Source organism: Ambystoma mexicanum, chromosome 3p (assembly GCF_040938575.1).
Source record: "Ambystoma mexicanum isolate Mex_15411 chromosome 3p, UKY_AmexF1_1, whole genome shotgun sequence".
In the NCBI taxonomy this organism is placed as follows: domain Eukaryota; kingdom Metazoa; phylum Chordata; class Amphibia; order Caudata; family Ambystomatidae; genus Ambystoma; species Ambystoma mexicanum.
In genome coordinates, this window is record NC_090925.1 from 57531568 (window position 1) to 57819925 (window position 288358).

At 45.6% G+C, this 288358-nt stretch overlaps 1 protein-coding gene across 1 annotated transcript; it reads left to right on the forward strand.

The window, feature by feature from the left end:
• The first annotated feature begins 10343 nt into the window (after nt 1-10343).
• Nucleotides 10344-143008, forward strand: LOC138579483 (vitelline membrane outer layer protein 1-like). Its single transcript, XM_069649812.1, has 4 exons — nt 10344-10452; nt 68070-68253; nt 80904-81004; nt 142448-143008. Exons 2-4 carry the CDS (start codon nt 68089-68091, stop codon nt 142746-142748), a joined length of 567 nt encoding a protein of 188 aa, XP_069505913.1. The 5' UTR covers nt 10344-10452; nt 68070-68088; the 3' UTR covers nt 142749-143008.
• Nucleotides 143009-288358: the final 145350 nt, after the last annotated feature.

Below are 288358 nucleotides of genomic sequence, written 5' to 3' on the forward strand. Positions count from 1 at the left end.
ACAGAATACTTAGCGTTCTTATGGTAAGGCGTGATGACGCTCCTGATCGCCTTAATCTGCTTTAAGGGGTCCTTGAGCAAGGCCCTTTTTGCCTTATTGGCCTTTTTGGTTCGGGTAACCCTTGTCCATTCTTCGTCGGACTCAGAGGCACTGCTCCCAGAGGTTCCCGTCTGTTCTTCCAGGTTTTCCCGGATTCTGCGAGCCTGGGAATGGCTGGCAGAATGTGGGGACCTGGTCTCCTGTGTCCTGCGCAGTTCAGAGGAGTCTTCAGATTCCTCCTTGCTGTCAGGATTTGATGGGTACCCCCTCCACTGACCTAACTGGGCAGAGGTTTTCAGGATGCCCTTAATGGGCCTACTCTCCTGGGGTTCCCCACTGAACTGTATTGTACTTGGGTGCCCATACCCGGATGCCCACCCCTCCATTCCTGGATGGTACTGGCCTATGAGCCCCATGCTTCTGGCTGGATAGTAATCTGCCATCCCTGTGGCCCTGTGCTCATGTGCGCCAGGGGACATGGGGGTGGCAGAGTCCAGGGACTGAGAGGTATGAGGGCCTCTGGTACTAGGGCTCCTGAGGTTATGCTCCGGAGTTTCCATTTCCCAGCGAACCTCATCTCTATCCGCCCCTGCTCCCTGTTGCAATGCAAGAGCCTGCATTTGTGCCTTCAGTTCCTCAGTTAAGGCCTTACTCGACTCTATCAGTCTCTCCTGCATCGCTACCTGCTGTTGGAGCCTATCATTGTGTTGACAGAGGGCCTCATTTTCCCTCTGTGCTTCCTGGTTGGTCCTGGAGAACTGGGCCAGACTTTGCTGCAGGAGGGTTACCTCCTGAGCTGTGTCCCTATTGGCCTGCTCCTTTCTTGCTAGAGCATCCTCCACCCTCCTGGTGTGCTCTAGCAAGTTCTGGTTTTCTTTTTGGAGGTCACCCAGTCCCTGGTGGGCCAGGTGATTTTCTTCCATTTTCCTTTTTAAATGGCAGACTTCCTGGCCTAAGGCGTCTCTTTCCTGACTAAGAGCCTGCATTTGTGCCGCCAGGTCGTCCCTTTGCCTTTGGAAGGCACCAGCTTTCTGGCGCTCCTGATCAAACTCTGCCTGGGTATCCAGGTCTTTCAGGATCAGTTTATTGCTCTCCTCTTTCTCTCTGTCTAGTTGGATTTGCAGGGTGGCTACCTGCTCTGTGCATGCCCTGTTGAAATTGATCTGTTGCTCCAGCTTTTTCTGGCTCTGCAGTAAGGAGTCCAAACTGTCTTGGTGCTCCTTCTGCAGGGCCAGAAATCTAGTATCCTGTTCTGACTTTTCCTTTTGCAGCACATCCATATCCTCCTTTATTTTAGTAATGTACAGTCTGCTGTCATTTTCTGACTCCTGGCTCCTCTGCAGCCTCTGCTCAGAAGAGTCCAGATCAGATTGGACCTTCTGTAATGCCATCTGTTGCCTATTTGCCAGATTTTGGCTTTCAGCACATCTATCCTGCATGTCTCCCATATATAGGTACAGGTATGCTGCTATCCTGGTGATCTTATTGTGTTCCTCTTTGGCTTTAGGAGTCATATATAGTTCACTCAGGGCCACATGTAAGGGACCCTGATCTCTATATATATCTGACCCTGTTTCAGTGACCTGTTGTGTGATGGCCTGCAACCACACATCCTGGCCCTGTTCGGTCCATTCACCTCTCACAAATAGCTTATGCAAGAGGTGCTCTCTGGCTATTTTCATGTCTACTAAGGTCGTCATTCTAGAGATTGGTCTCTGTCCTGACTTACAGAAGTTAGTATTTTATTTTTGCAGAACAGAACTTTTCTTGGAGTGTCCCTTTTGAGGAATGCTTCACAGCGTAATGCAGCGTGGTGATCCGACCGGGTGTATGTATCCCGTCAGTTAGCACACTGTATTAAGCTGCACAACTGGTAAATCTAACCCAACATCCCGGACGAGCCCCCAATTTGTAAGAGGATTCAATTCAGCACTACAGCCAAGTTAACGCCTAGTCTAGAATACTGAATGAAAACCCTTATTGATATATCTTTAGGTCCAGTTCATGCGTTCTGGATGACTACCCTTGTATAACACCCCTCTCTTGGAATCCCCCTGACCCCACTGAGCCAAGAAGTAATTCTGTTTTGCAAGTTTAAAAGGTTTATTTGATAAATTAAAATATATATCACACTTTTTAATAAATTAATAATTGAATATCACACTTAATCTGATATGGTAAATATTAACAACGGAGAATCTGGCACTAGCACACTTCTTTAATCACTAATGAGTTGACATGAAATGGATAAGGTAGCACACTGGTAAATAGGAACAAAAGTATAATGTGGTAGAGGATGCTTTATGTAGGCTCAGGTGGATGCAATATTCAATGAATGCAGTACAGAAAATACGCAATATGATTTCAACCAAACAATGTAATCACTTTTCTCTGGCTACTCCCCTCCCCCCCTTGATGCAAGGCAAGGAAATGGAAGGAAAACACACAGTTCTCAGAAATGCAATCAACTGTAATTCAGTTCAATCCAGCAAGCTTAAACAGAAGTTTGAAAACACAGGCAAATGCTTTGATAGGTGCTAGCAATGAATGAGAAATATGCTGGAAACGCTCTTAATTCCCTTTTAGAGGTTCAGGATGAGTGGTATCTAGTTAATATTAGTCCAGGCTCACACTAGCAATGATGCAGGGATAGTTAGCAGGTTAAACGAATTTCTGGCAAATGAAATCAGGCAGCAGCAGTTTTTTTACATGTGAAGAAATTGCAAATCGCGGCAAAATTCGCGGATGCGCCAAGCGCTATTACAAAGGAACCGCAAGGACTATCTCTACCGTTTTGGGGTCCTAGGAAAGCCTGGGATCTCAGCTTCCAAATGAAAGTTATTGCAAGTCTCTAGCCCAAACGGTTGCGGAGATATGAGTAATTTAGTAAAGGTCGTTTTTGGTTTTGTAAATTTTAAACGCACACTTTTTCAAAATGACAAATTTTACTAGAAATGACAGGTGACAGATAGGAGGCAGTTCTACTTAGGTTAAATAGATTGAATTAGATGAATTTAAACTAAGAGATGTGTTCTGAGTTTTGCTAAGTACTCACAAGAGATTTTGAACAGGAAAGCGACTTGGTCACGATCTTCAGTCTGGTCAGGTCTTTCCGGATTCTGCTCACAGCGCCTGGTCTGGTCTCGGCTAGGCACAGCACTGCTTTCTCTCTGGTCTGGTCTCTGCTAGGCACAGCACTGCTTTCTCTCTGGTCTGGTCTCTGCTAGGCACAGCACTGCTTTCTCTCTGGTCTGGTCTCTGCTCTGGATAGATTGAAGTCTCTAGTTTGGCTTTCTGGAGTTTGATGGAGGTAAGTATGGATTTTTCCGGCAGGGCTTCCAGCGGCAGATGAAATTGAATGTCTCTATGTGTCCTGACTCTCTGCTTTTATCTGTTTCTTGAGAATGGGTGTGTGTGTTGCATCACTAGACTTGCCCCTCTCATTCGTCATTGGTCAGGCTTCCATTCCTCCGCTTGATTGGCAAACTGAACTGTGAGTCAGATTGATGTCATTTTATGATCTCTTGAAACAACCTCCCTTATCATCTGTGCACCCAAATATATATATGATCAAAATCCATACTTCAGAGTTACACAGTTGTTTGAAATTACATATACATGGTGTGGCTGAATTTAGCCATGTCTATGTCCAAATCTGCTCATTCTCGGAGCTTGCATTCAAAGAGTGTACATAATTGACTTTTTAACTGCTTTTTCAATTTCCGACATGGACCCAACTTTACATACATGTGTGCAGGGGGTAGGGACATTAACTGATGAAGTTTCAGATTTTTAACATGCACACATTTAGAGTAATATCCACTTTTCCGCTAAAACCCCCCTGAACATACCACCGGTTCCTACCACGTCTTAAACTGTGGGCAGAAAAATCACAAGAATTATGGTATCATTTATAAAATTTTCACATGTCCGCACTATGAATTATCCCCCTTTTTATAAAACCATATCCTTGCTGCAGGGGTGTGTCTTTTCAGGTCACATGGTACAGAAACCAGTCTTTCCAGTTTCTGCCAAGCCAGCTTGCTTCTCACAGGCAGTGCCCCTCCCAGCTTCTCCAGGAGGAAGCCACTTTTTACGACGTCTGTAATAAAAACCTTTGCCTGAGTGGAGAGGGCTTTGTTCACTCTCTGGCAGAGCACAGGAAATTCAATTATCAGATAGATGGCATATCCTTAGTGTGGGCAGCAAAAGGAACATTGGCCTGGGAACATAGTTGTGACTCAAGTTTCACTCCTGATGGGATCCGTTGCTAGGCAAAATCAAGTTCCTTAAGCCAGACCTTCAGCTAACTTTTTGTTGCTTTTAAAATAACTTGTAATTTTACACATGCAGCTAGAATGCTGATTCTAAGTGCAAAACTATGACATTTCAACAGTTACAAAGGCATGTGACACCAAACATAGGTCACTCATTTAATTTAACATTTTCGATTTTGGTGGTTTTAAATCCAGTTGCAGTTAGGCTTAAGCTGCTGACTCCATAGCATTTTTGTTATAAGCATTGTTTTTGGGCTCTTCATTTCCCAGATTTTGTAGGCACACAAAACTCCATTCTGCCAAATGTCTGCTGGTGTTCAGTGAATATTTTGCACATGTTGCAAGGTTTGAAATAGGCATTTTGCTTGCCTTCAGAAAAACACACAGTGGGTTTTAAAACGCCGGCTTTTGGATAGTGGTGAGTACTGGTACTGCACCCATTTTTGGGATTTTCTTGGATTAATGCATTCTAAACAGGAATGGTTCTTACATGGTAGTAAATCCTTGCTTAACATTGTTTTGATGGGGCTCCTTACAGTAAGATGGTTATGTGGAACCCCACAAAAAGGGTTGAATCTTTAAAGTGGTCCAATGAGTCACGATTTCAGCAACTTTTTGACATCAGTAAAAGTGGATTTTGTTAACAAAGACCTTTCTTTACCCTGGTGGGTGGCAAGTTAGGTAACCATTTTGGTGTGCGCACAACTGCGCCGCTTTCCTGGATTTCGGCGCACATGTGGGTTTTCCGCCATCTTGAATTTCCTAAGCCCACAGCACCAAATGTTGTAGCAGGGTAGCTTAAACGTGGGTCAGGACACCCTACAATATCTAATGAAGCCGTCCTCGCTGCAGTCCTCGCTGAATTCACAAGCAGGCAGGAGGATCAGAGCAGGGGAATGTGCAGCCGAAGACAGCCCTTCACAAAAAAGCGCGCCTGCTGTAATGTATTCCTGTACCAAGTGAGCATACTGTAAAAGCGCCACAATGCCCCGTGCCTATTTGCACTATATAAATTCAAATACATAAATAAATAAAATAAAATGGTATGTTATGGTATATACGAAATTAGTCTCTGACCGACTGTCTGACATAGAAAATGTAATCTTGATTGGTCGCTCAGCAGATTAATTGACCCCATTACACTCCCTGCTTCACTCCGCTCTCCAGCTGTTTTCTGTTAGCCAGACATTTCCACACACTACCTCCGCTTTCATTTCTTCTTCTTTGCTGACTCCCAATTCCCAGGCATTTAGAACCTTATCTAAAGATTTTTCAGCTGCTGCTGAGAGCGATGAAAATTTGTGTCTCACTCAGTTATTCTTTCCTGAGTTTTGGAAACATTTCAAGGCTAATATATGTGTGAAAGCTTATCATTACACCTTCTTGCTGTTTTTTGTTTATAGTTATATTTATTTAAATGGATTGTATTGTATTCTTCTTAAACTTTTGAATCCATTTAATTTTATTTGCTGAAATCTTATGATTTAATACATATATTTTCCTAGATATTGGTACATCACACACTGCCTTTCAAACTAACCTGTGCTTTAGAGCACACAATGACGAGTTATAAGTAATGCTAATAACATAACTATAGTCCAGGCCTAGTCAACGGTGTGAATATCAGTTCTGTGTCCTAGGAATGAGTATGAACAGTGTCTAGTGCTTTAGGCAACCAGGGCTTGAGCATACACACAGAGAATACACCAATAGAACACAAAGATAAGCCTGGACAAACTTCTAAAAAGTCATGTGCGCACTCCTGCGAATCTCCCAGTGAATGTTGGGTAAGTTTGTGCGTTCCTGGGTTGTTTCTTCCACCCAGTGGTGGAAATTGACTTGGATCCCAACTACAGCAGAGGTAAGGGGGGTTAGGCGTTCCTAGAGCCCCTTGTGCTGCTTCCCATTTTCCTTCATTTTCTCTTTTTAGCAATAAATACCGGAACTCTCTTCCCCTATCCATTTGCTCATCTCCTTGTCTTCATCTATTTCATACTCGGCTAAAAACTCACCTACTTCCCACTATGTCCTCTAATGATATTCTATTCTCCTTTAATCTTTAACTTTACCATTCCTCAATATTAATTCTGTAATGGTGATTTATTACTATTGGAACGTGCATCTGCAAAAGTGCTAAAGAATTGTAAACACATATGTAGGCATGTTCAGTGCACAAGATATGCCACACCCAGCCCTTCTGCCATAGAGACAGTGGATGGAGCTGAAAGTGCAGCCTCCTCTGTCGGACATGTTGGAAGCCACACCCAGCCCTTCTGCCCTAGAGACAGTGGATGGAGCTGAATGTGCAGCCTCCTCTGTCGGCCATGTTGGATGCCACATCTATCCCTTCTGCCCTAGAGACAGTGGATGGAGCTGAAAGTGCAGCCTCCTCTGTCGGCCATGTTGGATGCCACACCCAGCCCTTCTGCCCTAGAGACAGTGGATGGAGCTGAAAGTGCAGCCTCCTCTGTCGGCCATGTTGGATGCCACACTCTTCCTTGCTGCCCTAGAGACAGTGGATGGAGCTGAAAGTGCAGCCTCCTCTGTCGGCCATGTTGGATGCCACACCCAGCCCTTCTGCCCCACAGACAGTGGATATAGCTGAAAGTGCAACCTCCTCTGTCGGCCATGTTGGATGCCACTCCCAGCCCTTCTGCCCTAGAGACAGTGGATGGAGCTGAAAGTGCAACCTCCTCTGTCGGCCATGTTGGATGCCACTCTTATCCCTGCTGCTCTAGAGACAGTGGATGGAGCTGAAAGTGCAGCCTCCTCTGTCGGCCATGTTGAATGCCACAACCAGCCCTTCTGCCCTAGAGACAGTGGATGGAGCTGAAAGTGCAACCTCCTCTGTCGGCCATTTTGGATGCCACACCTATCCTTCTGCCCTAGAGACAGTGGATGGAGCTGAAAGTGCATCCTCCTCTGACGGCCATTTTGGATGCCACACCTATCCCTTCTGCCCTAGAGACAGTGGATGGAGCTGAAAGTGCAGCCTCCTCTGTCGGCCATGTTGGATGCCACACCCAGCCCTTCTGCCCAAGAGACAGTGGATGGAGCTGACAGTGCAGCCTCCTCTGTCGGCCATGTTGGATGCCACACCTATCCCTTCTGCCCTAGAGACAGTGGATGGAGCTGAAAGTGCAGCCTCCTCTGTCAGCCATGTTGAATGCCACAACCAGCCCTTCTGCCCTAGAGACAGTGGATGGAGCTGACAGTGCAGCCTCCTCTGTCGGCCATGTTGGATGCCACACTTATCCCTGCTGCCCTAGAGACAGTGGATGGAGCTGAAAGAGCAGCCTCCTCTGTCGGCCATGTTGAATGCCACAACCAGCCCTTCTGCCCTAGAGACAGTGGATGGAGCTGAAAGTGAAGCCTCATGTCGGCCATTTTGGATGCCACACCTATCCCTTCTGCCCTAGAGACAGTGGATGGAGCTGAAAGTGAAACCTCCTCTGTCGGCCATGTTGGATGCCACACCCAGCCCTTCTGCCCAAGAGACAGTGGATGGAGCTGACAATGCAAGTACCCAAGAGACAGTGGATGGAGCTGACAGTGCAGCCTCCTCTGTCGGCCATGTTGGATGCCACACCTATCCCTTCTGCCCTAGAGACAGTGGATGGAGCTGAAAGTGCAGCCTCCTCTGTCGGCCATGTTGGATGCCACACCCACCCCTTCTACCCTAGAGACAGTGGATGGAGCTGAAAGTGCAGCCTCCTCTGTCGGCCATGTTGGATGCCACACCGAGCCTTCTGCCCTAGAGAGTGGATGGAGCTGACAGTGCAGCTGCCCTAGAGACAGTGGATGGAGCTGACAGTGCAGCCTCCTCTGTCGGCCATGTTGGATGCCCCCCTTCTTGTTCTCTAGCCTGCATACACACACATTAAATAAAGCAACCAAGCTTAACGGTGATTCAAATGACAGACGATTGTAGCAGTACCATTTATTTCATAAATCAGAAAACATATATTGGGGGTAGCAGCAGACCTATAAAAGGAAACGATCAGAGAACACATGCACAGCAACACACCTAGATATACACGTGCCGCCATTATTGAGGGGTGGTAATGCTGAATTAAACCTATGACCGAATATGGGTGGATATTTTGGTTTGAATCAGTCAGAAAGGGCCTCAACCAGGAGAAAGAGATTTCAATCCTTATTTTTTTATAAAACTTATGAAACGCTTTCAAAAAGTAAACATAATTCAAAGATTGTTACAGTGCAGGGATCTCAAGCTTTTATGCAGAATGTTCAGACTGTTATGATACGTTTAAGAGGAACCACATGCCTCTCCAGGGCAGAAGGCTACACTTTCCACATGTATAAGAGCAATTGGCTTTTGCAGTTAACCACGTTTGTCGAATTTCTATAATGTTTTGAGAAAACTTAGAAAGATTGCTGTAATGTTGCCGATTTGCTACATAGGATTATGGATCTGTTTTGAATGTGTCTTGTGCATCGTCATCCTGTAAAAAGCAATGTGCTAATGTCTGCAGAGGATTGTGTATAGTGCATGCCTGCAGTGGTTAATACTGTGTGGTGAATCGTACATAGCTCTCAACCTTTTGTGTCGCCAAGGCAGGTAAAAAAACCTGATTTTGTTTTCGGTGGGTGAGAGCCCATTGAAATGAATGGGCATGTGGGAGGATTGGCAGGTGAATCAGTTCTTTACAAGGCGGGTGACACCCTCCCAAAGCGTGTGAGTTGAGAGCTATGATCGCACTGTATCCAAATTTCTATCAAGGGCTGACTTCTGGCTGACTCTGCTCGCCCCAGTGGCCTGTGTGAGGATATTTCAGGCCTCCAATGGAATGTGCCTTTTGTTAAATGACTAACAGGTGTGATAGCCTTAGAAACAACCTCAGTATGATGAAACATGACATCATGTCCTCTCAATCAGTGCCAGAAAATGCACGAGCCTGATAGGTTTGTTGGAAGGCCATTGCTTCCATGTACTTCCTATAGTGTAAGAGCATTCCCCTCAACTCAATGTAAAATGTTTACGCCAATGACATACCTAATTGCCTCTGGAAGTCTGCCATTACATGTCACAATTACACACTTCAATAGTCTGTATTTGGTCGACTTCAGATGCATCGAAGTCTGAGCTGTTCCTTACCCAGATTACAATCCAGTGGCATTTATCTTATAAATACCACTGCAGTAGGTACATTAACCTATTGAGATACCTTACAGCTCAGTTAAATGTACTGTCTTAGCTGGATGATATGAACAGCAGCCCATGAATCTATTTCATCTTGCAAACACCCTCTCCAGTCTTTCTCTCCACCATTCCATTGCAGCCTGTACTTGTGATTGTTTTTCTATAGCAATTTTCCTAAGAATCAAACTGAAAAAATCCAAACATCCTCCAAATGTCAAATCTTCTTTCATGATGTGTTGCTCTTTACAGACTTTGAGACAGATTACGACTCTAAGAAAAATAAGTGCGGTCTTGAGATCCCAGCTAACAATACGCAAGCGCTTAGTGTGCACATGCTCAATACCACCCTTTTAAAAGCTCAGCCAGGTCAACGTATGGGTCGACCACATGTATCCACTCTTGTATGTTACTTTAAAGTCGTTTATGTTGCAATGAAAATCAGCCATCCACACTTGGATGCATGTAGTTGATTTTTTTCAATGTCCAAATTGACCTCACATGGCTCCACATATGACTTTATGTGAGAGCTTGGTAGTGTGAAACCCCTTTTTATAGTGACCAGTAGACTGATAGGAGCAGATTTCTTAGACCAACCCCTTGCAATGGGGAGTTGTAAAAAAAAAAAAACAATCGGATTGTTGTCGTGTAAGCTTACCAGTTAATGTACAGCATTAATTACTTCCCAGAAAATGCATTCAAACACTCTACTTAGTTTGTTTTTCACATGATTAGTGTTGTTTGAAGCATATGTACATCTATGAACAGAGTTCAATGGTCAATTACACAGACTGCGCTAAGCCGTCCCCCTTGCATTGTTTATAAATAGCTCTGTCTCTGATTGGAGCCCATGGCTTCACTCCTGTTGGACCCACGAGGCTTCATTAACATTATGGGAAGGAGGTTTGACTTGAGTACCAGACCTTCCGTAGTCAGTTCATTTAGAGTTGCTGCTTTGCAGAGTTGCGACAAACTGTGAGTATAAAAAATATCTCTCTGATTATCCGGTACATAATGCAATAGTGTGCACAGTGATAGCATCTGTGCATTGAGTTCTTTTCCTAGAACTCAATAGTTTTATTTTGCTCATTCTGTTGATGAGATTTGAAAGGTTTTGGATTTCGACTGCCTTTGAAACAGAGGTTTGTGTAGTGAAAACTACGAGTTTATTTATAACTAAATGCTTCCAAGACAAAAGCCTTGCCTCTGAGCTACACTCCCAATCCCATGTACACTACATGAACCAATCAGATGAAAGTGATGGATTATTTATTTGGTTAAAATACCACAATCACCTTATTACAACAGAACCCTGTATTGTTCTTCTAAGTGTGGGCTGCTACAGTGGTTCACTCATAGAATCTAACGCCAGGGTCAGGATGGAAGTTAGTATTCCTACCTATTCCTTATCATCATCGCTCGTGTTTACCTCTTCTACCCGTCATTGCTTGAAAATATTGTGATGAGCCCAATGATTAGTACTGATTCATGAGTTATTTTCCTTGACTGCTGCTCTTTTGAGAACATGTATCAAGATGGGCTGCTCTCCAGTAGTAGCTATCTCTAAGACTAGTATTTCTATCAGGATTGTTCCCTACGCCGTCCAGGCAGCCATCATTAGCCCCAGTGTCAAAGAGCCTCTTTGAAACCTAATGATATCCTGCATTTGATTAGCCAGTATATTTGTTTTGGCACATATGCTGGTGCTTTCTCCATAGTTAATACTTTTTGGAGGAGTTCAATTTGCACATATACAGGGTGACTAGCCAATTACTTCTTTAAAGTTGTGTTTAGCACAGATCCTGCAATTGAAAAGTGCCTGAATCATGTGTTGATTTGCTGAATGCTGGCTTGTCATGTGCTGGCCTTCACCTGAACAGACCCTTTATAGCAACACACTGGGGGGTTATAGGTGAGAGGGAAGTCCTTGGAGAAACCTCAAGGTGGCCATGGTTTAGTTAATTGACCTTCTGTACCTTTGGACCATTCTATGCTATATTTGCAAATGTTCTCCTTATAAGGTGAAAGTGTCTTACACAAATGCTGAAGGGGAGTAACCCTCCCACTCTTGCTTTGATACATTTCAATACCTCTTAACTGATCTTAAGTCAAGGTTTTTAACAATCCGCTGCTCAGGCATAAAAGTCACAATGCAATGTTAATACTTTTCAATTTCTACGAGCCTCTCTGGCTCTGCACCTTATCAGGCGTGCTCCTTCACAATCGCTGCCTCATCAGGCACTCAACCACAATCCTACGCATGCGCCTTCCACGCACCGCCACTGGTTCACCTCGTCTGCCAATACCAAGTTCTCATTACTAGCTTCTCACCATCTCAAACTTCCTATTTGCAAACTTAAGGATAACGTCACCAAGCTATCCACACACTAAAGGTAAATCGAATATCGCACACACACAATAATAGCCTGCTACTCTCAAACCCACACAAAAACCCCCACAGCTATTTTTGTGCTTTCCAGGCAGAGTATACCAATATTCTCTTGGGATCAAACTGCACCTGTTGCATCGTCTAACATTTGAAATGCCTCTCTCCAGAAGACTTAACCAGCCGACTCATCTTCTGCAATCTAGGCTAGCTCCCTTGCTAACCCTCACGGGAATAGCATCACCTATGACCCAAGTTAAAACAACCAACCCACAGGAATGCCTTAGTTACAAAACTTCTGTCATCCAAGCCTTTAAGTCAATAGTCTAGGTTATTCACCAGAACCTTTTACCTCGAAGACCGAATGTGCCCTAAACACAGAAAAAGGACGTCTACCTCCGCCGCTCTTGTCCCTACTCACTACAACAGTGCTACACAATACGATGACACTACTAAACAATACTTCAACAATACTCAACAGTACTAAATAATACTGCACAATACTCAGTACCCTTCCTCAGACCCACAATTGCTGTCGGTCTGGACCAATACTTAAGTTCCATGCTGTGCTGGCACTGCTCGGCTGCCGGCTCCCCGTCAAGGCGCTCGCCTCCCCATCTTGGTCTACCTGGACAACTCGCCAATCTCGGGAGGGATGATTTCCAAACGGCTCCAGACGACCTTTAAACGGGCACGCGTTCTCCTGTCCTTCTCCAAATATGCGAGGGTCCCACAGCCTCTCAGGTTCAGCGGCAAAGGAGTCGACTTGGTGCCGGGCTGGCACAGCCAACCATCATCTGCTACCAACTTGTTGGGAACACACTCCCAGGTAGGTTTGAGCGCTACTAGGAGTTTGTGAACTCTCGGAAGGCCCAACCCCTTCTCCTAAAAGGAACGTAGGCCCAGTCAGACAGCAAGTACAAACTGCGGTTTATTACAGCCAAAACCAACAGGGATCAGTACAAGGATCGAAGAAAATCTAAGGACATCTCAACATCACCTGGCTCGCAGATAAGATTTGTATCCTGATTGCATCATAATGACGTCACAACCTGGGCCCCTCTCCAGAAAACCTAGTGCACAACAAGATTGGGTACTGAGTGATAGTCCACCTATAGCGGACACTATGCATATTAGTCTACTTGCTCTCGTATGTCAGGTAGCTGGCCTGGTCCATCCCCAAATTACTATCTCTAAACAATGTTGCAGTGTGAGGGTTTTAACATTGGTTCTTGCCTGTTGCTACCCACCCTTAGGATACTGAACTGTGGTTGGCTAGAGCGGACTTCCCCAGGCCTGGGATCCGCAATGATTCTCAGCTCTTGGTGTACATTTTCAAGGTAATAAGAACAACTATGTGCCTGCATTGTAACTTGTGTGTACCACCATAATCTATGGGAGCGCCCGTTCACTTCGTGCAACACTTGTCTCACGTTGTAACATCTTTATTGCAAGCTTCTGTCTGGCGGCGTGAGACCGACTCTCTTTCCCAGCTTCTGGTTTCAATTCATCATCTGAGTCGGCCGGGTCACGTGTTTGGAGACCACGATTTGGAGCTTATGCATCTTTGAATTACTCTGAATTATGAGGAATTACTTGCATTTATTGCAGCTGGTGATACTGTCGTTCAGGGAATGGAATGTCATTTGCATCTGGTGGCCTTGGCAGCAGGTCCTGTCTCACATGTTGGCTCTCTGTTCAGCTCAGCTCAGCCCTTGCTGAGAGGTTTGGGCCTGCTGCAAATTTCCTAAGCCATAACAGGCATCTACATGTTTGTGCTATTCTATATTCTCCATATGTTAGTCATACGTGATATGATATGATATGATATGATATGATATGGTATTTGTAACGCGCCTATACACATGTGTTTCAAGGCGCGACGAGGCAGGGAGGGGAGGGACAAGGGGAGACGGACAACGATCCTACTAGGCCAGGTGTCATTCAGATCGCACAAGTGCAGGGGTGGGGGAGGGGGAAAAGTGCAAGGGGAAGGGGAGGGGGGGAAGTGCAGTACAAGGTAAGTGGCGTAAAGTAATAAATAAATAAATAGGGCCAGCTGGTGGCAAGTGCGAGGTAAGTGCAGAGCAAGTGCTGGGGAAGGGGGGGGGCTGTAGGGATACAGAGACAGTCCCGCAGTGCAGAGGGGTTCCAGGGCATCAGTGCAAGTGGAGAGTGGCTGGGCCCAGGACCGAGGCCGTTTAGAGTGGTCCAGTTGCAGGATCAGTGCAGTTTCAGTGAAGAATTTATTAGCTGTTCAGCAGGGGAGAGGGAGAGAGAAAGCAGAAGCAAAGAGGAAGGTTTTGAGGTGCTTCCGGAACCGGAGATGGTTCTCCTCAAGTTTCAGGGAGGCAGGAAGGCTGTTCCAGAGGGAGGCCCCTGCCGCGGAGAGAGATCTACCCCCAGCTCGATGCTTCGAGAAGCGGCTAACCCTGAGGGAATTGGAGGCGGATGAGCGAAGGGCTCGGGAAGGAAGATATTTGGGAAGAGAGAGTTGAAGGTATTTAGGACCCAGGCCCCAGAAGGCCTTGTGGACAATGCAGAGGGTTTTGAACTTTATCCTCGCAGCCACTGGGAGCCAGTGTAGAGATTTCAGTCCTGGAGAGATACGTTCCCTGGGCTTGAGGCCAAGGACAAGTCTCGCAGTTCTGTTCTGGATGAGTTGCAGAGGGCGGAGAGTGGAGGCAGGCAGGTTAAGATAGAGGCTGTTACAGTAGTCCAGCTTCGAGAGAACCAGGGCTCGGGAGACAGTGAGCTTCTGGGGGAAGGAGAGGAAGGGAAGAATACCTCTGAGGAGGTGCAGCTGGTAGTGTGACCTCTTGGCGACGTCAGAAATATGAGGAGAGAAGGAGAGTGTGGAGTCGAAGATGACCCCAAGGTTTTTTGCCTTGCCGGTAGGAGCAGGGAGGGGGCCAAGGGAGGCAGGCCAGAGAGCTGCAGGGAAGGAGGGAGTGGGAGTACCGATGAGTAGAATCTCAGTCTTACTGGCATTAAGGCAGAGGTCATTGGCGGCACACCATTCTTGGATGGATAGCAGACAGACAGTCAGAGATGAGGGAAGGAGAGGGGGAGGCTGAGGGTAGCCTGAAAATGAGCTGGGTATCGTCCGCATAGCACTGGAAATTAGGGCAGAGAGCGGCGATGCGGTGGGCAAGGAGTGCCAAATACTGGTTGAACAGCCAGGGAGAGAGATTAGATCCCTGGGGGACACCACAGGTGGAGAAAAAGATGTCGGAGAGGAAGGACCCCAGTTGGACCTGGGAGGGTCGATTTGAAAGGAAAGAGGTCAGCCACGCCAGAGCCTGACCAGTGATACCCAGGTTTTCCCGGAGACGGTTGAGCAGGATAGCATGGTTGACAGTGTCAAAGGCAGAGGAGAGATCGAGCAGAATGAGAACACACGGAGTGTTGGAATCGAGGTTCAAGAGCAGGTCTTCAAGGATGTTCAGGAGAGCAGTTTCCGTGCTTCTGGCAGCTCTGAAGCCAGATTGATGGTCATGAAGACTACCAACAGATTCAGAATGGAGGTTAAGCTGGGAGATGGCCAGTTTCTCCAGGAGCTTGCCCAGGAAGGGAGTGATGGAGATAGGGCGATAGTTAGCCGGGCAGGAGGGGTCGGAGGAGGGTTTCTTGAGAAGAGGGTGCACAAGGGAGTGCTTGAGGGGGGAAGGGAAGACTCCAGAGGCGAAGGAGTGGTTGCAGAAGTCAGCCAGAGCAGGAGCCAGGGAGTCGATGTGGTCCTTGATAGTTTTGGAGGAACAGGGGTGAACCTGTTTAGACGAGACTTTCATTGATCGGACTTGTCTGGAAACCTCGTCAGCAGAGAAAGGTGGAAAGGCAGAGAAAGAGGGAGGAGGGGTGACCGCAGAAGGGCCAGAGGAAGGGCCGGGTAGGGAGGGAGGGAGGTGAAAGGAGGAGAGCGAGGACAGGATGTCCTGAGTTTTAGAGATGAAGTGAGAGGCCAGTGCAGTGCAGAGGGCCTGGGAGGGGACAGGAGAGGTAGAGACTGCAACAGGGTTGGCCAGCTCCTTGCAGATTTTAAAGAGTTTGGCGGAGTTGTTTGATGCCGCAGAGATGCAGGCTTGGATAAGGGCTCTCTTCTTGGTGAGAACGGAGAGCCGGTACTGCCTTTGGAGCAGGCGGCAGGCCAGTTTGTCAGAGGATGAACATGAAGCACGCCATTTCCTCTCTGCAACCCTGCACTTGCGTTTTAGGGTGGCGAGATCCGAGTCATACCAGGAGTTACATTTGGCTTTGGGCTTCAGGCGGATTCTCATGACGGGGGCAAGGATATCAAGAGTAACAGATATAGCAGAGTGGAGCATGGAGAGGGCTGTGTCAGGGTGGGAGTCAGCCGAAGGGGCAGGGGGGGCGAGAAGGTAGCAGCGAAAGCCTCAACTGACACACGATGACCGAGAAGGTGGGTGGCAGTGAAGAGAAGAGGGTGGCTTTGCCTGTGGGGTAGGCAGGGTGAGGTGGGAGGATAGGAGAAAGTGATCACTCCAGGAGAGAGGAGTGGAGAGAGGGACGGAGAGGGGAAGGTCAGAAGAGATCAGAGCATCAAGAGTGTGCCCAGCAGAGTGAGTAGGCCCAGATTTGAGAATAGAGAGTGAGAGAGAGTCGCAGAGGTCACGAAAGAGACCAGTGGGGGGACTGGAGTCATCAAGGTGGATGTTAAAGTCGCCAAGAAAGAGGAGTTGAGTGGTTGAGGACAGGAGTGCGGAGGAGAGGTCAGCCCACTCAGAGAGGAAGGAGGAAATTTGACCAGGTGGCCGATAGATAGTAGCCACGGTAAGGGAATGGCTAGGAGAGAGAGAGAGTCGGCAGACAAGACATTCAAAAGAGGAGTAGGTCTGCGTAGGAGTGACAGTGGCAGGAATCCACTCAGGGAAGATAAGGGCAACACCCCCCCTGCACGGTTGGGCCTGGGCATGGAGAGGATCTTGTAACCATCAGGTAGGAGTGTGTCAAAGCAGGTGGCAGAGCTGGCTGTGAACCATGTCTCAGTGAGACAAAGGACGTCGAGGTCCAGTTCCTCAAGAAGGTGACAGATATTGGAGGAGTGCTTGATGGCAGAGCGAGTGTTTAGTGTGGCAATGTGGAGAAGGCTGCCATCCTTGAAGAACTTCCGGGGAGGGGTACAGATCAGAGGTACGCCCTGCGGAGGTATTAAAGAAGGAGGTGAAGAAGGAGCATGAGAGGGTGCAGGGAGGGAGGGTAGAGGCAAGGTAGCCAAGGATAGAGGAGGGGGGACAGCAGGAGAGGAGACGAAGTTGATGAGGTGTGGGAAGCGTCTATCGAAGAGGTGAACGTTGGCCTGAGGGCCTTGGACCAAGACGGTCCCATTAGCGTAGACATTAATGATGGCCTTAGAGGAGCGGAAGGGGGCCAAGAGGACATCCCAACGGGTGCCACCATTAATGGGAGAGGAGGAGAAAGGAGAGAGCACAGAGACCATATGAAGGGTCCATAGGTCAGGCGAAGGCACGAAAAAGAGGATGTCAGTGAGAGTTTCCTTAGAGCAGGCATTAGTGTAGGTGTCAGCGATAGGGAGGCCTGGGTTGGAGACCAGGATGTCCTTTTTAAACTTTTTCCTACCAGATTTAGTGAGGAGAGCAGGATAGTCAATGGAGAAGCAGTTAGAGAAGATAGGCGAGACGGAGAGCACCATGGAGTAGGAGGGAGGGAGGGGGGGGAGACAGACGAAACGAGAGCACGCAGACAGGAAGTGAGCGGCAAGCACAAGTTACCACAATTAGAGCAAACAAACAGTAATGCGTATTAGGTACCGGGCCACCTAAGTTTGAGAATCCTGCGAGGGGAGAAAAGCACCCTAGTATACCACAAATCAGAGCAAACAGTAATGCGTATTAGGTACCGGGCCACCTAAGGTAGAGAATCCTGCGAGGGGAGAAAAGCACCCTAGTATACCACAAATCAGAGCAAACAGTAATGCGTATTAGGTACCGGGCCACCTAAGTTGGAGAATCCTGCGAGGGGAGAAAAAGCACCCTAGTATACCTAAACTGTGAATACAGTGCGGCAGGCCACATGCGGATGTAACCAGGAGTAGGAGGGGTGGGCCGGAGAACGGAGAACAGGTGGAAACTGGCGCCTGGCGTCCCCTGCGGACACCTGCAGACACACAGGGAGCCGCACTGTAGGAGTCGCCCTTGGCCTGGGGCCCTTAGCCGCGGGGGCTGCCGGGCAGAGGGCTGCCCAGGAGGGGGGAGGTTATAGGCAGAGGGAGAGGAGGGGGGGGGGTGGGCAGGGAGGCGGGGAGGGAGAGGAAGACCAGGAAGTGGGAGGGGGGAGCAGTAGCAGGCCAAACACCGCGCTAGGAGCGCGAGGAACAATTCAACTTTTCTTTTTTTAAAAACAAAACAAAAAACTCACGGAGGCCCAGGCAGGGCTTCTCAGGCCTGCTGTTCCCCTCAGGCCACCGGCGACCGCTCTCCACGCTCAGCTGGAGAAAAGAAGCGAGCGTGGGGAACGGCCGTCGAGTAGGCCAGAGGGGAGGCAGGCACACAGCCAATCAGAGGGGGGGGCGGGCAGGGAGGCGGGGAGGGAGAGGAAGACCAGGAAGTGGGAGGGGGGAGCAGGAGCAGGCCAAACACCGCGCTAGGAGCGCGAGGAACAATTCAACTTTTCTTTTTTTAAAAACAAAACAAAAACATGGTTCTTTCAGTACCCATAGGTGCTCCTAAAGTTCCATAAGGTTATTTGCATATAGGCATCTGCAAGCTTTTACTCAGGATCTCTTGCTTCTTGTGGTTTCTGAGTTGCTGCATTTAAGCTAAAGACAAAATAATAAAAGCAATGACAGTATATATATATATATGTATCTGTCATCTAACTATACAACTGTATGCTCATGTTCTTCTTGTGAGTGTGTGTTTGTGTCCCGATGTGGGGATGACACATATGCTGCCTGTCTAACGGTGCTATGTGTGGTGTCTTTAACAATGTCAGTACATGGCTTCTTGGTGTTTTAATCGATACTGTCAATTGAGGTCTCTAGTTTCAGCCTGAGGCTCTTTGTCCACTCTCGGTAGGGTTTATACCACTCCTAGTCCGTATGGCTAGTTGAGTGGGTACCTCTCGATATATTGATAGATAATCAGAGTTCTGGGAATTGGTCCGTAATAGTATGGGCGATCACAGTATTTCCTGTTCTTCTTCCATGTCATGTATGATATGATATGATATGATATGGTATTTGTAACGCGCCTATACACCTATAGGAGGGGCAGGAAGGGGTGAATTTGCCCATCCCGCTTCAGTTAATCCAGCAAATGAATGCGCTCAGTTTGAGGCCAAGACAAAAAAAAGTCTTTGAGTTTGGCCATCATGAAGTTGTAGGAAGTCCTGCATCCAGATCTAAGTGTATAAAAGGCAGTTCTTTGATATAGTGATTTTATAAATGCATGGCCGTACAGAGATATTCCCATGATGCCTCTGTTGTCCATGCCTAAGTATGCATAGAGCCTATGGGGTTTCTGCAGTATCTACTCCTGGACAGAACAATCAGCCTTGGTAAGAAATAGTCAAGGAATTTCAATCAGCACTGGCCAGTATAGAGTGTGTGGGCAGATTCTGCAAGGTGAGAGGTAACAGCAAAGTCCTTCTCAGTATGAAGAACATCCGGAACATTTCCTCTTCGAGGATATTTAGGCAATCAAGTTGACCTCCGTCATCAGCAGTCCCCTGAAGTCTCTACTGCATGTGCACACGAGTGCCCGGGGACTCTGGGGATGTAGTCCAGAATAAGGAGAATCGGCACTGAAGATGCAAGTACAGGGGTTTTTGGTGTTTGGCACTAAGGAGGACAGAGGGTGTAGGTGGCAAGCACAAAGGGACATTATTACAGTCGAAGTCAAAAAGCAGTAGGAGCCACAAGCTTCCAATATGTATGGGGAGGAGGTTCTAAAGAAGATCATCATAGATTGCTGGTCTGGATATGAAGATGGACATCTGGGCAATGAAAAAAAGTAAAAACATTTATTATGGGGTGTCCATTCTAGGCTATGCGTGAAATTGATTCTATATTGTAGTATGCCAGTATGTGCATCTGTCTGGTGATATGCATTCTGGAAGGTGAGAACCATAAGGGTTCCAGATTGAGAGTGAGGACAGCTGATAGATTGAGAGCCGATTGGATGGATGGACGCTGTGCTGCTAATGGGTTTAAAGGACTTAACTAAAAAGAAACCTACTTCAAATTTTACCTCTGGCTCGCTCAGTTACTTCGATTTGGTGACGAGCGCCTACAGGCCCGGACCGCGTGTGCCCAAGGTTTCCTGTCTCCAACTGCTCCACTGTAACCAGTATTCTTTAAGGTGCCTGATCTGACAGGTGAGGACACAACATTTCACTTCATTATTCATTAGCAGCTTATGTGTACTATGCACAGTTTGCAGCAGTTTTAATTGTTTTTTGGACAAGCAAAAGGTCAGTTAAAGCAGATGCGTGCACTTTTTACGAGTTGTGCTAAGCGGCCTTTGAAAAGTGCGCCCGGCTGCGTCACATTTGGACATGTTGGCAAGCAATGTGAAGCAGTGCTGCAACGTTGGTAAACATTAGAAGAGGGTACTCGACTACATTGTAGCTTTTGAGTCAACGTGCTGTCAGGCAACGTAGAAGCATTGTAGCAACATTCCAGAAACAGCGGCAAACAGAGCCTACAGTTGCCAAGTAACGAACAGTCACTGCTGGGCTTACTGACGTGCTATCATTGATTGAAGGAGAGCAGGCTCACAGCCCAAATAAAGACACTGTGCCTTGCACCTACAGTCCATCACGCTAGTGAAGTGCATTTTTATATCTAATTAAATTAGCTGCATCAGTCTCATTTAAAAAGAAAAAAAAGGGAAGAAAATATGTAAACATATTAATAAAAAAGGCAAAGTGCACAGCTAACATTGAAGCAACAACGTACAGCACATTTGTTTTCTGGTGAAGGACAATTGCTTCAGGTGATTCACACTCAACATTTCAGATAATGCATAATATTAACGCAACTTTCACATTTCTACATAGCCCAGGGGATCCCCCAGTTCCCCGGAAGCGATGGAAAAAGTATTTTGAGTACTATGCAACCGCTGTGTTTTGATTGATTGATTGATTGATTGTTTATTTGTATAGCGCCTATACACAATGTGTTTTAAAGGGCTTCAAAAAGGGAGGGAACATGGGAGAATACAATTACATTCTTACAGGTCCATGAAACAATTCAGAATGTGAAATAACTATAGTAATCAGCCTGGTGACATTCAGATAGTGCAAGTGCACGGAACAATTAAGGAGGAGAGGGGAAGGGAAAAATGAAGACAAAACAAGCTGTAACATTAGTATGCCTGACAACAACTGATGTAGTGCATGATTATAACAAGGGGAGGGGGAGGGGGAAGAGGGTGTATGGAGTGAAGGGGAAGGAGCGGAACAACACAAGCAACAATCATGCTAGGTCAGACGACGATTCAGAAAGTGCTGGGGGGGACTTGGAGGAGAAGAGTAGGAGGGAAGGGGGAGACAGACAAGCAGCTATCAAAGGTCACGGGACAAATTATAGAAGTAAGTTCTAATGGACATAAAAGAGAGGAGGGAGGAGGAGAAGGCAAGGTGGCTGCAAAACAACAGGCGGCTACGATTACTATGCCTGACAGCAATAAAGGTAGAGCCAGAGTTAGCAAGGAGAGGGGAGGGGTGGGGGGAGTAGAGGGCAGGTAGCTGTGAAAGACAGGGCTGCTACAATTTCTAATGCTGACGGCAATTGAGGTAGTGCCAGACTTTAACAGAGAGAGGGGAGGGGTGGCGGGAGAAGAGGGCAGATGGCTGTGAAAGACAGGCAGCTACGATTACTATGCCTGACGGCAATTGAGGTAGTGCCAGAAATTAACAGGAGGAGGAAGGGGTGTGGGTGAGGGGAGGAGGGTGTAGCGTAGGTACAGAGGTAAGAGAGGAGAGGAGGAGGGGAAGGGCAAAACAAGCAACAACATAATAGGTCAGAAGACCTATCGAGTCATGCTAGGTGGGAGGGAAGGAGAAGAAACAAAAGGAGGGGGTGGGACATTGACGTGCAACCATCATACATGTCAGTACAATAGACAAGTATAAACTAGCTAAGTGCTGGAGAGGGAGAGGGGAAAAGGAGGGAAGAAACTACAACAAGGGAGAACGAACAGGGGGTGGGGTGTAAACCATTCAGGAGGGGGCAGGGGGTGGGTGAGGGGCACAGAGACAGTCACGCAGGGCATGGAGGTGGGAGGGGGCCACAGAGACAGTCACGGCTGCATGGGTGTAGGAGGAGGGAGACAGTCACAGGGGCATGGGGATGGGTGGGGGCACAGAGACAGTCACAGGGGCATGAGGGTGGGAGGGGGCACAGAGACAGTCACAGGGTGCATGGGGCTGGTGTGGAGCACAAAGACAGTCACAGGGGGCTAGGGGTGGGTGGAGGGCACAGAGACAGTCACAAGGGGCATAGGGGTGGGGGGCACAGAGACAGTCACAGGGGCCTGTGGGGTGGGTGGGGGGCACAGAGACAGTCACGGGGCATGGGGGCTGGAGGGGGGCACAGAGACAATCATGCAGAGTGGCATACTGTGGTGGACAGGGGTAGACAGGGCCTTTGTTGTGGGCCTTGGGTGGAGGGCTGGCTAAAGCCTGCCGGTCCTTCATTGGTGTAGAAAAGCTCACATGCGGCCAATCGGGATGCAGGAGGAAGTCAGACGAGCATCGAGAGACAGACAAAGAAAACGTTTGGTGCAAGCTATGGGACAGAATGGAAAAAGTCCTTGCTGATGCACTGTCTGGGCACACCTGGAACCGGGAGGTTTTATGACCTACCTGATCTGCCGGAAGAGGAGGCACGCATCCTTAACAAATATAAAAATGCATTGCGAACTTGAATGCACTATGAATGCAAAATAAGCCTCATTTTGGAGGGATACCAATTCGGAGAGAGGGCACAGAGGAGGAAACAGTTGAAGCATTTATTACAGCTTTGAAAGGCCTGGCTTGAACATGCAACTTTGGCCGGGCAACAGATGAGCGGCTGAGAGACCAGTTCATGCTGGAATGTAGACCCGGGAAGATTAGTGAACAACTTTGGTCCAAGGGGATCCGCTATTGGACAAAGTGTTGCGCATTGCAAAACAGGTTGAGCATACCAACATATGTGTAAAACCTCTTAAAACAAAACTACAGCAGGTTAAACTGCCAGAGGTGAAGAATTCCAGCAATACATCTTAAGTGACTGCAGCTGTTTTTGGTAGTAAACTCCCGACCAAAGTGAGAATAGTCAATGCAAACAAGTATAATTCAAGTCCAAAGTTCCCTGGGTCTAGGTCCACCAACTCACAAAAGAGATGCTTTCGACATGATGCTGTGGGCCACTTTGCCAATAGTCCAACATGTCCAGCTCTTGAGGCCGGGTGTCAGAAATGAAAGAAGAAAAGACATTTAAGTAAGTGTTGCAGATTTGGTGCTGTCCATACGGTAGATGACTGTTATGAAGCTGTTTTTGCCGAAGGTGATGAGGAGGAAGAACAGATGAATTGACTAAGAGACTGGGTGGTTACAGATGGATATAGAGTTAAGATGATGATGGACTCCGGAGCAAAATACACACTACTTCCCAGACCATTGACAGGATGTTTCCTGATAAACAGTTTATGGAGGTTGACATCAAGCCATGAGCTTATGATGGTGCAAAAACCAATATCACTGGATGGTTTAAAGCGATAATGGAATTCAAAGGGAGAGTTGCTCCAGTGTATGAAATCTATTTTACTGAAAAGGGATCTGTTCCGCTTTTAAGTTGGCTGCAGCAAAAGAAATTGAAGATTAAGTTAAATCCCAATGAAATAGACTGTGCATTACAGATCAACTATACAAGCTTGCAGGACTGGATGTTCAGCGAAGAGATGGGCTGTCTGAAAGGTTTCGTCCATCGAATTAATCTAGATGCCAAACCAGTAGTTCAGAAGGTGAGGACAGTTCCTCTAGCCTCGAGGCAAGAAGTTAAGAAGGAATTGCTAAAGTTGGAGGAATGTGGCGTCATTGAGAGGATAAAGTCTTCTCGATGAGTGTCACCTTTGGTGATTGTGGCCATCCTAATGTCAAATGAAGACTGTCTGCCTCATCCCGAGTTTGGCGGTAACCCTTAACTGCAGTGGTAATGCTATTACTGCCACATTTAAGGGTCCGCCAAATCACAGGCTTGTTGGATTTACCCCAGCTCTGAGCTGGGGGCAAATCTGCAGCGATTTTGCTGATTTTCGGCACTATTACTGCTGGCGGTAATACCGCTGGCGGTAATAGCTCCGACATTCCCCATTGGGCCCAATGGGGAATGGGAAATTCCTGAATGGGCCCATTGGGGAATGGGGACTTACCGTTCTGCAAAACCTGTGATCCGGCACTAATAGTGCCAGGGTGTTTAGAGTTAGGGTTAATAGCATTGGCGGTAATATCGCCAGGGTTAGCGCCCAACTCATAATGAGGCCCTGTGTGTGGACCTTCAAGCCTTGAAGAAATGTGTGATACATGATTGCCATCCTCTTCCAACATTTTGGAGACACTGGGCCTCATTCTAAGTTTGCTGGTGCGGAAACAATGATGCCGGTAAGCTTACCACCACTGTTGTTTCTGGACCGGCAAACTACATGTTTGCCTGCCGGAGCCGCTCTACCCGACAGGTTTGACCCTGCCGGGCACAGCAGTTAAGGCAGGCAAAGCCATCACGGGAGCAACAGCACTGTTAACAACGGTGCGGGGCTTCCATGTCCCCATTCCCATAGAGTCCTATGAAATTGCCATCGCAGCCGTCAGACTTGAAATAGTCCGGTGGCACTGGAAAGTCAGGCGCCGGTAATTTACTGCCGGACTCGTAATGAGTCCCATTGTCAACAATTAATAGCGCCAGTGTGTTTTCATCTTTAGATTTAATTGCGGCATATCACCAACAAAAAAGCCCCATCAAGACTCAAAACAACTTACATCCTTTATCACAGCAGAAGGTCTGCTTCAGTTTGTACGGATGCCCTTTGGCCTTGTGCCAACCATCTCTGTGTTTCAGAGGATTATGCATGAGATCTTTAAAAATGTAGATGGAGTAATCTGTTTTCAAGAAGACATCCTTGTTTTTGGGCCAGAGCAAGAGACACATTACCATAGACTTCACAAAGTAATGAACATGCTGGTTTAACATTTTCTAACGTTAAGCAAAGAAAAATTCAGATTCAACCAGAAGGGAATAGAATACCTGGGCCACATGGTTATGGCTGAAGGAGTAAATGTGAAAGAGAAACTCGCCGACAACATTAGAGATTGTTACAAATTATGTATGCATTGCTTGGGCACATTTACTGGTTGAAGGGGTGTGACTCTTACTAATTTGCTTTTATCACTGGCTGCGCAAGCAGAACATTCCTTAACCAGTGACTCTACATCACCCCACATACTGGGCCACCAATATGTTCCTCTGACTCTCCTTTTCGTCAAATCTCTGCCAATATGTCCTTCATGAGCAATGTCCATGATTTTTCTCCTCAACGTAACTGGTGGCACAATACGGTCACCACGATAGACATATAGGTCATCATATGATATTTCATCTTTGATCTTTTCCCATAGCTTAATACCATCTTGTACATTCTTCCATCCATCCGCTACAGTTTTTTTTAACATCTCTTGTTCTGGATCTGAATTAGCAGCTGCCACCCATTCTCCTTTATCAAAACCAGGATGAATCTGTGCAATAATGGAATCCATATCTTGATCCTCACTTAAACTCTCGTCATTTGGCATTTCAAGGTATTCATCAGTACAAGGCAACCGGGAAAAACAGTCAGCAACTTTGTTAGATCTGCCTGGGGTATATTTTATAACCACATTGTACTGCATAATGATCAAAATCCATCTCCTAATGCGAGGTGATGTTAAGTGAGAGTTCTTGGGATTGAGCACATGGCATTGGAACCAAAGGAAAAGGATGCACAGCGCTCCTTTCTTGGCATGACTGGGTACTACTTGAGATGTATTCCTAACCTTGCAGAGAAACAGTGAACATGAGACTCTTACTTCAAAACCGCACTCAATTTGAATGGAACTCTGAGTGTGCCGGAGAAGTCAAACCCATCAAGACCGCTTTAGAATCCATCCCATCTCTTAAAGGCTTAAAGTTTGGTCGCAGATCCATAATCTCCATGGATGCCAGAAACACAGGCCTGGGGGATATTTCACACAAATGGAGGGTGATACGGAGTGTGTCAATGCATTTGCATCACGTTTGCTTAGAGGAGCTGAAGAGAACTACTCCACAATTGAGAAGGAACTGCTAGCTGCGAAATGTTCAGTAGAGCGAGACTTTATTGAAGGAGGGGCTGGAGGGTTTGTCATCAAGTAAAGGAAATGGGTCGTGGCCCTACAAGAATACTAATATGATGTGGCATATGTGCCAGGGCAAAGAAACATTCTGTCTGATTGTGTGTCCCACTTGTGTGTGGGTGATGAGCATGAAAAGGGCATTGAGGAGGAAGATTGGGGGCTTTATATCAAAATGAAGAGTCAAACATGTGATAGAGAAGGGAGATGGGTTGAAGAAAGAAACTGTGACCTGTACCAGATTGGAAGGGCTGTGTATGGGAGATGAATTGCATGTTGAGGGAGGATATCTGTTGAGAGGTGACAGAGTAGTTTCTCCTTCTGGTGTGCGGAAACTCAATTGTTGAAATAGCTCATGAGGGCCGTCAGGGTATCACAAGAACTAAACAAGTGCAGAGAGCAGAATTTTGGTGGCCCGTTGTGATCTTGAGGTGGAGAGAGTTGCAAGGAACTGCATACCATGTAGCATGAGTGAGAAGAGTCCAAGACACTGGTGCATGTGCAGCAAATGCCCTCAGAAAAGGTACGCCTGGATATTGTTGGACCCATTCATGGCAAGAGGAAGAGGTGTTCGGGAGCGAGGAATGCCACTGCCATCTATCATCCCCAGTCTGATGGTGTTGCAGAACATTTTAATAAACTGATCAGTGACTGCATCAGGTGGGCTTGAGTGAATGGTAATGGTGAGGATAGGGAAGAGGTGGTGAGGAGCAGGATGGTGGCGCATAGGTTTTTTCCACACACGCCAACGGGTATGTCTCCTTTTGATTTATGTAGAGGAAGAAATCCAAATTATTATTAGTGTCTTGTGTGGATGAGGAGAGTGAGATGGTTGCGGGAGAGTGTACAACAGGTGAGGGAGCAGTTGAGAGAGAAGCAAATAGTAAATAACCGCCAACATGATGAGGGATCAGAGTGAAACTACCATGTCCTTTGAGGCATGGACCCATGCGGTGGTCTCTGCCATATAGGGAAAAGAGTGTGAAAACTGAAGATATAAGGATCTGGGACATGAAAGAGTGGTAAAGGAAGATGAGAGACATACCAATCCGTGGTCGAGCCACCAGGAAGGTGGGCGTGAGTGCCCTGCTCTTGCTTAAGATGGATTTTGAAAGAGTTTTCATTGATGTGCCCACCATATAGAAAATTACTGTACAATGATCTACTAACAACATGTTTTCTTTGGCTTGTGATTAATATGGTGCTCAGAGTGGAAAACATTTTCTCTAAACTAAGACTCTGAAAGCATGTTGTATCCCAAACCACTGAGCCAATACTAGTAGATTCTGAATTCACAGTGGGGGCTTTGGCGGGCACACAAGTGATGCCTTCCCCCAGACATTGGATCTACTGGGACAGTCTGCAAGGGATGCTGCATTAGTGTGAGTTCTATGTCATCAGCCCGATGATCTTCAGAAAGACGGCCTGTGCCTGGTGGTCTATTAATGAGCCAGAGATGATGGCCCAAGTATGAACACAATGCCTTGCAATAGATAGGTCTCGTCACCAGGAGTCTCATGGCAGTCTTGCTTTGCATATGAAAGTAAGAGTAGTGAGTGATGCTTCCGATAGATAGGTCTTGTCGCCAGGAAACTCATGGCGGTCCTGAGTTGCACATGAAAGTAAGAGTAGTGAGTGATGCTTGCGATAGAGAGGTCTCATTGCCAGGAATCTCATGGCAGTCCTGCTTTGCATACAAAAGTAAGAGTAGTGAGTGATGCTTGCGATAGATAGGTCTCACCGCCAGGAATCTCATGGCAGTCCTGCTTTGCATACGAAAGTAAGAGTAGTGAGTGATGCTTGCGATAGATAGGTCTCGTCGCCAGGAAACTCATGGCAGTCCTGCTTTGCATATGAAAGTAAGAGTAGTGAGTGATGCTTGCGATAGATAGGTCTCATCGCCAGGAAACTCATGGCAGTCCTGCTTTGCATATGAAAGTAAGAGTAGTGAGTGATGCTTGCGATAGGTAGGTCTCGTCGCCAGGAATCTCATAGCAGTCCTGCTTTGCATATGAAAGTAAGAGTAGTGAGTGATGCTTGCTATAGGTAGGTCTCGTCGCCCGGAATCTCATAGCAGTCCTGCTTTGCATATGAAAGTAAGAGTAGTGAGTGATGCTTGCGATAGGTAGGTCTCGTCGCCAGGAATCTCATAGCAGTCCTGCTTTGCATATGAAAGTAAGAGTAGTGAGTGATGCTTGCGATAGATAGGTCTCATCACCAGGAATATCATGGCAGTTCTGCTTTGCATATGAAAGAGTAGAGAGTGATGCTTGCGATAGATAGGTCTCGTTGCCAGGAAACTCATGGCAGTCCTGCTTTGCTTATGAAAGTAAAAGTAGTGAGTGATGCTTGCGATAGGTAGGCCTCCTCGCCAGGAATCTCATGGCAGTCCTGCTTTGCATATGAAAGTAAGAGTAGTGAGTGATGCTTGTCATGGCAGTGCTGCTTTGCTTATGAAATTAAGAGTAGTGAGTGATGCTTGCAATAGTTAAGTGTCGTCGCCAGGAATCTCATGGCAGTCCTGCTTTGCATATGAAAGTAAGAGTAGTGAGTGATGCTTGTGATAGATAGGTCTCGTCGCAATGAATCTCATGGCAGTCCTGCTTTGCATATGAAAGTAAGAGTAGTGAGTGATGCTTGTCATGGCAGTGCTGCTTTGCATATGAAAGTAAGAGTAGTGAGTGATGCTTGTGATAGATAGGTCTCATCGCCAGGAATATCATGGCAGTCCTGCTTTGTACATGAAAGTAAGTGTAGTGAGTGATGATTGCGATAGATAGGTCTCGTCGCCAGGAATCTCATGGCAGTCCGGCTTTTCATATGAAAGTAAGAGTAGTGAGTGATGCTTGTCATGGCAGTTTGCTTTGCTTATGAAAGTAAGAGTAGTGAGTGATGCTTGCGATAGAGAGGTCTCGTCGCCAGGAATCTCATGGCAGTCCTGCTTTGCATACGAAAGTAAGAGTAGTGAGTGATGCATGCGATAGATAGGTCTCATCGCCAGGAATCTCATGGCAGTCCGGCTTTAAATATGAAAGTAAGAGTAATGAGTGATGCTTGTCATGGCAGTGCTGCTTTGCATATGAAAGTAAGAGTAGTGAGTGATGCTTGTGATAGATAGGTCTCATCGCCAGGAATATCATGGCAGTCCTGCTTTGTACATGAAAGTAAGAGTAGTGAGTGATGATTGCGATAGATAGGTCTCGTCGCCAGGAATCTCATGGCAGTCCGGCTTTGCATATGAAAGTAAGAGTAGTGAGTGATGCTTGTCATGGCAGTGCTGCTTTGCTTATGAAAGTAAGAGTAGTGAGTGATGCTTGCGATAGAGAGGTCTCGTCGCCAGGAATCTCATGGCAGTTCTGCTTTGCATACGAAAGTAAGAGTAGTGAGTGATGCTTGTGATAGATAGGTCTCGTCGCCAGGAATCTCATGGCAGTCCTGCTTTGCATACGAAAGTAAGAGTAGTGAGTGATGCATGCGATAGATAGGTCTCGTCACCAGGAATCTCATGGCAGTCCTGCTTTGAATATGAAAGTAAGAGTAATGAGTGATGCTTGCGATAGATAGGTCTCGTCGCCAGGAATCTCATGGCAGTCCGGCTTTGCATATGAAAGTAAGAGTAGTGAGTGATGCTTAAGGACCCACTTAATTTCCCATGTTGGTACCGATGCACAAGATTGTGTTGGGAATAGGGAACCAATGACAAACTCACGGTCAGTCAACAATAACTGAGTGATGCTTTGTACATGAAAGTAAGAGTAGTGAGTGATGATTGCGATAGATTGGTCTCGTCACCAGGAATCTCATGGCAGTCCTGCTTTGAATATGAAAGTAAGAGTAATGAGTGATGCTTGCGATAGATAGGTCTCGTCGCCAGAAATCTCATGGCAGTCCGGCTTTGCATATGAAAGTAAGAGTAGTGAGTGATGCTTAAAGACCCACTTCATTTCCCATGTTGGTACCGATGCACAAGATTGTGTTGGGAATAGGGAACCAATGACAAACTAACGGTCAGTCAACAATAACTGAGTGATGCTTTGTACATGAAAGTAAGAGTAGTGAGTGATGATTGCGATAGATAGGTCTCGTCGCCAGGAATCTCCTGGCAGTCCGGCTTTGCATATGAAAGTAAGAGTAGTGAGTGATGCTTGTCATGGCAGTGCTGCTTTGCTTATGAAAGTAAGAGTAGTGAGTGATGCTTGCGATAGAGAGGTCTCGTCGCCAGGAATCTCATGGCAGTCCTGCTTTGCATACGAAAGTAAGAGTAGTGAGTGATCTCGTCGCCAGGAATCTCATGGCAGTCCTGCTTTGCATACGAAAGTAAGAGTAGTGAGTGATGCATGCGATAGATAGGTCTCGTCGCCAGGAATCTCATGGCAGTCCGGCTTTGCACATGAAAGTAAGAGTAGTGAGTGATGCTTGAGATAGATTGGTCTCGTCACCAGGAATCTCATGGCAGTCCTGCTTTGAATATGAAAGTAAGAGTAATGAGTGATGCTTGCGATAGATAGGTCTCGTCGCCAGGAATCTCATGGCAGTCCGGCTTTGCATATGAAAGTAAGAGTAGTGAGTGATGCTTAAGGACCCACTTCATTTTCCATGTTGGTACCGATGCACAAGATTGTGTTGGGAATAGGGAACCAATGACAAACTCACGGTCAGTCAACAATAACTGAGTGATACACATTGAGTCAATGGCAAAAAAGCGCAACATATCAAAACTTTCATAGCAGTGTTTCACCGCAGAGTGGGTTTTCATCGGCAACATTTCACCTGAGTTAATATTGGAGCTTCAGCTAATTTATTTTTGTTTTTCAATTTGGACCCCCCATACCCCAGTTCCATAGCGTTATAAACCCATCCCAAAAACCTCCCCCACTTTTGAATCCCTTAACCCACCCCCATTTCTACTTTTGCTAATAAAATTGACATTTTTCCGTTATTTAGGGTTCACTATTAAAGTAATTTTGTTTTTTGTAAATTCGTTATTATCACTGTATACTACTCACTCCCAGTGGAGAGGGTGGATTGGGCCCAAGATGGTGGAGCCATAGCTTTGACTGCATTTAGATTACCCCTAATACATTTAATAGGTAAAAACAAGTTGAGCTCGCACAATGACATCTGAGTCCACACTCCAGCAGTTTCAGACTCCTGCGCACATCAGATAGAAAAACTCTCAGGATTCCGTTTGGCATTTTCAGGTTCCAGGTCCAGTTTGAAAGGGTGGAGAGGGGTTAGGAGAGTGAAACCATAATTGTGATTACTTTTTCTTAGATTATCCTTGTGATGTGGCTATGAAAGCTCCCTCTGCTAGAAGCAAGCTTCAGGGGTCATGTTCCTCAAGACTCGCTACAAAGAACAGTTCACAAAGTCCAAAACCTGGCCCAGTTTTCGGTTTTATAGTAAGATGAAGTCCTGGAGTCCCAACTTCAATTTGTCAACCGATGGTTCTATGATGCAACTTCTCTTGGTGCAGTTTTCTGGAGTCAGTTAGAAAGATCAATAGGGATCCACAAAAAGTGGTCTGTGCTAATCTCACGGTGTGGCTGCACTTGCGTCTGGTCATTGGGGTATTTCCTACTGTAAACTCTCTGTCCCCTTAGTGTGACTGCAGCACCTAAAGCCTCTTTCTGCTTCTGTGACTGCCTGGGACTGACCTGGTCCATCAGAACCTCATCATTAATTCATTGTCAGTGTTGTCTTCTCTTCTTCCTCTACTTCTAATAACGCCTGTAGCCCTCCTAGCTGTACCTGCAGCTCTACTCATGCTATGTCTTTTTTCCCTCACTCTCTTCTTCTTCTTACCATTGATGGGCCTCCTTCCTCACTTATTTGCAGATTATGTCTCTTCCTTCCGAAGCTTCTTTGCAGGACCCGGTCTCAACTTCAATCGTGCTTCCGCATGTTACCACATAATGCTCTCCTTTCCCTGCTTTCTGATCCTTAGCGCTTGCTTTTGTTTTCTGACTGGTGGGTCCTGGTCTTTGATCTATCTCCTTCAGTCTCTCTGCACCATACTCCCCCCACCTTGCCTCCAAATTTCCCTACGTGGGGCCCTGCAATTGGTCAATCTTTACTGGACTGTCATGCATGCTGGACGCTACGCTCGTAGGACAGCGAGACCGTTCTACTCCAAATGGAGGCTATTCGATACGTTACCGGGAAAACGACGTTTACACTTTTCACGTCGCTAACTTCACGTGACTTTTGCTTCGTCACGTGAACTACGGTATTACGTATTTAAGCAGCGTAGAAACTTCACTCGCTGCTTCTGATCGTCTCTATTGGCGTTGTGTAGCTGAACCTCTGATCTACTTCCTGGCATAATCCTACAGCTACTTTTGGGCCTTCGATAGCGTGTGTTCCGCCACACGCTGATTCCTGGAGCTATCCCTTCGCGTGATAATCCACACGCGCTCTTTGTCTTCACACGCGGCTGGCCAAGGCTGCGTGAATCCTGCTCGCGTGTAAAATCCACACGCGCTCTTTGTCTTCAAGTGCGGCTGGCCAAGGCTGCGTGAATCCTGCCCGCGTGTAGAATCCACACGCGCTCTTAGTCTTCAGGTGCGGCTGGCCAAGGCTGCGCGAATCCTGCCCGCGTGTAAAATCCACACGCGCTCTTCGTCTTCAAGTGCGGCTGGCCAAGGCTGCGCGAATCCTGCCCGCGTGTAAATCCACACGCGCACGTTGTCTTCACACGCGGCTGGCCAAGGCTGCGTGAATCCTGCCCGCGTGTAGAATCCACACGCGCTCTTCGTCTTCAAGTGCGGCTGGCCAAGGCTGCGCGAATCCTGCCCGCGTGTAAATCCACACGCGCACGTTGTCTTCACACGCGGCTGGCCCAGGCTGCGCGAATCCTGCCCGCGTGTAAATCCACACGCGCCCGTTGTCTTCACACGCGGCTGGCCCAGGCTGCGCGAATCCTGCCCGCGTGTAAATCCACACGCTCACGTTGTCTTCAAACGCTATTTTCTTCTAACTCCTGCATCTGTGGAATTAACAGAAGGATTGATCCCTAAAGTGGGAAGGAAGCCTTTCAAGGATCATTGGAAGTGACTTTGAACTGAACTTTGGACGCTATCCTGTGGTGAATTCAACCCGTATCTAGCGTGAGCCTCGTTCCGTTCGGGATAAGTCTCCCTTACTAATTTTCCCTTCCCTGTCGTTTTGTTCTTCATTTCAAATCCATCAAGAGACTTCTGGATTGTTCTACCCAGAGATACAGGTCAGTGTGATCATTCCTGTCATTATCTAATTCATCATACTCAGGTTGGAGCAGTTATTCATGATACTTTAATTTGTCCTAGGCTGGATTACTATACCTTACCCACGCCCTTTCCAGTGATCCATCGCTCTGCCTGTTTTATCAGCCAGAGGGTTGTATCATTTGGAAGGTCTTTGTTGACTTCACGACTATCAAGTCGGGTGAACAGGGATCCGGAAGACCCTACCTCCTGTATCCTTTTGAGTATTGTATCCTTTTCAGTTGATACTTTGGTACATTTCTGACATGGACAAACTTCTCTCTCCTCTTCTCTCTAAGCTTCAATTCTCTCCTCCAAGCATGGCCAATCCTCCAGCTCCTGTCCCTTAGTATCCCTCAAGTTTCTTAGTTCCTCTAAGGACATCTCTCTCTCGGTTCGAAGCTCCTTTTCTTCCTTTCCCTTCTTTTGGCTTCCTGGGGGGCCCAAGCATCAGAATTCTCTAGGTGCCCCAGTACTCTCAAATATTGGGGAGAAACATACAACCCAAATCTTGGGGAAGGTGCTGAATCACTTCCTAAAAATCCCTTTCTATATCCAGTGCCCACCTGAACACTCATGAGTATCTCCTGCACCCTCTCCTCTTTAATGTTTTCCTCCAATTGCTCAAGACAGTCCTCAAGCATTTCCTCGACACAGTGGCTCCTCTTTCTCATCTTCCCCAGGCTCTGTCTTCCAACTCCTTCTACCCCCACCGCTCTTAGAGCTCTCTGGCTTTGAATGAAGGATTGCTCCTCTCCCTGGGCTGGCCTCCTCCGAATGGCCTGCACCTGTGTGATCGTGGCTATTCCTGTTCCTGTATGGGGCATGTGAATGGGTCAGGTGAAGATGCATATGTTGTTACGGTAGTGATTCTGGACCTCAATAGGTCTGCTCGAGCTCTGCTGGGACCTTATTAGCATCAACGCTTGCCTAGCTTCCGAGGGTTGTAGATCTTGCATGTTCTGACGCGACATGGTATGACCTTGTTTATTATTGTTTTGAACCAATTATAGGAAAGAGGCCCGGTGTGCATTCTCAAAATGTGATATTGCTTTTCAGATTAGCAATCAGGCAATGTTTTCTTAATTCATCTTCACCTGAGTGACTGAAAATCCTGCATATGCAGAATATTTGAACACTAATGACACTGCATTTGTGTTCCAAATTATTCATTAGGCTTTGGCCAAGCCGTATACCTCACTCCACTCACTAAATGTAGAAATAATAATTTTACAGTATTAAACATTTTTTAACAGGAAAGTTCGCGTATATTCCCAGTTGGATTTATTCCAATGAATCTACTTTGGATTTAGTTATTAGTTCTTGGCTTGTGGAGACTGTTATCAGTCATCACCTCTCCAACGCCTCAGAGAGCCGTCATGTAGTTAGTCCTAAAGCAATGTTTCCCAGTTAAACCCATTGAGAGATGTTATTTCTCTGCTGTTTAGAGGGGGATCTGAAAAGGGGATGTGTTATTTTTTGGGGAGGGTGTACATGGACAGATGTGGATCTCACCTCCAGACACAGTGAAGTGAAGCAATTAGAGGAACAAAGAGTAAGACATACAATGTATTGTGACTAGTCTACAGTGTTCTTTTGAAGGCATTGGGTGTGAGATGATAGATAAGTGGTAGCAGATACTGTGCTATTAAACACCATTAGATGCTGAAAGAAAAGATGATTTTTATATCAGATTGGTAAGAAGGATAGATGCTTTTTTTTTTTTACTTGGGTTTGCACATTTTCCCTAGACCAAACAATTCTTTATTGTTTCCCTTAATAAAAACAAAAGATATTTTAGTGTTCGCTTTGCAGCTGTGTAGATTGCAGTTTAGGTTTTGTCATTTTTCATGATAAAATATTACAAAGGGGAAAATGTGCCTAGTACCAGCTTTTAGCCGCGTGGCCTGACCCATAAAGGTTAGACGGTATTCTCTGGAGAAAGGCATTTCTACTACTTAACCTGGTGCCAAACTCCATCATTAGGTACAAATTAGGTCTAACCTCTCTTAAGGCTCGTACTGAGAAATCATTTTACCCCCTGCAAACTCAATGTCTGAGAACCTACAGTGATCACTCTGCATTGGCGATTCCGAAATGTTAAATGTATTGTCTAAGAAATGAGAATCTATACTTCTTACTATAAATAATGGACCTTGATGAAACACTGAATTAATATTTGTCTTAGCTGCTTTTCCTTCCTTTTTTCTTTTTCTTCTTAATTGTCCTTTTACTACTGTCTGCATAAATTAAGCTGTATTTAAGCAAAAAAGAAAAATGTAATTTCCAAATAATATTTAACTTGATCTTAAATTGTAAACCAAAACACAATTAAAACCAAAATGAAAAATATGTGTTTACAAAGTGTGGGGGCATAAATGGAGAATGTTTGTCTCGGAGCGCTCTCCTTTTTCCACTGTTACAGTTTACTCCTGGATATTTATTGACTTACTTTGAAAGGTGGGCAGTTTAAAAAAAAAAAAAGAAACAATATACTTTCAGATGGTAATTATTTTGCGGATAATGTTACAAGTCTTGACCCTGGGCGCACAGATGAGTGAAGTTGCACAGAGACAGGCATGATGTAGACACATCTTAATGTTACATTTACAAGATATGACTCAGTCATCAGTAGAGCTTTGGTGGGTGAGATAGAATAGAGGTAGTCTTTCTGGAGCCAAAGAGCTTACTGCAGTCCTCATTATGTTCATTATTAAAGCTGTGATGATTTCCCATCCGGTGTGTGAAAGCACCCTAGTTATATCAATCACACTTTTGGATGTGTACTGTAGTGTAGCTGAATAGATTCTGCATGGAAGTTAAGTCTGCCAAACAGTTTGACATGTGTGATGCACTCTTCCACATGTCACAGCCCATCGGCTCTGTCACTGACTCTCTGACATGCATATAGTAGACACACCGGTAAACCTTCTGCTGTGCACAATCAAATGACAAACCAGCAGATGTCAGTCAAAAAAAGCAACATTTCAGAAAAATATAAACATGGAATACTCTATAGCAGATTCCATGTGCTTTCCTTTAAAGGCCTATTTATGTTATATTGGATGCCTTTGCACTTGCTGATGCTAAACTCTTACAAAACAGTGTTCTGTCCCCTGACAAATACTCTCTTTCATCCCTTCTTCTGCCTATCCAGATCCCACCTGCCACTCTCCCCTTACGCTTCTACAGCTATAATCCTCAGTGTCATCTATGACCCTTCTCATAAATTCTCTACTTTCATCTCCAGAACTGCAATGGCTGTTCACCTTAACCTCCTAAATATTAGGAAAATCAGGGACTTCCTTCCATTCAACATTGCCAAGCATCTCTTCACCACTCTTGTCTTCTCCAAATTGGACTACTGTGCCATCATCCTCGTTGGTCTCCCCAACTATGCATTCTGTCCTCTCGACTAGATCATTAACTTTGGTACCAGGACTCTCTTTGAACTCCCACACTTCACATTTACTTCCTCACACGATAACCAGACTGGATGGCTGACGATGCAAAACAAGGCCAGAGTTAAATGTATTCTCGTGGTACACAAATCTATCCATGGTAAGGCACCACTGCATCTATCCTCCTCTATCCAACTTTACAAGCCTTCCCGTAATCTCTGCTCTGCCTCCTCGACTACCCTTCTGGCTCCTCACCCTCCCTGTGCTTCCTCTCGTTTCCACTCTTTCTCTCTTTTTACTCCACTTGCATGGAATTATCTTCCCCTGACATCCGAGAAACAGTCCACACTGATTTGTTCAAAAGCAAACTAAAAGCCTACCTCCCCGCCTCTGAGTTACCCTCTCAACAAACCTCTCATCTGCCTTCTAGCTATCATTTTTCCCTCACCTGCTACCTGCCTCTGTCCCTGACTTCCTCTGACTCCTAGCACTTCAAATATCATGTTCTCTTCCTGAGCACAGCTGGCCATACCACCTACGTGCACTTAAACTTTTCTTAACAAGAGTTTCAGGTCCTCGTGTGGGTTGGTATACATTTGCACAGCAGCCAATGCATGTCTGTGAGGAGGCGACCGTGTATGAATGGGGTGACCCATAGTTGAGGATGCTGAGACTTAGGGGTGAACGTTAGCAGTGAGAGGATAATGAGCCATAGAGTAGTGATTGGAAGCTGGTGAAGGCAGTGTTGGTGGAGGAGGCATCAGGTGTGAAGGAGGAAAGTGGGAAGTGTGGGCCAGAGAGAAAGGGAGAAATGACAGAAGATTGAAATTCCCTTTTAGTAATAGTTAGGGCAAGTGGTAATGACAGGTCATAGGGTGGAAAGGCTATGGTGGTGGAAACAATGGAATGATCAGATAGGGATGTTGTGACAGTAGTATTAGTGGCTGGGAGAGAGGTTGAGACGAATGTGAGATCTAAAGAGTTACCCCCTGTGTGGGTAGGTAGGTAATGGATGGAGGGGAGAGCATAGTCACTAAGGAAAGACTGAAGTTCCATTTCTGAGAAGTCTTTGGAGAGGGACGATTAAAGTCACCTGAGAGAATGAGGTCATTTCTAGTGGAAAGAGAATCAAGGAGTTGCCCAAGTTCATCAAAGAATGGTCCAGTGGGACATGGAGGACTATAGATGGAGATGATTTGATCCGAGTGAGGAGGAGCAATAGTAGAGATGGTGAAGTCAAAAGAGGTAGGAGAGGACATGGCATTTGTGAGTTTTGAGGAATTGAGATGGGAAGAGAGAAGGTGTCTGACACTGCCACCCCTGCCAGTCAGACAATGATTGGGAATGAAGGATAGTTTTCAGTCATGTAGGGCTGCCATGGTAGCAGTGTCAGATGGAATAATCCAGGTTTTAGTGAAAGCAAGGAGGTTTAGTCGAGTAGAAGTTTTGTTGCATGCAGATGAGCATCACAGAGTCCAATGTTCAGTTGAGGAGGTAAAGAAGAGTGAAGAAGTCCAGTCTCAGAGGAAGAGAGGCCAGGTGGATCGGGGTTACAGGAGATATGGTTAGCTTGTCTGTTTTGTTTGTTGGAAGTAGGAGGTGCAAGAGAGATGGAGTTTTGAGATGTGAGTTTTACGATAGGGACAGGGAAGGAGGAAGTTGTAGCAAGACTGGCGAAAGCATAAGGAGAGGTGAGTAGGAAGAACAGGAGCAGCAGATGCAAATGCAGTGTAGGTGAGTACTGCAATGTGGAGAGACAGCACAGTAATTAGCATGCTAGGAGTACACACAGGTGCAGCAGGGAGAAAGGCAAAAGCAAAGACTAATAGGCCTTGAGGCAAAGAGGCTGGTCAATGGCTGGTCTTCACCCTTCTCTGTGCCGCCCTTAACTTGGACATCCCTGGCTGGATGCTCTAAGAGAGTTCAAAAGTGATGACACATGCTCTTGTCACCTGATCGTTGTAGTCCATCAGTGGTTGGTCTCTGATGTTGTCCTGGTGTTGCTGGGATGAAGGAATTTCTTCTGGATTGGTGTTTGCAGAGGAGTCTCTTGTGACCTTCAGCTGGAGTGTGGGCTGACTCAAGATGGCCACAGGAAGTGATATCACTGATCCAAGATGACCACAGGAAATGCTGTCAGCAATCCAACATGGCCACCGGAAGTGATGTTATAGGCAGAAAGTGAAGCAACAAACCAGAAGCAACAAACCAGAAGTGTTGACACATGTTCCCATCAACGGATCCCCTAGTCCATAAGTGGTTTATTTATTTGTATTTGTTACATTTGTTACACACCCAGACCCTGGGGTATCACAGCGAGGTTAAAGAAAGCTTATAGTGTTTCTTATACAATGTTACAGGCAGATGGAAAAGAACATTTCGCCAGAAGGCTATAATTACAGATTAGTTACAAATTAACATACATAATAAATGAGTAGGAGGACATTCACATGTTGTTGCAGATGTTCAGGTTGAGGCATCCCTGTGCCGGTGTTGGCAGTATGGAACAACTTGTCAATATTTGTTAAACAACCAGGTTTCTAGAGCTTTTTTGAAGCCTGAAATAGTTTCCTCATTTTTAATACTAAGTTGGTTGGTCTCTGATGTTGTCCCTGGTGTTGCTGGGATGAATGAATTTCTTCAGGATTGATGTTCCGAGAGGAGTCTCTTTTGGCCTTCAGCTGGGGTGTGGGCCGACTCAGTATACTTACCTACCTAGGGTGGTCATTATTAGGAAAGATTTTCTTTTTGCAACTTTTTGAAACTTTGCCTTGATAGTTCCCCACCGGAACCACACTCATTTTGCTTTCGTTTTTGATCCTTTCCTGAATTTTTGATGGGAAGTAAAGCCTTCAACTTCACTTCAATGCCTTCTGCTCACAGGTTATTGGGCAACTGATCAGTCATTCTGATTCAGAGTACTGGGAAACTATATATCCCTTTTGAATTCAAGTATTTTTAAATTACTGACAGCGTGTGAGAGTGCACTGCAAGGGGGGTACTTTGTATCACCCAAACATTTTACACAGAGGATTTTGTGTTACTTATATATGTGCCTAAATGCAAACTGGAGGCAGCAGTTACAGTTGTACTGTTTTGCAATATTATTGGTGTGCACATTTGTTTTTACAATGTATGGCTACTAAACATAACTAGTGCCGTAAAATGTGCGTGCCACAAGTGTTTCGCTTGTTCTTTGTCCATATTGTAATTTGGCCTTCTTCCTGCCCTCTCGGGTCAGGAATGTCCTTGTAAGGTTATCCAATTGCCAGGACAAGCAGTGGATTCCGTGGGCTAATGAACCTTTGTGTGTGTGTAGCCCAGTAAGAGGACTGGGACAGTCTAGTCCCAGTCCACATCCTCAGTGCCAGAACGTCTGCTTCTGGGGATGATGTGAACAAGTAGTTTTCCGTGATTGGACCACTACTGCTGGTTTGAGTGGTGCAGATCCATACCATGAGTGGGCTTGGACTTGCTTCCAGCTTGGATTTTGGATAAGAGGAGGACATCTACAGTTATCCTGGAAATCTACTTTGGAGCCAAGAATGCTTTGAAGAAGAGAAGTCCACTGAAGATCCGAACATGACTCCTGAAGTGGCCCAGCATCCCTTCCTGTTTTTGGCCAGATAAAGCTCTGCTCCTCTGCCTGTTAGCTGAACAACTAGTCTTGATACCTTTTTGAGGCCATCTTCACCGTCCTTTTCTCTACTTGTGAGCGAGCGCATGGATGCCCTAGGGCTTTGGAACTATATTAATGTTATAACATAACATAACATTGAGGAACCAGCCCTTCTGAGCCTTCTGAAATGTCCCTGGGCTGCCCGCTGAACTGACCGGCTCTCTCGTGGGCTACCTCACCTGTTATGTCAAGGGTTACACCATAAAGTCTGGAGCTTGGTTGGTCACCATTGTGTCCCACATGTTGCATTCTTCCTGAATTCCAGCTACCCACCTTCAAGGGAACATACCCTGGAGCAGCAAATGTGACCGCGACTTGAAGGACGCCTGTCGTCATCTGTAAATGGTGATCATTGCTGGAACTCACCTTCCTTCATCCAGTGAAGTGTCCAAGGGGGGCCTGCTTTGTTGGATAGTGCATGCCTTCACCTACAGGAGTTGCCATTTGCATTAGCAGCCGAAACAAAGAATCCTCAAATCCACAAGTCATGGGCACCTCTCACTGGAACAAATGGCAGAGAATCGAACCCCCAGTGACTCCCAGATGATTCACAAATACATCTGGGAAAATCAGAGTCAGGGGGGTGTGAAGACGGCCCACAAAAGTCCCTGTTAACCTGGAGTCAATCCAAACCAGACTGAAACCAAGTGCAAAGCAAAATCCAGCTTTATTATCAGTCAAATTAAAATGGAACAGCATACACGCATTCAAATCTCTATGCTCTCAGCATGTCCATTAGAAACAACAATTTAAATAGTACAACATCGTCATAAATGACACCATCACATTTAACCAGTTTACAAAAACCTACAGGGAATGGGGACTGGGGCTACATATCTATAGGGTTCAAACATCTAATTGGGTTATACTTGCCTGATGGCTCCTCCTGAGACCCCCCCTATATTGATAAAGGTTAAACTATGTAATTTCTACAACAAGGGGTCTGTTGGCATATAACATGACGGTCGGCACAACACCGGGGATTCTGATAGGTTGGCTTTCTGCTAACCAACATTGGACAACTGACAGGTCATCAAGACATGAGACAAACAGGGAGTAGGGGAGAGAGGTCCACGGATTGCTTTTCTTCCAATTAAAAAACTTAGCATCCCTTAATCCTATGCCATGTGCCAGTGTAATCTCTTTGTACTTGGCCTTGTGTGATGTCTCATGTATGTGTGTACATGTTGGGAGTACGACAGGTGTCCTATCTGTATTCACTTCCAATGAATGGACAGTGTTCTCCAATTATGGGTCACATGTGATGGGTCCACGTTGGGCATATATTTATCCTAAATTTATTGGGAATTTAGCTAATATTAATGTAAGTGTCAGGTTTTCTGTTGCCACTGGTGACGCTCTTGAGTTAATCTTCGTGGAGTTTTTTTTCTTAACTGCACCTGGTCGGTTGTGCTTTTTATACATGTTCATTCATCTGGAAGTAGACTACCTGCGTCCTGGGAATTGCTATCTCTTCCCCTCTCTCTGCCATTCCTATCCTCCCTTATTCCACTGTAGGTTGTTAGCTACTGTCTGAGCTCTCCACTGATGTGTATTTCTGTGAATTTAGCATGTTGAGCTCTCTATAAGGCTTGGGGCCTTTGTTCATTTAAATAAAAGCACACCACAGCTTCCATTTTGGGGAAGATGGCTGCCTCATTATACTTGTTTTTCTATGCAATTGAGCAGTAGTTGCATGTCTTTCATGTTGCATTCAGCTAATACATTGGTTATGTTAGTATTCTTCATGTATAAATGCATATAAATGCATATATTACCTATTGTACGTGTTCTTCGTGTTGAGTGCACATTTGTTTTGTGTCTAATGCATGCAGATGTAAGATTATAGCGTTAGTTTGACTACTTTTGCCATCTTGAGTTTAAATTGTCTCTATGTCCTGCTGGACGTGCCTGGGACAAGGGTGGTACGGATGTCTTAGTGAGTAACATTTCTCACCTGTGCAGTATTGGGCAGGGGCAAAACCTATGGGTGATGTATTCATCTGCCTCCCAAAAGGGGTAGGAGTCAGTGTGCTGCGCAGTATAACATTTGGAACACGTCCTCTTGTCTTCTGTCTACTCTCCACTCACCTTTGGTCGTGGAACCTGGGTCAGGTATACTACTGCTGGGTTAGCTTTGGGTCTGGAAGAGAGGAGAACACTTACCTGTTCTTTGGTAAACTGTTGAATAACTTTAAAATAGTTTGAAACTAATTCCACCACTAGTCTCTTGCATCCTTTCTAAGAGAACTCATTCTGTTGAGAAACATTGTGTTCAACTCTGTGACATTTGGGCACATGGTCCAATTCATCTTAAGGTTTGGATTTAGGATATTGTTCTTGTGATTGGTTCCCATCCTTTACTGCATCTAAGTTACTTACCTGCTTGTCTTCATTAAGTTATCTGGTGTTATTTAAGTGAACTGGTGGTGATTGTATATATTTGTATTATAGAGTGTTGTGTGATAATACGACCTGTTAGGTTTTTTTCCAGTTTACTCATAAGGCCTCAAATAAATAACTGTATTTTTAAGACTGACTGTCTAAATTGAATTATTGTGTGCCTTTGAGAAGTTGCCAAGGATCTGGCAAGGCTGCAGAGCCCTGACCTTTTTTATTTGTTATTTACAAATAGAATGATGAGGGCAATCCTGCTTCCTAAAGGGTTACTCTGCCACACAAAGTCGACTCCATGCCAAAGGTATAATGCGTTCATGCCCTGCCGCATCAGTGGTCTGATCTGCAGCACCTGATCTACTTGTGGCACAGAGCGTGTTCAAAGGTTGCAAGTTGTCTACTTGACAGCTGCAGGGACAGCAAAGTCCCTGAGGCTCAGGGAGGGCATTTAAGATAAGCCCCCTGTACCCAAAACTATGATGACCACAAGTTACCTATGCTGGTGGCTGGGTAAACTTTAAATAAAAGATATGCCTGAGTTTAGGCATAGTGCATGGTACTACTTATGATCATGATCGCCACAGTCAAATTGGTATCGCACATGTGTTAGTTACTGTGAGCCAGCTCTTCTGTGGAAGTTGATGTGCATCATGGCAGCTAGGTATAGCCCACCAAATGGTAGGAGAGAAATCTGGAAGGCTGTGGCCCCTCGTTGATCTCTTTATGAGGGCAGAAAATACCCAGGCAGCTGTACTGGGCCCGACCAACAAAGGATCACACCCATTCAAAAGGATTAGACTCATACCAGAATGCTGCATCTCTAAAGGATGTGAGCTTCTTAGAATGGAGTGCGTTTGAGGGACATTTTGACCAGGTTGTGGAGGGCAGTTAATGACACAGTCATCGGGGACAATATATAAGTGGAAATATATAGAACAAGGTCAACTAACATTGGACATTTTTAAGTGCAGGTAGGTGAGATGGCAGCTGTGCACAGCATGTGACCATGATGGGTGAATTGCTAGAGTGGAGGTAGAGAAAGTGAGGGACAGAGGCAGGTTAGAGGTGAGGGACAAATATTACCTAGTAGGCAAATGATAGGTAGGCTATGAGGGAAAATCAGAGGCAAGGATGTATGCTTTTAGTCTGGTTTTGAACAAATCTGTGTGGACTGTTTCTCAGATGTCCGAGGGAAGAGAATTCCATGGAAGTGGAGCAAGAAGAGAGAAAACGTGGAAGTGAGAGGAAGCACAGGGAGGGTGAGGGTAACAAGTCACAAGGGTAATCAAGTAGGAAAACCTGAGATGTTTGGTGGTGTTGAAAGAAAGAAGGAGCCCGATTTTCCTAATATTTAGGAGGTTGAGGCAAGCTGCTGTTGCAGTTTTGGAGATGAAAGCAGAGAAGGTGTGAGACGGGACAAAGATGACACTGAGGTTTCTAGCTGAAGAAGATTAGTGGAGGGTGTCAGGTGGTAATTGGATAGGCATTGGAAGAGATGAGAGAACATTTGGCAGGGAAGAAGAGTACATCTGTGTGGTAGAGATCAACATCAAAGAGTGCGAAGCCATCCAATAATGGCAGAGAGACTTTTGGAAATGTTGATAGAGAGATCAGAAGGGAGTTAAGGAAAGGAGAAGAAGATGTGGGTGTGGTCTGCAAAGAGTTGGTACGAGAACCCAAAGGAGGAGATTAGTGGCCCAAGAGCAGAGGTATAAAATGTAAAGAAGAGTGGACCCAAGACAGAGCCTTGTACAACACCAACAGTTTGAGGAGTGAGTTCAGAGGTGTTGCTGATCCAGGAGAATTGGCGGTGTGCATGGTAGAAATAAATCCAGACAAGGCCTCAATCACGAATCCCAAGACGAAAGAGAGTATTAAGGAGACCACTGTGAAAGACATTGCCAAAGGCAGCGGAGGGGTCAATGAGAATTAGGATACAGGGTAGGTTGGAGTGCTTTGTAGAGGTGATGAACTTGGATACATTCATGAAAGCAGTTTCCGTGGAGAAATAGGAGCAGAAACCTGCTTGTTGGGGGTGTCAAAGGTTGTGGATGTTTAAGGATTTGGTAATACAGTTGTACCCACCCTTATGAGCACTTTAAAGTAGTGAAGAAGGAGAGATACTGGGCAAATGTTAGCTGGTAGGTTGTCAGCCCTTTTTTTAGGAGAGGGAAGACTGTCGCTGTTTTGAAAATAGAGGGAAAGCAAGCAGAGTCGGAGGACAGGTTGAAGAGTTTAGCGAGGAAGGGAAAGAGCGGGATTATTTTAGTTTGGGCGCTTCTGGTCTAGGGAAGGAGGACTCAAACATGTTGATTCTCAATGTTCTTCTCTCTTTCCTGTCCCCTCCACTTCCTCTGGAGCAAAGCACTTTGGATGTGACATCAGAAGGGAAAAGTCCACTCCGTCTAAGAGCAGGGATTGGATCACTAAGGCAGGCTAGATTTAGTCCAGTTGCCTTTGGACTTGTGCCTTTAAAAGAAAGGATCTTCCACCCTTTCTTCAGATCTTTTCAAGACACTGAAGATTTGCTCTGATGTAACTTTTCCTTTGAGAAAGTTGTACTTTCATAAACCTTCAGCCTGAAGTCAAGAATGAGCTGTCCAAGGATGTAGAAGAAAGATTCCCTATCCACTACCAAGGCACATCAGGGGTGAAACTTTGCTGTGACCAAGGACATGCAACTCTGCACTGGAATCTCCTTAAACTGGATGAACAGACCCTGAAAGGAACCACCCTATCCTCAAGTCGTCCTGAGTGGTCCTCACAGCAAAGAGAGGGCCAGGCCAGTCAAAAATCTCTGTTCTACCGCAATTAACCGGTCGCTCCAAGTTCACCGCCCCTGGAACAAGAGATAAGTCGCTGGTGGCTGTGCTTATCCATGCACTTTCAACCAGCTCAACACTGCATTGTGTCCTAGCCATAGCTTGTCAACTACTATGCCCAAATCGACTGCCTTACCTCGGAACCTGAACCAAATTGCTGTAGAATCATATACCAAGTCTAACTGGGTTTACAACAACAGCTCAACCTTGCTAGTTGTGTACTGGCGCCTCATCAGTCACACATCAACACACCCAAGATCAACACTAAGACAACTGTCACCTGCTGACTCCAACCACTGGAGCATCACTCATCGACCCATTTGAGTGGTTAAAGCCCACTTGGCCTGGCTAACTGAGAAGCATTCCTGGCATAGCCTCGACCTGCATCTCTGAAGAGCCGTCATTCTGCCACACAGAGCACCTGCCTTTGCCCCTACTCGAAGCACACTCACTGCTTGGGCCAGTACGATCCAACGTTCCCGGTCTGAGCTTCATCTGCTCACTTCTACATTTGTTGTCAGCCCACCAACAACTGCATCCAAGTACTGTTGACTCTGAACTGCCCCCTCAATTCACTCGAACCCTTGAGACTGGTTAGGTCACTATGGCTCCAGATGTCACCAATGATGGATTAGTCTGCTGTAACCTACACGCTCTCCATGACCTTTCACCTACAAACCAACAGGCTTGTTGAGCAGCTAAACAAGGACATCAAGGGCATGATAGGTGGCTTAAAAGAGCCCCTCGGGGGAAATTGGGATATTCTCCTGCCACACCACTCTTTCTCCTACCGGTAGGTGCCACAGAACAGTGTTGGTATCAGTCCATTTGAGCTCCCTGTTTGATCATCCTTTTAGGGGCCCACTAAGTCTGGTGCGGGAAGGATGGGAGGGCAATCTTCAAACTCCTTCCGCCAACATAGTGGACTATGTGTTGGTCTTTGATCCAAGATGGCTAAGTAAGGGGAAGAGAGCACCCAGAACCTGAAAGTAAGCCAGGAGTTAATTTGGTCTGATATGTAGGAAGATTTTGGGCCTTTCTAATTACACTCCAGTAGCGGCTATACATGTTGAGTTAGGCCTTATCTCGCTATCTACAATAGTAAACATTAATAGAGGAAATCTTTAGATCAAGAGCCAGCTGGCTAATGACAAAACGCTATTGGGTTTTGTTAAGTCAGCCTGAAATGGTAATAAGAGTGCTTCATTAAAGCTGTTCAAATTGAAAAATTCTGATTTTGTCATGAAGATAGGGTGGAAACCACATTGGGACTATGGCAAAGGTGCATTACTGAAATCGCTTAAGATAAATGCTGAAGAAGGGGCCTGGGAGAATAGTCATGATAAAGTGGCCTCAATGAAATCGCTCAGGACATTCACAAAAATGTGAAACCACAGTATTACGTAAATTACATAAATCTGGTCCCTTCACCCACTCCGCTGAGACTTTTTATGGCACTGAGATTTAACAGACTGGAGGTTCTTGATGTCAAAGGCGAGTGATCAGGAATAGCAAGAGAAAAACGTGTCCATTTGCCATGTAATAACATCTTGTGCTGCAATGAACTGTATATGGGCAATATTTGAGCCAACATGTGGAACATAAGAGACTTATTTTGGTTGAGATGTTTCTCTGGCTACAGCAGGAGACTGTTGATAGCTGTAGTACAAGTTTGGAAAGTTGTAGCAGGTCAATTGTGCATCATAGAAGAAGCTGGAAGATTTTAATGAACAAATGTTTATTATTTATTTGATAAGGGTTGCTCATTTCATATTGATGAATTCATTTGTACCTTTTTTATACTATCTAATCCCTCTGGGGGATGGTCCGAAGGAAGTGTGGGGTGTTGTACATTAAAACCAGGGTCTCTCAACTGGCGTAACGGGGGCTCCCACACTCCCCATGGTGCGGGTGGCCCCACCACCACATGTTCTGCGAAAGGGCACCCTTGGACAAAATTATTTTTTAATTATTTTCTTTTAGTCACTCTGCCTTCTTAAATAAATTATTTATGTTACAGCATAACATAAATAATCTCTTTATGAAGGTTCTTTTTGTAGACCAAAGGCTCCCCCAACCCATGACATGGAAGCCTCTAGGCTTGAAGTAATTGGGCTCCCTTCAACCCCCTGATGCAGGCGTTTGTGAGTATATTGTGAAAGGGTGCAAAAGATGTATAGGTGGCTGGGTGTGCATGTCGAATGAATGGTGAAAGGGTGCACAATTAAATGTACATGTGGCTGCCTTGTGAGTGTATGATGAAAGGGTGCACATTTAAATGTATAGTTGGCTGCCTGTGTGACTGGATGGTGAACGGGTGCACACTTAAATTTATAGGTGGCTACCTGTTTGAGTGTATGGTGAAAGGCTGCACAATTAAATGTATGGGTGGCTGGGTGTGCCTGTGTGATTGCATGGGGAAAGGGTGCACACTTAAATGTATGGGTGGCTGCCTGGGTGTGCCTGTATTGTGAAAGGGTGCACACTTCAATGTATCAGTGGCTGCCTGGGCGTGCCTGTATGGTGAAAGGGTAGACACTTAAAATGTATGAGTGGCTGGGTGTGCATGTGTTTGTATAGTGAATGGTGTGTATGCTTGTGTTCAGGGGCACAACAAAACCTACATTTCGGGGGGTGCTAACCCTTCAAATGTTGGGAGAGGTTCTAACTTCACAGGCGGTGGGGGAGGGGCAAACGGCAAACTTATTTGTGTGGGGCATCTAACTTCTTTATCCATTCTGATGAAACTTGTCTAGTGCAGCTTCAATGTTACAAGCAGTTAACTCTCTCTTTAAGTCTGAAAAATCCCACTTATGGACTGCTGTGAGAATAAGCGGTCTCCTGTCCCATCTATACCCTCCCAATCAATTCCCTGGCATGCAAGTACTAAACCCACATCAAGATTTCAATTACCTAAATAATTATGCATTTGAATGCAGGTACTAAAAGTGAAAAGATTGGACCTTTGTTAACAGTGAAACCCAGGTGCCGTTTAACATCTGTGACCTGTTCTGTCCTGCAACGGCTATGTTGGTCAGCCAGATCGAGTCAACAGATATTGTTTTCATTGTGACATGGCATTTCTAATAGCAAAGCATTGTATTAATTAAGTTCCTGTGCGCTGTTGGTGACTTGTATGTAATGGATTTTTGGATTGGTGTTATCCTACAAAGCAATTGCAAACGCTCTGGCCTTTCAGCCAATTTTTCTCAGAAGGGGTGCTGTATAATGCATTAAAAAACATATTTATATCTTTCTCCTAGTGCAGTGTGCGGCATTTGTGCGTGTGTGTTGCGCAAGCATGGTAATCTAGGCCAACCCAAAGTGTGGCACGAGTCGCGATTTGTTGCCGAGTTGGGTGGGCCCCCTCAGCATGGCTCGCAGGGGGCCTCAGAATGTTGTGTTCAGTCACTGGATCTCTCCCAAATGCCTGATACTTTGCCGGGAGAAGGTTCTGGTGGTACAACGATGGGGAGTGAGCACAAGGTTTCTATGCCGGAGCTATTATTTAAGACCATTGACTGGGCTCCGCAGTTCAACTCGCAACTTCCAATGGAGGTCTTACTGCTGATTTCAGCAAATAAAATTGAAATTGTGGGACTGGAACGCCAACTTTGAGCATCAATATACCTTGATGCATTATGCATTGACAGCGGAAGTAACTTATAATTATCCGAAACCTTAGTCGTATATGTTTTTATGTCCTCCTCCAGCAGTATGCGGCTTTCTTTTATTGCTACGTATAAACCAGTTACCACTTTGCTCTATTGTGGGATCGCAGCATAAACTCCCTTACGACGGGAGATACTGTCGGATTTGCTGTAAGAAGGATATTCCTGAAACCCGTAGGGACGTCCTCACCAACTGTGCCTGCCTGGGTCCTGTTTACATTAAGGGGTTCCTTAGTCCACAACTGCGCCTCAATAACATCTAAGTCATGTTGGGCCTATTGTTTGAATACTGCTTCTGCCTCTGCCCACATGGCCCTATACCGAGCATGGCTAAAATCAAAGGAGATGCTGAAATGTTTGTTAAATGAGGGAGTTTTTTTTATTTTGATTCTGACCTTGAATTTGATAGTTGGTGCATGTCTGTTATTCATTGACCTTGTGTATTTTTTATATGTGTTTGTATGTATCTTTATATATGTATTTTTGAATCGGTTTTTGTCAAAAGTTCTTATGAGCTGAACACAATAAATATATTAATTAATAAAATGGACAGTTTGCCATTGGCATACAACTATATGTATGATACCCAAGATACAATATCATTTGCACTAATCATATAATGATTGATATTGGACTTCATGGGCCCACTTCTTTACATTTTTAAGGTTTTTAAAGGGTCCAGCCGAGCCTATTATCACCAGCATTCACTCTTACAGAACCCATCTTCTCAAAATGGCTATACATTGTAACAGGAGGTTGATATCTAAATGACAATATTGCATGGACACTTAAATTTACAAATGCAATTTGGAGCCCAAAAGCCAGCAGAAGCACCCTTTCACATAGGTGGTTACAGTCTAAAGTGGAAGTTCCTTTACTGCTACGCCACATTGGCACTTTAACTGAGCCACTAAGCATCAACAGGTCAAATTCTTTGAAGAAAGTAATCCATGTTAAAGCTTTCTTTTTGTAAGCACATCTACGATAGAAATTAGAAACATCCGTAATCAATGAACCTTTATCTTTCGATATAAGGAAATTGGCATTAAGATCTCCACAAATGCTGACTGTTATTTCCTGATTAGCTGCTAGCTGTGGCCCCAGCAATTTGAACACTTTTAGTTGGAAATCCGTAGTTGCTGAGCCGCCAGGTGGATCATACATTTATCACAAGCATTTTGTGATTGGGGTCAATTTGCACTACCACAGCTAAACCATTGTTGTCAATTTCAACTTCCAATAACTCTTTTGATTGAAAATGATTTGCTACTAGAGTAGCTAAGCCACCATTAGGGCAACTTTTTTTACCATTATTAGCAGGGTGCAAGTGCGCTGTATAACCGTCAAACAATGCATCCCCAAACAACCACGTCTCCTGAAGTATTATAATGTCTGCCTGAAAAAGATCTTTAAAAGAGCCATCTAGACTGAAGAGGTGAACGTGCCCCCTTGTCTTCCAAGACTGAATCTCTATACAACATTTGGATTTCGTTATTACAGGTGGTAGACATGAGCATAGCCAATCCCAGTGGGATTTGATGACAGCATCACAGCCGTCTAGATATATTTCTGTTTCTATAACTTTCTTAGATGTTACTTTTAGTATTTCACCCTTCTTGTTATTTTTTGGATCTTTAGGAATAGCTCTCCTGTTTATCACACAATCTAAGTCATACCCCTATTTGAGAAGAGATTCAGAATTTGCCCTAATTAAGCTGACTAATTCAGAAGAAGAACAATGTACCCTAGTTACATAATAAGGACCGCGATCCAATTGTTCAACAAAACCAAAGTCACTGCTTTTGTATCACCTTCAGAGGCAGGAGATTACTAAAGATTTTAAGTAAACGACCTCTATTTATGGGCTGTTTTGAGCCCTCAACAAGGCTCACAATAGTAAACTCTGTAGTTGGAAGAGCAGTCACAACCTGAGGAGAAGAACATTCTGACCCCCCCTCTTCCCCCACACACACATTTGATTGATCCTTTGCTTCATTTGGGAAAGTCTTTATTCCAGTTTTTAATTTTCTGGTGGCTCTGTTTGATTGAACACTTACAATAGTAGTCGGTATGCTAATCTGAAATGATGTTTCAGAGTCGTCCATTATGCTTTGTTCCAATTCAGATAATACCTCTTGATGCTACAGCCCAGTTTTTTTTCATAGGTACCTTAGAGCCAATTAATCAATTAGTTAATGTCAAAATGTACCAAAGTATTAACTGAAAAGGATACAATACTCAAAAGGATACAGGAGGTAGGGTCTTCCGGATCCCTGTTCACACGATTTGATAGTTGTGAAGTCAATTGAAGACCTTCCAAATGATACAACCCTCTGGCTGATAAAACAGGCAGAGCGATGGATCACTGGAAAGGGCGTGGGTAAGGTATAGAAAGCCAGCCTAGGACAAATTAAAGTATCATGAATAACTGCTCCAACCTGAGTATGATGAATTAGATAATGACAGTAATGTTCACACTGACCTTTAGTTTAGGGTAGAATAATCCAGAAGTCTCTTGATGGATTTGAATGAAGAACAAACGACAAGGAAGGGAAAATTAGTAAGGGAGACTTATCCCGAACGGAACGAGGCTCACGCTAGATACGGGTTGAATTCACCACAGGATAGCGTCCAAAAGTTCAGTTCAATGTCACCTTCCAATAATCCTTGAAAAGCTTCCTTCCCACTATAGGGATCAATCCTTCTGTTAATTCCACAGATGCAGGAGTTAGAAATAGCGCTCTTTTTAAGGAAAAACAAAGTACACGCGGTTATAAACAGCCGCGAAGAAAATAACGTTTGAAGACAACGTGCGCGTGTGGATTTTACACGCGGGCAGGATTTGCGCAGTCTGGGCCAGCCGCGTGTGAAGACAACGTGCGCGTGTGGATTTTACACGCGGGCAGGATTTACGCAGTCTTGGCCAGCCGCACTTGAAGACAGAGAGCGCGTGTGGATATTACACGCGGGCAGGATTCACGCAGTCTGGGCCAGCCACGAGTGAAGACAACGTGCGCGTGTGGATTTTACATGCGGGCAGGATTTACGCTGCCATGGCCAGCCGCACTTGAAGACAGAGAGCGCGTGTGGATTTTACACGCGGGCAGGATTTACGCAGCCTTGGCCAGCCGCACTTGAAGACAGAGAGCGCGTGTGGATTTTACACGCGGGCAGGATTTACGCAGCCTTGGCCAGGCGCGCTTGAAGACAGAGAGCGCGTGTGGAATTACACGCGGGCGGTGTTCCCGCAGTCCGGAACAGCCGCGTTTAGAGACAACGTGCGCGTGTGGAATTACACGCGGGCAGGATTTACGCAGTCCGGGCCAGCCGCGTATGAAGACAGAGTGTACGTGTGGATGTACACGCGGGCAGGATTCCCGCAGTCCGGACCAGCCACGCTTGAAGACAGAGAACGCGTGTGAATTATCACGCGAAGGAATAGCTCCAGGAATCAGCGTGTGGTGGAACACACGCTATTGAAGGCCCAAAAGTAGCTGTAGAAATATGCCAGGATGCAGATCAGAGGTTCAGCTACACAACGCCAATAGATTCGATCAGAAGCAGCGAGTGATTTTTCTACGCTGCTTAAATACGTAATACCGTAGTTCACGTGACGAAGCAAAAGTCACGTGAAGTTAGCGACGTGAAAAGTGCAAACGTCGTTTTCCCGGTAACGTATCGAATAACCTCCATTTGGAATAGAACGGTCTAGCTGTTCTACGAGCGTAGCGTCCAGCATGCATGACAGTGCCATCCCCCAAAGGGACAACCTCTCCCCTTCTTGTGTGAAAGCGCTTCAATAAAGCAGGAGCATGAATATTAGAAAGAGGTTCCCAGGACCTATCTTCGGGACCATAGCCCTTCCAATCCACCAGATAATATGGTCTACCAGAATGTAGTTTCATATCCAGTATGTCTTGTACCTCGTATTCATCTGAACCCCGCACAGAAATAGCAACAGGCCGTACAGGCAGTCTAGTAGCTTCAGAAAATGGCTTAATGAGTGACACGTGGAATACAGGATGCACTCGCCATCGTTGTGGCAAAGCCAGACGTACAGCAGCAGGATTAAGAACTTGGAGCACTACATACGGACCGATGTATTTAGGCAACAATTTCTTTTTGCCTGGAATTCTTAAGTTCTTAGTGGACAGCCAGACTTTCATACCAGCCTTATAGACAGGTGCGGGTACTCTATGAGCATCGGCATAGAACTTGTCACGTCGTTTAGCCTGCTCCAATTGCTGCTTCACCTTTCTCTGTAATCTCTTCAGATCACGAAAAGTACGGCCTGCGGCAGGCGTGTCCAAGGATAGACCGGAATCCAGAGGTATTGATCGGGGGTGTTGTCCATAGAGAGCATAGAACGGTGAAGTGCCTATGGCACTATGATAAGAGTTGTTATAGGCGAATTCAGCCGCCGGCAGTACCGTGAGCCAATCCGATTGGTATTGCAAACACAGACACCGCAGATATTGTTCCATAGTACAATTGACCCTTTCAGTCTGTCCGTCAGTTTGAGGATGATAAGCACTGGACATTCTATCATCAATCAGTAATGCAGATGTTAAAGCTCTCCAAAAGCGTGACGCAAACTGTGAGCCCCTGTCTGTAATGATTACTGATGGTAGACCAAAGAAACGAAATATATGTTGGATGAATAGTTCAGCCAGAACAGCAGCAGTTGGTAAACCAATACAGGGAATAAAAAGAGCCAATTTAGTGAAATAATCCACTACGACCCATATGGTATCATATCCCTGATTTGGGGGGAGTTCTACCACAAAGTCCATAGATATCATGTCCCATGGTTTGTTAGGGACAGGTAGGGACTGGAGTAAGCCCACTGGTTTACCAGGAGTATTTTTACATTGGATACATACAGAACAAGAAGATACATAGTTTATAACATCTTTTGCCATGGATGGCCACCAGCACCACCTTTTGAGCAGCTCCAGTGTTTTCTTCCGCCCAGGATGGGCTGCAATCAAGGAATCATGATTCCATTTGAGGGCTTTATTCCGCATTGAAGGAGTTGGTAGATAAAGTACTCCTTGTGTGAATGGTAAACCGTTATGTACGTCCAGATTCATATCCTGGACTACTTGTGGATGAATTTTTACCCACTCTTGTACTTCGGTTTTTAGGGATGGTTGAACCGAACAACTACATATTACATGATCTGCCAACAGCTGAATCTGTACTTGTTTTTCTTCCTGCGCCTCTTCACTCATACGGGACAAAGCATCCGACTTAACATGTTCTCGGGCAGGACGATAGGTGACCTGGAAATCGTATTGGGCAAAAAAGACATGCCATCTGGCCTGACGGGCCGTAAGGCATTTCATGGATTTGAATGCTTGGAGATTTCTATGGTCAGAGTACACCAACACCTGTTGTTTGGCCCCAAGAAGATGATGACGCCATTCTCGGAAAGCATCTTTGATAGCCAGTAGTTCCCGCTCAGTGACGGTGTAGTTCCGTTCATATGAGGTGAGTTTGCGAGAGAAGAAAGCCACTGGGTGTTCCTCCTTGGTTTCTGTGCAAACTTGTGAGAGTACTGCACCAATAGCGACACTGGATGCATCCGCTTCAACGACAAACTGGCAATCAGGATCCGGATGTTGAAGCACGGGTGCAGTGGTAAATGCTTCCTTCAGCTTTTCGAATGCTGCTTGGGCATGTTGGTTCCAACAGAAAGGAACTTTAGAACTAGTTAAAGCCGTCAAAGGAGCTACTGTTTTGGAAAAGGAATGGATAAATCTGCGATAGAAATTCGCAAAGCCTAAGAAAGACTGTAGTGACTTGACATTATGCGGAATCGGCCAATTCAAGACGGCCTTTACCTTGGAACGACTCATTCGAGCACCTGGATTGGTAATGTCGTAACCAAGGAATTCCACTTCCTGGGAATGAAAGACACATTTTTCGGCTTTCACATAAAGATGGTTCTCCCTGAGTCTTTGTAGGACTGTAGAAACATGTCTGACGTGTTCCGATAAAGATGATGAGTAGATCAGAATGTCATCCAGATAGATAACCACAAATTGGTCCATTATGTCTCTGAATATATCATTCATGAAGAATTGAAATGTGGCGGGAGCATTGCACAGACCAAAAGGCATCACCAAATATTCGTAAAGACCATACCGTGTCTTAAAAGCGGTCTTCCATTCGTCGCCTTCACGAATGCGAACCAAATTGTATGCACCTCGCAAGTCCAATTTGGTGAAATAACTGGAAGTGCCTAATTGATCCAATAGAACGTTTATTAGTGGTAAGGGGTATTGGTTTTTGATGGTGATATCATTAAGTGCCCTGTAATCAATGCAAGGTCTGAGATCTCCCTCTTTCTTAGGAACAAAGAATAGAGGAGATGCAGCAGGTGATTGTGAGGGCCGTATAAAGCCCATTGCTAGCGCTTTATCAATGTATTCTTTTAACACAACATCTTCTTTAGGTGTTAGTGAATAAACACGGCCTGTAGGAATTTTGGCACCAGGAATCAATTCGATAGGACAGTCGTACTGTCGATGAGGAGGTAATTGTTCTGCCTGGCCTTTATCAAAGACATCAGCATAATCAGCGTATTCGCATGGTATGATATTGTCGCATTGATGTACAACGCTGATAGTTGAATCCTCCACCATAGAGGCCAATATGTGTTGTTTATTTGACACCTCCTGACTGGTAAAGCAATGTTCATTGCAATGAATCGAAGGATATTGGAGCGATCCCGAAACCCAGTCAACAGCAGGATTGTGAAGGGTTAACCATGCAAGACCAAGTATGATCTCGTACTGTGGAGCAGCAATAACATCGAAGATGATTTCTTCTGAATGATTATTCGATAACGTCATCTGAACAGGTACCGTCTCCTGGGTTACCATACCAGAAGTCAAAACAGATCCGTCCACGGTGTTCACCGTTTCAGGTCTTTTTTTGTTTACAGGGGGTAAGGAACAGTTATTGGCATAAGTGATGTCTATGTAATTGCTGGTGGCTCCAGAATCAACCATGGCCTTGGAAACCACTTCTCGCTCATCACAACGTAACGTCACCTGAACTATTACAGGTGCATGTTTAGGAATGGTACTGGAGTCCGATGAAACACTCGACATAGGGACTCCTGCTATTGTCGAGTTCTGGCGTTTCCCGCACGCTTGATGGGTTTTTTAGGACATGTTGCCAATAAATGCTCGGAAGAACCACAGTACATACATAAGTGGTTTTTTCTTCGGTTCTCCCGTTCTGCATTGGACAATCGGCCTCTCACGGCGCCAATCTGCATGGGTTCAGGGTCGTTAGAGATGACTGCTGGTGTCTCTGACCGCCCCGAGACTGGCATGAAGGGCTTTTTCTCTCCCTTTCGAGCATTCCTTCGGGCGTCGATTTGTAGAACCAAATCGAGCAACTCTGGAAAACCCGTAGGAACCACAGGAACTGTAGATAAGGCATCTTTCAGTTCTTCAGAAAGACCCTTGTAGAAAACAGCCGTTTTCTTGCTGTCAGGCCATTGGGTTTCCGCCGTCAGTTGATTGAACCGGGCAACGTAAGACATAAGGGGTTGGCTGCCTTGTTGTAGGTTAAGCAACTCTAAATCTGTGGCTTGAGTAGAGTAACGCATGTCAAAGACTTTACTCATAGCAGTCAAGAGATCGTCACAATCGTACAACAAAGGGCTATTTGTTTCCAACAAAGGGTTAGCCCAAGCAGCAGCTGTGCCCCCTAAATGGGAAAGCACGAAGGCTGCTTTTGTGGTTAGATCAGGAAAAGATGTAGGACGGCAAAGAAAATGGAGTCGGCACTGATTTACAAAGGTTCTATAGGTTTTGGGATCACCCGTGAACCGTTCCGGAGGGGCCAAGGGAAACTGAGTGGGCATAACCACATTAATAGTTTCCTGTGGGGGTGCCGTAGTCCCAGATCCAGATGCAGTAGCCATCGGCACCTGTGCTCCCTGAGGACTACCATGTAGGGCGTCTTGCATAACGTCCATACGGTGCCGTAACATGTCCTGTGCTGTAACCATTTCATTTCTCAAATCGCTGATCAACTGTGTCAAAACAGCTAAAGGATCCGTACCCTCCATGGCTTCTGATTCTGTCAAAATGTACCAAAGTATTAACTGAAAAGGATACAATACTCAAAAGGATACAGGAGGTAGGGTCTTCCGGATCCCTGTTCACACGATTTGATAGTTGTGAAGTCAATTGAAGACCTTCCAAATGATACAACCCTCTGGCTGATAAAACAGGCAGAGCAATGGATCACTGGAAAGGGCGTGGGTAAGGTATAGAAAGCCAGCCTAGGACAAATTAAAGTATCATGAATAACTGCTCCAACCTGAGTATGATGAATTAGATAATGACAGGAATGTTCACACTGACCTTTAGTTTAGGGTAGAATAATCCAGAAGTCTCTTGATGGATTTGAATGAAGAACAAACGACAAGGAAGGGAAAATTAGTATGGGAGACTTATCCCGAACGGAACGAGGCTCACGCTAGATACGGGTTGAATTCACCACAGGATAGCGTCCAAAAGTTCAGTTCAATGTCACCTTCCAATAATCCTTGAAAAGCTTCCTTCCCACTATAGGGATCAATCCTTCTGTTAATTCCACAGATGCAGGAGTTAGAAATAGCGCTCTTTTTAAGGAAAAACAAAGTACACGCGGTTATAAACAGCCGCGAAGAAAATAACGTTTGAAGACAACGTGCGCGTGTGGATTTTACACGCGGGCAGGATTCGCGCAGTCTGGGCCAGCCGCGTGTGAAGACAACGTGCGCGTGTGGATTTTACACGCGGGCAGGATTTACGCAGTCTTGGCCAGCCGCACTTGAAGACAGAGAGCGCGTGTGGATTTTACACGCGGGCAGGATTTACGCAGCCTTGGCCAGCCGCACTTGAAGACAGAGAGCGCGTGTGGATTTTACACGCGGGCAGGATTTACGCAGCCTTGGCCAGGCGCGCTTGAAGACAGAGAGCGTGTGTGGAATTACACGCGGGCGGTGTTCCCGCAGTCCGGAACAGCCGCGTTTAGAGACAACGTGCGCGTGTGGAATTACACGCGGGCAGGATTTACGCAGTCCGGGCCAGCCGCGTATGAAGACAGAGTGTACGTGTGGATGTACACGCGGGCAGGATTCCCGCAGTCCGGACCAGCCACGCTTGAAGACAGAGAACGCGTGTGAATTATCACGCAAAGGAATAGCTCCAGGAATCAGCGTGTGGCGGAACACACACTATTGAAGGCCCAAAAGTAGCTGTAGAAATATGCCAGGATGCAGATCAGAGGTTCAGCTACACAACGCCAATAGATTCGATCAGAAGCAGCGAGTGAAGTTTCTACGCTGCTTAAATACGTAATACCGTAGTTCACGTGACGAAGCAAAAGTCACGTGAAGTTAGCGACGTGAAAAGTGCAAACGTCGTTTTCCCGGTAACGTATCGAATAACCTCCATTTGGAATAGAACGGTCTAGCTGTTCTACGAGCGTAGCGTCCAGCATGCATGACAGTTAAGTTACCAATTTCGTTAGATGCTCTTTTTGCTCTTCTCACTACTCTTTTCTCAGCTCTTTTCATGGATGTCAGAATATTATTTGCACTTTCCCCACCTGTGAATCCATTACTTTCTTCCAAGACCTGAGGATTTATTACTGATTCAGCCTGTATACTCTTCATTCTTCTATTTTCTCGAATTGATCAATGTAATCCATCATCTTCCTCATCAGTACCAATAAACATCTCCACCTTTGTGGATTCCATTATTTTACTATGCGTTGCTGGTGGAATTTACTTAGGCATGTCGCAATTGATGTTAGGAGTCTCGTGAGGGTGTAGAGCATTGACTCCCTTATCACAGCCATTCATTTTTATTTTTGTTAATTCAGGTAGGAGAGTATTCTTTTGTACATGACAGGCAATGTTCTGTGTTACCTTTAACAGGCTCTTCAAGGCTCATCTTGCTGCTAGGTTAAACCCTACTCTATAGATCTTTCATCATCAGAACTATCAATTAACGCATGACTACTAGCAGCTTCAGAAAAGTCAAAAGGTTTTGGTGAGCAGGAACACCTCATAGTGGGTATAGCTGATTGCTCATTAATTCCAATAACTGTTTTTTCATTATTGTTAGCGGCTGTATCAATAATATCAAAACCAACTCCCAGCGGCATAACTTCGCCATGTAGAGAATAGCACAAATTCTCTACATGCTCTATTTCATAATACTTCTACGGTTCTGATAGAGTGATTACAATCAAATGTAAAACTTTTGGCTTACTATGGTTTAGACCTCGAAAATCTGTGTGTGCCATGGGTTGACAAGAAAAGGACCTTATTCGAGTTGGATTGTATCAGAAACAGAGACAGTGCCATAAATTATCACCTGTTTTACCTTCTAGTATATGAAATAAGAATAAGAGCATTTCATGTATTACCATGCTACCTTATGCAACACCCATCCAGGAAACATTGACATGAAATGCCCGGTTTAAATTGAATCTTTTTCCTACTAGGGAGGTAACAGGAGCCAGACAAGGAATTGAACGTAACCTCCGGAACTGTAGACATTGCTATTCGCACATCGAAACAACACGCCATCTGTTAATTGAATGCCCCAAATAACATGAACTACCTACATATTATCTTGGTAAATTTGTCACATACTGGTTTTGGTCAAGGTCATCAATTTCACGCTACTACCCATAGATTGAGTTCCATTTTTTTGGTCGTGCAGCAGCTTACACGGGAGGATCTCGGGAGCATAGCTCAGGGGCAACATGCTCATCTTGGAAGCAAGACGACACGGAGCAACACAGGTTCGAATCCCGGGTCCGCGCTTATAAACCTATGGGTATTAAGCGCGTTATAAATAACCAACCAATATACCAGCAATACATTGCTTACCGTTTTACAGTGATCATCCAGGTACCGAATTGAATGGCAGTCAAAGTGCTCAGCGCACGGAATGCAGAGAGCCTTCCCCACCATGCCCCGGTGGACAACAGCAGTCCATACACACTGCCGCACTTCTGCGCCACACTATTACGCTAAGGTGCTCTTTTTAAGTTGAAATGATTAGAGCAGTGCCTCCAAGCTGCAAGGGATAACAGACTCCCAAAAGTGCTCCAAATTCACAGGGAGACCATGGCAGACCACACACACTGCTGCACTAGTCATATAAAAGTGTGAACAACAAATAACCAGTATTTTGCAAGTCCTTAATTTGTCCCGGATAAATCCCTTCCCCAGGGTTGTCCAAATTCAACTTCCAAAATGTTCAAAAGGAAAAGGAAAGTCTTAAGCCAGTTCTGCTAAGTGCCAAGTAAAAACAAATGTTCATTCAACAAACATCCCCTTGTAACAGTTCTTCGGCTTCCAGTTGAAAAGATCCCCTTCCAATTCCAGCCAAGAAAATTGCACCAATAGTAATTCTGGATATCCTCTTTCCATGATTGTTTTGCCACACTTCCAAGAATAGATTAACAACTTCTCCTCCTACAACTTTACAAGTAGTTATGACCTCTGCAGTGTATTTGGTATAATTGTTAGAATGCTTCTTCTTGGGTAGCTCTTTCCTCTCTACAACCACCCTTCTACTACTCTTATCAAGGGAGCAGACGCCGTGTTCCACATTATGCCACTACTTCAACCAACTTCAATATAACATCCTCTGCCAGTGGTATACACAACCACAGTCCAGGAATTTCTGCTTCAACAGGATTATGAGGCATATAAAGACAACACACTTCGACCTCTACAAATGGGCAAGGCACTCTTTTTTCCTATGCTCCAAGAAAAGGGCAGTCTCTTTTCTTCTTCTGTCTGCCTTACGGCCACAAGTATAACTTGCTTCTGCTTCAAGACTGACTTTCTCTCAACGTCAGCAGTCTCAGCATTACAGATTATGTGCTCAATGTTCCGCACAAGCGCCCAGCTCCCTTCCCCAGCTTTATTCACACCTTCTTGGTTCCAGGAGCTACCCTGAAGCTGTATTACCACACTTCCAACTTTGGGTACAAATGTCACACGTGTATCAAATGACACTGAACCTTTAACAACTTTGCAGATCAGGTGGATAGATCTCAACAGGTTAGGTATATCACAAACCGCAATGGAAAAAGAAAGACATTGGTCCTCTGATAGGGGAGGGGGTATATTATGGTGCTCTAAAGTCCTGTGTTTAATGTTTTCATTGAGCACAAGGTTGAGAAGAGAAATCAAGACTTTGTACCGCAATAATTAGGACCACTTGGCCTTTGCATCCTTGGCAGGCAGAAAGCACCCATCTGAAAAGTGGAAATACAAACTTTGCAATGTACAAAAATCCAGAGGTCACCTAATCTCAATACAGTACTGTGCCCTTTGCCCAAGGTTTCCAAATGATTCCGTATTAGAGGTGCACACCATTCAGTAAGAAAGATATTTCCACAGTTCCATCCTAAAATGAGACTTTGAATGAGACTGACTGATCATGTACGACATGGGGCGGTCGTATGGCCAAAAACAGTTGAGCACAGGCAGAGAAGTCTGACATCAGCACCCATAGCTGCTCTCTTTAACACTGCCCTGTAAACCTCATCTTTATTTTATATATTTTCATTTTTATTTTAGGTGATAAAACTTTGCATTAAAAGTATAGTAAAAAAATAATGAGTTGAAACTGGAAATTCATTGACACCCAGCTCAATGGCTAGATCAGTTTTTCTGTATTCTCCACAATTTAACTGATGTGAGCATTCAGTCAGCTCTACACCACACCCTAGAAATATCACATAAGGAAAGCCAAAATGCTGCTTAAATGGTTGGCAATATTTCTGTGAACAAAAAAATCAAGGTAAAATTCAAAAAGGTAGTGCACTGGTGAAGTTAAACACAGCACAGAGAGTTGAGTTGTGTTATTTGTTCCAAGTTGAGTGTCCAAACCCTATAAACTACCAATGCACTGGTTCCTAAGTTTTTCAAATGTCTCTAAAAGCTTAGGTACAGCCCAGTGCATATTTATACACCCCAAAACCATACTGCGAACGGCAGTGAGTTTTTGTAGTGCAGGGCACTAGATAATGCAGCATGTTGATTGTGTCGATCATTTGGCACATGGAAGACCAGTGTGTGGTGTGTCTCCTACCACATGGGGTTGGGGATGAGAGTGAAAGGGTGCAGTTAGTGTACTTGTAGGTGTATCTACGCTTTCCTGTTTTCAGTGTTTATGATTTTCCAATACTTGTGGTATTTTCCAAGGTTTTCCACATTTCTCAAAATCTGAGTTTAGCAATGCGTACCTATGGTTACCATAAACAAGTTTGTGGAGAACTTTGCATTTCCTGTGTAGACCAAAATATATCTTTTATTGCTGAATGCATATTATGCAAACTTCTTTAGAAGCAAACACATTAAGGATTCTGCTGATACATCCCCTTGTTATCTCTTTGCATTCTTGAACTACACATAACAAAATGCAAAGAATCAATGAAGGAATTGATGGACTTCAGGTGCCTAACATGGGCATGTTAAGAGCTCAATTTAATGTTGCAGTGAACACCAAGACATGCCCTATGCAAAGTTAAAATAAATCATTATACACGGGAGAGGAAAGGGAAGGTGCAATGGGGACAGAGGTATATATATATATATATATAAATATATATCTGTATATTCATTTTCAAAGCTTCATGCAGGACAAAAACCTAAGCAGCGTTAAAAAATCACTGGTATGTAGATGGCATTGATGACAATTGATAAGCATCTCGTCACACAGAGACGGATAAAGCCCTTCATGAAAATATGAAGTTTGCATTCAATAGAGTCTGGAACCATACACAAGAGCTGGATATTTAATTTGATGGGATTGTGAATTACAGAAATAACTCTGTTATTCTTTAACAGCGCTGCACAATCAAATGTTACTGAATATATTGCATTATGATCATGAAAGTGACCATTCCACAACAGAATTTAAACAGAACTTGTTTTGATGTGGACCATTGTAATACAAAGTGCCAGTTGAACAAATAGTTTATTCTGATTTTCTCCGGAGTGGCAACTTGACATGTTTCTGACCTGTAGATTTTGAGAAGGCTATGGTTAACTCCAAAATTCTTCTTTTTAAAATTAATGTTCCATACAAATAAATATGTATTCCGGTAAACATTTCATATGGCATATTTCGAACTGGATCATATTCAGGTACAGAAATGTTTGAAAATGCCCATGAGATGGCTCCCCAAGCTTGCTTTTACCTCTCAATGCAGCACAGGAGTCCATGTTGTTCGTTCTGCGCTGTCATCTAATGGATATTTTCAGGCATTTTTGATAAACCCTTTATTTCTGTGGGGGAGAAATGTAAGTAAATCAGATTCTACTGAATTCCCCAAAAAAACGACATCTATCGGCAATCATATAGCAGCAAAGCATACATCATGTGTGACCAATATTACGAGCATTGATGACAAACACTGCATGAAGAGGCCCAAAGAGCACATGGTACATATCACTGTATGAAACGATCATATCACTGAACAGCTGTACTTTGCCCTGAGGAAGGCCTGGCCCTAAAATCCCTCAGCACAGAGGCTGAAACTTAAGTTGACGATATATGTTTTTCTACAAGCAGTGACTGAGTTATAAACAGTGTGTTCTACAGCAACATGAACAGCAGTCGAAGCCCATTTGGACACCTTCGTTTTTAGAAAAGTGTATTGAGATATGAATAACCTCAATCCGCAAAAGTCCAAAGTAGTTTAAGATGTTCTGTCCACAATGTTTTCGTTTTTGTTCTTAGTATTTGTTCAAATATGTTGGTGGTTATTAGTTAATATTCTGGAAATTGTTTAACAAACGCAACATGAACCTTGATTTTCTTATGAATGAATATGTTACCAACCCATTCACATAATTCCATTTAGTACACATAACGAATGGGATGCCAATAAAGCTTACTTGAGTGATCATCTAATCCAATATGTGGCCACTAAGAATAGAAAGAGGTTGGCACATAAGACAAAAGGGTTAAATGATAGTAAACATTTGAGCAATATGTATATAGCTGACCCTGTGAGAAAAAATATCAAGCACTCCTTGATGCCGGACTAGAATTCAACAGGAATTCACCCCAGGCTAGTTCCAGTGCTATCCTTTAAGGCGCTTTATAAAACAAACAATAAATAGAAATATCCTTACACAGCGATCTAGCATCCTAGCGAGGAAAATAGAGTGGGTGCATTATTAGTATCAGTGCTTAATAAAAGACCTGCCAGCAACCAAGTACCCAGCGTTCTTGGTAAGTCTCGAGAACTAGTCTAAGCTAATCTAGCCACACTGATTGGTGGCTTCTATAAAGAAATATATACCCAAGAAGAGACAGTTCCCAAAATGTGTATTGAGAAGTATCTCAGCACTCTGCTGAAAAGTTAACAACAGCAACCAGACTTCTGGATACCTTGGAAGATATAATCTGTCCAGTAGCTATGCTTATGAAGGAGAAAGCTCTGAGCAAAGGCACACATGCATTCTGCACCACCTGAGCGACTAAATGCTTAGAAAATGACTGCATCTACAATGAAGTTGGGAGTGTTGTGGGATCACTGAAAAACCAGATCGGAAGCAAAGTTCTCCGAACCTCCCTACAAGTTATCTTGTTAGTCATTACTGAGTGCAATATCCTAACCAACATTCTGGCAACTTTATTACCGAAAAATACTCCCCATATGATTGAAGCCCTAGATTGAACCACTCTGTCTCTCAGCTCACCTCTTCCAAATGTGTGTTGTTTTCTGGTTCATCTGATTTCCTTTCCTTCCAATGTTCTGGTCTAAAGCTTCTCTCCCCCTCTTCATTCATTGCGTCACCACTCGACACCGATTCAAGGTCAGAGACATGCTCAGGATGAGAGTTAAAGCAATTGACTATTGATGTTCACTTGGCATCATCTGTCACATGTGTTCACAGGCCCATTAACTGACCGGCCGCTGCCCCTTCCTCTCCAGCAATTTGGTGACTCTGCCATTGGAAGTTGCACACTCACCCTACTCAACAGCAGAGGGTATTCCTCTGCTGTCTTCCTCCATGTCAGGGGCTCAGCCTCCTGCTGGGGCAATGCACTCACCCTACTCAACAGCACAGGGTATTCATCTGATGTCTCTCTCCATGTCAGGGACTCAGCCTCCTGCTGGGGCAATGCACACACCCTACTCAACAGCAGAGGGTATTCATCTGATGTCTCTCTCCATGTCAGGGACTTAGCCTCCTGCTGGGGCAATTCAAAGGAACTCAGACAGTATTTATGTGTCAAGCTTTGAGGAAACACTTCACAAATAGCTTTGTTGCTGCTTACACAATATCTCCCTTTGCCCTCTCTGTGCCACCCCAGCACACTGGGGCTAGCTCACACATTCACCCTCCACTCTTCAGCAAATGAGCCTCCTGACCAGCAGTAGGGGTTTCCAGGCTTCCTCCCATTATGCAAATCTTCCTTCTTTAGATTTGCCCACAGATCCGCTGAGCCAATCAGCACATGTAACATGCCTGAAGATGATGAATACATGTATGTTCTTAGCCAGCTCCAGGTCAGTGGCTGTACACATGCATGACTTAAGATAACATAGTGGCAGCCTCACTTTTCATCTGGTGTCTCAATGGATCGTATGAGTACCTGCCCTTGTGATGCCGCAGATTGATGACTGTAATGGTGCTCATCCAGGATCCCTCATAAAACCCTGCACACTCCTACTGGACTGGAACCACACTGTCCACCTCATATGCCCCGAAACATAACACCCGCATCTCCCAGGTCATGAAACCCAGGCTCTGGCTACAAGTCAGCATTGCATCAATGTCAAGCTCTTGCGCCGTGTCTGCAACAGAATCCGATGCCAGGCGCCTGCATACCTCATCACAGTGTATGTGAACTTGCACATGCTGAGCACTCACAAGGCATAGTAGGTTTTCTTCCCCTCCCCACTGTCTCTTCTTATTTTGTTGCATTTCATTAATTGTATTATTTACAATTGTTGTATTGCACTGTCTTTCATCCCCTGTCCCCTCCCGGTTGTCTTGTGGGCGCTTTAAATGGTATGTGCTTGCTGTACGAGCGCCTAACAAGTGAACAATAAATAAGTGTTACACCCCTGCCAGCTGATCTGACCTCTTAGGTGCCTGACTCTTAGCCATCTAAAGTTGTGGGTTAGAACTCTACAGCAACTGCCTACTACCTCTGCATCCCCAAGTCAAACATGACCATAATGTGTTCCTAAGCACATTGAATACACACCCCTTTGGATCCAACCAAATCTGGCAGCATTCATTGTATTCCTGCATTTATTTTTAAAATTGTAGAGCGCACAAAACCAACGGGCCTCAAGGCGCTGGTTGCAAGGGGCAGAGGGGAAGGAGGAGGGCATCAGAAGTGAAAGTAGCCTGGTGGCAGCCATAAACCTTAAAATAATAATAATATATCAAAATAGAAAAACTATCAAAGGCAAACCAAGAATCGCACACCACGTGCATAAGACACATGGTCATTTTAACACTTGCAGGCAAGTCGGCAACATGAGAACCGAACCATGAAAACATAAAAGTTTTTCCAATGCCAGAAATCATTGGCACATTTCACGAAAACTCACTTAGCTCATGTTGCTCATGTGTGGAATTTTGTGGCGGCGACCCGTTACGTTTACACTGTGATGTAAGCGCGTCCTTGCCGCCAAATGTTCATCATTTGCACTCCGGGGAGGCAATGTAAAGGACAAAAGACGGCGTACAAGCATGTGTTCTGCCTTCTGCCCTTCACATTTGCATTCCGCAGTGGCAAGTGAGTTAGTGCTGCCTGGTAGGCTAGCAGGCCCGGCAGGGATTACTGTGTGTCTGTTTGCGAGCGCAGCGCTCACCAATGACATGAAACTCTCCCTGACATGCGAGCACCTCGGTGAGGGTTTCATTTCAACATGCGTGCATGTTAAGCAGTGTTCCCAATTGAAATGAAACCCTCTCCGACGTGCTTGCGTGTCGTGGAGGGTTTAATTGTAATTGTACACACTCCCTGCCATGCTCACATGGATTCCTATATGGATGTCCAGCATCTCTGCCAGCATGAAAATCCATGCCAGCGCAAATGCTGGAGTATTTTTATGGCAGAGAGTAAGAGAGTGGCGGGAACGCAAGTTGCGTACCGCCCCGCCTCTCCCCACAAATGCCTGAAAATGAGCCGTGGCATGGCTGCTAGGCGTTAAAGCCTTACTCAAGGGTTTTACGCCTTGCGTTCACGTTACTGCCCAGTCCAGCATTAGCCCCTAACACCGAGCTTGTACCTGAAGCATCTGTGAGATTTTTCAGGAGCTAGACAGCCATCTTAGTACAGTCTATTTTCCTATGTTTGTCTTGACCAGGTACATCGCACTCCATGATGTAGATAGTGTAAGAATGAGAAAAAGGGTCCCACACGAGCACAGGGCGGATGCATATAGTGTCCCCTATAAGATGACTGACCGGCTATCATGTCTTGCTTTTGTATTTTAATGTGATTTATGAGTTGCCAAATTGCACTAGTGGGGCTCACATGCCTATTCACTTCTTATTATGATTCCTGTCTCTTTTTCACAGGACATTATAGACAGCCACAATGCTGCAGGCACTCAGCTTGGCGTTTCTGGTCACCATACGAAGCTGCGCAGAAGGGAGAGATTACACTAATATCATAACCGTTAAGAACGGGGGACCGAAAGGCACCTGGGGACGTGTGGAATTCTGCCCCGCAGGACAGTTTGCCACTGGATTTGCCTTGAAGGTACTGTACTCTCCATATACACCTCCCTCAGACCAGCAGGTACTCAGGATGAGCAAGTAGAGATCATTTGTTTGCAAACTTGTTCTCAGTTAATTTGTTCAAACTGTGGACATTCTGAAATGATGTGAAATTTGGGGGGCAATTGTGTTTACAAGGCCTGAGTGGCTGAACGTTTTCAGCAGTCACTGAATCCTGTGGAGCAAATGCTGTGTCCCATGGAGCTCTGGGGGAAATCGCTCCATCGTCACTGGTTATTATTAGCAGGACACTGCTTATAAGCTCAGCAACTGCTCACAGGACACATGATGGAGAGAGGGGCAATTGAACCCTTAGAAGGGCCCTCTGTATCCTGCTCCACCCCACGCATTATCCCATGTACTGATATTTCTGCTGTAGGACTTGCTACCTTCTGCCGGTGCCCGGACTTGGGACTAATGGGCCTCATACTAGATCAGCCAGTCTAGTAAAAAAGAGCCACTATTCATGGGTACGGGCACTTTACCAGACCTGCCGACCACAGGTTTGCCGGTGGGGCACCTGGGTTACCCCATCTAAGAGCTGGAGGTAAGCCAGGTGCCCTACTGGCAAAAAAAGCCCCCATTACCAGCACCGTATTGCCGGTGCCGGTAATAATGGAAAATCCCCTCATGGAGTCCTATGGGACTCAGAGAATGGGGATTTCCACTGTCACTCCGTCACTCAGAAACCGTCGGCAATGGCGCTGGACTGAGTACCAGACATGATATCTACATTTGCTGGTATCCTGGCAGCTCTACTGCCAGGATACCAGCAAACTCAGAATGAGGCTGTCTTTTTTCATCTTAATGCAGTTGGCCTCCTTCACAGGGCTCCATACTGAACGAACCACTAACCTTTTCGGCCAAAGTGCTAACTAACTAACTAACTAACTTTGAGTTGCTACCTTTGAGGGTCATCCGAGTTTTCCTTGAATTAGTTTGCCCAAGCCTAGCTTTACCGTCAATGAGCTGTGATGTTGAGGTTAAGATGTATTATTCCATATGGGGTGCCGGTGCACCCTCATTCAGGCATGGATGGCATCCCATGGCCTCACCCTGAATGACGAAAAAACGGAATTACTAATCTTAGGTTCTGAAGCTAATATCCAAAAACTCTGCCCAAACTACACATCCTTCAACATTGATAACAACCCTATCAAGGTGATGTCTGTAGTTAAAACTTTAGGATTCTACTTAGACTCCTCTCTCACTCTTAAAAAGCAAGTCAATTCCCTTACCTCATCCACAACGTACACTTGCAAACTCATCAGAGCTTCCAGACCATACCTCTCGAGAGCGAGCTGCACCACACTAGCCAACGCTCTTATCATGTCCAGATTGGATTACTGTAATGCCCTGTACTCGGGAGCCAACAAATACATTACAGACAAAATCCAAAGACTGCAGAATAACGCCCTGAGGGCAGCATTGAACATCCCTTACAGAGGGCATATTACCAAATTCAGGAAGGAGGTTAACTGGCTGAAAATAACAGACAGAATTATCCTCAAAACAGCATCCCTCACCTCCAAATGCCTGAATAACCTAGCACCCCCATACCTTATGGATAAAATTACCAGGAGAACAGCTACCCACCCTACGAGATCTGCTAACTCATTTATGTTAGAGATTCCTAGTTTCAAATGCTCGACAGCAGGAGGAACCAGTTTCCCTGCTAAAGCGGCACACTGTTGGAACAAATTACCAGTTGACCTCAGACTAGAACAACCCTACCCTATATTCAGACATAGGATACTCAATTGGCTACACACTAACGACACCTAACTGCCGAACTACACTTCTACCTCTACAGTCCCTACACAACCCCTTGTCCCTCAAACTACACTGTAGATTGGTTAACTATACACGCATGGAAGTCTGTTCTGTCATATTTGCATGCACCATGGATACACGTTAACGTAGACATGTAAGGTTGTATATACATATCTGTATATGTATGTGTGCATATATTGTTACTCACGATAATGCCTCCTTGACTTACCAAGACCATTGCTTCGTATTTAATGTATCTTGTACCTGTATTTTTGCTCCTACTGCAATCACTACTCTATGTATTGCTACCTTGTACTGTAACTAAGTTTTAAGATTTCTTCTCTCTGTTGCGCCCGTCTACCTGCGCATTACCAAACAAATAAACAAAGAAATAAACAAACAAAAAAACAAACAAACAAACAAACTTCATTTCACTGAGAAATTCTGCATATGAATGACGGTACAGCACCTTCATAGAGGAATTATTTGCATTTTTGGGTCATCGCAGCGTGGTAAATTAGCCACTGTCACGCCAGCCACAACCAAGTGAGTCAACTTAGAATTTGATAATAAATAACAAATTTGCAACAGGGTTCAGAAGTAGTACTGGACTCCGAACACCTGCAGTGTTTTGTGATGTACTTTTTTAATCTTATGTGTGCTGGACCCTTGCCATCTGATGCAGTTGTTCCTTTCCTCAGGAAGTACATTGGTCACAGACGTGACTTCCTTCCGCTGTGATGGAAGAAGGGTGCTCACTCACCCTGCTGTTTCCATGACAGCTACTTTTTTCACTGTAGGAACTTGCATTGGATTTTCAGCACAAACAAGTTCCCCACAAAGGGAAATCTAGACAACTAGGGGTCATTTTTTCATGTATGCCAACATTATTTATCCCATTAGGGAATTATAAGTCCAGGCCAAGTTTTAACTTTGAATTGTGGGGCTTGTAGTCCTGGGTTTATAATGGGAAATATAGGGGTACAAGTCCCAGAATGCAAAGTTAAAACCGGCACTGGACTAGTTTCTCGAAAATGGAATGGATAATTCTGGAATGTACATGTTTTACACCCAGTGATTTGTGATATATATATGTGTGAAAAGCATGCACAAAACTTGAACATTTTTCATGATTTCTATGGCAGAGCAGGGTGTCAGAAACCAGAAGGTGTCTAACCCGCTAGTCCCCAGGGATCTGTCATCCAGGTGGCCAGGGCACGGCCATCGCTTTTGGATCCAATTCCTGGGGTTGGACCAGTGAGGGAGGATCACCTGGATGGAGGGGTCTTCGGAGAGTGGGAGTGGGACACCAGATGGTTAGACATGGCATCCCCTTTCCGGTAACACCTTTTCCCCATCCTACCAGGTAGGATACTTAGGAACTCAACCCCTGTCTCTTTTACGACACAAACACTTTCTCACAGACGGCTCACTGTGAGAGAAAAAGAACTAAACCCCGAGCCGCATACCTGACATGTCCCAACATAAGGGTCAGGCAGAGTCAGGCAATTACTGATAATTACGCACACCTGACTTCCATCACACTTCCCACATGGGTAAAAGGTGAAGCATGAAAGCACAACCCATGAGGAATTGGTGGCACTACAAAACAGATACGTCCTGGACCTCCTCATGTCTATAGAAGGAGGTGTTTGCACCAACATTGGAAGTTCCTGCTGCACGTTCATAGCAGCAAGCGACAAGGACAATGGGACTCTATCTGAGGCAGTAGCACAGTTAGCACAAATTCATGCCAAGATGGAAGAGGAATCAAATGGTACGAAGAAAGATAAAAGCTGGTTTTCATACATCTGGTCCTGGATGCCTTCTTGGTTATCTGACGGCCTACAAGTGTTAGCAGGAGGATTAGTGATGGGAGTGGCATCTCTATTTGGCGTGAAGTTTTACATAGCGAAGTGTAAAAAGGCAACTGAGGAAGCAGTGGGTATGAAGTTCCTGATGGCTATGGATAGCGACCAACACATGGACGAAGCAATAAGAGAAAGAGAACGGCTGAGACAACAGATAACAGAGGCAGACGTGCATCCTCCTACAATGAAACTAGAAAATCCACGCAATTCAAGGAAGTATGTAGGGAAATGGGTTTATTGCAAGCCTGGAGGTGGATGTGTTTACATGTACTGGTCATTTGAAGATCACGTCAACCACTATGGACACTTGGGCGGAATAACAAAAGTATAGTGTTTGATAGATGACAGAAGGTACCATAATGTTGTGGTCGACAAGTCGACCAGAGGGAGGACTGAAGAGGGAAAATCCGAGCAGATCCTCAGTCCCGGATGACCCTCTAACCGGAAGAAGCACAAGCAACAACATGGCGGCTAATCTTACGAACTTATGTCGATCCCCACTGCCCCAGCCGTGGACAACTACCGGGAAAGGTACCATGCCGGCTGACCATATGTTCCTGCTACAACACAAACTCTGCCTAGAGTGGACAAAGAAGCACAGGACAGAGCTGGAGACAACTGCATGGTCCGACTTGACTAAAAGCATTGAACCAAAGCCGGAATGATGAAGGTCATTAGAGACATCCTGACGACATAGCTCCATTAGACACAATGCACAGGCGCAATCCGCGTAACTGTCACACGCACACCAATTTATACAAAGAACATGTACAGTTTGATGAGATAGAGGACGGTGACACATACACACGGTCAGCACGTTTATTATTTTGTCATTAGGCTTGCTATAGCACCGCAGAAATGCAAGAAGCAAGAAGAACTCGTGTATATGCTTGCAGATGCTTGCATGCAATTAACCCTATGGAAGGACAGGAGCACTCAAGGGACCTGGCCAACTATAAACCTTCTACTAACCTATGGATACCATGAGAACTCCATAACCAAAACCAGAGTAGGCCTCAGGAGAATACAGTAGGCCGCAATGGTCTCAGAGAAATCCCAAACCACAAGGTGCTGTGCTAGCAGAATTACCCAAGGCGGGTGCAGCAGACTGCCAAGGACACAATGTTGCAAGGCGACATTCCACATCCTGAGCCAAGGTGATATAAGTGGCCACAATGAATATTCCCTGTAAAATAAACGTTAATTCAAGGCGATTGAGCTTGCAAGACTGGTCTCCAACCACGTGACCTGGCCGAGCTGAGAAGGAGCCAGGGCTCAGAGGCTGGGAACGAGCAGCTTCCCCACGGCCAGACAGCGGCCCGCAGCATATCGATACCTCCAGACACCTTGTACGATGGGAATGGAACGCTCTCATGGCATTAGTCATCCTCACACTATTGTAATACGCAGACATTTAGTTGCAATTTGCTGGGACATAGTAGACATGTAATGAGAACAGGTGTCTCATGGGCTGGGAACAGAGTTTGTCCCAAACTTGGGGGCCAGCAGCCTGACCAATCAGGATACTGGGTTCTGGGAGTAGATGGCGAGGGTTTCCAACCAATCACTGGGCTTCCTTACTGTAACATTTCAGAAGTAGCGACTTTTGGGGATGACCCAAGTACACCACCTGACACAGTACTGTCCAATATCAATTCCTTTGTATAGGGTCCTATACTGGACCTACTACTTGGGGGGCCAATCCTTTGCCTCGATAAGTTTTGGAGGGAGTTTGCTGAGTGACAAAGGTTATTGCATCACGAATGTATAAAACTGGCCTGCGAGCCAGATTGCAATGAGATGTGCCTGAATGTTGTTCATGCATATGACCCGTGTGCGTTTCGTATAATAAACCACAGTTACCCTTTGCTCCTTGTGTGGACCTTGACTTCTTGGGACCAGGGAAGGGCCTTCTGTGAGCTGGGAGTATGCAGACCCTTGGCACGGCTCTGCTGGCCCCAGAAATGGCCCTAACAAATTCCTCTCTCCATCATAAAGACATAACGGGCTAGTGCCAGCCACATTCATGCTCGCTGCTCAGCAACTGATTGCTCATCTCATCCAGGCCGCTCATAGTACAGCACTGCTTCTGCTGCTGGTGTGTGTTTATTCTGTGCCATGGCCCTGGCCGGCCTCCTGGACCCAGGACTGTACTCTGACTCCTGCTGTGCTGTCCTCCTTGCTAGCCATGCTCTCTATGCTGAGACACACAGTGACATGGGACTGACTGAGGATGCTCACCTTCATGGACTTGGCTCAATGCGCCCTGTGCCGCTACATGCCTTGGGCTCTACCGACAGTCGGTGAGTGACCCATGTGTTTGTCCTTAGCGTGTCATGGCATTAGTAATTCCATTATGGGCAGAAATAACTTATAACTTAACAAATCTTCTTATGTGGGGCAAGACTGGACTACATTGGTGTAAACAGTGTGGAGTGTTAGAGAGAATTTTCAGTTTCATGCTAAATTCTTCCCACCTTAGAGACCTCTAGCTCTTTTGCTAAACTTTGGGACTTTGAACTTTTAAAATCCTATGTGTTTTCTGTGTTTGACAAAATGGTCCCCGGACTTCTTTTTTTGCCATAGAGATTTTCTCTGCGCCCCAAACCAGGTTTGGTCTCTTTGTTCATTTTGCCAATGTCGGGATTCAGTAGTGAAGCCTGCCTCTGGCTCCAGAGTGTCTGCGGTGGCTAGGAAGTGAGGGAGGAGCCCGGAACTCCCTGTGCTTAGTCTCCTAGGAGACCCAAATGCACTCTGTGGTGATTGGCTGGCTGACTGTCCGACAAGGACAGTCACATTGCTCGGTGAATGACAACAAGGCTGGAATGAATGGGAGAGAACTGAATAAAAGGCAAGCCTTTTGGCTTGGAAGGCAGAGTTGACCACTGGACGAAGGAACCGAAGAAGAGCTTGAAGAGGACGCCTCCTGCAACTCCTGGATTAAATTAAAATCCCTCTGTATCATCCGCGAGGCTGTATAGGGCAAGTGACCGCTCTAACTCAAAATCTCTCTTACAAAATATTCTCCCTCTAGAACTCAGCGCTCCTTTGGCGCCACCTCTTTTTGTGTAAAGCGTTTGGCTAAACAGAGGACAGGAGGTTGATCGCTTCCCTCATTTGGCTCCCTTCTATAGAACAGCCTCCCCCTCCCTCTGATTCTTGAGCAGGACTTCCTTAAATTCCGGAAGCTTCTCAAGGCTTTCCTTTTTACCTCCTCCAAACCCCTTCTCTCCTCTGCTAATCTCACAGTTGCTTGATTTGTGTCCGGGCCCTTATGCATCCATGGGTCCCTGAGCTCCCACACTGACTCGCCCCCAGCTTCTGTCTGTCCTCATCAATTGTCTCTGCACACCCTCCGTCCTGGAGGCTCGCTCTTACTATACTTTGCACTTCATCTGTTGCTCTTCCACGAGCATGGGCACCCCAGCACCTATCCGCACTGCCCCATCACTTCTGCATTTGCACGTTCTGAATATATACAAGGCTAAGTAGGTTTGTACTTGTTGTTCCCTCCACTGTATTTGTTATTTTAATGTATCTCAATGTCTCATTCCCAAGTCCCCTCCTTGTTTCCCTGTGGGTGCTTTGAAACAGAATGCACTTGCTGTATAAACGCCTAACAAGCAATCAATAAATTAATAAATAAGTAAATAAATAAATAAATATTGATGCCATATAAAGACCTGCATGGCCAAGGTAAAGAGGGGGCAATACTGAAGAGGATCAATAACCACCATTGCCAAAGTAAAGAGGGGGCAAACCTTCAGAAAGCTTATAACCCACATTGGTCAAGTAATAAGAGAACGATGCTGCAGACAGATTGTAACCAATATGCCCACAAGGGGGAAGAGGCAATAAATACGCAATATTCAAACAAGCATTGCCTAAGCCAAAGAAAGACAAAGGTTATACAGAGACATTGTAAGCAGTTGTATGATGTGAAATTGAGAGATCAACAGTGCCAGGAGAGAAGCCCTGCTCATAAGAGGTATCAGGGAGGAGAGGAATATTACCTACATTACATGTGGCAAATAAAAATAGAGGAACACACAGCACCAATGTGTACTGTGTTCTCACAGAAGAAGTTGTGAATCTCAATGTCGTTGAAAGTCAAGGACCTTTCTGAAAGTGTGACACAAGCCTCACCACAGAGTACTTGTAGTAGGCTTAGGAACTTTCATCCTGGCAGGCGAGTATACCAGAAAAGGGATTCTTAGTGGTAGTCCGGGCAGGTTAATGAACCAGGAAAAATATAATGAAATACTCCATTGTGGTTGTGAAGCTAAGAAAGTAACAAAGCCACTACTGTGTTTTATGAACTGTGTTTAAAATCATCCTGACGAGAACCTTGTTATAAATCAAGAATAATTTTGGAAGTGTTTGTTTTCCAAGAAGGAGAAGTGATTTTGAGATATTCAATATCATTTGGAAGATAAAATTCTTTGTGTTTGTGGAAACATTGTCAAGTTCCAAGTGAAAGACTTTTGGAAAAGTGAGAACTTATGAAAGGAACTTTTCTTACTTTGAACTTTGGTTGGCGATCCTGCTTTGAACCTGAGGAAGGAGATTGGACTCAGTTTACAAGGATACATAATTACCAGGTTTATATTAAGTGAAACTGTTTTTTTTGTTCAGTCTGGAGTGCCATATTCTACCTTTTATGAGTGTATCGTATTTATATGTTTGAGGGATAGATTCCTTTTATTAGAGTGTTTTCCTTTAGCTCTGTTTTGATAGAAAATCCTCTTTCGGTTAGGGATAGCAAGACGTTTATCAATCCCTCATGAGTTAATAAAATGGCCAATTGTGAAAAAACGTTCCAAAGTTGTCCGCCTCACATTTCTGACCCCTCACACTGGTTAATATGTACACATCATTCTTCTGTCTGATTTGCACCTGGTATTTTTATTTTGTATGCAACCCAAAATATTGTGTCTATAATTTGAAAGGTTCCTTTCCACAAAGGCAAAAACATTAACTTCTTAGATTGGTTCCATTAGATGCAATAGAGGTAGACTCGATCACCTATTTCATATTCACATTTCAAGCTCTATAGGTCATGAGGTGTTGAGTTCATAGTATGTTTTATATACTGACCACACAATTCTCTAGTTTTCAGGAGGTATTAGCAAATGGGTTTGGTGGTACCGCAGCATTCAATCTGCTTAACTACAGTGAAGTGGAATTTCCGTTACCACCACTTGGTCCTGCAGATTTACCATAGAATCAGAAGTGGTGGTAGAACGGTTTAAATCACAATTTCTGGAGCACATTGGACTCCATGAGGAATGTGGTGGTAATACTGCAGGTGGTAATGTTTTTTTGGTGGTAAGGTGGAGGATGTACCTCCAGCTGGAGGTAAATCCTCCATCCTACCACCAAACCGAGGGTTTGGTGGTGCAGTAATGTGTTGGTTATATGTCAGTAAGGGAATTACTTATGCATCCCTGGCATTTTTAATGCACCGCCATACTTGTAATGAGACCCAAGGTCTTCTTCTGTGTTTGTTATTACAAATTCTGAGGGGATTCAATGTTCTGAGAAGCCATGAGATCAAAGGGGAGAATCTTAGAAGCAGAAGAAGGAGTTTATGTCACAGCCAACAATGTTAGGAGTAATTGCAAGTCCCAAATTGGCTCATAGTAAATCACACATTTCTTTAAGATTTCCAGAATTGATTTGCTGTATCTCTCCACATCTCTAGATGCTGTGCAGTAGGCAATGTGTGTGGAGTTTTCTTTTCACTCCTAGAATTTCATACTCCAGAGTTGGACTCAACCCAATGAAATCAGAGCTTGATAACTCATCTGTGACAATTTGCAAATACATGTTTCATCACTAGCAAAAGGGCTAATTATGTGAAAAATAAGCTTGATTGTGGTCTGAATCCTGCTCTCCCCACCCCCGCTCCACTGGCAAATTAACCAAAAGGCCAAAATGCTGTTAATATGCTGAGTGCCAAGCTCCGCTCCACCCTTCTGTCCAATCACACCATACCTTCTCCTGCCCTGCCCACCAAGCTCTTCCCACTCTAAGCCGATTATAAACACAAACACAGGTCTCTCACTAAGGTCTGAGATCAACCAAGTTCCACTCCACGTCTTCCCGCTTGCAGCATTCTGCTGCCATTTTCATGAAAGGGGATTTCTGTGCTGCAGGGCACTGCCCGCGGCATTCTGAGTTGGTAAAGCCTTCCTACAGAACGGTACGAAGAGCTGGTAGTAGAACCACGGTTTCATCTTCCAGACATTGATATTTCTATACCTGCAGAATAGCGCATAGAAATATCCAGATGATTAAATGTTAGTGAGAGAAATCAACCTAACCCCCATTTCACTCGGAACATGGGGCATCGGGGTGGATTGCCAGAGAGAAAACTATAGACCTTATTCGATGAGCATTCCGTATGAGGACATCCTTGTACCTCGGGCCTGTCGCTTATGGCTGGCATGGCTGGTAACTCCAAGCACAGGATGATGGGCCAGGCCGCTGCACATAATCAGGAAATAGGGTCCTTGTTTTCGCACTAGAAGGAACTAGGGATGGCCATTTCTCTCTCTGAGATCCTCTCAGAGGGAGAATATTAGGTATCTGTACAAAAAACTAAAAAGTAAATGAACGGTAGCCTTGACCGAATTTCAGCCGTACAAAAAATGTGGTGGCATTACAGTGAACAAGGGCAGCGGGGGCTGCAAGGGTGTCCCCTGCACCCATAGGAATAAAGTAAAAAAAAAGAAAAAGAAAAGAGGACTCTACGGCACTGGATCCCCTCCACTCAAGTGAATGGAACTGGCGTCGCAAAGGGATGCCGGAGACGGCAGCACCCAAGGAGGTCTGCTGCACACAGGTAAGTAAGGGGGTTGGGGTAAGGCGGTTGTCCAAAATATCCAGGGGAGAGAAAACCGAAAGTTATTTTCAGTGAAATACATACATTTCGGATTCAATTAATTCATAGTAATCCAAATATTATGCATTCATCAAGCAATTAAATCGAGTGTGAGACGCAGCAATGCTCCATAGATGGAACCAGGAACAAGTCATTGTTGATTGTACAGATAACCCTTTTCTCACCTCACACACTAGACCTTCGCAATTTAGTGGAAGGGGCAGCTACACTGCGCACACCCAGAACACAAACACTACTGCACATCCCCTCTGCCATAAGAATGAAGCCACTTTTAACAACACAAGATTGAACTGTAACTTCCCACATAACTCTCTATCACCTTAAACGCTAATATTCCTCCACTGCGGCCATACACACTCCCTTAAAACATGGGTGACTACCAGGGACTTGGCCACCCTCGCATAACTTTAATGGCTTAAATGCACACATGCATAATAGCTCCTCCCAATAGTTCCCAAATTTTGGACTGCAGTCCCTCCGAGGGTGTTCAACCAAAAGCGTGCGGGCACCATAATAAAGGTAAAAGGTGGTATAACAAATGACAAAATGAATGAATTAACAAATGAATTGGTATCCCAAATGGAATCTACAACAGAGAAAATGTAGCCATTGTTTTTTACAGGGTTTCACATATACCTCTATCTAGCCTAGACTTATTATACCTTGACTGGCATTGGAAACTAAATATGGTGTACGACAGAAAGGCGCCAAAATCCATCTTTGGTGAGTCACATAAGCCGTTGCTCAAAACATAAGCCAAATAACTTAAGCGAGTGATGTGGCACTCCCCCATTGGCAATTCCCTGGCTATACGAGTCAGTATGGCTCGGAGAACCAGTGAAGCCCAGAAATTGGCTTGTGGGAAGGCACGCCATTTCCCTGGGGTCACTGGCGGCATGACTGTCAGTGGGGGCTCCCTCTCATCATGGGAACTCTGTGCTGACAGACATGGTGCCAGCACCACATGGCTCTCAGCGCAGCACTCCTGTGATGAGAGGGAGTACCATGCTGACAGCCATGCTACCAGTGCCACATGGCTCTCAACACGCGCTCCCTCATCACGGGAGCACCGTGCTGACAGCCACGCGGTCAAGGCTGTCAGCACAGCGCTCGCTCTCATCACGGGAGCGTCATGCTGACACCCACACGGTCAAGGCTGTCAGCACAGCGCTCGCTCTGATCACGGGAGCGTCATGCTGACACCCACACCCTCAAGGCTGTCAGCACAGCGCTCGCTCTCATCACGGGAGCGTCATGCTGACACCCACACGGTCAAGGCTGTCAGCACAGCGCTCGCTCTGATCACGGGAGCGTCATGCTGACACCCACACCCTCAAGGCTGTCAGCACAGCGCTCGCTCTCATCACGGGAGCGTCAAGCTGACAACCGTGTTGTCTGTGCCACTCTCCAACTTGCCTGGGCCGCACCTAAAAAACATGGCCCAGGAACAAAAAATGACCAGCTCCCTCCGTCCACTCATTTCCTTGTTAGGGTGGGGGGCAGAGGCCTGTCATCCTGCCCGGGCTGCACCTCTCAGATGTGGCCTGAGCATGGGAAACATCCACCCCTCCCCCACTCCTTACGTTCTTGGGTAGCCACCAGCCCCCCGTTTTACTCTGTCTTTACCTTGCTCTTCAGGGCCCATAACCCCCAGTGTGGCTCTTGGCTATGTCTATAAATCATTCATATATTGTCAGTTTGTCTAGTATAAGTAAAGCAATTACTGTTTATCTGTCCTACTTTGCTGTTTACCATCTGATGAAGGAGATCCATGCAACTCTGAAAGCCGATGCATTATTTCAATTATTTAATCTAAGATTAACAGTTTGAGTAGTTCCACTAAAAGGGATCAAAACTCCAACTTGTGTTATCGGTTTCAATGATTACTGGTCAGAATCATGATATGTTCTTTAGTCAGTAATTGCCTGAACCAGCGGGCAGGGTAGGGCGAGCATGGCGCTCCTTTGAGGAATAACTGTTTGCAAAATGTGCCAAAACACGCATCAATGTCATAATGAACATATTCAGTGCTCTTTTGCCCTGCTAAGGCTGTTCCTGCTTCCACCTCTTCTCGCCTGACAGGTGCAGAGTGCCAGGGGTTACGCTGATGACACGGGTCTAAACGGAATCCGCCTCTTCTGCGGCGGGGGCATCACTAGCGCTATTGAATCCAAAATCGGCAGGCAAGTTTGGAAGATTTTCTTTAGGAAGAAGTATACAGATGTGTGTGATTCAGGGGTCTTTTGCTCATTAACAGGGCAACATGTGGAACCCCTTTGATGCTTTCAACTTCCAGAAGCAATGGGCAGCAAGATCTCAGCATGTTTTGTCTGCCTTTGTGATGTTTGGGAATTTCCATGACACTTTTTCTGAAAGGCAAATTGACAGCAGAAGGCTGTGAGCAGCTCAGGGCAAGAACTATTGTCATGATGAATATAGGGCAAACAACATGGCGGGTGATTGAGACAAGCCCTGGGTGAATTGCATTTTTTTCTGTGTATTGTGAATCAAACAAGTCGCTGCAAAATTCAAATAAATACCCAGTGACTGCTTGCACTAGGTATTTTCTGGAAATTCTATTCTACAAGAGATACTTTAGTTAATTATAGATGTCTTCCATCATTCATGAATAGATGTTGTTTGTAACATTTTACCTTGTTTTCTCTGTGAATCAATTTCTTACAACAAAATATATGATCCATTTGTGTCTGCAGGAATTTGTCATTTTTTCCGAAGAGTTATTTTATTTGTTTTGGCAAATTGGAGTGTGAACCACAAAATACTGGTAATTTGCCATGTAAATGTGCTTAGTTCTCTCCCTGGCATAGTCATCTCACCCAGTGCTGTTCAAGACTACACAACCGAAGCGCCTCGAGGCTCAATCATGCAGCACCCTTTATCACTCTATTCACACTTCCATATAAACATGTAGATTACTGTTAGGGAGAATTCTCCTGAATGGCTAATTTCCCTTACCTACTGAGTCCCTCAGCAGCTTTGCTGGATTTCTAGGATTTATTTTTTCACCTGGTAAGAGTGTGAGCCTTTTTTTCCCACTCTTACATGTGTTTTTGGCCATGTGTTGTACATTTGTATGTGTTCATGGACTGTGGAGCTTCACCTACTCCATAGGCATCATTGTTTTACTGTGTGTCACACAGCACTTTTAGTGCAGTGACACAGGGTTTTCTTTTTCAGAATTCCCACTCTGAACTCCATTTTTCTGGGACTGACTACTGTCTCCCAGAACATGTAAAGTTGCCATTGACTTTATTAGTCTTTTTAAATTCACAGACCCAGTACAAAATATCTTCCAGAGAGTACTGGAAAGGGTTAATAGTTATCCCTTTTTGTCTGTCTCTCATTGAACATTATTTCGTTACCGTTTTGTTAAGATGTGGCTGGTGGCAGTGGTATCTATCATTTTTTCCCTACTGCGGACTATGAAAATAGCCCTGGTACTGTTTTAGGCTAAGTTAGTAGCCTCGAACTTTAAATCCGCTGTACCCCTTTTATTTTATTTCAGTTCCGGCTGGGTTTATTCACCATTTCTTTTTGTAAAGATCTTTCTCGTGTTTTACACTGCGTGCCAAACCAGGTTTGGTTCCTTTGTTCGCCAACCTTTGGCGGGCTTCTGCACAGAAGCCCTCCTTAGGGGCCTGAATGTCTGAGGGGGACAGGAGGTGAGGTAGAGGTTTGAGACTCCCTGCACACGGTCTTCTTGGAGACCCATGTTGCACTCTGTACGATTGGCTGTGGTGACTGTCCCGCCAGGACAGCCACCCTGCTGTGTGATTGACAGCCAGGCTGTGTGAATGGGGGAAAACTGCATAAAAAGCAGGTCTCTGGGACTTGGAAGGCAGAGTCACCACTGGATCGAGAGAACAGAAGAGAAGCTGACAGAAGAGGACCTCTACCATGACTGAACCTCCCGGTGATGCCCTGCTGCAGGTCCAAATCTCCAAACTTCGACGATGGGGAAGATCTGCAAGGAATCTTCTCCCCTTGAGCTGGTGGGACCAGCCAGTTCGCCAAACTGCAAGCCAGGCCTCCCTCCTCTGGTCGAATTTTCTGTGCCCAGCTACAGTGAAACGGATAGCCAGGGGATCGGACCCTGCTTGGGTTTTATGGAGCGCACCTTTTATTCATCGCTTTGCTCCGCTGCTGATTTCTTCCCTGGGCAGTGCAGGACCCTCCAGTCTTCCTCCTTCTTTTCAGTCCGACAGTCGCTTCAGGAACCGGGAGCCTGCAGGATCTGCCAGGAACGTCTGCCTCAGCTACATCATTCTTCAGCTCTAAAGGTACTGTGCTAACCCGGTTGTTCGTTCTGTCCGACCACGGTGAAAGTGTTTGAAATCTTTCGCCAATCTGAGGGCTTGTCCTTCTCTATTCTTTGAAGTAACTTTTCTTCCGACCAACTTCGTTTCGAACTCTTGGCAAAAACCTAACCGCAAACTACTGTGAACTTTGTGATCCTCTGCAAAGACTCTGGTCCATTGACATTGGCTCAGTCCTTGACTTAATTTCCTCACTGTAGTAGCCTTTTCTAGATTGCCCTGCCTACTTACTTGTTGGTGCTGCTTAATTGTGAATAACCTTGTCTTTCCCTCCCTTTTAAATTGCTGGAGTGCCATTTTGCTCACACTTCATTTTGAGCTTAACTTGTCCAGAATCTATTGGGTGTGGTGTAGTGTATTAAGAGTGTGATTTTCTGCTGCTTTACTTCAGTGAATTGTTTTATAAATGATGTGTAAATAAATGTATATTCTTTTACTCAGAAACCTTGAATCAGTGTTTGTTTGAACCATAGTAATTGCTGTCCTTTGTGTAACTTCTGATACTGCTCACTTTACTCTTGAGATAAGTATGGCTGCTCAGCCATCACTACCACTTTACTGTGTAGTCCAGGCTCATACCAAAGGTGAGTTTGTACTGTCACTTGTAGTCTTAATTGTGTGTGGTGTTCACAAAGGGTACTGCATATGATTCTGCCTAACAATTACAGGTCTAGGGCAATATCATAAATGTCTTCCAAACTCTCATATCATTGATGAATCTGGCAACATCCTTGGTCAATTTCTCCTCCAGCATTTGTGCCATTTCAATAGCTTTGGCAATTTGGTACAAAGCGTTATCCTTCTTGCAAGTATTGCAACATTCTTCACCTCCGCATAATCTCCGCTCCCTGCAAAGACATTCAGCAGTAGTCTTCGCAACAGTATTGCTTGTATTTTGTTACATCACACTCTGCCTTCAAGAGTAGTATGAACTAGTTTCAATATAGATCGACCAAGAGAAACTCCCTGTCAAGACTAAAGATCTTTATTCCCTCAATGGTCAAGTCAATTTGCCCCCCCACCCAAACAAAAGTGCCACACCAAAATCTAAATATGTTTGGGTTCTTCACCAACAATGGCCCTCACATGAAGTCCACCAGTAATGTGGCACAATTTCTGCTGAGCGGAAGTAGCGCTACCGCTGGGTCATGCAGTGGAATTAGCGCTGCATCACAACCAAACGTGAATGCACACCCAACTCCAGCAGCAACGCTATTGGCGCCCGGTGGAAAGTGCGCCAAATAAGGGTTACTGCCAAAATGTCAGCGCTAATAGTGCTACCGGCAGCATGTCTCAGGGGAGGATCAGAGGCAAGGTGGCAGAAAATCATCTGCGATAACCAGAATTTAGTGAGGGGGAGCTTGTGGTCCTCACAGATGAGGTCATTGCCAAGTCCGATTAACTATATAATAAATAATAATAATAATAATAATAATTTGGCATTTATATAGCGCTACGAACCCTCAGGTATCTGAGCGCTGCTTATTATTACCCACGGTGTGTGGTGCTCATTTATCGACCTCGGAAGGATGAAACGCTGAGTTTGGCGCTGCCGGGATTCGAACCTGCATTCGCAGGCTCTGCACTGATGTCAAAGCGAGCGCTCTACTCACTGTGCCACTTGACCGGCTATGGCAGTCGGAAGCGTAAAACCGCAGGACATCGCAGGACATCCATTTGACATACCATCAGCCAAAAGTTAACTGCAGTGGCAAGTGTGCCACGTGACAGAGAGGACTGCTGCAAGCAGTAGAACAAACTGAGGGTTAGGGTGCAGGGACTGCTGTCACAACACCGCCAAGAGTCCCTTGCGACTGGAGGGGGCACTGTCTAGCCACTGGTCCTTTCCGCCTGGGAGGAAACGTACAGCACAGTGCTGGACATGGATGGAATAGAGGGAGTCTATGGTGCCGGCAGCCAGGAGGCAGGAGGTGAGTCAACCCATCACCCACCCCCCTACAAGTGCCCAGAAAAAAGATGCCCCAGTGGACAGGGACACATGTCATCAGAGTCAGAAGCCAGGCATGGCAACAGGGTGTAGTGACGGGGTAGCACATCAGCCACCCTCCGCAGAAGCCATGGGGCAGGGCACGAAGGGCATCCTTGAGCATCACAGCAGTGGGAAGGGGTGGTAAGTAGCCTATCCAAATATCATGCACACCACACCCCGACTGGTGTTCATTGTGGCAGTGTGATTGTGGTGCGTGAGTGACCACAACACTGTGCAGCAGGCACACCAGCATGTTGCAGGCCCAGTTTGCCTGCCCAATGTTGGCATGGCATACAAGCCACAGGGAAATAAATGTCCTCTACACCGGCATGGGCTCAGCTAGTCAATCACTGTACACCACCGCACAATCCTGCTGGCTGCACAGCAGTACCCCGTAGAGCCATGCCAGTGCCATGGGGTGAGCCCCACCCCCACCATGTGAGTGCCACCAATGGAGGGGATGCAGCAGCATTAAGGACCAGAAGAATGCATTCCATACATCAGCTGCACAAGCATGTACACCCTGCACACCCTGCCCTCCCCACACACCGGCCAATTTCCAACTAGCCATGTGTCACACACTTATAGCTACAAGCATCCCCTTGATGCTGGGCCCACATCCAATCTCCTCTGACTAACCATGCCCATTTGGCCAAATGTGTGAGGTCCCACCCTTTACCATAGCAAATGTGTCTTGCATGACAACACACGTGAGGAACCATACCTGACAACATTTCATATGTACTCTACAGGCACACATGCATCGCCAGAGGCATCAGAGGAGTAGGAGGATGCAGGCCCATCTCTGAGTGGTGCATCCAGGCCCTCAAGGTCTGCCACCACCACCCCACAAAGGGCCAGTCATGCTACACCAAGGTGGATCTCCCACCGTGAGACACTGCAACACAGATGGGCCAGGCCAATGTCCAATCCACAGCCCAACTGAACCAGCGCAAGGCACACTGTACCAACTCCCACAGCTGGAGGGTCAAAAACGGAGGCCAAACCTGCTGTCAGGGTGACTGTGGAGACACAGGGGGACACCAGTCAGGTTTCACAGCCTACAGAAGGACCGCAAACCCCAGAGATCCCTTCTTACTGCCAGCGCCCACAGACCACGGAGAGCCCTCCCTGCTGCCATTCTGCTCAGACTCCTGAGCCTGATGTTGACACGCCCTCTCATGGCTTCCCTGAATTCAGCCCATGGCCAATGCACAGCTCCTCTCCCATACGCCACACACCACCAAGCAGCACCATGCTGCAGAGGCTGGAAGAGATGGAGCACAGGCAGAGAGAGATGGAGGCAATATGCCACACACACTCTGAACACCTGCAGGCAATCTGTGACTACCTACAAGGAGCCAACCACAGGATCGAGCGGAACATGATGAGGAGCCGGGCAGAAGGCAGCTGCCAATACAACCGCCCTAAAAGTATATGGGTAGATGGTCAGGGAGATGTTGGAAGGTGTCTCGGCACTCACTGAGGCCATCCGCCAGAGCAACGAACTGACATGCCAACAGCTCCGGACCGCAATCACATTTGGCATTTGGGCAACAGCATGGAACTGTGCCTTCATGGCATTGACCTGGGCGTGGTGGTAGGCAGTGAGATGTAGTGTTGCACTTGCCGCAGCAGGTCTTCAAGTACCTTACCCAACACTGCACATTGCTGGAAGTTTCCAGTTACAAGGAATTGTAGAACGGACACTAGCTTCTGCAGTGGAGGGGCAGAGCTGTCCGGATGTTGATCCTGCTCCCTATGTCCTCTTGTATTGTGGTGAGCAGCTCTGTTATGGTCTCCCTGTTAAGGCGGTACAGGGTGACCAACTGGCTGTCGGTGTGGGCCTGACCAAGGGGATTGGTGCATGCCTTGCTTGGGATCTCCTCCTCCTCCTACCCCCATCCTGTACTCCCTGTGCCCTGGCCTGGTTGTCCTGCCTCTGTACTTCCAGTCGCCAGGCTCCATCCCTTCCAGTTTGACAACTCCCACAGAGGAGTCCCAGCAGAGCACACTGAGGCATCTATCCCAGCGCCTTCTGTGCCCAAGATCACTGGGGGCTAGCAGGGGGTAAAGAGGCCACGGTTATGAACAACATTGAGACACTTATTGCCCTGAGTGGCCATGCTGGGGAGTTGGTGGTGGGAGGAGAGAGGGTGGATAGTTTGCTGGGGAGGTGATGGTGGGAATAGGAATGGGGGATAGTGTGCTGGGGAGTTGGTGGTGGGAGGAGGGAGGGGGGATAGTGTGCTGGGGAGTTGGTGGTGGGAGGAGGGAAGGGAATAGTTTACTGGGGAGTTGGAGGTGGGAGGGGGTTTATTTGGGGCACTTCAGTTCATTAAATCTGTTAAACTTCATCAATGAGAGGACCTTCCTGATTGTGTCATTGTCCTGTTTATTGATAGCGGTGAGTGTCACACAGTCGTGCATGGCTTGTGCCATGTGAAAGTTCAGAAGAAATGGTGTAACAGTTCCTGGCGGGCCAATCTCCCACCCCTCACATCATCCCTGGAAATGTTTGCATTTGCCTCTGCCACAGGCACCGTATTCCCATCCTCTGGGGGTGGTATGGCCACATCAGGGGGTAGTGGAACATTTCTAATCAGGCAGATATTGTGCAGCATGTCACACACAAGCACAATTGTACCCACTTTCTCTGGAGCGTACATCAGGGCTCCAGTGGTATCACACCTTCAGGAGGTTGAAGGTAAGCTCGATGCTCACATGGGTCCTGCTGTAAGCGTGGTTGTCGGCATTATACTGTGGTGTGTGTGGATCACACACAGGGGTCATTAGCCAGGGCAGCTGTGGCAATCCAGAGTAACCTGCAGGGTGAGAGGCACATGCATTAGTCATGGTGTAAGGTGTGGGGGTGGCCTTACACAATATCAGGGCATTGGAGATCTTGTGCATGCAAATGGGCCTTCATTTCGCCTCATGTGTCTATTCAATGTCTGTGCATGCTGTGTCACTCGTGTCATGCATTGTTTTTGATTCACATGAATCCTGCTCCATTGCAGCATATGTTACATAAGGGGTCTGTCAGTGACATGGTGGCAGTGAATTTCCACCATGCATGTGGCATGCTGGGTTTTCCATGGGCCCTCCCTGAGCATCTGGTGGCAACGGGTGGCCACTGTGGGTTGGCCGCACATGGGTGCTTGGCTGTGATACTGGCAGGGTTGTTGTTGCGTGAGGCATTGTGGACATTTGCCAGCATTGCTTTGGTTTGTGCATGTTGCATTGTGGTACCTCTCATGTTTTTTTTTGTAGTTGCTACTGTATGTGTACAGCAGTTTCTCTATCCAGTTGAGTCCAACATGTGCATGCTCCCTGGGCTGCACTGTGACGTTGATGCCGGCGGTGGGCAGGTAACGATTTTGCATTTGGTTTTCATGCATTGCTTTGTATGGTTATTCACACACCCCCATTTTGGACATGTACTTTGCAGGGCATGTGTGCAGGCAATTTTCCTCACCCACAATTCTGGTCCGTAGTCCTCTGTGCCTCTCCATGTATCCTGGCAGTGTGCTTTTCCGTAGGACCATGGAATCATGGGTGGTACCAGGGTAGTGGGCACAGCAGTGGGTGATGTACAGGTTTGGGTAGCAGGTCACCTGCAAATTCAGTTAGTCGTAGTGCTTGCTGTTGTGGTACACTGCTTTGTGGGCCTGGGGGGCCACCAACGCAACATGGGCATGGGTACATTTCGGGGCCGCAATCACATTTGGCATTTGCGCAATGGCATGAAACTGTGCCTTCATGGCATTGACCTGGGCGGGGTGGTAGGCAGTGAGATGTGGTGTTGCACTTGCCACAGAAGGGCTTCAAGCACCTGACCCAACACTGCACAATGCTGGAAGTTGTCAGTTACAAGGAACTGTAGAACGGACACTAGATTCTGCAGTTGGGGGGCAGAGCTGTCCGGATGTTCATCCTGCTCCCTATGTTGTCTTGTATTGTGGTGAGCAGCTCTGTTATGGTCTCGCTGTTGAGGCGGTACAGGGTGACCAACTGGCTGTTGGTGAGGGCCTGAACAAGGGGATCGGTGCATGCCTTGCTTGGGCTCTCCTCCTCCTCCTCCTACCCCCATCCTGTACTCCCTGTGCCCTGGTATGGTTGTCCTGTCTCTGTACTTCCAGTCACAGCATGAGCAGCTGCCTGTCCCAGCTCACAGCAGCTAGTAGCAGCATGGTGTTGGAAACAGTGTTTGGTGTAGGGGTGTGCCTTATGTAGCCCTCTGGTGTGAATTAGGATCACCTATGTCTTCATTTCAGGCACCTGTGTTCATTTACTTCCAACTGGAAGCAGGAGGTTACTCTGCTGTGTTTTGCCTGTATTAGTGCCCATTTTCAGCACTAATACCACTGTACATGGCCCTGTGCTGCGGCTGTGTTTGTGCCTCATTTGGCCGGATGTAATAGCGCTGGCTGTAATAGTGCTGGCGGATTTTATAGTCGACAGTCGTCCGTATTTGCATCGGCTCATGATCCGGCAGAGCGGTATTGGCGGCGCTAATTCCGTTCCCGCCAGACTTGTGATGTGTCCCAATGTCTTTAGCACATATAACACCACTATTATCCCTCACTCCTTTTCCAATAGGCAAACCAAGAATCAGGCCGGTGTGCAGAAAGAATACATATTTATTTTTAAGTAGACAACATTCTTTTCATGCAGTATATATCACCTTACTCTGTGGCTCACAACCTTTCCTTCCAACAACTTCAATGCAAGCAAGTTGGACACAATTCACTTTCGGGAGTAAAAATCAAAGAACATGGACGACACAACAGCATTTGCATTGTTTTCATCTTTACTTTCTTTGAACCCTTGTTAAATAGAACTACGCGTCTATGGACTACTTCATATACTTGGGTCACTCACAAAATACTCCTAAGATCAGTTTCATTTAGGCAGCGCCCGAGAACATGACATGACAGTTTTGGTTTACCATTTAGATTGTAAACGGTCTGATTTTAAACTAAATGTAATGCTTTTCTATTTGGCAACATAACAGACACGGACGCACTCTTTATTTCGGTCCTCCCTGCAACTTTTCCGTTCTAGCCACATTCTGGCACAACAGTATTAATCAACATCCTCTTTTCTCAATATAGAATAAACCCTTTTCCTTTAACCCGAGGCATTGAACAAACTCTCATTCAATTTGGAGTCTCTCACTCTCATTAGAGAGTGTGCTTTTAAATACATTGTTTCTCTTTGTTTAAACTAGAAAGCGCTTTCCTGAAAATCACAAACTAAGATATTCAATTGATATTTTTCACCCTATCTGCTTTAATGCAAGGCGCTGGGAGTGTTCAACAGTTTGAAATTTTGTTTTACTCCATCTTCCCTTAAGGGACATTTTGAGGTTTGCAACAGGGATACAGGTGGATGAACATTAATTCATAGGTCTATACCGTTATTCACACTGGCCGAGAGGTTGTCAATTTCAAACTTCTCCAACATCACCCAGAGTCATTTGTGGCATTAATACAATCTTGCGGTGGGGCTGGGTAAGGGCGCAGTGTTTGGAGTCGTGCTGTCCTGCGGCAGCACTCTCTGGTTCCTGGATCCTGTAGCCATGCCCCAGCACATATCAGCCTGGTGTTCGCCACGCAGCGGTGAAGCCAGCTACGGGGCAAAGGCACAGTGTTTGGCGCTGTGCTGGCTTCTGGCAGCACTCTGTGGTTTCTGGATCCTGTAGGCCATGCCCCCCTGCACATATCAGCCTGGTGTTCACCCTGCAGCAGTGAAGCCCGTGGCGGGGCAAGGGTGCAGTGTTTGGCGCTGTGCTGGCCTCCCGCAGAACTCTCTGGTTCCTGGATCCTATTGGCCACGCTCCCCTGCACATATCTGCCTGGCGTTCACCCCGCAGCAATTAAGCCAGCGGCGGGGCAAGGGCGCAGAGCTTTGGTGCTGTGCTGGCCTCTGGCTGCACTCTCTGGTTATAGTGTAGATGCCACACATATACAGGACTCCCAGAGTCGGGAGACCACACAAGGACCAGTCATTTTAAAAAAATGATAAACATCAAATTTAATAGGGTTAGGATCTAAAAAGTGATTAAATAATGTGGTCCACAATACATACAATTCATAAACAGAGTAACAAGAAAACAAACAGTCGTTACGTGACAAGCTATAATCTAGCTGATTGACAATGTATCAAACCATAGACACATTCAACATCAGTAGGTACATTTTTACAAATAGTGTACCGTACCCTACAGTGGTTAGGTTTAGTATGACAACAAATTAGTAACTCTGGTAACAATACAGAGTATTAGCTCGACATGTTTCAGTTCCTACAGTTATTCTGGAACATTCATCAGGAGGTATATAATTAACCACGTAACCAAGACAACAATCAATAGACAACTAATAACATTCGCGGTATTCGTAGCATCTGTAAAGTAAAAGACAAAAAAACGCAAAACATAAGCTTAAAATTAGCCATTATTGTTGCATGTCCAAAATCCATGAACTAGGGTATCAAAGTAGAGGGAAATAAATACCTCCATTGATGCCTTGTGGGTGCTCTCTACTCAAAAAGTAGTAGGCGGTATGGGACCGAGGGTCGTTCCTACCTGGAGTAAGAAAACATACGTATGAGCGCTAAATAGTAGCTAACTCAAAAAAGCAGGATAAGTGCTTCGGCTTAGCAGCTATTGAGGTTAGTGTGAAGTACGAACCATATAGAGATAGAAATCTAGGCAGAGGAAGCCCAGTGTTGAAAAACGAAATGACGTGTCCACAGTGTGCCTCATAAGTCGCTCCAAGCTGAAGTACATTAGGTAACTCCAGCCAAAAAAGATTAAACGTAGCGTGACTCTATGTCTAGTGCTAACCCGGTACCAACATGCCCCAGTGTGAAGGAATTAAGAAACTCGAGTGGCAAGGATACCGTGGTATAACGCTAAACGGAACCAAGCGAGTCATCCATAGACGGCGGCCACCCGACAGGGAACCACTGTGTATCGAGCCTTACCTTCGAATTGAAAGTAGCTGCACCGAGCGTAAATGGATCTAGCAAACGGCTCCGGGGAAAGATCCTGCAGCCAGCGATAAATGCTGTGTGGTACGTACAGCGAGCACTGAGTGCTAAGGAGGCAGCGGTGTTACTAGACCGGATGACCGATGCTAGGACGGTAGTCATGGAGATACAATAGTCCTACAACTATGTCTGGTCAGAAAGACAGCATGCAAACCAGAGTGGTTCTAAACGGCCGCCATCTTAGAATGGCAAAAGCCAGTCACGGAACAGATAATGAACTCCTGAGAGCGAAAAAGATAAACACTAGAATAGACTACTAGAGAAAGCACACTAGCTGTGACAATTAATACGGAACTACTCCAGAAAGGTAGGGACCATATAGAGTGTATAAAATCAATTGTAAAAACGAAACATCTGTAGATATAATCGTTAGAAACAGGAAGAGAGTTAAATTAACATGTAAAGAAATAAAGGTGGATATGGGTAGACAGTCAGCCTTACAGGTGTAGAATGCATGGTAAAGGGTGCAGCAAGTATTACAGACACCAATATCACTCTTTTAAACTCTGAGGTACCTGGTACACAAAAGGTAAAGGGTCAGAAAAATGCGGGCAATTAGATATTATACCATTCGACAGAGTCATTAAGACCCCTGGTATCACTTTGCAAAGTATATATCATCTTTTGCTCCATATTAAACAGTTTTTTCTCACGGATGGCATAATTAGATCCTTTGAGTGATAACAATATTGTCCATTTGAAGTCTTCATAGTGGTGTTTCAGAAGATTGAAATGTTTCACCATGGGGGCATTTTCAGTTCTGTTCTTGAGGCAGCTCCGGTGTTCCATGATCCGAACTTTGGCCTTGCGAGTAGTTTTCCCCACATAATGCAGTCCACATTTACAAGTGATCAAGTAAACCACAAATTCGGTGTTACAGTTAGTTAGGTTTTTCTGTGTCCAGAGTTTTGAGAGCCCAACATCAACATTTTTAGTTATAGAGGTCAATTTGCAAACCCCGCATGAACCACAAGGGTAGTGACCGGTGGGTTCAGGTAGACCCCATAGAGTGGTCAATCTGGGTTCCTGGATTGAGATAGATTTGAGTTTGCTATTGCTAACTCTGTTGCCTATCGTAGTGCTTCTTTTATAAGCAAAAATTGGCATATTCATAGTAGGAGAGGAGGATTGAAAGATTTTCCAATTCTTCTTAATGATGTTGGTAATATCAAAGCTCTGGTTAGAAAAGGTACTCACACACACAATACGATCATCTAGGTTTGATTGGTTTGGGTTCTAATAATGCCTCTCGATTGTTGTTGAAAGCCCTTTTGGCAGATTTTTCCACCAGTTTCTTAGGGTACCCTCTCTGTCTCAGTTTTTTCGCAAGGGTATTAGCCTCCGCCTCATATGTTTCTTTAGTAGAACTATTCCTTTTAAGGCGTAGAAACTGGCCAAAGGGGAGGTTGTCACGAAGGTGTTTAATGTGATGGCTGGAGTAGTCCAGAAGGGAATTTTTATCAGTGGGTTTATGATAGGGCTTAATTTTCAGGACTCCATTAGTGGCAAAAATGGTTAAGTCAAGAAAATTAGTGAACTCGTTGCTAGACGTCATAGTAAACTGGAGGTGAGGATTTCGGTTATTCAGCCAGTTGAAAAAGTTGTTAGCTTCAGTCAAAGTACCTCTCCATATGACCAGGATGTCATCAATATACCGACTCCATTTCACGATGTTATTACTATAGGGATTGAGATTGCTATAGATGTTACTTTTCTCAAAAGTCTCTACATACAAGTTAGCGACACTCGGAGCCATAGTGGCACCCATGGCGGTCCCTTCAATTTGTTGAAAAATCCTACCGTTGAACTCAAAGTAGTTGCGTTTCAACGCCAGTTCAACACACCAAAGGATAAAAGACGTAGGGACCGGATCCTTATCAACACGGCCCAGAAGTATTTCTTCAATCGCATCTAAGGATGCTTGCTGGGGAATATTGGTGTAGAGAGATACGATGTCAAAACCAAGTAGCAACTGGGTATTGGAATCGAAGGCCAGATTTTCGTGACTATTGATAACATCTCGAGAGTCTTTTAAATAGGATAACATTTTTTGCACAAATCCCTTCAAATAATGGTCTGCAAAAGTGGAGAGAGGTTCGAGAACAGAGTTAATCCCTGCCACAATGGGTCGTCCTGGAGGGTTGACCAACGTTTTGTGCAAGAGGCTGATTTTCTCATCAATAAAAAACCTAGCATCCCCACGTTCTACACCTTACCTAAGGTGCACAAAACGTTGGTCAACCCTCCAGGACGACCCATTGTGGCAGGGATTAACTCTGTTCTCGAACCTCTCTCCACTTTTGCAGACCATTATTTGAAGGGATTTGTGCAAAAAATGTTATCCTATTTAAAAGACTCTCGAGATGTTATCAATAGTCACGAAAATCTGGCCTTCGATTCCAATACCCAGTTGCTACTTGGTTTTGACATCGTATCTCTCTACACCAATATTCCCCAGCAAGCATCCTTAGATGCGATTGAAGAAATACTTCTGGGCCGTGTTGATAAGGATCCGGTCCCTACGTCTTTTATCCTTTGGTGTGTTGAACTGGCGTTGAAACGCAACTACTTTGAGTTCAACGGTAGGATTTTTCAACAAATTGAAGGGACCGCCATGGGTGCCACTATGGCTCCGAGTGTCGCTAACTTGTATGTAGAGACTTTTGAGAAAAGTAACATCTATAGCAATCTCAATCCCTATAGTAATAACATCGTGAAATGGAGTCGGTATATTGATGACATCCTGGTCATATGGAGAGGTACTTTGACTGAAGCTAACAACTTTTTCAACTGGCTGAATAACCGAAATCCTCACCTCCAGTTTACTATGACGTCTAGCAACGAGTTCACTAATTTTCTTGACTTAACCATTTTTGCCACTAATGGAGTCCTGAAAATTAAGCCCTATCATAAACCCACTGATAAAAATTCCCTTCTGGACTACTCCAGTCATCACATTAAACACCTTCGTGACAACCTCCCCTTTGGCCAGTTTCTACGCCTTAAAAGGAATAGTTCTACTAAAGAAACATATGAGGCGGAGGCTAATACCCTTGCGAAAAAACTGAGACAGAGAGGGTACCCTAAGAAACTGGTGGAAAAATCTGCCAAAAGGGCTTTCAACAACAATCGAGAGGCATTATTAGAACCCAAACCAATCAAACCTAAAGATGATCGTATTGTGTGTGTGAGTACCTTTTCTAACCAGAGCTTTGATATTACCAACATCATTAAGAAGAATTGGAAAATCTTTCAATCCTCCTCTCCTACTATGAATATGCCAATTTTTGCTTATAAAAGAAGCACTACGATAGGCAACAGAGTTAGCAATAGCAAACTCAAATCTATCTCAATCCAGGAACCCAGATTGACCACTCTATGGGGTCTACCTGAACCCACCGGTCACTACCCTTGTGGTTCATGCGGGGTTTGCAAATTGACCTCTATAACTAAAAATGTTGATGTTGGGCTCTCAAAACTCTGGACACAGAAAAACCTAACTAACTGTAACACCGAATTTGTGGTTTACTTGATCACTTGTAAATGTGGACTGCATTATGTGGGGAAAACTACTCGCAAGGCCAAAGTTCGGATCATGGAACACCGGAGCTGCCTCAAGAACAGAACTGAAAATGCCCCCATGGTGAAACATTTCAATCTTCTGAAACACCACTATGAAGACTTCAAATGGACAATATTGTTATCACTCAAAGGATCTAATTATGCCATCCGTGAGAAAAAACTGTTTAATATGGAGCAAAAGATGATATATACTTTGCAAAGTGATACCAGGGGTCTTAATGACTCTGTCGAATGGTATAATATCTAATTGCCCGCATTTTTCTGACCCTTTACCTTTTGTGTACCAGGTACCTCAGAGTTTAAAAGAGTGATATTGGTGTCTGTAATACTTGCTGCACCCTTTACCATGCATTCTACACCTGTAAGGCTGACTGTCTACCCATATCCACCTTTATTTCTTTACATGTTAATTTAACTCTCTTCCTGTTTCTAACGATTATATCTACAGATGTTTCGTTTTTACAATTGATTTTATACACTCTATATGGTCCCTACCTTTCTGGAGTAGTTCCGTATTAATTGTCACAGCTAGTGTGCTTTCTCTAGTAGTCTATTCTAGTGTTTATCTTTTTCGCTCTCAGGAGTTCATTATCTGTTCCGTGACTGGCTTTTGCCATTCTAAGATGGCGGCCGTTTAGAACCACTCTGGTTTGCATGCTGTCTTTCTGACCAGACATAGTTGTAGGACTATTGTATCTCCATGACTACCGTCCTAGCATCGGTCATCCGGTCTAGTAACACCGCTGCCTCCTTAGCACTCAGTGCTCGCTGTACGTACCACACAGCATTTATCGCTGGCTGCAGGATCTTTCCCCGGAGCCGTTTGCTAGATCCATTTACGCTCGGTGCAGCTACTTTCAATTCGAAGGTAAGGCTCGATACACAGTGGTTCCCTGTCGGGTGGCCGCCGTCTATGGATGACTCGCTTGGTTCCGTTTAGCGTTATACCACGGTATCCTTGCCACTCGAGTTTCTTAATTCCTTCACACTGGGGCATGTTGGTACCGGGTTAGCACTAGACATAGAGTCACGCTACGTTTAATCTTTTTTGGCTGGAGTTACCTAATGTACTTCAGCTTGGAGCGACTTATGAGGCACACTGTGGACACGTCATTTCGTTTTTCAACACAGGTCTTCCTCTGCCTAGATTTCTATCTCTATATGGTTCGTACTTCACACTAACCTCAATAGCTGCTAAGCCGAAGCACTTATCCTGCTTTTTTGAGTGAGCTACTATTTAGCGCTCATACGTATGTTTTCTTACTCCAGGTAGGAACGACCCTCGGTCCCATACCGCCTACTACTTTTTGAGTAGAGAGCACCCACAAGGCATCAATGGAGGTATTTATTTCCCTCTACTTTGATACCCTAGTTCATGGATTTTGGACATGCAACAATAATGGCTAATTTTAAGCTTATGTTTTGCGTTTTTTTGTCTTTTACTTTACAGATGCTACGAATACCGCGAATGTTATTAGTTGTCTATTGATTGTTGTCTTGGTTACGTGGTTAATTATATACCTCCTGATGAATGTTCCAGAATAACTGTAGGAACTGAAACATGTCGAGCTAATACTCTGTATTGTTACCAGAGTTACTAATTTGTTGTCATACTAAACCTAACCACTGTAGGGTACGGTACACTATTTGTAAAAATGTACCTACTGATGTTGAATGTGTCTTTGGTTTGAAACATTGTCAATCAGCTAGATTATAGCTTGTCACGTAACGACTGTTTGTTTTCTTGTTACTCTGTTTATGAATTGTATGTATTGTGGACCACATTATTTAATCACTTTTTAGATCCTAACCCTATTAAATTTGATGTTTATCATTTTTTTAAAATGACTGGTCCTTGTGTGGTCTCCCGACTCTGGGAGTCCTGTATATGTGTGGCATCTACACTATAGCTCTGTCTTCGCTTTAAATACAGATCTTTGTCCTCTCGGACTCAGACAGAGTATACGTTGCTAACTTATTTCAGTCAACTGTATACCGGGCTTCCTCCATATTTAAGTTGCACTCTCTGGTTCCCTGTTCCTGTTGGCCACGCTTCCCTGAACATATCAGCTTGGCATTCACCCTGCATCGGTGAAGCCCATGGTTGGGCAAGGGCTCAGTGTTTGGCGCCACTCGGTGTCCAGCGCTGTGGGGGCTCGAGGCCAAAACCTTGGACAGCTTGGACAGCCAGGAGACCTGAGATGAGTCAAAGTTGCCTGTAAAGAAGTGCGGTGTGGGAGAGCACAGTAGCCATGCCAGAGTGGCCCCAGAGCACTCTCCAACCTCTCCCTTTCTTCGTCTCCTTTTTTGCACTCTATTGGCTGCCCAAGACACTCAAATACCTATATCCCAGCTCAAGACTCTGGCTGTGACAAGACAGCGGCAACAGGAGGAGTTGCCCATGGCCAAGACCTCTGACTTTGTTTTTGGGGCCACCAGGGCACTTGCTACCGATTCAGTTGGCCCTTTAGAAGAGGTCCACCAAGTCCAGTGGCAGTATCAAGATGCCATGGGTGCCCAACTGTTTGCAACCAGCCTCGGAAGTATTATAACCTGGTTGGACTTTTTGATACCCTTCCGGAATGTAACTCCCCACGAAACTTTGACCGCAAATGGAAGCATGTTCACCAATGGAGGGAATGCCCTGAGTTATGACTTCGCCATTAATAAGGCAAAGGACCAGATTGGAAAGACTGATTTTGATTCCCAACCTCCTGCTGACACCGTTCTGCATCACAAGCCCATCAACCCGATTTGTGCACCTCTTGTGTCTATTAGCTATTTGCCACCTGCCACTATGTGCTCATGGGCAAACAGAGGGATCAGTAGTCCGGCTACCTTTGGTGGTGTTCAAAATTTGCCATCAACTCTCCCTGTGATCCATAGCCCTGTCCTCGCCTCTGTACCTATGGCGGGCTCTTGTATTGCCACTTCCCTGCCCACACTTGCTCCACCTTGCCTGGCCACAGGGGAAATAGAATCCCATGACGCCCCAGGAGAAAAACCTCCCCCTAGTTTCCAAAGTTGCACCTGGAGCGACCATCTGTCGTCTATGAACTCGGAGCCAGCTCCTTTCTCTACCTGATGCCACTTTGGGCAACAAAGCCCCCCATTCCTGTAGGCCTTTACCCCTATCATGACAATGACATGGCCACAGATCCACACAGTGAGGTCATACACCAATCTGGGGGTGTAAATGTAACCAAGTCCTTGCGGAGCTGGCGAACATTAGAACATTGCTGCAACTTTTGCTGGAAGCCCACTGGAGGGGAGAAGGGAGACCACAGGAGAATGCCCCGGTCGATACACGTGCTGACAAGGGGCATAAGTCTCAGACCCTGGAATGCCCCATAGCTCAGGCCACCCACTCCATAGCCACCCGAGAAGAGAATGTCGCTTGCCACAATCTGGCACCTGGGAGACCAAGTACCTACCACCAATCCAACCTGTAACGTAAAAGACAAGACAAGCGAGGGCCGCAGGGTTCTAAACTCAAGGCCACCTATTTCCGTACTAGCAGACCAGGGTTCCACTCCTATGTACATGCATGGCCCAAAAGGGGCAGAGAGTGGGGCATACAGCATCTGCGAAAGAAGGAGCTCGGTTAAGTACCGTACCCAGGCAAGGCCCTCACAAGCCTCAGTATACCTTCATGGACTTCCCAAATTGACAGCTAATAAGATAGAGCCAAGGGATGCCCTTCTTAACAAGTGTTTACATTTGCTGCGGTCCATCAGAGGTTGTATGTTTGTCTCTTCTGAAACCATGGCGGGTTGTTGCAGAATCCCAAACCATTATGACTCCATTAAGCTGGACTTTTTGGACCGAGGGTGGCTAATGGGGTCTTAGGGAGTAGTGTGAGGGTGGGCCAGCCTGCCATGACTGGGATTACAATCAGTTTGTACTCCCTGCCTGTATCAGATGACCCTTTTGGAAATGCCACAACCATCACTCCCCTAACTTGTGCGAACCTTATAACCCTGGGTCAATGTCAATTGGGGCAAAAAGTGGCAGGACCCAGGGAGTTTACTGTACCCTAAAAGGGATGGGTTTCTAAATGCTGTCTCTGTTAATTGTACACTTGTATTAATTGTGTTTGGATTTACTTTGATGGCCCGAAGGCCAAATAAAGTTATGTTGACTGACAATCTTTATATATAAAGCTGATTAGTACCCAGCGAGGGTCAATGTAACAAACATTCTGATTGGCCATTGCCGGGGCTTTACCCGACTCCGGGCCGGGATTCAGGTAAGTTTTATTTTTTTTCCTCCCCCCTCCCCAGCAAACAATCCCCTGTCCCCCCGCCCAACCCCACTTACCTTCTTATTTTTCCTTATTCGGGAGCAAATGCGCTGGGAACACTTCTGTTCCCAGTGCGTCCGCTCCCGATGTCTGCCACAGAAAGGGAAAACGGACTCCGTTTTCCCTTCCCTGCAGACCATTTTCTTTGACTCTTTTTTTTTTTTCTGTTCCCTAAATGCTGCAGCATTTCGAAAAAAATATGCTATTAGTACCCCGGTCTTGCGGGCCGGGGTATTAATAGCAATAAGCCCCATGCTGCGGGGGCATTACTGAGTCAGGTAATGCCCCGGGGCCTTAATTAAGGCCCTCGCTTCACTCAGGCCTATAACTATGGGCCCCGGGGCGTTACCTGACTCAGTAATGCCCCATGGCTCGGGCTTATTACTTAAAAATATGTATGTGTGTATGTTTGCCTAGTTATACAAATCCCGACCGTTCAACCCACGTCTACCAAATTTTGCATGGATTCCTCTTTTGTCTGGGGCAAGATCGTAGGCTTTGTTTGGATGGAAAATATGTATACGTCAAAATAAATTGGGAAAAAAACTAAACATTTTTTTAAAATAATTATTGCGCCACTCCAAATATGGGAAATGGCAAGGTTACACTTTACTTAAGTTCATTCAGAAGAAGAGAGCACAATCAATCAAAAAACATTTTGGAAAAAAAACATATTTTTTAAATTTTAAGCAAGATTTGCTGACGTGAGGACAAGAGCAATATCCTCTAGGGAACATGAGACACCAGAGCAAACTGAAGCAAAACTTGCTGACAAGAAGACAAAAGCAATAACCTGCAGGGCACATAAGACAGCACTCCATCAGGACAGGGCCAACGTTGAATACCCCAGCTATAAAACATACACAGGGTAATAGCAGATCCCCACGTGCATGTCATCTACAGACACGTGCAATGCCGGGTGGTATTACTATTATTAATACATCACAATTGCTACGATCTACTCCTGGATACCCTCTCCACAAATGTCTATATGGAAAAAGACACCAATTTAACAAGACCCCCACCATTGTTTTGTTCTCTTGGGACTACGTCCTTACATTGAAAAGCTCTCTGGATGTATGCTCAGGGAAGTCATTAAGCTGAGGGTCATCTCATGGGAAGGTTAGGGATCTGGTAATACTACCCTTCAAGATGCAGTTGTGGGCAGCCTCTAGCATCAATCCCTCTGTTCTGGTTCGCTCGGGATGTTAGTCCTTCTCGTGGTCTCATTCCCATTCTTCTGTATCACTTCCAATAATTGTATAGAGCTCAAGTCAACGTTTACAGCTCAGATAATTTGAGTCAGTTCTCCTCTTTTTAGTGATCTCATCATTCTGGACAGGCAATCCTCATTTTGGCAAGCCCCCCTGTTCCCATTGTACGTCTACATTTGAACCCATAATCACCCCCCAAAATATCTAAATGAAGAGGTGCCAGCTTATTGGCACCTGATTCGGATTGGACATCTAGTTGTCCTCCCCCTTAAACAAGGCCTAGCCCCTTTTCTCTTATTGGTCCCTTGCTCCATTTCTGGGAGTTGTGGCTCCACCCATTTGGAGTGTCATTTCTAAACACTTCAAGTGGACTTAAAATCTTCAACATGACACTTTTCTTCAATTTATAAATAAGCGACACAAACTCTACATTTCTGAATTGGTCTGATCATGCCGGTCGCAACGCACTGTGTCTCATGTTGTCGTTTGCAGCTGCGAATGGCCGATTTTTATGATCTATTGAAACAGGATAGCGTTTAACATCACAAGATTGTATAGACAGGTATCTATTTTAATAAGCTTTCATCTTCCTAACTCTCTGTTCCATAACTTTGGGAAGCTATGATCACATTTTAGCTTATAACACTGGTTCACAAGGTCGGATTTCGAGGGAGGTTATATCATCAGATGGGGCTTTTTTGAACCAGTTTTGTAAGTGTACAAAGTGCACAGTGTCACAGTTCTCAAATGAATGGACAAAATCTATATAAGCATGTGGCAGATTTATAAATGACATATGCTTTTCACTTCAATTAACCAAACGTTTGTTCTTCCCAAGACACTTATGTAGTGCTGGGCACACAGTGTTGATTCAGCCTGCAATAAAACAATTTGCTTCTTTCAAAGTTAATGGTAGAGCCCTGGTCTCCTTATCCCCTCAGAACATAGGGGTACTCCACCCGCTGACTCATGTGACATTCTCTGGTGCATGTCAATTGTCATCAGCTCAGAGCTTCGTTGCAAAATTGGATTTAATTTTGACTGTTATTCAGAGTTCCCATTCATTAGCAGCGTTTTTGTTGACTCAGTAGTCATATGTTCACCCCAATAAACCTTTGTCTCAGGCATAACCTCTGTCCCCTTTATGGCTCTCCATAAGCTTCAAAGAGAGATTTCCTATCTGTGTCTGGTTCATGTAGGGGGATGGTCACTGTTGGCCTTTGAATCTGATGTGGGGGAAGGCCTCTTTGGGTTTAAGCACATGTTTTAAAGTCAGCTCTGATGAACAGAAATTAATGCTTTAAATTCCACAATGTGTTTCTTTATACATGCATCCTACATCCATAACTTAAAGCACACAATCTATGTTTTTCTCCAACATCATGCCATCAATGTTCATCTTACACCCTAAAATATATTTGCATTACTCTGGCAACGGAGATTTGTTTTCCCTGGGTTCATTGCTCTAAATTGCAAAGTGCACAGATTTCCATGCTAGCTCTCTATATTATTAAAGCTTCATTTTGTGTCTCAGTCCAATGTATTGGACAGTAGGCCTCTGGTTTTGGGCTTTGACATTTGAGCACAGGGCCCATTGAATTTTATTTTTCCTTTTTCTGAACCCAACATTCGGTTACTTGATAGTTCAGAATGACATGCTGGCCTTGTCTCGGCCAACAGTGTGTTTTCATATTGCTGCACCATTTGGGCTTAACTCAGCCAGAGGCCGTTCATTTGTGTCTTGGGGCCAAATTTACACCACAGAAATACCCCCTGGCTCTGCTCGAATGTTTTACTGTTGTGAAAGAGCAGGGGAGAGTGAGGTTTGAATGGCCCATTCTATGTTTATCCGGTAGTGGGTGGTCGTTCTTCCATCCATATTCTGGGTTTCCTGGGGTATGGAAGTGGCCCCCTTCCTTCCTTTCTCTCCTCTTGCCCCTTCCTTTTCTGGTTTCCTGGGTCCATTCTGAACTTCTCCTGCTCCCCAGGCTGAAAGGAATTTATGTTAATGGTTCCAAAGTGAAGAGTAAAAAGAGTTGTAAAGCATTTTTGTTTAAACATTTCCCTTGATAGTATTGCATGACATTCTGAAACACATCTCCTAATTTTCAGCTACCCTCAAAACATCAGTCATTATTTTTCATTTTTTTACATAAATAGTTTCTGATAATCTTTTAATTTCCTTATTCACCTGTAATATATTTTAGTTTCCATCCGGGGTTTTGATCCTACCTTTCATTCCTCAGGTGGTTCCTCTGCCCTCACTTCAGTGGGCACCTCAATCACTCTTAAAGCTAGTCAGCGATGACAGCTTTTGAACTGATTGATGTGGACCCATTTTTCTTCCGTTTGTTCTCCTTTTGGGATGCAGATCTTATAGGCAATAGTCAGTATTTTAAGTAAAATATTGCCACACCAAGATGGACGAAATTTCTGTTCTTTGGTTTGGTTTCTCTGAAAATTGTAGAGATAGACCTTATCACCCACCACATACTCCTTTTTCGTTGTCTTCAAAACATAGTATGATTTCATCCATTCAGCCGACTTCTCTAAGTTGCGCTGGGCATAAGCAAAGGTGTGCTAGAGGTGCTTCCTTAGGTTCTAAATGTATTCATGAGTGGGGACGCGTTTATCAGCATCTGTCCCTGAGTTCTATAGAGCAGATGCTTAGCTAACACAATTCTTTCTCCCGGCCCTCAGTTCAAATGGAGACATTTTTGTAGCAGAAGATGGTATAGACCTAATAGCCATTGGGACAAGTGGTAATCATCCAGAGACATGGTTCATACCTAACCTAATCTAACAGAATATGTTGCTAATGTTATCATTAATTGTTTAATCTGTCAGAGGTTTACTGCGGGGCACACGTTCAGAGCTGTGAGAGGAGAATTGCCACATCCCACAGGACCATTTCAGCATCTAGATATTGACTATGTCCAAAATTTGTAGCAGCTACAGGTACATGTTAGTGGTTGTATGTCCCTTTTTCCGATGGGTTCCAAGCTGGTCCAAGCATGCATCCTGTAGCCATATTTGCAGCTTAATTCCTTATATGAGAGGTATTTCCGAGATGGGGAGTGTGAGACTTAACCACTATTGCTGGGCAAGCATCACCTTTGCAGGATGTTCGTTTTAACTGCACCACAATATCTCTGGCTTCCACTATGAAAACTGCCCTGAATACAAACATATCTTGCATATTATCCTCATTGGGCATGCTTGGAGTATCACAAATCAAGTGAAGTTTAAGTGCAATCATGTTTTCCTCTACTATCATTTTGTTGCAAAATGCTTGGCCGACTTCAGGACTTACAGAGAGGTACAACAGGCTTTATCCTTCACAACATTATCTCTAACCCTAAAAGATTTCTCTAGTTCTCTTAACACCTTAAACATCTCTTGTGTATTATCCCCTGCTCTGCTGATCCTAGATTCATACTCTGATTTTCTTGCCTCTAGGACAGCCAGTTTATGATTTTTGGCCGCTAGGACATAATCTTCTCTGTTCTCCATGCTCTTGCTCTTGGATTTTGACCATTTAGTGTAAACTCTCAATTTGTTTACTTTTAATCTTTAAATCTCAGACGAGCACCAAGATTTAGAGGGTATGGGGTAATCTTATTGAATTTAGAAACACAGAATTAATGTTGAATGAACCCAAAACATCTAAAAAGAAATAACATATTTTAACAAAATTTACATATGTGGTTGGGAAGGGTAATAGTAGTTTTTGGGGTGAGGTAAAAGTATTAAAACATGAAATATAGGGGAGATCGGGGGAACCCCCACCAAAAAAATACAGATGGGTGGCCCTCAACTCTGCCACCTGACTACTTTGGGGTCCTATTTTGTAACCAGAAGAGGACTCCAGGTATCATTCAACCAGGCATTCCTAATGCCAGTCAATGGTTCTTTTTCCCCATTATTGGCAACATTGTTAGAGCACCCGACCAGAATAAATGTGCATACCCGCTGACAAGTGTCTTCTTCATAGACTGAGTTGGCAGACCTTCCAATTGTAACTCTAAATAGTCCCACCTCTTAAGAAGTGAGTGCACATTTATCTGTAAAGGACGTTTATTGCACAAACAGCTGGGAGGGGCTAGATGGCGCTGTACAGTCAAACTAACCCGATTCGCCTAGAACCACATACAGTTTTCACATTAAATACATTTAGCAACAGATAACACACTACTACATATTTAGTTATAAACCCATCCCACCAAACATGATTGATCCAGCCACTACAAAGAAATCTAATCCCCTTCAGTTCCCACACTCTCATTGGATACATTTATTTAACAACCATCCCCTTTCAACATTTGATTCATCCCATATTTGCAGCACACCAATTCAAGGGATCTCTCTGTAGCGGGTCCTGACATCATCACATGGCTGAATATTCACACAGCAATCCTAATTTACTACAAATTCCATCTGGTTGGGGATCTCTAAACCCAGTCGTGATACACATGGCTTTACTAAGAATACTTCAACAATACGAGGAGGGAGAGAAACAAACAAGTTCCCTTTGACCGTACGATAAGCATCTTATCTCCCCAGACTTGCTGAAATTCTCATTTCATGCTAATCTATATGACTATCATTTCAGCATGCATGTCCTCTGCCCACACCATGGTAATTCCTGAGAACCTGATTAAAACCCATAAACCATTTGTCTTCTCTGCCCTTAAACACCCCTTGACCCAGGTTTATTACTTGGACCCAAATCAACCCTACCAGGTGACCAGACTTCCCTCCTCATTGAATACCAACTCCCAGGTACTTAAAAAGATGACATCGCCTATCAACAATAGCACCAAGTCATAAACTCAGAGCCTGGCCGCAGCTGACCATTTGATGCCATTGCAGCTGCTCCAAAGCAGTTAGCTGCCTTACCCTAGCCTTCATCCTCGATCAACCTGCTTTCCAGGTCACAGAGTTTATCTCACCACCCCAGGTTTCTGTAGCCTACACAACCTCTAGCTTTGAGGGGTTCCGCGGTATGCAGATTTGTGAATTCGCCATGCACCCCTTTTTCCCCCAACTGTCCCAAATACATTTCCTCAAAGAGTTCTATGTATGTATGCCTGTTTATATGTTCGAGACTAGCGCGCCCCCTCAAAGTGGTTTCTCCATCCGCAAATCTCCTTTCTTGTGTGTGCATATAAAGCTTCTCGCTTCCCATCTTTAGGCGCTACATGGCATGCCACGCAACTACATTGTATCGGCATACTTGTCATAATGTTGCTACGCACATGCAAATCTAAAATGCATCAACTAAACAAAAAGAACACTAATTGTTTCACTTATCCCATTCTCATAACCCACTAGATACATGCTAACTCGCAACATTTTGCCAACATCGCCATCACCCCAGTCACCATATTGGCGTGCGCAATGCGAAAGCTTTTTTCCCATTGAGACCTTTATCCACCACCCCAACAAGACCTGGGCCCTCATTACAAGTCAGGCGTTAAGGGTTTAACGGCGCCAACGGCGCCGTTAACCCTTAACGCCTGATTCACACTTTAACGCCTGCTTTTTGCAGGCGTTAAAGTCCAAGGCGCTAAGCGACATTGGTGCTAATTACGGCACCGTAATTTACGGTGCCGTAATTAGCGCCTTCCCCATCCCCATTATGCCGTATGGGGCAAAAATGGGAATGGGGAAGGGCAAATGGTGAATGGGGAATTACCGCCCCACTCACCTTGGAATGGGGCGGTAATTCTGCCATCCACCATGGCGGAATAGGGCATGGACCATGGTGCTAATAGCACCATGGTCCACTGCCTGACTTGTAATGAGGGCCCTTGTGTGGGGAAGTTAGGTATGCCTTCATATTGTATTTGGTTATTAGACTTTCATCCTTGAGACAGTTTTCTTGTGCACAATCATCCAGGTCTGCCAATCCTTGCGCTTTAGGACTCTTCTTATTTTTTTGACCATACCTGACAGCTGCATGGGCAGAATCCAGGAAGTAATTCTGGATTTACTTACAGTCCCAGCCTGGATTCTGTCACTTTGTAAATACTGCAAAGGTTGGTGAGGAGTCTCTACAAGGATGTGCCCCCCTTGATACATTTGTGTTCGTTTTCCAATGTCCATACCATTGCCATGAGTGCCTTTCACAGTCATTGAATTTTTACAAAGATGTACTTGCACAAGAGATAACTTTGTTGACCTTGTCATGCTTTTGTTACAATACCGCTGTCAGGCAGGTATCTGAAAACCCCATCTTCAAGAAGAATTCCTTTTTCTAAATGGGGTAAGCCTAACAATGAGCTTGAGAACGGCTTCTTTTCAGTTGTTTAGGCTAGGTGGATAGCTCAGGGGCAACACGTTTGCCTTGGAAGCAAGACAATGCATAGCAACACACATTTGAAACCCCGGTCTTGCACTTTGAAACAGATCTCTGGTATTAAGCTTGTTATAAAAGACCAATTATAATGATAAAATGAAAAATTATACCTGCCTCAGATTGTTCCGGGCCCCAATCCCTCTTGTCTCTGGCCTTTAATAAATGGAAATGGGGTCGAGTGACCTCTGCATTGTCTTCAGTGATTCTTCGACTACAATTAGTGAGTCCCAGAAGGCTTCTCAATTCTTGCAGAGTAGTAGGGTCTTTTAATTTCAATAAGGTTTCTACTTTCTTCAACCAGGGATTGAGACACTTGGGGGAGGTTTTGTGCCCTAAAAGGTTGACTCTGGTCTTACACCATTGTGCCTTCTGAAAGGACAATTTTTCTCCACCTTTCTGCAACTGGGCCAGAACATATCACATTTCTGCCATATGTTCTTCCACAGGTGAGCTCCTGATCAATACATCATCTTCATAGGCCAGGTTTTCCCTTTTGCCCAAGTTGGGCGTGGCCTTATGAAGGAATATATTGAACTGCTTTCTGGGGTTTGTATATCCAATGGGTGCTCAGTCCATGTGTGTTACTGACCCCAAGGTAAAGACAAGCTTGCACTGGTCTTCCCTACTTGCGGTTACTGTCCAGTAACCGTTGGTCAAATCAACGGCTTTGTACACTTTTGACCCTTGGATCTGCACCACTCCTTGATCGATATAGGGAAGTGGCCATCTTGACATATCAACCGTTTTGTTCAACTCCCTCAGGTCTGCAAATAGTTTCCATTTCACATTGGGTTTTTGTATCCTGAATTCCGGGTTGTTAAAGGTACTGTGGATCGGACAAATTATTTTAAGGGATTCCAAGTTCTTGATAATTTCTGTGAGAGACTTTATAGGCGCGAGAAGTGAACTGTACTGTTTCACAAATATTGGAGCCATCTGGGGTCCGTGGGTATGGTGGTTAAATAAATAGATGTACGTCCATAGTCATAAGAATCTACTGAAAAGAGATCCTGAAAGTCCAGGAATACCTTTTTCAGTTTCTGTATTTGCTCCTCCTTCTCAAAGGCATCAGCTAGCTTGATCTATTCCTCGACCTTCAGCCTGAAACCTGGGAAAGCCTCTGGCTTCAAAAATTCAGCCGTGTCCTCCAGTTGTGTGGAAAGATCTCTCTTAACAGTGTTTACCTGGACATGAGGTTCCATAGATTCATAGTATTTGTTGACTCTAAACCCTACCTTATCGTTTCTGATATCACAGCTTTCCTCTTCCACCCCATAATGGCATGAAGAGGACACCAAGGAATTGCCTCCATGACAGGTAAACATCTTTTCTGGACGGATACCATCACTGGTTTCATAACAGTTGTTTGGAATGGGTCAGATGATTTAATTCCCTAAACTTATAGAAAAGTGCTCGGCATCGACCGCCATTCCAAAAGAGGTATACGTGCCAGAAAAGTAATACTTTTAGGGTTGCTGTTATCCACCAATATTCGAATGGTGTTGTCTTCTAGATCCACTAGAGGTGTCAGATATAATTACAAACCGTGTTGTTGGAGGTGAGAATAAAAATGTATGTACAAGTCCTGACATTTGAGGTTCTGTCCTCGCTTAATTTTGAGGGGGATAGTGAATTGCCGCTCTTGTCTTGGGATGGTAACCTCTTCTCCCACCTGAACTTCAACTTCACAAGTTAACAATTGAGCTGATTGAAATGCCCTCTCTGGGTTGTTAAAGCCCATGGGGTGACCCTCCCCAGTCGTGAACATGCTTTGTTGTTAATCAGATCTAGGCGAATTGCGATTCAATTGAGAATGTCACTGCACAAATAAAAGTCAGAAGGGACATTTCTAATGGCCAACAATTATGTTCTATAGTTTATCTCCAATAGAAATGCTTAGCAGACACATGCTAAGCAGGAAATGCTTAGAATTTGGTATTTTCAAACCCACTTCCCATTTATCAATCAATATAAATGTGGGAATGGTCTGATCTTTTTGGAGTTTCCTGAATAATCCTTCTCTGATGAAGCTTTTCCCATTATTCAGATGTACTCTGTTGAATACTGGCTTCACCACCTGATTTATCTGAATGGGGAAAGATAAGTGTTTGCCCCTTTTCTGAATATCGGTCATACTTTGAGCTGGTTTTCATTGTGCTCTTTCAAGGGACATGGTGTTTCTTTGAAATTCTGATTGGTATAAAATCTCAAAAGATTACCTTCTAACGTGGAGTACCACTTGGAACTCAGGGGAACGTTGATTTCCAATAGTTGAGAAGCGATCCCATCGCCAGTTCCTTCTCCGACAGAGATGATAGTGATTTCTGGGACTTGGACGTTCTTGCTCGGTACGTCAATCAATCAAATGGCTCACATAATTAATTCTTTACTTGAGTTTGATGGACCAGTTGTTCATGCAATTAATTAGATGAGATAACCTTGGTAGGAAACTATTCCCCAGCAAACAGGCAGTGCCCTCTGGAGTGACGACTATCACTGGGTGTTTTAAATGGTGTCACCCAATTTTGATTTCTAGATCCACAGTCCCTTCGACGGAAATATCATTACCATCAAAGTTTTGGAGTTGGACGAAAAGAGGTATGAGTGATTCTCCCCCTTCCTAGATTCAGTTGATAGAAAACTTTTCTGGACATGAGAGTAGCTTTGTATCTAGTATCCACCAGAGCTCATAGTTCACACTGACCCTGTACCTTGACCGGGACATAACAATTGCAATCTATTTCCTCGAGGGTACAAAGAAAGTGTGAGTTATTTACCAACTCGGCAGTCATTTTCTTAATGTTCAACTCTGTCACTATGTACTTGGGTGGTTTCCAAGGTCATAGATCAGGAATCTGTAGGAATAAGTATACATTTTAAAATGTTTGTAGTCAGGAGATCCTCTTTCTCCCCAGATCTTTTGCTGTCACCCTTTGTCTGAAGACAATTCTTACCGCCTGTTTGTGGGGAGGATGCCACTACAGTCTTTGCATGGTCTGGCACCCATGGTTGTGGTCTTGGAATGTCTCTCTCTGGGTCAGTCTCCATATCCTCAAGGTCGGACTCAGGGTCTCTTATGGCCCATTTTTCTATGGAAGGGATTCCACCATTCCTCATTCCTAAAACAGAAGATTTCCTTACTGGAATCCTCCAGGGATTCTTCTCTCTCAAAGGGGATTCATTGTTTTTCCTACTCCTCAAAGTAAGTTTTTCTTCTGTCTCTTCTACCTACCCTCTGTTCTTTGGGTTCTTGTTCCCCAGAGGTGGAAGACTCAGTATCAGCTTGAGACGTTTCCAGGGGTTCTTTTCAGTTAAGGAACAAAGCTTCCTCCAGGGCTTAGCATCTCCTTTCAAACAGGGACCAATCCTCCGTTACCTGTTGATTGTCTGGACTTTCCTCTAGTAATTTCCCCCAGGGCATCAGACCACGGTTTTGGGCATTCTGTGGATCATGGTTGTTCTGAGGGTTACACGGAGCCCACAGCATGTGCCCCCGGTCTTCGGTCAATTGTTGGACCTGTCGTTCCAGTAGTGTAACACTTTCCCTACCTTCAATGTTGTAGGGAGGTCTTTGCTCATCTAAAAGGGTAACTATTCCTTCTAGTGACGTAACTCGGGTATAAAATATTTCCCCCATAATTTTCAGTCCTGATTCCCCTTTCTCCTTGGTTTAGGGATCTACTGTCATGGAACCGTGGAGAAGAAGGATTGTTTGGAAAATTAGGGTTTGAAGGTTACTTGCTTGAGAAATTCATGTTGGGAGGTGGCGTGTTTCTCTTTTCCTGTGGGGAATTCAAAGAGAAATTCCCTGGAGAGGTACTCACATGGTTTGAATCCCCTCTTTGTACCGGGGTGGTGTAGATTAACCCTGGGATCAGCCTCATAGCTTTATACTGAGGACCTAAACAGTTGGTGGGGTCAGAAGGGTCATTGTTCTGATACCCTGGTTGACTACCATTTGATTGGGCCTGGGTGGAGGGTCTCCTCTGTCCCTCATTCTGCTTGTCAGCTGGAGGAGTACTTTAAGCCCCCCCACCCCCATCTCCAGATCCAAAGAAGGGGTTGTTTTTGCCTCTGCCACTTTCGCAGCGGCAGATATTCAGTTTTGAGGTTTTGGGGTTAATTGTATTGTCTGGGGGTTTCTGTAACTCATACATCCAGGTGGCTTGTTCTATTAACTGATCCATCGATCTTCCCCACATTGTAAGTTATTATTTATTTTCTTATTTAAAGTGCAAATTGGTTTATTAAAACCTTATACACTATGAGGTTACACTATACAGCCTTGCATGCTTCTTGTGGGTTCCAGTGAGCTGAAAAGTGTTTTAAAATGGCTGCCTTATAGGTGGACCATTGATAATGATCCTGGTCTCTGAGTTCTGAAAAGAAACTGCAGTACTCGGGGGAAAATGGCCATTTTGCAAATTTTGTTCATAAAGTTCCAAATGTTCCCACGCTGAATATTAAGCTTTCTTGTGGTGTGGGGTCAAGAAGCTTTTTATGGCTTTAATTTGTCTAATGGGATCATTAACAAAAACATGTTCTCTGTTTTGTATTCCCTCTGCACCTCTGAGTGTCAGTCCATTCTCCCTCTGAATCAGAGCTTCTGTTGGAGCCCGTATCCCGGTCTTCGAGGCGCCTCCTTTCACTGTGAGATGGTGAATGCCTCCCAAATGCATGATATACGGATTCCTCCTTTTCCCTGTGTTGCCATGAGCTCTCAGGGTCACTTCCCCTGTTGTCACATTTTGGCAAAGGATAATACACAGTCTCTTTTTCAGACTGTTGCAATGTGTACTATCCATCCTTCCAGGTAGTGTGGGGGCATTCTCCCCTTTCATCCTGAATGTGTGGTTGCTTTTAAAATGTCCTTCATAGACTGACGCTTTTGCCTTTCCCTTTCAGATAAGAGGGCTAGGCGGTCTCCGTGCAAAATTATTTTCTGTAAATCTAATTCTCTGATCTTCTCATCAAATGTATTTCCAGGTCAAAAATATTCGGATGGCTAACTTTGACCTCCCATGACACACTGGTCCGGCCAACTTCCCTGCTTTTTGCTAATGGCAAATCTGCACCAAAATCAGATAAAGACTGGCCTTCCTGATCAGCCTTGCTAGGCATAGGCAAGCTCACCTGCCTCATGTCTCCCTGTTCTCCATATGTAGCATGCATGAAGTCAGTTCCAGTTGGTACATGGTAGGTGGTAGGTAAATGACATAAGGTACTTGATGGGAAGGGCTGCTTTCCCCCATCATACAACCCCATCCAATACTCTGGTTGATCAGAGTGTCTCAGTGCCAGTTTTTTATATTTTCTTTCCTTATTTAATTTCCCACACCTGTTTCTCTCTGCCAGGATTTCCTGCTTACATTCAGAGAGTTCAGCTTTGAAATCTGAGGTGTGGCAGGCTTCAAGAACACTGCTCTGAGCCACAATACTTTCTGTACTTCATCTAGGAGGAATTCAATATCCCCCTGAGTATAGCCCTGAGAGTCTTGCATTATGCACTCATTTGCATTGCATTTTCCATTTAAAATGACAATTACTCTCTTCTACGCACTGCATGTAACAAGTCAGCCTCTGCTTGTCTCAGACACTCCTTCAGATCTATATTTTCTACCTGATCAGGCTGACCCTTTTCTACATCCATTTTCAATTTTAGGACATTTTTTTGTGTCTGCTGCTATTTCTGTTGCTTCAGAATATGTCAATCCTGATGCATTTGATCAAACTCCTTTTGTGAGTCAATCTCTTTTATGATGCACTGACTGTTTTCACATTGTAGTTTATTTATAGACTGTTTAAAGTCCATAATATCATCAAACAATGCAGTATTGCATGTAGGATGGTCATTTGACTTGTGTTACAGTCAACTTAAGGTTTCTACACTCTCTCTATGAGTGTCCTACAGTGCAGAGAACTCAATTTTTCATTGTGCACTGGCCAGTTTGTGGGTTTTTGCCTCATTTTTAAGTTGCTCAATGAAGTCATCATGTTTAAGCTCAAGAATTTGGCTCTGCTGTAATGTATCCTCTAACTGCATGAGTGATTGCTGGGTGTATAGCATAATAGCACCTTTATTTTGCCTTCCCTTTTCCATTAATTGTAAAGGAAAATACAACAGAGCAGTGAGTTCAGCAATTTTTATTTTGTCCTCAGGGATATTTTGGGTCATGGAGAATTTTACTAGGGTTTTATTTAAAATCCCACCTTCATGCCAAATATCAGTGCCTAGTAAAGTAACATCCAGTATTGTTTTAGCTTGCCAGCCCCCTGTCGCTGCTGTGCCACTCGCCACAAATAAAAAGCTTAGCTAGGAGGTGTTGTCCTGCATCTTCAAGATGTATGTTATGCATTTTGAGTGTGGAATTTGCACAATTCCATAGAACTCTTGCTACACAGGACCAGCAATGTTGCACTTTATTCCTGCTGGATTTTAAAACAATCAATGCTAAATCAAATCATCTTTGCATTACTTCTGCACAATCGTTTTCCTGTGGACACCTCCCTGATTCTCAGGGGTGAAACAAACGATGGTGCTTTAACAACTGCATCAAAATCTTGTCATGCACCTTACTGACGTTGAAAAACAAAACCACAGGTTTTAAAGTCACAGCTGATTAATAGAAATTAGTGTTTTAAATGTTGCAATTTCCTACATCCATATCTTACAGTACACAGTCTTTGTTTTCTTCCAGCACCATGCTATCTTTACGTCCTGATATACATTTGCATTACTCTGGCAATGGAGATTCCTCTTACCTGGGTTCATTGTTCTTAGCTGCAAACTGCACACATTTCCATGCTAACTCTCTGTGCTATCAAAGGTGCACTTTGGGTCTCGGTCACATGTATTGGACAGTAGGCCTCCGGTTTTGGGCTTTGTCATTCAATCACAGGGCCCATTTAATTTTGTTTTTCCTTTTTCTGAAACCAACATTCGGTTTCTTGATAGTTCAGAATTACATGCTGGCCTTGTCTCTGCCAACAGTGTATTTTCATATTTCTGCTCCATTTGGGCTTAACTCGGCCAGAGGCATATTATTTGTATTTTAGGGCCGAGTTTTACCCCACACAGATTACAAGACACCCAAATCCAAGATACTGAATCTTTCCGACTCCCAAAACCCAACACTTCTGTTTTGGAAAGCTTGCCCCTCAAGTGGATTTGGACACAGTATATGTCAAGCACATCTATTTTTCTTGTTTAAGCCAATATTTGTCAGTTCTATATAATTAACATCTCTCAATATGTCCTTGTAAACACCCCTTATTTGACTCAGAATAAAGAATTGAAAAGTGTTAGATCAAAATTCAACTTAGTGCAGGTCATTTCTAATCTTAAATCTAGAGTTAGGAACTGAATTTGACTTCACAAATGCCCAATCACATGAACTGAGCAGTTGCAAAAGGTTTAAAGTGCTTAGTCAAACAGCCCGGGCCTCGTTCTCCCAGACTGTCGGTCTGTCCACCGAATTGAAGGCCACATTCTGAAATCCGCAAAACAAGTGAAAGCGGTTTCACTCCTGGGCCACATCTCAGAGGGCAGATAGTGGTCCATAGTTGCTCTTCTAGGTCTGAACCTAACATGAGATGCTGCGTTAATGCTTTAACGCCCCACCCAACCCCCCGCAACTCGATCTGTAATATGCACAAGAACGAGCACAGGGACTATTTTGAGGCACAATCCAGCAAACCAATAATCTATTAGGAAGGGCTATCACAACTCCTTTTTTAATAAATAAGGCCAACAATGAATCCATGCCATGGTCCTGGAGCCTTGTTCGTTTACACCACAGGCCTTAAAACCTCTAGTAGTGATGAAGCCTGGTATATTGTTTTTCATGCAGTGCCTACTTCCATCACAATATCACTAGTAGAAGTGATTCTGATATTTTGCTTATGAGTGTAAGGTCTTCACAAACGTCTGCAGGGCAAAGGACCCCTTTTCACAAAGAGGGAGGAAATGAATACCCTCAAACTAGAATCAGCTGATTTCACAATGTTTCATAACAGAAACAAACGAGAAATAATCAAATGGGATAACTTCCATCAATTACGTGGAAAAAGAAACGCATTGCAAAGCCATGCCGGCCCATTCATCCTGTGTCTGGTTCTGTCTGACGCTTCCCTTGATACCCCAAACGTTGGATACGCCCCTGAATTATGTACCTGAGCTGGGTTGCCCATGTATTGAGAACCTAGGTTGGTGCAAATGTGAAGGGCAAAGGTAGCGTGCACACTTGTACGCTTCCTTTTGCCCTTTACATTTGCCCACTGCAGTGAAAATGACAAAGGTTTGACAGCGGGGATCCCGTTCAGTTACATTGGAAATGTAAAGGCAATCCGCGGCCAATTTACGTTTTACTGGAACATGAGACCCTTAATGTATAGTGATACCCTGTCCCTGAGGTCATACCATTCCATTTCCCAAAGAGCCAGGTATGGGCATTCTTACAGTCTACAGTCGCATCATAAGATGCAATCAACCTGATGCTTTAAGTAGCTCACACGAGCATCGGGATGTATTCATCCGGTCTCCCTGATACTTCCCTCGTGCCCTATCAACTATCTCCCTTACCAACTGAGCAATGTAGGAGACTCTGAGCTTCCAAACCTCTATTCCATGTCAGGCTTAATTGCAATCACGATATCCCTTTGGAAAATTGGCATATGACACAAAGCAAACCAGCACACCTACTCCCACAGCTTTCCCCAGTTGCATCTTTTTCCCCCTTAGGGAGGGGGCAGGGACAGGGTCCTGCTGTTTGCAAACAGTGGGTGGTCAGCAGAGGGCAAACATGAGGAAAGCTGTTGTGCATTGTTCTTGGACTACCTATAATGCTGAGGGGAAATAATATGTGCTCCCAGGATCTGAGTCTACAGTTCTGATTAAGCAGCCCAAGGCCATTGCTGGTTGTGTAGGTGGAAAGGAGTACGGCAAAGGCGGTGCAAAGTATAGAGGAAGAGTGAGAAAGGAGAGGGGAAGAGAGCAGAGGTATAGGAGTCGAGAGAAGGGAGGAAGGACAAATAATGTGGAAACTTAAAAAATAAGAAGGGGGTAGAAGGATTCAGATAGAAGAGGAGGAAGAAGACTTCTGAATGGAGGAGGTAGATAATTTAGAAGACAGTGTGAAGAGCTGGATCATGGGGGAGGAGGCCAAGTGAAATGCAGAAGTGGAGAATTAGTAAGACAGTGGGACGAATCAGAAAGAGGAGGAGAAGGACAAGTGGGAGGAGATTAGAGGAAGGCATAGAGGATGGAAGACATTTCGACCAGGAGAAGTACAAATGAAAAGAATGTGTAAAGAAGGGAAGGATGGCAACTGCAGGAGAAGGACAGTGGAGAGAGTTCAGAAGGGGAGAGGAGGAGAAGCGGAGAAAAGGGGGGAAAAATGTAAAACATGCTGAAAAACGTAACTCACTCTAGGAGAACCAGGTGGGAGCAAAGAAGTGAAGAAGTGGGTAGGAGGAAGAATCAGGAACAATGAAGGAGAGCAAGGGGAGCAGAGATCCAAGAGGCCTCAAGGGAGAAAGATGAAGAGAAAGAAGTAAAACAAGGCATGTGAAGGGGCACATTCTATGCTGGGCATTGGGATAAAACTAGAGGGGCAAGAAAGAGTGTATACAAGAAAATGTGTCTGAAAGACATCAAGACATGCTGGGAGAGACTCTTCCAAGCACCCACTCCTCACAACTGATGAGACATGGTCAATGGCAAGCATCCTGGTACTCACCCTAGAAGCTCTCTGGGTCCAGTGAGATTAGGGACAGTCAATCAAAGAAATAAGTGTAAGGGTCCATGAAATCCCCAGAGATTTGAAGGGTCCTCTGCACTGTGAGCAACTTTTGTTGGACTGCAGGGTGTGGAGCACTGGGGAGAGATTTACAGAATGACAGCCTACAGTCCTAAAGCAAGTTGCAATTATTCCCTTTTGATTTCTTTAAACCAAGTACTGTTCATGTTATAAAATGGACCTGTATCTTGTGAGTCTTTAGTTGTCTGTTGATCTCCCAGACTTGACACACTAGCAGACTTTGGAATTCTCAAGTGATGCTCACACACAGCTTTTCTGACATGATGTAGATTCAGTTTATCAGCACAGCCTCTCACATCTTTTCTGCAATAGGACAATGCTCTTCAAATTTTGAAAGCATCTGTGTTCAGAAATTCAAAGGCATTACAGGACTTGGACAAGTTTTTAATGCTAAGTAAACTATGTCTCACCATGACTCAACATCATTGTAACATGCTCAAACACATGTAAGCAACCACATTGAATACAAAGATGTGGCACTGTCTACGCAATACAATTGTGACATGGATTGTGGTGCCCAGTTTGGAACTGCTTGTTTGAATACATTGGCCTTATTCCAACTCTACTGCAAGTGACTCCCAGATACTGCTGCTGCGTGGGGCAAAGCTATGAGAGAGCCGGCGGGATCCACTCTTGTATGGTCCGAGAGCACATACATTTCTAGTCCTGATCCTAGTTGAGATAAGTGGTCAGAAATCCCTTCCAGCTGAGTGGCCATAGCTAACATTTCAGCCATCACTGCTTGCTTTACATTTGTCTTCCAGCTGAGATATTCAGCATTCTTGATGTCTGAACCTGCCACAGTCACATGAAATAGAAGACTCATTGAAAATAGGTCATGTGCCCCACACCCCCGTTAAAGAAAGCAAATGTGGATGTTACTCCATGTCCAGTTACTGACCCGTAAATTCTCCTCCTATTTTGGGAACATTCCTGGAAAAGGTAGTAGTTTTACAATAAATTGAGTGGATCAAAAAGCAGAATCTACTAGCATTCTTTCAATCAGGCTTTCGTATTCGTATTGAAACTGCAACATTGCAGATTATGGATGAGGAGTGTTGTTGTGTTCCACCCGTTTGCCCAGCGAAGCAATATCTTATTTAGTTTTGCCAATGGAGGTCAGTAACTATCGTTGTAGATCCGCCTTCGCTGACTGAAGTGAGAGTTTCAGATCTTGCTTTAGCACTTTGAGGGATCGCAATACGAAATCTGCTGTTGGTGGAGGTGCTTCTGTTGGCTCCCCTGGCCCCCCTTCCTCCTTCCCTATCTCGTCCCCCAGCATGACAGGCTGCTTTGTCACGGTTTTGAGGAACGCCTGAACACCTGTGTCTTTTGGTTTGTGTGTGGGATTTGGCATGTTACTCTGTCTTTTCGTCTGCTTTGGGATGGCCCTGTGATGGCCAGAATCCTCATGCATGTAGACTGAGGCGCCCTGTTTGCCTGCCTGCGATCACCTCACCCCCTGGTGTTGATGTCCTCCATCCACTTGTTGGCCGTCAGGTGAAAGTTGGAGTCAGAGTCTGTCCCTTTCAGGCTTTATTGTTATGTTTGGCACCGGCATGTCGCCCTCTCACCTGCACTCAGCTCCATTCGGGCCACTCAAGAGCCCCTGCTCCCACTGGCTGTTCTATTTCCTCCTTTCAGTGGGCCACCATGTTCCAGTGGCGTTCCAAGATGGGAATCTTAATGGAGGTTTGCCTGTAACCTGCTCCAGCAACCAGTGAAAAGATATCCGATACAGAACTCTCGATTGGTACAACACACACCTCCAGATAAGGCACTGTGTGTGGACTCTATCAGTTCACAGAAGAGAACAAACAAAGAAACCTGGAAGCCTGTGTAGACCCAGCGGGGCCGTCCTCATAGGCCGACCGGCTGACAAAGAAACCTGGCAGCCAGCTATGGTAGACAGTTCGGTGGGTAGGAAGAGACACAATGACCGGGGTTGGCCTTTCGGAAGTGGGCGGCTGAACCACCCCCCCACACCTGGACCACAGCACAATGGAGTGGGATCGGATGCCACCGGCAGGCCAGTGACAGACAAAGGGGCGTGGTGAGGGAACCTGCGCCCGGGGGCAGCCCTGCAGTGTTCACCAACCCCCTCTCCAGATCAGGCACTGAAGACCGGCTCCGACACAGTAGGGATAAAAGGAGGAGGAGGGACTTATGAGCACGATCCATGGAAATACTTAAAAACAGAATTCCTTTTGTTCTTGTGTGTGGAACCTGATCCATCCTTCATTAAATGGTTCCACCGGGCTAATAATTTGGCAGCTCCTTCACAATTTGCTAACTCTGCAGAATCATTAGGATTTTCTTTTACATGCACATTTATCTATAATTCTACAGATACATTCTTTGGTAAAACCGGTGAAATTCCATTTGTTTTCTTTCAGAGCGATAAAACATTGATTGTTGGCTCACACTTTCGGTCACTGGTAAATTCATGGGTTCTTTCACACATTTATTTGGGGAATTCTTTGTTAAATGGTCTTCCCAAATCTTCGCCTGCCCCTTCATAATCGGCTTTGAATGGAGCTGCATGTTTTGTTTGCGGGGCAAGGATATTGCCCACATTTTACCTATTTTGATAGATTTGCAGTGGTTACCTATTGAATACAGCATTCAATTTTAAATAATCTGCATTGTTTGCAAAATATTGTATTTTCAGACCCTTGAGTATTTATTTGACTAATTGAAAAATTCAGGAGGTTCTAGAGCTCTGCGGAGTCGAGCGTCACTGTTTCTTGAGACCTCCAGATTGACCAAAAAGTATCTGAAGTTTCAGAAGATTTGAAAAGCATGGCTTTAGAATGCTGATTTTTCAACTTGCTATGATTTTAGTTAGTGTTATGTCAATGACATTTTAGAGGTGATTTTATGATCCATCTTTCAAATAAATTATTTTTAGGGATTGAATCTGGACATTGTTTATTCCTCTTATTATTTTATGTCCTAAATACTTTATTGTGAGTATTGAATATTGTGCTTGTGTTTTTATTGTACAGCATTCTGATGCTCATGCGTGCCATGTTCATGCTTTAGAAACATTTTAAAGAAAGAAAGGTATACTATCCCAAATTAAATTCATATACCTTGGTAACAAAAGTGAGGGTCTTGGCCCCATCCCAGTGCTTGAAGATGTTTTTTACTTGTGGGTCCCAGAATATGACAGACTAAATATCGTCATAGTCCCTATATCTTTGTGTCCGCACTGAGCAAGGTGAGGGCAGCGTACTGTATGCACTCCGTGTCAATCCTGTCTCTCTTTATTCCCTTGCCTTTGTGCAGCAGCACCAATTCTATGCCAATCCCGTGCACTTTCTGCAGCCAGAGAACTCACAAAGGGCAGGATTGGGGGCAGATGTGCCCCTCACCGTGGTGTCCATCATGCAGTGGGTCTAGGTGGATGGCCCCATCTTGAACAACCGGTTCTGATCCAGACCCCAAAAGAATGCATTGAAAAAGCAAATGCTTTCAGGGACAGACCTCAACAGTACTCAAGTTCAGAGACTCCTTAGGTTCACTTATAGGAGAGTATTGAACTGAATTGAAAAGTTACTGCATGCTCCTTTTCTTGAGGACCTGCATAGAGGCACTCCCTGAGCAGACGGTACCATGGTTTCATGTACCTGCATGCCTATCTTTAAATATTTCAGGAATGTCTGGGTTCCCGTTGTGTGACATAAATTCATGATCTCCTGGTAGCTCCGAGACCAAACTATGTCTAGAACTCGAAAGGACAGCAAGACCTGGGATGAAGAAAGGAGTACCAAAGTTACCTTTATGTCACTCACAGACCAATCAATGAGGGGCATGGTAAGAGGACCTAGTTTCACTCCCAAATGACCCATGACCACTTTCATCTCCATATACCACATGACCCAAGTACCAGAACCGGCATCAAACTCTTGCCTTTCTCTAACACAGTGCTAGAGGAACCAACTGAAAACAATGCCAACCACAACAACCCCCAAACAAGTCCCCTGATGACCACAACATATCCTCCTATAAATGATGTGACTTCAAGAAGAGCATCACTTTGTGGGCCCTCACTGTACGCACCTTTCATCACAAAACAGCACCCTAGAGCCACCCATAACTGGACCCAGGAAGACAGCTCTGTCTCCACCAAGGACCTAAGGAGCCTATTTCAGGATGAAGGTACATGCCAAGAACGCCCAGACGATGGAATAACAAACAACAAAAAATCAGCTTTTGGCCTACCATGCTGAGGATATCACATGGGAGTGGTGGGCACTAGATATCTCCTCTTCTACGTTTCTTTCCATTGACCAACACTCATCCAACAGCTATGATATCCTTAGTGTGAACAACATAGACCTTCTCTTCATCACAGAAACCTAATCCTCAGATGATCACTCAGCAGTTTTAGATTTGCCAAGAGAGCAGCCAGGAGAGGTAGAGAAAGTGCTCTCGTGCTCAGAGATCATATCAAAGTTATGACCCCAACATACAATAAGATGCATGACTGCAAAACCTCCCTGTAGTTTTCTCAATCCCACACACATCAACATTGATCCTCCACCTCATGCACAGACCTCCATCCAGCAACCCTTTCTTCACTGATAATCTAGCAGACATGTTTTCTAACCTCCTTTGTTTCTTCGGTTGGTGTTTCGCAGATCAGCATCTCACCATACAAGACCTTAAAATCTGGTTTGAGAATGAAGGCAAAGCAGCTGCAAAGTATTTCTCTGCAAACGTTGTTGCTCTTCGCCACAAACAATTGCTTGAAGGACCAAGTCATGAGACGTGACATGCCTAGCGCAGTGCCTTCTGCAATAAAAAAGACATTATTATTTCTCCTTCATCATGATTAATATGGGGGGGGGGCCTCTCCATCACATTCACCATTTTCGCAGGTGGACCAGTCCATCCATCAACAGGACCATGATTGCTAACCCGACTATGGAGAAAATACAAGTGGCCTTCTTGCTTGTAAATCTAGAAGCCACTATAACTCTCATTTCAACCAAAACCACATTCCAGAACACCCAACAACCTACTCAATGACATTCACAACTGGATAAACATGACTTCTGCATGCAAGATGCAATGAAATACCTGATCAAAAACAAACTTGCAAATAGTTCACCTCCAGGCTGAATTGCATTGAAATAATTAAATTGGAAACTTAAATAATTAAATAAAACATCCCACTACCAACCTGCGCATCGATTCCATGCAACACAGCCCTAGAGTGGTATTTTCAATCATCCATAAATACAAAACCACACATTCTGCAGCCTATCTCTTATCCACATGTAGGAATTTTAAATTCCATTGTGTCACATTCCAGCAACAAGATTCAATAAATCTAAGATCAGCTTATTAAGAAAGGACAAATAACCCCATATCAACTGGGGGAGGAGACACCTACAGCTTCTTCTGCACCATTGTTCTGCTTCACTCACACCATCATGAACTGCTTTCTGTCTCCTTCACTCAAGAATTTGTTTCATAATCACTTCTCTTATCACAGCGAGTTTCTCTTATAATAAACCCCAATAGTTGACTCCAGTGCAACTAATGGAAGATTCCATGACCTCACTAAGAAGTATCCCAATGCTTCCAATTAGTAGAATGTTCTTCAATATGAAGCCAGGCACACTTAGTTACCCAAGGGCTCTTCTTCCATCTTCTGGATCTTTAACATAGATGCTTACTTCAATAAATGCATTCTTAAATCATCATGTGTTTAAAATAAATTATTATATTCATGCTGAATAAACGTTTGGCAGTAATGCAGATGCATCCTGCAGGCAGACCACTTGAGAATCAGGTTTATGGACTGGCTGATGCTCAGTGAGTAGTTTCACCTTGATTTCAATCCGTTCTTGGCCTTTATTAGGTGTCTTTGTGGAGGGATTAGAGTGTTTTCTTACATTCGCTGTCTGCCTAGCTTGTGGTTTTCTGTGGGGTGTATTGTGTGTTTTTGTTGATTCACACCCTGTTGTCTGAGCTGGTCTGCATCTGGGCCAACCCTGAGCAAAATGTAGGCAGGCCAGGCCCCCCAGAAATGCCAAATGGACATTATGTAGAATTGGCTGTGAACTATTGTGCATCGTCACCACACCTTACTCCCAGTATCGTCCCTGGGCTCCGCCAACTGCTTCCATCACAGACCCTGGGCTCTCTCCACCCTGCTCGCACACCAATCTCAGTGCTCCCTCCCATCCTGCTCCCATCACAGTCCCTGGGCTCCCCCCACCATGTTCCCAACATGGTGGGGGGAGCCCACCATGTTGGGAACACAGTCCAAGAGCAAGTGGTAGCTGGTGAATTTTTTAAGTGGAGCCGCATAAATATTTCCCACAAAATTGCCATAGCGAGTGAGCGCAGCGAGGGCGCCTGAACCAATCAATGAGGGTTCGTGGGGGGGTTTTCCACCTGTGAATTTCTTTTAAATAATGGGTTAAAATGTTGCATTTTCGAGCATACTTAAAATAAAATGGGTAAAAAGCCAAACCGCTTGCAATTGGCATTGGGGGGCCAAGGAGGAAAGCATGGTATTTTTGACGAGACACCTATGATAGATATCCAGTAAAACAAATACCATCCCTTTCCCCTGGGCTCCACAGCGCCTCAGAAGGAGAGCCTATTTTTGGCAGGTGGGTAGGGGGATTGTGCAACAAAGGCATTTTTTAAAATGCCTTTGTTGTACAAACCTCCTCCCCCGCTCTACCCCCACTTGCCAAAATCAGTTCAAAAGACCATAACAAACACGAACATGCACACACACACACAGACACATACATACACACATTCACACAGCAATCACTCTATCATTCATACGAGCACCCATCACCAAACACTCACTCATAACACAAGCATACATGCATCCATACACATATTTAAATAAAAAATAAATGAACATAAACGTACCTTCAGCAGGGTACTGCGCGTGGGTTCTGAAATGCCATGCTCCAAGTTGCTCTGTCCCATTGTGCGCGGAGGCGCAGGAGCTCCCCTTTGCACACACCGACATGCAGTTCCCCAGCCAGCATTTCCAATGAGCTATGCAAGGCTGGCGTAGCAAAACGTCCCCAGCGTTGCATGGCACAGTGAGCATGTGCAGCTGATGAACTGAACTGTCAAAGGGAAGCAGTGTTTCCCTTTAACAGTTCAGCTAGCCCAGGAGCACTCCCTCAGCAGAAAAAAGCAGCTGAGGGAGTGCTCAGTCTTTCACTGGGCTGGTTCCTCAGCTCCTTCGTAACGGGTGAGGAGGCCACTGGGTGGATGCCCCCTCGCAAATTATGGATGAGCCGCCAGGCTCAGACTGGCCTACCGGATAATAGGGAGATGCCCGTATCAAAAATGGAAAATGCTACTGTAGGCCAGTCAAAATAGGCCTCTTTTTTGGCCAATGTGTGCCAGTTTGATGAGTTACTTCACTATACAGTTAGTAGTTTTGACCTTTGTTGCTGTATAAATAGTCTTTAAATTTCACAATTTGCTTACATTTTAACACAAAACACCCGCTTGGGTAGTATTCAAACAGTCTGTGTCTAAAGGAATGAAAATCCATTTGCAACATTGGATCACTTTTTCATTGGTGCCTGAGACAGTTTTATGGTCCAGTCCAACCATAAGAGCCACCCTGCCCATTTCCTCAAACCTAATAAAAAAGAAAAACATTTATTTTTTTAACATTTCATGCTGGGCTCTTGTACCCCCCCCCTGGTATGCGGCCCACCCCACAGTTTGAAGACCTCCTAACTAGGGTGTGCAGCCTCTGTGGTATAGTCCTTTGTTTCTTTCTGGCTTTCTTACTTTACAAACCCTACACCTTGCAATTGGATGAAACAGTCAGGTGTCTCTTTGCCCATTTGATTCTCATTGGTCCATGCCACACCTGTGACTGGAACAGCTGTATTTCAGAGGCCCTTCCAGGACAGCCCCTGACCATGCAAACCCTTCGAATAAGGGCCAAAGGCAAAGGGCAGCTCTTGAAGAAGCAGATACAGGGAGTGTGTGGTCGTGTTCGCCTGGGAAGCCTGCAGATGTCAACCAGCACCAACTAATAAGGTGAATGTGGTATAGGTAGGGCATAAAGAAATTACTGTATTCCATTAACTACCCCACCCACATCATTACCCAATATCCTACTCCTCAGGCACTCAGCCTAATTGTTGCTAATCAGCCATAGTCAGCATTTACCCCACTTGTATGAGGTAGCCTTCTGATTCTAGCCTCAATGTGTAAGATTACCATACTTTGCATCAAGCCAATTTTTTTTTTTTTTTTTTTTTATACTTTATTAACCCACAAGGTTTTTACAAGAATTGATCACTTTGTCTGCTTTGTTTATCCATTCTGTCCTTAGTCTACTTTTCTTTGTCAGCCACGTTCGTTAGAATGGAGTCCATGATTTTAGCTGTGGCCGTCACCCATGCTGCCTTCTGTCCTCTGATAAGTCGTCTTCGAAGATGTAAGCTGAGGCCAAGATAGGATTCAGGTAGGCTTGTCTGATGTTTTCTACTCCTGGACAGGATATATGAAAATGCCTCGTTGTTTCAACTTCGTTAGGATTTTTACAAAATCTGCATTTGTTTGAGGTCGTGAGTCCGCGAATAGCAAGAATTTCGTTAGTATGCAGCAGATTAAGGCGAGCTCTTAAAAAATGTTCTGCAATTTCCGGTTTGGATATTTGCCCACAAAAGGTTGTAATTCATGTAGTTCTCGGGGCACATATGGAGTTTGTAGGGGTAGTTTGTACTTCACTGCTTGCTCGCATTTCTTGATCCAGTCTAGATCGTTCATTTTTTTGTGGATCCTTGTTGTATTTTCGATCAAGTCTTGTTTGCTGCACTGGATCATTTCTAATTTAGCTTCTAGATCAACTGCCCAAAGGTTTAGGACTGTGCATCATCTCCCCATCAGCTCTTTTTGATTTCTGCCAGTAGCTGAGGGCTGTTTTCCAACAAGAGTTTTCTGAACAGCATCATGGAGTTTCTTTCCACCACCGATTGTAGGGACAGCTGACTCAGTTCTCGCCTTATTAGAACTATAGGCATTGAAAGCGGGCAGGTTCAGCACTTTTCGACAGAAGTTACTTTCAAGTGTGGACCAGATCTTCTTAGGTTACCCTGTCATCGCTTCCACGCCATACACAAACGATGGGACGACCGTGGCCTTATAATAATCTATAACTGGAGTTATGGAGAAGCGGCCAAACTTCTTGTCAATAGCTTTTACCTGAGATATTAGGCTCTTGGTTTTGTCTAACAGATAGTTTTGCATTGCACTTTCGTGTTGCGAGTTGTCGATCATATAATGCCCAGGTACTTGAAGTCTGTGACCTTCTCGATTCATTCACCTTCTAGCTGCCAAGCAAACTTATCTGCTTTCCCTCTCCCTTTACCAAATGATAGTATTTTGGTTTTTGATGTGTTGATTTCTAGGTGATTTTCTGTGATGTACTCAGCGAAGTTGGTAAGCTGTCTCTGCAGACCGATGGCAGTTTGGTCAAGAAGGATTATGTCATCCGCATATAAGATCCTGGATATTTTGGCCTGGCCAAGTTGCAGAGGGAAGGCTCTCACCCTTGCCTCTGTTTCTTTATAGTCTCCCATGTATGCCACAAACAGAGCCGGGGCTAAGGGCAGCCTCGTTTCACCCCTCGATTTGTGGTTATCTCTTCGGATAGGAGCCCTTGATGGTTTAAGCTGACCTGTATCCTAGTGTTGTTATGCAGTGCTCTGATGGGATGTAATATTTTAGCCGGGCATTTCCATTTTTTTAATTTCTCCCCCAGTCTAGCTCTGTCTACCTGATCAAAAGCCTGACTTAGGTCAATGAAGGCCATGAAAATTCGATTCCCTCCTGCCAGTGTATTGCTCTTCAAGACGCTCAGGGTTAGTATGTTGCTATTGGTTCCTGCATTTTTCTTGCACCCAGACTGAAACGGGTCCTCGCAAGGTGCCTTGCTTGACCAGGATTGAAATTTACGTAGCAGCAGTGACGCGTAGACTTTGCCTATGACGTCCAAAAGTGCAATAGGATGAAAGTTCTTAGGATCGTCTCTATTTCCTTTTTTGAAGAAGGGGACTACTACTGCGGTAGTCCAGGAGTTTAGTAATGTCTTGGTTTTTGTTACTCTTTGGAAGACTTGGCAAATGAACAGAGACTATTCTGCCAGATGCTGCTTCAGATGTATGTTCAATAGCCCATCTGGTCCTGGAGCACGTGAGTTTTTGATTTTTTTTAGGATTGCCAGGATGTCCTGTCTGTAGTGAAGATTCACCCAGGGCGGCGCGTCTTGTTCCTGCGGGCTTGACGAGATCCCAAGTGGGCCGTAGAAAAGATTTTTATAATGTGTCGACCAGGTGTCTTCGCCAAAGTTGTCTATTAACGAATCGTTGGTGGTTCGTTTAGTGTCGTTTATCAAAGCCCACAATTTGCAAGTGTTTTTGCTGCAAACAGCCCTCAGCATGTCCTCCGAATCCTTTTTTTACAGGGATAGGTGGTAGGATTTTAGCCAGGACTTGTAAAGCTTACGTCCGTCAGAGCTTTTCTGTTTACCTCTGAGCTGTTACTGGCTAAAGCTCTTCTTAGTTTTCGGCCGTCTTTTGGCTACCAGTGTTTGGTCATATTTGTGGATAGGTTTCTTTGTAGCCATACCTGGATTTAGTTTCATTTTTTTAAAGACGTTGAGCAAACAGCGGTAGTCTGGTTGGAGGTTTGTCGCTCTCGATGTTTCTAGCAGGGCGTAGTTGTAGGTCAGGGTGATGATGTTATTTACAGGTAAGTTTGAGTTGGGCATGACTTCATCCATCGAGGAGGAAGGCCATGCTACAGTCAGCAAATTGTGGTCACTGGCCAGCATTTTAGAGATGTTAAAAGAGGCAATGATGTCAAGCAGCGAGGTAGAAGCAAAGATGTAGTCGATTGTGGCCAATGAATTACAGCCTTCCCAAGATGGAATTCTGTTAGTGCGAGCGAATGTGGTATCTAGGTTGACGAGGTCTCTAGAATTCATCAGGGAGATCCAAGCTTTGCCACGCTGCTCTGCCAAAGTACCCAGTGGGTGTTGAGTCTTTTTTGTGCAGACTGCGTTTAGGTCCCCACAGATAAGGAGATGGGATTCTTCATGATCAATGTATGATCGATCAATCTCTTTCGCTATCATGTCCAGAAAAACATTATCAGGAATGGCTTCTGGATTCCAATAAGTGTTCATAATTGTGACAGAGACAGTCGATGGCTTGCCTTGTATGGAATTCCAGTGGGTCCATTTCACTTGGACCGTTAGTAGGAATAAAGTAGATGTTAAGATTTTGATCATTTTCATCCCTCTTCCTGAACGTATCGTGGTTAATAGAACTGAAGATGGCCACCCTTTGGGTCCTTTTTTGGCTGGGGCGAGGGCTAAATTAAAACCGTCTAAGACAGGCTTTTCTGTGAGCCACATCTCCTGAAGACACAGAATTTCAAAGGAGTCGAAGTTCACATCTCCCGGAACCATGAGGTGAGAGAACCCTTGTGTGTTCCATGAGCCAAGTCTAGAAATTTGGTTGCTGTTGATTGGTTGTGTTGTTGAATCAGGTAGCTGGGTGGTCTTGGATTGCTATTTCCTTTGGGAGGCCAACGACTTCGGGAGCCAGGCCCATAAATTCTGTAGGGGGTTGAGTTTCCCCCTTTCTGTCTGCTGTGTAGATGCTGTGTCAACGGTCTGTGTATATGTTCTCTTTATTGATGATAATGGACTTGATGGTCTTCGTCCATTTTCCTCGAGAGCCTCTGATTTTTTTTCTTTATTATGTTTCAGAGTTGTTTCAAGTCTTTTTTCCTGGTTTAAATGAAGTACGTTACCATTGTCCCCTTTGGACCTTCTCACCATAGCTGTTTCAGTTTGATCTTCCACGTGGCCAGATTGATGACACATGTTTTGGCTGTTTTCAGATAGTATCCTATTGTGGCTGGTATTTTTCTTTTTTGTTGGAGAAATTGAGTGTGTGTGGCCTTTCGTGTGCTATTCCTGAGGTTGTTGGTGACTAGGTTCCTCAAGTTCTCTCAATTCGTAGCAAGTTTCCAGAGGTTTCCCGTGGAGTTGCGTAGCCTCTATTTTACAGATCTGGAAGTTATGTACAGGTAGGTGGTTGTCTGTCTGCCTTCGTGGCTTGGTTCTACTAGTATTACATTCGATATTCTGTTGAACAAATCCATTACTGTTCTTTTGTTGAGAATGACATAATCCTTGCTTTCGCGCTTTTGATCCAGTTTGAAATCCGGATTTGTGGTCTTCTCAGTTTGAGAACTGAATTTTTTTGGGGCACCTCTACTTCGGTTTTCTGTGTCTTTAGATTCTACTCTCCACTTCGTTTTTTCATGTTCTTTTGAAGATCGCGTCCTCTGCAAACCACTTGAGGACGTTGGTTCTTTGAGAGGTCGACTTGTTAATTTCCTAGGACTATAATTTGGGGACCTCCGTGCTTTTGAATAGTAGTGTCGTCGTGGTCTTTCTGCGATGATCGCCTGTTTTTTATACGCTCATTGGTCTGACCCTTATTTTTCAATTTGGGTCGTCTTTTTGCAACGTTCCTCTAATGTCAGGAAAGGAGATTTGTCTTTTGCGTCCCAGGTGTTTCCAGTTGACAGGGATTCTTGGGTTTGTACTTCAGACTTGGCTGGGGGAGGTGTTTCATCAGGTATAACCACCGGAGAGTCGTCGGAGTGTTGACTCAGGTTTGCTATGGCTTCTTCCATTAGAAGATCTTCTGTTGATTTTGATATATTCAGTGTGCCTGTTGGCTCCTCCAAATCGATACAGAGATTTGGATTTCTCTCCTTTGTCACTTTGGACACAAAGTTGCTGAAATGGCTACTTGCCTCTGCTCTTACATTCTGCCCCTGCTTTCTGGATTGCTTTGCGGCCGGTGTCTTTTCCCACGGTGGTAGGCGGAAAACCAGTTGTTTCTCCCTCCTTGGTGTTTCCAGTTGAGTGGATTTCAGATCTGCGAAGATTGGGAAATCTTTGTTTATTTGAGAGTCAGTTTCCTTTGTGTTGGGTTTACCAAGGTCAGCTGCTAGTACTGAGTCATCTCCTTCCCACACACAGTTAGACGGTCGCTTTGTTTCCCATTGACCAATTTTGTTGCCTTTATCTTTGTCTTCTCTTGGTTGGTTGATACTTTTTTCAGAGCTTATGGATTTTTTTGGAGTGGGCTAGAAGGCAGATGGTTACCCCTACTGGGGCCTGCTGGCGTGTTGGATGGTGCTTGGTTAGGTTTTTTCTGATTGCTCGTTGTCTGGCACCCTATCTCTTTGGTGGTATTCGAGATGTCTTGCCTCTGGTCTTCAACGTCTTTTGAATTTTTCCCCTGAACTTTATCAGGTTCCTGTCTAGTGTTTGCGGGTTGAGTTTTTTCTGCTTGTTTTTCCATGGCAGCGATGTAGCCCTCCAAATATAAAAGTTTGGAGTACATCATTAGTGAAATTTTTGTGTGGTCTTTTAAGGTATCATGTATAAAGTTTTGTAAAGGGAGCGAGGGCCACTGTCACTGCTGACATAATTGTCAGGATGTCCAGTTTCTTCTTTGGCGAGGCAGCCGGTGTAGACTCTGGCAATTCGTTGAGTCTCTGTGCTCTCAAGGGTGTTTCTGGTAGTTCGCTGAACCTTCTGGCTCTCAGGAGGGTCGGTGCCATAAAGGACAGAGAGTCTTTTTTGTGGCTTCTGGAGCGTGGAGACGTTTTGCTTGCAAGGACCAGATATTCTGTTTCTTCCTGATCAGTTGAGTGATCGATGGGGATGGATTTCGCTCCATGGCCTTGTTCCAGTATGGAATCCAAGAGTTCCTGGGTGCTCGGCCTCTTCTCCTCCACTGGACTTGGGTGTAGGACGGGTCCAAGGGATTTGTCTCCCCCAGTTTCTGATGAAGGTGGGCAGAGGTTTGGCAGTGCAGCTGATTTATTCAAAGGTGGTACTGGGTGTGACAGGGGAGCAGCGGTATCGCTGGGCAATTTTTTGTCAGGTGGAGCAGGGGCCCCTCTGGTCTGTTGTTTTTCTAAAGTCGGTACAGAGCCCCTTGTTGGAGTGACTTGATGCTGTTGTGGATCCGATGGCTCTGGGTTTTTGAACTATTCACCCATCAGTTTTAGCTCTGTTGAGGTGTCCGTCTGCCGTGGTTCGATCTGATGTGACGGAACATGCACATTTCCGGTTGGTTCCGTATGGTTATGGGCCTCTACGTGTTCCTCCGAGCTGAACACAACTTCCAGCATTTTGCTGTCACTGATTACGCGGATCGTGTCATATTTTCTTTCGCGTTGTTTACCAAAGAAGTCCTTTAGCGTGTGGGCTAGGAGAGGTTTAGTTCCCACAATTTTGGAGGTGTCCCTGAGTTTTGATAGTTTCCTGGTTAGGCGTTTCACTGGCTGCTTTTTGCTGTTAGTAGGGGGAGAAAGTTACACGCCTTTTTATTGGCGAACCGCCTGTATGGATAGTTGATCCGGGTGACTGAGTTGCTCGCAGAGTTTTGGTCCTTTGAGTTCTTTTACTTTTCTTGGGGCGGGCACCTTCACCCATAGTTAAGGTGGATGTTTTCATAGGTGAGTTAATTGAGTTACTACTCTGGGCGTCCGAATCTTCCCATTCCTCGTTTATCGTCCAATATCTTGGTTGCAGATGGGCTCCGCTGGACAGCCTCTTTAGGTTGTGCTGGTAGCGCTTTCCAATTTTTTGGTGTGGGATGCATATCTATTCTCACAGTAAGTGGTTTAGAGTGTTGGAAGCGTCCCTCTGGTGTGTGGGCCAAGGTTTCAGCAAGCAGACTATTTTCAAATGTTAGAATGATGTGCCCTTCACCTGGGCTGAAAGCATCGTCCTCCGTGGTGAGGTCACCAGAGGTTTGGGGCTCCCGTCCCCTTTCCAGAGACCTTTGCCCGGTTTGTTCCTCCGCGCCTGCTAGGACGCTCTCTCCCTCTAGGGCTTGCGGCGTGGCTCCAGCCCCTCCCTCCACTCTACGACTCAGCACCGTCACTCCTCCGACAGACGGCACAGAGCCAGCAATCGCGGGGAGGAAGCATGGAGCGCCAACGGGCGATGCAGCCGATCGAGCCACTGCAGCTAACAGTGAGTCTGGTGCCACGTAGGCAGTGTTCAGGGGGGCAGACGGGCACTCTGGATGGTTGGGGCTTTCGCTGATGCCGTCAAAAACCATTGTCATTTCATTACCTGGCGTGCCCCGTGCTTCCGTGAGGGCTGCTGTGGTTGTATTTAGTTGCGGAGAAGGCTGCTGGGGTGCCGGCATGATGAGAAGCGGACCCGACGTGCTGGGGACCGCGAGGCCAGCACCTGGGGGTCTCCGGACAGCCTGGTCCCGTCGATGGAATCTTCAGAACCTTCCGACCTAGTATATAGGCGGACGGCCTTTCCCTTGCCACTGGAGGGTTTCTTCTTTTCTCAAAGCGTGGCTGCGAGCTCCTTAGTCGCCGGCCTCTCTCATGTGCGACAGGGCTGAGCATAGAGCAGTCCACCATGTCCATAGCAGCCATATACTCCCTAGACTGCTACTCTGCTGCTACTCCATAGCCACTGGTGTGGTAAGGTTTTTGTAGATGACTTAAACCTCCACTCAATAAAGGTTGTAGAAAGACTGGGTAGACTGGAAACAGGAAAGGAGTAGCTGCAGTGACTGCCTAGATTGCTACTCTGCCGCTACTCCGCTGCCGCTCCGCGGTGTGGTAAGGTTTTTGTAGATGAGCTCCACCTCCACTCAATAGAGGTTGTAGAAAGACTGGGTAGACTGGAAACAGGAAAGGAGTAGCTGCAGTGACTGCCTAGACTGCTATTCTGCCGCTACTCCACCGCCGCTCCGCGGTGTGGTAAGGTTTTTGTAGATGAGCTCCACCTCCACTCAATAGAGGTTGTAGAAAGACTGGGAAGACTGGAAACAGGAAAGAGTAGCTGCAGTGACTGCCTAGACTGCTACTCTGCCGCTACTCAAGCCAATTGGGTTAGTCAGCCACAGTTTACTTTTTGAGCATTTATTTATGGGGTAGAATTGTGAATATTAGCTTCACTACACTGCAAAAACAAAAAAAAACACACACAGCCTCGCCCAACAGCACATGAAGGCTACAACCGAAAAACACACCGAAGCTCAGCGAATGGTGTAAACCGAACTGAAGCTGCCAACAGCACATCACAGCTCTTTTCTCCTCAGTCCTACTAACTTACCCTACTCTCTTGCTTTTCAGATCCACCAGATTTATTTTTCCCATCAATATTCTTTAGGAAATAATTTACAAATATCTGCTTTTTCCCCCACATATCTTACAAGCTGCCTTACGTGTTTCATCCCCAGACAGATAGCATCTCGGTCCCACAGGGCTTGTCCCTTGATGTCTTCCACTCCTCTCCTCTAACCTTTACTCACCTGGCTACCTCCCAACTTACCAGCCACCCTCTAAATCCTCATCCTTCCACGATACACCACTCCCAAACCTCCACCACTGACAGACGTCACAGGCCTTCCAATCTCACAGGAACACTACAAAACGTTGACTGAAGCTCCTCTCATGATTCCGAGTGACACTCCACCATTTAATGGGTGGCAGTGCCCTAAGCCGCCTGTACCCTTTGTTATCCCTAAGCTCCCCCCTCAAGATAGCATACTCCTCATAGACTCCCCCATCCCATAGAAGCACACACAGAAAGTGGGTACTTCCAACCAGGCTCCGACTGGCCTCTAGGGCAGTGCACGATCCAAAAACACAAAATGCTAGTGTGGGACAGTTTTCCATATGTCCCAGTCCGACCCACTTCCAACCTGCACCCAAAAGCACCACAGTTTTGTCATCTGTTTCTCCCGCTATCCAATTAAGAATCCCAACATATTCTCTTATAACCCCATGTGCAGCAAGGCCAATGCGCGTGGCAGAGGGATGATAAGCAATTCTTAAACATCATCATTATTAGTAGTAGGAGTAGTAGTAGTTTTGTTTCTCACTGTTCCCTGCTGCAGGTGGCAAACCCTCTTGTTGCAGTGTCAGGGACAAATTACTCAGACGAGATGGGAATCGGTTGTCACCTGGCAAGCAGGAGGCCACTCGCTTCTATTTATTAACAATATACAGGTGACCACACACGCACACTTCTTGTGTCGTGCTTGACATAGCCATGATCACACAAGCACCCTCTGATGACGTGCTGTGGTCACAACACTAACTATGCACCACTTTCTTGGATAGCCTGAAATAAAGAGACCCGTGCTTGAAACATGTAGTATTTCTTGTACTTTTTCAGTCCAACAATGTGAAGGCAAGCTCCAGGAATATGTTGAATGTTTATCATGATATTTGGTAGAGGGGCAACTCACATGTGATAGCCAATTGGGAAGGGAAATGTGTGTGGCAAAGCCTAGGTCCTGACCCAATCCAGGGCATGGTGGGAAATCTGCAGCCTTGGAATGCCTGTGTCCCAGGGCCGGCACGTTTAATTGAGTAGAGACTGGAGGTGGTTCAGGCCACATGTCTTATCTCCCTCTCCTAGTCCATTCCACCTTGTCAGATTAGACCAGACATTCCCTGAGGATGATGATTACCATAGTGACACATTGTCAATACAGACCAGACAATCCCTGACAATGATGATTACCATAGTGACACATTGTCAATACAGATCAAACAATCACTGAGGATAATGATTACCATAGTGACACATTGTCAATACAGACCAGACAATCCCTGAGGATGATGATTACCATAGTGACACATTGTCAATACAGACCAGACAATCCCTGACAATGATGATTACCATAGTGACACATTGTCAATACAGATCAAACAATCACTGAGGATAATGATTACCATAGTGACACATTGTCAATACAGACCAGACAATCCCTGAGGATGATGATTACCACAGTGACACATTGTCAGTTCAGACCAGACAACACCTGAGGATGATGATTACCATAGTGACACATTGTCAATACAGATCAAACAATCACTGAGGATGATGATTACCATAGTGACACATTGTCAATACAGACCAGACAATCCCTGAGGATGATGATTACCACAGTGACACATTGTCAGTTCAGACCAGACAACACCTGAAGATGATGATTACCGTAGTGACACATTGTCAGTTCAGACCAGACAACGCCTGAGGATGATGATTACCTTAGTGACACATTGTCAATACAGACCAGACAACGCCTGAGGATGACGATTACCATAGTGACATATTGTCAATACAGACCAGACAATCCCTGAGGATGACGATTACCATAGTGACACATTGTCAATACAGACCAGACAATCCCTGAGGATGATGATTACCATGGTGACACATTGTCCGTTCAGACCAGACAACGCCTGAGGATGATGATTACCATAGTGACACATTGTCAGTTCAGACCAGACAACACCTGAGGATGATGATTACTATATTGACACATTGTCAGCTCAGACCAGACAACACCTGGGGATGATGATTACCATAGTGACACATTGTCAGTTCAGACCAGACTACACCTGAGGATGATGATTACCATATTGATATTGATATTGATATTTTATTTCTATCGTGCTCATACACAAGTGTATCAGAGCGCGACAAGGCAAGGGAAGGGGAACAGGGGAGAACAAAAACAACAATCTTACTAGACCCAGTGATATTGATAACGCGCAAGTGCAGGGTAGAGGGGGAAGGGAGAGAAGTGCATGTAAGGGGGAACAAAAGGAGAGTGCGGAGCGAGAAGGAAAACACAAAAATAATAATAAAAATAATAATTAAAAATGCAACAAACAATGGGAGTGCAGCCAGCAAGTGGCAAGTGCTGGGTTTATGGCAGCAGGCCGGGTAGGTCTGAAAGTGCAGGAAGAAAAGGGGAGGGCTGTATGGGTACAGATACAGACCCCAGTGCAAGGGATGGCCCGGAGGCAGTGTGTGACAGTGACACATTGTCAGTTCAGACCAGACAACGCCTGAGGTTGATGATTACCATAGTGACACATTGTCAGTTCCGACCAGACAACGCCTGAGGATGATGATTACCATAGTGACACATTGTCAGTTCAGACCAGACAACCCTTGAGGATGAAGAACCCTTATTGACACATACTCCTTCTCATGGGATGTCCGAGCTAAACTAATATGATGTCAGCGATAGGGGAGAATCAGCACCCTATGGGACATGGCGATTAGGCCCATTGTCAGAATGCCAGAAACAACTGCAGTTGTCACCTAAAAACTACCCTCAAACCATAGGCTACTGTATTCCAGCAGGGATCCTTGCACACTTGAATAAAAAAAGGGAACATATGATTGAGCTGGCAAACACCAACAAAATGTAGCAAAGCCAAACAGTGGGGCCAAGTACTCAGAAGAGGACTTTGCAGTGTATTACTCACATCAGCAGAGGGTGAGCACTTCTGGGACACAGGACGGCATGCCGATTATCTCTGCCAGATCCCACAAGACAACTGGGAAACGCAGAAGTGCATGGCATGGGCAAGAGTACAACAAACAGGCCCCAGTGGAAAGAGCTAGAGAGCCACGGCAGCACGAGGAGCGTGCACAGCTGGTGTGGAAACAGAACCTCAGGACTGAAAGTTGATCTGAATTCAAAATTGGCCTTCAAAGACACTTATATCTTTGGCATTAAACCAAGGTGAGACCCATAAAGCAAGACCATACATAACCAACAGCACACTAACTAAAACCAGGGCACAAGTCAAATGCTGTGTGAGAGCAGCCCTATAAAAGTGCAGATCCCTGGCAGCTGGAGAAAGGCTCTCATTGTGCTAATATATAAAAAGGGTGAGTGTGCAGTCCCGCAATCATACTGGCCAATTTCACCACTGAATACAGTTAGCAATCTTTTCAGTACATTGGAATGGGCTAGGCTAAGGAAGCACGTCTCAGTGCTGGCCATATTAGCAGAATATGGGAGGATTCTGTTCTGGGTGAGGCACAAGAAAGGACATCCTCAATTTAAATCTTTTGCCATCCAAATATTATTATTTTTATACCGTTCCACTTTATTTGGCTTTTGTGGACCTTTCCACTGCCTTTGATATGGTGAACAGGGCTATGCTCTGGGCAATGCTAGAAGATTAAAAAATAGTGCTGCACCTTTTATCAGTATTAAAGCTTGTGCTCCACAACACTCATATGCTATGGATCCAATAGGGAAACTACTTCACCATAGTTAGGGGTGTGAAACAGGGCTGTACGTTGGCACCATTCCTATTCACCCTCTTTACCAATGCTTGAAGGTACCACTCGCCGTTATCCATTTGATCCGTAGCATAAATGCTCTGTTACTGAGCAATTCGGATGAAACTGTTTAAATTGATAGAACGCCAAGAGCCTTGCAGGCTCTTATTAACAGATACACAGATTGAGTGGGATCTAGAGACCTGAAGATTAACGCTACAAAATCTAAAGTAATGATGATTGGGGCAAAAAAAGGATTGTCTCCCTCGTTTACGTAGAATAATGTTAAACTGGAACAGGTAGACTTTTTAATTGTTTCATTCATATTATTTAGTTTATAAAAAAACGCAGGGAAAAATGGATGTTTGGCACAAAACAGAGAGTGTAGCACATGGATCCTTTACAATGGGGTGAGAGAAATTGACTTGAAGACCAGGTGTTGCAGGAAATGTTTCTGGGTGTGGTATCCACAAACAAATGGCATAGTAGAGTTCATGTCAATGGCCAAGTATATGAAGCCATTAACAGTACTGCAAACTCTGTAGGGCATCGGTCTATTGCAACCAATTTGGAAACCTGCGTGCACTTGCATTCTATGGTGCTGAGCTTTGGGGATTTGAAGATGGTCACCCTATCCAATTAAAGGAGGATGCCTTTCTTAGACATCTCCATAATCTCCCTTTATAAGTAATGACCTTAGGCTAAGGTCTATTTGAATGAGGCTAACCTTATGGGCTAACCTAGAAGATGCTTTACTCATACAATCCTCAGGGACCTCTTCTTGAGAGAGAACGCACTAAGGATCCCTGGCTTAACTATGTACATAATCCTTTAGCGAAAGCGAAGGCAGAGAATGTTTTAGGAACCCGGGTACTATTACCAAAAAAGTCACTGGGATGATAAGTGGGAATCTAAAAACCATATGTGAACAAGAGAGGCGGAAAAAGGAAATGCCTAAACAGTCCAACAGGAATAATACTAGTAGCTTCATCCCAGGTAAAAAGATGGAGTATTTGGACTGGATCACATACGCAGTGGCGGGCCATTATTACCCTGCTACAGATTTGGCTTCTTGACTAATGGCTGAGTACACACTTGGAGATTTAATCTTTCCCCTAATGTTTTACTTGTCCATACGGCTGCCAAGTAGAGGAAGGCATACCGCATACGCAAAGATGCGACAGAAGACTCTCTTCTCACTATTCAAGCATAGGCTTATAAGCACAACCAAGTCTGCTTTGCATTACGTGTTACTGGCTTTAGACATGGCTGTTTCATCAATACTCCAAGGGTATCTTTGTATTGCCCTGAGATTGAGAAATCGCCACTATCATCGACATCGATTTTGTAATAATTATTTTAAAACTGCTTTTAAGATATTGTGATGCTTTCTATGTATGTTAACTTGTATCCCATGTTTTCCTTGATTCCTCCAGTGTGTACCTTTGCTTACTTTTGGTTTACTTTTAAGGTTTGTGCCAAATAACGTTTTTTGATTGATGATTCCCACATGACTTTCCAATATGAATTATGTGAAGAGAGGACCTTCATAAGTTTAGAAGAATCACACCAAAGAGGCAGGGGATGAGAATTGGGGAGAGGGGTGCAGAATAACAGAGAGTAATGGCCACTTTAATAATATGCCCACCATTCCGCTTTGCAAAATATTCTGGTTATCCAACCAGCCCTCTTGTGCTGCCTAGAAAGAGAGTTAAAGAGGGAATCCATCCGATCCCTAAACTGAGGAAGGGAAGGTGACCAGGTTCCGGAGGAAGACATGAAGCCTTCCTTTGGAGAGGTCCTCATGGCCGGTGCTGGAGCCCTTGGCCAAACCAACATAGACACATCAGAAACCTGTATGGAAGACTTAGTTTTCTCACAGGTGGAGTTCGGGCAGATCAGAACTGACGGGAGGAGCCAATGGATACAAGTTATATATATATATATATATATATATATATATATATATATATATATATATATATATATATATATATATATATATATGTCTCCCTGGAAAGTGGTATAAGAGTGGCTCCCAGAAGAATGAGGGAAACAGGGGGGCAGAGGGTCGATCATAGGAATGTTTGCTTAAGGATTGAAAGGGAGGACTATAAACCCCTGTATGGATAGACAACATAAATAAATAAATAAACCCAACAGAGCCCGTACAGACACTAGTAAAACAATAGACCACAGTCCGAGTAGACCTTATATTCTTGTACCAAGTAATATCAGGGAAAGACACACAGATTGCATAACCCTTATAGCCGCAAAGGAAATGAAGGCCCAGCGTTGTGGTGGTGCCTTGAAAAATCGCCTATACCTAAAGATGTATTTAAGCTCTCAGCCCAGGATAGACACCCCTAAAATACCAAGGCCGAAAGTTGGGGCCCTGCTTAGCCAACTTATAGATGCTGATCCTGAAACTTGTCCCTCTGTCCCTACAATGGCCGAGGTTTGCATAGGGAATACTTCAGGCCACACTGTCCCTGATGGGAAGTAATTTTTTGAAGGCTCTTTGCTGTCTCACATTAAATAGTCTAACAGGACAGGCAGATACTGCTTACCTGTCAGTCATTGCTCACTTTCTCTCAGGATTCACAACCCATCCCCATCAGTCATTGCTCACTTTCTCTCAGGATTCGCCACCCATCCTCATCATTCTATTGTCAGCTATTTCAACTTTGGGCAGAGTTTACTGCACACAGGATCTGTCTGTGGTCATTTAAAATATTAAGACCAGGGATATCAGAAAATAGGAATCGGCTTTACACTGCCAATAACATGCAACCCCTATACATCAGCTTCCTTAACACCATTTGGCAAAGCCAAGAGACGCCACGTGGCGCGCACAGATCTGCACTCCAATCCCCCAGCCTCCACAATGACACAGAGCGCTCTCTACCCTGTCATCTCGCCAGAGCATTCTTCTTCAAGCCACACTTAAGTGGGACATTTACATGAATAACAATGGGGGCACAGGTGCCTCCCCCATGCATAGAAGAGTTACACAAGCAAGCAGATCAGTAGCCACACAGGGTCCAGGAAGGACAAGCAAGAGCGGGCTGAGAGGTGAACCACAACCCGTGACCCCAATCCCATGTCTCTAGTTGCGGACTGCATGTTCAGATGGTCACACTGTATTCATAGACCGCAATCAATATTCCAGCGGAGAAGTCAAGCATTACCACAGGCTTATTTATAATACACACGTGTTTTTATTCCACTCACTCGATCACTTTGGCGCATATTATGCACCATAGGTCATATGGGTAACTGACATTTAATCCATCCTCTGAGGCCACTCATCAAATGTAGCCAACTGGGCTCTCAACCCAACCTTCATGTCTTGCTGCCGCTAAGCACCCACCCTAGGCCCATGATCTGCAAAGGCAAACAACATATATAAGAAACCACCAAAATGGATCATTCTGCGAGTACACATTATAAACATACGATCCTTCAACATGCTAGTGGAGATCGGCCCAGCAACAGGAGAGATGGCGGCATTCTGTGCCCACCACGTCACCGCCCTCACAGAACGTGCCTTGAAGCCTTAAAGATCAGCTCCTGAGTCGGCAAACACTACTGTCATTATAAGTACTGTGCCCCCCAATATGGGACACTCACTCACCCCCTCCATCAAAGCGAGAAAGGTTTACAGGCTAGCCAGATCCAATCATGCCGGGGCTTCCATTGCGCCTGGTCAGGCTTGAGACAGGGGTCAGTAAATACAGTGATAATGTTAAAATCATCTACATATATTCATGTTCAGAGATACGTGCTTCTATCTCACAGTACTAAGCCTTCTTGTAATGATATATGTGTCAAATTAAAGAGATCTTTTTTATTTATTTATTTTATTTGGATTTGTAGTACTCCATATACAACAGGAAATACAAGTCCACCAAACGACCTTTCTGTATGTGGGGACAAGTGTGTACCTTCCTCAATGGTGCTGAAGCACATTATTACTGAGAACAAGATGGTAACACCTAAATAATAGGAGCACTAACAAAGCCAAGAGCTCGTTTAGGGTCTCCAAAGAAATGCTACATTCCAGACCTGATAATAAGCACCCGGGAGGGGGTGTCTTGTGGTCCGCCAGAATATCAGGATGCTGGAAAGGTGGGCTAAACCATCATGAAGTTTCCCGCGTTCCAAGCTTTCTCAATAGCGGTAGCCCACCATCTTCCCTCCAGGACAAGTAAGACCTCACTGCCTCGCACCCTCTTCACCATTTCCATGCCCCCCAGACACTTCTCTCCCCACTCCAACCCGGGCCCTACCTACCTGATGCTGCTACATCGCTGGCTGGCTCCAGGAAGGCTTGTCGTTCTGTCCATTCCCTCCGCGTCAACAGCCCCCATGGAAAGGGAAAAAGGCCTGCATGTAGTTTCCTTGCCCCTCAGTCCATGGTGGCCATTTTGTTTTGTATTTATTTTTAAAGTTGAGAAACAGCAACTTCACTCAGGCTCTTGGACAACAAAAGATCTCAGGATATATGTCACAATGAGAGAGAGTAGGATTTATCTATAAATTATGAAACGATCTTGCCATATTTTTGTTCAACCATTATCACCAGACATGGACATTTAAAGAAGGGTTTGTGTGACATGTGAAATGTGTTGATCATATAATGGTGGCTTTGTCACTTTGGGGGTGCGGGAGGTGGACGGGCAGGACATCACAAAACCATATTGAAATGTACTTATAGCTGCTAATCTCTTTACTGATGCTGAAAAGTTAATTCTAAGTTTCGTTCTAGGTGGGGAAAATGGACGAGACTTGTTATACAGTGCCCCCGCACAAGTTACCTGGCAGCTTTTTCTCTAAAAGTACAACCTCCTCAAGGAGATGGTGACGACACTGCCGCCAACAGCATCATTTTCAGATGTTCCTATGGAAAGCAGTTGCTAGGCCACGGCGGATCCCGTGGAAGCTGGGGAGAATGGAGCGACGCCTGCAAGAAGGGGATCTGCGGCATCCAGACCAAGGTAGAGGATTTCCAGGGGACGGCGGATGACACCGCTCTGAACGATGTCCGTTTCTACTGCTGCAACAACTGAACGGAGAGTTGGACCCTCAGACGTCTCATGTTTTCCCTGTGATCCTCTTTATTTCTCATGTTCCTCTCCCTGGCAAAAGGCAGATGTTTGCAAACTCCAGTTAGCAAAGACTTGGAGATGCGCTCATCCCATATGGCATCTCTGTATTAGATTACCCACAGACTAAAGTTGAGTTACCCTCCAATTGGCAACTCTTGTGATGACTTAGTCTTCTTGTCTTACATAAAATCAATCAATAAATGGCCTAGTGAAGAAATACATCAGCCAAACCAATTCTTGTTATTACGCTATCATTCTATGGTAGTCACTGAAATAACCATAATGCCAATTTCATTCAAGTCATTTGATCCGCTGATGTGAATGAAATATATTGCATGTTTCAGCTGCATCTATTGGTCCTCGCACTTGGTGCCTTGTCTGATCAGGTGCCACATTACTGAAGTGGACTATCCAAAAGTATACAATATAGGCTGGGGGGCGGAGGGGGCGAAGAGAGGACATGTTCCCTTAAATGAAATGATGGGCAATATTTAGATGAAATGACACATGCAGCTCAAGCTTACGATTAAATGATCTATTACTGTTGTCCAGGTAGCATGCATTCAGCATACATTAGGAGATTTTACGTTGTATTGTGTTTTCAGCAACTCCCATCTACTTCCCAGGTGGACTGCTCTCAAGTAAAGAGTTGGTCGATCTCTCACTCAAGGGCAGCTTTGGCTTTGCACATTTGGATCATGTGGCAATGCTTAGAAGCTGAAGAAATCATGCATGAAGCACTATGTAAGAATACATATCTTAAATACGTTGCTTCATCAGGCATTGTGTGGTAGCCACCGTCTCGTGAGAGTCTGCCAGGGTGGTGTTGATAGGACAAGACCTCAGGCCCCCCTTACAGTAACTGCTGGCTTCTCACATAGTCACTTTGAATTTTCAGTCATGCTGAACGAACGGTAGAAAAATGCATTGGCAAATCCAGTAGGTTACGCTGCTGTAGGGGCGGCTTATACTAATGCATGGGTGTATGTGGTGTGTGCGTGTAGGCACAGTGTGTGGATGTACGTGCAATGTGTAGATGCATGAAGTGTGTGCACAATTCCCACATTGTTCACACATTATCCCTGGTAAGTCACCATATGCAAAGTATAGCTTTGGGGGGCTGCCATTATTTGCCAAGTGCACCATCAAATTACCCTCTGATGCTGTTCTTTGCCTGATATACTCAACAAATTAGGAGAGTCCCTCACTTGTGTAGGTGCTGCTATCATGTGCCAAGTGCATTCTCAAATGTCTCAATCATACTATTAATGTGTGGTATGGATACCAATTGCAAGAAGTCAACACAACAGGTCTCACCATGGCATCAGAAATGTCGCTTCAGATGAGACCCCTTTGCCATCATTTGCCTGGTGAGCCGCCACACATAGAACAATTCATTGAAGTGCCAGTGAAACTAATGCCTTATTTCACTTATGCCCCCATCTGTCCTTACTATGAGCCCTTTCAACATGTGATACCCTCCTGTGGTCCTCAGATGTCGAGCAAGAAATAATACTAAGCAAACAGTGTTTGCGGGGCGATCAGATCCCCCTCAGAGTGATTTAGGAGGATTAGTCCTGAGATACTTTGCTTCAGGGGTAAAGCCAACATAAGTGTTATTACATGAATGTAGGCCATGCTAGCCACGTATTAACACTTATCTTATTCTTAAACATAACTTTATTGGGCATAAAAAGACCATAATAGCATACATACATTGCATAAAAAACAAAAATAAGACAATAGGCCTCATTACATGTATGGCGATAAGGCAACAACGGCGCTGGTATAGGTACCGGCACCGTTGCTACCGTACCGCCATACTAGGAGTTCTGCTCCCGGGTGCCCTTGCAGCCACCAGGTACCGCACCCGCGAGCAGAACATGACGGTAGCACCGGTACCGTTATTAACGGTACCGGTGCTAACACCCTCCCCATTCCCATTGAGTCCTATGGGGGTCAAATGGAAATGGGGATGTACCGGGCCCAGGCCGGTAATTGCCCATTTGTGGGTGCCAGACCCGGATGCGATTTTGGAGGTAGCCTTGCTGGTAAAACCGGCAAGGCTACCTCCAACCTGGTAATGAGGCCCAATGTGTTTATGGTTTTATGGTCTTTATATGCCCAATAAAGTTATATTTAAGATAAGTGTTAATACGTGACTAGACTGGCCTACATTCACGTAGTAACACTAAACATTGCTTTACCCTTGATGCACAGTTACTAAGGGTAAAGCAAATATGGTAACTGTTTCAGAAGTTTAGATACCTTTATAGCAGAGAATCGGTTGTAATTGACTATTCATTTACTATTGAATATCTCCTCATCTTCTCTCATAGTTTTACACATTTACTGTAATTTAACAAACGAATGATTGGGCGTAATCACGAGTTGGGCGGTAGCCCTTAAATGCATTTAAGGCTCTGCCCAATCTTGAGTCGGGCAGCATTTACCCCCAGCTCTAAATTGGGGGTAAATGTGCCAGAAAAATGCAGATTTTCGGCGCAATTACCGTGCTGCAATACCGCCGGCGTAATTGCGCTGAACATTCCCCAATGGACCCAATGGGGTATGTGGAATAGCGTTTACTGCCCGATCCGGCGGTAATACCGCAGGACGGGTAGGCGGTAATGCAAATACAGTTGGCCGGTATCCCAGTCGGGATACCGCCCAACTCGTGATGAGGCCCACACATAACGTGTGTGAAACTACAAATGTAATTGTTTTGCCGCACAATGTTCGGAATCATTTATTAACTTACTGCTACCTATTTCATCAACATCAGCCAGAAGGGTGAAATGTTGAGTACTGCCTGCCTGCAATGGAACCCCTTACGTGTTGGTATTTGGTGTTAAATCTCGAAGTCTGTGCAGGTGTGATATAGAGTACAGCAAAGTGCTAAGTGACTTGCAGGGGAGACACCTGGACTTCATGTACTTAGTTTGATTAATTACCCAAATTTCATTAATGGATTAAAATGAACATTTTAAAGGTGATGCTCCTCACACAGGATGCCAGTATTCCTTCTTTAAACAAGCATTGGCAAAGCCAACAGTTTGGGGTTTTGTGTAGGCATGTGCCAGTCACTGCTATAATGCCATCACTTGTCCATAAGTTGTAAAGAGATGGGAACTGGTATTAGGATCTGGGCAAGATCAAGTCCTGATTTAAGACTTCAAAAGCTATACCGAGCCAAGTCTGTTGGCAAATATATGTTTGAATAGGAATTTGGTGCAAGAAATACATGTGATGACACACTCATTGCTAATAAATTAAGTGGCTGAATGCACACTTGGCTAAAACATTTTTATTACAACAGAAGGTTGTTTAAAGCTGCAATTAGGCGATTAACTCTCGGATGCACTCCCTAGAAATAACACTGACAGGCCCTATACAGCACAAACCTTGATGTCACTGCATAATTCAGAGGGTTCGAAGTGATCACAGGAGGATGTGCATTCGGACGTGAGGGGGTGGCAGATAGTGGGTGGGCTTGGCCATAAGGATTAGCATGGCCACGGGTAGTCAGTGGAAGGGTACACAGCCAAAAACCCAGAAGCTGTGCATCCCTCCTTAAATTCAGTTGCCCTCCTATATGTATTCCACTGCAATAGTTTCTAATTGTGAACAGACTGTTTAGTTTGAGGCATATGTTGGTGGTATATGCGGGTATATTCTGGTTTAGCAAAGAATTTGAGCTACCCCCAAACAAAAAAATGTAAACATGTATATATGCCCTGAGGCTGAATAAAATGTGGACTGTGGGGTGGGATTTGACGTTAATGCCCTCACCAAGGGCTAAGGGATGTTGAGGTAAAATCCCTCCCCTGGTCCCGCTTTCCCACTTTCACACTGGCCAGCTTCCTTTGGCCCTGCACCCTCACCTACAAATGAGGCAAAACATCTTGGAGTCTTCTTCGACTCTTCGCACATCTCAGTCATCTTCAAAAGTCCCACTACCAACTGAACCTCCTTAGAGGTATACTACCTCTTCTCATTTTCCCCCAGAAGCTCACCACCTCAAGAGCCCTGGATCTCTCCAGGCTGGACTATTGCAACAGCCTATTTCTCAACCTTCCTACTTCTACTCTCCGTCCTCTACAACTCATCCAGAGCAGAACCGCAAGACTTATCCTTGGCCTCAAACCTAGGGACCGCATCACTCTGGTGCTGAAATCCCTCCACTGGCTCCCCGTGCCTGCAAGGATCAAGTTCTAGACCCTCTGCATAATCCACAAGGGTTTCTGGGGCCGGGGCCCACACTATCCACAACGCTCTCCTCCTAAATACTCTCCCTCTAGAGCCCTCCGTCCGTCCTCCTCCAACCCTCTGCAGGTGACCCGCTTTCAGAAACAGAGATTTGGGGGTAGATCTTTAGCCTCCCTGCCTCGCTTCGTCATGAGCCGGAGCACCTTAAATTCTGGAAACTGCTCAAGACCTTACACTTCTCTTCCTCCTTCTCTCTCCTTAACCCTGCTAACCTCTGTCTTTTCTCAACCCTCCTTCCTCCTTTCCTCGCTTACTCCATTCAGTTTTTGCTGACTGGTTGCCTGGTCCACCTCCTGAACCTTACAGATCCCAGGCCCCCCGCCAATCTTTGCACTTGCCTCCGTGCCTCCGTGCCACTACACATGTTCAGCATTACTGCACTGTATGCTTACACTCTATGAGCGAGGCAACCTCTCTGCACTAAACCCAGGGCCCTGTTGGACTGGACGTGCTTGTTCCCCCCTTACCCTCTCTTCCTTGCACCTTTGTCTGTACGCATGCGTTACCTACATGTACTAGGACTAGTAGGTTTATCTGTCCTGTCCCCCCCCCACCTTTTTTCTGTACCCCCACCCTAGCTGGGTCGGAACGGTTTCATGCACTTGTTCTATGAGAAATGCTGTCAGGCCTAGTATGCTAGTTTTTTGTTTAGATCATTTGGAAACGTTAAGGCCTAAGAAGGATTATTGTATTCCCTTGTCCTGTCGCCCCTTTAAGCGCTTTGACGCACTCCACCTGTGTATAAGCGGGGTATAAATAAACAATTACAGTACATTACATCATAGATCTTTAAGCTATTAGTATGCAGCCCACATCAGGGTGCCTGATAGGTTATTAGGCCTGTGCCTACCGTGTTTTTTTCCTCTAAAAATGTAAATTTGCAAAAAGAGGCAGGTAGGTAAGTGTGGAGAATGGGGACGCCTGGGACAGCATGTACTATGCAGGCATGCATGTATAGAAGAGGGGCAAGGGCCTCTGGGCAAGGAAAATGGCAGAATGGGCGAGTGGCGCAGGATGGAGGAACGGAATGGGCGCAAGCCCACATTCCTAGCCTCTTCGTTGGAAGGTGCCTTTGACCTGGCTGCTAGTAACTAATATGCAAGGGCTTTGGTGCAGTGCAAACCATTAGGCTCTCTTCAAACCTAATAATTCAGGACTTAAGTCGTTCCAGGTTAGTAGAATGCAAACATCTTGCCACCAGTGGGAGGGCAGAAAGGGAATTACTGTGATCATGATGATAAGGCACTGGAAGAAAGGCTGGTCTTCCTTTTCCACAACATTTAACAAGTATCTAATGCATGAACCGGCAGCTAACTGCACAGCAGACAACAACTTGCTATTAGTTGAATGTGTTGAAAATAGTATTATCAGATGAAAGAAGGAAAAGAAAAAAAACCCCAAAGAACAGGAAAGGAAGAAACACCTGAAAGAAAGACTGAAATGAAAAGAGACATTTTATTTATTAATTTACATTTAATGTGATACAGTTCAATGAACTTTTCACATGTTAATTTCCATTAATTGACTAGAAGCCTAAAAACAGTAGTAATCAAGCCATATAATTGTTTCAAATAAAAAAGAATTAATTCACCTTCAAAATCATTACATATTTATACTTTTGCACTCAACTAAAATACATAATCGCGAACACATTGCAGACTCTCATGCATGGCACCAATACCCTTACGTATTGGTGCAAAGCATGATACGTCTGAGTCTTCGCTTATCCACGCTCTCCTGGTGGAGTATAGTATTGTTAGACTTCACAGATCTCCCCCCGCGGGCAGGTGGTGGTATTGCACTTATGCACTGCAAGTAAATCCCTTGCTCTATGTTAGCCTTTACCCATGCTCTTAATATGGAGGCATGTCTTTTACGTATGGAATTTTCACCTTCTCACACAATGCACGCTTTGCTTGTCTATAGACCTCCTGGATAGGATGCCAGCTTTGTGGCTGACTTTGTGGCTCTGCTTACCAACTTGTGCTTTCAATATCAGTCCTTTGTCATACTGGGTGATTTCAATCTTCACCCCAATAATGTTAAAAATACAGTGGTGGCTAACTTGGTCTCGTGTCTGGGTGACCTTGATTTGCTGCGGCTGATTGTGGGTCCAATGCATGTACCTGGCAACACTTTGCATCTTATATTTGCCTCTCCCTCTTTGGTCACAGACTATCACAGTTTTTCCCTCATTTGGACTGACCACCAGGTCGTGCCTTTTTCAGGGTCAGTCCACACGTCATCTCTTGGCACTCCCACGTCCCCCCATCCTGTTGCTGGTTCAACATTCCTACCACCACTGTCGCTGCTGGGTTTATGGAGGCCTTGGTTTCGTGTTTTTCGGTAGACCTTGATTCTCTGGCTCCCCTGAAACCCTGCAAACAGCGAGCACGCCCTTCAGAGCATTGGTTTACGGAGGCCCTGACTGGTCTTCGCCACCAGTGCCGTTGTGTTGAACCTAAATGCCCGCTAGTTTATTGCTCACTAGCACTAGCTTGTTTGGCTTTTCGCAAGGCCATGTCAGTTTATCAACTCACATCTTCAAAGCTAAGCAGGTTTACTTCTCTGGACGTATTGAAGCTGCTGTAAACTCCTCTCAGTAGCTGTTTAAAGTGGTGCAGGCTCTTTCTGCCCTGCCCTAGGCTAATATAGTCATTCCTTCTATGCAACTTTGCACTTCATTGTCTAAATTCGTTCAAGACAAAATTGGGGCCATTCGCCAGAAGATTACTGACTCTCTGGCTTCGGATGCAGGAGACGGGGGCTTCTGTGGACGCACCGGCCCCAGTTCTTTGGGAGGTATTTCCCACCTTCTCAGAGGCAGATGTTATCTGTGCCACCCACAGTGTGAAGTCAATTTCCCCAGCGAATCCTATTCCTCTTGGAACTTTGAAAGAGATGATTCCCTCTATTGCTGTCTCAGTGTCGTCAGCAGTGGCCATATACCTTCTTCTCTTAAACACACGTTGGTGATTCTGCTTTTAAAAAAACCTAATCTGCACCTTCTTCTTTTTTCTAATTTCTGTCCTATTTCACTTGAAGTGGGAAAATGGAAAAACAGACTCCCCTCTTTCCCCTCTCGCGCCTGGCCTAAAGGTTCACAGCCCAAGCACCCGCCACGAGAAGAGTTTGCCCATCTACCAGACGACCAGATACCCTGGTACAGGAACATACGGATGTGTCCATCTGCCTGCCCAGCAGCCCGCCCTGCCCATGCCGATGCCTGCGGCATGGATCAACTGGACTAAAACTGTACGTCGTTAGAGATGCCATGACGACCTAGCCAACGGATAACACACCTGTGCCAACATACACACTGGACACTCCCGCACCAATCTACATGAAGAATATACTCAGTGCTATGACGTAGGCGACAGACATACTCACAGACGTGCATCTTTATTATTTTCCATATAGGCTTTCAGAAATGCAGAAACGCAAGACGCATCATGAACTCATCTAAAGAGCTTGCTTACGCTTCTCCTACACTTAGGTGCCGTAATGAGAATTATATCAAAGACACGATACTGGTCATAAGACAATATGAGACTATAACCTAAAGCGCCTGTGCACCAGACGGTTCCACCTATATACTAGGCCTGAGTAGGCCGCAAGCAAGAGCTCTCGTGGACGATTAACAGAACAAGAATCAGGTTGCCGATCCTGCAGAATGAGCCTGGGGAAAGCAGACAGCCAAGGTCGTAATGTTGCAAACCCACATTCCAAAAGCAGACCATCAAGGGCACGATGTTGCAACCTCGCACGCCGCGCACCAACATCAAAGTCGCACCTGCAATCAAACCAGACACACAGTGGAAAAACAATATTAATTGTGCAGAATTCTGCCTCAAACACGGTCCCATCCCACGTGACCAAGCCGAACCTGACGAGATGCCAAACCCAGGAGGAAGGAGGCGTCTGGATCCCTCGTTACGAGACACAGGCAGATACACTTGAAAGGATCAATGGACATCTGTAACGGTGGGAGTAGTCGGCCGTCCAGCTCATGAATAAGTCTTCACATTGTCTGCATGTACCAATAGTGAAACATTGTTGCAAATTGCAGGTACACCGAGAGCTGGGAACAGCGATGGTCCCAGGCTGGGAAGCTCACGGGCGCACCAATCAGAACATGGGTCTCTTATCACTGACGCCATTAACATCAACCAACCATTAGGAGTCTTCATGTAACAATTCTCATGTATCTAATTGTAGGGACAACCCAGATATATCACCTGACTAACTCTCGGCCACTCACATTATTCTCTATACGTATGCTATACTAACCCTACCACTCGAGCAACCAATTAAGAGTGGCGATAGGTTTTTTGTTAATTTTCTAAAGTGACGCAGGTAGCGCGTCATACTACAGTAAAAAGGGCCTGCGAGCCCCACGATTGTGTGTGTGTCAGGTCAGACGCGTATGATCCTTGACCCATCGCTGCCGTTTGTGTTTAATAAACAGCAGAGTCACATTGCTTCGTGTGTGTGTCTCATACTCTATCTCCTTTGGGATATACGGGAGGAGTTGGGGCCTCCCTGCCCGGAGGTCTGCGGACGGCCCGGCCGACCCCGGCAGAATTTCCCCCGACAAGCTGGAGGCACTGCTGAGATCTATTTAAGATCGGCATTTTTACTTTTACTTTTTCCAGGCACTCCAGTTGCAAGAAGGCCCGGTGGCGCGGCCCCCTCTGCCGTCGCCCCCTTCTGAGGACTACAGGACCGTCGCGGAACTGCGAGAAGACCGGACAGCGCAATCCGAATATTGGCCCTCGGGAGCCGGTTGGCGAGTGTCCAGACGTGGTCCAGACGAGGGGAGGTGGCGAGCCGCTTGGAGGGGTGCACGCAGTCGAGCGGCCCCGCATCAGGAGAACTTGGTGAGCATGCCACGCACAACAAACAATGTGAAATTGTGAGGGAGGGGGGAAGAATTAAATACGGGAGGCGGGAGTTGTTGCACAGGTGAACGGCGAAGGTTTGATAGTTTAGTGTTAGAAATAGAATGAATGATAGTTGAACAAGCGCAAGAGCAGTTGGCAACGTAACGCGAGAAAAGGGGGCGGAGCACGAAAACATCACGTGCGGCCGCTCGTAGAAACTGATTGGCCTAGGCCGCGACTACGTGTAAGGGTGTGTGTGTGTGTGGTTTCCTACGATTTGGCATTTATTGATCAATGAGTAGATGAGGATCCCTATTGTTCGAGCAAGACACTCGATAGGTAGATGACGTTTCCCTGTAGGCGGTAGCTAGTTAAGTTGCCTAAATACGGAAGATAATTGGCTGGTTAAGCCCTCCTGTCGAGGGGCGTATCACACGCGAGGCGACGCAGCGTGCGCAGTCCGATTATAGTGTTGATTTGATTACCTTGTTCCAGGAGTGACAGGAAGACAGCTGTGGGGTTAACGGGGGAAGATTGCAGGTGTATTTTGGATTTAAAGAGTATATGAAGAACTTACCAGTAATTCTACGTGATCGGTGACGTCACCAATAGGGTTTTCATAGGATATCGCAAACACGATGCATCCTCGTTGTGAGAGTGTGGAGGAAGAGAACGGTGGTAAGGGAGTAGAAACGGTGACAAACGGTAAAACGAGTTGATCGAGAAAAAGGCAAAGCGGGGAACATGGCTGCGCACGGAGAACGCCGGCCACGGCAAGTGTAGAAGGGGGAGGAGCACGTGAAAACAGGACGACTGTATAATCACGTAATAAGGGGTACGCAGCCGCAGGGGGCTACGTGCGCCTCGGCCGCAGGGGGCCGTAAGGGTGTTGTATAAAGGAAGAAGGGCAGAGGAAAATGTACAAATGTAACATACTATATTTTTATAATTTCCCTTAAGCAGACTATCGTAAATCCCCAAACTTACGGGGCCAGGTAACGATATAAGGCTGTATATTGTAAACTACTAAGTGGGATAAACTGACACCAGATTAAGGGAGGGTAGCGAGTGGAGCGCTACTATGTCATACGGAACAGGATCGGGAGGGTGGGGGAACACCCTCACCACGCCACTACAATACATATGCACAACACTGCCACCCCATAGGGAGAAACTGATTAAGTATAGCATAGAATGGACCCAGGGGACGGATAACAAAATGCTATCGCCGTGGCCGCCTAACGGTAGCTTCGATCCATATGCCCAACATTCACTATTAAATCATCTGCACAATACATATAAAGGGAAGAAGTTGGCAAACCACATGGAGGTGTTTAACTTATGGAGGATGTTCCAGGGGTCCCGACCAGGACCAAATGGAATATTCACTATGGGGGAAATACCAGAAGAAACAGAGATTAAGGAGGAAGAAGAGAATGGGAAACAGGGGTATGAGGACCCAAAGAACACGGGGAACAGAGGTGAGGGAGGAGAAAAGAATAATAAAGCAGATGAAATAAAAAAGGAACCGAGCAATGATATACCCATAGTAGCGGGAGCAAAAACAGAGGGAGGGGGGTTGTACCCTTTAAGAGAATTGGGAGAAATAGAAAGAGGACAGTTAAGGGCGGCTGAGGGATACTCGAACCCGGCATACAGCCCTCCACCATATGTAGCTCATAGGAAAATGCCAGCAGGGGAAGGGAGGACTGGAGAAGACCAGACTGTGGAGATAGGAAATGATGAATGGGTAGCTGCACAGATATTATTAAAATTACGAGGTTCATTAACGGGAGAAGAGAGGGAGGAAGTGAAGAAAACAGATGAGGATAATACAAGGGAGAGTGAATTGAGGGGGGAAGAGCTGTTAAGACAAAAGGAAGAGATTTTGGAGGAACGATTAGCAAAACTAAGGGATGAACAGAATGAATTGACCAAGCAGCTTGAGAGGGAAGAGAGAGAGAGAGCGAGGAAAAGGAAAGAAGGTAAGAATGAATTGGAAAAAATAAGGGAACGAACTGAGGAGCAAAGGAGAGAAGCTGACAGGGTAAAAGCAGCAGCAGAAAGGGTATCAAGAGTAGTACTGCGGGAAAAGAAAAGGGAAGAAGAAGAAAAAGAAAAAGAAATGGCAATATGGAGGAGGAGGTTACTATCAGAATCAACTAAGAAATACGAAGAAGAGAGGGTGATGGAGAGTATAGTAGAAAAAGAAAGGGCGAAATGGGAGAGGGAGAAAGAGGATGAGAGAATATTAGAACAGATGAGAAGTGACGTGATGGAGGAGTTGAAAAGGAAGAGGGAGGAAAATACTAAGGAAATGGAGGAAAGGTATGAAGGAGAAAGAGGAGATAGGGGAAGAGAGAGTGGAAGATGGGGGAATATATATTATGACACAGAAGTAGCAGCAACATCAGCACAAAGGGGAGCGGTTGACAAAAGAGAAAGAGGAGAACTGGATCTAATAGATTTACAAACAGTGACGATCAGGGGGAAAAAGACCGAGTGGGGGGTGCCGTTTATAAATAGCTTTTGTAGTGAGGAAGAGAGAGTGGAAAGTGAAGGGAGGAAGAGTGAAAGGGAAAGCTTAGATAAGCTATACATCACCCGGACCAATATGGACTCACCATGGATCAGTAGGAGAAAGGATGAGATGGAGAGAAGCGAGGGGGGAAAGACAGGAGTAGAGGAAAGACAGGCAAATGAGGACGCAACATCCCCATCCCCATCATCCCCATCACGCCCTCCCCTATCGCACCCTATAGGCTCAACCACCCCGCGTTCGTTACGCAAAATAAAACTAGCTCCCTTCACAGAGGAACTGACACCCTATACATGGCGGCTTAGAGGCCTCCCTAGTCGCAGGCAGGAAAGAGGTGTACACATGCCTACATTAAATACAGAGGAAGATGGAAGAAGGGGAAAAGATGGAGAAGAAAGAGGTATGAGCAGGGGAAATAGAAACGAAAGTGTAAATGCGGGAAAAAGAGAAGAGGAGGAAGGGTGTGAGGACTCAATATTATGGAACACAAAGGGTGAAACGGAACATAATTTAATGCCACTGCTGGAGAGAGGTGGGGTTAGACCACAGTATGTTCCTTGGAAGCATACCGATAAAGAAAATATCAAATGTAGGCTCCCATCATTAAGTGGAGGTGCGGGTAAATGGATATATGAAATGGAAAAACACACCGCAGGACAGAAGCTAGCAGTAGGAGATGTAAAGGGCCTTTTAATATCAATATTAGGGGATAGAGCGGATGACATATGGAAAAGAGCGGGATTTCATGGGGTAACAATAACAAATACATCGCACGATGGGGCACCGTTCGCAAACTGCAGACATGCACTATGGCAGGCATTGAGGGTACAGTACCCAGACACCTCAGATATAGGAGCAATTACATCTCGCAAAATGCATGAGAACGAAGATCCTGTTGATTATATTCAGGAAATCCAAGAGAAGTGGCGCATGGAAACTAGAGAACAATGGGATAAAACACCAGCAATATTTTACCATATACTGGTACAAGGGCTCCCGGAAGGAGTTCAGAAACAACTAAAGAAAGTAGTGGGAATGGAAGAAAAGCCATGGCCCGAAATACAACTGACTATAGTGCATCATTGTAGGACATGGCAAGGAAAAATGAAACAAAAGGAAGAGGACAGGAAAACGGAAGAGGCTAAACTAGTACAGAAAAAGCTTACTAAGTACACAATGGAAGGGGCACTAATAACTACACCTCCAACAATGACCCAAAGCCCCACACAAGTAGTGGCTGCACAAGATTCCTCACAAATGCCACCTTCAGAGATTACAACACAGCAGGTGCCGCCACTCCAACCATACACGCCCAACATGGGAGGAGGATACCCAATGCAAGGAGCTGGATATTACAATTATAACAGGGGGAGAGGAGGACTTATGAGGGGGAGAGGGTACGGGTATGGTACCCAACCGCAGGTGGGAGGATTTAGAAATCCCTATCCCACAGGGCAACCAGTATACCAGGACAACACAGGGAGCTTTCCATGGCAGAATAGGGAACCACCGGTGTGTTGGAGCTGTGGACTATTGGGGCACATGTCACGCACGTGTAGAGTTAGACCAGGAACACCATTATGGAGTAATCAGGGACAACCACGGCCCGCACAAGTACAGCAAGGCATACCACAACAGCAGATGTTGCCACAAGGAAATGAACAACAACAACAATTAACACAACAACAGCCCCAAACATTGCCACAACAACAGGTAGCGATCACACAACAACCACAAATACCACAAACGCAATTGGGTAGGGTGACGGTTTTGGGACACAACCCTTATACCGGGAATGGCCAGTCGTTGTACCCCCAATAGGACAGCCCACAGACGGCCTTGGTGTGTCCCATCCTGTCAGTAACACCTAATAGTGCGGAGGAACCACGCATAGAGGTAACGATAGGTGACAAAAAATTATCATTCCTTGTTGACACCGGGGCGACCCGGTCTTGCATAAGGGAAGGTAAATTTAAGATGTCAGGTGAGACCATGAACACCCAAGGATTCTCTGGGGCTAGAGGGTTGGTTCCCTTTACTGATAACATTCCCTTATCTATTGGAGATTACAATCTGTCAGTTCCACTTTTATATTATAGTACTTCACCAGTAAATATACTGGGGTGAGATATAATGAACAAGTTGAATATGATGATCTCCTTTACTGAGGACGGCATAATTTGCTCTACTCCAGGGATTAACATGCTCACAGCACGGCAAATTTTGCAGGCATATTGTGGACAGACAGCGATTAGGGCGGAGCCAGTAGATGGTGAACTGTTCCAGTATGGAACCGACATGGCAATTGCATGGATTCCAGGGATAGAAGGGAAAATATGGAGAAGGCCAGCAGCCTATCTGTTCAGACCAGAAACACCTGTTAATGAACAAGAAGGGAAGGTGGTTTCAATGGATATTGAGAGCATTATTGCAACAACTGATTATATTGCTGTACATGCCCAAGACAAAGAAGGAAGAGCATGGAGGGCAGTGGTAGCATTAGCAGAAGGATGTAGGCTCACCCAGGTGTCAGATGAAGAGCCGTTTTCAGATGACAAGGAGGAAGGTGAAATGGTGTTTATGATGAGTGTGGAAATATGGCTAAGAGTGGCCTACAAACAAGTAGCACAGAAAATAGCAATGGCACTTGAGGCACCCACATGCACCCCGGTCCCTTTCTTTAAGGACGATATGTCAAAGGTACCCAAATCATTGTGGACTACTGGCCCCTATGACGTGGGCTGCATAAAAAGTATAGGGGGAGTAAAAATAAAATTGAAAAAAGGCGCAATACTCCCCAGAGTAAAACAGTACCCACTATCAAAAGAGGCAGATGAGGGCATATATGAAACCATAACGACCCTTATAAATAATGGTATATTGGTCCCCTCAGAATCACCATGTAATACGGCTGTGTACCCAGTGCGCAAGGCTAAAGGAGGGTCTTGGCGCTTTATACAGGACCTCAGGCCTTTGAACAACATAGTAGAAACGGAATATCCCGTAGCTGCAAACCCGGCCACAATATTGTGTGGCATTCCAGCAGAAGCGTCACGATTTACAGTGATCGATCTTAAAAATGCTTTTTTCTCAATATCATTACACCCAGACTCACAAGATCTGACGAGCTTCACTTACAGAAACGCTAAGTGGAAGCACACCAGATTACCACAAGGGTATTGTGAATCAACTTCAATTTTCAACAGAGTGATACAGATGGATTTGGGTAACATTGAAGTAGAAAGCACGGTGTTGCAGTACGTGGATGACATAATAATTTGCAGTAAAAACAAAAAAACATGCAGAGAGGACTCATTAAAGATGTTGACAATATTGGCTGACAAAGGTTACAAGGTAGACATGGAAAAGATACAGTACTGTCAGGAACAGGTACTTTACATTGGTCAGCTTATATCCCAACATGGAAGAAAGATCGCACCACAAAGAGCACAAGCTATTTCGGCCACTCCAATGCCACAAACTGTAAGGGAACTGCAGCAGTTCCTGGGGCTCTGCAACTACTGTAGAGCTTGGGTATTTGATTACAGTTCATATATAGGGCCCCTGCTTGAGGCGTTACGGGAAGCTAATAAAGGGGAGAAATAATTGGGGTGGACGAGGGAAATGAAAGAAGCTTTTGATGAATTAAAAGATGCGATATCAACTGCTCCGGTGCTGGCATCCCCAGACTATGAGCTGCGATTTTTTATATTTTCACATTGCGACTCAGCAGTAATGAAGGCCGTGTTGGCTCAAAAAACAAGCATGGGCTACAAACCAGTAGCATTTTACAGTGGCCACTTAGATCCTGTAATGTTAGGCCACTTCCTCTGCGAACAAGGTCTCGCCGCAGCCGCTTTTGCGGTGGAGAAAGCATCAATAATAACCCTGGGGTGCCCGACTACACTATTTGTGGAACATGCACTTTTTGCAATATTGAATAAACCTAAATCCACCCTAACCACGCAAAGGGCATCAGGTTATGAGATCATTCTATCCAGAGCTGAACTATCAATTGTTAGATGTAGCACGGTCAACCCTGCAAGGTTCCTAGCAGAAGTAATTGAGGAGGGAGACTATGCCCATGACTGTACTGAAACAACTGAAATGTACTCATGTACTAGAAAAGTTGAGGAAAACGCACTAGAGGGGGGTGAGCTGTTATTTATTGATGGGTCATCAACCATCGATCAGGGGGATGGTGTGAGGAGGACTGGGGCAGCAGTGGAGAAAATGATGGAGGTACCGGTGTGTGTGGCAGTGAAATGTGTACAATTACCACAGCATTACTCCGCTCAAGCAGCTGAACTGGTCGCACTGATCTTGGCGTTGAAGGAAAGCTTTGACAAACGAGTGACTATATATTCCGACAGCGCATATGTTACATCAACTGTCCACTCAGGGTTGTCGAAATGGAGAAGAAGAGGGTTTAGGAGAGCTGATGGCACCCCAGTGCAACATGCTCTCTTATTGGCTGAACTAATTGAAGTAATAAATGACCCCCAGGAACTAGCTTTAGTAAAATGCACCGCACACACCAATGGTGAAGATCACGTCTCAAAAGGGAATGCAGCAGCAGACGCACATGCAAAGTATGCTGCATACATTGGTGAGATATGGAACCCCCCAGAGTCACAGAGAGGGAGAGGGAGGGGAATAGCAAAAGAGATGTTGTTAAGAGAAGGGTACACCCATCTCCCAGCCACACAGATTATGGAGCTACAAGCGGCTGCACCAATGGCCGAAAAGGAAATATGGGTAAAAAGAGGATGTACAATGTCCCCAACTGACGCACTATGGCGCCAGGGTGGCACTGGAAAGGTTGTAATACCATAGGCACTTTTGAACACTGCCCTGAGCCAACTACATCATCCAGCCCACACAGGAAAGGAAGTAATTGCAGCACGAATTAGGGAAGACTGGTTCTGCCCCGAGTTAAATTTGCATGTGTCGAATTTTATCAGTAACTGTATCACATGTCAACAGTTTACGGCCGGCCACACTCTAAAGGTGATAAGAGGTACTATACCCCGGCCAGAGGGACCTTTCCAGCATCTCCACATTGACTATGTTGATATGATCAATATATGTCAAGGAAATAGGTATATGATTGTAGTAGTTTGCCCATTCTCTAGGTGGATTGAGGCAGGGCCCTGTTCACACCCAGATGCATTTAGAGCAGCCAAGTTCTTAGTGAGGGAGGTCTTCCCCAGGTGGGGAGTGTGCGAGGTGTTAAGGTCAGACACGGCCCACATTTTGCAAACGAGATGTTTCAGCACATCACATTGCTGCTGAACATTAAACATAAATTTGCATGTGCATACCACCCACAGGCCAACGGTGTATGTGAACGCCTGAATGGCCTATTAAAGGAGGCAATTGCAAAGATACAGCAAACAACAAAGAAGAGTTGGTTATATTGTCTTCCATTAGCATTATTTGAGCTGAGGAATAGGCCAGGGTCCGACCACCACCTCACTCCCCATGAGGTGGTTACCGGACGTCAAATGCGCCTTCCCCTAACGCCAACGTCAAGAGCATTTACCGACCATGAAAGTACTGCAAGTGTTCTGGGTGATGAAATGTACCAATATGTGTCTTCTTTGATTACTAGTGTAGTGTTTGTGTCTCAACAGCTCGAGCGCACACGGGGCGGGTCTAATAGAAGCCAACAAGAAGATGCGGATAAAGAACTGGAAAAGGAAGGACTGTGTAAAGTTGCTAAAGGTGACCACGTACTACTTCGCAACTTCAATAGGAGATGGAATGACCCACGCTTTACGGGTCCCCATCTGGTAGAGGAGGTATCAACAAGAGCAGTAAAGTTAAAGGACAAGCGTGCCTGGAACCACCTACACGACGTAAAGATCTACGGACAACAGACCCGCCCCAGCGCCACCGACAGGTCCATTGAGAGAACAGCAACAACATCGACAACAGAAGAAGGAAGTTCTACCACAGCCAGCGACCCAAGTATTACCATACCCTGTCACTCCCCAGACTCCCCAGAGACAATAATTGAAGAAGAAAGGGGTGATCCCCATCCAGCCCACCCCATGATCACACGCTCAAAGAGTAAAACAACGCCCACCGGTTAAACCCAAACACCCCCTGCCCACCATCCCCTGACCCCTGTACCCATTACAGTAGTAACTGTACTAAAGGACATTGCCTCGCACAAATACACATGTAAACACGTGAATGCTCTCTTTTCTTTTCTCTCGCACATGCAGGAATCGCGTATTATTGTATTGCTAAGAAGTAGATAACTAACAAATTCACTGCCCAGGAGTAGATGGTACCCTCAGACGATAACTACCCAGAAGAATTGTCACACCAATTTGTATATGAAATAAAAAGGCCAACGTACCTGAAAAGGAAAAGGGTACGAGTTTACTACACAGCATTCCTTTTGGCCATAGAATATTCGATGCCCCACCTCCACCCATACTTACCTGCCCTAAGAGATAGATCGCTCAGAATAGCGTGGGAACAGCTCTTCGCCTGGGCACTGAATGACTATTTGATAGGGAGAGCTTAACAACTAACATTAACCAGCATATTAAGAATTTTCAGGCGGGCAACTCTAACATCGCAAGAATTCGCTGCCGGACTGCAGCAAGGTAAGAGCAAAATGCCGGTGAAATTAGCATATGTAATAAAAGTAATAGGGATTTTGATAATCACCGGGTTCGTAGCTGCCTCTGTATGGCAGTATAGCTATGCTACCAATATTATTGCTGTACCCAAACCTAACACACCCCCATCCCCAGCTGCAACAGGTGTTACGTCAGGTGATATTAGCAAAATTGCGCACAAGCAGAATAGAGTACAACGCAGCACATACTCAGATAATAAAGGTATTGACAATTATATACAAGATTCAGCACACGTCTCAAACAACATATGGTATCAACACATGACCCGCATTGGTAAGCAGACAACAGAAGACAGCTGCTACGTTTGCTCATTAATACCATACGCCATGAGCGCTTCTCGAACATTTGTTGCCACAGAAATAGACGAAAAAACGGCATGGTGCATAATATACTTGGCACTGTTCCAAACGAAAGGAAGATTTCAAGGAACAGTGGTGCATATGACGTGGAAAACACGAGACTCATACCCATACGAAAACAACTTCCTCAAGACTTATTTGAGTTACCACAAGAGCAGTTTACATGCTGAAGCATTTAGATACATAACAAGTGGTCCTGCAAAAGGAGAAACAAAGAAAGTAACACTGCAGTATTTATCATGTGATTGGTACGCCACTGAAGTCCCTGGTAAATTAGGATGCTGGGAGAGGCCACTGGTGACGATAACGGGGAAAGTATACTTGGACAACAAATGGGAGATAGGAGTGGTTGGCAGCAACATGATAACAAAAGAAACCATTTCAACTATCGATGCGCACAATCACAGATGTTGGACAACTTGGATCAAATACGTGCCCATGCTCACATGGATAGAAACGGATGAAGACCCGATAACAATACTGCCGTTGACTGCGCCTAAAGTATGCTACCAACATAAAGGAGAGGTGGACGTAGGATATAACACCAATTGTGGAAGCGTGATGGAGTTACCTGAGGGGGGAGCAGGAACAGCAGTGATAATGGACCATTACTGGGCCTGTGGAGAAAAGGCATATCACACGCTGCCCCCTCTGTGGAATGGTGTATGCACGATGGTGCACGTCAATGTACCATCGCTAGTGGTACCCCAGAAGCATGTGAATGTGGCAAACTTTCCCAAAATGGATGAAGGGGACAAGAGAAATAAGAGATCTGCACCGCCTCAGGGGGAGCCAGGGAACAGGACCAACGGCAATGAAACTGTCCTAAACAGACGAAAAAGACAAGGGGAACCTCTGACAGGAAATTACCTATGGGGAAGGTCGGAAACGGCACTCACTTTGATTCCGCCAGAACACAGACTATTCAGCAGAGCAGCAATGTTCTTCTCCTCAATAATACATCCAGGATTGCAGGCTTACGCGAACGCAAAATGGCTCCAGATAACTAGATGGGAACTCATGATGACCATCAATTCTACAGTAAACGGATTCAACGCAATAAAAGAAGAGCTGCGAGCAATAAGGATGGTAGCACTGCAGAACAGATATGTATTGGACCTCCTCACTGCCATGGAAGGAGGAGTTTGCGCAAACTCCTCCTTCCATGGCAGGAATTCAATGCTGCACATTCATTCCTGCCAATGATGCTGACAACGGTACACTGACAGAAGCAGTTTCACAACTGGCCCAGTTACACTTCAAAATGGTGGATGAAAGTAAGGGTGTGAAAAAGGATGAGAGCTGGTTTTCGCTATTATGGTCATGGATGCCATCTTGGCTGTCAGATGGACTGAAAATTATAGTTGGCTGTATTATTTTGGCTGGAGCTACCCTGATCATAATAAGATTTTGGAAATCCCGGAAGGCACGCACCACTGATGAGTTGCTTGAAATGGTCGGTATGCACCCACTGATGCCAGCAGATGACGGCCAACACACAGGCATAATGATACAATAAAGAGAGAAATTGCGCAACCAGATCATCACCAACCATCTGGACCCACCATCGGTGAAGGTCGAGAACCCAAGAAACCCCAGGAGTTACATAGGGAAATGGGTATACTGTACTTCTGGAGGAGCCTGTGAGTATATGTATTGGTCGTTTGAAGATCATGTTAACCATTATGGACATTTAGGAGGAATAACTAAAGTGTGGAGAGTAAGAGGAGATAACGAAAAGGATATGTTTGTGGTCGACAAGTCGACCAGAGGGGGGACTGAAGTGGGAAAATGGAAAAACAGACTCCCCACTTTCCCCTCTCGCGCCTGGCCTAAAGGTTCACGGCCCAAGCACCCGCCACGAGAAGAGTTTGCCCATCTACCAGACGACCAGATACCCTGGTACAGGAACATACGGATGTGTCCATCTGCCTGCCCAGCAGCCCGCCCTGCCCATGCCGATGCCTGCGGCATGGATCAACTGGACTAAAACTGTACGTTGTTAGAGATGCCATGACGACCTAGCCAACGGATAACACACCTGTGCCAACATACACACTGGACACTCCCGCACCAATCTACATGAAGAATATACTCAGTGCTATGACGTAGGCGACAGACATACTCACGGACGTGCATCTTTATTATTTTCCATATAGGCTTTCAGAAATGCAGAAACGCAAGACTCATCATGAACTCATCTAAAAAGCTTGCTTACGCTTCTCCTACACTTAGGTGCCGTAATGAGAATTATATCAAAGACACGATACTGGTCATAAGACAATATGAGACTATAACCTAAAGCGCCTGTGCACCAGACGGTTCCACCTATATACTAGGCCTGAGTAGGCCGCAAGCAAGAGCTCTCGTGGACGATTAACAGAACAAGAATCAGGTTGCTGATCCTGCAGAATGAGCCTGGGGAAAGCAGACAGCCAAGGTCGTAATGTTGCATACCCACATTCCAAAAGCAGACCATCAAGGGCACGATGTTGCAACCTCGCACGCCGCGCACCAACATCAAAGTCGCACCTGCAATCAAACCAGACACACAGTGGAAAAACAATATTAATTGTGCAGAATTCTGCCTCAAACACGGTCCCATCCCATGTGACCAAGCCGAACCTGACGAGATGCCAAACCCAGGAGGAAGGAGGCGTCTGGATCCCTTGTTACGAGACACAGGCAGATACACTTGAAAGGATCAATGGACATCTGTAACGGTGGGAGTAGTCGGCCGTCCAGCTCATGAATAAGTCTTCACATTGTCTGCATGTACCAATAGTGAAACATTGTTGCAAATTGCAGGTACACCGAGAGCTGGGAACAGCGATGGTCCCAGGCTGGGAAGCTCACGGGCGCACCAATCAGAACATGGGGCTCTTATCACTGACGCCATTAACATCAACCAACCATTAGGAGTCTTCATGTAACAATTCTCATGTATCTAATTGTAGGGACAACCCAGATATATCACCTGACTAACTCTCGGCCACTCACATTATTCTCTATACGTATGCTATACTAACCCTACCTCTCGAGCAACCAATTAAGAGTGGCGATAGGTTTTTTGTTAATTTTCTAAAGTGACGCAGGTAGCGCGTCATACTACAGTAAAAAGGGCCTGCGAGCCCCACGATTGTGTGTGTGTCAGGTCAGACGCGTATGATCCTTGACCCATCCCTGCCGTTTGTGTTTAATAAACAGCAGAGTCACATTGCTTCTTGCGTGTGTCTCATACTCTATCTCCTTTGGGATATACGGGAGGAGTTGGGGCCTCCCTGCCCGGAGGTCTGCGGACGGCCCGGCCGACCCCGGCAGAATTTCCCCCGACACACTCCTGTCTTTTACTATGAAGCTGGTTGAATCTTTGGTGACCCCTCTTCTCCGCTCCTTTCTCGAGGGCTTTCACTGTTTAGATCCTTTCCAGTCGGGTTTCAGACCAGCATGGGGCACTGAATCCATCCTGATCTCTGTTCTTGATGATCTGGCTCAGATTGTCAATTGGGGGAGGACAGGAGGGGGTTGATGCCCTGATCCTTGTGGATCTCTCTGATACTTTTTACACCGTTGACCACTCTGTCTTTGTCCAGTGACTAGCCACAGTGGGGATCTCTGGCCAGGTTCTGAAATGGTTCTGTTGTTTTCTTGCAGGTTGTTCCCAGTCCCTCTTCCTTTCCCCTTTTATCTCTGCCCCTTGTCCTCTGACTTGTGGAGTCCCTCAAGGATCTGCCCTTTCTCCCCTTCTCTTGAATATTTATATTCTGCCTTTGATCACCTTGGTACACTCCTTTAGGTGTCAGTGTTATTCTTTTGTTGACAACACCCAAAGTCTGATGCTCCTTGTTTTGGTGCAGACATCGACAGCGGAGCTGCCTTTTGTCAATCTTGGTCTGGATGGGCGCCAACTGGCTCTGGCTAAATGATGGCAAGACCAAGGTCCTGTTCGTCGGGGCTCCACCTGAGACTTCACTCTGGTCATCCAGTTTTTGGCCAACTGAGCTGGGCCCTGAGCCACAGCCGGTCGCTGTAGTAAAAAAATCTGGGTTACAGTTCTCAGCCTCCCTCTCCCTGCTCTCTCAAATAAGCTCCATCTGTCAAAGGGTTTACTTTAAGCTTCACACTTTTTGTAAAAAGTTCACCCATTTCTACCCGTGGGTCTTTGCCCACTCGTGGTCTCGACGCTGGTTGCTGGCTCACTGGATTATTGCAATTCTTTATACCTGGGCCAGCCGGCCTGTCTGCTGCAGGTCCTGCAGATTCTCCAGAACTCTGCGCCATGGCTTTGCCACGGGCGCCTATTAGTCCATCTCTGTTTCAGGTGTACTTAAATCGCTGCATTGGCTCCCGGTGGCCAGTCCTATAAAGTTTAATGCCCTGTGCGTTGTGCACCATGCATTTTATGGTGTTGGCCCTGAGTTCCTGCAGGAGAAATGTTGCTGGTACGTGGTGGTTCGCTCCATGAGGTCGGCAAATACAGCTTCTATTTTGGAGATTGGGGTGTGTATTTGTACTGCGCAAACAGACTTCAAGTTGCAGTAATCAATACTCTAAAACAGTTTTAAAGTTCAAAAACACTGTCAAGAAATATAGATGTAGCCATCCGATGTGTGAGTAGTAATTTATTCTCTGCACAGCCGACACATCTTTCGACCAATCGGTCGTTCTGCAGGCAAATCATTCTGGGGATGAATCCCTAGGTGTTAATTTGCCAAACTTCTTTGGTGGAATCAGTTGATTGACTTGTGGTATAATGGTGCCTTTTTCATTTATCAATATTCAGGGCCATCCTCAAGGTCCCAATACCTTATGTTCTGTGATACAGAACATAAGGTATTGGGACCTTAATAATACAATGGAAGTTCTGATACAGGCAGGCCACTGTGATACATTTTAAGCACCTTGAGGCATTTGAGCCTTGAACTGGGATGGCCCTGAATATTGATAGGGATCGCATTATGTCACTTCAAGGAGTCAGGAACCATATCCGGCTTGCAAGAGTTAGCCTGAGTGGTCTGTGGTTCATAGAGGGGTCCAGATGGCCACTGGGCCAACCTTAAGGGCTCCTGTATTAAATTTGGCAGTGTCCAAACAGCGACCAAAACCTCATGTTGCCATTGAGGATCTTTCCATACACTATCATGATGGTTTACTGCAGGAGACGTAGAAACGGAATTAGTCTAATAGTCGATCTGGCCAGAAATAGTGAATCCAGGTGTGCCTGGAATAAACATCTAGGATGTACCCACAGAAGGGGGGAGATAAACATTCTGTAAATGGGAGACCAGAACCTAAGTGGCCACGCCATGGTCACAGTGATGTAGCTGCCTCCCATTTATGCCCATACCAACCCACGAGGGCCCAGGGTGCTCAGCAGAATGTGCCTCTGCACTCGCGGTAATTTGAGCACCAGAGCAAACCCAGGCAAAATGGGTTCTCCACAAGTTCACCCTTCTAACAGTACCATCTCCCTGTTCTCTAGAGACTCTCCTAGTAGTCTCAATGGTGGAATTTGATATGACCAATATGCAATCCTGTTGATCAACAACATGGGTGATGTTACTCTCAGAAATGCATACCCCCTGTTTGGGAAGAGTTCTCTGTGGGCGTTTTATTTGCTTACGGCTTATAGGTCTAGGGGGACGTGTGGATACCACCAAAGTATTTCCTGTCCTGATTTTGCAGAACAGAGCCAGAACCAGGGCAGAGGGAGAATCAGATGAAGAAGAAAGGGGTGGACTAATCAGCTGCAGTCCGTGTGGCTCCAGAGCCGTAAGCAGGGAGCGGCGGGGGAGGAGGAACAATGGAGAAACAATTTTCAAAGGGTTCAGAAGTCATTGCTAAAACATTACTGTCCGAGTTGGTACTGCTCATCAAGATCGCATCTACAACTTTCGCCAAAATAAACTGGAGCTCCTGCTGCTCTCCTGCAATAGTCGAGCATAAAGTCATCAGAAACTCAAACGTTGCCAAAATAGTGTTCAATGTTATAGAGGGAGTTCAAATCTCGACGTATTCTGCAAAGAGCCTGGTACATGGTTATACTCCCAGTTTCACTGGTTGAGTAGAAGTAGGAAGAATCGATGGAAGATAAAAGTCTTTGAAGGTCCGGCGTGGCAGATAGTTGGGTGCTAATCATGTTCTCCAGTCCCAAGGCGGCTGGAATGTGTTGCTGGGTTCCTCCCGGAGAATGTCTCTGCAGTCCAATACACACGTTCAGCAATGAGTTATCGTTACCTGTGGAAGAGATTGAGAAGCAGGAGTGCTTGTTCCCATAGCTGGCACAATTTCAATAGTAGCAAAAAAAAACGGGATCTTAGATTGCCTCCCTGAGTCCGAGTCCTGTTTGTCTTTTTTCATAAGGTGTGATGGGCCCGTAGATTCTTTCACAGCAGTCGGACTACGTGTTCTGTTGCCCACCTGCCGTGCCGCACCTTTCCAAGGTGTACTTCCATTGTCGAGTCATTTTCATAATTAGAAAATATAAAGTGCTTATAGCCGACAGGCGGTGAGTCGGCGATAACACCTTTATAGGCAACCTGTAAGACGAGGCACGTAACTGTGGACGGACATAAAGGACTAAATATGCCTGCAATCAGGACTCATACTTCTGATACCTCATGGTCAATGGTGGTCAAAAGCGGAATGAGTTCATATGCGCCAACCCTGCGTAATACACAGAGTGTATACTACTCGCCAGCACGCCACGGAACAAGAAAAGGATTGCTCTTGATTCATAAACGTGGATTCCAATCCAGCAAATTCTAGCATACACAATTTCTCTAGCCTACCTTTTAGAGGTTTTTTCAGTCTGACCCTTAAAAATCTTTACTATTGTCCAAAGGGATGTTAATCAATGCACAACCAATGATTAATTGAACTTGTATTAATTGGTCTAAACAGTCCCTCTGTTGGAATGACTGTTGAAACATGCCCATCTCTGCCAGATAGAACCTTTATCCTACAAAGAGAGATATAACAGAAAAGATGGGCTTAAAGTCACTGTGGTACCAAGGGTGTACCAGGGGAGCAGGGCCTCTTCACAGTACAATATTTCATTGTGTTGAGTGTTCAACAGCATCGAGCTGGGCTTATATGTGCTTTCCTGCTGTCGAGTCAGTGTCAAAAAGCAGGAATTCCCCTTGACCAAGCAGTGAGTCGGCATTGGGTCATCATTTACACTGGAATCTGTGTGGATCGAATTGTCACTCGAGTCATTGCAAATCGAGGGGTGGCACCAGCTTCAAATTGGCAGATGAGTACGGTCAAAACAAAGCTCCCATTGGAACGAGTTGGTGGTAGAGTCAGGTCAAGAGTGCTGCTCGGGATAAGGCACAGGTGACTGGTCTGAAGTTCATAGTGTACAATGAGCAGAACCATGGGTCCTCTTTCGGCTTCAAGGACGTGAAGCACGTTCGGAGCGGGTACAACAAATGTTGAGGGGTTGACATAGGATAATAGGCATAGGTTATTCAGCTCAACGTTTCATTTTTTATATAGATTTCCACATCCAAAAGTTCACCTGGGTTGTGTTGCATTCCCTCAGTATACATATTAGTTGAGAGATGCTTCACCTATTCTTCTGAGAAACTGTGGTCCCTAGAGGAATCTGTGCATGATTTCCAATCTGGAATAGACATAGTAGAAAGACTATCTTCTATCTTTATATGTATGTGCTGAGTTTTATATGGTGGAAACCTGGCTGTGAATGAACGATGCACTCTACACCAAGTGGTGTAGTAATAAGATACTGGCACAGACGCAATTTGAAGGATAGACTATTAATGAGTGCCAGAGGCTCATCATGAGTTTGCCGGTCTGGAAATAAGGTGCCAGTAACAATGTGTACTGGCACCTTTCCGGACTAGCAAATTCCAAGTTTGCCAGTAGGGGTGCGATCTACCGGCAGGACTGACCTGCCAGTAGGACAGGCCCATGCCGGCAGACAATTGCCACAATCACCGGTGAGGTGATTGCAGCATCCCCATCCCAGGGAGTCCTTCAGGACTCCATGGAAACAGGGATTTACTGGCCTATCTGCACCCGTAATATCCCGGGAAAACTGGGATATTGGGCAGTGGAGATGGTACGGTAGTCCCCTGGTATTCCGCTGGAATTACCGGCGGGTTACCGGGGCACTTGTTATGAGCCCAACAGTCTTTCTTCCTTTGCTGGTGAATTCACAGTTGCATTCCCGTTGTAGTGATATATGTGTGGGCTGCACACGATCAGACCTTCCTAACTGCACTGTGGCGTTCCTGGATCTGCCCCAGTGATTGTCTCCCATGCCTTCTTCTGCTATCGTCTACAGAGGAGGCACAGTAGAACATGGTATTTCTTCTATGTCTGCTGCAGGTTGGGACTGACTGTATGTTAGACTTATAGCTGAAGGAGATTCTTCTACTATACTTTATTCACTTTGACGAGGAGCAGTTTGTGGGCTGCATTAAAGGTGTTTTTGTTAAAAAATAAATAAGAAAAAATGTCACTAAGGCTACCACAAAACAAAGCACAAAATGAAAATTCGGACTATGCCACCATTTTGACATGTGCACATTATGGAGGTAGGTGAAATGCCAATAAACTTAACACGTGGATGTTTCAGCATTAAAGCATAGACAGCTGGGTATTATTGTCACACCTGATTTCCCAAACAGGGGTCAGTCTGTAAATGTGAGTTTACTGTTCCCGCTGGAGGGTCGCTTTACAGCCACTGTGGTAATTGCCTGTCCCGCCTCAATCGCCAAAGCCTCACTTATCTGTTTGCGATCAGGGAACACCCTGTTCTGTTCCTAGCGTAGGGTGTGCTCAGAGTGTAACTATGGATGGGAAAGTACACATTGCTAGGACTGCAATGCACTTCCCCATTACTGCTTTCTCGTCTATGGACGTCCTGTTAAACATGACCACTGTGTGCAATGAGAAGACGCACAGCGTGTGTTCATATCTGGATACCACCATTGTTGCAAAAAGACAAACCATGTTACCATGTGAGAGAAGAATGGGACGAACTAAGGAGGCTGATTACCATTGCATAGCAGCAGGCTATGCATTCACATTTCACGTGAGCAGCCCTTGTGTTGCCCTTTCACCAGACATGCCTGGGGTGAGACATATGAATCACTAAGGGGGGTTGTGACAAGCTGGGGTGCAAGCCCCACAAATCAAACCTTATAGACTTGCAAGGAAAATGCTCAAGCGCATTAAAAGTTCAAGCCCAGTAAAGCAACGTTGCCCACTGTTCTTCAAATGCATGTGGTGTATAATGCAAGCAGAGTGGTGCAAAATGTTCTCAAGGGTTCCATGTGCACACATTATAACAAGAAAATCCCCTTGCCAACCTCTTCACAATCATAAGGCAGGTGGCGTCGCGCTCTACGAGTAAAGGCACTCGCATGATTCCTAACACCTACTGTTACTGGATCCTCATTATTAATCATTAGCACCCTGATTAGGGAGGTGGGTGGGGGGTGCTAGCCATTCAGGATGCTTGGAACGCGGGCTGTACTGTATGGTACGAGCAGCGTGGGAAGCCAGCGCCCCTTTCCCCTCCCTTACCCGCTCCCCCTTCTCCTTAGCACCCCTGTAGCTTTATACACAGGTGCTAATGGTTTCTTTTGTAAGTGTTTGTGCAGCCCAGTGCCACGCAGTGCTGCTTTCCCCGAAGTCTGTATTCATGCTGATGACACCACACAGCCAAGGGAAGTTTCTTTTATTCATTTTTAAAAAAGACACCATTAGCAGCTGAGTGGGATTCTACACGGGTGCTAATGGCCATCTGCCACTTGGCGGCGGCGAACCCTGTCGGTAACAGCACTGCTCCCTTCGTTAAGGGACGCCTGCTTCGCTCGTGCCCTGAACTTGGGTCGGTGGGCCGTTACCGACAGGATCGTCCCACCACGGAGTGCCCTAACCTCGCATTCTTGGAAGCGTTGGCAGGTCCATTCATGATGCTTCCCACAGCCACAAAGCACAGAATGTGCATGCTGGCATTGCTCTTAGACTGCAGATGCCCAAGCCTTCTCGGGTGAAGAGGTGGGCAGAGTTTACAGCCAGACACCCCCGGGAGAGGGTCTGGACAGCTGGGAATCTACTGGTCCTGCCCAGTCAATCGAAGAGAGAATAAGGCCAGGAGTCTCTGTCTTTGAATGGAGGGCTACAGATCAACAGACCATGTGTGTCTGCTTCTTCTCCTGCTACTCAACTCATGGGACACATGTATGGCCTGACACCCTTGTGTTACACAGGTGTTTTGGGACATGAGTGCCAACTCATCATGTAACGCCAACATTGCAAATGAACACCTGTGGAAGACACCTCCATCTCTTGGGTCACCACATTCAAGCTTTCCATTATTACAGGGATTGCATTGGGAAATCTGGACAGCATTCCAGCATCTGGTCAGATGTTGCCTTGGCTCTGCAATTGTCATATATGGGAGCATCAGCATTACTCTTGCAAGACACAATGGGCTTCATTACGAGTGTGCCGGTCCGGAAACAACCGTGCCGGTAAGCGTACAAGCAGCAGTGTTTCCGGACCGGTACACTACAGGTTTGCTTGCCGGAGCGGCGGTGCCCAACGGTAGGCAAGCCATAACGGAAACACCAGCACCATTATTAACGGTGTCTGTGCTTCCATGGTCCTCGCTCCCATAGATTCTTATGGGACTTTATGGGAATGGGGAGTAATAGGATTACCAGCGCCTGACCAACGAGCCACCTGCGTTGTAATACCCCGGTGTTACCGGCAAGTAAGTAATATTTCTTGGGTTTGGCGGCAACCCGCCGTTATCACCGGCAGCGTTACCGCCAGACCCGTAATGAGGCCCACTGTGAGGCTACTAAGGTGAGCCCTAGATTTTATGCAAGTAATACACAGATGTTCCTGCTAGAGACAGCCTCAGGGTACAGCAGGGCACACCTGACTAGAAGTACACATGGTAGCCTTACATCGACCAGTGTGGGGTATAACACCCATTGTGCAAAGACACTCACTCAGAGAACAGGCTACATTTTAGGTGACCTCACCCCAAGTTGCTGAATGTCTCATAGGGTCACATAAAGGTTTCTGTCTATAATGAAGCCTACGAGTAGGAGGACTCAGCAGGAAAATGATGGGTTAATCAGTCAGTGTGCAATTGCAAGAAATCAGCAGCCCCTCTCCAGATGTGCAGTTTATGACTTTGACCATAGTGTCCCTCGCACTTCTCCCACCACAGATCATGAACATAGAGGTTAATACCGAGCAGGATTAAAACCTTCAATCCATGGGCATTCTCATTAATAGACTCAGTCTCATGATCCAGAGTCTGGGGTTGAGTAAAAGAGAAAAGCTGTGTGAGGCTGATGGCAGATGGCGCACACTACAACAAAAGGAGAGACACAAACAGGACCAATACGTTGTATGGTATGTCAACTAGTGAGGAAACCCCGCTATGGCGCATTGCTAGGTGTGTCCCGACTGCAAGCCTTTGGCAAATGGGAGTTGAATACCTGTGGTGGGCCCCACCACTAGGACCAAGGATGGTTGGGGCTCAGAGACCTGCAAACAGTGCTTGCCTGACATGACAATAATGACTGCAGCCTGAACACTCCCACAGGACATGCAGGCAGGAAATCACCACTGAGACCTGGCTATCCTGATGCACAGTCCGTGAAGGCCAGAAACCATGAGTATCTTTCTTTGAAGCATTGGGGGTATTTCAACACTGGCCATAAACTGCTGTAGAATTAAGGGAACTGTGGCTTAGGACTGGAGTCCTCCAACAGGCAAGCCCTGCCTTTTATCCTCAATGCAACACTACATTATGGAACAGGCATCCTTTGATCATTAGGGATGTGGGGCCATCCTCTCCAAATGCACCCCGACCACTACACTACTCACTACTTACTCTGTCCCCTACACTTGCCAGACCACTCACACACATATTTAGGTGAATCTCTCCACGTGTATCCTCTTGTCAGGCCAGTACGTGTAAGGAACTAACGACGACAACACAAATGTGTTCCACATTTTTTGTATTTAGTCACTGGGTATCTCCTAGGATAACTGCAATGTAAATAACATTTAGCTCACTTCAAAGGATCAAGCATTTCACTGGGGTTTCCCCTTCAGGATGGGACAAGTATTTTCCATGCATATCCTCTCGAGTGTGGTGGTCTCTCTGCCACTCGGGGAAATCTGTCTGACCCGGCCCCTATTCCTGGGCAATTTTCCACCTCAGGAGACTCTATTGGTAGGAGGACACTGTACTTGAGAGCTACATGCAAACATAGTGTTTATTTTTCTTGCTGGCAAAGGTTGAATCAACAACAAATAGCACATACATGTACCTCCAAAACCTCAGAACATACCATTCAACACAGCCTGTCAAATCTGCATAAGCATACTCCGTGCAAGATGTTTGCAGGCGCCTATTGTTAAAGTAAGTGCTTTTGCTCTCAGGAAATCATAATACGCAGAGCAATGTCGGGGTCCTTGGCACATGTTTGTCAGAGACATTGGGACTTGTCGGAAGAGGCCAGTAGTCGATTGTGGCGCGGCTTGACAAGCTTAATGCTGCAGTGCATGACCTCAGGGAAGACAAAGTGAGGCCCTTCCCTCGCACGCTGAGAGCAGCAGGGAGCTAAGAGCATGCAGAGAGAATTGCAGCTGAGTGTCTATGGCGGTGTTGGCCTTGTGCCACTGAATCCTGCTGCCCACGCCGGTTGGGATAGAAGAAGTCCAGTACAAGCCGCACCCAAGGGGTCTAGGTCATGGTGTGGTAAGACCGCCATAGTGTTTATACTTGGGAACTGTGAGCCCAACAAGCCCAGTGACTGTGGGACGAGAGGGTCCTTTGAGCTTTGTGCTGTGTTTAGTGCCGGCGCAAATCTTTGTGCATTCATTTTCCCTTTAACCCTATCATTGACAGTTTACAGTCTACTTGCAGAGAAGTGAGCAAGGCCCTGTTAGAACCTTATACCGACTCATGGTAAGGGGCAAGCCTAGAGAGGGGCTTAGAAGTCAATATGGTGGTAGCCAGGACCTTGGAGGACTTCCCAATGCTGATAGTGGAATGGCCAGGGAGGCCTCTCATCGACTTGTCCCAAGCCACGGCGCCTGGGGGATTGTCGCCTAAGGCGACAGAGGCAGGGGTCGGACTTGACACTACGGAAAACATGGGCACGGATGGATCGCCGGAAGCAGTCATGCTCATGGGAACCAGACCCAAACAGGGAACGCCCCATTTGAAAACCTTGTGTGAGTTCACCGCCTCACCCAGCCTCGCGTCCAACTGAGAGTTTCAAAACTTCTGACTCGGACACCATGAACAAATCAGTGCGCAAATCAGCATTCAGCCACGCTAGATCATACACACATGAATGAAATAAATGACCTGTGCCTGATTGAACACAGGAACTTTATGACTAGGGAGGAGGCAACATTCCAAAATAACACCATTGTCCAACACATATTCGATCAATCGCGTGTAGGCTCGCCGACTGTGTTAACCAATTTCATCGAAAATGAGGGCGAGGAAGATTGCGTTTCCAGCTTCTCTAGTTCCCAAACAACTGACATTTGAAATGGGAATAGCAATCTGCACCACACATTAAGAGAAGTGGATGGGTGAAGTCACCTCACCGACTCTGTCAGCGTTATACATGGTCTTAAGTTCCTTTGTCACCCTATATGACAACATTTGGGACAAAGTGAGAATCCATTCTATTATGTTCTCCAACATAAATACGAAAATTGAGGATTTGTGCGCACTCAAATTCCCCACCGGTTCGAGATGCCCTTGGCACCTGAAGTCATACACCTATACTGATAGAGTCTGACTCGGATGAGGTGGGGCAACCTTTATTCTTGGGGGCCATTGAGAAAGAAAACCCTGAGCCGGGGAACTCTTGGGAACATGGGCATCCTAAAGGTCTGCAACGTGATCTCAGTGATGAAAAGTGTTCACTGGGCTAAAGCCCCCAAAAAAGGGACAGATCAATCGAAAAAAATCTGAACCTACCCAAACGAAGAAACGCAGGCAGCCGCACTGTCTTCAAGAAGCTAACCACAGGGGACCTACTGATTGACAGGAGGAAAGTCTCTCAAGTAATCTCAACACAGACCCAGTCTTTGTACTCACCTTCGAGGGTGCCCAGTGGGTCCCTGAACCTGAAGGATGGAGGTAACGGGAGGAGATTGATGGGTTCTGGTCCAAGTAGCTCAGAGACCAGCCCCACAAAAGTGTCGAGAACGGCTTTTGGTATCAAACTGGCACCTCTGGGCCCCCAGGGGTTTTGTAAATAACTCCAAAAAATCCCCCAACTTGAACCCAAAGTTGGGGGCATAACAAGTTGCCTGGGGAGAGCGGGTAATGCCAACCTAGTCTGGAGCTGCTGAATTCAAATGGCCCACATTCTACTGAACTTAAGGCCCAGGGCTGTTGTACGAGTGGAACGTTCTGGGGTCCCGCCAAATGCCCTTCTTCCAATGACAGCCTGTCAGCTCATGTGCACCCTGGTTATAACCAAGCGAGGGCACAGCACCTCACGCTAAATGGGCAGGGTGAAACAACATTTAACGAGAGAAGGCAGGATGACACGCTTACTGGGAATAGAGGGGTCTCATTGCTGGGCGCTTAGGGTGCAGAGACAAGGCTTGAAGCACCAAAGGGCTCCCCGCATTAGCAGAAAAAAGCTTTTAATCTGCACACTTCTGTCGGATGTCTGGAAGGGTCGGTCAGGGACTCACAAAGAAGGATTGGGGGGATGAACCGAGGAGCAGTCTCCCAAGCAACACTTCCCCACTAAGCACCATGGCCTTGGGCCAAACTGTTGGCACTGGTAGTCAGCCTTGGACATATTGAATCATATGTACCTGCCAAGACATTGAAACTGTTACCAACAGGACAAAAAGGGGGCCCACAACCTCCAGCCTCTAGGGAAATGCTGGGGCAGCAGAAAGGCCTTCAAATCATGATGTCACACACCATGGGGCAGGGCTACTTGTTATGTCTAAACAGGTCAAATGTGCTTTTGATATTCGCTGAAATACCGAAGCTGCAGGCCCTGGCTTCTGGTGACATATAGACAGAATCAAATTGACCAATTAACAAAGTACGGCAAAAAACAAGGTTAACTGGCCCGCTGTCACCTCTTCATGTGGAAAACTGCAACTGGGTGAGGGAGCCTCCCGCAAGGTACTTAGGACCATCAAGACAGTGCTCTTGGAAGTTGACCCAAGCACCCAAATGTTCACTTTGGCTTTTTGGAATGTGAGGGGTTTTTGCAAAATGTACCCACGTCTCAAGCACGCTGGAAACACTAAATTCTTACTTAATTGTATGCTTTCAGGAAATGTGTGCTTTGCAAGAATTGGTTTGGGGTGGGCACCTCCTATTCCAGCAAATGGCTCTGAGAACAAACGCGGGTCGTCCTTCAGCAGGGGTCCTTTGTATTGCTAACAGGCAGGGTATAGGAATAAAAGGGAGCTTGATTGCCAGTAACTGCAGAGGTTTTTTGATGGTGGCCATAGACCTGATAGAAAATGCAGTAAGGAAACATCCTGGTGATAAACACTTATTGGCGTCCTGCACATGGGGAACTGTACCTGTTTTTGGAAAATTTAGGGAAGATCCTGACAGAGCTCTTGGCCACATCTGACGAGTGGGACATTAGTATGGTAGGTGACTTAGGGCCTCATTACACGGATGGCGGTAAGGATTTATCGGTACCGGTAAAATACCAGTACCGGTAAATCCTTACCGCCTTACTACGAGGTCCCTTTGCGGGTTGGGGGATTTAACGCCTGCTTTTTGCAGGCGTTAAAAACCAACCCGCAAAGGGACCCAGGGAGCTAATTACGCCTTCCCCATTCCCATTGAGCCCTATGGGGCAAAAATGGGAATGGGGAAGGGCAATGGTGGAAGGGGGAATTACCGCCCCGCCAACCTTGGAATGGGACCGTAATTCCACTTTCCGCCAAGGCGGCGCCGGTATTTTACCGGCATGAACCATGGCGCTAATAGCGCCATGGTTCTCCGCCATCCGTGTAATGAGGCCCCTAGTCTCCCATTGCCTCCCACTTTCAATGTCATTGTGTAAAGATATTGATGCTTCAAATAAGTACCTGCTCTCCCAGATTGAGCAGGGATTTCTATGGAGGGAGTTTTGGGAAGGGTGGGGAAAGCACATCCTCTTAGGTGACTGTCCCTCGAAACCCACTTGGCATAGAAAATACCTTTATTCCTGGATAGATTATGTTGTGATGACTGAGGGACTCCCTATAGGCACCTTTGGACTTGAAGTGCTTAGAAGTGAGGCTAGTGTCCATGACATATTAGTCTCAAAATCTAACATTCAGATAAAAACACTGGGCCAAGTGGTCAATAGAAACCTAACCCTAAACCAGCAAAAAAATGGACTCAGTTGCAACCAGTGAAGTATGACAAACATCAGAAGATGGGGGTGGTGACCTTTCCAATATTCATAAAGGATAGGGTGACCAGATCAATGCCGAACACTATGGGCCTCATTACATGGATGGCGGTGAACCATGGCGGTATTAGCGCCATGGTTCATGCCGGTAAAATACCGGCACCGCCTTGGTGGAAAGGGGAATTACCGCCCTATTCCAAGGTTGGCGGGGCGGTAATTCCCCCTTCCACCATTGCCCTTCCCCATTCCCATTTTTGCCCCATATGGCTCTATGGGAATGTGGAAGGTGCTAATTATGGTACCGCAAATTGCGGTACCGTAATTAGCTCCACTGGTCCCTTTGCGGGTTGGTTTTTAACGCCTGCAAAAAGCAGGCGTTAAATTCCCCAACCCACGAAGGGACCTCGTAGTAAGGCGGTAAGGATTTACCGGTACTGGTAAAATACCGGTACCGGTAAACCCTTACCGCCATCCATGTAATGAGGCCCTATATAGTCCCAGCAGGCCTAATGGGTACGTAAAAGAAATCCAGTGCAGGAAAAGAGGAATGCATAGGGAGATCAGGGTGCTGAGATCTCGCAAGTTGGGGGAGACAGACAAGAAAGATCCTGGATTAATAACCACAGGCACCTTATGTCGCAGAAGAAAGGGGAAAGGATGTTCAAAGCTATCCTACTTAAATCATCCCAAAGCTTCTGGTGCATCATTAACAAACGTAAGGATAAGGATGCTCCTGAATTAACAAACCCTGTCCCTGAAGTAGCCCGGAAGAGGTATTGCACCGAGTTATGAAAACCAGTTACAACTGACAACAGCATGCAGGTTGACGACTCGAGATGGGTCGGACACATTTCTAAGGAAAACCTGTGTGCGAAAATTAAAGCAGGGTCTATCTCTCGTACCCCAGGCCCAAATGGGTTACGCAATGTAATACTAAAAAAGGACCCAGATTTATGGGCGAACATCTTGACTATTTTGTTCCAGGATATACTCCATAATCAAAACATTTCAATCAAGGCGTACTTCAATCATTGTGCCAGTGCAAAAAAAGGGGGATAGAAGCGAGCCCTCAAATTATAGGCCAATAGCCTTGCTTGACGTAGAGAGCAAAATCTTTGCCAAGTGCGTTCTAACCAGTACTGAGGACTGGACGATAGCCACGGGAATCGTATCCAAGTTCCAGACGGGCTTTCCGAAGGCAATGGGAATGGATGCCAGTGGTCTGTTTATCCAGTCCTTAATAGACCAGGCATGCAGGGAGGGAAAGGATCCATTGTTCCTTCCAAGTGTGGAACTGAGTCTCACTTTCGACAAAGATGATAGAACAAGACTCTGGTGCAAACTTTTCAACATGAACCTTTCCCAGGTTCATGTTGAATATCCTGAAGCAGGTACACACTAACACCTCAGTGAGACTAAGACTGAACGTAAATGGGGAAGTTATGGACCCAACAACAACAAAGCAGGGTGCGTTTTGCTCCCTGTATCTTTAATCAATACCTATCCAACCTGGGAGAATGCTCAGAGAGTGCTGCTTGTGTGCCATCCATGATAAAAGGGGAGCAATGTATTTGGGTGTCATATGCAGATGACCTAGTGCTTCTAGACTGGACCCCAATAGGCCTCCAGAGACTCCTGTACCGCTTAGGAGAATACATGGCAGAAAACCATCTGCGTGTAAAACTGCGCAAATCATTTATACTGAGTTATAAATGAAGGACATTTGGTCCAACTCCTTAGAAGTGGACTATGATTTCCTCAACACTTGTGGTGGTCCCCACAGTTAGATACTTGGGGTTCAAAGTGTCTAGGCCATCGGACTACGCTAAGGCGAAGAAAATGTCATGTGCAAAATGTAAGCAATTGGCATCACAAATCTGTGTCATGTGTAGGAAGCACTGTAGATGCACCATGACCCTGTTAATACACATTTATAGGGGCAAGGTTTCTCCTGCTTTATTGTATGGTCTTGAGATTACATCAACACATGAGAAACTGGACTTAAATAGATTGCAGGGTTTGATTTGGAGAAAGGCGTTGTGATTGCTTTCATGTGTACCCAATGTTATGCTGCGTTATGAATTGGGATTGAATTCAATGACTGCCTGGGTCGAATTGAGATAATTGAAGCTGTATCGCAAATTATTGACGGTTAAAGGGTATTCCCTTTATGCACTGATGGGAGGGTGTCCACCTGACGTACATGGAGGTTTGATCGCCACCTTCAAGGAACAATGCTCTTGCATCCTGGACAAACACATTGTGACTTGTGAAGCCCTGGAGGCTAATCCTGAACAGGTGGGAAAGAAATGTCGGACAGCGATTGCATTTTAACTTGTGAAAAGAGAACAGAATACAAGGCTTATGGTGATATCTCAAGAGAATCCAAAAAAAGGGGTTGCCTCATGAACTACCTAATTCAATGTCCAGACATTGCTTTTAGAGACTCTTTCTTGAGATTCAGATTTAATCTGATTCATGCAGCTGAATCGCTATCTATACCAGGTTTGAGGGATAGCGCTACATGTTGGTTTTGTGGTGGTCACAAGAAAACATTAAGACATCTGGTTACAGAGTGCACCTCCCTGTAGGAACCAAGGAAAGAGCACATTAGTCCATTTGTTTACTTTGACGTTATAAGTGATTCAATTACTGTGGCGTTTGGTAATACCCGGTAGGCACACACCAGTCTTAATTAGTACGATTCCATTTTTAAAGAAAGTGAACATTGTATACTAGGTGCAGTAACCAAAACGTAGTTTTTATGTTAAATTGTGTATTTGTATAAGGTTTGTAATAAACCATTTGTATAATAAAAATAAAAAAAATAAATAAGGAGAGCTTTGTTTTATCGTTACTGTTATGTGCATACATTTCAACATTATTGGTTTATTTAGCAAGTGTGTAGTTATTGATTGCTGCGTGTTTTAAAAGATCAGCCCCCCCACTGACGAGCAGCAATGTGTCTACGTTCGTGAAGTAGGCATCTCACTCAAACAGATTTCACAGTCCATGATTGTGTCTACTGAGGTGAAGTAGGCATCTCACTTAAATAGACTTCTCAGTCCATGATTTTGTCTACTGTGGTGAAGTAGGCATCTCACTCAAACAGATTTCACAGTCCATGATTGTGTCTACTGAGGTGAAGTAGGCATCTCACTTAAACAGACTTCTCAGTCCATGATTTTATCCACTATAATGAAGTAGGCATCTCACTCAAACAGATTGTCCATGATTTTGTCTACTGTGGTGAAGAAGGCATCTAACTCAAACAGATTTCACAGTCCATGATTGTGTCTACGGAGGTGAAGTAGGCATCTCACTTAAATAGTCTTCTCAGTCCATGATTTTGTCTACTGTGGTGAAGTAGGCATCTCACGCAAACAGATTTCACAGTCCATGATTGTGTCTACTGTGGTGAAGTAGGCATCTCACTTAAATAGACTTCTCAGTCCATGATTTTATCTACTGTGGTGAAGTAGACATCTCACTCAAACAGATTGTCCATGATTTTGTCTACTGTGGTGAAGTAGGCATCTCACTGAAACAAATTTCTCAGTCCATGATTTTGTCTACTGTGGTGAAGTAGGCATCTCACTCAAACAGATTTCTCAGTCGATGATTTTGTCTACTGAGTTCATCGACTATTACCCTCCCATCTGCTTCGTGCAGTGGCGTACGTGTGGCTGTGCAATGCTCACCTATTTCCCTCCCCCTCACTAGGAACAATATCAAGGCAAACTGAGCGCTTGACAATCACAGCTGAATGTCCAAGTAGGGAATTGTAGTGTTGGTTCATTTCATTTGAATATGTTTGACTAAAGTTGGAAACTACAATATGTTGTCCATCCTCAAGTGGTTTCTGAGAGGCCGGTTGGTTCAAATATAAGGGGCCTCATTACAAGGGTGGCACTCCCTTAATGAAGGGTGCCGTACGGGAACGGCACCCTTCATTACGGGAGCGCCGATTACGAGGTTCCCTTTGCGGGACCCGGATTAGACGTCTGGTAAAACCAGACGTCTTTTCCGGGTCCAGCGAGGGGGAGAGGGAGGTAATAACGGGCCATTCGTAATGTGACCGTTATTACCTCCCTTCCCATTCCCATTGAGCCCTATGGGGGCTCAAATGGGAATGGGGAATGGTCCCTTCAAGGAGGAATTACCGGGTCCTCCAATGTTGGAATAACCCGGTTATTCCTCATTGAAGGAACCCGGTAATGGATCGCGGTTTGGAGGCAGCCATGGTGCTAATAGCACCATTGCTACGTCCAAACTCGTAATGAGGCCCAAGATCTGGCTTCAGTAACCTAACAATTGCTTGTTTTAGCCTCTGAATAAAGTATTTAATGTACAGTAGGTATTTCAAAGCTGGTGTACAGATTCAAAAGCAAACACCTTTGACCACACAACCTGTCACATTGTGTGCCCCCCAGATGAACCAATTCCACTTTCCTTTCATTTCATGCAACTCTGCCAAGCGATTTAAAATAATAACATTGTCACACATTTAAACCAATATACAGATGTGATGGATTATTGACATCTGCTGATGGCATGAAAGCCCTGGCTTTTATTATTTATTTTCATGAATATAAAGTGATATATAAAGTGTACAGCCTCTGTGTCTACTAATCATACCCCCCTTTCATAATGCTACCTGCCAAAAGCATCTTGCATATATGTGTCCTTGCTGAACTAGTACTATGACATCTGAAGGACATGCTCTTCAAATGAATTAATTATAATTGTATATCTCGCAGAGCGCATGAGCGGGATTCAAACCTGTGTTGCTCTGCATTGTCTTGCTTTGAAGATAAACCTTTGCCCCTGAGCAATCCACATGGCCCGATGTTAAATGGCTTGTTCAAGGGTTACCCTTGAATTCCTGACAGTTGCTGTGACCCAAAATCACTGCAGTCATAGGTGACATTTTAACTTCTACCCCTCTTATTCAAAGTGAAATAACTGTTGCCTTTTCAGTCTGGTGGCAGGTCAATCTCCAGGAATATGGCATACCTGGTAATGGTATGGTGACTGATACGAGTATACAATTATTAAAACCACAACAATTTGATATCATACAAGTGTCAACCCTGTGAGCCCAGAACATCTATGTGAGGGCAATGTGTATTCATGGCAGCCTGTCTCCACTTCAGCAAGTGCAAAAATAAGCACGATACTGCTCTCTTGTGATTATCTGGAAGGAAGGGCAACACCTTCCCTATGGCACAGGGGCTATTACCATGAGATTTCCAGGGTACACTGCTTCAAGGGGGCCCTCATGTAACAAAGGCCAGTCTCACACTGGGATGCTGCACACCAAAGGGTACTTGAAGTCCACAGACATGGAAAGAGAGCAGAGTTAGAGTAGTCAGAGAGTGAAAGGCAACCTGGGAAAGGAGTCTACCATTTTCATTTTCAGGAGGGGCTTTTCACCTTCTTGTCCACTCTACTTACTGTAGGAAAATGCACTCTGGGTATGATGCAAGAAGACAAGGGTCACTAGATACAGCAACAGGGATTGGACTCCTTGCAGCCGGTTTTCCTGTGTCCAATCCCCAGATACATTTTGCATTTAAATGGAAGGGGTCTTTCACTTTTTCATTGATTCACCTTTCGGCCATCAAGCGAAGAATAATGACACATCCTCGACATCTGTTGGGAGTTCGGTCCATTCCTAAGTATCTGCCATAGAGGTACAGACATAAGGCATCCATGGCATCCCCAGGGAACAGTGGGGGTGACTGCTGTAACCAAGGCCTCACTTCTGTCTGCACTGGAATCAGGACCCTGTTCCCTGAAATGAATGATACAGTGTTGGTGCCAGCAAAGTTCACTGATGTGGGAGCACAACCAGCGGCTTGTATCGATCCCTGGAGACCATGGATTGGGCTTCCCATCAACCCAGAAGTCAAGTTACAGCTCTGGGATTGAGCTCCCACATTGAACCATGTGTGAGCTTCACCAACCCAGATATTTCCTGCCAGTCTCAAGCGTCTTCATGCCATGTGCCATTTCTACTTTGACTACACCGCATATAGGACCCTGTAAACCACCTCACCAACCCAACCCTGAATCACTGACGCACAAAGCTCCTAGAAGCCTGGATCAATGATGTTGAATATCAAAAGACAAGAATATGGTACTGTGAAAAGGTCCTGACCCATGGTCCACTACTGGGCCCAGAGGAACTTTTAAGCCCCTTCTCTGTCTTTTTCTTGAAAGACATCCTTTGAAACATTTATTCAATTGCTTACCTGGTCACCCCTGCTCAAGTACCCATAATTAAAGAATATATATTTGTTATAGTACATTGATTTAGCATTCTTATATTTTGGAATCTTTGCACTATTGCTGTTTGGGCTGCTACTGCTAGCACTTCACAATTCTCCTGAGAGTATAACCTGCCGTTGGCCCACATTAGCAACAAAGTCTAAAGGAGGGATACCCATCCGGTTAGGTTGGTTTTACTTTTGCAATTGGGATCACTACCGGATTATTAGTAGTGCTGGGCACATTAGGCAGTCCAGCCACTATTCCGCCCTTGTACTCCTGCTGAGCAGTAGTCATTTTGTCGTGCCAGTCGGCAGCGGATGAGATTTTATACAGAGTGTGTCTACAGCTTAGTCTTGGAAAATAAAATAACTTTGCAGTCAATGTTAGGAACACTGTTGGGCATTTTGTGATTGCTATAATATAATTATACATGGACTCCGTACAGGGCTTGAAAACGAATGCCCTTTGTCATATATGTAAAGAAAGGGGACTTGCCTATGGCAGTAAGGTTAGGAAGGCTGAACTCCTTAAGAACCTCTGAATGTTCGAGGGAGCTAGAGGGCCGAGGAGGCCTAGAGGTCCAGTGGTTGTCTAAAGCCACCAGCCGAGGTACCTATTCAACTGGGGGGTGCACATCTTGAGGGGGATATTGACAACGGCGGCTGTCCCCATCATCCTCCCCAGAGGATGGGTAGTGTGGTTTCCGGAAGGTCCCATATCGCCCGTCCCATCTCAAGTCTCAGTCATGTCCAAGGTGTCAATTATGTTTGTATTTTCTATTTTATTTAATTCATAGAACTTTCCCAAAACCACTTGTACAAAAACAAATATTGGAACAATCAATATGAGCAATACATTATGGGTAAATCAGAAAAGAAGAGGGGGGAATAGTGTTAGTTATCAAAGAGAGATGATAGGAGATGGACAGAGAGGAAAGAGGGAAAAGGAGAAAAACAGAGGAATTGTAGACATAATGAAGAGGGACAAGATGAGAAGCAGGAAGGCCAAGGAGAAGAAAAGAGCCGAGTACGACAGTGATTAAAAAGAGCATAGCGACAGAATTAGGCAGTGGAAGAGATATGCAAAGAGAAGGAGAGAGAGAAGGGTCAAAGATCACATCCAGGTTACTAGCGGAGTGGGAGAAAGGAAAGGAGGATGAAGGGAAAGAAATGGAGGGGAGAGGAATAGTGGGAGGAATCGTAACAGAAGAAAACAATAAAACCTCAGCGTTCATGGGATTGAGGTGAAGACAATGAGATGACATCAACATTTGGACTGCAGAGAGGCAGTTAGAAACCGTAGACTGTAGGGTATCAGTGACAGAGGAATAAGAGAAAAAGATGTGGGTGTCATCAGTAGAAAGAAGAAAGGAAAGATTAAAAGAAGAAATAAGAGCAGGAAGGGGGATTGTATGAATTGAGAAAAGGAGGGGGCCAAGGACAGACACTTGAGGGACTCCATAAAGAAGGGGACGGGGGAGAAGTTTGGCCAGCTCAGGTTACCGAATACGAGCGGTGAGAAAGATAAGAGCAAAACCATTAAAGAACTGAGTCAGATAGACCAAGAGTGGGGAAAGTGGAAATTAGATGAGAGTGATCAACAGTATCAATCACAATTAGATGCAAAGCCTCATTAAGGTCCCATGGTAATCTCATTGGGGACACTTTAGCATCTAGAAAGATCCTTCCAGAAGAAAAGTGGCTCTAGAGCAGCAAAAGCAGCTGGACGACAGTCAGAGATAGAGGGAGGTGGCATCTTTAGTGGAGTAGAAACAGAAGGAATTAGTAATAGAGAAGCTGTGGAGGCTGAGATAAGGGAGGCACCACAAGCATACCTCTAGTGGGGAGGGAAGTGTTTACAGTGGTGGCACCCAAGAAAAGCCTAAACACCACATCTACAAGGATGTAGTCCAACTGTATGAGAAGAGTAATGATAAAGCACTGGAGTTAGTGTCTGCCACCAGGAGGAAGAAAAGGAATTGTGTTGAACGGCCCTTATGAGCCACCTGCTGACAGCTGGAACTAATGTGATTAGGCCCCTGAGGAGACGTTCCTCAATGCCAAAATGAGGGCTGCCGTCCTCATAGCCTATGAACTTTAGGCAGCGCACGATAAAAGGGAATCAAACTTTGAGAATATTACACATATGGCCATGTAATATATGAATGGGTGGTTAACTCATAACAGATTTAACACTTTTGAAGGAATATTTAGTTCGGGTGCAGCGAGCCTGTCCTCGATAATTGTTAGGCAGACCTAGACAATCATCAAGACAAGAGTATCACTCAACCCATTTCTGGAACATGTCTCCATAAATGGGAAAAAATACCCGACTTGAGTGACATGACTGCTAGTGTCACAGCTGTCAGGCAACAATAGGGGAAGAAAGGCAGAGGGTGCAGGGGTTGTGTGTGAGGGGCCGAAGGGAAGGAGCAGTGGGTGTTTCCCCCACAACATTAGGGTAAGTTCTACATGGTAGGAATTTGACTGCACGGCCAAAACTGGAAAGGTTGCCTGCAGGCAATTTTCTTAGAACCTTTGATTGGTGGTGTGCCAAACCAATAGGCCTTCCATCATAAAAAAGGAGCGCTGCAATCACTGACAGCCTGCTCCTGATAATGTATTTCCAGGGTCTTCTCCATGGCAACAATGCATCAGGAATTCCACATTCTTCAGAGAGTTCTTGAGGACAGGCCTGACGTTGCACATCTCCACGAATCCTCAGCAGTTGCTCATTCAGAAACTCAATTCTGCACAGGTGATGCCCCATTCTAGAGCTTCCTCATCCATGGGTACATACCCGATGAGACTCATCATAAATTCTTTAGTGATGGTACTCAGAGCAGAGATCACCATAAATGTTCACCAAGCGATTATCTAAAAAAGCATCCCAAGCTGCATTCAATACCCAAACCTCAGTTTCCCACTAACCTCTTGTGAATAACAACTTTCTGTTACCTTCTTCCTTTTCGTTATTCACAACCTTATGTCCTGTTCATCTTCTTGTAAAAATCACTTCGGTGATTATATACTCCTAATAAAAAAATAAAATAAAAAAAATAACAACTTTCTGTTGTGCCCTTGGATACTCAGACGTGACCTGAAAAAAACAAACCAATAGTACCTAAAGAAACGTTCATAAAGGTATACTTGCATTCGGCGTTATTTAGTTTACCACACTTCAAAGCGCAATACCATAGAGACATTTCTAAACTCTGCCATCCACACTCATGACGTGAGAAATGGAATACTGCACAATAGCACTAAAACATCATTCGGCTCAAACGTTTGGCTGCACAGATAGTCTTATTCTTTGCATGTTATATGGGTGACTAAATACCATGAGGGCCAGTTAAAATGACTCAATTCTCTCTCTGTATTGCAATAACCTGGAATTGCTCTAAAGTCTGCTGCTTCAGGACACGGTACCTTAAATTGGGGGATGATCCTTTGTGCCGTAAGCCGGTGTGCCTGTTCCCTCTCCCTGCCTCCTCAGCCCTGTGTTTCCTGATTCAATAACCGGCCCGCATCCTCCCACGCCCTTACCCATGATTGGTCCTTGCTGGCCATCCAGGAACCAATTGAAGGTCCCAGAGCCTCGGCATTAGCGCAGATCCATTTCTTTGCAGCTTTGAAGGGGTAAGTGCTGCATTACAGGGTCAGCGACCCATTATTCTGCACTTTTATGCTTTTTTAAAATCGAAATCTGCCCTAACCCTTTGTGCCTGTTCCCTGTCCAAGTTTCCCCAAGCCCTGTATTTCCTGATTCCACAACCCGCACCATCCACTCATGCCCTGACCAGTGATCCCGTTATTCTGCACTTTTATGCTTTTTTCAAATCAAAGTCTGCTCCTGCTTGTTCCCTCTCCCAGCCTCCCCAAGTGTTGTGTTTACTTATTCCACAACCTGCCCGACTCCCCCACATCCCTGACTCATGATTGGGCCTTGATGGCCTTTTAGAGTCAACCACACAGGGTAGCCCGTGCCCTGGCAGCCCCCGGCTAAGAGCCCCAAGGCTCCTGAAGAAGCAGTTCCAGCCTGTGTTTGCCTGTGGAGCCTGTAGCGCAGCCATCAACCCGCACCCATATCTGGCATTTAGGCCACTTGTGTTAGTTAGCAATATATGGCATTTAGGCCAATTGTGTTAGTTAGCCTTATCTCGCATTCAGGCCAATTGTGTTAGCAACATCTGGCATTTAGGCCAATTGTGTTAGTTAGCCATATCTTGCATTTAGGCCAATTGTGTAAGTTAGCCTTATCTGGCATTTCAGCCAATTCTGTAAGTTAGCCTTATTTGGCATTTAGGCCAATTGTGTTAGTTAGCCTTATCTAGCATTTAAGCCAACTGTGTAAGTTGGCCATATCTGACATTTTGGCCAATTGTGTTAGTTAGCCAAATCTAGCATTTGGGCCATTTGTGTTAGTTAGCCTTATCTGGCATTTTGGGCAATTGTGTTAGTTAGCCAAATCTAGCATTCAGGCCACTTGTGTGAGCCATATATGGCATTTAGGCCAATTGTGTTAGTTCGCCATATCTTGCATTTAGTCCAGTTGTGTTAGTTAGCCTTATCTGGCATTTAGGCCACTTGTGTGAGCCATATATGGCATTTAGGCTAGTTGTGTTAGTTAGCCTTATCTGGCATTTAGGCCACTTGTGTGAGCCATATCTTGCATTTAGTCCAGTTGTATTAGTTAGCCTTATCTGGCATTTAGGCCACTTTTGTGAGCCATATATGGCATTTAGGCCAGTTGTGTTAGTTAGCCATATCTGGCATTTAGGCCAGTTGTGTTAGTTAGCCTTATCTGGCATTTAGGCCACTTGTGTGAGCCATATCTTGCATTTAGTCCAGTTGTATTAGTTAGCCTTATCTGGCATTTAGGCCACTTTTGTGAGCCATATATGGCATTTAGGCCAGTTGTGTTAGTTAGCCATATCTGGCATTTAGGCCACTTGTGTGAGCCATATATGGCATTTAGGCCAACGGTGTCAGTTAGCCATATCTGTCATTTGGGCCAGTTGTGTTAGTTCACCATATCTGGCATTTAGGCCAGTTGTGTTAGTTCACCATATCTTGCATTTAGGCCAGTTGTGTTAGTTAGCCTTATCTGGCATTTAGGCCACTTGTGTGAGCCATATATGGCATTTAGGCCAGTTCTGTTAGTTAGCCTTATCTGGCATTTAGGCCACTTGTGTGAGCCATATATGGCACTTAGGCCAGTTGTGTTAGTTAGCCTTATCTGGCATTTAGGCCACGTGTGTGAGCCATATATGGCATTTAGGCCAACTGTGTCAGTTAGCCATATCTGTCATTTAGGCCAGTTGTGTTAGTTCACCATATCTGGCATTTAGGCCAGTTGTGTTAGTTCACCATATCTTGCATTTAGGCCAGTTGTGTTAGTTAGCCTTATCTGGCATTTAGGCCACTTGTGTGAGCCATATATGTCATTTAGGCCAGTTGTGTTAGTTAGCCTTATCTGGCATTTAGGCCACTTGTGTGAGCCATATATGGCATTTAGGCCAGTTGTGTTACTGAGCCTTATCTGGCATTTAGGCCACTTGTGTGAGCCATATATATGGCATTTAGGCCAATTGTGCTAGTTCGCCATATCTTGCATTTAGTCCAGTTGTGTTAGTTAGCCTTATCTGGCATTTAGGCCACTTGTGTGAGCCATATATGGCATTTAGGCTAGTTGTGTTAGTTAGCCTTATCTGGCATTTAGGCCACTTGTGTGAGCCATATCTGGCATTTAGGCCAGTTGTGTTAGTTAGCCTTATCTAGCATTTAGGCCACTTGTGTGGGCCTTATCTGGCATTTAGGCCACTTGTGTGAGCCATATCTGGCATTTAGGCAGCCGTTTTTTTTTTCTTGTATCCAGGAACCTCATATCTAGGTGTTTGCATTTCCTTTTCTGTTTGCAGTTCAGGCCTTTGTTTGCTCTATCCAGGAATCTCAAATCTAGGTGTCTGCATATAATGTTGTGTTTGCATGTTTGGCACTTCTCTCTTTATCCAGGAATCTCAAATCTGTGTGTTTGCATTTGCTGTGGTGTTTGCAAGTTTGCAAAACAAGTTGCAAGTTGCAAAACAAGTATTCTTTCCTGGCTTCTTTATGGGGAGAATAGGAGAATTACAGTGACGTCTCATTGGGATTATAATTCCTTGATTTAAAAGTGATTGTATGACAGAGGTTATCACTTTTTTAATTCTGGACACAATCGGCACTGGGAAATTCTGGGCAATTGTTTGGACTGAACAACTCCCATTCGGGCAGATTTCACATTACGAACACATCCCACCTCGTTGTCATTCTCGACACAGGCAATCAGGGCTCCATATCTATAACTCAGTGAATGCTGGAGACATATGCTCTTCTTTAGGACTTTGGACTGGAGAAGGTGTGTCCTGAACATACACACTATCTGTTGCACACTATTTTTCAAACAAAGAGGGGAATATTGACCAGTACATATTTCTGTTGTTTTTGGAAGGAGCTCAATGTCCTGCATTTTCTGGCCACTGGGTCATTTCAGTGGACAAATGCCATAGTGGGGGTGGGGGGTCTCACAGGCCACGCAGTCACGCTGCCTACACCAGGTGTTGGCAATCATCACTGCACGCCCCTCAGTCCACAAGCACATATACATGCCCAGAACACCCGCAGAAAGGCAGGCCGTGGTCCAGGACTTTTACAGGGTGGCACACTTCCCCAAAGTGCTCAGTGCCATAGATTGCACCCATGTGGCCCTACGTCCACCTAGGGCCACTGAGCACATCTATTGGAACCGCAAGAATTGGCATTCCATCAACGTGCAGGTTGTGTGCGATGCTAAAGGAATCATCACCTTTGTCTATGCAAACTACCCTGGCTGCAGCCATGACAGTTTCATATACAGAATGTCCGCCCTGAGCCGGGCCCTGGAAGCTGGGCAGCATGGTGACATATGGCTCCTAGGTGAGTACAAATGCCTGTGCACATGCATGCATGTCACACACAGACACATACCAAACCCCTAATAATCACAACTATTATCACCTCCCCAGTGGACAGTGCCTACTCTCTGAGCAACCACATGATGACGCCAATCCGGAACCCCACCACCCCACCACAGGTAAGATACAATGATGCCCATATTGCAACCAGGGGCATAGTGAAGCGCACATTCGGAGTGCTCAAGTCACGCTTCCGCTCCCTTGACCGCTCTGGTGGGCAGCTACTATATGCACCCCCAGTAGTGTGCAGGATCATTGTGTCAGCATGTGTCCTGCACAATGTTGCAACATGGCGGGAGGTACCGGTGGACATGGTGGGGCCCCCACATCCCCAACCACAGGCACAGGTGCTGCCCATGGGAGGAGACAGGGCACATGGCGATGCAGCCCGGACCCAGCTTGTGGCCACATTCTTCACCAAAACTCCCACCCCTGCGGAGTGCACAAAGGCCTGGCACATACCAGGTGAAAATCAATGATGACAAAGAGACAGTCAACTGTCACAACCTTACCACCCTGAGAATGTTGCCACGGAAGAGCTATATTGTGTGCATCCCTAGCTACTTAAACATAACCAATCCTCTGTGACCAAAAGGAACACATGCAAGGTGTGTATCACACCCCGCCAATCCCTGGTATGTCACCCAAACCCTCCCAACCCACATCACCCTTGTCTGCCACACCATGACATGGCATGCAATAGCAAAAGGCCAACACATGACCAATAAGATACGAAGTGACATGTGATGAATGGAAAGTGGCCGGAGACAATGACACCTGACATGGAATAAGATGAAATGACTGACCAACAGCCTCCCACACAAACCAAGCCATACACAAATGCTATCCACCATTCCTACCATGAACACAACACTGAATGCCTATTCACATGCACATTGAGCAAGCCAAGATCCCGACTCCCGAACCCGTGTGCTGTGTGCCTCCTGCAACACACTGCTCAGCACACTGCACGGTGAGCAGCCATTGTGTTGCAGATACACCTTGAGCATCACATGAACAAGACTAATCAAATCTACAACCAAATGACGCATATACATGACACCCAAATGGCAATAGATCATGTGCTGCAGGGACACCGCGGGTCTGAGAATGCAATCTGTGTGCACCTGTGGCCATGGAAGGGTGGTTGTATGTGTGTGTCATGATGCCTACCCCCGGGGACCCAGACCAAGTCCAGCAACCCCGGAAGCAGGCATCAAGTTATCCTAAGCAAGCCCGACAACCCCTGCTAGGGGCTATTTGGGTCCAGTCCTGGCGCCTATGGCGCCAGGCTCATATAGAGAGTCAGTCCTGGCGCCCTAGGCTCATAGATTAAAACGTACCTGATGCAGACCATGCTGCAAGAGAACAGCCAAAAGAGGCTTGGAAGGGACTACTTTACTTAGGGACTATTTTTTTTACTCGGGCGGGGCTGGGCAGGAATACTTACCTTGGACTACTTTGGAGGCTTTTTAAACCACACCCGAAGAGCAGCACACGCTCCGCGTTATTCTGCATCCAGCAGCGTAACGCTCACCGTGCCTGCAAGTCTTCAGCCAGCCTTCTGCCACGCCCGCCTCGAGTTTGGAGCTCCTAGAAAAAGGGAGAAAGAAGGAGAAAAGGTTAGAACAAGAGCAATACCTTTGATCCTTACCTGAATTCCCAATCCATCGCACCTTCGAGCTGGAAGAAAGAAGTTATTTAATGCGCGTCGCCTCGCCTGCTGCAGCGCCGCGCTAAACTCACCGGCCTTCGCAGCATCATCACATTCCACCGCATCCTCCTGCATGTTCCCGCCGCACTCCGGCACCTAAGGAGAAGACAAGAACAGCAAGGTGAGCCAAGGGAATACACAGTGGAATATTAGTTACCCCCCCATAGACTTACCTGATTTTACCACTGGGGCTACTATTCCTCTTCATGTGTCGGCGCAATTTCCACTGCATCTTCGCCGAACCCCGGCCCCTAAGGGGAAACAAAAGGACAGCAAGGTGAAACAAAGGGACTAACAAGGGGAACCCCCCTCACCAATAGACTTACCTGATTTTACCGCCAGAGGTATTAGTCCCCGAGACTTCATACTTACTCTCAGCGCCTGAATAAGGGAGAAAGCAACAGGTTACATATTGACATTATTTTATCAAACTGTGTTGGAAAATGCAAATCATTACCAGAATACTACCGGTTGCCACGAGGAACTCTTCATTAGGGTCAAGCTGCAACCTGCAAGGAATCGGACAAGAGTGAAAGTCAGGCATTTGAACTCTTATACTTACGGCGTCTTGCCGGGAATCTCAGAGTCAATATTGTTCTGGAACTCACCAATTCCTGCGAGCCAGTGAAGCAACTGGTTATCAACGCACCCCTGTGCTCAATGCAGGATGGAGAGCTCATAATTTTAAACCATCAGAAGAATATTCCTACGGGCCAAGCAAACGAAGCTAGGTGGGCCAGTCCAGTCCGTCATCTCGGCCCTATGCATCGCATTGGTGGAGACCGCAGCTGTCCAGTTCCAATCGACGCCTCTGTGGGAGCCAAGTGAGCGTAACAGAGTGGTGGATCATTGTGCAACTGTGTGTGTCATTAGGGACATACACTCAATATATGCATGTGAAATCAAGTGACCCTCAGTTTCCTGTACACATCACATGTGAACATGGCCATGTGAACACCCCAGCATGTCAAACCACACCAATCCCCTGACACCTGAAAATTAAACACGACACAGGAACAGGCATTGACCAGCACAACACATCATGTGCATAGTACCCCACAATTACAATGTCAGAGTGCCCAAGACACTGTAGGCCAAGCCAAGCCAAGTCTGGGGCATGTAGCCTTCTTCCTTCAAGTCTACCTGGCTACAGGATCACCATACCCCTTGGTCTCCATGTTCCAGCTTGCGTAAAAATAGGGTCCAGCCCCCTCAGAGGCCACATTGACTGGTAAAAATACCAAATCGGAGAGAACTCCAAGTAGCCAAACCCCCAAACCAGGGAAAAAGCCTGTATGCACCAAAAGAACCAGGATGAGCCTCCAGTAGATGACTTGAAGTAGCAGGAAATGTCAAAGCACATGTGCAAGCACAATGATCGAAAAACCAAGCTTGCACAGTTGAACAATGGTCCAACAGGATGGGTACCATCTACGGTACATGACATACAATGATGATGCAACAACTGATGGGTACTGTCACAGCTCTGGTACCAGGCGCAGGAGTGGCACAAACCAACCACCCCCTCCGTGGTCTGTGCGCCTGCAAGGTCAAACTTACACAGCCCTCTGAGACCGCGGCAGGGAAGGAGGGTCAGGGATATGTAGCATGGACAGGCATTGGTAATCAGGAGAACTGGAAAGAGGGGCAGGAGAGGGGAGTAGGATTTGCAAGGGAAAGTAGGCAAAATACAATTATTCACAAAAACACATACTCAATTTGAGAAAACATGTTCATCATGCACAATGTACCAAAATAGTCAAATTCAAGCCAAAGAGAGACTTATCTCTGGGGTGAGTGCTGGCCTCCTTCCTGCGCACTCTCAGGTCCGGTAACAGGAGCACTTCACTTCAATGCTGCAAAGAGAGCGTGAGTTACTAATCTGAATGTGTGATGACAACACACACACACAACTCCATCCATGCCCCAAAGTAAGTGACTTATCCACAAACAAACACCCCTGTCTGCTGCTTTGTACCCATATGTTAGCTTGGCCCACCGATGGTTCATACACTGTCAATGCAGTAAGGCAGGCGCATATGACCGTGCAGGATATGGAAGACCAATGGGTCAAGAATCACACATGATACAATGGTCCCTGGGTGAGCTGCTAGACGCGTATAGCAAGGTGCAACTTCAGTACAAGTTGTGTTCTGGCAGCCGCATATTTCAATAGGTAGTGCACCTGGCAATTAGCTCATGCAAATGACATGCACTGCCCACAAGTCTGTGCCTTGCTCGGTGTCCCTGTGCGTTGTATCAGTATCTGGCTAGGAATGCTACTACCTTAATAACTATGCTTCAATGGAGCAAGGGGTACTCCAGGATATGTTTGATGGCCCCTGTGTGTGCCCCTGACAACTTGGAAAGCCACTTGGCATTTGGCCCTCAATACATGCCAGCTGTTCTGTGTGCTTCTCCAACAATGCCTGGCAAAGCTCCCCAGCACTGGTGCTACTTAGCATGCATGTGCAAGTGGCCTGGTGGAAGGTTGGCTGCGGTGTTGGCTATTGTGCTGCTCACCTTGGCTGGAGATCCTGGAAACACGTCTGCTTCTGTTGGACATCTTCGCACAAGCCCTGTGCCCCTGCTTGTGCACACATCCACACGTCTGCACCACCGAATGTGCCTAGTTCTCTGGATTAGTCGTCGCTGTGTCTGCTGGCAAAGGTAGTCTGGAGTCTTAACTTCCTGCAGAAAGGGCATAAAATAAATTAATAAGACAGGAAAGTTCCCTGTGTGTGTCTTCATGCTGGTTGTCACTGGTCCAGGTCACAGACCTACATCCAAACTCCTCCCACCATCAGTGTCATTTTGACAGGCCAAGGGTGCAGGCTACTGTCTACATCATGAAGTGCATCAAGCACATATACAGGCAAGAAAAGAACATACATCCCAATCCACATCAATTAATGGAGACATCAATCACATACTCACCCAAATAGATCACAGACATGGGGTGGATAAAATGCAACAAATCCCCACTAGGAGTATTAACACAAGTAGTACAGCAGCAGACAGGCCACAGTTACGAGGAAAGTCCAAAGCCCTTGTGTAATATTTTGTAACACCGAACCATCCTAGCGAGCCCATGGAGAAGAGAAGCAGGAGTGGCCTAATTGAGTCAGGACCCCAAGCTGCAAACACATACACAAGACAAGATTGAAGGGCCCTGCTGGAACAGACAGTGGATGCTTCAAAAGCCACAAAGCACCACACTGTCACATGAATGCACAATAGACAAACAATATTTAACTATATTAACTAATTAAACTAACAATGAATAACCTACGTAACCTAATTAAAATAACTATCAAATAATCAATATTAACTAACTAAGTTAAAAGCAAAAATCAAAAATGGCCACATACGACCCGGGGGGGGCACCCAGAGGGGGGGAGGTACAGGGTGCACCTCAACACCCACATGTGATGATGTTCAGACAAAAAAAAACCCCTCCATGGGCTCAACGACCTGCACACCACGACCTGTGTGGAAGATAATTTGTCGTCCGAGTCTGCCTCATCCTGTAAAGGACGACGTGGCACAGGAGCCTGACCACGCCTAGCCGCAGCTTTCCCCTCGTCGGCAGCAAGTGTGCCGGACGGGTGAGCCTGGTTCTGTGAGACAATGACACGCAGGTCTGCATGTAGAACTTCCCGTGATACACGTGCTTCCTCTTGCAAGGTAACACATGTAACACAGAGTTCTTCCTGCATGGTCTGGCTGGACAACTGATGAGTCTCCCGGCAAGCACATAGCTCAGCCGAGATGGTACGCTCAAGCTGCTCAAACCTCTCCTCTGACCGCTCCCTCTGGGACATCAAGAGGACACCCAGAGTGGATCGGAGGGAAGCATACTCACCCTCCATTACCTTCATGTGTGCCTCTGCGTGAGCAGCAATTGCTTGATGCAGAGACAACATTTCAGCCTGGCGTGCCCTGTCTGAGGCCGCCATGCCCAGCCTGAGCTAGCGGGCCGTGGACTGCACTGCCTGCCGCTGGAGAAGCACCTGCCTAGCAGGGGGGAGCACGGATTGGGCCACACGTTCCATGCTCTCAGCGATGTTATCAAGTGCTGCCCCCTGATGTTTTGAATTGGCAGTCATGTCTTGCTCCCACTCAGTATACCTCGGTGGCGCGCGGCCACCGCGTTGTTGGGTTTGACACCTGCGGGACCCAAGAAAAAAACATTAGTACACATGTTAGAAGCACATGACACACATACACATAGACATCACACAGACAGCCAAAACATGAAGCAGACATGTCACACACAAAAGAGAACCTGCCATGCATGCCTGGTCAATTTGACATTGCATCAGTGAGTAGGCATGTAGAACGGTGTTCCATGGCTCAGAAGCTGGTTGATGCAGTGCAGAACATGTGTACGTTACTCACTATCTACATGAACAAGTACTTCATGATGTGTATAAAAAATTGTGAAGCCAGTGGAAGGGCCAGTTCAGGCATCACGTGCAATGTGCATGCAATGAGTTGCATGGCTACAAGCAAACCCCCCCCCGACCTCAGTGAAAATGCAGGGATGCCTTGCATGGTAGCAAAGGCTGAACAGAGACCTGTGTATTGTCAGACAGTGTTGACTAGCATTAATGGCCTCATCTGAGTCAACTGACAACACAGCAGATGATGATGGTACAGTAAGCAGGACACATGACGAACCCTCAGTAGTACACCCAAGTGTGCAAAAGCCACTATACCAGTTGGACAGAGTCAGTGGGCCTGAAACTGGGGGAGGACTGTGCCCCACACAGACTGTGACACCCTAAACATGTGTGTGATGCAGGACAGGGCCAGAGTGGGCACGGGATGGCTGAAGAAATCCCATGAAATGTTGCTCATACAAGACACGTACTACAATGATCATCCAAGCAAGGACACATAGGGGCATGCGTGGAATGCACATGGAGCATGAATGGGCACTCATGTCCCTGCGGAGCATCTTCCATCTGCACAGTCCAAGTGATACACCCTGCCTGAAGGCATGTGGCAGGTTGGCTGGTGGAAGTTAGCATGTACACAGGAGGCTTGAACAGGCCATTGCAGTACGCCAAAATGATGCACAACAGTGCAATGGTGTAATGTGGGCACAGGGGGGGTGGAGGGGCAAGGGGGCATTCCTACGTGGAGTACCCACATGCAGGCAGAGGACACATGCACGTCAGTCATGCAATGACATAGTTCCAGTGCTGAGATGAAAACCACCCCTGGCTACATGCAGAAGAGTCAGAGAGCAGGAACATGGACCGAAGGGGCATCTGGGTGACTAACATGTGAGTAGGGTGCAAGTGTGGTGATGAGGACATCTGCTCTACATGTCCACCATCCTGCACAGCAAGCACGCATCAGTGAAGCATTGCATGACTAGCACATGAGAACCATGTACACATAGCATGTAGTGGCAGTCAAGCACAACACATCACACAGGCAAAACACACATGGGCTGGACATACATGCAACAACACTCACTGAACTGGGCATCAAAGTCCTGCATCTCTCCCACTCCTTCAACCAATTCTTGTGGTATGAACTCCGCAACGAGTGCCTTGTGCGGAGTGAGGTCATCCTCCTCAGGTAGTGGCCCACCGCCAGTCACCAGAGTCATGCTGTAATTAGAGGCACGCTTGGCCTTACCACTGCGTTTGAGGTTATTCCAACGCTTCTTTCACTCGGCAGCTGTGCGCACCTCATGGCTGAATGCACTCACATCATCCGTGACATGCTTCCAGTGGGTATTCCGATGGGCAGCCATAGTTTGACAATTCGGCCCCACTAGCATGTCACGTCTGTGGGCCTGCACATAGTCCAAAAGGGAGTCCAGTTCCTGCTTGCAAAAAGTCTTCTTCCTTGATGTGCAGGAGGCCGTGGCTGTGTCTGGGGTCCCAGCCTGTGCTGCAGATTCAACCTTCCTCCTCTTGGATGGTGGCGCGGACCCTGGCTGGCGAATGCCACCCTGATCAGTATGGCCAGTGGGACCGGTGGATTGAACCAAGGGAGAGCCAGGTTGAAGGACGACCGAAGGCCTGACTTCCGTCAGTGGCTGCTGGGTGCCCTGGAATGGACCCTGCGCAGCAACATCCGCTGTGCCAGGGTCATTGACTGTGACTGTCCTGGTTGGTAGACTAACAACCGGGGTGTTGTTGGCTGCATCTGCTCCTGCACTTGCCATCACCCGGCTGGTCGGGGTAGCAGATGACATTGCTGCCCCAGGGACATGTGTCTCGGTCAGGGCAGCCCTGCGTGCACCTACGATGTTCCTCCTGACCTGCTGGAAATCTTCCAGGGACTCTTCAAGTGCCAACACAGGCTGCGCTGGCAGACCCTGAGACTGGGTGGTGGTGTCCACAGCTGCACCTGCAGCTACCACTACCCTTGGGCCCATGGCTGTTGATGAAATGGACTGCCGGGTAACATGAGCGCCAGTGCCAGATGCAAGATCTGCATCTCTCAGAGCCGCAGGGGGTGGTGGCATGACTGCACCAACACATGGCACATCATTGTGCTCAAGTGGTGCACCCCTGCCTCTTCCCCCTCTGCAGCCCCCCTGGACACCCTGGAGTCCCCCTACTCCCTGGTCACCCCGGCCATGTCTCTGGCCACACCTGCCATGAGGAGTACGCCCAGCTGAGGCGCCCCTCACCTTTGGTGGCCTCCCAACCATGGCACAGATGGAGTAGTGCCGGCACAGATGGAGAAGTGCCAATGGGAGGTGTACACCACAATTGTCCTGGGCAATTGGAGTGGAGGGGGGGATATAAGATGTTATAAGCACCCCTGCACCTGCAAGGCTGTATGTGACCCCAGTGATGAATTGACAGGTCACGCAACGCTCAGGCACCCCAAAACTGCAGTAAAACTGTGCACGCACCCGGTAGCCTACGTGTGTGGAATTAACCTCCAGAAGTACACTTTGGCACCCAGGGACACGAAAAACACATAAGCGTGGGACATGCAGGCTACTATGACCTCGAAAACGGGTAAGCGATACACAGGGGCACCACGGAGTGGGAAAAATAGTGTGAGCGACTCACAGGCAGACTAGCGTGACAATGAAAAACACGCGTAGCCAATACCCCCGCCAAAAGAAGAGATACATCCTTGATAGCTGTGAAGTAGTGATGGAGCGCGAAACAACACGAAGTAGCAACACACACGTCGGTCTCCACGAAAGGCACGTACAGTGAACTGCCGGGACCCGCTCACCTTTAACCCATGCTGATGGAAACGCCTGCACGTGTCACGTCACTTACGTAATTAGGCCCTTTCCGAGGATTACACGCATTAACACGCAGACTGCTGTTTTTTCACGTGCTGAATCACTATGCACCCATCATGAGGTGAACGCCCGCGCGCGTAACATCACAGATGTGCTTACGCGTTAAGGGCCTTTCCACGAATTACTCGCTGATGTGCACTTTTTTCACATGCCAAATCACTCTGTATCAAGCTGACCACACAAAAACACACGGAAGACCACGCTATTGCCCAAAAGGCCATTTTCCTGCCCCCAAGAGCCCTGAGCCAGCTCCCACCTGCCATCTGCTGCTGCCTGTCTGCTCCCCACATGCCCTGCTATTTGGTGCCTGCACGTCAGCCATCTGCAGGGGTCCAGTTGCTGTGTCCACCCCTGCTGGAACATAAGACTCCCGACTGGGATACCATCGCTCCACAGCCCAGCCCCAGGACACAGTTGCCCACCCACACCTGCCTCGGGGGTCGCCATGTCGGGGCAACCCCCAGCCAGAGAGGCAGAGGGCCACCAGCTTCAGTGAGAAGGAAGTTGGTGTCCTGGGGGAGCATGTCCTCTTCACACCATCGCGCGCCAAAAAAGAAGGACGGGAGAGGATCTGGGAGGACGTCGTGATTGCCATCAATGCAGAGGGGGCTGCAACCCATGACATCAAGCATGTCTGGAAGTGTTGGGAGGACCTCAGATCCAGGACCCTTAACAAGGCCCGGAGCCTTGTGAAGGCAGAGGATGCAGAGGGTTGCCGGGTCCACCTGAGCAACATCGAGATGAGGGTCCTGGAACGCATAAGCCCAGTGCTCCATGCCCAGATCCTTCGGAGGAAGACCCGTCTGGAGTTGAGCGGTAAGTGGCCATGCATTGCTGTGTGAAACAGGGCATGTTGCAGTGTGCTGGTAGTCAGCTACTTGCCTGTATGTGTAACATAGGCCATGTATGTATATGTGTGCGCCGGGACATCATGGTAATGCATGTGAGACCAGTAATGCGTGAACCACATGTATGGTGCATGTGTTCCAATGAGACATGGTGAGCTGCATTTGGAATGCACACATGAATGCATGCCAGTCCCTGTTTTTGGACATGGGTGGGGGGTGAGAGATGGGTGCTTCTCTCATGTACATGTATGGTGTGCATGTCTGTGTGTCTGAAAAGCGTGTGTGTGACTTTTAAACGCCATGGATGCATGACACATGTCCGTGACGATGTGTAGATTCACTCATGCAGTCTGGTCACCGTTGTATCCACTTTGTCTGTGGTGTACGAGCCATGATGCATGACCCTCCGGTGATGTGTGTGCATGGGATCAGTATGAGCCATGATGCATGTCAGTTTTAAGGCAACATTTATGTTAATAGAGGCCCTTGTACATGGATGTTGATGTTGATTTCATGCGCTGTGCCTGTTTCTGCATGTGTGTTGCCTGCATTGACCCATGTGTTGTGGAGGGACAGGATGGAAGTGACGTTTGACAGTGCCACTATGTGTTATTGCTTCCTGTCTAGCGGACTATTGTACAGTACCCTGATGCTTGTGTTCTATGTCTCCCTCTACGCAGCGTCGAGTGAAGAAGAGGACGGAGATGGCGATGTGGAGCTAAGCGGCAGGGATGCCTCCACCGGGCGGCGACGCAAGGCCCAGACACCCTCCCAGGAATTGACATCATCTGGGAGGGAGGGGACTGGTGCCACGTCTGCCACTACGGCTGTAGCGAAAAGGCTGGGTGAGCCCCCACAGGGGCTTGCAATGGCGGAAGACGGTGCAGAGACATCCAGGTTGGTGGTCTCCACAGAGTAGGAGGAGCCCGCTACTGAGCCACACATGGGGCCTGGTGGGGGTAGTACCACTGGTGCAAGTGGTGCAGTCCAGGGCCAGGGTCAGGAGGCAGCACAGGTCGCCGCAGAGGGACCTGTGCATGTCGTTGGCAAGGACCCTGTGATTGCACCACCATGCACCAGCAGGGATGCCCCATCCCAGGCCCGTCCGCAGGTAGGGGGGAGGCCCACGTCATCTGGCTCTCCACTACCTGCGGACGAGGAGTCCCATGACCGTATGGGCTCCGTCCTGATTGGTGTCGCGTTTCGCACGTGTGTCATTCGTGATGACATGCGTGCTTCCTGGGGCGACCACTCACGCTATCACGAAGAGCTGCATCGCAATGTGGCACAGTTGGGAGGGGCCATGGTCGGTGGGTTCCTACATGTGTCGCGCACTCTGGCGGACCTCTCCTCCTCTGTGGAGACTATGCGGCAGTCGTTCTCCCTGCCGTATTCCGATCCAGATTCCACCAGGGCCCCCTGTGGACCTGGCCTGACCAACACAGCCAGCTTGGTGGAGATCCGCTCCCTGCCACAGTTGGGAGTCAGCGGTCCGGCAGGGGTGGACACCCCAACAACTGGAGACAAGCAGATGGAGGATGTGCAAGCATCATCGGACAGGGCACATGGACAGCAGCAGCAGCAGCAGCAGGAGCAGGCTCTAGGTGGGAGCAATGATGGCTCTGGCCATCGACATCAGGGGGGAAGGCATCGGCCAGAGGGCAGGAGGACCCAGGAATGGGAGTGTCTTCCATGTGGCTGCAGTTGGGCCAGTGGATAAATGCGGAGCAGTGGTGGGAAGAGGAGGCCCAGCTCACCATGGTCAGGGCGGAGTTATCCATGCGTCGGGCGTTGAGGCAGGCTGAGTGCCTCGAGGCATTTCGCAGGGAGTCAGAACAGGCCATGAGTGCATCCCTGCGAGACCTCGGGGCCAGGAGATAGACATGGAGTTCGATGATGCCCTGGCCCACAACATCACAGAGTGAGCTGCAGGACTTGCCCGTCGCCATTGTATATAGTTAGTTAGTGATAGGTTTCCTTTCTTTTTTTTATTTTGGGACGCTTGGACAATGCCCCACATTTTTGTATATAGTTGTAAATTAGGTAGGATTTTGTATATAGGTTTCATTTCATTTGTTGGGCTCATGGACCCTTGTTGCAATATTTGTACATAGTTGGACAGTGGATTTTTTTTCTTACATCATTTACCATCACCATGGCTCAATGGATTTTGGGATTTTGGTTTCCTTTGGATTTACTTTGGTGGACAAGGATTTTTGACAAACTTTATTTTGGATTCATTTGGATTGTGTCATCATTATTATTATTATTTTTTAACATGCCTTTTTTCTTGTTTATTATTATTTACATGATTTGAATAATTTTTATTATTTTTGTGCACAATACATTTTGATTTCTTACTTCCATGTGTGGTATTTTCTCTATGGTTTACTGCATGTCACAATGTGAGTTTACACAATCATTCGCGCCCAGTGTGTGCGTGTGAGGGACATGTGTTGATGTGCATATTTGACTTTTGGTTAGTGACAAGTAATAGGCCTTTCAGTGTGGGGTGGATGGGAAACTTGATTGTGCCTAAAGACTGGGGTAGCGTGCAGTGGGATTTTGGTGGACATGAGGCCCATGAATGTGCATCTTTATGACATGTTGGGTGGGGACATGAGTCAGGGCCTGCTGCCAGGTTCCCGTCAATGCTGGGGGAGTGGGGGTGCTGGGGAACATGAGTCGGGGCCTGCTGGCAGGTGCCCGTCAATGCTGGGTGGATGGGGATGCTGGGGGACATGAGTCGGGGCCTGCTGGCAGGTGCCATCAATGCTGGGGGTGTGGGGGTGGTGGGGGACATGAGTCGGGGCCTGCTGGCAGGTGCCTGTCAATGCTGGGGGGTGGGGGTGCTGGGGGACATGTGTCAGGGCCTGCTGGCAGGTGCTCATCAATGCTGCGGGGGTGGGGGTGCTGGGGGACATGAGTGGGGGCCTGCTGGCAGGTGCCCGTCAATGCTGGGTGGATGGGGGTGCTGGGGGACATGTGTCAGTGCTCATTTGTGCGTGGTGACATGTCGGCTGGCTGAGGGGCTTCGCTAGGGTGGATGGGCTGCCTGTGGGGCATGGCCAGGGGTGCAATGTGTTCCCTTGTGTTGTGGTCTGCCTGCAGGCCCTGGGGAGGGGGGGAGAGTGCACATCTGAGAGGACACACACTGCCATTTCATTGGGGCACCCCCGTAATACACGTACCCCGCTCGCACAGGGCCTATCGCGTGTAAAACTTCCCCCGCACCCACAAAATACACAAACCCCGCTCGCACAAGGCCAATCGTGTGTAAGACTTCCCGCGCACCCCCGAAATACACGTACCCCGCTTGCACAAGGCCAATCGCGTGTAAGACTTCCCGCGCAACCCTGAAATACATGTACCCCGCTCGCACAGGGCCAATCGCGTGTAAAACTTCCCGCGCACCCCCAAAATACACGTACACCGCTCGCACAAGGCCAATTGCGTGTAAGACTTCAAGCGCACCCCCGAAATACACATACCCCGCTCGCACAAGTCCAATCGCATGTAAAACCACCCGTGCACCCCCAAAATACAGTACGCCGCTCGCACAAGGCCAATCGCGTGTAAGACTTCCCGCGAACCCCCGAAATACACGTACTCTGCTCGCACAGGGCCAATCGCGTGTAAAACTTTCTGCGTACTCCCGAAATACACGTACCCCTCTCGCACAAGGCCAATCGCGTGTAAGACTTCCCGTACACCGCGAAATACACGTACCCCGCTCGCACAAGGCCAATCGCGTGTTAAACTTCCTGAGCACCCCCGAAATACACGTACCCCACTCGCACAAGGCCGATCGCATGTAAGATGTCCCACACACCCACGAAATACACGCACCCCGCTCGCACAGGGCCAATCGCGTGTAAAGCTTCCCGCACACCCCCGAAATACACGTACCCCACTCGCACAAGGCCAATCACGTGTAAAACTTCCCGCGCACCCCCGAAATACACGTACCCCGCTCGCACAGGGCCTATCACATGTGATTCTCCCCACGCAGCAGGGTACATGTATTCGGAGGGGTGCGCGGGGAGTTTTACAGTCATTTTCGTGGTTGGGGGCTGTATGCCGGTCCACCAGCCTGTGCGCCATGTACAGGATTTGTGCGCTGTTCATGGCGCACGTGGAGGGGCGTAACTGGCGCTGCTGCAGGGTCTCTGCACCACTCTCCGCCACGGCTGGTTATGGATGTTAAAATCCATTAATATGCTGTGCGCGGAAATGGATTTTGGCGCATGCGGCTGGCGCAGACTGCCACACGCGCACACTGTGCACCAGCCGCGAGCGCCACTTGTGTGCCACTTGTGCACTGAATTCTATGAATTACCCCCTTAATCCATTTGTTTTTCTACTTACAAAAAGACTTTTCTGTCATCTGAAATGTGGTTTTAGGCACCCTTGCTCGATGGTATACCAGTCCACTGCTGTTTACTCTTCCTGCTTATCCTTTACCAATTGAAGGCACAGTAGGCTGGATCCACCTCCTTAACTCCCCAATGGGTTTCTTTATCTTTTTACAGTCTTGATGTGACATTTTATTTAGAATATTTTAATCTTTGAATTGCATTTTACCTTTATGGAGTATCCTAGTACTGCAGAAAAAGAAGACAAATGGGGAGGGGGGCTGTATGGGTACAGATACAGTCCCCAGTGCAAGGGGTGGCCAGGAGGCAGTGCAGGAAGGTGGCAGGGTGAGCAGGTACCTGGGCCCAGGGGACATAGGGTGGCCAGGTGCACAGTGCCAAGAGAGCAGATCAGCAGGGGAGAAGGGGAGAGAAGGCAGAAGCAAAGAGGAAGGTTTTGAGGTGCTTCCGGAACTGGAGATTGTTCTCCTCAAGTTTTAGAGTGGCAGGGATGCTGTCCAGAGGGAGGCCCAGTCGAAGATACAGATCTACCTCCACCTCGCTTCTTTGAAAACGACTGACCCTGATGGAGTAAGAGGTAGAGGAGCGAAGAGCTCGAGAGGGGAGGTATTTGCGGAGGGATAGCTGAAGGTATTTTGGAAACAGGCCCCAGAAAGCCTTGTGGACAATGCAGAGGGTTTTGAATTTAATCCTTGCATGTACTGGGAGCCAATGGAGAGATTTCAAAGCTGGAGAGATACGATCCCAGGGCTTGAGGCCAAGGACAAGTCTCGCAGTCCTGCCCTGATTAAATTGTAGAGGTCGGAGAGTAGAGGCAGGTAGATTTAGAAAGAGGCTGTTACAAAAGTCCAACCGAGAGAGAACCAGAGCTTGGGAGACAGTGAGCTGAGGGAAGGAGAGGAAAGGAAGAATACCTATGAGGAGGTGCAGTAGGAAGTTTGACTTTTTAGAGACATCAGAGATATGGGCCGAGAAGGAAAGTGTGGAGTCAAAGATGATGCCAACGTTCTTAGCCTTGCACGTAGGGGTAGGAGGAGGAAAAGGCCTTTACACAGGAGAACTTTCAAAGTTGCAGAAAGGTAGAATCATCACTCACAGACAATCATATGGCTCCAGTGTTGAAGGTCCTCTGAGCTCAGACTCCCACCCTCTGGCTATCGTGAGATATCTACTGGTTCTGGCTCATTAACTACCAACCCCATTGCTGATTAACTCACTGCATGCATTGACTGATCAATAGATTAACTGGCTGTGTTGTGCAATATGTTCCGATACCAGGCACATGTCAAGTTATTATTCCTGATCAGGAATGACCCTTTACAGATGCCCTTTTAAATTTCAGACTCTCTTAATTTGTTAATGACCCCGTTACACCCACTGGGAATGTGAGAGGACTCCATACCTCTCCTTATCATTCAGTTTTGGCACCACAGGCTTTCAGGGACTACGGCTCACAAGCCAATGGTGTCCTCTTAGAGTAGATACAGGTCTGGGACATGGAGATAGATTTCAGAGGAACCAAGCACAGACACAATGGGGCTCATTCTATGTTTCCCGGTATCCTGGTGGAAAATGCGGCAGTATACCAGCAAATGGAATGACTGTTCCCGCCACTTGGTCCGGCGGAATTACTGCCTGAATACAAGTGGATGTAAGGGTGGTAAATCCCCATTCCACAGAGTCCCATTGTCCTCCATGGGGGCTTTGCCTGTATTACTGGCAAAGGTAATACAGGTGCCAGTAATACAAGCTATTTTTGCCTGAAAGGCTCCAGACTTACCTCCAGACATTGGCTGGAATTGAATCAGGTGCCCCACAGGCAAACATCTAGTTGGCCAGTGTGGTAATATGCTGGTATGAGTTAACACTGGTACATTTTTACTGCACGGGCCAACTTTGAATGAGCGCCAATATGCTTTGAAGAGTAGTCATTGCATTGCAACGTGATAAAACAAACACAATGACAACATGTCCTCTTCTAACCTTGCAGCAGCATCCTGAACCCACCTACAACACCCAGACGTGTATAGGTTACAGCCGGGTGGCAAGAAGGAAATTGGATCTTCAGATAAGACCCCTTGAATATCCATTGGAAGTTCCATTGCTCTGTATTGGAGGCACAGTCTACATCCTTTCTCCATCTCTGCAGCAACACGTCAGCGATACAAATGTACATGCCAGTGTTGATAACCTGATTCAGATAATCCTGGAAGTATCTAGTGCCAGCGGTCACGTGGGGTTACACTCTTCTTCTCCATATCATATCACATGTCAGCACCTTTCTAGACAAACATACAAACCCTGTGTCCAGGAGTTTATAACGCATAATGCAACGCACTGACTAGGCCACAAACTGCCAGCATTTTATTAGTGCCAGAGATCTAATCCTGCATGAATCTATTTGCTAGCGCACTACTAGTACTGAACTGTGGACTCACAAGCTGTACCAGCATCCTTAATGGATATGATCGCACAATGGCAATTATAATGCCCGTACAGTTCCGCTATTAGTCAACCCCAAGCGAAAAGTAAACATCATGACAGATGACAAATAGAAGAAACATAAAATGAGGTAAGGCAGTACAAGAGTGCAATGAAACACTCATTCTTAGTTTTAAGCTCTCAATGAGTGCACTTTTTTATAAAAAGAAATGTGAACTGTTAGAACACTGTTTTATTGATTGAAGCACTTGACAAGGAAGCCATTGCTATGTTATACCGATGCAACCCAAGTGATATGTACCCAGTTGGTTGAGGGCAAGAGGGGGGGCTGAAGGTGAACACCAACTTTGGAACTGAAGCAGTAATCAAATATGGGCGGTGCATCCGGTCTGAGGGAGGACAGCAGGAAGGGGAGTTCAGTGACATGTTTTAGTGAAGTTATCGATTTTCCTGTCACACTTGTTTGATACGACACAGCCTTTACAGTGTTTACACTTGTAAAAAAAAAGCAATAGCACTTTACTGTAAAGCATCTCTTACATAGTATCATACTTAATGGCTCAATTATAAATGCTAGTTTTGCAGCAACATGATCAGTTGGGTGGTTTTCACCTTGAAGGTGTGGACTAACACATTTTATGACAGTCATTCCTGTACTTTTGGGATGCAACACAATCACAATATACCCTTGATAGTTGCTTTGGGGAGTCGAAGAAGATCAGCTTTTAGACAAGCTACTGCCAGGCAGCGCTGGAGACCAAGTGGGGTTGGGGTGTAAAGACAAACATAAAATTAAGAGATCGGTAGAGCACAAAGAAGTACTATTAATAATGGGTAGAAAAGCAGAACTGCAAATAAGCAAAGGGTTAAAAAGTGAGCCCTTACCATGGAGAAAGGAGGGGTGTTGTTTTATCTGAATGGAGCGATGACACTGCCTTGGTTTTCCAGTTGCCCTATTAGTATTGGTCTGTTTTGACAGAAAGCCTCCAAGGAAATCAACCACTGGGATAAGGTGAGAATATGACAGTGCAGGTGTGTAAGACATCTGTATTGCCACCTTTCTGTTGCCACACTTTTATTACGGGCTCCTTGGCTAGACACCAGAAAGGTTTGGTATTGTACCTGGCAATAGAAAGACACCCTCATAGCGTTTTCAGAATTATTATACCCATGACACTCTTTTGCAATTGTGGATTTTCTTCTTATATTATGTTTAATCTAAAAAAAGCCAACATTTAAGAAACACTTATTACACATGGGCACAGATGCAAAATAACATTTCTCATCTGCACAAAAGGAAAATAAAATGTAAAAACAGCTTTCATGGTTCATCGTTACACTCGTATTTGCATCTTGTAAACATCAACTGCTTTTAAACTCCAAACCTCTTTAGCACTCATTCACACCCCCACCAAGAACAGTGATTTCTCATTCCCTTAAGCGAATCTAGCTAATATTCATTAGCAAAATGGGCAGAACGACATGCATTCCCTAGAAGCAACCTTCAAAGTATAATATTGAACACTCCTGTATGACAAAGCAAAACTCCCCCCACTTCTCAACGCTTAACAATTTATAAATAGGCTAACTCAGTTGTCCCTCTGTACCTCAAGGCCAAATGAGTTCTTGCCATTTTGTGCCCAGTTTGACACTTCCCTAATTAGTCTATGGGGGGTATCCTAATTAATTATCTTTTTACCGTATACACACACCAAGATCTTAGTAATTGAAACCTCTGACTGCTTCGTGATTCACCTCACTGGCAGTCGTCCTTGCTTTGTTATTCACCTCACTTCACAGCTACTGTCTCCCACTGCCAAGATATGGCTTCAGCTCCAGGGTCACAGCGACCCAGCACACTGACAGCTCAGCGCCCCAGCCACGGTCTATGGAGGTCTGGTCTGAACACAACACCCCTCCCTCATCAGGAAAATCTGAACAGCATGCACTGAAAAACCCCAGCCAGGCCAGGAACACACCAACCCAACTCTGTTAAATGTTCTTTTTCTCCCTCGCCTTCCCTGTCTGTTCACCCTTTTCACATATCCTTTTTTTGTGCTCTCGCCTCCTCACCTTTAAACCCCCTTTCTGCTGCCTGCCTCCTACCTATATCTCTGTATGGATTCTTTACTGTTTTCCCTCATATTCCCAGATGCCACCAGTGATGTCACTAGTTATGTCTCTGGTCAGTCACCACCCCCTTTCATTCACCACCGTCAGTAACTTTCTAGTCTTTTCTGCGATGACCCCAGCCCAGCAATTAATGTGAAACAAAACTTCCTTTCCTTCCTGCCTTACTCCAGCATAAACAATGACAGTGTTCTTTCCAGAGCTCATTCTGCTGTCTCATTGCACCCTGAATCCAGCATCTGCAAGGCACACCACTGTTCAGCTTTTCAATTTTGCATTTGTTTTCTAAATTAACATTGCAGTGTGAATGTTTGTGTGCCTGTAACACAGCCTGTGGCCTAAGCAAATGTAAACCCACACTGGCCCCCCAAAAAAATTGCTAATGTCAGTAGTGCTAAAGTTAGTATTGCCAAACGGTTAGTAATGTTAAAGGTGTTATTACAAATACCCTACACTGCACTATGCTGCCATTCTGCTATAGTTCCCTACAGGTGTCAGCAGATACACTTACTTCCTGCCCTAGCCATTAGTAAAGCTATTTATGTTCTTAATTCTGCCCATGTCTTCCATGTTGTGGTGACACTTGTTATAAACCATTGGCAGCCTGCAGGGCACAGGACTGGTCTGACAAATGAGATCAAATTGTATTTCATTCTTCTATAGAGTGCAATAGATATGTTCTTAAATTGCAGTTGTTGCACAGCTTGCTATGTTACGAACCGAGGAGCTATGGCATTTTAATGGAACTGCCTTTGCTGGCCAGCCTAGAATATTAATAATAATAATTGCATGCAGTAAGTGACTGATGCAAAAGGGGCTTCCTCTAGTGCCCTTGCTGGAACTCCACCTGCACCATGGGGAAGAATCACATTAGAAGTCTTTTGACATCTCCCAACTAGAATGCTGCCTAACTGTGTACACAGAGCTATTCCCGGATCACCACATCTACCCATCACCTGAGGGGTTCCAGAGGGAGCAATCCCCTAAACCATGGTGTTCACCCTCTTCATGGAGCACCTGGGCACTCTCCTCGCCAGCCACAATGTTCGCCAATCAACAGTGCCTATGATAACCAATTATCCCTTAAAATATGATCCATAGAAGACAACCACATCTTGGTCCCTACCAGGATGTTCAGTGTCTTCCTCAAAATGAACTTCTTACTACAGGACAACACACACTGCCGTGTACAAATTAGGAGCTTCACCCTTCATCTGACACCGAGGTCCAAGTGTCTGGAATTCCCTGTAGGCGGCTGCCTCTGTTTGAACACACACAGATCAAGGTGACTACATTACACCCCCATTCATCACACATCACTGGCTAAAGTTACAAGCCACCTTCATAGCCAGCTGCGTTGAAAACCACCTCTCACCATGCATGCTTCCTCCTACCCGACAGACAAAGTCAGAATCTCTGGCAGTCAGAGCTTTACCTGAGGTCAGGACCTGGGCAGATTAGAATAGTAGAAATAGAAAAAAGAAAGGAATAAAATAGGCACAGATTGGAACACGATACATGTCGGCATATGCCTCAACCATGCCTTCATGGATTTCAGAAAAGCAATCAAGGCTGTGTCTGTATTTTACCCATCTGCAACTACCTAATAAGACACATGTAGCCTTGTGCTGCACCGGTACTTTGCCCACCTACAACTATCTAATGAGACACATGCAGACTTGCACAATACCTGTATTTTGCCCACCTACAACTACCTAATGAGACACATGCAGACTTGCACAATACCTGTATTTTGCCCACCTACAACTACCTAATGAGACACATGCAGCCATGCAATGCACCTGTGTTTTACCTATCTGCGACTACCTAATGTGACACATGTGCTGCCCCTGCATTTTACCCACCTGCAACTACCTAATGAGACACATGCAGCCTTGTGCTGCACCTGTATTTTACCTATCTGCAACTACCTAATGAGACACATGCAGCCTTGCGCTGCACCTGGATTTTACCTATCGGCAACTACCTAATGGGACACATGCAGCCTTGCGCTTTAACTGTACTTTACCCACCTGCACCTACCTAATGAGACACATGCAGCCTTGCACTGCACCTCTATTTTACCTATCGGCAACTACCTAATGAGACATATGCAGCCTTACCCTGCACCTGTATTTTACCTATCTGCAACTACCTAATGAGACACATGCAGCCTTGCGCTGCACCTATATTTTACCTATCTGCAACTACCTAATGAGACACATGCAGCCTTGTGCTGCACCTGTATTTTACCTATCGGCAACTACCTAATGAGACACATGCAGCCTTGCGCTGCACCTGTATTTTACCTATCTTCGACTACCTAATGAGACACATGCACTGCACCTGGATTTTACCTATATGCAACTACCTAATGAGACACATGCAGCCTTTTACTGCACCTGTATTTTACCTATCTGCAACTACCTAATGAGACACATGTAGCCTTGCGCTGCACCAGTACTTTACCTATCTGCAAAAACATAATGAGACACATGCAGCCTTGCGCTGCAACTGTATTTTACCTATCTGCAACTACCTAATGAGACACATGCAGCCTTGCGCTGCACCTGTATTTTACCTATCTGCAACTACCTAATGAGACACATGTAGCCTTGCGCTGCACCAGTACTTTACCTATCTGCAAAAACATAATGAGACACATGCAGCCTTGCGCTGCAACTGTATTTTACCTATCTGCAACTACCTAATGAGACATATGCAGCCTTGCAGTGCACCTGTACTTTACCCACCTGCACCTACCTAATGAGACACATGCAGCCTTGCACTGCACCTCTATTTTACCTATCGGCAACTACCTAATGAGACATATGCAGCCTTGCCCTGCACCTGTATTTTACCTATCTGCAACTACCTAATGAGACACATGCAGCCTTGCGCTGCACCTATATTTTACCTATCTGCAACTACCTAATGAGACACATGCAGCCTTGTGCTGCACCTGTATTTTACCTATCGGCAACTACCTAATGAGACACATGCAGCCTTGCGCTGCACCTGTATTTTACCTATCTTCGACTACCTAATGAGACACATGCAGCCTTGCACTGCACCTGGATTTTACCTATATGCAACTACCTAATGAGACACATGCAGCCTTTTACTGCACCTGTATTTTACCTATCTGCAACTACCTAATGAGACACATGTAGCCTTGCGCTGCACCAGTACTTTACCTATCTGCAAAAACATAATGAGACACATGCATCCTTGTGCTGCACCTGTACTTTGCCCACCTGCAACTAGCTAATGAGACGCTCACAGCCTTGCAAAGCACCTGTATTTTACCTATCTGCAACTACCTAATGAGACACATGTAACCTTGTGCTGCACCTGTATTTTACCTATCTGCAAAAACATAATGAGACACATGCAGCCTTGCGCTGCAACTGTATTTTACCTATCTGCAACTACCTAATGAGACATATGCAGCCTTGCAGTGCACCTGTATTTTACCTATCTGCAACTACCTAATGAGACACATGCAGCCTTGCGCTGTACCTAGATTTTACCTACCTGCAACTACCTAATGGGACACATGCAGCCTTGTGCTGCACCTGTATTTTACCTATCTGCAACTACCTAATGAGACACATGCAGCCTTGCAGTGCACCTGTATTTTACCTATCTGCAACTACCTAATGAGACACATGCAGCCTTGCGCTGCACCTAGATTTTACCTACCTGCAACTACCTAATGGGACACATGCAGCCTTGCGCTGCACCTGTATTTTACCTATCTGCAACTACCTAATGAGACACATGCAGCCTTGCAGTGCACCTGTATTTTACCTATCTGCAACTACCTAATGAGACACATGCAGCCTTGCACTGCTCCTGTATTTTACCTATCTGCAACTACCTAATGAGACACATGTAGCCCTGCGCTTTACCTGTACTTTACCCACCTGCAACTACCTAATGAGACACATGTAGCCTTGCGCTGCACCTGTACTTTGCCTAACCACAACTAACTTATGAGACACTCACAGCCTTGCGCTGCAGCTGTATTTTACCTATCTGCAACTACCTAATGTGACACATGTAGCCTTGCGCTGCATCTGTATTTTACTTATCTGCAACTACCTAATGAGACACATGCAGCCTTGCGCTTCACCTGTATTTTACCTGTCGGCAACTACCTAATGAGACACATGCAGCCTTGCGCTGCACCTCTATTTTACCTATCTGCAACTACCTTATGAGACACATGCAGCTTTGCGCTTCACCTGTATTTTATCTATCTGCAACTACCTAATGAGACACATGCAGCCTTGCACTGCACCTGTATTTTACCTATCTGCAACTACCTAATGAGACACATGCAGCCTTGCACTGCACCTGCATTTTACCTATCTGCAACTACCTAATGAGACACATGCAGCCCTACACTGCACCTGTATTTTACCCACCTGCAACTACCTAATTACACACATGCAGGCTTGCGCTGCACCTGTATTTTACCCATCTGCAACTACCTAATGAGACACATGCATTCTTGCGCTGCACCTGTATTTTACCTATCTGCAACTACCTAATGAGACACATGCAGCCTTGCGCTGCACCTGTATTTTACCTATCGGCAACTACCTAATGTGACACATGCAGCCTTGCGCTGCACCTGTAATTCACCTATCTGCAACTACCTAATGAGACACAGGCAGCCTTGCGCTGCACCTGTATTTTACCTATCTGCAACTACCTAATGAGACACATGCAGCCTTGCTCTGCACCTGTATTTTACCTATCTGCAACTACCTAATGAGACACATGCAGCCTTGCGCTGCACCTGCATTTTACCTATCTGCAACTACCTAATGAGACACATGCATCCTTGCGCTGCACCTGCATTTTATCTATCTGCAACTGCCTAATGAGACACATGCAGCTTTGTGCTGCACATGTAGTTTACATATCTGCAACTGCCTAATGAGACACATGCAGCCTTGCGCTGCTCCTGGATCTTACCTGTCTGCAACTACCTAATGCGACACATGTAGCCTTGCCGTGCACCTGGATATTACCTATCTGCAACTACCTAATGAGACACTCACATCACTGCTCTGTACCTGTATTTTACCTATCTGCAACTACCTAATAAGACACATGTAGCCTTGCGTTGTAAAGTATTTTACCTATCTGCAACTACCTAATGAGACACATGCAGCCATGCACTGCAACTGGATTTTACCTATCGGCAACTACCTAATAAGACACATGTAGCCTTGCGTTGCGCCTGTATTTTACCTATCTGCAACTACCTAATGAGACACATGCAGCCTTGGGCTGTAAAGCATTTTACCTATCTGCAACTACCTAATGAGACACATGCAGCCTTTCTCTGCACCTGTATTTTACTTATCTGCAACTACCTAATGAGAAACATGCAGCCTTGCGCTGCACCTGTATTTTACCTATCTGCAACTACCTAATGAGACACATGCAGCCTGTATTTTACCTATCTGCAACTACCTAATGAGACACATGTAGCCTTGCGCTGCACCTGTACTTTACCTATCTGCAACTACCTAATGAGACACATGCATCCTTGAGCTGCACCTGTATTTTACCTATCGGCAACTACCTAATGAGACACATGCTATCTGCAACTACCTAATGAGACACATGCAGCCTTGTGCTGCCCCTGTATTTTACCTGTCTGCAACTACCTAATGAGACACATGCAGCCTTGCGCTGCACCTGTATTTTACCTATCTGCAACTACATAATGAGACACATGCTATCTGCAACTACCTATGAGACACATGCAGCCTTGCACTGCACCTGGATTTTACCTATCGGCAACTATCTAATAAGACACATGTAGCCTTGCGTTGCACCTGTATTTTACCTATCTGCAACTACCTAATGAGACACATGCAGCCTTGGGCTGTAAAGTATTTTACCTATCTGCAACTACCTAATGAGACATATGCAGCCTTGCACTGCACCTATATTTTACCTATCTGCAACTACCTAATGGGACACATGCAGCCTTGCGCTGCACCTGTGTTTTACCTCTCTGCAACTACCCAATGAGACACATGCAGCCTTGCACTTTAACTGTACTTTACCCACCTGCAACTACCTAATGAGACACATGCAGCCTTGCGCGTCACCTATATTTTACCTATCTGCAACTACCTAATGGGACACATGCAGCCGTGCGCTGCACCTGTATTTTACCTATCAGCAACTACCTAATGAGACACATGCAGCCTTGCGCTGCACCTGGATTTTACCTATCTTCGACTGCCTAATGAGACACATGCAGCCTTGCACTGCACCTGGATTTGACCTATCTGCGACTACCTAATGAGACACATGTAGCCTTGCGCTGCACCAGTACTTTACCTATGTGCAACTACCTGATGAGACACATGCAGCCTTGCGCTGCACCTGTATTTTACCTATCAGCAACTACTGAATGAAACACTCACAATCCTGCGCTGCATCTGTACTTTTGCCTAACCACAACTACCTAATGAGACACTCACAGCCTTGCCCTGCACCTGTATTTTCACCTATCGGCAACTACCTAATGAGACACCTGCAGTCTTGCGCTGCACCTGTATTTTAACTATCAGCAACTACCTAATGAGACACATGCAGCCTTGCGCTGCACCTGGATTTTACCTATCTTCGACTACCTAATGAGACACATGTAGCCTTGCGCTGCACCAGTACTTTACCTATCTGCAACTACCTGATGAGACACATGCAGCCTTGCGCTGCACCTGTATTTTACCTATCAGCAACTACCTAATGAGACACGTGCAGCCCTACACTGCACCTGTATTTTACCCACCTGCAACTACCTAATTACACACATGCAGCCTTGCGCTGCACCTGTATTTTACCAATTTGCAACAACCTAATGAGACACCTGCAGTCTTGCACTTCACCTGTATTTTACCTATCTGCAACTACCTAATCAGACAAATGCAGCCTTGTGCTGCTCTTGTATTTTACCTATCTGCAACTACCTAATGAGACACATGCAGCCTTGCGCTGCACCTGTATTTCTACCTATCTGCAACTATTGAATGAGACACTCACAACCCTGCGCTGCATCTGTACTTTTGCCTAACCACAACTACCTAATGAGACACTCACAGCATTGCGCTGCACCTGTATTTTACCTATCGGCAACTACCTAATGAGACATATGCCGCCTTGTGCTGCGCCTGTATTTTACATATCTGCAACTACCTAATGAGACACATGCAGCCTTTCACTACACCTGTATTTTACCTATTTGCAACTACCGAATGAGACACTCACAGCATTGTGCTGCACCTGTATTTTTACCTATCGGCAACTACCTAATGAGACATATGCCGCCTTGTGCTGCACCTGTATTTTGACCTATTGGCAACTACCTAATGAGACACATGCAGCCTTGCACTGAACCTGTATTTTACCTATTTGCAACTACCTAATGAGACACGTGCAGCCTTGCGCTGCACCTGTATTTTACCTATCGGCAACTACCTAATGTGACACATGCAGCCTTGCGCTGCACCTGTATTTTACCTACCAGCAACTACCTAATGAGACACTCACAGCCTTGTGCTGCACCTGCATTTTATCTATCTGCAACTGCCTAATGAGACACATGCAGCTTTGTGCTGCACATGTAGTTTACATATCTGCAACTGCCTAATGAGACACATGCAGCCTTGCGCTGCACCTGGATCTTACCTGTCTGCAACAACCTAATGCGACACATGCAGCCTTGCAGTGCACCTGGTTCTTACCTATCTGCAACTACCTAATAAGACACATGTAGCCTTCGTTGCACCTGTATTTTACCTATCTGCAACTACCTAATGAGACATATGCAGCATGGCGCTGTAAAGTATTTTACCTATCTGCAACTACCTAATGAGACACATGCAGCCATGCACTTTAACTGTACTTTACCCACCTGCAACTACCTAATGAGACACATGCAGCTTTGTGCTGCACCTGTATTTTACCTATCAGCATCTACCTAATGAGACACATGCAGCCTTGGGCTGTAAAGTATTTTACCTTTCTGCAACTACCCAATGAGCCAAATGCAGCCTTGCACTTTAACTGTACTTTACCCACCTGCAACTACCTAATGAGACACATGCAGCCTTGTGCTGCACCTGTATTTTACCTATCTGCAACTACCTAATGAGACACATGCAGCCTTGCGCTGCACCTGTATTTTACCTATCTGCAACTACCTACTGAGACACATGCAGCCTTGCGCTGCACCTGTATTTTACCTATCTGCACCTACCTAATGAGACACATGCAGCCTGTATTTTACCTATCTGCAACTACCTAATGAGTCACATGCAGCCTTGCACTGCACCTGGATTTTACCTATCTGCAACTACCTAATGAGACACATGCAGCCTTGGGCTGTAAAGTATTTTACCTATCTGCAACTACCTAATGAGACACATGCAGCCTTGGGCTGTAAAGTATTTTACCTATCTGCAACTACATAATGAGACACATGCAGCCTTGCACTGCACCTTGATTTTACCTATCTGCAACTACCCAATGAGACACATGCAGCCTTGCACTTTAACTGTACTTTACCCACCTGCAACTACCTAATGAGACACATGCAGCCTTGCACTGCACCTGTATTTTACCTATCTGCAACTACCTAATGAGACACATGCAGCCTTGGGCTGTAAAGTATTTTACCTATCTGCAACTACCTAATGAGACACATGCAGGCTTGCACTGCACCTTGATTTTACCTATCTGCAACTACCCAATGAGACACATGCAGCCTTGCACTTTAACTGTAATTTACCCACCTGCAACTACCTAATGAGACACATGCAGCCTTGCGCTGCACCTGTATTTTACCTATCGGCAACTATCTAATGAGACACATGCAGCCTTGCACTGCACCTGGATTTTACCTATCGGCAACTATCTAATAAGACACATGTAGCCTTGCGTTGCACCTGTATTTTACCTATCCGCAACTACCTAATGAGACACATGCAGCCTTGGGCTGTAAAGTATTTTACCTATCTGCAAGTACCTAATGAGACACATGCAGCCTTGCACTGCACCTGGATTTTACCTATCGGCAACTACCTAATGAGACACATGCATCCTTGCACTGCACCTGTGTTTTACCTCTCTGCAACTGCCCAATGAGACACATGCAGCCTTGCACTTTAACTGTACTTTACCCACCTGCAACTACCTAATGAGACACATGCAGCCTTGCGCTGCACCTGTATTTTACCTATCTGCAACTACCTAATGAGACACATGCAGCCTTGCGCTGCACCTATATTTCACCTATCTGCAACTACCTAATGAGACACATGCAGCCTTGCGCTGCACCTATATTTTACCTATCTGCAACTACCTAATGAGACACATGCAGCCTTGCGCTGCACCTATATTTACCTATCTGCAACTACCTAATGAGACACATGCAGCCTTGCGCTGCACCTGTATTTTACCTATCTGCTACTACCTAATGAGACACATGCAGCCTTGCGCTGCACCTGGATTTTACCTATCTTTGACTACCTAATGAGACACTTGCAGCCTTGCACTGCATCTGGATTTGACCTATCTGCGACTACCTAATGAGAAACATGTAGCCTTGCGCTGCACCAGTACTTTACCTATCTGCAACTATCTAATGAGACACATGCAGCCTTGCGCTGCACCTGCATTTTACCTATCAGCAACTACCTAATGAGACACATGCAGCCTTGCACTGCCCCTGTATTTTACCTATCTGCAACTACCTAATGAGACACATGCAGCCTTGCACTGCCCCTGTATTTTACATATCTGCAACTACCTAATGAGACACATGCAGCCTTGCACTGCCCCTGTATTTTACCTATCTGCTACTACCTAATGAGACACATGCAGCCTTGCACTGCGCCTGGATTTTACCTATACTTTACCCACCTGGAACTACCTAATGAGACAAGTGTAGCTTTTCGCTAACATCAGGCTCAAAGCAAAATCGGAGTTTAAATATCTGGGCTTCTCAATAGCAGGGGCACAGTCCAGACCCCTACTTAGGACGCAATTGAAACTCATGGCAGACATTGCTATCTCTCAAATGTGGGCACTGGACGTAAAATTTGGGAAATTCTCTATGTCTCCTTTGAGAGAATTCTATATGAAAAAAGTAATTCCCCGTTTAATATATTCGGCTGAATTCCATTCCTTAACGTGTGAAGATCTGTGGGCCTCAACAGAAAGTTACATCTGGAAATCGGTAATGTATTATTTACCGAAATGTATTCCGTACAATTTAATCAAGTACGATATGGGTTTAAATTCACTTCAGGCGTTAGTGACATGGAAACGTATGACGCTATGGAGAAAATGCAATTCCTTAGAGACCAATACTTTATACTACCATGCAGGTCGGGATATTTGTAATCCTTTCATAGTGGAATTAAATGAAGAAATAAATAAAAACTTGAATTTAATCGGTATCTGTATGATTTCCCTTAGGAATAATCCAGTAAGAGTGAAAGAAAGTGTGCTGGGTTTCGATTGGATTCATACTAAAAATGCGATACTGAGTACCAAACTCTACCCTCAAGTGTGTGCTTTAAATAAATGGTTGCCAGTAATGGAAAGTTACCTAACAACGTATCCAAATAAAACAATCCGTAACGATTTTATGCGTTTTAGATTCAACGTATTGCCCACAAACCAAATACTCTCTATCAGATCAATTGTTCAACTAATATGGCCGTGGTGTACATTTTGTGGTATAGAAGGCATGGTTGAGGACCTGAAACATATACTTCTGGTATGCCCGGCACTGAGGGAAAAAATACTTCTATATTTTGCGCAATATGTCCATAATACTGCGGAATTAAATAGAGAATTTATTTGGTATAAAATGCTACACAACAACAATGGTAACTTGAATATCAGGGTAGCAACGTTTCTGAAAAATGTGTGTGCTCTGTTTTAAATTTCCTTTCATTGCTATATTTTTTCATTTATTTTAATCTGGTTTTGGTCTTCCTACTATGTAAGAGTAATGAAGATGAATTTATGGATTGCTATTCGGTGACTTGGTTAGGTAATGGTGTGAAAATGTATGATATGGACTTGGTAATAGGGTCAATATGTTAGATACAGGAGATTAACTGTGTTCTCTTATTTGAAAATGTGAATAGTTTCTGCTTTGCTATTTCGTTGTTTTTATTTTGTATTTCTCTGTAATGAAAATGAATATATGTTTTGTAAAGGTTTTTCTAAACCAAAACAAATAAAGAAAAGACACACAGGTTTAATAAACACTTATGGCCTAATTCACAGAAGCGTTTCATAATGGCAAAACCCCATTGGAAAATGCTCTGTGAATCAGGGCCTTACAATACACCCAATGTAGAGAATTAAGCAGCACCCTGGACATGGCGGAACAATTTAGCATTACTATATAATGTGCATGGTATTTACTTTACATAACATGTAGAACTTTTCATTTGTCAAAAAACTTTTCATTTGCAGCGCCATTTCAACCCTGACATCTCTGCATGCGTTCTATTTCTAACCAGGTTCTAGCACAACCAAATGTTCAACAGAAATGCTTTTATTAAAATGTAATAAACCTTCTTCCTTTACCACCCTTCAGTGAAGCATCGCTCTTCAATTTGGAGTCTCTTCACACTCTCAGTAGAGGGTGTGCCTTTTCAATCAGTCGTTTCACTCTGTTTAACTGGGCAAGACACTTTTCTGCCACATCCAAACCCAGATATTCAGTATGCCATTTGGAACCCCTCTGCTTTAAGGCAGGGCTGGGGGATGGTGAACAGTAGGACATTTAGTTTTTAACTGCACCCCACAAGTTAGGGAATTTTGAGTTTGGTAAAAATGATCTAATTGGTCCCAAAATGACTTTATATGACTATACCGTGTGTGAGATGTTGTAGATTTTGAACTTCCACAAAATCATGCAGTGTCATTTAGCTATACAGAAATTAATGACAGTATTACTTGTTAAGAAAAGGCTAGTGATCTACTTCCGTTTGCAATGCAATAAATAAGGGAAAGGTATTAAATCAAACAGATTCCCAAAATACTTGGTTATGTTGGACAAGTTTACTTACATTGAACTTATCTGGGTTTTGTGCTCAGCAAAAGATATCGAGTCTCTCGCGTCGTCTCCTAGTAAAGGACAGCTACCAGGTCAGATTCCAACATCCATTCCTCTTTTTGCCTCTCCTGGTTATGGACTCCCAGCCTCTGTCTCTTTCCTGGTATTCCTCTTGCTGCATCTGTCTCCCAGGCAAAGGTGTTTTTTAGCCATTTTTCAGCAGTTCCCACTCAGATCATTTAAGCCAGCTCTTTCCATTTCCCATGAGCATCTCCTTATAAACCCCTAACCACACCCCAAAATATCTAAATTGTCAGGAGCCAGTTTATGTGCTCATTATTCGGATCGGCAATCTATTTGTCCTCTCCCTCAAGGCCTTGCCTCTGTAGGGGAGGCATGGTATTACGAGTATGACACTGACACAATGGTTACAATTTATTTTGGTTTTATTGAAATTTTTAGGGTTGGAGAAACTCCTACTCAGCCCAGTACCTAAGATGGGAGTAATCTAATGACTGCCCTATCTCTTGTGCAAAAAGTGCAAGAAACGAAAATGTATGTAAAAGGATAAATCTGTCTTCAAATGAATTGATGTGGTTGAACCAGCTCTCCTCCCCACGTTAGACCTCAGGGAGTAAGGCTGTCCCCGTAGGCAGGATGACACACTCTGGCTCTGCTTCCAATACAATAAACAGTTCCAGAACGTGGATCGAGACCCATCTGGCCTTCCACGTTTAAGTCTCTTTTCTCTATTTCCAGAATAATATTTCAACCAAAAAGTTCACAAAGGTCCCCCTCTGTCAGGCTCAGACCTCTCACGATAGAGTTCAGTGCAAACTTGGAAGGGAGGCTCCATTCCCCAAGCTTATTTTGCTTCGGGTCTCCATTTGTCTGGCTCGGACATTTTTAGATAAAGTTCAACACAAACTTGCAAGGGGGCTCCCTTCTCCTTGCTTATTTCACTTTGGGTCTCCATCTGTCGGGCTTGGACCATTCACGGATATCGAAGACTTTCAAATGTGCATGGTTTACTTTTCAGACCACTGCAGGACCAATTCGACTCAAAGGTTCAACTTTCACTTTCCCCTTCTCTATGAGTTAAACTTCTTTATTTCACTTTTGCTGTTCATATTATTGCTTCAAAAAGATTACTTTTCACATAAACTTTTGAGTGGGCTACTTCCTTTCGCTGGACCACTCTGTTACTTAGAATTGCTTATTTTGCAGCTCTCCTTTACTTTAAAGTTCATTCACAGGTCTGCCTTTCCTCGTATTTCATCCACACGCGTACAGCGTTAACTTGTTCTATAATGTTGCTACTTCAATCTTTAACACACAGTGGTCTCTCATGTCGCTTGCCAACTGTCTGTGTGCGTCTCTTTCTTAGTTTTGCGATATCCAATTCATGAGTCAAGGTTAGTACCAAATGTTTGGCCTCACCTGCCCAACTCTGCCTTGAAACCTGGATGGTTGCTGGGGTCCTTGAAACACAATGCAGTCTTTACTTGTGGGATCTGTCCTTCTACACATGTTGTCTGCGGCCTATTAGAGGCAAAGACCTCCGGTAGGGAACTCTTTGGGTTTTCAACCCGCTGCTCTCATCCCTTGGTCGGTCGCTCTGCTCCAGTAGGGTTGCCTTCATCCCGGAAGTTCTATTCATACTCATGTTCCACCTTGCTCAGAGTGTGTCTTTGGGTTCGGCTTATTATTTGTGTAAGGAGAGCTAATTGGTATCGGGTGTATGCACTTATAGTCGAGTGCCTGACTTTGCCTGACTTGATTAGCGGGACATGTCCAGTACGATGTGTGAAAGTTAATGTCGTTACTCTCAGTCACCATCTTCCTCAGACTATTGTTTGTGTAAAAAGGGGAGTGGAGTTGGAACTCAGTGAATCATAATAAATAGGATGGGTTTGTTAAACAAAATAGGGAGGAATACAGTGTCTCACCATCAGCTGCCTCACCCCCACTCCCTAAAGACCCCTCACCCAGGTGATACTCCCGCACTAGTCCACCCCAGGGTCTGGATACAAAGGTGATGGCGGTGCCCTGACCACCTGAGAGAGAGATCCCCGGGGACTAGCGAGTGAGACACCCTCTGGTTTCTTACACCTCTTCCCACGGATTGGTCCTGAGGTTATTAGGTTTCATTTCTGGGACGTGTAACTCCACCAATCTGCATTAGCATTTCTGCACCCTCCAGTTATGATCTACAATATGACAACTTTTTCCAATTTACAAATAAGAATCACAAACAATATATTTTTTATCTGCTCTGATCATGCCGGACTTAACATACTGTGTCTCATTTCGGTGCACGGATGCAAGTACGAACGGCAGATTTTGGGGATTTCTTCAAAAAGAATAACAATTATCATCACAAGATTTTACAGACAGATTTCTGATTTAAGAAGGTACCATCTTCCTGACTCTCCAACATTTTCTGGAACGCTAGAATCACATTTTTACTTTGAACTCTGGGTCCAAAGGTTTATGAGAGTTATATAATTGGATAGGTCTTTTCATACGCTTTTCAGAAATATTTTAATCATTTTGCTGGGTGTCATGGTTTACGAGCTAATAGCCAAACTATGATTCCCCACAAAACCCTATGAGAATCTCTAATTAAATACATATTATGAGTTCCATGAACAGCACATTTCTTTTCTCCACTTAGATTTAGGTCCTGCATCAGTTTCTTTGTTTATTCGTTCTGCAATAAAATAAAACACTTAGCATTCTTTCAAAGGTAATAGCGGGAACCTGGGTCTCCTTATCTCCTGAGGCAGATGGGATATCTCCACCTCCTTGCATCATGTGGCCATCGTCTGTTGCATGTCATCTGCCATTCAGACCAGGAAGGGTTTCGCAAATTGAATTATAATTCTCTGTATTTTATTAGTGTTCACATCCATTAACTGGGTCTTTTGTTTTCACGGTATGGGTCAAATCACGACTATAAGCCTTTGGTCAGGCACAAGCTCTTTCCCTTTCCTGGCTCTGTGAGCATCTTGGAGATTTTCAGGCAGTGGGGTAAGTCAGAGCTTGACCCTTGCATCTGAAGGGGGAAGTTATTTTGGTTTAACACAGTTTGTAGCTCAATTCCTAGGAACAGCAAAATACATGATGCTTTTACAGTCTGCATTTTGGTACATTAAATCTGCTATTCATCTTACAGTAAATACAAGACGTTTCTTCATTTTTCCTTGTGCTGTGTGTCAGTATTTTCTATAGGTTAACAAGTCACCACCTTCATTAAAGTGGCCCCTCAAATTACTTCTGTCAATGGAGATTCCTATGTAAAATGTTCATTGCTTCCAAGCTGCAGAATGCACACATCTCCATGGTAGCTCTTTGTGTTAGCAAAGCTGCGCTTTAGGCATCAGTCATATGTAATGGAGGGTAGTTTCAGGCCTTTGGCCTAGTCACTCGAAAACAAGACCCATTTAGTATTTCTATATTCCTTTCTATGAAAACAACATTTTGATGTTCAACATTTACGGGTGAAAAGCTGCCTTTTTGTCTGCCAGCCAACAGTGGGCCCAGTTCATATGCATCTTGGGAGCCGGAAATATATCTCACAGCATAAGCCAGAACAGTAACGTGATCATTACCTACTTTAGGAGGCGGGGGGGCAATTATTGGCCACACGCACGACTCTCTCCATATCTGCCAGATATAGGTTAAACAGCACGGTGGCTAGCATGCATCCTTGGCTCACTGCTTTGCTTATGTTTGTACTTATTGAAAAATCCCCCAGGCTGTTTAATCATATCCTAGCCTTTGAGTCCTCGTGCAACACTCTGATTGTACTCAACATATTCGACGGCATGCAAACTTCCTCAGTTTCTCCCACAGTTTTGCTTGGTTTACCCGGTTGAAGGCCGCAGTAAAGTCAATAAATAATACATAAAAGGGGGCGATTACGCTTCTACCGAGCTTGTTTTATGAATATGTTTAAAAAGAAAATATTATGAATACTAATTAACCCCGGCATAATGCTGGTTTAGAAAATACTTTTTTGATGGCCCACTAATCAATCGCTCTCAATATCAACAATGAAAAGACCTTGCTCGCATTGAGTAGTGATATCAACCTGCAATTGCTCGGGTCCTTTCTATCGCCCTTTTTGTATATCGGGATCAAGTGTGACATCCTCCAAGACTCCGGTATGTTCTGATATGCTAAAACGTGTTTAAAAACGATTTACATTATGTGCGCTCACCTCTCTGAGTCCGCTTTCAATACTTTGTTAGACATACCGTCTGGAATGGGGGCTCAATCCTCTAATAATTTCCAGTCACTGTGTTATCAAAGAAAACTCTACCAAGTGCCAACTACTCTGTCAACTGCTAACTGCCAGACTGCACTTGCCAGCACTTTGCGGTGCTTCACACCCTGGCAACGAATATGCAGGTGCCCATGAATTGTACGCTCCTCCATGCAGTAAAAGGATGTTAATTACTGCTCGTGCAAAACTGAGCTCCTAAAACACTGTGATAGTGCCAGCCAGTTACTGTTTTATCAAAGGAAACAGAGGTTCCTGCACACTGTACCAAGAGACAATTACTCTGTAGCACTGCCACTGCTGGACTGCACTTAGCAGCACTTCACAGCGCTTTGAGAATGGGCAGCATGTTTATGTGTGCTCAGGAATTACACACAGCCAAAACTCCTTCCTGGAGCAAAATGATGTTAATTACTGCTCGTGCAAAAGTGTACTACAAAACACTGTATTCGCTCCACACTTATGTTCTGTGGAAATCACTAATGGCTTTGTGCAAGATGTGTCTGACTCCAGTGACACCAGCTTTTCAAATCTTTTGCACACAACCCGCCAGAGTTCATCGAAGTTACTAGAAGAGTGGAAAGAGATGATGATCTCAACTCTAAGAGCCGCCAATCTTAATTTGAATGACTTGATCTTGCGCCCCCAAGTAACAAAAAAGAAGTTCGAACTCTGGTGCTGGATTCAGAACACTGACCGCCGTCACCAAATGCCGACTACTTTAGATTCCGGACCTAATGCCCATAAATTGAATGTGCCAAGCATGTATCTGACAAACTGTCCCTCTCGTCATCACAGGATCCAATTCTTGAGACTTCGCTTAAACGTGCTCAAAACAAAAGAGATGCTGCGTCAACGACACATCAACGAAGGAAATGATAATATGTGTCGCTTCTGTAATAGCGAGACAGAAACAACCGAACACCTGCTAACAAAGTGTGAGCAGCTTGTAGCATACCAGACACAGCATCTAAGTGAATTTATTCCTGCAGCAGAAGGAAATCGAGATTGGTGGACTCACGCCAGTGCTGGTCACTGTATTAAATTGAGTTGTGCTGTAGTTAACTTTTTAGACTCACTACGACTTGACAAACTGTGATTGTCTAGTGATATATATACCTACTTGGGCGTATATCACTCTTTTTTTATGAACATGGATTTCTGTCAACATCGATGATCAACAACTTGTAACAAAAGCTTGAGGTCTCGATGCTTGCATTGAGTCTATCAGGCTGAAGTTTCAATAAAAAAAAATTAAAAAAAACAACACTGTATTTTGCTACTGCACTCTGTTCCAAGAGATAATTACTGACAACTGTCGGACTGCATTTATCAACACGTTGTGTCAGCAGTCTACATGCTGTCCTGAGGGGGATCTGCTGATGGTAGATGGGGGACCAAAGATAGCTGTTGTGCAGTGCCAGGATGTGCTCACACAGAGACCCTTGATTATATCGGGGGTGCATATTATCACTGCCCTCCCCTCCCCCATCTTCGGACCAGGGAGAATCATAGCTGCCATCACCTATTGATGGAAAACCATTGAATCACTGATGTTTCCTTTACAACTTTCCCTTCACATCTTCCACAGCTCTGCAATCAGTTCTCTCTCTCTGTTCCCCACATCCTGGTATCCAATGGTTCCAAACTGGCCTCCAGCAGTCCCTGAGGTCACTGGACAACCCCTCAGTGTATTACACTCAGGACATGAATTCAGGCAAGGCTCCTGGCACAGTACTCACTTAGCTTGCCCATAGACCATGCCCAAAAGGGAGTTTGATTAAGGGAACTGCACTCTGGAAGAACCTGTTGGCCAAACCCATTATGCTGTATACACAGGGTACCCACAAAGAGAACTGAGGCAAGGCATTGGCTGCAATCCAACAAGTCCTTTGGATGAGCGAGGCAGGAGAAATGAACTCAGGTCATGGCTTTTGGCAATACCCGCTGTGAATTGTTGAAATAGGCAATGCACTCAGGGCATTGTTAAAAAGTTGCCCCAAGTGTTGTCTCGGGAGGATAGCTCAGGGGCAAAGCACTCGTCTTGGAAGCAAGACAACGTGGAAAAACCCACGTTCGATCCCCGGGTTCATGCTTAGAAACCTCCGGGTATTAAGTGCATTATTGGGTGGTGTGGGGTATTTTGTCCAGGTGTGCTCTTGGGTATGCAGTAGCCAGCGTAGCATGCGAAGATTTTCTGTAATACCGTTGCTGGATTTCTTGCCTGGTTTGGTGTTCTGGGTTTGAGAGGAGCTTTTTGGTCAATGGTCTGTGTGAGAGCTCTGGTGAGCATGGAGGCTAGGGGTCGTCATGGGAGGTTATGTTCTTGGATAGGTGTGACTCCAGTGTGGAGGCGAGGCAGGCTTCTGTGAGTCTGCGTGTGTTACAAAAGAGGGTGGGGGGAGTTTAGCATCTGGTTTATTAGGACTTTGGACCTGGGTGAGACAAAGGCCAATGACTGAGTGGTCTGACCATGGTACCGGCAGTATGTTGCTGATGGAGATCGTAGTGCTCAGGGAGGGGACTCAATCTAATCTGCGTCCTTTCGAATGGGTGATGGTAAGGATGAGTTGGGTGAATTTAGTTCAGTGAGTGAGTTTGTGAGGTCTTTGGCTGTGGAAGCCGCCATGCCGTTGTAGCCAAGGTTGAAATCCCCTAGTATTAGGACTTTGGTGGCAGGTTTGATGAATGGAGAAAGGAGGAAGGAAATGTCAAGATCTGGACCGTTGGAGTGATTGGGCTGGTGGTAAATAAAGAGGAATTTTATGGTGGTTTTTGGCTTGAATAGGAGCTTGGGGAGGAGGAGTCTGTAGCCTGGTTGGAGCGGTAGGGGTATTTCCCAGAAGCCAAGTGAGGTTTTGCTGATAAGAGCAAAACCGCCTCCTGCTTTGTCTATTCTGTTGGTTCTGAGGATGGAGTAGTTGGTGGGAAAGGTAGTGCAAGTTGGGGAGCTGCTGCACCATGTAGCCAGGTGTCCGATACTGAAAGAAAGTCCAGGTGTTGTTCTTCAATAGATTGTGGATGTGAGGAGCATGGGCACAAAGGCAACAAGCATTGATCAGGGCTCCATAAAGAGCGGGGTTGTTTGTAGAGACTTTTTGTTGGGTGTGTTACTTGTTTTCCCTAGGTTTGCCAGAGTAGATGTGATTTTGTAGAGTACTTGGGGTACAGAGCCTCTCTGCCCTTGTTTGTTCGATGCAGGTCTGAGGGTGTGGTGTGCACGCATTGGGCTAGGTTCTGGGGTAATTGGTTTCTATGGTGAAGTGCGGGCTGTGAGCCTGGCAGCTTTTGTGTGCTCAGTGCAGGGATGAGAGCGTGGTGTGAACGAACTGGGCCAGGATCTGAGGGTCATAGGTTTCTGTGGTAATTTGCAGAGGCTGGGTGGGGCTTTCCTGGGGTGGCTTGGGTTGGGCTCCGAGCGCAGTTGGGTAGTACTGGGTAGTGTTATGTGTGGGGCAGAGGAAGGATGCTGATTGCAAATAGTATGGAGGATGGGTTTATAGATAACCAGGTCATGGACACAAGGGGTGGCTGGGTATATATCCTGGGGTTGTCTGATTGCTCTTGGTGGCGTATGGGTGACAGAAGTATGGGCAGGTCATCTGTGTTTAGGGGTGAGAGTAAAAGCATTGGTGGTGTAACTTGCTTGTCATGGTGTGCATTGGTGATGTTGATGAAGTGCAGGTCAATAGATTTTGTAGTGGAACAGGTGAGGGGGTTTAGGATGAGGTGTGTGTGCGGAGGAGAGATAAGGGTGAGTCTGACACTAATCATGGTGATGGGGGCCTGGTCTGGCTTAGTATGATATGATATCATATGATATGATAGGTTATTTATAATGCTCTTAATACCCAGAGGTTTCTAAGCGCGGACCTGGGGAACAAACCTCTGCTGCTCCATAGCGTCTTGCTTCCAAGGTGAGCACGTTGCCCTTTAGCTATCCTCCCGAGACTCCTTAGCTATCCTCCCGAGACTAATGCCAGAAATGGACCAGTGAGGGTTACTACAGTGGCTATATGTGCCGGAAGAACCATCTAGGGGTGGCAGAGAAGGAGTGGGCAGGGAGGTATGTGGGCTTGCGCTTTGAAGTCTCAATGAGATGTTCGGTGATGAGGTGAGTGTAGTCGGACATAGCAAGGTAGCGGCAGCTGTGTGATGTAGGGTGGGTATTGCTGGTGGGTCTTTAAGGGGAGAAGGGTTGATGTGAGTTGCAAGTGCGTGGATGCTGCGATATCGAGTGATGAGACTTGTCAGAGGGAGACCAGTGTGCAGGTCGCCTGGGATGCTGGTATTAGAGTCAGTGATAGTGGGAAGGAAGCGGGAAGCGGGTGGCCGGGGTTGGTGGCACTTCAACAAAAGGCTTGCTGGAAAGGAGGCTTTGGTGGCCTGCCGGAAGGGTCTGCCGACTCTGCTTGTAGGCCTGTAATTGGACACAATGCAGCCAATCAGGGCCCAGCAAACATACAGGCTCGGCTGGGGCTGCAGTGGAGGGAAGGAGGAGACGAGTAGTGGAGGCCAACTAATTGTGGTTGTAATTTTCCCTAGTAGACGTGCATGCCTCAGTGATGTTAGGGTGGAGGGGGTCCATGAGGCAGATTGTGGCTTCAGCATCATCTGCAGTATTTGCTCCAGCACAGACAAGTGTCTACCGTAGCTCTAGGCCTTTGCTGTGGGGGCCCGGTGGCTCTGCTTGTAGGCCTGTAATTGGACACAATTCAGCCATTCAGGCCCAACAAACACAGAGGCTTGCGCTGGGGCTGCAGCAATGGCAGCAATCTTATTGTGGTTGTAATCTTTCTTACTAGACATTGTTACCTCAGTAATGTGCGGGTGGAGGGGGTCCATGAGGCGGATGGAGGCCTCAACAGCATCTGCAGTCTGTGCTGCAGCACAAACAAGCGTTGGCCTTAGCTTTGCAAGTATTAATGTAATGTGTGTGTGGGGGGAAAGAGTTGGGGTGTGGTGGGTGGTGGGTTGATGGCTGGGTTAGGAGGAGGTTAGGGGGAACGCCCATTTAATTAAATAATAATTTGACTAAACGGGCAATGAGGTAAAGTGCATGAATAAAGTGTAAACGAGGCAAAAGACCACAAGAATAACCGGTAAAACCTATTAAGGCCGGCAAGATAGCTCAGAGGGTTGAGTGCTCGCTGCTGAGATCTCTGTGAAATCTGCAGGTTGCAGTGCGAATCCCGGGTAGGCCCACTCAGCCTTTCATCCTTCTAAGTTTGGAATGATTAATGCATGTAAATATGTTCTATGTGCAGCACTTGGGCGTAAGCGCTACATGAATAACAAACCATTTGAATGTTCAGCTGCTAGCGAAAGCACAACATATCTGATGCATAGTGTTATAAGGCACAGCACAAGTGTTGGACCTCTCCCTGAAGGCAAATATTCTATTGTACATGATGTTATGTTTTATCAGCTGGGGCTGAATACGGTTTCTCACCAATGTCTCAGCAGGATTTTGGGCCAAATGTATACCTGGTGAAATGCCAGATACATTTTTCAAGAAGCTGTGTATCGTTTCATCCCTAGGCGGATACTCACCATTCAATGTAACAGGGATGGGGTCAGAGCATCCGCACCTGCAGGCCTAGCCACAACACAGACATGCGCACTGGGACCCGGAAATCGGCAGTGTGGTTTCCATCTAGTGCCACACGGCAGAGCAAGTGGAGAGGCGCCATCAGTTTCTGATGCTGTTACCAATATTGGGATAGACGCTGATGTAACCCCTTAAACTGAAGGGTGTTGAAATGTATGGAGTATGTAGGCCATTGTGGGCTGTCTATTGAGCAACTGCAGTTAACAGCGGCAGAAGCAAAATGTAGAATTAAAGAAATGGACTGGATTGGAACTATTGAGGCTGTTCCTAAATATAAGTCATATTCTGCAATCTGGGTGGATGTTAGACCTGTGTGTGTGCTGCCATTTCAGGTTTCTGGGTCAACAATGGTGTGTAGACAGTGCCTTTGCTTACTTCTCAATCTGTTCCCTACTAATGACATTTTAAGTGGTAGAGAGGGGTACAGGCGCTCCAAGAGAGGTACTGGATATTGTAAGGAATCAGAGATAACAGAGACCTTGTCTCATTTGCTCCTGGAATCTAACGAACTGACTGCACAGAGAACAAAGCACTTTAACCTTTAATATGTAATCATGAAATGTTATCATGTGGTTTGATTTGGCGGTATATTCTAGTTTCATGACCTAATGCTCAGATACTTGCTGTGTTGCATTTTCTAAACAAGTTATTTACTAAATGAATTTCATCAAATTTAGCAATTCTAATCATGGGATTTTCATGAATTATATTTCATACAATTTATAGTTTTTGTAATGTTGTTTTGTTTGAACATTTTGTATTGCGCCTTTTATGTTTTATGATGATTGTATTTGTGTGATGATAGTATTTCTATGTTTTTATTGTGTTCGTCTTGGTGTGGTGAAGTTCCTTGTTGAACTAAGTGAACCACAACTCACAACGTGGACCCGGAAGTGGATCCCACCATTTCACTAAATGAACCCTGCTATTGGGGATGAATTCAGAGACTGAAAACTGTCAACAAGCTGAACATGAATTTGCAGACAGGTATATGCTGTATTTCCGTTCTGAAAATATATGTATTAGAAGTTGAAGCGAGCCAGCAAGTGCATACTTGATGTTGCATCATGTCGACGCAAAGAATGCCTGCAATATTTCCATTAGTTGGGATCATACCGGCAAGTAAAGCACTTGTGCAAACATTTTGAAAATCTTTTGCTATCCTTGACCTACAAGATGCATGCTGACATGTTGGTAAAATGTGCCATATTTCCCATCAAATAAGTACTATTTTATAAATCATGAGTCAGAGTGGGCAAACGGTTGCTGCGTGATAACCGCATATCAATACTAAACCCAACAGGCTTAGGAGTAACATTCATGCAATACATCACACATTTTAAACAATCTCTTGCCCAAAGTCAAAGTGCCCTATGATCTGTGAATGTATTAACTACATCCACGACATAGACCACAACCTAATGATAATCAGTGATATTAGTTTTCAAATTAGAGAGGCATTTTCAGATAGAATATCATTCAGTTTTGATGGGTTTCTTCACTGATGTCTTACTATTGACTTCTGTCGTGCTAAATAAAGCACCCAGTACATCCCTTGTTGAAAATGGTCACTCTCATGTGCATTCAATTAACAGACATGAAACTTCTTTATGGTATGAAATAACTGGCAACGGCAACATTTGTTTACCTTTCAATGTTTCGTTTTTCAGTTTCTATCTGATCGTGAACATTTTACCACGTGTGCGATCTTCTGATCAAGGATGCATGCCTTATGCAAGTGACGTAGGAATGATTGCAAGACAACCTGAGGAGGCCTCAAACTAGGGGCTGGAAGAGGTTCCTGTGTCCTGCTCATATGTTATTAGGTTAGGGCTGGGACTCTCTTCTGAAAGTTTTGGAACGGTCCCATTGACTGAGAAAGATCTTGTGCGGAAAGACCACGTGCAGAAACCATTGTCTTCATTGCACTTATGGCACTTGAATCACATTAAGCCGTCAATCAGATTTGTTCCGCCACTCCAAACAAACATTTGGCAATCACACGCTCAAACGATCCAGGGCTACACACCCGGCAACACAAAGGATGTTCATTCAGCAGTCACTTCCAGAAACACATTTCAAAATCAACCAGATATGCTGTTGGATACTTGAGATCCCAACATACAGCCCCGGGCAGGCCTTGGGCATGTATCGCCACACACATGTTTCCATGATAATAGGCTGCTTTGTCACATTGCACTTTGAAAATCCAGTCAACATTTTAGTAGGAAGACTTGCAGAGAACATTCCTATGCTCCCTGAAAACGGGTAGAAGTAGGGGTCCCCAGCAGTATGCAGCCTTCCAAAACACACATAAAGATGCCACCAGTCAGAGAGCAACACATGAGGATGACCAGACATACCCGCTCTGAGAAAAGACAATTGTGTATGTTTTGGGCACCTGCTATCAGCTGGAGGAACTCACAGGGTGCACGATACACATCATTACATTGCCAATTAAGTTTTGGATGAGGGCTTACCAAGGCAAAAACAGTTCAGTGAACTATTATGTCATGTAAAATAAACTCAGGAAACTCACTTAGGTCACAGTCCTGAACCTTTGACCCAACACTGTTGATAATTAATGCACGGTTAATGCATCCTTCTGCAGGGAAGAGTTCCAAACACTCTAAGACATGAAAATATAACCCCATAACTGAAAAAGCCTAATGTGATCCAGAAGACTTGATTGACTTCCTTCTGTATCTAACCTCCCTTTCCAATTAAGATCCTGGAGAGAGAGGGAACTACACCCTGGTGACTCCTAAACGCCAACATGACCAACAATGTTGATTGTTCCAGTGTTATGAAGGATAGTTGAGATTGTATTAACATCACAGAAGCAAGAATTATGCAGCCTTATTTTATTGACTATACAGCAGAGAAAGAAGAAGCAACTGCAAATCCCATGGACTCCTTCTTCCCTCTTGCTGTGATCTACAATCATCTGTCATTTAGCCTCATAATGGATGCTTGCTCTTCCTGGAAGGCCTCTTTTCTCGTAACAATCATGAATGCCTGGGTGAACCAACTGTTGGTAGACATGCCATGACACCTGCAACAAAAATCAACCATCTGTACAACAAAGAACAACTCAAAGAAGCAAACTCATGCTCAGTAAAATGGTTGCAAGCCCCCTGGTGGCTAAAAGCAAAGAAACCACGATCTTAAGAGAGGAAGAAAAGGAGGGATAATACTCTTTGCCATCAATACAACATTTCATCATAACACTAATTACATGGCACAGTCTGAAGCTGCTGCACAAACTTCAAAGCTTACAAAATAGGCTTACAATAGACCATGTAAAAGAAGTCTCCATTAGACCAAACCTCTGACCTTAACATGTCCTCTAAGCTAGCTGTAGATGAGAAGGTCTAAGATGCAATTGCTCAACTGGTCCAATAGGCATTAAAGAAAAAAACATCCAGCCCACATATGACCTACCTGACCCAATGGGCTAAAGCAGGACATGAAACAGAAATAATCATTCTAAATAAGGTAAATAATATAGAAATAATTTAAGAAAATTGCCCTGAACACAAAACAAGTATAAAAGGTCAGTGTCAAGCTGTCTAATGTTAGCATGTATGAGCTAGCTAACTAGAGATGAGGTTTCCTATTGGGTTTTATGGTATATATATTTATATTGCTTTATGTTTTTACATTTTTACACTTGGAAAAGAAATTGGAGAGTCTACAACAAATTGAAACTCTATAGAAGTGTTATGTCACGACGACGGCTCCTTGATTGAACAGACGCAAGTGTCTACATTAGGCCCGTGTTTCAGCAGGGGCTAGAAACATAATCTCTCGACCCGCAATCTGACCTATTGATTATGACCATCAGGTTCCATCTGATTAGTTCCCATTGCACTACACCTTGAGCTGTCTGTCCTGTATATAATCAATAACGTAAAGATATTTTAGGGAATCCGTAAGGGTCTGAAAGAAATGTTAAGTAACACCAAATAGAAGTGAAATATTTCTTGGGGTTTTGGAACATCATGTGGAGATACAGGAATGACGTCACTGGTGTAGGGGGACTCAGTTCGTACTTGTACCAATAGCGACATGTGGCAGAAGATCGTTTACAAGCCTGTGAAGAGTTTTAATAGTTGTCACATCTCTTCACTAACCCCACACTATGACCAGGTGTTCTTAAATATGTGGCAGGGATGTCATATTTTCTCAGAATTGTAATGGCAGACTTGGTTTCCTTTTTTGGTATAGTTGTATCTGTGTCCTTTGAATAGATTGGTAATGTATGATGAATTAAAGAACAGTTTGTTTTGTTTGTTGGTTTTATTACCAGACCCAAGGGTAGCAGGGTGCATTGCATACAACAGCTTACAGCTTAGTCACAATAACACATGGGTACATATAAAAACAGTATATACAAATAGCAGGCACACAATGTACAATAATGACAGGATCTGCTCAGTAGGACAATACATACCGAGGGCAAGTATGTGCAAGAATACAGGTTGGTTAAGCGGAGGGAGGTCAGGCAGGGCTAGTCAGGGGTAAAATGCAGACAGTTTATTTGTCCGCCTCTTTAATCCATCTTATAAGGTTTTGTCGGAAGGTAGGGTATGGTTGGTCAGACCATAAGGTAGGTGGTAGCAAGTTCCATAGTTGGGCTGCTTTGACCTGAAAGCTAAAGCCTCCGACTCTAGACAGTTTAACTCTAGGTATTGCAATACCGTTGGAATTGACGGACCTTGTAATACTTGTTGGACTTATTGTGGTGATTCTTTTGGATACGTATCGTGGTGCAGCGTTATTTAGGCATTTATAAACAAGTGAAGCCACTTTTACCTGAATTTTCTCCTGGGTCGAGAGCCAGTTAATGACTTTTCTGAATTCTGTAATGTGTGCTCTCCTAGGTATACCTAGTGCTGCTCTAAGAGCATTATTCTGCAGGATTTGGATTCTTTTGATGGTGCCCTTATTGGCCCCTATGTAAAGAGAGTTGCAATAGTCCCACTTCGATAGAACGAGCGCTCCAGTGAGCGTGATGCAACTGCTGTTGGATCGGAATGGATTGCCTGCTCTTATCAATTTGCAGGTATACAGTGGCGGAGGCCATCACGTTGACCTGCTTGTTGAAAGAGAGAGTCGAATCCAGGTAAAAGGCCAAAGTTTTTACCTCATGAGGGGTGGTGATTTGATTATTGTCGATGTTAAAAGAGGAGTAGTTGGGACCCAGTTTTTCTAGGGTAGGGGATGTGCCCAAGATGTTGATTTCAGTCTTAAAAAAAACAGTAAATTGTCGTTTGCCTCTCTCTCTGTGCTATGTGTATTGTATTTCTTATCTTTAGCACACACACAATGTAAGGTCATTGACCAACGTACATAAGGGAGGGGTAGCCTATTTCTATTTTTGTTTCATAGGAAATGAAACGTGCCAGGAAGGTTTTTTGAAGGATAAAAACGGTCCAAGGGTGCTCTAAGTTATTTAGTCCTTGTTTCATACAGTTGGAGACAGTGAACAAAAGCCAACAAAAGTAAAAGGAAGTGGGGGAAACTGATTTACCTGAACCTGCCTTGGTTCTTCTAGAAATTTGAAACCTCACCCCCTCAGGCAAAAAAGACCCGCCTGATACATCCAATGTCCGTATATACCAAATCCCCAGGCATTATATCAAGAATATCGGCATCCGTAGCTTAGCTAAAAGAGCCAGCAAGGGCAGATCCCTGTTGGGTGGCCACTTCTGACACAGGGAGAAGACCTTATCCACATCCCATAGACATGCATAATTACATCTAGAAGCTGCAGAAATGTACGTAAATGGTAAACAAAAGGATGTCCCCCACAGATAAACCATAAACCACATTAGGACTAAAATACCAGACCTATATGCATTCACGCTTCAGAAACAGAAAATGTAAGTCAGTGAAGCTAAAAGTGTTGTCTACATGCATTACTCTGGCGTAAATTGGGTGCACACACTGTTGAGCACACCAGTGAACCCACACTGCCCAGGCAGAATTATAGGCCATAACAGTACTTGGTGCCCAGGATTCCCTAAGAAGATCAACAGCATCCTAAGAAAGACCCTTGAGAGCTTTTCCCAAGAGCTTTCATGCCCACAGCAGTACGGCCCAACACACCAATGGATGAGGCTCATCATGATTCTGTGGCCAGATGTCCCTGCCCTCGATAACACCCATAGCAGCTACACAGCCAAATTCAAGGATAGGGGATACCAAGCATGTGCCGGGCAAAGGGTGGGGGTGCAACAGCACCAACCTTGACCCCTGCCTCTGAGCAGACAGCAAGACCCTTGGAATCAGAGAAAAGGGGAAAAGAAAAGACAATGCCTACACCTGAAAGAACAAATCCATGGCCCAAGATAGAATTTGGCTTTTGGGCATTCAGGCAAGATGCATGGACCCCAATGGCCTCCCTGTCCAGAGCCCAATTGCTGGATTCCTTCAAATAACAGGAATACCAATATGCCAATAGGATATGGGATCAGGCTGGAATATTTAACTGGACCTTGATCGGATGCCGTAAAAGGAAATCCCAAGCTGAATGACAAATATCTGACAAGGTCCTAGACCTGGTACCTCCTGGCTTGTTGACATATCCCACTGCTGAATGATTGTCCAATGTCTTGCTGACAAGATAAAGATTGCACGCGTTTATGAAATAGTGGACATCAAAGGACCCCGCAAGAAACAGTAGAAAATGTATATGGGTTAGAGACTGCCACTGCCATACAAAAGCCTGCCAATCAAGATTGGTCAACACTTGTCTGTCCAACCCAAAAATATTTTGTCTGACGCCAAATGATAGCCTTGCCATTCCAGTTTTATATGTATGACTTCTGTGTATGGGTGGTCAGCCCCGCATTTTGCCAGTCTTGCTACCACTGTTGCCAAAATAAATCTTGCCGGGGGCAACAAATAACTATGGTGCTCATCAACCGTGCTCTTCTTCAACGCAAGGGCTAAGCGAGGATCTCTGTGGGTTTGCCCAGGCCGGCAGTGGTGGAGCGCTGGGCATGATGAAAGGCGCAGGGCACAAAAAAGGTGGCGGCATGGACTGGTACATGAGGGCTACCCCTAGGACTTTAGATATGGCAACTCCTGTGGCATCTACAGCTTCCAGCCCTGCACCTCAACCAACGACTGAACCACTGAAAATGCAACAACTGTTCAACTATATGCAAAAAGGTGAGTTCCCTAGTCCTAGAATTCACCGGGAATACCTCTGATGTACTACTGTTTAAGTGTAAACAGGAGTGCGCACCAAACCCCACCACCATGTTCAGGACTCCCGACATGTTCCTATCGGGATTAATAATGTACAGTAAAATGTCATCTGTGTACAGAGAAATAACCTCCTCTCTCCCCCAATCCATATACCTGCTCAGCCATGCTTGGTGCGCATCTTGTTGGCCAGTGGTTCTATAATTAGCGCAAACAGCAGCAGGGACAACGGGCAACCCTGTCTAGTGCCTCCACTCAATTGCAGGACCTGGGAGTTACAGCCATTAAAACATAATCTAGCAAATGGATGAGCATAGAGTATCCTCCCTTAAGAGATGAACCCGGCTCCAAATCCGTAGTTGGACAACACCTGAAACAAGAACACCCATAACACGGTATCAAACGCCTTTTGTATGTCTAAAGAAAATACTGCAGCCTGTAGGTCTGGGGGTGTTTGGGCCATGACATTGTAAAGTCGTCCGAGATTTAGCGTAGACGACCGGCCTGGCATAAATCCTGACTGATCAGGATGGACCATGTGGGACATTAAATGGGAAAGCCTTGCTGCCAAAACTTTGGCAAATATTTTTGCATCAGTATTTATAAAGGACAATAGCCTGTAGGATCCGGAGACCTCAGCTGCCTTGTTAGGTTTCAATAAAAGAATTATGACAGCTTTGCGCACTCTATCAGGCAACACCCCATGTACAGTGCAACAAGTGCAGGGGTAATATATCCGAGTATTCCTTATAAAACTCTGCACCCAGCCCGTCCGTGCCGGGAGCCTTGCCTCGGGGCAAGTCCACTATAGCTGCACTGATCTCCTGAAGCATCAGGGGCACTTTGAGAGCATCTCGTGTCTCCCAGGAAAGCAGAGTGGTTGGTATCTTATTGAGGTACTGCTCATTTTCGTTCCAGGTGGCACTCACTTTGGGATGGTATAGGGCCAGTAGAAGTCATACAAAACCCTATTAATATCTGCATCATTGTGAACTATCGTGTCATCCGCCATCTTAATATAAGAGATATGTGTGGTCCCTGACACGGACTTGACCATACGAGCCAGTGTCCTGCATGGGCAGTCTGATTCCCCATTCTTCCTTGCCATCTGTGGTCTGTGCAAGAATCTTAGCTCCCTCTGCACCATGTCCTTATACACCTCTAGTGCCTTCTTACTATTAAGATGCAAACCCATAGACGAGAGCCCTGCACTTCTCTGCTGTAGGTCTTGCAACTCCGCTTCTTTCGCTGCCAGATCTCTCCTTAGACATCTAAGGACCCCAAATTCGGCTGACATGTCAAAACTTCATGCAAACACCTTACAAGCCTTCCGGAGAGTAGCCACTGTCGAGACTGAGCCCACATTATTATCAAAAAAAGAAGTGACTTGGTCGTGCAAGTTTATAGAAAATGTTAGGTCTAATAGAGCAGCCAGTTTAAATCGCCAGGGCGGCTGGGACACACTCTCTGCAGAGAAACACAGGACAGTAGTACCAGGGAATGATCTGAAAAGGTTCAAGGTTCGGGGGAGCATGGAACACAGCGCCACCAAGTTAAGCAGTGAAACAGAAGCTAGCCATGTGTCTATACATGAGTGAATGTTGTGCAGAGAACAGTAGAACAAATACGCCCTGTCCCCACCGTGCAGTGCACATCAAACATCTAAAATTCCTGTGATTGCATATTGTGCAAAGTTTCTTGCGCTGCCCTGGTTAGCGATCGAGGCGAGGTGCCAGAGCCATACAGCACCATATCTAATATAGTATTCAAGTCACCCCCGGCACCAAATCTGCCATCGGGTACAACGCGCACAGCACAAAAACCTTTATGTAAAAGTCGGGGTCATCCACATTAGGGTCAACCCTAGTATCCAGGTGTGTTGAAGCGCAGCGAACAGTGTATCAAAATGAGTGTGCCCCTAGCATTAGTAGAGCACGTTTTTGTAATATCGCTCGGGACCCCAACTTGGTGCCAGACTGAACGCTTGACGGACTAAAGCATGCGTCTCTTGTATGAACAAGATTTGGGAACCCTTTCTATTAGCATGTGCCACATTATTGTGAGCTTAAATCAGGTTATCCAAACCCCTAACATTCCAGCTAAGGAATGTAACCTCCTGCATCATCCCCAGCCCAAGAACCAAAAGCAAACAAGGAGATCTCCCCACAGTTCATTAAGAGGCGCAAACAAACCAAGCTCTTTCACAAACATCCATCAAGCGAAATGTAAAAAATACTCTCAAATGCACTCCCTCCTCCACCCCCCCTTCACCTCCCTTGCTGCACCCCGAGCTGCCGCATTGCCAGCCCCCATCCCATTAATACCCAACCCCAACCTAAATATTTTCACTTGCAAAGGGGGACAACTGTCGCTGCTCTGAGTGGATGATTCACTTGTAAAGTACAGTGGCCAACAGCATACAAGTCGAGGCCAACAGTAATGGCATTAGTATGAACACATATCGCAAAGTCACATTGAACAGAAGTTAAACATAACTCTCAAGTTGATGAAAGACCTTCAGGGCGAGGATCGCCCATAAGAATATGCATTTCTATAAAGGATACGCTTCCACTGGGACAGTGAAAAAGTATACATTATTGTTATGTTGAAACTTGAGACGGGCTGGAAACATCATAGCATAAGAAATGTTCCTTTTCCGCAGTAGTCTCTTTGCACCAGCAAAGACACGACATTCCTGTTGCACTGCTACGGTGTAATCTGGATTGTTATGGATAACATGGGACTAGTAGCGAAGCTCCTTCTGCTCCCAGACCCATCGCACTATCTGGTCTCTGTTCCTAGATCATGATACATGTAATAACCGGTCGCGGATAATCCCCAGGCTTGGGTTTGGTCGCTAATGCCTGGTGGGCACATTCCACCGCAAAGTAAAGCAAGAGCCCCATCTCGGCAAAAAGTGACTTGAGCATATTCTCCGCTGCAGATTCCATGTTGCCCGTAGGGCACCTTCTGGTATCCCTATGATGCACAGGTTGTTCCTGCGAGGCCCATACTCTAAGTCATCACATTTAGTTTTAACCAGTTTCATGTCCTTTGTCAAGGACATCACAGCTGTCTGCAAAGTCACAATGTCATCTTCCGCCGTGCTGATTCTGGCCACAGTCTTTGTTATTCACTGAATTTCCTTCTCAAGCTGTGCCCATATTGATGTGATGTTAGCTGTGCTGTTATCAAGTTTATCATTAACTTGGAACCCACCTTTTTGCATATAGTCAAACAGTTGTTGCATTCTCTGTGGATCAGTCATTGCCTGAGGTGCAGGGCTGGAAGCTGTAGATGCCACAGGAGTCGCCATATCTAAAGTCCTAGGGGTAGCCCTCATGCAGTAGTCCATGCCGCCACCTTTTTTGTGCCCTGCACCTTTCGTCATGCCCAGCGCTCCACCACTGCCGGCCTGGGCAAACCCATAGAGATCCCTGCTTCAGCCCCTGTGTTGAAGCAGAGCACGGTTGATGAGCACCATAGATATTTGTTGCCCCCAGCAAGACTGGGGCTAAAATGGGTGGCACAATCTATGCAGTATTTGGCCATTGTGATAACGTGGACCCCTGATCTATCCCGGGAACTGAATTATACGGTATACTTTGGAGACATGAAAGCTAAGCTACAACGATGGAGTAATATACCAATGTCGTTCGCAGGAAGGCTGTCCCTAATTAAAATGGTATTAGTTACTACATTGTTGTATACGTTCCACAATATATCCCTTTGGCCAGTCACGCGCTGTTCCATGACACCATTGGGGTTAACACTTTATATTAGGCGGGAGGGTAGCCCGACGGAAGTGGTCTCATCTGACAAAGAGATATGAGGATGTTGGGTTCAATGCCCTGCACTTCGAACTGTACTACATTGCTGCCCAGATACACTACTCCACCTATTGATTTTTGGAGGAATCTGCCCTTCCACATGCCCACTTAGAAAAGGTCTGTGTTTTCCCTGCCCCGTTAGCATTGTTGATGGTAGGTTGGAATTATCAGGGTCTGCAACAATTTGACCCCATAGGGGCTACCTGGGGTCCCTTGGTGAGTCTGAACGCGAAGCTTGCACTATCATCCATATCATAGATGCTTCCCCTTATGGGGGGTACCAATGCTATCTCCTACCATGGACAGGGAGGTAGCGAGCACCTGGAGGGCAGTGGTCCTACACACTGTTGGGAATCTATATATGGACAGTCGCTTTGTAGAGTGGGATGACCTGATGTTGGCGGTGGTTGCGGGCTGCTACAAACACTGTACTATTTGCGCATGCACTGGGCTACATTCCCGACTGACCCACCGGCACATGGTTGTCTGTCATATATATCACAAAGTCCGAACGTTAAGGAAAGCATTTTTATGGTGTATAAACTGGGGCAATCCATGAACATACACACAACTAGAACACGTTGCTCCAAGTGGTGGGGCACATTTTTGATGGCCTCATAAAGAATGCGCAAGCTCACTGAAGGTGCAAGCTGAAGCCCCAGTCATTGTGTGAATTTGTTTTAGCATGAATAGGACCATGAGGAATGATTATAATGAAAGTTTGTGATGAAGGATAATGAGAAATTACTGTGACAGAGGGAAAAGACTATAAGAAAGTACAACGATGACAGAGAAGCACTAGGATGAAGTAAAAAAATTATGATGAAGCACTACCAAGAAACACTGTGACGTGCCATGCCTGCTCTTTGAGTGACCATGTTCACTTGATGAAGCTCTACCAAGAAGCAATATGACGTGCCGTGCCTGCTCTTTGGGTGACCATGTTCACTTGATGAAGCTCTACCAAGAAGCACTATGGTGTGCCTGTTCTTTGAGTGACCATGTTCACTTGATGAAGCTCCACCAAGAAGCAATATGACGTGCCGTGCTTGCTCTTTGAGTGACCATGTTCACTTGATGAAGCTCTACCAAGAAGCTCTTTGATGTGCCGTGCCTGATCTTTGAGTGACCATGTTTGCTTGATGAAGCTCTACCAAGAAGCACTATGACGTGCCGTGCTTGCTCTTTGAGTGACCGTGTTCGTTTGATGAAGCTCTACCAAGAAGCGCTATGACGTGCCTGCTCTTTGGGTGACCATGTTCACTTGATGAAGCTCTACCAAGAAGCACTATGGCGTGCCGTGCCTGTTCTTTGAGTAACCATGTTCGCTTGATGAAGCTCCACTAAGAAGCACTATGATGTGCCGTGCTTGCTCTTTGAGTGACCATGTTCATGTGATGAAGCTCTACCAAGAAGCACTATGACGTGCCATGCTTGCTCTAAGTGACCATGTTCACTTCATGCAACTCTACTAAGAAGCACTATGATGTGTTGTGCCTGTTCTTTGAGTGACCATGTTCGCTTGATGAAGCTCTAATAAGAAGCACTATGACGTGCCGTGCTTGCTCTTTGAGTGACCATGTGCACTTGATGAAGCTCTACCAAGAAGCACGATGACGTGCCGTGCTTGCCCTTTGAGTGACCATGTTCACTTGATGAAGCTCTACCATGTCCACTGCTTGATCTTGAGCTGCTCTTTAACTGTATAATAATAATAATAACAATAATAATAATAATAATAATAATAATAATAATAAATCTTATCTTATATAGGGCTATGCCCCCATAGGGCTCAGAGCGCTCAACTAACAGAAGATATTATTATCCCACAGAGTGGTATTGTGGGTCTATGTGCACGGGTCACGCATACAAGTTTGCACCTATGGACTACAGCACAAAAGGCAGCCATCTTTAGGTGCGCCCTTTTGTGTTCGGCCTTCTCCCGGTCCATGTTGGTGGTGTCCCAAGAACCTCCAACCACTACGCGTCACCCTGCACCCCGTCCACCTACTTCCCCTGCCCCACAAACCTGCTGCGTGCTCCGAAATCCACCTGCTTGCTTCCCTGCTCCTTGTGCGCTCTAAATATCATGGCCCTGGAAGCCTGAAGCACAGCACCCTGTGCTTTTGTGTGCAATCATTTGTGCCCCGGGCTTCCGGGGGCGCACTAACCAGAATGCATATCGTATTTGTTGTATTATAGTAAAGGTAAATGCATACAACATGGTTTTCGAGATACATTTTTGTTCAATTTTATTCAACATATCAAATTCCCATCTTAAAAATACAGGGGTCATATTATTAATTAATTAATTCTACCAGATTTCACATAGATCTTAGTTGGGGATCTGATTGCATTGTTTTTCCAAGTTGCAAAATGTAACCATTTATTTAAAATAAAGAAGGTACAGCAAAGAACATTAGACGCTGCCAAATGAACAGTATGTCGTGTGTCTGAGAAGTTATATATGTCTACCGGTAATGTTGCCAAAGACAACCGAACGAACGACATAAAGCCTAGCGATGTGTAAGATTAGGACTCCTTGTGCTCGGATGGAGCAAGTATGTTAATAGTAGCCTGAGATCTGTTCTAGCACTTACTTCTCTTGACCTGTCCTACACCAATGCACGGTTTTGTGCATTGGCAAAGCTCCACAATACATTATCCCCCTCGTCCAATTAGATTCAACATCAGACCGAATGTAAAGGATGTGAGCCATAAGGTTTACAGCAGAAGAAGAGAAGCGCTGTTTTGACATGGTAATGGTGGAGTACCGCGGCTATGTGCCCACCTGAATATCAAGGCCAAGGCACTTGCCTTGCTTCTCCATCCAGGCAGCCATGCAAGTCCTTTTCATGGAGCTTGTTTTACAAATGTGGAGGAAAGATAGGGGCGGCAAGAGAGACCTCTTTTTAAGGGAAAACTCACCAGGGGGGAATAACCTCCAGTTCACAGCAGACCTTTGTTTCACTATCGCAGTCCTGAAGGAGGAGATTCCAGTAGGTGGCCATCATGACAGTGGCAAAATATGTTGTGATGAAACGCGTCTTTGCGACCATCTCTCTCAAATATTGCCCAGAGCCCACCTGGCAGGAAGGACATATACCAGCACCTCCTAGCCAATAAAATACCGTGCAAGTCTTTGAAAGGGGAACTCGCCTGCAAAATCAAGAAGGATATCCAACCAACATTGCATGTGCCGGTCACCATGAGCCAATCAGCATATGTTCAACGCCCATCACTTCTATGGCATCTTAAATCATAAACTTTGAGTTCTTGTCAGAGGTTTTTCTCGCTATTTCATTGTACTTTTGAAGAATATTTTACATTTTGACATATATTTAGTGAGAGTTGCTGCAGATCAGCAGGGACTTTGAAGCCCATGGCCAATCTGTGAAATCAAGCCAATGAATCATAGATTGGGTCCTCACATTTCTTTTATTTCATCTGGAGAGAGAAATTAACCCCCCCACATCCCCCCCACACACACAAACACGTTTTCCCAGGTTCAATGGGGCATGAGTCCCCTTAAATTTCCTGATGTTGAACTTAGTTTTGCAAGCAGCAATCAGCATCTGGACAAAATGGCTGAAGGCTCATTGTCATTGTTGCTGCTCTCTGTTTGAAATTGCAAATGCACTAGACCACAGATCCTGCAGTTCCCCACTGCCCATTAGATCCAGTTAACAAGGCGGACCCCAACTCTAGTCCGCTTCTGGCTCAATGGGAAAAAACCTTTTTGGGCCAAATCCTCTTATAGATAGAAAGATAATGTTCCATGCACCTCTCCCCCACAGAAACCTCACTTGTTATACTAGTCAGAACCCTACCCATCTAGTGTCATATGGCTGTAATTGGTTTCATGCACTACCTCTTGCACACATAAGGACCTCCTTCTTGCCGCCATTGGACCATTGAGCTTGAGGTTTCACAATATGGATGTGTCAGAAGCAAATTAGCCTTTTTTCTTGAAGTGAGAATATGTGATGATTCTAAATATTCATTGTTAATGGCAGTAATAGCTTTAATATAAGTAAATGTGTAATAATGGGATAAAATGCAAATTACTTTCAGATTAGTGAAAACATAACAAATTCAAAGATTTAACTTTAATTTCTGTCCTTTCTATGACAGTGATGTTAATATATTCAAATTATACAAACATCACACATTTTAATATATCATTTATATGTGTGTTTTTGTCGACAGATCAAGCTGTATTCAGAAATATGTTTGTTTTATTTTTCATTTGTAAGAATAAGGTAAATACTACAGTACACAATGCATTTCCAATGAACAATCCTTAATAAACATTTTAAGCAGACTTCTGTTTACATTTGAACATTTTTAATCGCATTTACCATTAGCTGTGGGCTAATGGAACAGTGCATATTCATTCTTGGACCCTCATGTTTTTTAATGTTGAGGGTTAATGTACCTGTATAGGAATCTGTTCCTGAAAACGCATTCATCTTGCAGTGACACTGTAATTACTCAAAGTGTTGCTGATCTGAAGGTTGGCTTAAAAATACAAGAGCATCATTGAATAGAGGATTGAAGCTTTTAGTTTGGAATCTAGATACCTGGGGCCAGATTACAGAACCTTTGCACCAATGCGAGTGCAAAGTTGCACAGTATTAGCACTAGGGCAAAGTTTTTTGTTTTAAAAAAGACATAACTATTTTCCTAGAACTATTTATATTCAATATTATTTTTACAACGTCCTCATAGTGCACTGACATCCAAATATTAGCATATATTAGCCTGCATCATCAATAATATAAAATATGGGAATATATATCCAATTAAAATCCCCTCAAAGCAAATTGGCTTGTATACAAAGAATATATTCTGCAAGTTCTCTTCTTTCATCTTATTTTACAGTGCAAGTATGTTCATACTGTATATTGTATATGCTCCCTTCTTTTCAGAGGAGCATAGTGGGTAGTATGTTTGGTGTGTGGAAGAGGTGCACAGAAGAGAACATTGCAATGAAGTAATACAATAACAAACATTGTGAGAAAGTGGAGGATCTGATGGGATTGTTGAGACTTGCACAAATACATCAGTAAATCATAATATCTCTGAATATATATAATTTAGAACATTCAGGCAATTAACGAGGAGAGAATTGTTGATTCTCGATAGGTTTGTCTTAAAAGAGTTCAAACCTAGGCCATTATGTACTTCAGATTTACCTATTTATTTAATTGATTTCATGTTTCAGACAGGCACCATGATGAACAGACCAAACTGACTACTTGATTGGCCCTTCCCTGTCTGTCCTAAAGCCAAGTTCTTGTTTCCAGTTCCACCATAGGATCTGCAGCTTCAGATTGAGGGGTGCCATTGCCCTCTGCCCTTGCTGTGTGCCCTTACCCACTAGAGCTTTCTTCTGCTTCCTCACTCCTCTTTCTCTATTCAGCTCTTTGCCCTCAGCTAAATGCCTGATTCTGAACCCCCTCCTCCTACTATACCAATCTCTCACTTGCACCTCCTTTATCCTCTTGTTCCAATCTTACTATTCCACCACCAAACTCTTACTTCTGATTCCCCTTCCACATTATCTGTACCTCATAGTGCCATTGTGGATGTTTTTGCCTTCTCCTTTAATTCCACACACTTCTCCTGGTCGTCTACAGCTTCATCAAGCTCCTTATTAACTTTGTCTGCCATCTTCTGCTCGTTTTAAGACTCCTAATCTCCCTTTTTTCACTGTCTTCCTCCTTCTGATATTTCAACCTCCTCCTTCTAATTATCACTTGTGAAATTCCATCACGTTCTGTGGCTTGTGTGCCTGGCTGTATGTGAGGTTTGTCTACTCACTTCAAAAGCAGCATTTGGCTTTGTGCACTCTGCTTGAGCTACTTGGCCAGGGAAACTACATTTCCCAGCAGCCCCATGCTCCTCAAATCAGGTGATCTGGCGCCCCTGCGCCAGCGCACCTGAGACAAGCCCGGTCTTCCCCAGTCATCGCCAGAATTGACGTGTCAGCTTATTCCTCCCATAAATCCTGCACTTCAGGTATTCTGTGCTTTGTACACGCTCTTGGAACCTTGAAGGTTATAACGTACTGCACACTTATTGTGTGCTTGACCTCTGCTCCGTGTTAATAGCTGTACATTTCACTGTATTCCGTCCTCTGACAGAAGCTGATGCATACCGTTGGGGGCCCGGTGCTGTTTGGAAGGGTAAGGAAGACATTATTTGTCGATCTAACCCGCTCTTTTTGCTCACTCGGGTCGTCCCATAGCACTGTTTTGTACTGTACCCTGTGAGCAACAGGCGAACTACCGTCAGTACCAACATGGGTTACACAGATAGCGTTAATCTGCTGCTTGCTGCCCGAAAGGCACACCTCCTTGCCACTGTGGGTGGGTGAATATTTCTCTTTGAGATTAGACCCCCTAGCTGCCCTACCTTTAGCCAATCCTACGCCCGTATATAAGGGTGATTGCCCACAAGGCTTTTGCTGCGAAAAAATCAATAAGGACCTATGCACAGAAACACCACTTCCTTTAGATAATCATAGATCCCCTCTGGGCCTCTCGCCTCTCGTTGTACTGCCCAGTGGAATTTCCAAAGCCAAGACTTCAAACATCAATAAGGTCAACACGAATCTGAAAAGTGCTCTGCTTAACACCCGTTCCCGCTCTGAAACACGTGTGTACGAGCGCGATACAAATACATTATCATATCATATCTTCTTACTCTGTAAGCATGCCACTAATATACATGACTATATTCTGGAGGGTGACTTGGATTTACTGTGCCTCACGTAGTCATGGCTAAATGAAGCTAGTGGCCCACTGATTGAGCTGGCCACTCCAGATGGCTACAGCACCTTCTGTCAGAACCCCCTTTCTGGCCGGGGGGGTTGCTTGTATAGCAAAAAAGCGCCTTCATCTCTTTCAATGCTCCTTTAAGGATTGTGAGATTTTGCATCTCAAACTGACGCCGTCAATGAATAGTTACAATAACTTTGTCCTGATTTATCGTCCTCTAGCTGTAACATCTAATTTTGATGAAGATCTCTTCCACCTTCTCAATAAATTACAAGGGCCCAACACTTCACCTTGCTAATTGGGGGCTTCAACCGTTTGCCTAATGACATTGCCGACCAGCAAGCAACCAATCTAGAGAAGGCGTGCAGGAGAGAAAAGACCGAAGATTATTTTGAACAAAATTATGTTCTGTCTTTTCTCCCTCAAACATTTTTGATTAGTTCTTTGAACCCCAAACCGTTAGGGGTCACACCCTTGACTGGGTTGTAGTAAATGATCTCGAAGTCAATGTGATGGACACCTTTGCTTGCATCTGGTCCAACCACGATCATGTTTCCTTTACAATGCTTTCTCCTGGCCCATCTCCTAAACCACTAAACCCTCAGAAAACGGTTATAAACCAGAACTTTAGGAAGATTACTCAGCTGCACCTGAAAGACTGCCTTGACAGCATCATGTCGGCCACATCTGATCTGGACCCTTCGCATATTCTTACCGACTCCCTTAATAACCTTATGCTCTCCATGCTGAATCATGTGGTACCGGTTTTCTTTTGGTGAACAAAACCCATGGGATACCCTTATGGCACTCATGGGTGGGGGTACACCCTTGTACCACTTATGTGTGTTTTGGGCGCCAGTGGCTCTGAGCGTCTTCCATTTTGTGACACCTAGTCCCTGCCATATGAATCAATTGATTCCTGATAAAAGGAAAGATGGCCCCTGTGGCCTTTTGGTTTCTATTGCCTTTTACCTTGTTTCCCAAAGTCCTTGGAAGTCCTGACTCTGTCCTTTCCTCCTGGATGGCCGTTGGGTGAAACACCATATATGTCTCAGTTCCCTTTCCTCCTGACTGACTGTTGGGTGGAAATACCATTGATGGCTCTGGAGCTGCCTCCTGTCAGACAGACTTGTGTGTTGGGTGTCTGGGTGGTGTCAATGGCCTGAGTGCCTGTGAGCCTGATTGGCTGCTTGCCGATGTGAATGTCCATCTATGTAATTGGATGACTGAGCCTGACTCAGCCACGGTGAATGAGGGACAGATGTGTATATCTGGGGACCTCTCACTTACCAATTTGTTCAGAAGCTGAAGTTGGCGCTTAGCAAGAAGAAGATGTTCCTTGAATCTCAGCTGGAGGAGAAATCTGCTGTTACAATTTCTTCAAGTAATCCGAAAGGTGTTGTGTTGTTTAAGGTGTTGTGTCTCCCAAGGACTGATCCAGAAAGGAGCTGCGAAGGAGACCTCTCCTAGAGCTACAAAGGACCATTGTGCAAACCTGCTACTCTTTATCCGAAATGCCCTGGAAGCCAGTCCTGTATGCCTGCCATCCGGAGAAGGGGTCTTTGTGAGTCCTGAAGAAGAGTGCCTGGACATCTGAGTCGAAGAAGACCATTTGTGTTGTCCAGGGTCCAGGGGTGTGTTTTGTGACCACAGCAAGCCATTGCTGTCTAACGCCAGAAGAGTGGGTACCCTGGCATAATGCTCCTGGACACCCGGAGCTGTTAAAGTTCCAAACTGCCTAAGAACATTTCAAAGCATATCCTTGCCATCATCACTGACCACTTTTTTCCCACAGGAGAGTGCCCAGAGTCATTGAGTGGAGAAGAAGATCCGCAGATGGGGTCCCACCACCAGAATCTCACGAAAATGTGCCAAGGGTCCAGACATGGTGAGCGCCTGAGGTCCACTTAAGTGGTCGAGTCCAGGTCACTAGAAGCTGTCCATAGGTATGTGCTGTGGCTGCAGCACTGAAGAACCAAATGTTTGATGACCATGTAAATCCGAAACCTGACACCAAAGTGACCTATGCACCCGTCACCTCCCGAAGTCATTGAAGGTTAGCAGGGGTTTTATATTCATACACCAATACTTTAAGGAGTCCACAGCAAGTTTCATCTTCACAGGACTTCTACGGTCGGAGAAATCGCAGACCAAAGGAGAGTATCGTGAAGAGTAAAACTGCTGCACTTCAGAAAGACTTTGGTTCCTGTTTATTCTTGGACTCAGCATTGCAGTAGCTCCTTCTTTCAAAGGGGGTCCATCCTCAGAGAGAATCGTTGAGTGAAACTGAGAAACTCTGCCACTTTGCCTGCCACTGCAACAAAAGTACTGTGACGAGGAAGAGCATCTTCTAGCCTCCTGAGTCGTCCAGGGGTCCCAGAGCCATCTTGGATCCTGTTCTCCTGTGGCCTCTCAGGTACCTTAGGTGGTGAAAACTTTTAAAGAAAGCAAAAGGTTATTAAACAGTATTGGACTGGTCTGAAAAAGACAGAATATGTTCATCCCTAACTTTTCCATTACAGGTTGCACAGGTGGGGGATCCTCACTAAGAATTGTATATCTATCCAAAAGACAGTATTCCGTCACTCACTTAAGAATCCACCTGCCTATTTAAAACTGTCTGCAACTAGTGCATCTATGACTGGATTTAATTAATGTGTGGTACCACATATAGTGTATATATATAAATATATATCTTTCTTGCAAGCACAAAGTGTTAATATTTATATGTGTATATGTTCCCAGGCCCCCGTGTTATTGCCTAACATTGTGTGTGGACATCCCTTTGTGGGGGCTTTGGGAAAACACTGTACTTAATAACCTGCCTGCATCACCTGCTGAAAGTTTAAGCCTGGCTGCTTGATCAATGCTACCAACGTGACAGCCTTGCTGGGGCGTTCTGTGCCTTTACCCTACCATATAGCGGGCAGAAGTACAGATGCCCCATCCAGTCTTTCAACTGGTGGTACAGTGGTGGGACCACTGGTTTTAAGACACAGGGTCTCATTACGATTCTGGCGGTAGCCGTGCCGGAAAAACCGTCAGGCTGCCACCGAACCAGAAATACCATTCCGCCACCATGATTGCCGGAATCACCAGGACATTACAACCCCGGTGACCCGGTAATTCTGGAGGCGGAATTCTGTAAATCCCCATTCCCATGGAGTCCTATAGTGCTATAGGACTCCAAGGGGAGGGGGACCATGGAAACACTGGTTCCTTCTATGACGGAGCCAGTGTTTCCATGTCCGCCTACAGGCGGGTGGTGTTATTTCCACCAAGTCAGACCTGGCGGGAGTGACACCTCCCGCCTGCAGGACTCGGAATTAGCCAGTCTGGAAACAACGGCGGCGGCGGATTTACCGCCACCGTTGTATCTTTACCGGCTGACTTGTAATGAGGCTAACAGTGTTTAACCTAGCCACTGTAAAATATCCACACTTCTTTATTGATTTAGTTCTACTATTGTATACTGATAAATACACTACAAAACAATGGAAACTATTGCAAATAGTAGATGACTACGATGAGCTTAGAGGCTCTCCAGAGTGCTTGTCAAGTGTGAGAAATAGATTTTGAAGATAAGTCTGAGGCAGAGTGTATAGCTGTCCTTGTGGATTTCCAGGCAGATTGTGACACTCACGATGAAAATAGGTGGTGCTCTAATGGGGTCCTTACCCCTTGTGCAGTCACAGATGATGAGAATTGGATTGCCACCTTCCTAAACCCAGAGTCAGACTTTCAATATAAATGTTAGAGACTGAAGTTGAGTTAAAGAAAGGAGTTGGCACAGCAATTAATGCTCAAAGATAGAGACATGGAACATCAAAGAATACAACTGGAAAAAGCATAAGTGGAGACTTCAGCCAAAACAGTTGAGTGTGTCAGGGCTCCAGCAACCACGTTTATGAAACATTCGGTTGGTGTGTATGTGGAGGGTTCTGATATCCTCCAATGGATAGAAGCATTTGAAATGGCTTGTGGTATCCATGATGTTGATAATAGAGATTGGGCTAAGTGTTTGTTAAGTACAGTGTGGAAGAAAGAGGCCAGAATGAGTGCATGAAAGCTGCTTTGATATCCAAGTTTGGCAAGACACCTATATATGATGGGATGGGATGATGGTTACAAAGTGAAGTCTTTTGTTGAATATTCTCACCTCCTCTTTGTTAAACATTTTTCTCGGGCGTGTTCACCAGAGCTGCATCAGTAGATTGCTGACCAGAACATCTTAGACCCCTTTATGTTGGCCAAGCTGGTGTCCCATAAGGATCCCAGTGGAAAGGACAAGGACAAAGGAAAAGGGACCCCTCAGAAGGCTGAGAAGTCCAAGAAGCTGCCATATCCGAATAAAACTACACATTCTCATTCTAAGGTCCAAAAATCTAGCGGGGATAAGTCTCATGGGGGTGGGATAAGAGTGGTGGTGCTCCACTCTTGCAAAGCAGGCTCCCAGTGGATCCAGTTCAGTCCCTCTCATTCCTGGTACCTGTTGGGACTGTGGGGTGTTGGAACACAGGAAGGGTGGACCCAAGTGTAAGGGTAAGGCACTTGGTGTCCAGGCTGTCAGTCTGACCTACCCTTACTCTCTGCCTGAGGTGGAGGCCACAGTCCTCCCCTCCTCTCCAGGAAACACCTTTGGTGCTCTCGCAGAGACGACATTAGTATCCCTTGGGGCCTGGGACCAGTATTCAGAAGTACTGGCGACTATCCCACAGAACACAAGAAGACTTTTGAGAAGTGTCCTCATAAGTGGCCAGCCTTCCACTGGTTTAAGAGACACTGGGGCTAGCATGACAGTGGTGGACAGGACCCTGCTCATGCCATAGAACTAAGTAGGTACGCCTCTGAGAACTACTAGTGTAGCTGGTGGGCCTCCCGAATTAACTCCTGTAGCCCTAGTCTCCATTCAGATTTATGACAAGACAGCAAAGTGTCCTGTCCTGGTTCAGGACAATGTGCCTGCCAACACTTTGTTGGATAATGTTCTAGTAGAGATGGGGTTAATTTCAGATGGGTTACCACTGACTGCTGCTGCAGTCACTAGGGCACATGTCAAACAAAGTCTGACTGATAGTCAGTTACCCAAGCCAAAGGGGAAACACAAGGCTAAGAGGAAGAGGAAGAAGACCACCTCTGTGAAGGGGGCTCCTTCTCTCCCTGCTGTTTCTACAGCACCCACGGTGGTCCTAGCTCCTGAAGGGTTAGGCCCAGTGGTGACCCTAGACTCAACTCCTGAGGGAAAAGAGCCAGAAGACACTCCTCGGGGAGAGTTACTCACCCAAGAGGATCACCCAGACCTCCCTCCAGTGCTTGTTTGCTGTAGGTGGGCCCTCTAGGGCAGATTTCTGTAAGGGTCAACGAGAGTGCCACTCTCTTAAGGGTCTGAGAAAACTGGTCCAGGCCAAAGGACATGGTGAAGTGCGTAGTATTTTTAAGATTTGTTGAGAGGCTGAGTTCCTTTACAGTGAGCCCACTCAGCCTCTTCCTGGTACAGTCAAGAGGTTGGTTGTACCCCAGGTATACAGGCCCTTCCTTTTGAAATTTTCACTTGAGGTGCCCTTAGCTGGTCATCTTGGCATCAAGAAGACCAAGCAAAGGTTCCCAGCCCACATTTATTGGCCCACAATGGGAGTAGAATCAGAAGCTCACTGCAAGACATGCCCCATTTGTCAGTTGTCTGGCAAGACTGGAGGCAGTGTCATTGCCCCACTGCAGCCTTTGCCAGTGGTTGACATACCATTTGAGAGTGTGGGCATCAGCATTGTTGGTCCCATTGACCCTCCCACATCAGGTGGACACAGGTTAATCCTGGTACTGGTAGATCATGCCACCAGGTACCTGAGAGTATACCCCTTTGGACCATAACATCCAATGTCATTGCCAGGACTCTCCTGAGCAACTGTACCAGAGTTGGATTTCCTAAAGAGCTGATCTCTGACAGAGGAACCAACTTCATGTCTAGTTGCATGCAAGCTATGTGAAAGGAATGTTGTGTAACCTATATGTTCTCCACCTTCTACCAGCGTCAGACCAATGGCCTGGTTGAGAGATAAAACAAGACTCTCAAGGGCATTCTGGGTGCTTTGGAAGAGCCCCTAAGGAGAGAGGTGACTCAAATGGGTGATGGTTTCAGCCCTATTGAGCTCCTCTTTGGACATCCAGTGAAGGGGCCCCTTGCCTTAATGTGGGAAGGTTTGAAAGCCACCCCTCCAGGTCTTGCCAAGCCAAGCATGTGTTAATCCTCAGAAGGCGGATGGCACAGATGATGGGCCAGGCAACAGCAAATCTTAAGGCCAGCCAGGAATTAAATAAGTACTGGCATGACCTTAAAGCCTTGCAAGTGGATTGGACTCCTGGTCAGGTGATCCTTGTGATGGAGCCTAGCAAGCCTAATGCTTTAGCAGATAAGTGGGCTGGACCCTTCAGGATAATCTCCAAGATGGGTGACGTCAACTATCTGGTTGACATGGGTGTTCCTGGGGTAGCCCCTCAAGTCTTCCATGTGAACAGACTCAAGCCGTTCCACAGGCGAGCAGAAGTCTCATGTCTCTTGCTTGCTTCAGTGCAAGGAGAGGATGAGAGTGAGCCCCTTCCTGATTTGATTCATAGCAACCCTCAGGATAGCTCAGGGAAGGGAGTGCAACTCTCTCTAGATCTGACACCAGAGCAGCAGAGGACCTGTAGGGCTTTGCTCCAGCAGCAGGCCCCTCTGTTCTCACTGACACCAGGCCTCAGCCCATGGTGTAGGCATGATATTGACACTGGTGACAGTATACCTGTCAAAGACAGATGATACCAAATTGAATGTCAGACACTGTTAAGAACCACATCCAGATATAGGTTGTCAAGATGTTTGAGTTGGGTGTTATTGAACCCTCAACCAGTCCATGGTTCAGCACAGTGGTCCTTGTCCCCAAGGAAAGTTACCAAGCAGGTACCAAGGATTGGAGGTTCTGTTTGGACTACAGAGGAGCCAATGCAGTCACCAAGAGTGATGCACACCCATTGCCCAGGGCTAATGAGCTTATGGACAGATAGGTGCTGCCAAATTTGTGAGCACCTTTGACTTCACATCAGGCTATTAGCAAATAGCTCTGACTGACCAGGCAAGGAGAAAACGGCTTTCCCAACACCAGAAGGGCTTTACCAGTTTAGGAGTATGCCTTTTGGGTTGAAGAATGCCTCTACCACGTTCCAAAGGTTGGTCAATCATGCTTTCAGTGACCTGGAGGCCTTTTGTGTGGCCTACCTGGACGACATTGCTGTCTACAGTTCCACCTGGGAGGAGCCTTTGACACTCTTGGATAGGGTGTTGCAGGCCATGAAAAGGGCTAACCTCACTACCAAGGTAACCAAGTGCCAGATAGCAAAGGGGAAGGTGGGAAGACGAGTGGTCTTCTGTGTCGGAGTCAGACCTGCAGTCTTTCCTCTCTGGTCTTTCTTCACAGGCGGTGCCCTGCTGCAGTAACAGTGTGTTCCTCTTCATAAACCCCACAACAGTGTGGAGCGTGGTCCACCGTGGGAAGATGAGTGGTCGTCTCTGCTGGAGTTGGACCTACAGTCTTTCCTCCCTGTTCTTTCTTCAGAGGCAGAGCCCTGTCTCCAGTACCAGTGTGTTCCTCTACATAAGCTCCACAACAGCATGGAGCGCGGTGCAGAGTGGGAAGATGAATGGTCTTCTGTGTCAGAGTCAGACCTACAGTCTTTCCTCCCTGCAGCGACGTGTGCAAAGACAAGTGGTCTTCTGTGGATCTCGATGGGCTGACCTGTAGATGTTGTATCTAAATCTATCAACAATTATACCTGCTAAAAGAGATGGCCACCGGAGGACCTACAAATCACCAAAAACTAAGATGCCAATATGCTAATACATCTTGTAACAGCATGTCAGGATCCAGACGAGAGGTGGGGAGTGTGTCCTCTCCCAGTGTTATCCCTGCAATGTTTAATGAACACAAGCAGCTGGACACATCGAGACTGTCAAACTAACCGATACTAACATTACAGTGACAGTCAACCTCCAGCATACTGCTCCACGAAAGCTTGCTTGTACATCCCACCACAATGCTATTGCCGATTACAGCGACCGCGACCACAGCCCAGTCCCACACAGCTGTCGACTCATGGTGACGGCACCAGCAGACATGAGCGAACCGGATATGATCTTTAGAGCTCTCCCCCTGATTCCAACACATCTAACTCAGGCTGGACCCTACCAACTTGACTTGGATAAATCCATTATTATAACTTCAAGATGCTCAGATGTGTGCATGGAATCGAGTGAAGCTATCGCAAAGACACACCCAATACTAATGCCGCTTGAGGATGTGACATCCAACAAGGAAAGTGCTTTACCCGGGCATGCGTTGATGGAACCCGTTGAGTCAACCGCGAAGGTCGTGCCACCAACAACACCTTTGCTCCCAGGCTTGCTACAACCGGGAGCCATAGTGCCAATTGTCCCTGAGAAATCAGCTGCCTCTACAGCACTAAACATCTTGATCTCACCTGTGATGCCTGAACAGCTGGTACCGTGGACCATAAACATAGAGCAAAGTGAAACACTGGTGTGCACCTTGCTGAAACACCTCTTTAGCATTGCCAGCCCCACTGCAGAGCCTGGCTCGGAGGCCAAACCCATCTATGTGAGCAGACCACCTTATGCTTGTTGATGACTTGGAGATTCAGCGCTCCACTCTGGCTGGCTGTTTATCTCGCGACATTGCAGCCCTCAAGGGGCAGATGGATTTACAGCAAAAACAAAAATGCCATCTAATCTCAAAGACGGCGCGTTTGATGCCACTCATATCTAATAAGCTGATATCTGGTGCAGCAGCTGCAATTATAGCATCTTTGGACTTGAGAGAATTAAAGATTGACATGGGTGCTAGCCCCCCAAAACCTCTATAATCCACCCACACTCCAACATCCCTACGACTGCCATTATCGTGGTCATAGGAGGAAGACCTTGAGTACAACCCACTTGTCAAATACCGGTAAAAACCAGAAAGACTATCCATACACAGAGAGTGAGATTTCAACATACACTCTTAACGGTCAACAAATTGAGCTGTCTGAGGCTAGTAACCAGGACTCAGTCTTTTTTCAAAAATACCCAGAGTCAACCATCCATCTGGCCCCAGAAGATACTGCCTTATTACAAAATAACATTTTGGCAGCTAACAAATACAGTGTCTCCTTTCACCAAATTATATTAATCTTTAAATTATATGATAAAAGACCAGGCGACCTTGAAACAATGACCCAAACCAAACTGGTCCTACTTGAAACATGCATCTCCAAAGTACATAACAAACTAGACATGAAAGCCAAAGCTTCAATAAGGTGGCAGAACAGGCTATGCGAGCTAGCGAGACAAGACTAGTGTGACAAATCAACTCTGATGACCACCCTCCTGGAAAATTGCAAATGGACGAGACAGCAGTGCTTCGAGCAAAGAATGACCAAACTACCATTAGATCACCAATGTCAGACTAACCCACAATTGCATGACCAAAGGATTAGGCCAAGCCAGCCTCTTTGCCCCAATGTGGAGACTCTGAAAAAGCAAGCTGAGTCGATTCACAAGCAAAAAAACATATTGGAGCTGATAGTGACTCGATCCAGCACCCCGTCAACCTTGAGTTGGAGGAAGAGGATCACCCTTAAAGGGACACCTGCCCCAGGGCAGAACAACCACTCCCCTTAGCACTAGCTAACAACCCCAGGCCTCCGAAATCACACACCCCGAGACCACCATCGATTGCAGCGGTATCTATCCCGAAAGCTCAGCGAAAGAATCTGTAAATAAACTAGTCATGATATTCGACAGGAAGGCTAAAGCTAAAATCACCCAATCTCAAAACAACGAGGGTCAACAGCAGCAACAAAAAAATAACTAAAAATCAACATCCAGTAAAGGTCACAAAGTCCAACAGTTCTAGAGCCTTCTTAAAGAATATAAGGCTCCCACATGAAACCAAACTCCCCGAACTAGGCTCGAAGAGGAGCGACAGAACGATAACGATCATGAACTTGCCTAACAAGATCACAATTCTTGAAGTAAACGGCAAAATGTGCATATTACAAACATTGAACCAGAAAATATACAGGCACAAAGCAAAGAGGATCACATTTCCCTACCTGATAGCATGTTAGCACTCAAAGAAATCACAGCCCTGCTTAATGAAATCACAGACCTTGAAGTCTCTACTAGTACTGATCAGGCAGGCTTAGCGCTACCTAACTGCATACCATCTAAATGGAAAAAGGATTTGCCATTCCCTCGAGAATTCAAAGGAGAGACAAAGGAACCCACGGCCCAGAGACCCAGGAATACCAACTTCCGGACACTTGAGCAAAGGAGGAACGCTCGATAAAATAAAGCGAGTTCCCAGCCGAAAGAAACAATAACTCCCCGAAAGATAGCAAGGTCAGCAAATAGAAATGAGATGCCCAATTGGCTGACGAGTGACAATATATTAATCGTACAGAGGATATTGCGGACCGATTAACACTAAAACTGAAAAATGTAATAGAATGAATCCACCAAAGCCCAAAATTGTGATTTATCACCTGAGACAACATATATATAGTTCAATTCATGAACGAGAAACAAATGGATTGGGTAAAACTGCATTTAAACTCTTCCCTTCTAAAAGATGCTATCCTAGAGTTAGCAAACAATTTTCTCTGATTGGGCTTCGAAATTTCAACTGAACAAAGATCATGCTACAACAAAGAAAGTTGACATGAAGATATCCTCGGATCAAGTCCACAAGTCTGCCTACCATCACACAAAGGACACCCATAAGCGTGTGACAGTGTCTAACTCTTTAAAATAGATAAAGATGCCCTACCTACCTCTGAGAGTCTCCATAAACTGCTCAGCTAAACCTACACCTTCGACATCAGGACGTGTGATATCGACCCTTCAACCAAATGAGGACCAAAATTTGTCGTGAACAGCAAGCGCATTATCTTCTACTCTTAACCAATAGAGCCAGAAAAAAGCTGCCAAACTTAAAAATTGTGCCATGCAATACGAGCAGCTTTAGCCAATTGTTTAATGACGAGGACTTATGGTTGAAAATATACAACATTCTATGCCTCCAAGAAACATGCCTGAGTGTGTCTCCAATCTGCGAAGGATATGAGTGCTGCCTGAATAACATCTATATCAATTTCATAAACAAACAATGGGGGCCATTCCGAGGTTGGAGGTAAGGGAAAAACAATGCCGGTAAAGGATTACCGGCATCGCTTACCACTACAGGCTATTCTGACCAACCAGACCGCTATTTACAGTACCGTAAAGTATGATGCCGTAAATAGTGATCTAGGGTCGCGCGCGTGACACGCCATGCCAATATTAGCGGCATGGCGCAAACCGGAGCTGATCACAAGCAAAGCGCACATGCAAATAACGGCCTCCAGAAGCCTGTTAAGTACCTTACCGACATGGAGTACATACAGGCATCTCAGAGAAGGTGTTAAGAACCCTGAGCAGTGGTTCCAAGAGCCACAGGTGCACACAATCAGCACAGGTGTAGGCAATGGAGTCTGCCACAGCAGAAAAGGAGCACACCCACACACCACACCCCCCCACACCAAGATGATACCAATAGTGGTAGCATTACTGGAGCAGGAGGCCCTGCTTGCAATGCCTTAACTACAACAACAACAAGAGGCCCCACCACAGAGGAGACACAGGAGGAGAATGAGGGTGAGACAGGCCCAGCATGCATCACAAGTGCAGCCACCGTTACCACGCCGGCAGCCCCCAATCCCTCGCATCAGGTCCAGTCCTTCAACCTAACTCCTGAGCAGATCCACATCCTGTGCCGGCTTGACTGTGACACCATCACCACCATAGTCGACCTGACGACATAGTGAGCCTCATAGAAATACGCACCGTCATCCCCCCTCAACTGAAGGTGATGTCTGTGCTCCATTTCCATGCCACAGGCACCTACCAGCACACAGTAGGGCACATGCATGGCATATCACAACCGTTCATTTCACGGACACTGAACCAAGTGCTGGATGACCTCCTCAAGCAGCATGACTACCGGATCCCACAGTGATGAAGTAAGGCCCACACCTAACACCACATGTCCAACAGGTGACCAGGCCACATCCCACAACACATGCACCACTCATCGGCGGCCCACACACACAGTAAGGGCATCTAGCAATATGCACTGCATATGCACTATGTGGCTGCCTCCAGTTTATTACCACACTGGACAGTCATCCCTGGGAGTGCATTCAACTGAGGCCAGCAGGGATACCACACTGCATCACTGGTTCCACACACCCATATGAGTGCTGGAAGTCACCATAGTATGGATCAGAGCAGTATGATGAATATGCTACTCACTACAGCCCACACTCCCTACTACCGAATCCCACAGAACACAGCACTTCAAGGATCTTACCCCAAGACTGCTGCATGCATAAACGATGCATGTTCTACAAGATGTGCGTACCATAGTCCATAGACCATCTTGAAGATGCTACCCCGTCCATCATTCCATTGCACAGGACACATAGCGGGGCCAGGAATGGGGTCAATGCATCCATGGACATGTGCGTATGGGCAGAAATGACCTGCTGCCATGTAAGACTAGTTCAGTTGTCCACCATGTAAGTACAAACACTCACCTTCATTCCCTTCCCATGCAGGTGATGGTGGCTGTCCCTTCACGCCGTGGCTCAGGACCCCTGTCTGAAACCCACAGAACAGGCATGAGGAGGCCTACAATCGTGTGGTGGTTAAGCAGGCATTTGGCCTGTTGAAGGCACAAATTTGTTGCCTCAGCCGGTCAGGTGGGGCACCCATCTACAGCCATGAGAAGGTGTCCAAGACCCCCATGGCATGTGTAATGCTGCACAATATGTGCATCCCTTGGAATGTGCCCCTGTCCCCTGACATGGGACTGCTACCACCAGATGATGATGAAGGGTAGGAGGAGGAAGAAGGGGCAGGAGAGCATCATGGTGCCGATGCACAGGAGGGACATGCTGTGTGGCAGGCATTGATTGGACAATAAAACTGAAACACAAGTCAGCAGAGGGTGTCATGACATGAGGACATACGGCACTGGGTGTGGGGATACATGTACTCCATGCACTGTCAGATATCAGAAGACACATGCGCAATTATTAATGTCCACACTGGTTTACCATTGCAACACAAACGGTGTATTGAAATTGTACGAGCATAAGTGTATAACAAACCCTCCACCACCCCACCCCCCTCCCCCCAACTCCCCAACACACCCTCACCCCCTCCCCCCAACTCCCCAACACACCCTCGCCCCCCTCCCCCTCACCCCCAACTCCCCAACACTAGTCCCATGGTGTCCATGTAGACCACATGTGGCAGGTAGTCAAGTTACTCCGTGCGCCCGGGGCCCAGGGAGCCATGTCCCGGCGGTGCTGGGAACGGAGTGAATGATGCAGTGGGCTCGTCCGGGTTGAGTGACGGCTTGACGGGGTGTACTCATGCTCAGCCTGCTGAGAAGAATGTGCAGCGTCAAGGGCATCAGCAACGCATCCGAGGACATCACATAGACGGTTGGTGCTATCCGTCACCACCTGCCGCATTGCCCTTAATTCCTCCTGCCACTCCTCCTTGCCCTGCCGTTTGTCCTGCATCAGCTCGGTGATGAGGGCGGTGAGCTGTGCTCCATGCTGCGCATCAGCTGCTGGTGTGCTGTCCCTGCAGGGGATTGGGCTGCCAGGGCATCGCCTGGGGGACTGGGCACAGGATTGACTTGTTCCTGTGGTGGTCCAGGGGCACATCGGCCAGGTGTCTCTGTCTCCCCCGAGTCACTGCATGAGACCTGTGTGTAGGTGCTGGCCTCTGGGGTGTGGACAACTGAATATGTGTCCTTCTCTGCCTCTGCACAGGTGGAAAAAGGGCTGTCTACGGATTCCAGAGGGGCCGTGGCTGCCACCTCCCCAGTGACGCTGGACTCCTCGGACCTTGGGGTTGACAATGTTCCTGATGCCAATGCAGGGAGGGTGGGGGTGGTGCACCCTCCATGGGCCTAGCAGGAGCCGGTGTAGCACTCCCATGTGTGCTTTTCCTGGCTGGGATGCGGTGGACCCTGCCTTTGCCCCTGGAGGTGGTGGGACAGCTGGTCTTGTGGTCCTCGCTGTCATGCTCACTGCCTGTGGGGGTAGAAGAGAGGGACGGCATGAGTGATGATTTGAGACATAACTTTCATTGATGCCTACATTCACATATTCAGTCATTAGGGGTTTATGGGCATTTGGGTATGCAACAGCACTACATTCAATTTATGGGTGGGATATGCATGCAGGTGTTGGTGTCACTCATCTTGGCCAGGTACTAGCGTGTGCCTCATGGGATGTGCCACTTCATGCAGTATGTGTGATGTGTGTTAAGCCCTTGCACTTTGAACTTACTTGGGTCGCAGTTTGTTTGGCATGATTCCTTGGCCGGGCCTTTCAAGTGTATATCATGGAATTGGCATTGGCAGTGTTGACTTTGGACACTCACCTCCATCAGCGGACAACGGTGCCCCACACTCCACTTTGCTGACGCCTTCTATTGATTCCTGTCCGATCAAGGCGGTACACGTCTCCTCCCATGGCATCAATTTCATGGGGGAACTTGGGCCACCTTCGGTCTCCTGTGCCTGGCTGCGGTTGGCCGAGAGGATGCTCTGCACCCTCAGCCGCAGGTCGTTCCACCGCTTACGGCAGTCCTTGGGGTTGCGAGGGGTGCTGCCGACTGCGCTCACCCTCTGGGCCACTGGTGCCCAGATGTTCTTCTTCCTGAGCACCGGCTCTCTCCGCATGTCTCCGCTGAAGACGATGTTGGCATGCTCCTCAAGGGTGTCAACCATGATCTGCAATTCGTCCGGGCTGAATCGCTGCTTGCAGAGCCGGTCTGCTGTCTTCTTGGGTGCTTTTGGCATTCCTGCTGCTTCAGATGGCCTTTCCCAAGGTTCAATATGGTCCTACGGGTTCTGCCTGGTGAGGGTTGCAATGGATTGTGTTTTTAAAGATGGCCGCCGCTCTCTTTCTCGTTCCTGTGCGATGACAATATTTCCGGTTCCGTTATTAAGCGGTGGCCGTAATTTACGGCCACCGTTATTTACGGGCAAAGTTATTTACGGGCATCGCTGTTTCCACTTTATTCTATGGCGGTATTGTTAAGTAGCGGTCTGTTACCAGATATGACACGTTATTTGCTCCATGCCGGTAAAGCACGGTACTTACCTCCAACCTCGGAATGACCCCCAATGTGTTCATAACTTATGAAGAATTTCTCTGTTAACATTCTATATATAATAAAAGAGCTTGACGCGTTTCAGGAGACTGTCTCCAAAATTTCATAAACTACAAGATTTGGGTTCAATCCTCTAGGTTCAAGCTTCATCCTTTCAATGGTGTCTACGAAAATAACTAAAATAACTAAAATCAGTATTAATCTTGCAAATGAATTGTATCATAATGTATGTGTCACTCTAATAATTAAAGGGAAAATCACCTTCTGCAATGTTATCGCCCGGTATGTCTAGGTTCTCCTCCTTAGGGGTGAATCTCTGCAATCACAAAATAGCCAAATCCTGTGTTAATTTTATGCCTACTCTTCACACTTTTGTTTTGCGTATTGTATTCAATAAGAGTGCCTATCTGCTGTTCCAACTGGTATGGAACGTTGGTTCATATTTCAATGTGGGTGTCCTGCAAATGAACATCGATATCCACATTACCTAGAGAGATTGTTATCAGCATCGAAATACCGAATAGGGATATCCGAGAATGAAATCTAATTATTACCTTAATCACGCTAGGCAGCTATTATGCCTGAAAATCAATCTGTCCCTTATGATGCTACAATAAAGAAATATATAAAAGACTGGTCTAAGTTCCTAGATTAATTCATTTTAGCAAATATAAATCCAGCATTCTCATGAGGAATAGAATTTACCAGTGGTACAGAGTACCTGTTAATCTGCCATTTTATCAGGCTGCTTCGGATATGGATTGTCTGGGCAGTGGGTGTTTGCTCCTTACCTAATGATATGAGGTATGGAGAATAACATTGTCGCAGTCCCTTATAGTTGGATCTACTTTGCTAGTGTAATATTCTAATAACTGATCACTTACTGGTTCTGAAACGTAACTTTTTTTGAGGTGTTCGCTTGGACAAGTTGGAACACCATCTGTGGCAAGATGGTCATTTAAGAATGACGTTTGGTATGTCCACAAGGGCGCACTGATGTCATATGTCATCACCTTTGTTTACACTAGACGCGGGTGTCTATCGCGATGCCTGCTTCTAGCTACATCATACTTATGTTGTATGTATAAGTGTTGGAAGCATGCTCCTTTATGACATTACATGAAGCAAATCACCATTGTTAGTTGCAATGGTATGGTGTCAAATCCATTATTGAGAACACAAATGTGCATTTAGTGTCACGTGTCCTAAACCATTTATGCCTGTCGGTCCCCTCCATTCTTCATCTGGTTGTTGCATTTGGACATAATCACAATTCATAATCACAATCCATTCATGACTTGTACATTCTTTTCAGGTACAGTATGCAATGGGAATCATTCTTGAAAGCTCACTCATTGTCTAATTCTCTGGTTTTATACATAATAAACAAACTTAACAGAGTATTAAGATACCAATTTGTATTGCAATCATAACTATCACTGAAAGTCACAAACACTATCAATGAAAATTCACAAGGTATCACAACATGAAAAGGACTGTGAAGAGTCGGTGCCTACAGAGGGTTATCTAGTCAGTCTATAGAAATGGAGTAAGGTAAAACTCTTTGTTCATGCCACAAGGATTCATAGAGTGCAGTTTGTGGATTCAGTACATTTCTTTTTTTGCTAGGAGCATACTGGTGTTCCCCCTCTTGGTGGGGTCTTGACTGTTTGCAGAACTACACATTTTAATTGAGCTATGGGATGTCTATTTTCAGAAAAGTGCCTGGCAACAAGTGATTTTTTATTATTAATTCTGATATTTGTGTTCTGTCAGCCTTTCTTTGATCTTCCTGGTTCTCTGTCCTACATAGAGGTTTCAGCTTGGGCAAATCCACCCATATATAAGACATTTTGAATCACAGGTGGCAACGTTTCTTAATTCGAATTTCTGTCCCGTCTAGGGATGTCTGATCTATTGTCCTTTCTGTATATTGTTGCAATGTCCACAGTGGAGGCACGGGAATGTGTCCCATTTGGGTTTTGATAAGAAAATGTGTTTTATTAGATCAATCCTTTCTGCTTTCGCAAGAATATCCCCAGGTGTCTACCTCTTGTATAAGCTATTATCTGTGGCTTCGGGAACAGCTTGGTGAGTTCAGGGTCTAATCTCCTAATTTTCCAGTTCTTTTTGATCAACCGATTGATTTGTCTGCTCTGTTGTGAGAACTTCATCAAGTGCATGCATGGAGATTCACTCAATTTGGATTTAGGTGTACGGAAGGTCTTCCTGGTCTGTGCATTTATTCGTTCTTTTGCTTTTTCTAGTAACACCTTAGGGTATCCTCTTGTTATGAGTCTGTCTGTAACATTAGCTGTTGCTTCTTGCTATCTGGCATCATTCGAGATGATCCTCTGCATCCTCCTGTATTGACTTAATGGTGGATTCTTCTTCATATATAAGGGATGATACCAGTAAGACCCTCCTTACTGCTAAATCCAAATTGAGTGAATATCCAGTAGGCAACTCAAGGGTAGGGAACTTACGTGGGCTACTGTTGACAAGTAGTGTTTTTGCATCATTTGGGCACTCAGGCAATTTAGACCTGGCCATACAGGGTCTTCCTTTAAGGTCGAAAATGACCATAAGCCCTTAAAGTGGCTCATGCAGATGAAGGGTGCAAACTCCAAACTGCTCAGGTGGTCCATTAGCCTGCAAGGGCTAGACTTCACCATTAAGCATAGGCCAGGTAAGATTCATGACAACTCAGATGGCCTTTCCAGAAGGTATGCTGACCATCTGGATGAGGGTAACAATGTTGTGGGAGATCAGCTGCCCTAAACTCAGTCTGGGGGGGGGTGTATATGTGATGCTACAAATGCCTTTTAGAGGGACAGGGGATCCTAATGCTTGTCCTACCACGTTTCTGTGTGGGTTTACTTTCTGTTTTCTACCACTGAGGTTAAGTCTTGACCTCTGGCAGTGTAGATCTTTGTTTTATTTGTTGGTGAACAACACCCATGGGATACCCTTATGGCACCCATGGGTCGGGTACACCCTTGTAGCCCTTATGTGTGTTCTGGGGGCATTTGTCTGTTGCCTACATAGCAGGTTATGGGCTGATGGAAGCAACATGCTGACTTGGCAGTGGCTCTGAGTGTCCTCCATTTTGGGCCACACAGGCCCTGCCATAGGAATCAATGGATTCCTAATAGAAGGCAAGATGGCCCCTGTGGCCTCTTTGTTTCTATTACCTTTTACCTTGTTTCCCAGAGTCCTTGGAAACCCGGACTCTGTCCCATTCTCATGAATGGCTGTTGGGTGGAAACACCATATGTCTCTGTTCCCTTTCCTCCTGACTGGCTTTTCGGTGGAAATATCATATATGGCTCTGGGGCTGTCGTCTGTCAGACCGACTGGAGCCGCCTTCCAATGGGCTGTGTGTTGTGGGTACACCATAGGGGTGGGACCTTTATGAATGGAGTATAAAGTGAACTCACATTCTCTGTTGTGGGTGTCTGGTTTCTGTGTCTGACACAATGAATGGGACAGCCCTGACTGAAACTGACTTGAATGCAGTGTGGTGTGCTGAAAGGCCGGGTTCTTGCCCCATACCAAATTCCTTGTTATGTGTTTGTGGGTGGAGTGAATGACCTGAATATCTGTGAGCCTCATTGGCTGTCTGCCTGCATGAATGCCTTTCTGCGTGATTGGCTGACTGAGCCTGGCTCAGCCAGAGTGAATGAGGGACAGATGTGTATGTCTGGGGACCTCTCACTTACCAATGTGTTCAGAAGCTGAAGTCAAAGCTGAAGCAAGAAGAAGCTTTTCCTTGAAGCCCAGCTGGAGGAGAAGTCTGTTTCTGCAATTTCTTCAAGAAATCCTAAAGCTGTCATGCCTCCCAAGTACTGATCCAGAGAGGACCTGCGAAGGAGACCTCTCCCCGAGCTACGAGGGACCGTCATGCAAACCTGCTACTCTTCATCCAAAGTGCGCTGGATGCCAGTCCTGAGGGCCTGCCATCCATAGAAGAGGTCTTTGTGAGTCTTGAAGAGGAGTGCTTGGACATCTCGAGTCAAAGACGTCCATTGGTGTCGCCAGGGTCTATAGGTGCATTCCAAACATGCCTAAGAACATTTTTATGGACCTCCTTGCCATCAAAACAGAGACCAGAGTCGTTGAGTGCAGAGGAAGGTGCACCATTGGGTCACCCACTACCAGAAGCTAACAAAGACGTCCCTAGGGTCCAGACTTGGTGAGGGTCCCTGAGGTTCAATACAGTGGTGGAGTCCAGGTCACCAGAAGCCATCCAGAGATCTGGCCTTGGCTGCAGCACTGGAGAACCGAAAGTCAAATAACTGCGTAAATCCAAAACTTGACACCAAATTGGACCTATGCAAATGTTATTGCCCAAAGGCATTGAAGGGTGCCAGAGGTCTTACTCTCATCCCCCAAGCCTTTAAGGAGCCCATAGCAAGTTTCATATTCACAGGACTTCTACAGTCAGAGAAATCGTCGACCAAAGGCGAGCACCACGAAGAGCAAAACTGCTGCACTTCAGAAAGACTTTGGTTCCTTGTTATTCTTGGGCTCAGCATCCCAGTGGCTCCTTCTTCCAAAGGAGGTCCATCCTCAGAGAAAATCATCAAGTGAAACAGAGAAACTCTGCCACTTGGCCTGCCAAGGCACCACAGGTACTGTGACGATGAAGAGCATCATCTAGCCTCAGTAGTCATCCAGGGGTCCCAGAGTCATCTTGGATCCTTTTCTCCTGTGTCCTCTCAGGTGCTTTGGGGTGGTAGAATCTTTTAAAGAAAGCACAACATTATTGCACATTATTGGAATGATCTGTAAAAGACAGAATAAGTTACTGCCTAACTGTTCCATTACAGGTTGCCCAGGTGGACGGATCCTCGCTCAGAAATATATATCTAGCCAAAAGACAATATTCTGCCACTGTTCACCACTAACCTGTATTTTTTCCCTTTTCTATGCTGTTACACCTCACTTAGGTATCCACATGCCTATTTAAATCTGTCTGCAGTTAATGCATCTATGACTGGATTTAAGTAATATGTTGAACCACATAGAGTGTATATATTTAACATTATTTGAATAAGTATTCCAAGTACAAAGTGTTATTATTTATATTCCAGAACTCTTATTTTATATAAAGAAGCTGTGTTATCACCTAACATAGGGCCTGATCATGAGTTTGGCGGTATCCCAGCTGGGATACTGCCCATCTTTATTTGCATTAGTGCCCACCCATCCTGTGGTATTACCGATGGATCACAGGTTGGGCGCTAACTGTTACTCCCCATTCCCCATTGGGTCCGTTGGACTCAATGGGGAATTATCGGTGAAATTACTGCGTGGTAATACCGCTGGTATTAATTGGGCAGAAAATGGGCATTTTTCCAGTGTGTTTACCCCCTATGGGCCAAAAATGGGAATGGGGAAGGGGCCATGGTGAATGGGGATTTACCGCCCCTCCAACCTTGGAATGGGGCGGTAAATCCGCCATCCACCATGGCGGAATCCGGCATGGACCATGGTGCTAATAGCACCATGGTCCAACGCCAGGGTTGTAATGAGGCCTAATGTGTTGACCATGTCAGCTGGTCAATGCAATTTAATACAATAGATTTCTCAGCTGTTGTTTCTGATCTGTTTATTATTCTCCATATTTCTCCTGCTTTTTTGGAGAATAGGGCTTTTAGCATTGATTCAGCATTATTTTGTTTTGTTGTCGCTATTATGTGCTTAATTTGATTTCTATATTTATTTTGTATTTGTTGTTTTAGAATTTTATTGTCATATAAAGGTAGTAGTCTTATATTGCGCCCTAATTCTGATCTAAGATTGGCTATATTAGGGATCCATATGTGTTTATACGCAAAGCTCGGTTTGCCGTATTGTGTACTTGATTGAATAATTATCTGAATTAGCTCATTGTAATGAATATTATCCACCTCCTCTTGTTTGCGATGCAAGAGCTGTCGTAAATAATTTATACGAAATGGGGTCCACCGAATTCTTGTCCTCACGTTGTTTATTTCGATTGGGGCCTTGTAATAATCAGAGTTTCATTTAGTATGTGATCTCCAAGATATTTCCACCAAATTACGATCACTCGCTGTAGTTTGTGTAATTTGGAAGTTCGCTATTGTTTTAATTGAGTTATTGGAGATAAAGACGTAGTCTAGAATAGACTGGAAATTACCTCTCGACCAAGTAAGTCTTGGGGGTACATCGTTAGTACCATTTAATATTGTTAAATGTCTAGTTTTCATTAGCAATAACCAATTAGCTGGTCTCGAGTTGCTTGAATTGTCAAAGGATTGTATCAGATTCATATTAAAATCACTGGCAATTATTGTGTTGGTTATTTCTGGTTCTAGAAGAATGTGGTCAAGAATTGACTCCATATTGTCAACAACGAGAAAGTCACAGAGGCAGGGTTCCAATATATATGTATAATTGCAGTCTTAGGAAAGAATGGATGATCTTTGTCGGAAGTCATAATTAAGACTGGTTGGATCCCAGGATCTGGGCTTTTCCATGCAGTAATATATAACTGGGAGTCAATGCTTACTGCTATAAGAAGACCAGGTGCTGGTCTGCCCTTGGCTGGTTTGGAGGCATTGGAGACAAGTTGATGATCAGGCCAAACAGGGGTACTGGACATCCATGTTTCCTGTAACAAAGTGACATCATAATTGTTAAGTAGGAGTGATTTGGAATTAAGTAGATGGGAGAAACCGTGAGTATTCCAAGAGATCCAGGTGCACTAGTGGTGAGGCACCTTATATGGCTAGCAGTTCTCCTTTTCACGGGATCTAGCACTAGATACCCACACCCATTTAGATTGTTGTGGAGGAGGTTGGAATTAGGAGTTTGTATTACAGTTGGTACATGAAGAGTTCGGAATAGACTGTGAAACAAATTGGTTTTTGATCCCATCATTTGATGATGGTCAGGATTGGGGATCGGATGGGACATAGGTTCAAGTAAAAGACCTTTTTGAAGTAATAGGTGGCGCTGATCCCAGACATAATTTTTGACAATTAAAGATGGTATTATGACGTCAACAATGTCTTGATGTAACGCTCACCGGGTATCCACGGGGACGTCACTCAGCCTGTTCTGACCTCTTACGACCTTGAACCCTTCTCTGGAGTCTACTCGACTGGAGACTGGGCATGAAACACAGGATTGGTAGAGTTTAACTCCCTATTGTCTCTGTGTGCTTGAACCCCTTCTTCCCCGGGGTCCTTCCCTTTGATCCACAGCTCACCTTGTTTTCTTGGAAAGTGTGCTCTCCATCCTGCTTTCAGCGCAGGGGCGCATTGATTCATGCGGTCTTGTTGCTATCTAGTTACTTCACCGGCAAGATTCCGACAGGTAAGTATAAGGAGTCTTTTGAACAGTTCTCTAACTTCGTTCCTTTCCTTCCTTAGATGATGGCCGGCGTCCGGGGATGGCAATGTGCTGCTGAGATGAGTAGCGCTGAAGGGGAGTGAGAGCGCGATGCGCAATGCGACCCTTTCGTATTTGTATTGAACTGAGTTCTATTTCTGTGTCTTTTAGGTGCCACGACATTTTCAGCATGGATGCCGGTTATGAAGAAGAAATGCGGTGGTATGCAGTGCCTCTAGGTGTTTCCACGCTAACCTGGAGCGTCTTTTCCCTCTTGCAGATGGATGAGAAGTTCCGGAGACAGAGTTCCCCCAGAGCGGCTGGGATTCAGGTAAGCATTTGAAGCTCGTACAGTCTTTAAAAATACCTGAAGATTTGCTGAATGGTTACTAATGCCTTTTTTCTGTTCTTTTCCCTTTTCCTTAGGAAGCGGCTTGCCGGGATGGGAATGACACCGCCGAAGAGGCCCACAGAACAGAAGAAGCGATGAATGATGGGCAGAAGCGCCGCAAGGTAAGGCTGTTCCTAACAGTGTTCTTGTTCTTGCAGAGCTGAGCGCAGAAGAAAGATGCAGGCCCCTGGAGACCGATCCGAACATGGTGAGTGTCACGCTGCAGGTGCAGAAAAACATGTTTCTGAGCCTGGACCTGCCTTAAATAGTCTCTGGGTATCCCAGGTGTCTCTGGGCTGAACCACAGCCAAAAGACTAGAATACACATGCAGTTCTGGGAACCGAAATATGTGGGGGCATCCATCTTGTCCCCATCAATGCACTACAAGTCCAATCCCCAATGTTATCCTATGGGAGTGAGAGAGTCTGGTGCCACAAGCGCCAAGTCTGACTCCAAGTGGGTATTTGGAGGGATGGAGAGGCCTTTGAGGGCCATGTAAGTGATCGTGGCCTGGCTCCAGCCTGACATCTTGGATGGCTGGGGACATGAGGGGCAGGAATCATGACACTTGATGGGCTGGAATTTGATAGGAAACACCATCAATATCCGCTGAATTAATGTGTTTTAACTGCGGGATGGAGTGTAATATTGTTAATATAGTGTTCCTATTTGGAAAGGGATCAGAAACAATTCTGTCAATCATAGTGAGCCTCAGGGTTTCATTTGATAGGACTTTGGGTAACCATTCTTCCTCTTGTGAAAGTTCTTCATCTGGGGAGGTGGAATTGGGCATGCCACCTGGAAGTGGTAACTTGGGAGAATCTTCAGCATTTATGGTTTCTGAAGAAGGTAAGGGGATGGCTTTATTATCTGCTATAGAGCCTCGGGCTCTAGTCAGAGAGTTTTTAGGAAAGGAGCTATCTTCACCAGTTATTTTCTTTTTTGTTCAAGGGTCATGAACGGATTTCAGTCATGATCTAATACAATGCAGAACGTTGGATTTCGGGATGTTGGTCTGGATTGATCTTGGTGTAAACTTTGATGAACCGTTTCCAAGGCAGATATGTTATTATTCGAATAAACCGCTAAATTCATAAGATCATCACTTAGTATATCATTGTTTGTAATTTCAACAGTACTTGGAGGTAATACAGGCTCAAGGCAAGGTGATATTGAAACAGAGTTCGTACCTTTGAGAGACATCACACCTGCTAATGGCAGCTCAGGACCCGGAATGAGATCTTTTGGAGGGTGAGCAGAGGCCTCTTGTGCTGAAGGCGCAGTAACAGGCACATTTTGCTGAGGGGGTAAGGTGATAATGGCTACAAACTTTTGAGATTTAGAAGCAGCTATTTTCTTTTTTTTTTGTCAGAACTTGATTCTTTGTTTTTCTTGGTTGCAGATTCTCCGATGACGGTTCTACTACAGTGTTCGGCATTTGGGATATTTTTGACTGGTTATGTCTTTTGCGTTTTCGTCTCTTATTCCGTGAAGGACGATTAAAGATCTCGTATAATGGACTATTTTCTGTGGGTGATATGACAGTTGGATCAGATTCAGAACACATTTCCTCCTCCGGAGCAGATGGTTTCTCAGGGGGACTAGACATCGATGGGGTTGGAATTTGGTTCTCATTTTCAGGGGCCGGAGCTTCAGGCGTAATGTCACTCGCAGGGGGAAGTAAAACATTTTTAGAGGTGAGTTCAGCTTTCAAAAGTATCGGAACGTTTATTGCCAACCAATCAGTTTTGCTAATTAGGTTGTTTAAAAGTAGGTCCTGAGAGCAAGCACGGGAATCAAGTAGCTCAAAAAGTTTGGTAAGTGTGAATAGGGAGGTGTTTATGGCTGTGAGGGCAGATTCCACAGCAAAGTTAGGAAATGTAGGATAGCCAAAAGAAGGACGAGGGGTAGGTTTGGCAAATGATGGAACTTCAGAATTGGCAGAGTCCGGGGAGGAAATTATGTCATTGGGGCAGTCAGTCGGAACAGTTCAGGTGAATTGGACAGCCTAGATTCAGCGAGTTCAATGACTGACTTTTTTTGATAGAGGAAAGGAAGCAACACCCTTTTCAGAGGGCAGATATTGCGTTGAATAAGCAATCAGAAAATTAGAGAGAGGGCTAGGAGTTGTTTTGTCAATTTTTCTTTGATTTATGTCTTTCCTTTTTTTTCCTCTGCTGACTCAACATTATAAAAAGCAGAGTTTAGAGGTCCGATGTTCGACCCATTTAGAACCTCTGAATAGAGGGCTGGGTGAGGCAGTGATTTTGGCTCATGGAATGTGTTAGGGAGTAACTCAGGAACAAAGCATGGGCTGTGAAAAGCTTGTTCATCAAGAGGGGAGGGTTGGATCTCAAAGCATTCTTGCATAGTTCTATCAGAGAAACAGTTTGCAGAAGGTTTCTCAACATCTTTTTTCGAATGAATGGTGTTTAGATTTGGAGTCTCTTCAAAGTGGGGAGTCAAGGATGTGGGACCGAGCCGCATGTGTGATAGACCCTGAACCACAGGGCATCCAGCAATTGCAGAAATTTGGAAGCCGGGGCATGGGTGTACATGAAAATAGGGAGCATAACAAGGAAGAGGATGAGGCATACCCGAGGTTAGCCTAAACATATTTTTTAGTCGTACAGATAGACAAATAAAGAGCGTGTTAGATTGTTTAACAGCCGTTTACAGTATATGGACTTAATAGTTAGGCTTTTGATGAGTAGGAATGCAATTTGTGTAAAGCACTTTTTTTTTTTAAATAAGATGTTTGTGGGCACAGCGGGGAGGTTTGTAGCAGCGGTGAGCCGCGATATCGCAAAGCTCAAAACACTGGCCCCAGGAGAAAGAGGAAGCAACACGGAACCAGGAAAGCAGGAGGGCGGAGAGCTCGATGTAACACGGGCAACCAAGCGGCTTCAAAGCAGTGAAAGAGCCACAGGATAACAAGACTCGGAGCTCCGCAACACAGAGAGGGGGTTAATAGAGCAAGGAGCAGGGGAGCTTCAAGGCAAGTATCACGGCAACTCAATAGTCTCAACACACCGCCCGGAAGCAACAAGGTAATAATAGCGACTCACAGAGGAGTCAAAAAAGAAAAAAAGGAAAAATAGAGCAGAGTGCCACAGCAAACAGCAAACAGCAACACCGTGGTACAGCGGACAGCCAACAGTAATTGCGAGTACTTGCGGTGGTGTGCGCGCGCTGGTGCGCGCGGACACTGGTTTTTGAAGGCACGTCAAAGTGGGCATGGCTAAAGATAAACACACAGAAAATAAAGGAATATTAGCGTTAGTAAACGCAGTATAGGCGTATTATGAAGTCCACATAAGTCCTCATTAGTGTCCAGTTGGTATAAGTTGGGGTAGATAGATGTACCCAAGTTAGATCCAGTAAGCAGGGTGAACAGCAGCAGGAGCAGCAGGACCCGCCAAACAGCCGAGAGTACTTGTGAGTACTTGAGGTGGTGCGCGCACACTGGTGTGCGCAGATGTTGGTTTTTGAAGGCACGTCAAAGTGGGCGTGGCCAAGGTAGATCCAGTAAGCAGGGCGAACAGCAGCAGGAGCAGCAGGACCCGCCAAACAGCCGACAGTACTTGCGAGTACTTGCGGTGGCGCGCGCTGGTGCGCGCGGATGCTGTTTTTTGAAGGCACGTCAAAGTGGGCGTGGCCAAGGTAGATCCAGTAAGCAGGGCAAACAGCAGCAGAAGCAGCAGGACCCGCCAAACAGCTGACAGTACTTGCAAGTACTTGCAGTGGTGCACGTGTAGGATAACACAGGTTGGTGTCAGTAGTTTACCAATAGCAAGGTTGTGGGGTTAATCCCTATTTCTTGAACACGGTGTCGAAGGTTACTGAAAGGCGTAGTAGTATTAGCACTGATGAGATATTGGAGACTGTATTAGATTTTAGATCGTCCCAGATGGATAGTGCTGTTCCATTCCCCTACTTGGTCTGAAACCTACTTGTGCCTGGTCAAGTAACTGACAGCTTTCTACATGTTCAAGTTGTTGTTCATTTAGGTAGGTTTCTATGAGCTTTGCTGTGTAAGGGATGTTTGGTCAGGTCTTCTCTGTTTTCTGATTGTTATGATTGTCACTGATACAGCAGCAATTGAAAAAAATATAAAGTAAACTAGAACAAACAGTAAAAGAATATTAGTTGTTAGGCTGCACCATGAGTAAACTTAAACAAATATAATTTCAAAACAACATTGAAACAAATATATATTGGAATGCTTACAGTACACACTTTCAGTAAACGGTTGAATACTGCTGGACCCTTTAAAGAGAGAAAACAAACTATTTTCCAATGGAGAACTCAGATTTTCATAATAACTGATCAACTGATAAACTGTTGTCAAACACTGAATGGTACTTTTAAATGTTTGACAGTATTTAGAGAATGACTGAATTATACAACATAGAAAAGGAAAAGTGCACCAGACATCTTGGAAGGTGCAGAAGTAGGCATACTTCTATACTCATAGGAACCCAGGAGCTTCATCAATATCTTCATCATTTGAGTTGAGATAGAAATGTTGAGATGTCCAAAGGTGAGTATAATATGTGTGGATGCTCTCATTTTGCCATTCTGAAACAAGCCACAAAAAGGGACACACTGTGAACATATGTTAAATTTGCTAAATGCACCCCTCCTAAGAAACGAGAACAGATGGGTGTGGAAGGATGACAGCTGGCCAATATAATAACATTATGTTCATTTTGACGTCACTCAGGGTAACAAGGAGTACTTGCAGTATAGCTCATAATTCCTCTTAAAACACATGAATTTCTGATTTGAAAGACAGAAGGACACAAGGGGCCTCATTACGAGGTTGGAGGTAGTAATGGCGCTATTAGTGCTATGACTACCTCCAATACCGGTACCGAGTCCACCCTCGTTCAATGGGAACCTACCAGTCTATTCCGACCTTTGCGGGACCACTAAGTCCCCATTGAAAAAGCCATTTCCCATTCCCATTTCAGCCCCCATAGGGCTCATTGGGAAGGTGCCAATAACGGTACCGCAAATTGCGGTACCGTTATTAGCTCCGAAGTCCCTTAACAGGCCCCATCAATAACGCCTGGTAAAACTAGGCATTAAGGAAGGGACCCGCTAAGGGACCTCAGAATAGGGCGCAAAGGGATTACCGGCACCGATGTCCTTAACGGTGCCGGTATCCCTTTGCGCCCACCTCATAATGAGGCCCAAGATCTGTTTTAAAGCATTATGCATGTCTATAGGACACTACATCCATAGTGTATTAAAACATGACATTTTAGAAAAGGGCTTGACACCTAGTTGGCTTGCGTTTATAGAGTTACTCCTGTGTCAGAGAAGATGCCAGTTGCAGACTTTCCAAGATATTAGTAAATGACCATCAAACACATTAAAATAGCTACAGCATTTACATGAGCACAGCACCTGGGCCACACTGCTGGTTGCGAATATTGTATAGCAACTCTAAGCAGCTACCTAGAAAGCCAATAGCAGTGGTGCAAAGGCCCTCTCACCCTAAAGACAGCAAATTAGGGATCGAAATATCACTTCATCTTAAATGGCTCTAAGTCCTGAACATATGATGTCTCTCTATCAACAAGCACCACAAGACCTCTGGTCATAGAGATGTCAATGCAAAGAGTAAGAGTGGCAGCATGGTTAACCAACCGCGTACAGTGAAAAGGCACATGCCCAGACTGTCTTCACAATATTGTTGGCTACCGCCCTTAGAGCAAAACATGTGCACAAAGCTACAGCAGAGTGGTATTGAGCTATCTAACCAAGTAGCCAGACCAGCCTGGCTCCAGAGCACCCTCCTATAAATTAGTTTGCATTATCTGTTGTCTTTAAATCATCATATAGATGTTGCACCAGTGCATGTGATATTTTGCTCATGCTACTCAAGGAACTCTTAATGCCACGTGATTTATACACTTCTCAGAAGTCTCTGTCCACAGGAGGCTTGACTTGAGAAAGACGAGGTGTATTCACCCGGAACTGCTCGCTGAGATACCAATGATCTGAGCTTGCGCAGAAGCAGAACGGATCCAGTGGTAATCGCAGTGATACCACTGCTTGACCAGCCCGCCTTAGCCACCACACTGTGTCATTGTGTGCAAACACGTGTATTTTCTGGACGTTCTGCTGGGGAACCAATCGGATCAATGAACAGGACCGGAATCATCAAATGGCAATGTATAGTGGCTTTCAGCTCAGGCTTTGCATAGTCCGCATCTAAGGTCCAGAGATGTGATCAATCGTTTATTTCAAGATATTGGGTCCATGTTTGCAACCCTTGACAACTGATCTTTACTGAAAGATCTGTAGATTATGTATTCTTATAAAGGTTAATGCATGGATACTGAATACTTTTCCCCACATTTTTCATTGGGCATTACCTGCACAAATAAGAAACCTTTCCTTGTGTGTCTGCCATCTCCTATTTTTAAGGTGTTAGAGGTGCAGACAGTTCCTCTCGGGCAAAGCTACCCTCTTGGTGGCAGACATTTAACAGATGTTCGCACAGTGTTCATTACTTAAAAGAAAATGAGGGACTCAAGGAACCTCTGTCAACCGTGGTACACCTATCCCCATTTAGAAGATAAGCTGGCACTGTGGTATGGGGTTTCTGAGGACTCAGATGAGATTGGACATATTCGGTGACAGGACCCAAAGTCTTGCTTACCTTCATGTGTCTCTGCAAAATGTTGAGTGTTTATTTAAATGCTCAAAGAGTGTGGGAGTCGAACATGGTTTATATACCCTGTTTTTCTTTTAATTTCTTCCACTTGGGATGGTCTACAACTACGTTTTAGCTCACAGCACCCTTCACAGAGGAGAAATACCTATTTGCATATCAGTCTGGTCAAAGGCAGTCCAGCACTGAAATGCTAGGCAAATCTCGTCTGAACAAGAGTAGCATCAGCAACCCCAGACACCTGGTCCGGCCTAGTCGGGCCTCATCAGTGAATCCCTTGAATCCTCAGGCACTATGGGAGTTACTGTACCTCGCACCAGAACTGACTTCTTCAGCAACACACACTTTCCATGGCATCATTTTTCAAATTATGTTTAGCACCTGGCCGGTTCCCAAGAAAATCAACTTATAACACAGAGGCAAACAGGGGCATCAATGGATGCTTGGCCTGCCTTTAGCAAGCAATACCTATCAATAAAGGATTCATGTTCTGAGAACGGGGGTACTTCTCTTTGATGAATGTTAGGAAAGATTTCTTTGTTGGCACCTTTTCCTCCATACTTTCTATGAACCCCCAAACGGTTTGCTTTGGTTTTGTTAACATGTGCTAACTTTTTGCAGGGAATTAAAGCCTTCAGTTTCACTCCTCTTGCATTTGTTCATTTGTTATCAGGAAACTGATCAGTCCTTCAGACTATCAGTACCGGGAAACGTGTTCCCTTTTTATCTTTACTTTTTGTATCTTTTTAACAATGCACACAGCAATTTACAATACAATGCAATGGGGATACTTTTGTATCACCCTCGCTTTGTGAATTTTGGATTATTGGTTACTTTTATATGTGCCTAAATAGAAGCTGGTGGCAACAGATACATTTTTGCATTATTTTTGGTGTGCACTGTTATGAATCCGATGGTGTCAGCAATCCTTTCCTAGCTGTGACCTCTCCCCATGTGGCCAGGTAGCCAGAAGCCGCTACCTGAACCTGACCCTGGGGGCAGTTACATGAGGGAGGACCAAAAGCGCGGAGACAGCCACCGGGAGAGTATCAAGGCATCATTGTACAAGTCATGGTATCCCCTTCTTCTTTCGAGGATACCCCATCCATACCCAATGCCTTAATGGCATGTTAATGGCATATACCTTCCCTCATACACCTAGGAAGAGTACAGAAGACCTTTGCACAAGCTCTGTATGCAAGCCACCAAAATACGACTTGCCTTTTTTAAACTCATAAAAACACCTTCTCAAACTATACCTACAAGTCATCCAGAGCTGACTTGCCATTAAAGATTACTGAGAACACTTACCCAGACTTACATACAAGTCACAAAGACTTCAATTCCCATAACGTTATGAATACTGTGATGAAAAAGATGAGTCGAGTAATTCAGATACAAAAAGGCAAAGAGCACAAGCTGTGCTTTAGTTTTTGTGAGCACATACCTGTGGCCGGGAAATGTAAATGTAAACAGGCAAAGCAGATGACTGAGGTGTGCTGCTGGAGGGAGAAAGCTGTTCCTCTCGGTACAGACCGAGAGACTGTGGGACTGGAGAGAATTCCATGGGGCCGACCGGCTCAAGGACAATGAAAACAGAAGCTGACCACAAGTGAAAACACACTGTCGGAGCACCATAAGCCGAGGGAGGGCTTGTGGACATTTGCAGGTGTTGGGAGGCAACCTCTGCCTTGCCAAATTCCAAAACGGAATGGAGAAGAGCATAGGAGGTACCACGAGAGGCAGAGAAGCCGAGAAACAGATGAGGCAAGAAGGAAGTAAATGCTGAACGATCGCCACTGGCTTGCCTTGGGAGAAACAGAATATGCCAGCAAGAGCCAGTGAGTTCACGCAAGGGAAGCAGGGACACCGGGGTGAATTGGCAGCCATGCCAAACCCGAATCATTTTTAATAAAGCACATAAAAGAGAAAGAGCAAATGAGCATTTCTTTAAAAGGCATAAGGGACTATCAAGTTTCAAAGTGTGCACAGAGCCCACATGAGAAAAGCCCAGGCAAATTGAAGGTGCAAGAAAATACCTATATAAAAAAGGCCTGGCAGGAGAATGTACCACATAGTTGCAAGTGTGTGCATATAAGAAACCCCTGGCAGGAGAGCTTACCAGGCAGTTGCAAGTGTGTACATATAGGAAAGGCCTGGCAGGAGAGTATACCAGCCAGTTGCAAGTGTGGTGACAGGAAATAGCCCTGGTAGGGAAACACACCAGGCAAGGACAAGCTGAACAGTGTATATGTAATGAAAAATGAAGGATATATCAGGACTAGCAAAAGGCTTTCTAGTCTCAATCCAATCTGTCTCATAGATCTTAAGCTTTGCTCATTCCGGATTGGTCACCAGTGTCTCAATTGTCACATCGGTCTTTGCCAACGTTTCAAATATGTATGTGGTCCAAGTGCGAACAAACACATGTGAAGACGTTAGCATATAGCCAGCCAAGCATGCTAGAATGGTATCATGATGGCAGTTCATCAAGCATTTACGAAACAGCGCACATAGACGCCACTTATAGAAAGACACTAAAGAGGAAAGACCCAATTCATAACGCAGCCACGGCTCCGGGATACAAACAGGAAGATGGAGAACACTCCTCCAGTATTAAGCCTTTAATTTGTTTAAAGTCAAAGCCGAAATAATGTTTTTAGTCTCTAGACCATAGAGAAGTGTTGGTTTCACCTTTTGACGCCAATACGTTACTGCTGGACGAATGGAGAATTTGCCATATTTAAATAAAATGAGCCGTATCTGCGAAATGGCTGAGTTAAGCTTGTGAGTGAGCATATTTAACTGAGAGTCAATATGAGGAGAACCATCAAATGATAACCCCAGATAGAGGTACGATGGAACAGTCTTGACACTCATGTTCTTCACTTTTCAATCCATTTTCGCTCTGTGAGTTAATCTTGGTGCATAGATCACAATTTTAGTTTTCATTAAGTTGATGATCAACTCATTTTCATCTAAATAAGTGCTTAAAGTTGACAAAAGGAGCTGTAAACCAATGGGGGTTTTAGAGATTAAAACCAGACCATCCGCATACCACAAAGCCTTGACAACCAAACCTTTGATCTTTGGCGAATCTGAGCAAATCTGAGCAAAAGCATGCATAACATCATGTATGAAAAAGTTGAAGAGGGCAGAAGCAAGGATGCAACCTTGCTTTAACCCTCTATATGTTGCAATTTCCACAGACAACAAACCCATCATAGATAGCCTAACCCTAATACAGGTGTCTGAGTGCAAGTCATGAATAATATCACACAGGGTTACTGGGCATCTTGCATTCAGCAGTTTCGACATCAGCTTAGCCCTTGAAACTGAGTCAAAGGCTGAGTGCAGATCAACGAAAGCAAAGTAAAGAGGTTGTTTTGATGCATCTGCATGCGCTTTTAAAGCATTCAGAGTGAGAAGATTAACTGCTGTGCCAAGGCCAGCGACAAAGCCTGTTTGGTTGGGATCACGTTGACCACCTGAATGTGTCCATTGTACAAAATCTCTCAGGACTAACCTTGAGAAGGTTTTCCCCGGAGCATCAAGTAATGCAATGGGGTGATAATTTTTTGGTAGGCCACGATCGCCTTTTTTAAATATTGGCACAGTCAGAGAAGAACGCCATGCGTTTGGTAGTTTCTTAGATCGTAGTATTTGCTGATAAAGATTGTTAATACTGCAGGCCCACTTTTTTGGATTCTCCTTGAACATAAAATTAGATACACCATCCGGTCCTACTGCGCGCAAGGCTGAGGATTTGTGTATAAGTTCCTTCATTAGTTCTTCGGAGCAATCAAGATCAAGATTCCACTTTATCGTAGAATGAATCTGATACTTAAATTCAGCAAAACTGTTATCCGTGTATAATTGGGCAAAGGGCGCAAGCCATTGGGCTTCTGAGACGCCATTTAATTGTACGCTTGTTTGTGATTGATTTGAAGTTCTGCCCAAAAGAGCCCAAATCTGCGCCGCATTCTTATTATGCGTGATCCTCATGAAGGCCTGTCTGTTTGAAACAGCTTAGCTTTCCTTGCACGCGTCCAATTACGATATCTGCTTTTAATGGTTCTCCTGGCGTGAATACATTCACTTAGAGGGAGTTCCAAGGCTGCTCTCAGTGCTTTTCTATAGGCTGCTTTTGTTTGTTGAAGAAGCAAATCAAACCGTTGATTATGATTCGGCCACAGCATACCTTTGCCAGTATAGATATTTTTAAAGAAAGATAGAACCTCCATATATGACTTATGACTAGACTCATGTTCTTTAATCATAATAGCGTGATATAGGGCTAAGATTGAATTGTCCATCCATCTAAAGCATGATTTTGCTTTGTTGACCACTAACGTTTGGTTATACCACAGCCGTTTGTTCCTCTCTGGATCACAATCCCATCGCCAATAAAGAGAAAGGAGATTGTGATCACTAGCTGTTTGTGGAATAATTTCAAATGTTATTGTTTTTGGAATAAGGGATTAGACAGGTATACATAATCTATAGTGGATTTTGACGTACCCCTTGCCAGGTATGATGTGATGGGATATCCCCCATAATGGCACCATTCGCCATATGAAGGTTTCGATCTGCAGTGAACTTGGACCATCTCTCTTTTTCAAGTGTGTGCGTTGATTTGGTCACCCCTAAACAATACAGGTTGAGATCCCCTGACAGAATTATACCCAAGACATCGGGCACTTGTGATGCTAGTTCTACAGCATTAGACAAGTCTTTATAAAAGACATCCTCTGTGATGCCCACTGGATTACGATAGAAATTAATCGCCACTATAAAGTGGGTACAGTTAAAATACGTAACCATTTGTATAAATTTGTTTTACGGAGAGCATTTCAGTCATCGTCAGACCTCGGTTGGTTTTAACCGCCATCATCAACCCTGAGGTAGGTCTCCCTCTTTGAGCAGAGATTGCGGGTAGCAACAAGACATTATGATCATCCCAGACAGGAGCCACCAACATCCAGGTTTCCTGGAGGGCCACTATGTCTAATTGATTTAATAGCTGATTTACGCCCCAATGGGTATGCCCCTGGTATTCCAACTTGCTAAACAGATAACTTTTGATGGAGTACATGTTCATAATTATGCCTTCAAGGAAGGCCCATTCTGTTGATGCTGACTCGCTGAGGGCCCACAATAAGGACATAAACATGGTTGAGTGCGAGGTACCGCCACTATTGTTTTCTCTTCGTTTACACTAGTTATTTTGTTTTCTTGGACCAAATGCTCTGGATCTTGTGCCACCAGGAACCTCATTTTATATAGGTCCATTTTAGCTTTACAAATCATATTTAGACCTAAACCTGATTTGATCCAGAGGCGTAAAATGGACAAATTATTATTGCAGTCGAATTCAACCTGATCAATATCATTTGAGGAAATCTCCTCCAGGGTATCCACATCACCGAATATATTCAGTATGCTTGTTCGGCATAGATCATACTTTTCAAAGGGTTCATCCCAACATTTAACAATAAGAGAGTGACAGTTAGTAAAGGAATTTTTGTTGTTATTTTTTCCTTTCAGCTCTGGATGACTCGAGCTGACCACATTTCGATCGTTCCTCATTTTGCTTTCGAGACGTTGCACGGCCAAGGTCGCCACGCGGGCAAAGCTCTTGGCTCGGCATCACACACTCATTAACTTGTGCGGCTGCTACAGGGCCATGTCCAACTTCATTTTGTGAAAAATGACTAGATTTCACCATTGAGGAAGTTGCTTCAATCAGGGCAAGATGGGGGGGATTAACTCCCATTGTTTGAGAAGTCTGCTGTGCCAGATATGCATCAACCGCTGCTTTGATCACTAAGATGTGTTCACGAGAGTCTAAGGCCCTCATTCCGAGGAGGGCGGTAAGGTATACTGGGCACCCTTACCGCCTTACTACGAGGTCCCTTAGCGGGTCCCTCCTTTACTGCCTGGTGTGACAAGGCGTTATGTACGGGACCCGTTAAGGGACTTCAGAGCTAATAACGGTACCGCAATTTGCGGTACCGTTATTAGCGCCTTCCCCATTCCCATTGAGCCCTATGGGGGCTCAAATGGGAATGGGGAATGGCTTTTTCAATGGGGAGTTATCGGTCCCGCAAAGCTCGGACTACACCGGTAAGTCCCCATTGAACCAGACCGATGCCGGACCCGTTATTGGAGGCAGTCATGGCGCAAATAGCGCCATGACTACCTCCAATCTCGGAGTGAGGGCCTATTTCTTCTTGAGATTTGGTAGAATTATTTTGGCTAGTTTATGTGTCACGTCCATTAGGAACATGACCGTCAATGAGATCATTATGTCTTTGTGAAGTTGGCACCTTGTTGGATAAAGCACCAATTAAATCAACTATTTCCGTCAATGGAGCATAATTTGTAGGTTGTGCGCAATGCAAGTGGGTCTTAGCAAGTGTGGGCACATTTGGCAATGTGGAAGAAGGGGCAGAGCTTATTTCTGGGGTCAGCATCCGAGACTCAGATATACACATAGATTGGGACAATTGCATGTGCTTTTTTCGCGATAGTATCGGGTTGAATTAGTTTGTCAGGTAAGCGGGCAGAGGGAGCTAATGGTGTTTGCGTTTTGGATACGCTATGTAATTCAACAACTTGATTAGATTGTGTTGTACCTGTTAATTTCCTTGTAGCCAGTTTACTCCTAACACTTTTCCGTGTTCCACATGTTTTATGGCTAGGAATGGTGATAAGGGTTCCTTGGGAGACACCTCGTAATTTAGAGGGCTGGTTTTTTTTTTAAACGTATTTTTATTGATTTATAAGTGATACAGAAAGTAAACAATCCCTCAATTCCCCATCCCGCCTCCCCCACCCACCCACTTCCGGAAGAGTGATCATTGTTCCAATGTACTCGGGACCGATTAAGAAGTGAATAAGTCCGTTATTTTTATGGCGTGCGGGCACCACTGTGCCATATAGTCTGACTGGAGATATTCTAGCACTCCTCCCCATTCTTTTGTGAAGGAGCTACGTGTTCCAAGGGGATTGTGTGTTATTTTTTCCATAGACATTTGGGACCAGACTTTATGTAACCATGTAAACAGCATCGGTGGGTCTCTTTTTTTCCATCCCTGTGCGATTGTTGCCCAGGCCGCAATGACTAGGCTCATGAGGCTTCTCCTTTGCGCCTTAGTGAGTGTATTGGCATGTTGCTCTTTGAGTCCACAGAGCCAGGTTTTCTCAGTGAAACGATCCACGTCTGGATAGATCTTCTTCAGTTCGGATATTACCTCTGACCAGAAGATTTTGACCTTAGGGCAGTCCCACCAGATGTGTCTCCACGTGCCTGCGTCTGTACAGCCTCTCCAGCAGCGGTTAGGTGTGAGTGGGTACATGCTATTTAGCCTCTCCGGGGTGTAGTGCCATTGCGTGATGATCTTGATCCACATTTCTTTGGTTTGAACTGCTCTGGTAGTTTGGGGATATCGTCCTACAACGACTGCCACTGCTGTGTTGTGATGTCTTCCCCCAGCGTCTTTTCCCATCTTTTCATGTATGCCCACTTTATGTCTTCACCCTGAGTATTCATGAACCTATAGAGATTGGAGACTAGTTTCTTTCTCCTGAGTTGGTAAGGAGAAACTTTTCAAAGGCGGTAAGCTCTCTTGTCGCTGCTTGTGTTATCTCGGGCGTGGTCAGCCAGTGCCTGAGCTGTTCATATTTGTATCTGTCCGCGTTTGTGAGGTTCCAGAGTGACTTGCAGTCGGCAAAAGATCTCACCTCCCCATCCACGAACATCTCCCCTATTTTCCTGCAACCGGCTTCCTCCCAGTTCCCATAAGCACCATACTCTGTCCCTGGTGGGATTTGCTGGTTCCTGCAGATTGGAGTGAACGGGGCCGTTGCCGTGGTGATATTCCCTTTCTGTGTCTGCTCATCCCAGGCGTTCAACGTGGCCCTCATGATCTCACTGATGCGCAGATTTGGGTGTCTGTGCTGCTTTGGTGTCCATAGGAGGTCTTCCAATGGCGTTCTTGCGACCGCCCTGTCCCGAGTCACCCAGATCGTTCGTTGATTGTCCCCTAGCCATTCTTTCAGGATCCTGAGTTGTGCCGCTTGGTAGTAGTTCTTAAAGTGTGGAAGTGCAAGGCCCCCCTCCCTGATGTTGGATGTGAGAATTGTTCTGGATACTCTGGGGGGTTTCCTGTTCCATATGAAAGACGAGACCGACTTTGCCAGGGCTCTGAAAAAGGAATCAGGGATCCCAATCGGTAGGGATTGGAAGTAATACAGCGCTTTAGGGAGGATGTTCATTTTTATCGATTGGATTCTCCCCCACCAAGAAATATTTAGGGGATTCCATCACTCTAAATCTTTTCGCATCCTGGCTAGGAGTGAGGGATAGTTCTTTTTATACAGTGCCTCTACCTTATGAGTGAGTGTTATGCCCAAATATTTTATGCCCTCCTCCGTGACTTTTAAGTCCATTTGCCCTGCTTCCCTCCTCAGAGTTTCACAGCTCCCGGCTAATATAAGCATTTCTGATTTTTTCTTATTTATTCTTAAGCCAGAAATGTTCCCAAATAGCTCTAGTAAGTGGATCGCCGCAGGGACTGAGTGGGTTGGGTCCTCAAGTGCCAATAACATGTCATCCGCATAGGCTATTACCTTATGTTGTCTCCCCACCATCTCGATCCCCCTGATTTGGTCTGATTCCCTAATTTTAATTAGTAGGGGTTCTAGGAACAGCGCATATAGGAGTGGTGATAGCGGGCAGCCCTGTTTCGTTCCCCTAGAGATTTCCACCCTCTCCGTAATCTCTCCATTTACCGCTATCC

Bases quoted from the DNA above. Each gene is read 5' to 3' on its own strand.
- LOC138579483 (XM_069649812.1), top strand. From the start codon at position 68,089: ATGCTGCAGGCACTCAGCTTGGCGTTTCTGGTCACCATACGAAGCTGC. The intron at 68,254-80,903 runs GTACTGTACTCT...CTCGCCTGACAG, and splicing joins CCACTGGATTTGCCTTGAAG to GTGCAGAGTGCCAGGGGTTA. The intron at 81,005-142,447 runs GCAAGTTTGGAA...GTTTCGTTCTAG, and splicing joins ATTGAATCCAAAATCGGCAG to GTGGGGAAAATGGACGAGAC.